Source organism: Dryobates pubescens, chromosome 21, assembly GCF_014839835.1.
Source record: "Dryobates pubescens isolate bDryPub1 chromosome 21, bDryPub1.pri, whole genome shotgun sequence".
Taxonomy (NCBI): domain Eukaryota; kingdom Metazoa; phylum Chordata; class Aves; order Piciformes; family Picidae; genus Dryobates; species Dryobates pubescens.
Genome location: NC_071632.1, coordinates 20,573,968 through 20,793,434, shown reverse-complemented (window position 1 = coordinate 20,793,434; position 219,467 = coordinate 20,573,968). Strand labels below are relative to the sequence as shown.

Below are 219,467 nucleotides of genomic sequence, written 5' to 3'. Positions count from 1 at the left end.
GGATGAGACCTTGAGCAGCCTGGGCTGGGGGGAGGGGTCCCTGCCCATGGCAAGGGGTTGGAACTGGGTGAGCTTTAAAGTCCCTCCCGACCCAACCCATGCCATGAATCTATGAATCCACCATCTGAATGCACAGAACCACTGGATGCCAGCTTGGAAGGGACCCCAGGCATCCTCTGGCCCCGGCTGCAGCGCTCACATCTGGCGCAGCCTGCGGCGCACACGCGGAGTTCCCCCGCAGCCAGAGCAGACCGGAGCGGGAGGGGCTCCTCGCCGGCCGCTGCCGGGAGGATGCTGAACGCTTTAGTGATGCTTGGGATGATAAAAGGTCATTAGCGCTGTGAGGCCAGGGGAGGTTAATCGGGGAGCAGATGCTGGGCTGAGCCGATGGCTGGCTAAGAAAGGGAAGGGGCAACTTGGTCCCTTCGGCTCAGCTTGGGTCCGGGAGGAATTCCTGCGGCTGAATGCCGGCGCCGTGACACAGCAGAGAGCAGCTGGAGGGGATAATGGATGAGCTGAGCCAGGTGCTGAGTTCCTCTGCAGAAACGCACAAGCCGGGCTTTGAAAGGAACTTCTGAGCCGCTGGGTCCCTCCCCGAGACAGCCACAGGCTGAGGGGTGGCTGCTGCCTGCTCCTGCCCTTCTCACCCTGCCCTAAGCTCGGGCCTCAGCCCTCTGCTCTTAGCAGCAGCCTTTGCTCCAGGAAAACTGGAGGAAACCAGGGCTGGTTTGGCTGTGCTAGCAGTGCAGACACATGGAGTTCCTCCCCCCACAGCTTGTCTACAAATATGAGCAGCAAAGGGCAGAGCTGGTTCTGCTCAGCTCCTGCTTGCAAGCATCACTGCCCCGTGGCTGTGTTTGGATCCTCAGAATCACACAGCTGGGGCTGTGCAGGCTGGAGAGGAGAAGGCTCCCAGGAGTCCTTCTTGTGGCCTTCCAGGATCTGCAGGGGGCTGCAGGAAAGCTGGGGAGGGACTTTTGAGGGTGCCAGGGAGGGATAGGACTGGGGGGGATGGAGCAAAACTAGAAGTGGGGAGATTGAGATTGGCTGTGAGGAAGAAGTTGTTCCCCATGAGGGTGGTGAGAGCCTGGCACAGGCTGCCCAGGGAGGTGGTGGAAGCCTCCTGCCTGGAGGTGTTTGCAGCCAGGCTGGAGGTGGCTGTGAGCAACCTCCTGTGGTGTGAGGTGTCCCTGCCCATGGCAGGGGATTGGAGCTGGCTGAGCCTTGAGCTCCCTTCCAGCCCTGAGAGCTCTGTGAGTCTATGAGAATGGTTGGGGTTGGAAGGGACCTCTGGAGATCATTTGGTTCACTCCCCTTGCCAAGGCAGGGTCACCTAGAGAAGGCTGCACAGGAACACATCCAGGTGGGTTTGGGATGTCTCCAGAGAGGGACATTTCACCACCTCTCTGGGCAGCCTGCCCCAGGGCTCTGCTACCCTTCAATTAAAGAAGTTCCTCCTCATGTTCAGATTCACTCTTCCTGCTCTGGCAGCTGGCAATCAGGTATGACACTGGCCAGCAGAAGACCTCCCCACCTTCTGTGGGGACTGGCTTGGAAACACTGAGGACAAAATGGCCAAGCAGCACCTGGGGAGCTCAGAGCCTTGGCTTCCACCTTCCTGTCTCCTCCAGCCCAGCAGTGGCTGGGAAAATCGCTGCTGCTGAAACAGAATCCTGCAGGCATTTACAGAGCCTCTGGTTTATGATTCCCTGAGGCTGTTGATCAGAGAATCAGAGAATAGTTTGGGTTGGGCCTTGGGGACAAAGCTCCAGGGAGGAGATGAGGAAAATAACTATGAATGTAGCTGCCTGAGGACACAGCAAAGCTGCTGGGACACCTGAGCTGCCTCCAAAAGACACTGACAAATGCAAACCAGCACCAGTGTGTGCAGCTCCCTGCTCTACCTTCCCCAACCCCCCCCTGGCTCCAGCCTCCTGTCAGGGAGTTGCAGAGAGCCAGAAGCTCTCCCCTCAGCCTCCTCCAGGCTCAACACCCCCAGCTCCCTCAGCTGCTCCTCCCCAGCCCCATTCTCCAGACCCTTCCCCAGCTTGGTTGCCCTTCCCTGGCCCTGCTCCAGCTCCTCAATGTCCTTCTTGAAGTGAGGGACTCAAAATAACCTCAGGATTTGAGCTGTGGCCTCACCAGTGCCCAGTCCAGGAGGACAATTGTCCTGCCCACTGCTGATCCAGGCCAGGCTGCTGGTGGCCTCCTTGGCCACCTGGGCACTCCCTGGCTCATCTCCAGCCACTGTCACCAACCTGCCCAGGTCTGACCAGTTCCCAGCCCTCTGCCCCCACCCTGGAGCCTTCCTGGGGTTGTTGTGCCCCAGGGGCAGGAGCCAGCACTCCCTATCCCCCCGTGCCTGTTAGACGTGGAGGAGAAAACGCTTAAGACTTTCCCTTCTGAAGAGAAGACAAAGCTCATCAAGCTGTCTGCAGCGGCAAGGGTTCTGGCAGAGCAGAGCTGACATTTCCGAGGAGCAAGCAGCAGCAGCCCAGGGTCACCGAGCCCTGGAGGGGCGGCGCGCAGAGAGCATCACCTGCCGCCGGCCAGAGGCAGCCCGGCTCAGACCTTCCTGCCCGAGGCTTGTCCAGCCCCTGCTCAGCAGCCTCCAGCAGGGCTGACTCTGCAGCCTCTCCTGCCCTTCCTTTCGGGTGTCTCATTATCCCCACTTCAGGCACCTGAGCATCCTTTGCTACCCTTCACCCAGCCTTTGTCTGCTGATTGCCGGTGGCTGTGGAGAATCTCTTGATGCTTTCCTAAACAAAGCAAACAGCACAACAAGCAGGCGACCAAGCGCAACAAAACCACACACAAAGCACCAACCCCCCCCAAACACAGCCCCAACAACCCCCCAACCACAACAACGAAACCACCAAACAAACAAACAAAGGAGCTGTGCTCTGAGGTCACCTTGAAAGGTCACTTGAGGGCTGCAGAGCACAGTGCCTGCAGGCTCTCCGCCAGGGCTCCCCAGCCCTTTGCCAGCAGAGGCTGACAAACCCTTGGGAAACTCCCTGAGCCCTCAGGGACCCAGCAGCAGAGCTCTCTCGGTGAGCAGCTGCTGAGGGTGGCTGTGAGCAAGATGGATCAGAGCAGGTGGGGGAGATGCTTCCTTCTCCTCTGCCAGGTCCTCTGCCCTTCCCAGCCACCAACCTGCCCTCACCCTTCACACTTCTGACTCTTCCTGCTTTTGCCCCCTCCTGCTTTTCTTCCTGCTCTCTCACATCCCAGCACTTGCTCATGGAGCTCTCCCACAGCTCATTTTTTTCCATCATCCCTCCCTGGAAGTGTTTCAAAGCCCTGGAGCTGTGGTGCTGAGGGCCATGGTTTAGTGGTGCCCTGGCAGGGCTGGGTTGCTGGTTGGACTCCATGATCTTTGAGGTCTTCTCCAGCCTAGAGGATTCCATGGTTCCTGCCCTCTCCTGCTCCTTCCCATCTCACATCCCACACCACCTCAGCAGCCTGACAACGATGCAGGCTTCACTTCAGAGATCTCCTCCTGCCCTCCACGCCTCTGTCTCTGGCCCAAGTCACCACACAGCTGCAGAAGAACCTCCTCACCTTCTCCCACATCCTTCCTGACACCTCCTCTTTTCCATCATGCACAGGGAACCCCAGCAAGGTTGGCTGCTGCTGTGCTAGACCCTGCTGCCTGCCAGCCAGTATTGTCTCACTGCTGCTTTGTGTCCTGCCACCCAACAGATTGTCTCCATCTGCTGTCTCGTGCCTTGCTGCTAAATTCTGAGCTCTCTCAAGCAAGAGCTTGGTTTCCCTGCTGCTTTTTGTGGCACCTAGCAAATGGAGACCTTCATTCAAACCCAAGATGCTTCTGCAGAGGGATCCAGTCAGTAAATACAACTTGTGTCCAGAGATCTGAGCAATATGCCTGGCTCAGGAGACACTGGAGGGAAAGATGCTGCAGGTCAGCTGCACTCTGTCCTAGGGAGGCCACAGCTGGAGGACTGGGTCCAGTTCTGGGCTCCCCAGTTCCAGAGAGCCAGGGAACTGCTGGAGAGAGTCCAGGGCAGGCTGGGGAGCTGCTGAGGGGCCTGGAGCAGCTCTGGGAGCCAAAGGCTGAGAGCCCTGGGGCTGAGAGCCTGCAGAAGAGGAGAGCTGGGCTGGAGGAGCTCCAGAGGTCCCTTCCCTGCTGGGATTTGGCAGCTAGAGAAGCCAGACTTGCTCACCCTTCAGGCCCACTTCAGTCCATGTGAAGAATTGGTCTGCTGGAAAACACAGAATCATCAAAAGCAGAGCTGAGAGGCACCCAGGGGATCTGCAGTCCCACAGCTTGGCTGGCTGGGACAGTCAGCAGTTCTCATTTTGAGATGCATCTAATCTCCTCTGGGTGCCCTCTACAAGGAGCTGCCTGCCCTCCCCAGGCTGTCTGTCCTTGTGCTTCTCCTCACAGTTAGGACCCTCTGGAGGTCCTCTGGTCCAACCCTCTACCAAGGCAGGGGCACCTAGGGGAGGTCACACAGGAACATGTCCAGGTGGGGTTGGAATCTCTCCTCCACCACCTCTCAGGGCAGCCTGCTCCAGGGCTCCGGCAGCCTTAAACAAGTTCCTGCTGGTGTTCAGGTGGAGCTTCCCAGGCTCAGGTGTGTGCCCAGGAGGCAAAGCTCTCCCTGGCTCGCTTCTTGCTTCCCCTGGACCCTTCTCCCGCGGGCTGCATCTCTCCTGCGGTGACTTATCTCCAGCCGCACCTGGGCTCGCAAGCCCTTGCCCAAGCCTCCTGCTGCCTGCTCGATCTGGGGTGGTTTTTGCTGGGTTCGTGGGGCTGAGCTGCGGGCAGTGCCCATCCCGCCCCGCGGCTGAGCGCTCTGCTCCGCTGCCGCTAACGCTCAGAGCCTCTTTGGCTGTGGTCGGCATCTGCCTGAGGGTCTGAACATGAGCAAGGACATCTTCAAAGGCTGCCTTAAACCTCCCCCACAGAGAAACCCTCCGATCCTCAGCCTCCGGCGCCAGCAGCCTTCTCTCTGGGCTGGGTCTGGACCAGCCCTCCCTTGCGGATTCTCCTCCTGCCGATGGACTCTTTTCTTCCTCGTAACGATGATGGTCGCTATTTCCATCTCAGTTTGCGCCTTGGCCTTTCTGATGTTTCCCCACATCCTTCTGCCCTCTTAGAGCCATCCTTAGTAATCTGACCTAGTTCCCACATGCTGGAAACTCTTTTGTCCAGAGCCTGGGGTCAGAGAAGAGCTGGGGACAGCCAAGCTGGTTCCTACTCCATTTCCTACCGGGACTGCCTGCTTGTGTGTGTTGCTTGCATCGTTCCTGTGAAGAGCTGCCAGGTTCCTTAAGTCCTTTCACCTTCAGACGTGCCTCCCAGGAGATCTTGCTCACCAGCTCTCCAAGCGTCTCAGAGTCCCTTTCCCTTTCCTTTCTGTGGCCAGCAGCTCAAGAGAGGTTCTTCTCCCCCTCCCCTCCGTCCTGCTGTGGCCACAGCTGGAGAACTGTGCCCAGTTCTGGGCTCCCCAGTTCCAGAGAGGCAGGGAACTGCTGGGGAGCTGCTGAGGGGCCTGGAGCAGCTCTGGGAGCAGCCAAGGCTGAGAGCCCTGGGGCTGAGAGCCTGCAGAAGAGCAGCCCCAGAGGGCAGCTGAGCAATGCTCAGCAAGAGCTGAAGGCAGCCTGGGGGGCAAGAGGCTGGGGCCAGGCTCTGCTGAGTGGTGCCCAGGGCCAGCACAAGGGGCAGAGGGCACAAACTGGACCCCAGGAGGCTCCATGTGAAGATGAGGAGAAAGTTGTTTGTTGTGAGGGTGCTGGAGGCCTGTCCCAGGCTGCCCAGAGAGGTTGTGGAGTCTCCTGGTGTGGAGAGCTTCCAACCCCCCCTGGGCACTGTGCTGTGGGTGCCCTGCTGGAGCACAGCAGAGGTTTCTTCTCATCTTCATGTTGTACCTCCTGGTTTCCAGTTTGTGCCCACTGCCCCTTGTCCTAAAGGGAAATGGGTGCCCCTGCTAGTTTGCTGGGTGCCAGCACCCCCTGATGATGCCCACGGCTGCCCTTGATGTGTGAATCTGAGACAGTCCTGGAGAGGACACAGACACAGAGCTCCCACCCCACCAGCCCCAGGTAGCCAACAGATCCCAACCTCTGCTCCCAGAGACTGCTCCCAGCAGCGTGGGGAGGGAGGGCCAAGCCCTGGCTTCCCAATCATCCTGCACCGAGGGTGCTGGGCACAGCCTGCCGGGCACCATGGACCCCCGGTGCCCCTCCTCCCGTGGCCAGGTCTGCCCAGTGAATCACCAGTGGCTGTTTTGTCTCAGGCAGAGGGAAGAAAGAAAGGTTCCTTGTCTGGGGGTCAGGGCTCTGGTCCTGCTCTGAGTGTGCCAGGGAGCAGAGGCCAGGGGAGGGAGGAGGCAGAGCTGCCGCCGGTGCCAGTTCCCTTCCCTCCGTGCCCCGCGTGCCGTGCCAGCCCCTGCCCGGCCACAAAGGGCCAGGGCCCCTCCCAGCAAACCAACCAAGCATGGCAATTTAATAGCTGGCCACAGCCTCGGCGCTTCAGAGCCTTTGGTTTGGTCTTGCTCGGCTGGCAGGGAGGCACATTCCGCCCCGGGGCCCGTGGGGGTGGCTGTGGTGCCCAGCATGGCACAGGGCAGACGCTCCCCACTGTCCCCACAGCTCTCCCAGTGTCAGATGAGGTGCTGGTGGGGAGCTCAGCCCCTTGGGCCGCTCCAGCTGTCCCCTCCAGCCCATGTGTGCAAACCATGCTCCTCCCTCCGGCCGTGCTGAGCAGAGCCAGGGCGGGAGGAGAGCGGTGGGCTGGGGACCTGCCATCATCCAGGGGGCAACAGGCACGGCGAGGGACACTGCCCCTGGCCCAGGTGGGGCTGCCCCCTGGCCAGCTGGAGTGAGAAGGGGAGAGGAGGTTGTGTCTCCATGCAGAAAACAGGAGTGCAGGTGAGTAGGGTGCGGAGCAGGGGGCACGGCAAGGAGGGGAATCCCGGGGGGCAGACCCCTGCCCCAGAGCAAAGGCACAGGGGGACAAATCCCCCCCCAGCTCCCTTCATGTCTCTGTTATGGCCAGGAGCATCCCTAGAGCTCCTTAAATCCTTGTGACCCAGTTTGCCCTGAATCCCACTAAGTCCCTGGAGCCCTGTGTGAGTGAGCAGCTGGAGCTGGGAGAGCTGGCTGGAGGGTGGCACCTGTGTCCCCCCCACCCCCTGGGTCACCCCTCACCGCCCCTAAACCAGGGGCTCACACCCAGCTGTGGGGAGGGGCTGGTCCCCACTGCCCCCTGGCTGTGTGCTGGATGCCTCTGGAAGGAGGCACAGTGGGTGCTGGAGGACGAGCAACACCAGTGCCACCCTGCCCAGCTGGGAGGCCCTGGCGCCAGGGGACATCCATGGTGCATGAGCTGTGCCAGGGTGGAGAGGCTGTGCTGGGCCAGCTGCATCCTCAGGGTGTCACCATCCATGCTGGAGTGACTGTGCCCTGCCAACCTCACCTCCCAGCAGGAGCACAGCAGGGCTGGCTGCTTCCCCAGGTCACCCAAGGGGTGAAGCCTGCCCCATCTCCAGGCTGCCCAGCAGCAGGGCATGAGGCTCCTCTCTGCTCACAGCAGCGTGGTGCTGGCTGCTGCTTCCCTCCAAGGGAGGTTTGCTTCTCTCCCCAGGATGGACCCTCAGGAACCATCAGGAAGGCTCCCAGGAAGGATCAGTTTCTAGAGCCCACCATGGAGCCACACAATCACAGGTTGGAGCTACTCCTGGGCCACCCCACCCTGCACCTCCCTGCTTCCAGCCCTGCCACCTCCCTCCAAGGGCAGCAGGAGCTGTGGGGTGGCCTCCTCCACCCCTGTAGTCTCTCTTCTCTCTCCCCAGCAGCCCTGCCAGCATTTCAGCCCCATGTCATTCCCACTCTCCTCCGGCATCCCTTTCCCTGTGCATCCCTTTCCCTCTCCCCTGCCCCCTCAGAAGCCAGCAGAGATCCTCTCCCTCCCCTCACAGTGGTGCTCATCCCACTCCAGCTCCCACCTGCTCCCACAGGAAGCCAGTGCCCACCCTCTGCCCATGCCAGGACCACCTACCTGCCTTCCCAGGAGGACTTCTTGGGCCCCAGCAGCTCCTCTGGGCTCGGTGGGGCTCCTGCTCCCCCAGCTCACCTTTTATTGCTGCTTTATCCCTGATTTTCCAGCTCCCTGCTGGAAGGGAAATGGGAAACCAAAGCCCTGCCCCCCAGATGATCTGCTGGCTCCCCCCACCCCCCTGAGGCTTTCACCTCTCCAAGAGCTGAGGATTCCTTCTGCAGCAGCTGATGGGAAGCACTGGGAATGTCTGGAGCTGGCTGGGCTGCGGCTGCAGCTCCATCTGCCTCGGGAGGTCTCCAGCTGCAGCCCCACCAGGGCACACACAGCACGGGGGTGATGGGCATGGCTTCATCTCCTCCCTCCTGAGGGGCTTTGGCTCAGGGAGGAATCCATCTCCAGAAGGAATCAGCTCCTGTGGGCAGCGAGGTGGAGCCGAAGGAGGTGTTGGGGTTCCCCACGGTGAGACCCCCACCTCCACACTCAGTCCTGAGGTAGGGCATGATGGCAGCTGGGGAGCAGAAGCCAGGCCAGAAGCTGCCAGGGGCTTTGCTGGGTGCAAACAAGGAGCTGGTGGGGTGGCAGACATGGGGGGGTTCAGCTTCAGAGCCCCAGGTCCTCCCAATAGCCTGTGCAGCTCCATGGAGAGGAGGTGGCTGGGGGCATGCTGCTGGCGACAGCTCCACCCCAAGTGCCCCCACAGTGATGGGGACAGGGCTGGGGACAGCCACTGCGGGCAGGGCAGAGCCCAACCCCCCAGGGTGTGCCAGCGGCAGCCGCGCAGCTGGCACGGGCAGCAGGGGGGTGGGAGGGCAGGGGCAGTGGGGGTGGCATGGGTGGCACTCAGGGGAGCAAGGCCTGGCCCTGCTGTGCCTGCCAGGAGATGTCAGACAGCAGCAGGAGGCTGAGCTGTAAAAAAACCAACCCAAAAAAAGTTTATTTCAAGATCTTGCTCATTGTTATTATCCTCAGCACCATCCTCATCCTCAGCACCATCCTCATCCTCAGCACCATCCTCATCCTCAGCACCATCCTCATCCTCATCCTCGTCATCATTATCAGCAACTCTTCTGTTCCCTTTTGCTGTCGGTTTCAGCTGTATTCCAAAACCCAAACCCACGGGGGGGGGGGGGGGGGGGGCAGAGGGGAAGGGGCTCCGAGTACAAAAAAAGTCAGTGGGGGAAGGGCAGAGGTTTAGAAACCACGGAGCTGAGCTAAGCCAAAGCGAGAGACACGGACGGAGCACGACCCCCAACCCCCCCTACGACACGACGCGGACGAAGGAGACCCCACCCGGAGCCCTCGGCCTCGGGAGGAGTCTCCACCAATTTCGTTTCGTTCGTTTTCCTTTCCTCTGTACGAAACACACCGAAAGCATGCCGGGGAGCGGGGCGGGGGGCGCGGGGAGGGGCGGGGGGGGACCCGAGAGGGTGAGAGCGGAGCCCTGGGGGCTGGCAAGGGGCTGGCTCCCGCTCGCCTCCTTCCTTCTCCCACCCCCCGCTCACGTCAGGTTGTTCTGCAGGCAGTTGAGCTCTGCGGCGTCCTGCTCGCCTTTGCCGGCGCTGCCGTCGTGCTTGGGGGACGTGGAGTTGTGGATGGTGAGCGGCTCCTCGTCCTTCAGGCAGGACTTCAGCGAGTCCTGCAGCTTGTGCGCAGCGCTGGGGTCGTCCTGCGGGAGAGGTGGGGCAGGAGGTCAGGAGAGGACCACGATGTGGAAGCACAGAGCCACAGAGCGGTTTGGGTCGGAAGGGACCCATCCAGCTCCAGCCTCCTGCCGTGGGCAGGGACACCTCCCACGGGCTGCTCAAAGCCTCATCCAGCCTGGGCTTAAACACTTCCAGGTCTGAGGCATCCACAGCTTCTCTGGGCAACTGTTCCAGTGCCTCACCACCCCCAGACTAAAGAACTTCTTCCTGCTGTCCGGCTTAAAGCTCCCCTGCTCCAGTTTCAAACCGCTGCCTCTTGCCCTGTCACCCAGGCCCTGCTAAGCAGTCCCTCCCCAGCTCTCCTGCAGCCCTCTGCAGGTACTGGAAGGCTGCTCTGAGGTCTCCTGGGAGCCTTCTCTTCTCCAGGCTGGGGAGGGTCAGGAGATGACTCTTCCAGGGGGACACTTGCAGTGTCCCTGCAGCCAACCCAGCACCCCCACCCCCAGGGCAGGGCTGTCCAGAGGGGAACAGAATCAGAGAATGCTTTGGGCTGGAGGAGATCTTTAAGCTCCCTCAGCTGCTCCTCCCCAGCCCTGTTCTCCAGACCCTTCCCAGCTTTGTTGCCCTTCTCTGGACTCACTCCAGCTCCTCAGTGTCCTTCTGAGAGTGAGGGACTCAAAGCTGACCTCAGGATTTGAGATGTATGCTCCCCCCTCACCAGTGCCCAGTCTGGGGGGATGCTCCCTGCCCTGCTGCTGGCCACAGCACTGCTGATCCAGGCCAGGCTGCTGGTGGCTTGCTTGGCCCCCTGGGCACTCCCTGGCTCACCTCCAGCCACTGTCACCAGCTCCTCCAGTTGGCAGTTTCCAGCCACTCTGCCCCCAGCCTGGAGAACACCAACCTCCTGCCCCTGTGCACACCCCAACCTCCTGCCCCTGTGCACACCCCTGTGCACACACCAACCTCCTGCCCCTGTGCACACCCCTGTGCACACACCAACCTCCTGCCCCTGTGCACACCCCTGTGCACACACCAACCTCCTGCCCCTGTGCACACACCAACCTCCTGCCCCTGTGCACACCCCTGTGCACACACCAACCTCCTGCCCCTGTGCACACCCCTGTGCACACCCCTGTGCACACACCAACCTCCTGCCCCTGTGCACACCCCTGTGCACACACCAACCTCCTGCCCCTGTGCACACACCAACCTGCTGCCCCTGTGCACACCCCTGTGCACACCCCTGTGCACACACCAACCTCCTGCCCCTGTGCACACCCCTGTGCACACCCCTGTGCACACACCAACCTCCTGTCCTGTGCACACCCCTGTGCACACACCAACCTCCTGCCCCTGTGCACACCCCTGTGCACACACCAACCTGCTGTCCTGTGCACACACCAACCTCCTGCCCCTGTGCACACACCAACCTGCTGTCCTGTGCACACACCAACCTCCTGCCCCTGTGCACACACCAACCTCCTGCCCCCTGTGCACACACCAACCTCCTGCCCCTGTGCACACCCCTGTGCACACACCAACCTCCTGTCCTGTGCACACCCCTGTGCACACACCAACCTCCTGCCCCTGTGCACACCCCTGTGCACACACCAACCTCCTGTCCTGTGCACACACCAACCTCCTGCCCCTGTGCACACCCCTGTGCACACACCAACCTGCTGCCCCTGTGCACACCCCTGTGCACACACCAACCTCCTGCCCCTGTGCACACACCAACCTCCTGCCCCCTGTGCACACCCCTGTGCACACACCAACCTCCTGCCCCTGTGCACACCCCTGTGCACACCCCTGTGCACACACCAACCTCCTGTCCTGTGCACACCCCTGTGCACACACCAACCTGCTGCCCCTGTGCACACACCAACCTCCTGCCCCTGTGCACACCCCTGTGCACACACCAACCTCCTGCCCCTGTGCACACACCAACCTCCTGCCCCCTGTGCACACCCCTGTGCACACACCAACCTCCTGCCCCTGTGCACACACCAACCTCCTGTCCTGTGCACACACCAACCTCCTGCCCCTGTGCACACACCAACCTGCTGCCCCTGTGCACACCCCTGTGCACACACCAACCTGCTGCCCCTGTGCACACACCAACCTCCTGTCCTGTGCACACACCAACCTCCTGTCCTGTGCACACACCAACCTCCTGCCCCTGTGCACACCCCTGTGCACACACCAACCTCCTGCCCCTGTGCACACAGATCTGCAGACAGGGGATCAGATTGCTCAGAGCACTCTGGGAGCTGGCAGGTGAGAAGTCCCAGCCAGGCTGTGCTGCTCTTCCCCACCCCATGCCACCTCCAGCACCCAAAGCCGCTTGCCAACAGCACCCAGGAGCTGCCCCGGCCACGGGAGCCATCACACCCTCCACCCCTCCAGCTGCCCACCCCGTCCCAGCACCCACCAGTTCCTCTGCCCATTTGCAGCCTGGCTCAGCCCATCGTGCCCAGGAGAAGCAGGACAGGGCTGGGCAAGAGGCCCAAGGGTTGGGTTTATTGGGGTTCGTTAGCGTACAGCTGCCCCTGCCCCCCATGGCTGCTGGCACCACCTCTGCCCCGGGGCTGGGCTGTGCCCCAGGCCTGTCCTGCATCCGTGGGGAAGGCAGCCCTGGAGCTCCGGCCGTGCTGGGCCACGTCTGTGCCCAGCTGGTGCTGGCATCGCCGGCGGTGCAGGAGGAGCCCTGGAGCGGGAGGCTGTGGGGGCAGGATGGGCTGTGGTGGTGAGGAGCACGCTGGCATCGTGTTGGTGCCACCCACATGGCAAGTGACAGATGGATGGAGGCCCCCAAGAGCTGGTTCACATGAGGCTGGGAAGCCTCCCTCTTCTGGGCAGTGACTTGCTGAGCGGTGCCCGGCGGGCCCAGGGTCACACCGCCGGCTCCGTGGCAAACCCCAGGGGGTGGGCACCTCTGCGGGGGCACCCAACCTCCTCCCTCAACAGAGGGGCTGCACCCTGTGTCCCCAGAAACACCTGTCCTGGGGTGTGAGCCCTGCTGTGCCCTCCTCACGCCGCATCCCAGGCACGGTGTGTCAAAGCCAGCCCTCCGCGTGCCAGGGGCAAGGAGTGGGGCAGAGCCCAGAGCGGCAGCGCCAAGTTCGGCCCAAGGTTCCTCCTCTTCGCAGCGGGGAGCCGGCTCCAGGAGCCTCCAGCCAGGGGGCTGGGCCGGGGCTGGGGCTCTGGCTGCCAGGTGTGGTCAGCAGGAGGGGACAGGCGGCGGTGGGGACGGCAGGGGCTAGGGGGACCTAAGCTGCTCCTCCTCCGGCGCCCGCTCCGCAAAGCCCTTCGCTGCTCTCTGGGTTTGAAAGAGGAGGCTGGCAGAGCAGCCCAGGCTGGCAGAGCAGCCCAGGCTGGCACAAGGGCGGCCACGTCCCTACCATGCCAGCAGCATCCTGGCATCTGTCACCCTCCCCATCTGCTGGTCCTGCCCCAGTGATGCTCCTCTGGTTCTGCCCCAGCAGTGCCCCAACCAGGGAGCATCGTCTGCCAGAGCCACTTCACACTGGCTGTCCCCCCCCCGAATGTGCCAGCGTGGCCACCCCTGCCAGCCACGTGCAGAGCCAAAGCCACCAGGCAGCTCCCTGGAGAGCCATGCAGGCAGGAGGGGAAGAGGACAGGGGGACACTGGGGTGACACTGACCACCCTCACTTGGCTCTGCTTTGGGTAGTCGGGCAGGATGAAACCCAGCAGGACCCAGCAGAGAGGGGACAGAGTGGTGGCCATGGTGAGGGGGGGACAGAGTGATGGTCATGGTGAGAGGGACACAGAGTGGTGGTCATGGTGTGAAGGGGACAGAGTGGTGATCATGGTGAGAGGGACACAGAGTGGTGGTCATGGTGTGAAGGGGACAGAGTGGTGGCCATGGTGAGGGGGACACAGAGTGGTGGCCATGGTGTGAAGGGGACAGAGTGGTGATCATGGTGAGGGGGACACAGAGTGGTGGCCATGGTGAGGGGGACACAGAGTGGTGGTCATGGTGTGAAGGGGACAGAGTGGTGGCCATGGTGAGGGGGACACAGAGTGGTGGTCATGGTGTGAAGGGGACAGAGTGCTGGTCATAATGGGGTGAGGACAGGGGGCAGGGTGGATCCCGTGGTGATGCCAACCCCCAGGACCAGGGGTGAAGGGGAGAGATGGGACATTATGTGGCAGAGGGCCAAGAGCAGGCCAGCAAGGGGGAGGAGGGGACAGAGCCATGCAGCCTCCTTACGTTGGGGTGGGAGCCCTCGGCGATGGTGGAGAGGGAGAAGTTGTCGTTGTGCAGCTCGGACGGGGTGCGGTATCTGCAGGGCACAGGAGAGCACGGCAGTCAGACCAGGGATGCCACCCGGCCCCCCTGGCACCCCCGGCTTTCTTTTGGGGTGTTGAGAGGGCAAATGTCCTCAGGGTGGAGGTTTGGGGGCTAAATGTCCCCAGGTCTGGGAGATATTGGGGCTGAATGACCCCAGGCATGGAGATTTAGGGTTAAATGTCCCCAGGGAAGGAGGTTTGGAGGCTAAGTGTCCCCAGGGATGGAGGTTTGGGGGTTAAATGTCCCCAGGCATGGGGATTTGGGTCTAAGTGCCCCCAGGGATGGAGGTTTGGGGGTTAAATGACTCCAGGGACAGAGATCTAGGGCTAAGTGTCCCCAGGGATGGAGGTTTGGGGCTAAATGTCCCCAGATGTGGTGTTCTGGGGTCAAGTGCCCTCAGCTGTGGGTTCTGGAGCTAAAAGCCCCCAGCTTGGGTATTTTGGTGGGGGTTAAATGCTCCCAGATTTGGGGGGTTGGGGTAAATGCCCCCGACTCTGGTACCGGGGGGGTGGGGGGGTGCTAACCACTCCCAGCTCTGGTATCTGGGGGGCTAAAAGCCTGCAGCTCTGGGGGGCTGGGGCAGTGAGGGCAGCCCAGGGCAGGCAGGAGCCGCAGGCTTCCCAGGACCCGAGAGAGAGCCCCGAGGGCTGGCACCAGTTTGGCCGCTAATTACACTTGGCACTTCCAGACACTAATTAACAGCTCATTAGGGACTCAGACTGGGAGGACTTTCTCCTCCTCAGCTCCAGAGAGATGGGCAGCAATAGCTGGGGCAGGCAGGGGGTGACCCCAAGCTTGTTACCCCCTCCAAGCCCTGTCCCCAGGGACACAGCGGCTGCGGGCAGGAGCCCAGCCGGTGGCCGCAGCTCCCAGCGCAGCAGATTAAGTGGTGCCAGCCAGGAGCAGCTCGAAAGGATTAAGTGTGGAGCAGGAGCCGCAAGCCACGGCCCCACCTCCAGGCGCTTCCCCACCACCGCCCCGGCCCCATCAGCACCGGGGGGTCCTGGTGACACCGCACAGAGGCAGGAACACATCCAGCCCAGGGGCTGAGGCCACCCAAACCGCTGCAGCTACCGAGGGGCCGCCGCGGAGCGGGTGGGGACAGTTCGAGGGGGCGGGGCGGGGCTGGGGGCCGGCAGCCCCGGGGCCGGTGGCACTCACTTGGTCTTGCGCAGTTTGCTGTTCTCCGTTTTGAGCAGGTAGAGCTTCTTGGCGAAGAAGACAGTGAGCATGAAGAGCAGCAGCACCACCAGGGCGGCCGAGCCCACGGCCACGCACAGCACCTGGAAGTCAGTGACGATGGCCTCGCAGCGCGTCCCCTTGTGCCACGTGTAGTCCTGCGTGTTGCACCTGCCAGGGCCACACCGTTAGGCTCCTTCCCCACCCCCCAGAACCTCTCCCCTGCCCCACAGAGTGTCCCTGGAGGGATACCCACAGCTGTACCAATCCCAGCAGGGAGGGGTTGGGAAGGGTCCTCTGGGGCTCCCCCAGCCCCAGCCCTGCCCCAGCAGGGCACCCACAGCACCCAGCCCAGGGGCACAGTGCCCAGGGGGGGTTGGAAGCTCTCCACACCAGGAGACTCCACAACCTCTCTGGGCAGCCTGGGACAGGCCTCCAGCACCCTCACCACAAACAACTTCCTCCTCCTGCTCAGGTGGAACCTCCTGGGCTCCAGTTTGTGCCCTCTGCCCCTTGTGCTGCCCCTGGGCACCTTCATCCTCACACTCTCAGCATCTCCTTCAGACGATGGAGTCTGAGACTGGGGACACAGCCCAGGGCCACCCCGAGAGGCGTGACACCCCCAGGCGCTGGGGCCAAGCGAGATGGGTGACAGTGGGGACACAGTGAGAGGAGATGGGGAGGGTCCCGATGCTCAACCTCCACACTCCCCTCTCACAGCCCTGCTGGGCCCCAGCGGGGTGGCCGCTGGGGACGTGGCCGGGGACAGCCCCGCCGCGCCAGCCCCCACCCCCCGCCCCCCGTGCGGGCGGGCTCGGTGCCAGCCGTGCGCCGCGTGCCGAGCCGCTGGGCACAGCCGGCAGCAGCCCTCCCCGGGCACAATCTGCCGGGGCCGATTAGCGCCGAGGCTCCGCAGCGCCGGCTGCCTGCCCCTGACCTAATTCCTGCCCAGCCGCCGCTTGGGGGGGCAGGGAAAGCCCCCCCGGCTCCCAGAGGGGTGGGGAGGAGGGGTAAAAGGGAGCTGGGTGGGCTGCAGGGGATGGAGAGGCTGGGGATGGGGAACAGGGGATGGGAGAGGCTGGGGATGGGGAACAGGGGATGGGAGAGGCTGGGGATGGGGTGTGAGAGAGGTGATAGGAATGGGGTGCCCAGAGGATGCAGGATCTGGAATGAGATGTGTGGGAAATGGGGTGCATGAAGGAGGGTTCGGAGCCTGGGAATGGGGTGCATGGAGACAGAAGGCCCAGGGATGGGGTGCATGGGGAGGGACAGGCTGGGCACGAGGTGCCCGTGTCCAGGAAGGGGGGGTGAAGGATGGAGAAGCCAGCGACAGGGGGTGCATGAAGGATGGTGAGCCCAGGGACGGGGTACACAGAGAGCGCAAGGATGAGCGCACAGGGATGAGGAGCCCCTGCATGCACCCCCGGTCTCCCCGGGACACCCGGTGCCCCTTACCGGCAGAAGGCCCCGTGGCTCTCCACCAGGTAGCACTGGCCGCCGTTGTGGCAGTAGCTGGGGACGAGGTCGCAGAGGGAGCGGCAGGAGCTGTTGTGCCTCACGTAGCCGCTCGGGCACTCGCTGCCGTTCTCCGCCCGGCCCCGCTCCCCGGGCCGTGCCCGCGCCGTGGGGCTGACCCCCGTCACCCCCGAGGGCTGCAGCGGGGCCGTGTCTCGGCGCCCGGTGGGTCGGGGGTCCCGTGGCGCCGGCTGGACGCCGGGCACGGCCGAGGCGGGCGGCCGGTAACCATTCTCATCCTCCAGCCCATCTTCCTCCTCCTCCAGCTCTTCCTCCTCGTCCTCCTCCAGCTCGTCGTCCTCGTCCCCGTCGGCATAGAAGGAGGTGGTGGGGTAGAAATCGGCCTCGTCGAAGGGCGTGAAGTCGTCGTAGAGCTCATGCAGGGCCCACGGCGTGGCCGCCTCCTCCGGCTCCCGCCGCCGTGCCGAGCCGGCTGCCCCCCGGCCGCCCCCGGGGAAGCCCCCCAGTCCCTCTCCCCCCTCGAACAGGTCGTAGTAGTCGACGTCGATGATCTCGGACGCCGTCCGGTCAACCGGCCGCTCTGCCGGGCCCGGGGTGACCGTGATGGGCTCCTCCAGCCAGGTCAGATCCGTCCGGCCGCGGGCCCCCTGTGCTGGGGCCGGGCTGGATGTGGCCCCCCAAAGCTCTGGGGGACGCCCCGAGTCCCCCGCGGCACCGGGCACAAGGCTGGGGTCAGCCAGCACGGGGGTCCGCGGGGCGGCCGAGCCCCCGGCCGTCAGCAGCAGGTCGGATTCGGCCGAGTCGGTGGCGAGCTGCGAGCCGGGGGGGCTCGGTGGGGCGGCTGTGAGCTCCCCAAAGCCCCCCGGGCTGGGCAGGGAGGCTGGCGTGGGTCGTTCCCCGCTCCCCGGCTCCTCGGGGCTGCCCAGCGCCACCGGCACCGTCCCCCCATCACCGGGCCAGGTGACGGCAGCCTGCCCATCCTCCATCCTTGGGGGCAGAGCGCTGGCATCGCCCTCCCCGGCGCACCCCGCGCACCCCTCCGCCATCGCTGGGTCCGTGGTGGCGGCCGTGTCCCCCCCGGGGGGGTCTAGTTGGGGTCCTGCCGGGGGTTCGCCGCTCGTTGTGACCCCCCCAGGACCGGTGCCGTTGCTGGGTCCCCCCAGGGGATCTCTGCTCGCTGGGTCCCATCTTGGGGGGCTGCTCCCCAGAGAACCCTCCCAGGCTCTGCCCTCAGCCTTGCTGGCGTTTTGGGGGGACCACTTGGATGCTAGAGGGGGACAAGGAGAGAAAGAGGTGTCAGAGGTGCCCCCCACCCCCGGGGAAGGCTCCGTTGGCCTCGGGGTGCGGGGGTGGTGTCCCGGGGGCTCCCCACCCGCTCAACCTTGCTCCCGTCATGAGAAAGGATTCTGGGGGTGGGGCTGCACCCCGAGGCTTTCACAGCTCCTCCTGGGGACCAAAGGGGCAACCCCCGCAGCGCCCACAGCTCCGGGGTGCCCCCACGTCTGCCACAGCCCCGGGCGCCACCCTGCCAGCTCTGCGACCCCCCCAGTGTGACACAGCCCCCCCAAGCCAAGCTGCCCCGGCCCAGATCCTTCAGCTGCCCTTACAATGGGATCCAGCCCCCCCCTCGACATGCCCCACACCCCCTTTGCAAGGTGATCTAGACCCCGCAAAGGGATCCAGTCCCCCCTGCAAAGGATCCACACTGCCTCCGAACACATCCAGTCCTCCCTACACAGGGATCCAGCCCCGTGCCGCCGGATCCACCCCCACCAAGACACCTCCACACACCCCCCGCGAGGGGATCCAGCCCTCCCCTGTGCCCTGCAAGCGCCCCCTACACACAACGGGATCCACCTCCCTTGCAAGGGGATCCAGCCCCTTTTAGGTGGGGATCCAGCCCCCTCCTGGCTCCTCTAAGTACCCTTCTCCATCACAAGAGGATCCACCCCCCTTAGCTATGGATCCACCCCACGCACACCCACCGCCCTGCAATGGAATCCAGCCTTCCGAGAAGGGGATCCAGCCCTCCCTGGCTCCTGCCAGTGCCCCCCGCAGTCACGAGAGGATCCAGCCCCTGCCAGGGAATCCATCCCCGCTCTGGCTCCTGCAGCTGCACCCAGTGCACAGGGGGATCCAGGCTGCTGCAACAGGATCCAACCTCCCCTCTGCAAGGGAATCCAGCCCCGGAAAGGAGATCCAGCCCGCCTCAGGCTCCTGCAGCTGCGCCCCAAACACACCATGGGGCCCAGCCCCACCCCCGGAGGGACCCAGACCCCGGCAAGGAGACCCAGTCCCTAGTAAGGGGATCCAGCCCTGCAGATGCACCCCACACGTAAAGGGAATCCGTCTCCCTGCAACAGGATCCAGGATCCCTCCCAGCACGGGAAACCAGCCCCGCCAAGGGATGATCCAGCCCCCTACAAGGGACCCAGCCCCTTTGAAAGGAGATTCAGTCCCCTGCAATGGGATCCAGCCCCTTTAAAAGGAGATTCAGCCCCCGGCAAGGGGATCCAGCCCTCCTCTGGCTCCTGCAGAGGCACCCGCTCCACACAAGGAGATCCAGACCCCCCCAAAGGGATCCATCCTCCGGCAAGGAGATCCAGCCCACCCTGCAAGAGGCTCCAGCCCTCTGCAATGGGATCCAGTCCCCTTCCAAGGGGATCCAGCCCCTCTAAAATGGAATCCAGCACCCTGCAAAAGGATGCAGCCCCCTTCCAAGGGGACTCAGCCCCTCCAAAAGGAAGGCAGACCCCGGCAGGGGAACGATCCCACCCCGAAAGAGGCTGCAGCTGCCTGCAATGGGATCCCCTCGCCGCAGTGCTCCAGCCCCCCTAAAGGATCCAGCCCCCTCACCAGGGGATCTCCCCCGGCTCCTGCAGAGGAACGCAGCCCCTACCGAGGACCACCGAGCTCCCCCCGAACGGGGGAGCCGTGTTTTCCCCGGGATCCATCTCCCCCCTCCGCCCTCCTACAGGTGCTCGCCCCCCGCCCGGATCCGTTTTCCCGGTGCCCCCCGGCGCGGCCCCGCTGCAGGATGCGGCCCCAGCCCGCGTTCCCCCCCCGCCACCGCCGGTCCGTACCGAGGGCTCCGAGCGGCAGCAGCAGGACGATGGCGAGGGCGGCGCGGGGCCGGGCAGCCGCGGGGGCCATGGCGGCATCGGACCGGGGCCGCCACGCCGCCGCAACCGGGACCGGGACCGGCAGCGCCTCCGCCCGCGCCCCGCAGCCGCCGCCGCCGCTGCTCCGGCTCCGCACCGGGGGGGGGCCGGGCCGGGCCGGGCTGGGGGCGGGCGGCAGCTACCGGCCCCGCCCGCGGGGTTGGGGACAGCGATGGCACCGCCGGGACCCCCCCGGCAGCATCGGGAACCCTTCGGCAGCATCGGAACCCCCTCGCCCCCCCTGAGTAGCGCCGGGGACACCCCCCACACCCCCCCCGGTAGCAAAGGGAACCCCAAGGCAGCATCGGCACCCCCCACGCCCCGGTAACGCCGCGGGACCCCCCAGGCAGCACCGGGAACGCCCAGCCATTATCCGACCCCACCCCGCTAGCACCGGGGACCCCAGGCAGCACCGCGACCCCACCCCGGCACCTAGAACCCTCCAGACAGCACATCGGGTCCCCCCCAGTAGGACCGGGACCCCCAGGCAACAGCGGGAACCCCCCTTTCCCTACCCCACTCACCCCCGGGCAGCACCGGGACCACCGGGCTACCCCCAGGCAACACCGAGCCCCCACCCCCAGACAGCACCGGACTCCCCTGCCGGCGGCACCGGGACCCTGGCAGACAACACCGGGCACCCCCAGACTACATCGGGACCCCCCCCCTGCCTCAGCATCCGCAGGGACCCCACCCCCCCTGGGCACCACCGAGACCTTCCCCGCCCGCACCAGCCCAGGCCCCTCGCCACGGCACCCAGCCCAGCACCGCCCCCAGCACCCTTCGCTGAACGCCCCCCCCCCCAATTCCTTCTGCATTCCCCCCCCAGCACTGGGACCCCTCTCTGAGCCCCCACCTAAATCTGCTCCCGCATGAGGACAGCCCCCCCCTTACCCCCCCCTTGCACTGGGACATCCCTGCCCCAGCATCGCCCCCCCCCCCCCCAGCTGCTCCTGCATGGGTGGCACCAGCACCCCCAGCATCCTCTATCAGTGTGGGGGAACCCCCCCAGCACCCCTGAGCCCCCCACTCGCTGCACAGCCCTGTGAGGGCAGCCTGGGGGTCCCCCCCCGGGCACCGCGAGGCTGTGTCACAGGGTGGAGGGGACTGTGGCCTCTGGGACACCCCCCCCAGCCCCCCCAGCGTCGGAGGAGAGCCCCAGGCTGGACCCCTCCTGGCCCCGGGGCACCGGGACAGATGGGTGCCAGAACACCTGTGACCCCCCCGGAGCGGGGCAGGGGCTGGGGGGCGCCAGGCTGCCCCAGCAGCTGGAGATGGAGCATGGGAAGAGCCGGGAGAAGCCACAGGGACGTGAGCAGCCTGGCAATAGGGCTGGGGGCGAGCCGGGGGGGCTGTGGGCAGGCAGCGGGCAGGCAGGGACACCCCCCCGCCCCCCGGCTCCGCTGCGTCCCCGCCCGGAGCCGCGCAGCGGGGGTGGCACCCAGCTCCTGCGGGTGGCACCGAGCCGGGGGGGCACCGAGCCGGGGGGGCACCCAGCTCCTGCGGGTGGCACCGAGCCGGGGGGGGCACCCAGCTCCTGCGGGTGGCACCCAGCTCCTGCGGGTGGCACCCAGCTCCTGCGGGTGGCACCCAGCCGGGGGGGCACCCAGCCCACCGGCACCCCCGGCCCCGCCTCCGCAGGGGATGCTGTGGCTTTGGGGAGGAGACAACCACCTGCTGGGGGCACCCCGGGTTCTGCCAGGGGGAGGGCAGCCCGGACCCACCCTTGGCTGTCCCCTGCCCTGCTCACCCCAAGGCCACCTTTGTCTCCCAGGGCTTGCCAAGGTCACCTCTGTGTCCTCCAACCTCGGCACAGCAGCGCTGCCCACGGCTGCTCCTGCAGCCAGGAGCCCCCAGCCTGCCCCCTGCCCCCCAACCCCTGCAGCCAGGAGCCCCCAGCCTGCCCCCTGCCCCCCAACCCCTGCAGCCAGGAGCCCCCAACCCCAATCTCACTTTCCAGCTCCCACAACCCACCCCCCAGATCTCAGCTCCTCCACCCCCCCACCCCAGGACGCAGCAGGTGCCTCTGGAGGACCTCATCTGATGGCCCCCGGGACCCCCCCAGCTCAGCGCTGGGACCCCCCCAGCCATGCAGCCCTCCCCCAGGCCCTACTGGCGGCACTGGGGGGGAGCGGAGCCGGGGGGCTGCTGGGGCCGGGGGGAACCCCCGCGCTGGGAACAAGCTCCTGGCGGTGCCTGCCCCCAGGGGGCTGCCCCTGCTCGGCATTCCCCCGGCCTGGTTTCCAAGGGGACCGGCGAGGGGCCGCGGGGTGGCCGGGGGGAACACGGCTGGGGGGGGGAGAGGGGCTGGGAAGAGCCCCTGGGATCCCCCCGAGATCCGACTGGGATCCCCCCGGGATCCGACCGGGATCCCCCGCACTGCCCGGGGCTGGGGACACCCAGCCGGGGGGGGATGGGACTCTGGCGCCTCCCCCAGCCCGGAGCATGCACTGGCCTGCAGCTGTGCCCTGCAGCTGTGCCCTGCAGCTGTGCCCTGCGGCTGTGCCCTGCAGCTGGGGACAAGGCAGGAGCAGGGAGGGTGGCAGAGCCCAGCCCGGGGGTGGAAGCAGCCCCTGAGTGTCGCAGCAGCGGCGCTGCACACCCACCGCAGCTCCTGCTCCATGGCTGCCTTCGGCTGCCCTGCAGCAGCAGCCCCCTGGCCCTGCAGCAGCTGCCCCCTGGCCCTGCAGCAGCAGCCCCCTGCCCCTGCAGCAGCAGCCCCCTGGCCCTGCAGCAGCCGCCCCCTGCCCCTGCAGCAGCAGCCCCCTGCCCCTGCAGCAGCAGCCCCCTGCCCCTGCAGCAGCAGCCCCCTGCCCCTGCAGCAGCCGCCCCCTGCCCCTGCAGCAGCAGCCCCCTGCCCCTGCAGCAGCAGCCCCCTGCCCCTGCAGCAGCAGCCCCCTGCCCCTGCAGCAGCAGCCCCCTGCCCTGCAGCAGCCGCCCCCTGCCCCTGCAGCAGCAGCCCCCTGCCCTGCAGCAGCAGCCCCCTGCCCCTGCAGCAGCAGCCCCCTGCCCTGCAGCAGCAGCCCCCCTGCCCTGCAGCAGCCGCCCCCTGCCCCTGCAGCAGCCGCCCCCTGCCCTGCAGCAGCAGCCCCCTACCCCTGCAGCAGCAGCCCCCTGCCCTGCAGCAGCAGCCCCCTGCCCTGCAGCAGCAGCCCCCTGCCCCTGCAGCAGCAGCCCCCTGGCCCTGCAGCAGCAGCCCCCTGGCCCTGCAGCAGCAGCCCCCTGCCCCTGCAGCAGCAGCCCCCTGGCCCTGCAGCAGCCGCCCCCTGCCCCTGCAGCAGCAGCCCCCTGGCCCTGCAGCAGCAGCCCCCTGCCCCTGCAGCAGCAGCCCCCTGCCCCTGCAGCAGAACCAGCTGCTGCTGCCTGGGAAGGACTCAGCTCCTGCAGAAGCCTCCCAGATGCAGCCACATGGAGAGGTCTGGGGCCCTTCTGGAGGACATCTGTCCGTCTGTCTGTCTGTCCTGGGAGCAGGTCACAGGCAGCTGGGGAGGGATCTGCCCCCAGATGCCTTCCCTGCCCAGCTCAGCACCGGGAGCTCAGCACCGGGAGCTCAGCACCGGGAGCTTGCTCCTGGCTCTTGCCCTACCCTGCAGTGCCCCAGCCCCCCGGGGGGCTGCTCCTGCAGGCTGCTCCTGCAGGCTGCTCCTGCAGGCTGGCCCAGAGCAGGGGCAGCACAGGCAGCTCCCAGCTCCACAGCCCAGCCCATGCAGCTGGCAGCTCCTGCAGTGTTCAGCAGCCCCGGGGCAGCCCCCCAGTGGCATCTTCTCCCCCTCCCTGTCCCTCAGAGCAGCTGGGGGCTGAGCTGCTCTGGCCCCCAGCTGGTGAGGTGGCAGCTTGGATGAGGATCAGGGACCCCCTGGGGACAGACAGATGGACAGAAGCTGGCTCAGCCTGGGCTCCTCCTGGGGCTGGGGAATCACCTCCAACATCCCCCCCCCCCAGCAGGACCCCCCCAGCCTGCACCCAGCCTCCTGGGACAAAGCCCTTCCAGCTCCTCACCCTGAGCTGTCCCACAGCAGCCTCCAGAGGACACCTTGGAGCTCCCAGGGCGGCTGGAAAGGGTCCCTGAGCTGTGACCCCCAGCAGCAGGGGGAGGCTCCAGGGGCAGGGGACACTGCTCCTGGAGAGCTGGGCCAGGGGCAGCTGCTGGCAGGCACCCAGGCCCCTGCTGCCACCCCACAGGGAGGGGGGAGGGATGAGTCTGGGGGCACTGGGGGCATCCTTTGGGGCTGCCCCAGCTGCCTTCTCCTGCAGGAGCTGGTCCAGCCCTGACAGCCTTGGGGTCAAAGCTCAAGGATGGAGCTTTACCCTCACCCCCTGGCACAGCCCAGCCCCCCCTGGGGCACCCCAACACCTCCAGCTGTCCTGAGGGGCACTTCTTGAAGCACAGCAGCAGCTGGGTGGAGAAGGACCTCAAGGCCAAGTCCCCCCAACACCTCCCACTCCCTCAGCACCCCCCCAAACCCCCAGGCTGGGGACTCCACCACCTCCCCGGGCTCCAGCGTCCAGCTCCTGGAGGCAGGAAAGGCAGAGAGCTGCAGCTCCTGAGGGGCCACAGGGTGGAGCTGGAACCTCCAGGCAGGAACAGGAGCTGGAGAGGCTGTCAGGAGCAGCTGGTGCCCTCCCTGCTGCTGCCAGGAGCCTGCAGGCCACAGCTCCAGCCCCTGCTGCTGCAGGGCAGAGCCCCCCAAGCAGGGGGGCTGAGCAGGGTCTGTTTGGACAGAGCAGCAGGGCTCAGCACCAAGCAGCAGCCTTCTGCTGGCCTCCAGGACACCTTGGCCTCACCTGAGCCCAGTGCAGCCCTGCAGGGGACACTGAGCCTTGTCCTGAGCCTGCCCTCAGAGCTCTGCTGGGCTGCACACCACACAGCTGGGAGAAGTCAGGCTGCTGCTCCCTGCTCCAGCAGCCTGAGCCACCCTGGCCCTTCAGTGCTGGCTGCCAGCCCCCAGCTGGGGCCAGCTGAACCTCCACACAGCAGCAGTGTGGCCCCAGACTGCACCTAGACCTCCAGGGAGCTTCACTCCCACTTCCTGCCCAGCCTCAGCCGGCCTGGAGCAGAACCTTGGCTGGGAAAGCCCTGCAGGGCCACAGCCAGGCTGCTCTTGAGTGGCTGCAGGGCTGGGGCCTCCCCCAGCCCCCTGGGCAGCCTGCCCCAGGCTCTCACCACCCCCCAGGGCAGAGCTTCCTCCTGCTGTCCAACCTGCCCTGCTCCAGCTCCAGAGCACTGCCCCACAGCCCCTGCCGAGCAGTCCCTGCCCAGCTCTCCCCTAGCCCCCTTCAGGCACTGACCTGCAGCTCCAAGCCCTCCCTGGAGCCTCCTCTGGAGGCTGAGCAGCCCCAGCCCCCTCAGCCCGTCCCTGGAGGAGGTTCTCCAGCCCTCTGCTCACCTTTGTGGCCCCCTCTGGAGCTGCCTCTCCGTTTCCTCCACCCCAGCTGGCTGAAGCTCCCTGGCCCTCCCTCTCCTCTCCCCACGCCGTCAGGGGAGCCCAGCAGGGGCAGGGGGTGGAAAGCAGACTCAGACCAGGGGGCAGCAGGGTTTGTACAAAACCAAGGGGGTTCTTGTTGCTTTTATTTCACAGGGCTGGGGCCTGCCGTGCAGCAGAGCAGAGCAGCCCCCTGCAGGGCAGCAGCTGCAGGGAGGGAGGGCAGAAACAACAGGAGGGAACTGGGGGGACCCAGGAGGACCACGGCTAGGACAGTAAAAAACCAAAGCCCAAAGGGCCTCAAGTCTCCAGCTGGAGCCTGGAGAAGCTGAGCTCAAGCTACAAACAACCTGAGGTTATTCTGGCCAGCCCCAGAGCAGCCCCTGCTCACCCAGCAGCCCTGCAGGGGCAGGCAACAAAGCCCCCTGCAGGGGCAGGGGGGCTGGGGGCTGGGAGGTGAAGGCAGGCAGGTCCTGGCCACGCTCTGCTAGGCACTGTGGGCTCGGAGAGCAGCTGGCAGAGGCCTGGGGGCAGCTCAGGAATGGACCCCCCAGGCTCCTGCACCCTCAGGGGCTGGGCAGGGGCCCAGTGGTCACACTGGCAGGAGACAATCACCTGAGTGCTCTTCACAGCAAAGCCTTTTCCTCCTCCTTGCAGCTGGTGTGAGTGGCTCTGTGGGCTTCAGGTGGTGTGGGAGAGGTCTCTGGTCGAGCCTCACACCTGGCACTTGGCCACCCTGGGAGTAAGGCTTGGAGGAAGACTGCTGCTGCCTTCAGCCCTGTGGCAGGGAAGCCACCCAAGCCAGCAGCAAGAGGCAGAGAGCCACAGGCAGCAGAGGCCCTGCTGCAGTGGCTGAGGAGCAGCAGGATTGGACCATCTGGAAGCCTCCACCAGCAGAGCCACCCTGCTGGGCTCAGACTCCCAGATCTCCCCTGCTGAAGCTGCTCCCTCCCCCCCCAGGCTGCTGGGGCTCGGTGGGTGCCAGGGGATGGGTGAGCTGCCCCCTGGGTGCAGGCTCTGCCACCTCAGCTGCCCACAGGGGGTAGCTGTGGTGTCACCTCCCAGCCCAGGCCCTGGCACTTCCTAGCCCTCTGCTCTCTGTGTGAGTTTGTTGCTTCCTTCTCCACAGCACAAAGGATATGCTCCAGAAAGAGGCACTACAGACCTGGGTTTATTCCTCACTTGGCTGCTGCACCAAGGTCTCAGAGGGAGAAGTCCAGCTGCCCCCTTGCAGGGCAGAAGGGAGGGTCACAAAACCCTGCAGCTAGAAGGCTCCTACCACTGAGTGGTTTCAATCCAATTGCTTCACTCCTGGCTGGGCTCCCACTGGGTCAGCATTTGTGGTGCCCTTTCCTCAGTGAGTTAGGGAGGCAGCCCCAGGGCCTGGCTGGCTGCTGTGGAGATGATCTGGGCTGCAGCAGGCCCTGCCTCTCCCCTTCTGCTCAGACACTGGTTTGCAATCTCCTCTTGATGCTCTGCCCTCCCCAGAGAGCCCCAGAAGCAGAGGAGGGGGCAGCCAGGTGCTGTGCCCTGGTGATGCCTCCACCTCCCAGAGTCTGGGGGGTTAATCCCCCCCAGGGGAACCCCAGGCTCAAAGCACCAAGAGGGAGGGAACCAGAGTCTGCAGGGCAAGAGAGCAGAGCACAGAGGACTTGCCAGCAGCAACAGGGAGGCACTGCTGGCACCCAGAGCTTCCCCAGAGCGATGCCAAGTGCTGCCAAGGTCAGGGGTGGGGGGAGGAGACCCTGCAGGTGTGCTCTGTGTGGATGCACAGCCACAGCTGGGGCAGGACAGGGGGAGCTGAGAAAGACCTCCCAGGGGAACAGAAGGGAGCTAAGGAAGTCGTTTTTGGTCACCACTATGCTGCTGTAGAAGTTCCTTCTTCCTCCTTGGCTGCTTAGGGAGCAGCTGAAGCTGGTGGGGCTCCAGCTGGAGGGGGGGTCACCCCTTCTGCTGGTGGAGCTGGCTGTGCAGGAGGGGGATCTGCAAGGAGAGAGCAGAGCCACGGTGAGGAGGAGCCCAGCAGGGGCTGGATGGGGACAAGGAGCCCAAGCCCACAGCCAGGGGCTGCAGGAGACAGAATCATCTGCCTGGAAAAGCCCTTAGGGTCATCAAGTCCAGCTCTGATCTGAGCCTGCCAAGGCTGGGGCTGAGCCATGGCCCTCAGCACATCTCTGCCTCTGAAGCCCCTCCAGGGATGGGGATTCCACCACCCCCCTGGGCAGCCTGGGCCAGGCTTTGAGAACCCCTCCAGGGAAGAAGTTTCTCCTCCTGTCCAACCTGAACCTCCCCTGGGGCAGCCTGAGGCTATCTCCTCTGGTCCTGTCCCTTGTTCCCAGGGAGCAGAGCCCCAGCCCCCCCTGGCTCAACCTCCCTGCAGGGAGCTGCAGGCAGCCAGGAGGTCTCCCCCCAGCCCCCTCTGCCCCAGGCTAACTTCAGCCACCCTGCAGCTGCTCCACTGCTGTCTTCAGGCTGTGCTGCAGGTCCCTGCCAGGCCAAGCCACAGGGACAGCACTGGGTGAGGGGCACACAGCAAGGGCCATGCCTGTGGCCTCTCCCTGGCTGGTGTCACTGTGCTCCTCCCTCCCCAGGCCCTGGGAGGAGAGGGAGAGCCTCCCCACCTGCCCCAGAGGCTCCAGCAGTGCAGCTCAGAGCTGCCACAGGTCACAGTGCTGGGCTGAGCACCTGCCCCCTCCTGCTGCTCACAGCAGGGGGAACAAAGGACTCCAGGCACAGAGCTGCTCTTGAGGAAGGAAGGTGAGAGGAGAGGAATCCAGAGCTGCAGGGAGGGGGAGGAGCAGGGAAAGGGAGCCTGCAAAGGCCAGGCAGGAGATGCTAATGGAACATGACTGACTTGTTCAGCAGGGAGAGCAAAACCAACACCACAGAGGAGGAGAAGGAAGAGAGGAAGCAGCAATGGAAGCTGGCAGAAGAAACTCCCAGGGGCAGAGGCTCAGACAAGAGGGGAAGGGAAGCTGGGGCAGCAGAGGAGCAGGCAGCTGAGCTGAAGCAGCAGCAGAAGGGGGCAGAGGTCTGGAGCTAGAGCAGGGTGGGTTCAGGTTGGGCACTGGAAGAGGTTCTTTACTCTGAGGGTGCTGAGATGCTGGCAGGGGGTGCCCAGAGCAGCTGTGGAGGCTCCAGCCCTGCAGGGGCTTCAGAGCAGGCTGGGGCAGGCTTGCAGAGCCTGGCTGCAGGAACCAGCTCCCTGCTGTCACCTCCTGGGAGCCACAGAGCAGCCTCAGCTGCAGGGCACCTGGGAGAGCATCCTGGCAGGGAGACACTGCAGCAGGCTGCCCAGGCACTGCCTGCCCCTGCCCAGGGCTGCTCAAGGCCAGGCTGGGTGAGACCTCAGGCAGCCTGGGCTGGGGGGAGGGTCCCTGCCCGGGCAGGGGGCTGCAGGAGCTGCCAGGTCCCTTCCAGCCCCCCCTGCCCTGAGCTGGCTCTGACACTGGGGAGGGGTCCTGGGGGGGTCTGTGCTGACTCTGAGGGGAGGCCAGGGGGGGTCTGTGCTGACTCTCAGGAGGCCAGGGGGGGTCTGTGCTGACTCTCAGGAGGCCAGGGGGGTCTGTGCTGACTCTCAGGAGGAGGCCAGGGGGGATCTGTGCTGACTCTCAGGAGGCCAGGGGGGGTCTGTGCTGACTCTCAGGAGGCCAGGGGGGTCTGTGCTGACTCCCAGGAGGCCAGGGGGGGTCTGTGCTGACTCTCAGGAGGCCAGGGGGGGTCTGTGCTGACTCCCAGGAGGCCAGGGGGGATCTGTGCTGACTCTCAGGAGGCCAGGGGGGGTCTGTGCTGACTCTCAGGAGGCCAGGGGGGGTCTGTGCTGACTCTCAGGAGGCCAGGGGGGTCTGTGCTGACTCTGAGGGGAGGCCAGGGGGGGTCTGTGCTGACTCTGAGGGGAGGCCAGGGGGGGTCTGTGCTGACTCTCAGGAGGCCAGGGGGGGTCTGTGCTGACTCTCAGGAGGCCAGGGGGGGTCTGTGCTGACTCTCAGGAGGCCAGGGGGGGTCTGTGCTGACTCTCAGGAGGCCAGGGGGGTCTGTGCTGACTCTCAGGAGGCCAGGGGGGTCTGTGCTGACTCTCAGGAGGCCAGGGGGGGTCTGTGCTGACTCTCAGGAGGCCAGGGGGGTCTGTGCTGACTCTCAGGAGGCCAGGGGGGTCTGTGCTGACTCTCAGGAGGCCAGGGGGGTCTGTGCTGACTCTCAGGAGGAGGCCAGGGGCATCACTTACACATGCCATTTGGAGCTGCCAGAGGAACACGAGGTCCAATCAGGTTTCCTGCCATGGGTGACATGCCAGGGGCAGGGGCACCACCCCCAGCAGGATGGATGCTGGCTGCCACTCCTGGCATCAGCCTGCCTGCCATGGGCTGTCCAGGCAGCATGGAGCCAGGGCCTGGCATCTGACCTGCAAGAGCAGCAGAGACACAAGCATGAGACCCCAGCATGAGACCCCTGTGGGGCAGGGAGGTGGCCAGCAGGGAGGAGCAGACCAGCTCAGGGTGCTAGAGGGGACAAGCTCAGCAGGCACCAGGATGCCAAGGTGCTGAAGCTGAGCACCCCCAAAGCAAGCTGGGACTGAGGAAGGGGCAATGCCTGCCAGCACAAGGGGAAGCCCTGTGTCTGGAGACTGACCAGGAGACCCTCTGCAAGACTGCAGCTGCAGCACCACTCACAGCCCTCCAAGGTGATGCAGTCCAGCACCAAGCCAGCCCCCCCTGGCCATCAAAGCACATCCCCAGCTGCCATGGCCACAGCTGCTTGCACAGCTCCAGGGCTGGGGACTCCCCCAGCCCCTGGGCAGCCTCTGCCAGCCCCTGGGCAGCCTCTGCCAGCCAGGACATTGCTCCTCCCCTGGAGCACCCTCAGGCCACTTCCTCTCCTTCTATCACCTCACACTAGGGAGAAGAATGTGAAGTGTGACCTACATAGGGGGAGAGCTGAAAGCCAGCAGCTAAGGAAGAGATGAAGGCAAAAGGCTTCAGCAGGAGGAGGTTCAGCAGGGTGAGTGAAACCCAAAGCCTTCCCCAGCTGCAGGCATCTCCCAGGGTGAGCTCTGGAGCACCCTGCTGCAGCTGCTGAGCCTGCCCAGGGGCAGCTCCTGAAGGACCTCCAAGGGATTCATCTCTATTAATTAAGCCTCCACCTCAATCAAATCAGCTCCTGGGGGGCATGGGGTGCTGAACAGGCTTGGTGGGGCTGTGTGGCTGCACAGGCATGGAAATGGAGGGGCTGGAAGGGAGCTCTGGGGCTCCCCAGCCCAGGCCCTGCTGCAGCAGGGCACCCACAGCACCCAGCCCAGGGGCACAGTGCCCAGGGGGGGTTGGAAGCTCTCCACACCAGGAGCCTCCACAACCTCTCTGGGCAGCCTGGGACAGGCCTCCAGCAGCCTCACAACAAACAACTTTCTCCTCCTCTTCAGGTGGAACCTCCTGGGCTCCACTTTGTGCCCTCTGCCCCTTGTGCTGTCCCTGGGCAGCACTGAGCAGAGCCTGGCCCCAGCCTCTTGGCTCCCTTCAGCTCCTGCTGAGCATTGCTCAGCTGCCCTCTGGGGCTGCTCTTCTGCAGGGCCACTTCTAACCAACTTCTCAACCAGGTCCTTTGCTTGGGCACATCCCCTGCCCCCCTGGGCACATCCCCTGCCCCCCTGGGCACATCCCCTGCCCCCTGGGCACATCCCCTGCCCCCCTGGGCACATCCCCTGCCCCCCTGCTGCAGCAGGCCATGCCCCAGCCCAGGCCTGTGAGTAGCTGGGCAGCAGCAGCTCTGAGGGCAGAGGCCAGTTCCCACTCCACTGGCAGCCTGCATTCCTGCCACTCTCCCCTGCAGCAGCTCTGCAGCCAGCACTGCTGATGGACCCCTCCCAGCCCAGCCCCATGCCAGCTGCCTGGGCCCTGGCACCACAGCACCTCCTGGCTGAGGGCTCCCCAGTCTTTTTCTACCCCAGAGACACTGAGTTGAGAAGCTGCTGGGTGCACCAAGGACAAGAGCTGTGCAGGGTGGAACCTTCAAGCATTGAGGCACCTTGAATGAGAGATCCTCCTGAGGAGGCAGGAGCTGCTCAGGCTCACTGGGGAAGCTCTGCAGATGCTCAGGGGACAGCACAGTGCAAGCCACTGAGGTGCCAGGCAGCACAGCAGAGCCAGGGACCTGCTGCAGCAGGGCCAGGGGAGGCCACAGCAGTGCTGGCAGGGCTGGAAGCCCTCTGCTGGGAGCCAGGCTGAGAGAGTTGGGCTTGGGCAGCATGGAGAGGAGAAGGCTGCAGGGAGAGCTTCTGGAGGCCTTCAGTGCTTCAAGGGCTGAGCAGAGAGCTGGGGACAGAGTTTGGAGCAGGGATCCTGCTGCTGGGGACAGAGTTTGGAGCAGGGATCCTGCTGGGACAGGACAAGGGCTGATTTGTTATGCTGAGGATGGTGAGACCCTGGCCCAGGGTCCCCAGCTCCAGAGGGACAGAGAGCTGCTGGGGAGAGTGCAGGGCAGGCTGGGGAGCTGCTGAGGGGCCTGGAGCAGCTCTGGGAGCAGCAAAGGCTGAGAGCCCTGGGGCTGAGAGCCTGCAGAAGAGCAGCCCCAGAGGGCAGCTGAGCAATGCTCAGCAGGAGCTGAAGGGAGCCTGGGGGGCAAGAGGCTGGGGCCAGGCTCTGCTGAGTGGTGCCCAGGGACAGCACAAGGGGCAGAGGGCACAGACTGAGGCTCACTGGAGACATTCAGCAGCAGGGGCCAGGGGCTGACATCTAAGCTGAGGAACATCACTGGGGACAGAGCTTGACTGCTCCAGAGGCTGTGCTGAGCTGCTGCTGCCTCTGACTCCAGAGGAGCCCTGAGCAGCACTTTGGTTTCTTTGTCTTTCCAAATGCCCTTTCAGGTCCTTTCATCTCTCTGCTCCCTGCCACCCCCCAGCTCTTGCCAATCACTCTGAAGCCATCAGCCTCAGAGTGTTCTTCCTGCTCTGCTGCCCCCACAGCCACACTTTAGCCCCTGCTGAGGTCAGGAACCTGTTTGAGAACATCAGTGAGAACCAAGGTCAAGTCTGGGGCTAAGCCCAGGCAGCTGCAGGGGAAGCTGTGCCTCAGCTTCCCCTCAGGGCTCTTCTGGAAGGCTGCCTGCTGCTCCTCTCCCCCTGCCAAGTGGCTGTGGGCTGTCCCCAGGAGGAGCTGAATGGAGCAGCAGCTCCTCCAGGTCTCCACTGACACCTTCCCACCTGAGTGAGGAATGGCTCTGTGCTGCTCAGCCCTCCTGGCCACTGAGGGGCAGGGAGGGGGCACTGGAGAGGGGCTGAGAGTGAGGGGGTGAGGAAACTGCTCCAGTCCAGGCAAGGAAGGGCTCCTGTGGGACCTCCTCCAGGGGAGCCTGCCTTGGCAGGGGGCTTGGACTCCAGCTCCACTCTCTGGTGAGCATCAGGGGCTGCTCAGTCTGGAGAGCAGAGGGCCGAGAGGGAACCTCACCAATGGCTACAGAGATCTGAGGGGTGGGGGTGAAGGTGCCAGGCTTGCTCTGCTGGGGGCCAGGGCAGCAGCAAGGGATGCAGGCTGGGGCCCAGGAGGCTCCACCTGAACAGGAGAAGCTCCTTTGGTGTGAGGCTGTGGAGAGCCTCCAACCCCCCCGTGCTGCGGTGCCCTGCTGGAGCTGCTGAGCCCCAGGGGTCCCCCCCAGGCCCTCCCTGCTGGGACTCTGCCCCCCTGCAGCCCTTACCTGGCTGTGGGGGGTGGGGTGGCGGCATCTGGTGGTGCATCATGGGGTAGGGGGGGGGCTGCTGGTGGGGCAGGAGGCCTGGGTGGGCCATGGCAGGCCCAGAGGAGTGCTGGTGGGGCTGCTGGGGGCCCTGGCTGTGCTGCTGCTCCAGCTGCTGGCGGGCCCTCAGCTCGGCGTACTTCAGCTGCTCCATGTGGAAGTTCTGGCGCTCCGTCAGCAGCTGCTGCCTCTGCTGCTCCAGCTGTGGGGACAAGGGGGGTGACAAGGGCAGGTGACACCCCCAGCCGTGCTCCTGCACAGCCCCTGCCAAGGGGCTGCCCTGCAGAGGCTGCCAGGGGCAGAGCTCTCAGCCTGGCAGCCGGCGGCAGGGGGCCCAGGGGCAGCAGGGCAGGGCTCAGCCTCCGGGGCCGGGCAGCACCTCCAGTCCTGGCACTCCAGCAGGGACACTGAGGGGCTGCAGCAGGCCCTGGGAAGGGTCTGCAGAGCAGGGCTGGGGAGGAGCAGCTGAGGGAGCTGGGGGGGCTTGGGGCTGGAGGAGGCTGAGGGGAGAGCTTCTGGCTGCCCGAAAGGGGGCTGCAGCCAGGGGGGCTTGGGCTCTGCTCCCAAGGAAGGAGGCAAGAGAGAACAGCCTCAAATTGCCCCAGGGGAGGCTTAGGGTGGCCATGAGGAACAATTTCTTCCCTTTGAGGGCTGCCAAGGCCTGGCCCAGGCTGCCCAGGTGCAGTCCCCAGCCCTGGAGGGGTTTCAGAGCTGTGGAGCTGAGGGCCATGGTTGGTGCTGCCCTGGCAGTGCTGGGGCCAGGGTTGGGCTCCAGGGGCTTAAAGGCCTCTCCCAGCACCTCTGTGACAAGCAAGTCCAGCACTGCACTTCCACAGCAACCATGTGCTGCCCAGGGAGGCCTCCCCCTCTGCCTGAGCCAGGACACCCCAGGCTGCCCCTCCCCAGGCTGCCCTTCCCCTGCCTGCCCCTCCCCTGCCTGCCCCTCCCCTGCCTGCCCTTCCCCTGCCTGCCCTTCCCCTGCCTGCCCCTCCCCTGCCTGCCCCTCCCCTGCCTGCCCCTCCCCTGCCTGCCCTTCCCCTGCCTGCCCTTCCCCTGCCTGCCCTTCCCCTGCCTGCCCCTCCCCAGCCAGCTGGGCACAGGCTTTGTGTGCCTGGCTGCCCCTGCTGCCCCAGCTGGGCACAGGCTGTGTGTGCCTGGCTGCCCCTGCTGCCCCAGCTGGGCACAGGCTGTGTGTGCCTGGCTGCCCAGCACTGGCTGTGCAGCTCCAGGGGCAGCTCCACAAGAGCAGGTTGCCAGGGAGACCTCCCCCCAGCAGCAGCTCTGCTGAGCTCCCCCAGCCCCACCAAGGCTCTGTGCTGGCACAAAGCAGGGCTGGAGGCTACAGAGGAGGCATTCAGCCACCCAGCCAGCTGGGGCTGGAGCCTCATGAATAAAGCATGGCCTGGCTGGGGGCTGCCTGCAGGCCCCACAATGGCATTAGTCATGGGGCCCTGGCTCCTTTCTCCCTGAGCAGTCTGAGAGGGGAAGGAGGTGGTGGAAGCAGGGACCCCGAGGGGGGATGGAGCCTGTGTGCAGGGAGCCCCCCCCGGGGGGCAGCTCCCAGCAGAGTTGCTGCAAATGACCCCAAACAAAGGCTCAGGCAGGGAGCAGGGCTCCACCCAGCCCCTCCAGGCCTCTGGGGGCTCTGGGGGCAGGCTGCCCCCAGGGAGAGCCCCCAGAGGCTGCTCCCTGCAGGCAGGGAGGGTTGGGTCATCCTCAGAGCAGCTGGGGAGGAAGCTCTCCTCTGAAGGCAGGCTGCACTGGGTGGGCAAGGACAGCACCCAGCTGATGTGACCCTGCCACAGGCAGAGTCTCTGCCACAGGAGGGCAAGGGAGCTGGGAAGGGGCTGGGGAAGGGGCTGGGGAGGAGCAGCTGAGGGAGCTGGGGGGGTTGGGGCTGAGGGGAGACCTCCTGGCTGCCTGCAGCCACCTGGCAGGAGGCTGAGGGAGACCTCATTGCTCTCTGCAGCTCCCTGGAAGGAGGCTGGAGCCAGATGGGGCTTGGGCTCTGCTCCCAGGGAACAAGGGACAGGATGAGAGGAAACAGCCTCCAGATAGCCCAGGGGAGGTTTGGGTTGGCCATGAGGAACAGTTTCTGCCCTTGAGGGCTGTCCAGGCCTGGCCCAGGCTGCAGGGCAGTGGTGCAGTCCCCAGCCCTGGAGGGGTTCCAGAGCCCTGTGGGCAGGGCTTGGAGGGCAGGGCTTGGAGGGCAGGGCTGCTGCTGGCACTCAGGGGCCCTGCAGAGCCCCCCCAGCCCCCCCAGCCCCTGGCTGCAGCCCCACTCACTGCCTCCTTCTCCCTGTCCATGATGGTCTCCAGCTCCTCGAAGTGGCGAAGTTTGATCTCCAGCTTCTTCATCTGTGTCTCCACCAGCAGGGCCACCAGGGACTTGATCTTCCTCTCCTCCACTGCTGCTAGGTGCTGAGGATGAAGCACAGGGCTCTGCTTTACCACCAAGTCACAGAAGGAAGTGCTTCAAGGGGGCAAGTCAGCCAGCTGCAGCTGCTCCCTGCTGCAGCCACCCTGGCCCCACTCTGCAGGGCACTGGGCTCCCAGTGCAGCCTCAGAACCAGCAGCTCTTGGGCTAGGAAAGGAGACTTTCATGGTGGGGATGCTCCCTGCTCATCCAGCTGTGCCTCACAGCCTCCTGAGTGCTGTGCAGAGGAGAGCTCCTTCAGTGGAAAGGACACAGAGGGGGCAAGGGAACACTGGAGCAGGGCAGCCTGGGGTCATCCTCAATGATGAGCAAGGGCAAGGGGAGGGTCCTGCCCCCTGCCCCATCACAGCTGAGGGGAGACCTGCTGGGAGGCAGCTCCATGGAGAACAAGCAGGGAGTGCTGGGGGACAAGCTGCTCACAGGCCAGCACTGAGCCCTCCTGGCCAAGAGTGCCCTGGGGGGCATGAAGAGTGTGGGCAGCAGCTTGAGGAAGGTTCTCCTCCCCCTCTGCTCTGCCCTGCTGAGGACACAGCTGGAGGACTGAGGCCTGTTCTGGGCTCCCCAGCTCCAGAGAGCTGCTGGAGAGAGTGCAGGGCAGGCTGGGGAGCTGCTGAGGGGCCTGGAGCAGCTCTGGGAGCAGCCAAGGCTGAGAGCCCTGGGGCTGAGAGCCTGCAGAAGAGCAGCCCCAGAGGGCAGCTGAGCAATGCTCAGCAAGAGCTGAAGGGAGCCTGGGGGGCAAGAGGCTGGGGCCAGGCTCTGCTCAGTGGTGCCCAGGGACAGCACAAGGGGCAGAGGGCACAAAGTGGAGCCCAGGAGGTTCCATCTGAACAGGAGGAGGAAGTTGTTTGTTGTGAGGGTGCTGGAGGCCTGTCCCAGGCTGCCCAGAGAGGTTGTGGAGTCTCCTGGTGTGGAGAGCTTCCAACCCCCCCTGGGCACTGTGCTGTGGGTGCCCTGCTGGAGCAGCTCCAGAGGTCCCAACCCCTCCCTGCTGGGACCTGGGGATCCTGTGGCACAGAGCCTGGCACTGAATCCAAGAGCCAGACTCAGACTGCAAACTGAGTCAGAAAGCCCCAAACAAGCCAAGAGGAAAGAGCTTCTGAAGGGGAGTCAGGAGGCAGGGTTGGTGATGTGGCTCCTGCAAGAAGCAAATGAAAGCCAACCTGCAATTAGCAATGACAGGGTGAAAGCAAAGCTCTTGTGTGGGGAGCTGATTGAAGCCACAGCTCATTAGCAGCCAGCCAAACAGAGGTTTGATGACAGAAAGACAAGAAGGTGCTTTCAGCACCACAGAAGAGCCTCTCAGCACAAGCAGCACTGAAGCTGTCACAGCCCTTGGTGTGCCAGCTCCAGGGGACAGCAGGGTTTGGTCCCCCAGGGCTGCTGAGCAGGGAAGAGCCTTCCCCAGCAGTGAGCAACACCTCTTGGGGGCTGGGGCTTTCCCTGGGGGTTCAGTGACTGGATGCAGCAGCTGCCCCTGGCTACCCCTGAGCGGGCAGAGCAGGGCAGGAGGCACTCCTGCCCCGGCAGGGCACCGAGGTCAGGACAGGAAGGCCCAGGGGTGTGGGACAGAGGAGCACTTGAGGGAGAGCTCTCCTGTGGGCTGGAGAGCAAGCCAGGGCAGAGCTGGGCTGGCACAAACCTTGGCTTTGGTGGCAGCTGAGGCCAGGGCAGCAGCTGCAGCGGTGGCGACGTTTCCTTCCGAGATCTCGTGCTCCACTTTCCTCCTGCCGGCCTCGCTCTCTTTGTCCCTGCTGCCATCAACGTTCTCCTTGTTCTCCTCTGCCTCCTTCTCCTCTGCAAGAGATGCCCCCACCTCTGTCAGCAGCCTGCTCCCCTTGCCAGCAGCACGGTGGCACTCAGCAAGTCACTCAGAAGCACAGGCTGGGTGGAAGGGACCCAGCCCCAGCCATGGGACCCCTCCCAGCAGCCCAGGCTGCTCAGGGCCTCATCCAGCCTGGCCCTGGGCACCTCCAGGGAAGGGGCAGCCACAGCCTCCCTGGGCATCTGTTCAGTGTCTCCCCAGCCTCACTGGCAGGAATCTCTTCCCCACCTGCAGTCTCCAGCTCCCATCCTTTGCTCCCCACCCTGGCACTACAAGCCCCTGGAGAGTCCCTCCCCAGCTGCCCTTCAGCTTCAGGCATTGGAAGACCCCAAGGTCTCCCCAGAGCCTCCTCTCCAGGCTGCACAGCCCAGCTCCCTCAGCCTGTGTCTGCAGGAGAGGTGCCCCAAGCCCCCTGCCCATCTCTGTGGCCTCCTCTGGACCCTCTCCCACACTTCCAGGTCCTTCTGGTGTGGAGGCAGCAGAGCTGCCTGCAGTGCTGGGGGGGCAGGGGGGGACTCCATCCACATGCTGCCAGGCTCCCAGGTCACAGCACTGCTCCTCCAGATGCTGCCAGGGGAGCAGCTGCCCTCCAGGAGGAGCTGAGCCAGGGGCAGCCTGGGAGGCTTTCACTTTGCACCCTCTCAGTTCATCCCTTACCCTCACCTGAGGCACTGCAGCTGCCTGTCCAAACCAACTCCACCACACCAAACCCAAAGGCTCCTGCTGCCTACCTGGAGCTGAAGCCCTGGATGGAAGCTCCAGGAGGAGGTTGCTGGGAGCAAGGATCAGGGTGAAAACCAACCCAGGGTGGGGCAGGGAGAACATGCTGAGATAGCTGAAAGTCATCTCTGAGGGAGGGCCAAAGCCAAGCCCAGGGCTCCTCAGGACTGCCAGGATCAGGCCCCTGCACCACTCCTCAGGGGCACCCAGCTAGCTCCTGAACTCCCCTCAGAAGTGAGCAGTCCCCCAGCACCCAAAGTGACCAAATGCTGTGCAAGAGGGGCAGGGGAAAAGGACTCCTCTGGCCCTGCCCTCCCTTTGCTGCTGCAGTGTCTTCCCCCAGCTGCTGTGCCTGAGCCCTGCAGGGCAGTGGAGCTGGGGCAGTCACTGCTGGAGCATGAAGCAGCCTGAGCTGGGAGAGGAAGGACTGCTGCCACAGCTGAGCTCAGAGCCTGCTCCAACCACTTCAGAGGGAAGAGGCAGCACAGCTGGAGGAGCAGCTGGCAACCATTACCTGGCTTGGGGTCTGCAGCAGCTTCACTCTCTGCCTCCTTCTCTGCAGTTCTCTCATTCTCTCCTTCCTGTGCTTTGTCTCCTTCCTCAGCCTCACTCTCCACTTTGCTCTCAGCCTGAAGGGGAGGAAAGATTGGTTGAAGCATGAGAGCTGCAGAAGGCAATTGCTGGGGACTTGGATGCTGGCTCTCACATTGCCTGCAGCACCCTTGGCTGGTGGGAGGTGTCCCTGCCCTTGGCTGGGGAGGGAACTGGATGGCCTCCAAGGTCCTTTTCCAACCCAACCTATTCTGTGATCCCATGGGATTCAAGCACTGCCACACAGGAAGGGATGAGAGGCTAAATGCTGCCTGCAGCTGATGCCCACTGTGCCAACTGTAACTGAAACCAGGACCAACAAGGCACTGCCAGGCTGGGAAGTCTGCCAGGCAGCAGCCCAGGGCCAGCCTGGCTTCAGCTGGGGTGCAGCAGCCCCGGAGCTGAGCTGAGAGGCAAGGGAACCTCCTGCCCTGTGCTGCCCCCCTGACTCCAGCAGAATCACACCCCACTGTGGCTGGGAAGGGACCCTGAGAGCTCCCCCAGTGCAGCCCCTGCAGCCAGCAGGAACAGCTGCAGCCAGGGCAGGCTGCTCACAGCCCCAACCAGCCTGAGCTGCACTGGTGCCAGGCAGGGGGCAGCTCCCAGCTCTCTGGGCAGCCTGGCACAGGCTCTCACCACCCTCAGTGTCAAACACCTCTCCCTTCTCCCCAGTCTGACCCTCCCTCTCTCAGCTCAAACCACCAGCCCTTGTCCTGTCCCAGCAGGATCCCTGCTCCAAACTCTGTCCCCAGCTCTCTGCTCAGCCCTTGAAGCACTGAAGGCCTCCAGAAGCTCTCCCTGCAGCCTTCTCCTCTCCATGCTGCCCAAGCCCAACTCTCTCAGCCTGGCTCCCAGCAGAGGGCTTCCAGCCCTGCCAGCACTGCTGTGGCCTCCCCTGGCCCTGCTGCAGGTTCATGTCCTTGTGGTGAGAGCTCCAGAGCTGCCCCAGGAGCCCAAGTGCCAGAGGCAGCTTTCAGCAGCAGGGGCCCAGGATTACCTTCTCAGGCTGCTGCCCATCTGGCTCAGTTTCCATCTTCTCCTCTTCAGCTCCATCTGAGAAGACAAATCAGGGAGATAGTCAGAACTGCCAGAAGAGGCCCAGGAGCTGCCCTGCCCAGCCCCAGCACTGCTGCCAGGGCTCAGGGCAGCTTTCTGCTCTGCCTGTGGTGCAGTCCCCATCCCTGGAGGTGTCAGCACCCAAAGCCAGCAGCACTGTGAGGCATGGCCTAAGGGCCAGGCTGCTGCTGGGGCTTGATGATCCCTGAGGTCTTTCCCAACCTTAATGACTGTCCCAGAGTGGTTCAAGGAGAAGATGAAACTGCTGGAGGCCCAACAGCTCCTTGCAGTGATGAGTGCAGACTGCAGTGGAACTTCCAGCCCACAGGCAGCACAGACCACAAACTGCTCTGTGCCCTGCTGCTTCTCCCAGCTCCCATCTAGAGCCCCCCACATCTGCCCCTCTGAGCCAGCTCAGGGAGAACTTGCTGGCTGGGTTTGCTTCTCCCCAGTGCAGCCAGCTGGATCCTGCAGGAGGCTCTCAGCTCCATGACCAACCTCCATGAAGGTGCTGCCAGCTTGCAAATCCTTGGCACAAGAGCCCCTGAGCTGCTCTCCATCTGCCCAGAGGCACTCCTGACCCTGAGCTGCAGCCAGGGCAGTGTGGCCAGCAGGGAGAGAGAGAGGATTCTGCCCAGACCTCACCCTCAGCCCTGCCTCCAGCTCTGCTGTCCCCTGCAGAAGGACACAGAGCTGCTGGAGAGAGCCCAGAGGAGGCCACAAAGGTGCTGCCAGGGCTGGAGCAGCTCTGCTGGGGGCACAGGAGCTGGGGCTGTGCAGCCTGCAGAGGAGAAGCCTCTGGGAAAACCTTATTGCTGCCTGCCAGGAGCTGGAGGGATCCTGCAGGAAGGCTGCAGAGACTTCTGCTGAGGGGGTCTGGAGCCAGGCCAGGGGGGAAGGGCTTGGAGCTGAGGCACAGCAGGGCCAGAGTGGGGCTGAGGAAGTTCTTCAGTAGCAGGGTGAGGGGACTCTGGAAGAGGCTGCTCAGGGAGGCTGAGGCTGATGCCTTGGGGGAGCTCCAGGCAGTGCTGGCAGAGGTGCAGGGCCCTCCAGGGAGCCCCCAGCTGGGCTGGCTGGGCAATCCCCTGCACTGCCCCAGGAGGGGGAGCCTCAGCCTTGCAGCCTGCCCTGAGCCTTCAGGAGTCCCACAGGGCTGCCAGGGCTGGCTCCAAGCCAGGAAGGATTCCCTCCTGGCAGGGCAGGAGCCTGCCAAGCACCTGCACAGATGACCTCCCCAGGCAGCTCAGCTGCAGCCTCTGGCTCCCAGCTGGGCATCTCAGACCTCCATCCAGTGCCTGCCCCAAGGTCTTCCCCTGCCCAGAGCTGGCAACACCAGCAGGCATTTGGGGAAGAGCCAGCAGGAGCTGCAGGCCAAGGCAGAGCCCTGGCACACAGGGCAGCCTCTCCCTCTGCTGGGGGTGCATGGGGCCAGGCAGCAGCACCACCTCCTCCCCCTCCTGTCTGGAACCCAAACCACTTCCAGCCCCCTTCAAGGCCTGGCCTTGCCCTCCAGCACCTCCAGAGTGCCCTACCCCCACCTGGGAGACAGCCTCAGCTTCAGGGCCCCAGCCACCACTGCTGCCTGGGGCTTTGGCTGAGCTCCTCAGCTGCTCCTCACTGCCTGCCTGGCATCCCAGCAGTGACTGCAGAGCACTGAGCAGCTCTGCCCAAACACAGCCAGGGAGCCCTGGGCTGCAGATGGCTCTTGGAGTGGCAGCTGGGCAGGGAGCATCCCTCCCAGCTCCAGCATCTCAGGAGAGAAGAGCCTCCCTGGGAGGTCAGGAGCAGGCAATCAAACCAAGAAGCATCCCAGACAGATCACCAATGAGCCAGCAGAGCACCACTGGAGCCAGCAGCTCACCACTGGAGCCAGCAGCTCACCACTGAGCCAGCAGAGCACCACTGGAGCCAGCAGCTCACCACTGGAGCCAGCAGCTCACCACTGGAGCCAGCAGAGCACCACTGGAGCCAGCAGTGCACCACTGGAGCCAGCAGAGCACCGCTGGAGCCAGCAGAGCACCGCTGGAGCCAGCAGAGCACCGCTGGAGCCAGCAGAGCACCGCTGGAGCCAGCAGAGCACCACTGGAGCCAGCAGAGCACCACTGGAGCCAGCAGAGCACCACTGGAGCCAGCAGAGCACCACTGGAGCCAGCAGAGCACCACTGGAGCCAGCAGAGCACCACTGGAGCCAGCAGAGCACCACTGGAGCCAGCAGAGCACCACTGGAGCCAGCAGAGCACCACTGGAGCCAGCAGAGCACCACTGGAGCCAGCAGAGCACCACTGGAGCCAGCAGAGCACCACTGGAGCCCTCTGCAGCTGCAGGGAGCAGGGAGTGCCTTAGCAGCAGTGCTCTGGAGACAGTCATCGACTGCCTGTTCTGGGCTGCCCAGCTCCAGAGAGGCAGGGAACTGCTGGGGAGAGTGCAGGGCAGGCTGGGGAGCTGCTGAGGGGCCTGGAGCAGCTCTGGGAGCAGCAAAGGCTGAGAGCCCTGGGGCTGAGAGCCTGCAGAAGAGCAGCCCCAGAGGGCAGCTGAGCAATGCTCAGCAAGAGCTGAAGGCAGCCTGGGGGGCAAGAGGCTGGGGCCAGGCTCTGCTCAGTGGTGCCCAGGGACAGCACAAGGGGCAGAGGGCACAAAGTGGAGCCCAGGAGGTTCCACCTGAACAGGAGGAGGAAGTTGTTTGGTGTGAGGCTGCTGGAGGCCTGTCCCAGGCTGCCCAGAGAGGTTGTGGAGTCTCCTGGTGTGGAGAGCTTCCAACCCCCCCTGGGCACTGTGCTCCTGGGCACTGTGCTGTGGGTGCCCTGCTGGGGCAGGGCTGGGGGAGCTGCAGAGCTGCCTCCCACCCCCCAGCACAGGGGGATTGTGCTCTGCCAGAACAGAAGCTTTAGTCCCATCCAAAGAGCATTACAGGAGGAGCCTCTGGTGCCCAGCACAAGCTGCCAGAGAAACACAGAGCTGCTGCTGGTAAAGCCCTGATCCACCTCTAAGCTTCTGAAGACATTAGCTGGTGGCTGGGGCTCATCTTCCCCAGTCCCCAGGGCTGCTCATGCTCCAGGGAAGGAGGGGAGGAGTACAGAGTGCTGTGCTCCAGCAGCCCCCAGCCTGGGCAGAAGTCCCTTCCACCCCTACCCACCCCCACTGCAGTGTCTGAGGGGGAGCTGAGAGCCCTGCTGAGCTGGTGCCTGCCACCAGCACCCCACCTGGGGAGGCTGGGGGCAGGGGCAGGCTTTGGTGACCTGATCATGTCAAGGGGAAGCTCTCAGGGAGCTTTAGTCAGACAGCTGCTCCAAGCCCGGGAGGAGAGCTCCAAGCCCGGGAGGAGAGCTCCAAGCCCGGGAGGAGAGCTCCAAGCCTGGGAGGAGAGCTCCAAGCCTGGGAGGAGAGCTCCAAGCCCGGGAGGAGAGCTCCAAGCCCGGGAGGAGAGCTCCAAGCCCGGGAGGAGAGCTCCAAGCCTGGGAGGAGAGCTCCAAGCCCGGGAGGAGAGCTCCAAGCCCGGGAGGAGAGCTCCAAGCCCGGGGGGAGAGCTCCAAGCCCGGGAGGAGAGCTCCAAGCCCGGGGGGAGAGCTCCAAGCCCGGGAGGAGAGCTCCAAGCCCGGGAGGAGAGCTCCAAGCCCGGGGGGAGAGCTCCAAGCCCGGGGGGAGAGCTCCAAGCCCGGGGGGAGAGCTCCAAGCCCGGGGGGAGAGCTCCAAGCCCGGGAGGAGAGCTCCAAGCCCGGGAGGAGAGCTCCAAGCCTGGGAGGAGAGCTCCAAGCCCGGGGGGAGAGCTCCAAGCCCGGGAGGAGAGCTCCAAGCCTGGGAGGAGAGCTCCAAGCCTGGGAGGAGAGCTCCAAGCTGTCCTCCCTCCCCCAGCAGCTGAAGGAAAAAGCTTCACCAGGAGAGGAAGAAGAGTGGAGACAAAGCTCTGACCTTCCACCCAACCAGCTCAAGTGTGCCTGAGCTCACCAGCTCCAGGAGGCACAAACCCTCCCTCTGGTGCAGCCTGAGCTCCAGCTCTGAGCTTCAGGGCACTAGGAAAGAGCATCACTGAAGGGAAGAGCAGCCTGCAGTGCTGCTGCCCACACCTGAGGCCAGGGGAGCAGAGAGGAAGCTGATGCTCTGCTTCCTCCCAGCCTCAGGGTGGGAGAGGCCAGCAAAGCTCCAGGCTGGGGACAGCCTGCATGCTGTGGGCTGGGACCCCTGGAGACCCCCCAGGCCCCCCCTGCTGCTAAAGCAGGGCACCCACAGCAGCTTGCCCAGCACCCAGAGGGCTCTGGAGTATGCCCAGGGAAGGAAACTCCTTCCCACTCCCCCTGCAGAGATCCTTCCCTCCAGGACAGGAGCACAGTGAGCACCTCCCCAGCAGGGGCTGTGGGGCAGTGCTCTGGAGCTGGAGCAGGGCAGGTTGGACAGCAGGAGGAAGCTCTGCCCTGGGGGGGTGGTGAGAGCCTGGGGCAGGCTGCCCAGGGGGCTGGGGGAGGCCCCAGCCCTGCAGCCACTCAAGAGCAGCCTGGCTGTGGCCCTGGGCAGCCTGCTCTGGCTGGGGCTGTCCCTGCTGCCTGCAGGGGGGTTGGACAGGATGGCTTTGGAGGGTGTCTTCCCATCCATGAACCCTGTCCCTGGCCTCTCCCCCACATCAGAATTCACCTGATGGGCCCTGGCCAACACAGAATGCTCTCCCCCCCAGAGAGGGGCAGAAGGCAGCTGGGGGTGAGAGCAGGATGCCTGCACACAGCCTGCTCTGACTGGGGGGCTGGCTGCAGACAAATGCTGCCCTCCCCCCAGGCTGGCAGCTCGAGGCAGGCTGCTCTCAGTGCCTCTGGGGCACTGCTTGCTCCTGTTAGCTACCAGGCCTCGCTCTGTGGTGGCAGCACAAGGGCTCTGCAGCCCCACTGCAGCAGCTGGTGGCAGCAGGCTGCAGGGTTCCTGCACCACAGGGAAGAAAGCAGAGACCTGGATGATTTGGTTTAGAGACTCACAGAGCAGGCTGGCTTGGGAGGCACCTTCAAGACCACCCAGCTCCAGCCCCCTGCCATGGGCTGGGACACCTCCCACCAGCCCAGGCTGCTCCAGGCCTCAGCCTGGCCCTGAGCACCTGCAGGCTTGGAGACTCCACAGCTGCTCTGTTCCAGTGCCTCCCCACCCCCACAGGGAGGGAGTTCTTCCTCACATCCCACCCAGACCCAGCTGCTTCCAGTCTGAAGCCAGCCCCTCTTGTCCTGCCTCTCTGTGCCTTCAGCACAAACTCCTCTCCTGCAGCCCCCTTCCAATCCTGGCAGGCTGCTGAAGGCCTCCCTGGAGCCCTCTCTGCAGGCTGAGCAGCCCCAGCTCTCATTGGAACTGGGGGGGTCTGTAGGGTCCCTTCCAGCCCAAGAACTCTCTGGCTCTGTGCTCTGTTCCACTCCCACTTTGCTGCTTGCATTCCACACCTGCACTTCTCCACCACTAAGGCTTCTAACCCCCTGTGGAGCTGTGACAGGACTGCAAGTGAACCTCAGCCAGCATGGAAGCCTGAGGAGGTGTTGTGAAGGTCTCCAGAGGGATGTTTGAGACAACACTTCCAGCCCAGCTCTGCTTCAGCAGCTGCCCACCCACCCCAGCACTGCACTGGGACAGCCCCAACAGCCCTCTGCCAGGCAGGCCAGGGACTGCCCAGTGCCCTCCAGTGCCCAGCTGGTTTGGGGCTGGAAGGCAGCACAGGCTGAGGAGTGACCCAGTTCCAGCTCAGTCCTGCTGAGCAGCTCCCCCAGGGGAGCCATCTGCTCTTGTCCTGACTGATTCCATTAGTCACAGCCCAGTGCCCATGGCATTAACCCCAGAGGCCAGTGCTGCTTCCACACCTCCCCAGCACAGCTCCCTCCCCAGCACTGGTGCCATGGGATGAATGCTCTGAGCCCAGAGAGGTCTCAGACAAGAGGCTTCACACCAGAGCCTCTGCTGAGCTCCACAGGAAAGAAACCTGCAGGGCCTGCACTGTGCCCTGCCTGTCCCATGCCCCCCTCCAGTGGAAAGCTTCTCTGGTGCCCCCACACCTGGCCTGTGCCTCCACACTGCTTGCTAGGAGCTGGGGGAGAGCTCTGGAGACTCAGTGCAGCACAAAGGGCCAGGAAACCCCAAGCTTGCTCCACCCTGGGCAGCAAGGCAGCGCCCTGCAACCACCCCAACACCCCCAGATCAGCAGCAGATGTTCTGCTCTGCTGCCTTCCCCTTGCTCAGCTCTTTGCAGCCCAGGCAAAGGCCTTTGCCATGAGCTGAGCAGCCTGAAGCTAGTCCCAAATCCCCAGTCCTGCCTGGAGCAGGAGCACAGTGGCCTGCTCCTCTCCCCACCCCCATGTCCCCCTCCTGCTGGAGGTGAGCCTGCCCCTCAGGAAACACCTAAGGAAGCTCTCCTGGGGGAACTCACAGGATGGTCTGGGCTGGAAGGGACCTGGAGGATGCCAGCTCTTGCAGGGACACCTCCCAGCAGAACAGGTTGCTCAAGGCCCTCTCCCAGCTCAATCAGAAGGGTTGGAAAAGGCCTCAGGGATCCTGCAGTCCAAGCTGTCACCCAGCACCTCCTGGCAGCTAAACCCTGGCTCCAAGTGCCACATCCAGTCCCCTCCTGCACACCCCCAGGGATGGGGACTGCACCACCTCCCTGGGCAGCACATCCCCAGGGCCAATCTCTCTTGCTGGGAAGAACTTCCTCCTCACCTCCAGCCCAAACCTCCCCTGGCACAGCTTGAGGCTGTGTCCTCTTGTTCTGGTGCTGGGTGCCTGGCAGAAGAGCCCAGCCCCCCCTGGCTGCAGCCTCCCTCAGGGAGCTGTGGAGAGCAGGAAGGTCTGCCCTGAGCCTCGGACCCCCCGGGAGGGCTCCAGAGCCCTGTGCTTTGAGGACAACTCACCCATCTTCTCTGGCTCCTCTGGAGCAGTCCCAGCAATGCAGCTGCTCTCCAGCCCATAGGTTGGATCCACCTTCCCCGAGGCCCTGGCTGCCTCCTGCACCTTCTTGACGTGGGCCTCGACGAGCTCCAGCGGCACCTCCTCACGCACGCGGGAGAACTCCTCTGGGGAGGCAGCACACAGCTCCTGGGGGGGCAGCCCAGCACCAGCCCAGCACCAGCCCAGCACCAGGGGCAGCCCAGCACCAGTCCCCAGGGGCTGCCCTGCCCCAGCCCCCAGGGGCTGCCCTGCCCCAGCCCAGCCCCCTGAGCACCTCCCTCCTGAACCCTCCCAGCCCCCTCTGCTCACACCAGGGGGTGGATTCTCTCCTCCTCCTGAGGGCTTGGGCAGGGGAAGCCAAAGGCAGGATCCCAGCAGGCTGCACAGGAGCCCAGCCTGGCCACAGGGAGCTGTCCCTGGCCATGGCAGGGGGGGCAGAACTGCACAGCCTGGAAGGTCCCTTCCCAAACCACTCTGTGATCCTGAGACACCTGACCCATGGCAGGGAACTTCATACAAGACAAAGGGGAATGGCAGGTGGAGCACTGGGCACCCCCAGGGCACCCCAGGGAGGCTCCAGGCTGGGGGCAGAGGGGCTGGAAGCTGCCTGGGGGAAGAGGACCTCAGGGGGCTGGTGACAGTGAATGGAGATGAGGCAGCAGTGCCCAGGGGGCCAAGAAGGCCTCCAGCAGCCTGGCCTGGGGCAGCAGTGGTGTGGGCAGCAGGAGCAGGGCAGGGATTGTGCCCCTGGGCTGGGCACTGGGGAGGCCACAGCTCCAATCCTGGGGGCAGTTTTGGGGCTCTCACTCCAGGAAGGACATTGAGGAGCTGGAGCAGGGCCAGGGAAGGGCAACAGAGCTGGGGAAGGGTCTGCAGAGCAGGGCTGGGGAGGAGCAGCTGAGGGAGCTGGGGGTGCTGAGCCTGGAGGAGGCTGAGGGGAGACCTTCTGGCTGCCTGCAGCTCCCTGAGAGGAGGCTGGAGCCAGGAGGGGTTGGTCTCCTCTCCCAAGGAACAAGGGGCAGGATGAGAGGAAAGAATCTCAGGTGCCCTGCTGCAGCCTGGCAGCCTCCCGGGCAGGGCCCAGCCACGCACCTAGGGCTGCCTTGGCGGCAGCCGACGCCACCCGGGGGTCCACCACCGAGGCCAGGAAGGCCACAGTGCTCATCACTGGGTTGCCAGACTGGCTGAAGGGCACAGGCTGGTAGGCCAGGGGGCCCAGGGAGGCATCTGAGTTCTCCAGGTAGGGGTCCTCGATGGGCAGCCTGAGGAAGTGCAGGATGCACTCGTCCTGGGTCCGGCTGCCCACGTGCTCCGACACCTTGTTCCAGTCGTCCTTGTACATCTCCAGGGCCTGCAAGAGACAAAGGCCTGGCCTGGGTGGCCTGCTGCTGGCCCCCCAGTGCTTGAGGAGGCTGAGCAGAGAAGGGGGGGTGAGGGCTGAGTGGGAGGAAGCCAGGCCAGGCTGCAACCCCCAGCTCCTGACCGCTGCCTGATCCTGCCCAAGGGATCTCTCCCTCCCTGAAGCCAAACCAGGCCAGGCTGGACAAGGCCTCGTGCAGGGTGTCCCTCCCCATGACAGAGGGCTGCAACCAGATGGTCTTGAAGGTCTCTTCCAACCCAAACCATTCAATGATTCATCTTCTCCATGCATGAAGCTGCTGCAGCAGGGCCAGGGGAGGCCAGAGCAGTGCTGGCAGCCCTCTGCTGGGAGCCAGGCTGAGAGGGTTGGCCATGGGCAGCATGGAGAGGAGGCTGCAGGGAGACCCTACAGCAGCCTGCCAGGATTTGAAGGGGGCTCCAGGAGACCTGGAGAGGGACTTCTGACAAAGGCATGGAGGGACAGGAGAGGGGCTGGCTTCAGACTGGAAGCAGCTGGGTCTGGATGAGACCTGAGAAAGAAATTCTTCCCTGTGAGGGCAGGGAGGCACTGGAAGAGAGCAGCTGTGGAGCCTCCAAGCCTGCAGGTGGCCAGGGCCAGGCTGTGTGGGGCCTTGAGCAGCCTGGGCTGGTGGGAGGTGTCCCAGCCCATGGCAGGGGGCTTGAACTGGGTGGTCTTGAAGGTGCCTCCCAAGCCAGCCCATTGTGTGATTCAGAGGAGAAAGCCCTCAGCTCCCACCCATGAGCAAACACCTCCCCAAGGCTCAGCCTCCACCTGGCCCCACTGACCCCTCCTGGCTGGCAGCAGCTCAGCTCTGATCCCTGCAGCCCTGCCAGCTCTGCTCCTCCTCTGCTGGGCACCTTGCAGTGAGAGCAGGAGCCCAGGGGCTGTGCCTGCTATAAATAGCTGCCAAATGCACTCAGCAGGCAGAACAGAGCCAGGCAGCAGTGGCAGGAGGATGAGTCTGGGAGGAACATGCTCCTCCCCCCCCAGCTCCCTCAGTCAGCAGGCAAAGGGCAATCATCATTTCAGATGAGATTCATCTCTGAACTTGCACTGCAGAGGTCTGCCCAGAGCTGCCCTGAGGAGCTCACTGCCCTGAGCTGCTCCTTGGGGCTCACTGCCTTCTGCTTGAGCTGAGCTGAGCTGCTCTGCACTGATTTGTTCAGAGGGTAAAGCCACCCAGAAGGAAGAACAAAACCATTGTTAAAGTCCCATGCAAGCAAGCTCCACTCCCCAGGCTTGGGCAGGGGAAGGGTTTAGCTGTGCAGGATGAGGCAGAACCTCTCACCTGCATGGCTTCATTCCTGACTGCTTGCTTTGGGGGGGCAGCAGGGCCTGAGGCACCTGGGCCTGTTGGAAAGGAGGCTGTGGGGAGACCTGCTGGCTCCCTGGAGAAGGACCTGGCTGGGGCTGCTCTGCAGCAGCTGGAGATGAGCACATGGCTGTGTCTGTGGTGTGACTGTACCTCCTGAGTCCCCTGGGAGGGGGCCATGGGGCACATGGCTGTGTCTGTGCCATTTCACCCCCAGTGCCCCACTGAAGGGGCCATGGGGCACAGGGTGGCTGTGTCTGTGCCATTTCACCCCCAGTGCCCCACTGAAGGGGCCATGGGGCACAGGGTGGCTGTGTCTGTGCCATTTCACCCCCAGTGCCCCACTGAAGGGGCCATGGGGCACAGGGGGGCTGTGTCTGTGCCATTTCACCCCCAGTGCCCCACTGAAGGGGCCATGGGGCACAGGGTGGCTGTGTCTGTGCCATTTCACCCCCAGTGCCCCACTGAAGGGGCCATGGGGCTCGTGGGGCACAAGGTTGCTGTGGCAGCTGCTTGGCCGCTCCCTGCCAGGGAGGAGGCAGAGAACGAATTTGACAGAGCTGCAGAGCTGGCAGGGGGCTGGCAGGGGGCTGGCAGGGGGCTGGCAGGGGGCTGGCAGGGGGCTGGCAGGGGGCTGGCAGGGGGCTGGCAGGGGGCTGGCAGGGGGGGGGGCTGGCAGGGGGGGGGGCTGGCAGGGGGGGGGGCTGGCAGGGGGGGGGGCTGGCAGGGGGGGGGGCTGGCAGGGGGGGGGCTGGCAGGGGGGGGGCTGGCAGGGGGGGGGCTGGCGGGGGGGGGGCTGGCAGGGGGGGGGGCTGGCAGGGGGGGGGCTGGCAGGGGGGGGGCTGGCAGCTCTCCACACCAGGAGACTCCACAACCTCCCTGGGCAGCCTGGGACAGGCCTCCAGCACCCTCACATCAAACAACTTCCTCCTCCTGCTCAGGTGGAACCTCCTGGGCTCCAGTTTGTGCTCATTTCCCCTTGTGCTGTCCCTGGGCACCACTCAGCAGAGCCTGGCCCCAGCCTCTTGCCCCCCAGGCTGCCTTTAGCTCCTGCTGAGCACTGCTCAGCTGCCCTCTGGGGCTGCTCTCCCCAGGCTCAAGCACCCTCCTCCTCCAGCTGCACCACTGGGGTCTCAAGGGATTGCCATCCCCCCAGGAGCTCCACTTGGCCATCCCAGCCTGTTCCAGCATGCAGCTGGCATCTCACTCCACTCCCAAGCTACATGGAGACTTTCACAGCCTGGACCTCCCTGCCTGTTCTGGTTCCCAAGCCCCCCCAGGAGCCTCCAGGCACTCACCTCTAAGAGCAGCAGGGTCTCTTGCTCTGTCCACTCTCTTCCAGCACTGGCACCTTTACTCTAGGAAAGAGAGAAGCACAGTGAGCTGCAGGCTCCACTGCACAGAGCCTGGGGAAGGGCATTAAGGAGGAGGCAGCAGGGGGGTGACTGTGAGCAGCTGGACCTGATGATCCCCAAGGTCTCTCCCAGCCTCAAGAGCTCTGTGACTCCAAGTTGTTATTCATCCTCCCCAAGGTGGATGGCCACAACCCCCCTGCTGCCCACCCAAGCCCTGCTGAGCTCCAGCCCTGCTCTGGCTCACTGGGTTTGTCCAGCTGAAGGATCCAGATCCCTCCTTCCCAACACACCCAGGAGCACCTTCAAGTGCCCTGATTCCAAAGTGAGGCAGGGTGAGCTGGTGCCACATCCTGCTGGCCTGGCAGATGCAGCACACACATCCAGCCAAGAAGAGAGTGCACAGAGCTCTACAGCTGCCCCCACAGGCACAAGAGAGGCTCCAAGCCCTCAGCAGCTGCTCTGCAGCTGGAGGAAGCTGTTGCTCCTCAGGGAGAAGCCATCCCTCAGCTCAGGCCCAGCTGGGCTTCCCTCAGCTTCAAGGGCACCTCTCTGCCCAGAGCAGAGCTCCTGGCAGCCTAAGCTCAGCAGCCACCAGAGCCTGGCTTCCAGGGCAGGCTGCTGGCTGGGGGGGGTCAAACAAGGAGGTGGCTTGGAGGGAGAGCTGCAATCTGTAACCACAAGGTGGTCCAAAAGGAAGTTCATCTGCCTGGAAGCTCCTCAGGAACCCAGCAAGAGCTGCACAAGTGAGCAGAGCCACCTGGACATGAAGTGCTCACAGCAGGAGAGCTGCATGCTCAGGCATCCCTTGCTCCAGGGCTCGCTGCTCCCCAGCCTACAGCTCAGCTGCAGCTCCTGAGGGTTGCTCCAAGTGGTGAGAGCTCCTTGCCAGCACTGGGGACAGCCTGAACCCCCCCTCAAAGCCCAAGGCAGCCTGCCCCCTGCTCGTGGCCTTGTCTCCACTGGCTGCAGGACCAGAGCAGGAGGGTGCTGAGGAGAAGAGGATCCCTCCTGCCTCAAGATGTGTGACTCAAAAGTGAGTCAGGCAGCAGCTGATCAGCTCCCTGCTCTCACCAGCCAAGAAAGCAGTTGCCACACACCATGAAAAGGGAAATCAACTCCTGCAAAACAAAGCTGCTCCAGCTCTTGCCTTGGAAAGAGATCCAGCAGCTGGGGGAGCTCCCCTCTGCCCCATGCAAGGTGGAGTCAGCAGGCAGCTGGAGGATGCCCAGGCACTGCCAGGGGCACAGGCAGGTCTCAGGCAGCAGGTGCTGCCAACCCCACTGCAGTGCCACCTCCAATCCATCCCCACACAACTGCTGCTAAGGGCCTGTGGTGCTAAGAGGCAGCCCTGGAGCAGGGCAGGTTAAGGTTGGACATCAGGAAGAAGTTCTTCACTCTGGGGGTGGTGAGAGCCTGGCACAGGTTGCCCAGGGAGGTGGTGGCAGCCTCAGCCCTGGAGGTGTTTAAGGCTGGATGAGGCTGTGAGCAACCTGCTCTAGTGGGAGGTGTCCCTGCCCATGGCAGGGGGCTGGAACTGGATCACCTTGAAGGTCCCATCCTACCCAACCCACTCCACAGCCTCATGCAGCTGGAGCTCTCCAGCAGCATCCACTGCAGTGGCAGTGCTGCAGCAGCCCCTGCACAGGCTCTGGGAAACCTCCTGGGTTGGAAGGCACCTTCAAGACCACCCAGCTCCAGCCCCCTGCCATGGGCAGGGACCCCTCCTCCCACCAGCCCAGGCTGCTCATCCAGCCTGGCCTGGAACACCTCCAGGCAGGAGGCAGCCACAGCCTCCCTGGGCAGCCTGCTCCAGTGCCTCCCCAGCCTCACTGCAAAGAGTTTCTTCCTCCTCTGCAGTCTGCATCTCCCCTCCTCAGGCTTCACCACCACGGACCTCAGTGACCCCCCCAGAGACAGCAGACACCTGAACCAAGACTGGCAGAGCAGCAGGAGTCACCCCCTGAGGACAAGGTGCCAGGAGGTCAGGAGGCCAAAGCTGGCTCCCCCCAGACTTGCCTTTGCCAGAGTCTTCTTGGAGTAAATGTCCGTGCGGAGCCCGAAGTTCTGCAGGTCTGCTGGCTTCTCCTTGCTCTTCTCAGGGAAGCTCAGCATCTGCTGAGCAGCTGGAACCTGCCAGGAGACAGCACAGGAGAGCTGAGAGGCAGCAGCTGAAGGGCAGCCAAGGACTTCACACCAGTGCTGAAGAGAACATGGACTGAAGGGTGGAAGCCTCCAGAGGGGACCTCCTATCACCCACCAGCTGCAGACTGAACTGCCTGAGCCCCTCAGCCTGGATGGACAACAGGAACCACAATGATGGAACTGCTTTGGCTGGAAGAGACCTTTGAGATCATGGAGTCCAACCCTGGGCCCAGCACTGCCAGGGCAGCACCACCCCACGGCCCTCAGCACCACAGCTCCGAGGCTCTGAAACCCCTCCAGGGCTGGGGACTGCACCACTGCCCTGGGCAGCCTGGGCCAGGCCTGGACAGCCCTCAAGGGCAGAAATTGTTCCTCATGCCCAACCCAAACCTCCCCTGGGGCAACCTGAGGCCGTTTCCTCTCATCCTGTCACTTGTTCCTTGGGAGCAGAGCCCAACCCCCACCTGGCTCCAGCCTCCTTGCAGGGAGCAGCAGGGAGCCAGGAGGTCTCCCCTCAGCCCCAGCACCCCCAGCTCCCTCAGCTGCTCCTCCCCAGCCCTGCTCTGCAGACCCTTCCCCAGCTTCATTGCCCTTCTCTGGTCCCACTCCAGCTCCTCAATGTCCTTCTTGGAGTGATGGCCCCAGGACTGGAGCTGTGGCCTCCCCAGTGCCCAGCCCAGGGGCACAATCCCTGCCCTGCTCCTGCTGCCCACACCACTGCTGCTCCAGGCCAGGCTGCTGGCTGCCTCCTTGCCCACCTGGCTCCTCTGTGACTGCCAAGATTCATCCCCAGCCCCACAGTGAGCTTGGAGTGAGAGGCCTAAAGCTGAGCCCAGCCCTCCAGGTGTGGCCTCAGGCAAGGAGCCCTTCCTCCAAGGCTGCCCTGGCAGCAGGGCAGGGCAGGGCAGGGCAGGGCAGGGCAGGGCAGGGCAGGGCAGGGCAGGGCAGGGCTGGGCAGGGCTGGGCAGGGCTGGGCAGGGCTGGGCAGGGCAGGGCAGGGCTGGGCAGGGCAGGGCAGGGCAGGCAGGGCAGGGCAGGGCAGGGCAGGCAGGGCAGGGCAGGGCAGGGCAGGGCTGGGCAGGGCAGGGCAGGGCAGGGCTGGGCAGGGCTGGGCAGGGCTGGGCAGGGCTGGGCAGGGCTGGGCAGGGCTGGGCAGGGCAGGGCTCACCTGGGGCGTGCGGATGTGCAGGGGCATGAGCCCCGAGGGGGTGTCAGCCAGCACGTTGAAGTGGGGAGTTGGGGGAGGGCCCATGGCCATGGGCCGGCTCTCTGGATCCACCTGGTAGTTGATGAGCCCCCACTGCTCCAGGAAGGCATGGACCCTGGGAAGCAACACCGCAGTCAGAGCCTGAGCCCTGCCTCTGCCCCACGCCGCAGCCGGAGGGGCTGCGGCTCTGCAGGGCCCTCTGCGGCCCTCCGGTCACCACAGAGAGCAAGAGGCAGCAGCCAGCAGGGGCTCTGCTGGCCCCCCAGCACTGCCCCCCAGCACAGCCCCCCAGCACAGCCCCCCAGCACGGCCCCCAGCACGGCCCCCCAGCACGGCCCCCCCAGCACGGCCCCCCAGCACGGCCCCCCAGCACGGCCCCCCAGCACGGCCCCCAGCACAGCCCCCAGCACGGCCCCCCAGCACGGCCCCCCAGCACGGCCCCCCAGCACGGCCCCCCAGCACGGCCCCCCAGCACAGCCCCCCAGCACAGCCCCCAGCACAGCCCCCAGCACAGCCCCCCAGCACAGCCCCCAGCACGGCCCCCCAGCACGGCCCCCCAGCACGGCCCCCCAGCACGGCCCCCCAGCACGGCCCCCCAGCACGGCCCCCAGCACAGCCCCCAGCACAGCCCCCCAGCACGGCCCCCAGCACGGCCCCCCAGCACGGCCCCACAGCACGGCCCCACAGCACAGCCCCCAGCACAGCCCCCCAGCACAGCCCCCCAGCACAGCCCCCCAGCACAGCCCCCCAGCTGCTTTGCTTGGAGGTGACAGGAAATCAACCAGCTGAGGACAGAGGCCAGGCTCAAGCAGGGCTGCCTGGAGGCTGCACGGCCCCGGACCTGCTTCCCTCTCTCTGCAGCTGCCCTCCACTGAGCCAACATGGGGCAGGCCCCAGAGTCCTCAGGCTCTGCTGCACCTTGGGGCTGGTGAAAGAGAGCTGCCCCAGCTGTGGCTAAAGGGGGGTGCCTGAAGGAGACCCCACCTGCCCCAGGAGCAGGACTGACACTACCACAGGGCAGGGATGGTCTGGCTTGGAACAGACCTTCAAGGCCATCAGCTCCAGCTGCCAGCCCCCCCCAGCCAGCAAGCCACGGCCCCAGCAGCCCCTGCAGGGACGGTGACTCCACCAGCACCGCCCTGGGGGGCCTGGGGGGCAGCAGGCAAGGCTCAGGGGCAGGCAGGAGCCGGCAGGGGAGCAGCAGGCAGCTCGGCCGCAGCAGGGCAGCGGCACAGAGGGCGCCGCCCGCGCCTCCGCCGCCCCTCCTCTGGCACAGGGGCTGTGGGGCGAGGCGAGGGCAGGGGGGCAGTGCTCACCTCATGACGGCACAGACATCCCCTGTGAGGTTCCTCCTGCAGGCAGTGCTGGTGAGGTACTCCTGGGGGTTGAGGCGGTAGGTGTCGATCATGAAGTTGCGGTACGCCAGGTATCTGTGGAGCCAGAGGCACCTGGTGGGCATCAGCTGCCCAGGCCAGAGGGGACACCCCCACACAGACACAGAGAGCCTGGATGCCAGCAGGGCAGGGGCTGGAAGGGACCCCTGGAGGTGGGCAGGTCTGACCCCTGCCGAAGCAGGGCACCCACGGCGGCTCGCCCGGCACCCGGCCCAGCCTGGCACGGGCTGTCCGGAGGGGCCTGGAGCCTCCCCACAGGGGCCTGGAGCCTCCCCACAGGGGCCTGGAGCCTCCCCAGAGCAGGAGACTCCTTCCCACTCACCCTCCAGGGCATCTTCCCTCCCAGACAAGGGCACACTGAGCACCTCACCACCAGGAAGGCTGGGGAGGGGCTCTTTAGAGGGGACCTCATCAGTGCTGCTCAGTAGCTGTCGGGAGGATGCCACCAGGCTTTGCTCTGCGGTGCCCAGGGCCAGGACAAGGGGCAGGGGGCACAAACTTGGGCATGAGGAGTTCCACCTGAACCTGAGGAGGAGCTCCTTTAGGGGTGACAGAGCCCTGGAGCAGGCTGCCCAGAGGGGTGGTGGAGTCTCCACCTCTGGAGACACTCAAGGCCCTCCTGGATGTGCTCCTGTCCGGTGGCTTTCTCCAGGGGACCCTGCTCTGGGCTTGGGCTCAACGATCTTCGGAGGTCCCTTCCACCCTCTCCCATTCTGTGCAGACAGGAGGGTTATGAAGGCCCTCCAGGGCCAGGGAGTGTTTCAGGCACCTCTGGAAGGAGCTCACGTCTTGCACCACGGCCAGGAGCTCGTGCTGGTATTGCCTGGCAGAGAGGAGCTCTCCTCCCCCCGGCAGCCAGTGCTGTGGTGTCCGAATGCTCAGCTCTGCCACACGGCGGTGCAGCCATGCCCCAGCCACAGCTTCTGCAGCAGCTCTGCCCCTGCCATGCCCTTGCAGCCAGCTGCTCACCACATCGACCACAGAGGGGCTTCGGAGGGAGACCTCCCAGGCCCTCCACTCCAGCCTTCGGCCCAGCCCCACCGTGGCCACCAGGCCCCGAGCGCCACGGCCGCAGGCTCCCCCAGCGCCCGCAGGGCTGGGGACTCCACCACCCCCCTGGCAGCCTGCAGCTGAGGAGGATGCCCCTGGGTGCAGCACCCTGCACCCACCCTCAGCCCCCACCCTCAGCCCCCACTTACATCTCCGGGGTCTTGGACTTGTTCTTGCCGTTGAAGAACTCCGGCAGGGCGCGGCGCTCGATCACGTGGATGCTGCAACGCGGCACAGCCCCGGCTGAGACGGCGCCCCCCAGCCCCCCAGTGCCCCCCAGCCCCCACAGCGCCCCCTGCAGGCACAGCCCCGGCTCAGACGGCACCCCCCAGCCCCCCAGTGCCCCCCAGCCCCCACAGCGCCCCCTGCAGGCACAGCCCCGGCTCAGACGGCACCCCCCAGCCCCCCAGTGCCCCCCAGCCCCCCAGCGCCCCCTGCAGGCACAGCCCCGGCTCAGACGGCGCTCCCAGTGCCCCCCAGGCCTCCTGAGGGCTCCCTGCAGGCACAGCACCTCCCCACGAGGGTTAGGTACTTGGAATGGTCACTGAGAAACCCCAGGCTGGCAGCATGGCCCTCTGGTGTTTGCTCAGGCACAGCCTGAGGTGGCAGAGTGCAGAGCTAGCCCTGGGGAGGCAGGGAGGGAGGGAGAAAGAGCCAGGCCTAGGGAGGGAGGCAGAGCCAGATGCCTGAAGGGCTCTTCCTCCTTTGCAAGGCCTGAAGCCTGCCAGCAGTCAGCTCAGGAAGCCTTTCCAGGTGGAAAGCTGCACCTGGCCACGGGCACCGGGCCTGAACCGAGGGCCTGGTGCCTGGGAAGCCCAGCAGGGCCCCAGGGCCTGCCCCAGGCTGCCCAGCAGCTGCTCACCAGTTGTAGTCAAACCAGGAGGCGTAGCTGGGGATGATGATGTGGTTGGTCTGCTCGGTGACGTTGTCCTCGCCCGGGTCGAGCGAGCGGCTCTGGTCACCTCTGTTGGGGTCTTCGTCCTCCTGGAGCGAGGAGGGAGCACAGCTGCTGGCAGGCTGCAGGACACACTCCCAACAGCTCCCAGCCAGCACAGGGCTGAGCTCAACCCCAGCCATTTCCAACCCTCTGCACAAGCAACTTTCCCTGGCAGCCTGGGCCAGGCCTGGACAGCCCTCACGGGGCAGAAGTTGTTCTTTGTGTCTGAGCTAAACCTCCCCTGGGGCAACCTGAGGCCACTTCCCCTGGTCCTATCACTGGCTCCCTGAGGGAAGAGCCCAAGCCCCTCCTGGCTCCAGCCTCCTTTCATGGCTGCAGGGAGCCAGGAGGTCTCCCCTCAGCCCCAACACCCCCAGCTCCCCCTCCCCAGCCCTGCTCTCCAGACCCTTCTCTGGACACACTCCAGCTCCTCAATGTCCTTCTTGCAATGAGGGCCTCAAAACTCAAGCCAGAAGTGAACTGGTAATGGTTGGACCTGATCTTCAAAGTCTTCTCCAGCCTCAGTGGTCCTCTGAGAGGACAAGGGCTGATGGCTTGGACTGAGACTGGAGAGAAAGAAGACACTTCTGGTGCTGAGGACAGTGAGACCCTGGCTCAGATCACCCAGGGAGCTGGGAGCTGCCCCCTGCCTGGCACCACTGCAGCTCAGGTTGGTTGGGGCTGTGAGCAGCCTGCTCTGGCTGCAGCTGTCCCTGCTGGGGGCCTTCCCAGGTGCCCTCCAACCCAAACCATTGTGTGATCAGCTCCCAGCCCAGCCAGTAAGCCCTGGCTGCTGTTACCTTGCCTCCAGCTGCCACTGCCTCCTCATCCTGCTCATCTGCAAGGCAAAAGCATTGAGAGTGACACAGAGAGGCTGACTGCTCAGGAGCCTGCCCAGCAAGGCAGCTGCTGAGCTGGAGTGAATACTTCATTTGGCTGGGGAGGGAAGAGAGGAGGGAAGCAGAGGGGACCACACATCACTAAGGCCATCTCAGCCTTAGGCAGGCACCCAGGCACCCCAGAGGCAGCACAATGAAGAGCTCTTCCCTCTCAGGAATCCATCTCTCATTAGTGCCTTTGCCAGTGCCCTAGATGTAGCTATGGGACACCAGCTGCTACCTTCTGGGTCCAAAGCTCAGCAAAGCTCAGAGAGCTCCCAGGCAGAGGAGCAGAGTTCAGCCAGGAAAGGGCTTTCATGGGACAGAGCCAAGAGAGAGTGCCAGGAAGGGCACAGGCTCCCAGGCAAGCAGCAGCCAATGCCTCAGCTCCGAGCACTCTGAAGGAGCAGCAGCAGAGATTCCTTCTTCCAACAGAGAGGGAAATGCTGGGGGCCTGCAAGCAAGGTGCCAGGTACAGCACTCTGGGGAGGGGGTGCTGGAGGCTGGGGGCTGTTGGCTTTACCAAGGTCTGCCACTGTTCCTCCCTTCACAGGCGTGTTCTCACTGTCCTTCTTTGGATTCACTGGGGGAGGAAGCAAGAGGGAAGCTGCTGAGCAGCCAGGACACACAGCCCCCAGCCCAGCAGACCTGCTGCCCTCCCTGGCAGGTGGCTGGCAGCTGGGAGGCCAACAGACCACTTGGTTTGCCTGGAAGCTCAGAGCTGAAGCCCAGGCAGCTGCCAGGTCAGGCTGGATGAGGTGGCCCTGCCCATGGCAGGGGTTGGAACTGCTGAGCTTTGGGATCTGAGAGTCAGCCAAGCACCCAGAGCACCCAGCACCCTGCTCTCCCCACCTGCCCCAGGTGGAGCACCCCCTGCACCCAGCCTTAAAGGGCTGTGAGACCCAAGAGAGTCTGCTGCTAAAGTCCTCTTCTTCTGAGGTCTCTTCCCACCTGCTGCAGAGGATTAAGGACTGAGCCCCTCTCCCTCCCTCCCTCAGCACACTGAGGTGCCACTCAGTTCAGCAGCTTCTCTTGCCAGAACAAGGATTTGCCTCTGGGAACTCCACCCCCAGGACAGGAGCTCTGTGCAATGGGTGGGAGCAAGCCCAAGCCAGGGGGAACTCAACCCCTCAGTGCAGCAGGCTGCCCAGGGAGGTGCTTGAGGCTCCTTCCCTGGAGCTATTCAAGGGGGGGCTCAACAAGGCCCTGGGCAACCTGATCCAGCTGGGGCTGTCCCTGCTGCCTGTGGGGAGGTCAGACTGGGAGGCCCCTTCTGGCCTGGACCCTGCTGGGGGGTTTGGGTACATTTATCCCCAAGGCAGGTCAGGCTGGTGCCCTCCTCAGATCCCTGGGCAGCTAAGCCCAGAGGGGCACAGCTCACCAGCCCCACAGCCACAGAGCAGCTCAAGCTCTTGCTGCACACCCAAGTGCTTGGTGAGCCCAGCCCCAGGGCATGCAGCTCTTACCATTCTTGGGCAGCACCACTTCCTCTATGTTAGGGACTGGGGTGGGATCCTCCATGTCCTTTGTAAGGTCCTCCTGCTCATCTTCCTCCTTCTGCCCTCTCCTCTTCCCATATAAGGCTGCTTGGCTGCAACAGAGCAGAGCAGCTCTGTGCCAGCTGCACCAGGCAGAGGCTCTCACCTTGGTGCTGCTCTGCCAGAGGCTCTCACCTTGGTGCTGCTCCTCAGGTGTCAGGGTTAAAGGGGGGGTGACAGCACTGAGCAGTGCTGCAGGGAGTGGTGCTGGGGGAACTCATGCCAAATACCCTCTGGGGGTTAATAAAGCAAAGGTGGATGAAGGAGAGGGTGGCCAGCAGGGGGAGGGAGGTTCTCCTCCCCCCTCCACTCTGCAGCTGAGGCCACAGCTGGAGGATTGGGTCCAGTTCTGGGCTGCCCAGCTCAAGAGGGACAGGGAACTGCTGGAGGGAGTCCAGGGGAGGCTGGGAACAGTGTAGAAATTGTGATTCTGCTTTTGAATCATGGAAGTGGATTGGGTTGGAACAGGTCTTTAAGCTCCTGGAGTCCAACCATGGCCCCAGCCCTGCCAGGGCAGCCCCAGCCATGGCCCTCAGCACCACAGCTCCAGGGCTTTGCAAGTCCTCTAAGGATGGGGACTGCACCACTGCCCTGGGCAGCCTGGGCCAGGCCTGGACAGCCCTCAAGGGGCAGAAATTGTTCCTCATGTCCAACCCAAACCTCCCCTGGGGCCACCTGAGGCTGTTTCCTCTTGTCCTGTCACTTGTTCCTAGGGAGCAGAGCCCCAGCCCCCCCTGGCTCCAGCCTCCTTGCAGGGAGCTGCAGGCAGCCAGGTGGTCTCCCCTCAGCCTCCTCCAGGCTCAGCACCCCCAGCTCCCTCAGCTGCTCCTCCCCAGCCCTGCTCTGCAGACCCTTCCCCAGCTCCCTTGCCCTTCTCTGGATCTGTTCCACCCCTCAATGTCCTTCTTGGGTTGAGTGACCCCAGGATCTAAACAGTGTCCTCAGTCCATGGGGACCATCCCTGCCCTGCTCCTGCTGCCCACACCACTGCTGGCACAACTCTACTGCAGCTCTGCTGTGCTGCTTCCCCTTCCTGCCCTCCCAGCTGGGACAAGTGGAAGGTGCCAGACCCCCCCTGGGGCTCTGCTTCCTGCAGCTTCACCTCCAAGCCCAGCACTCTGACACTCACCCTTTCTTCCCTGTCTTCTTTCTGGACTCCACAGGAGTTGGGGGTGGAGAAGGAGAATGTTTCCTCTTCCTTGTGCTGGCTGCAGCTTTCCTGTCCCTCCTCTCGGGGCTCCGCACGGGCTGGGAGGGAAGGGCAGAGGTTAACCCTCCCCAGCCCCACAGCCTGAAGCACTGCAGGCTGCTCTGCACATCCTGACACAGCCAAGGGAAGCCAAGAGCAGACCCTGGGACAGCTCCAGAATGCTTCAGCCTGTCCTAGATGCCCACACCTTGCACAGCCAGCCCCCAGCCCCTGCTGTGTGGAGGTGCAGAGCGAGGCTGCAGTGCTCAGCTGTGGCCTGGCCCAGCCCCAGGCTGCCCTCAGAGCTCTGACTAACCCCCTGCAGTGGGGAGGACAGGAGGAAGGAGTGCCAGCAAGTACAGAGGATGCAGAATTAATGAAGCAGGCTGGAAAAGACCTCTGAGACCACCCAGGCCGACCTCTCCCCCAGCACCATCTACCCAACTAGCCCCTGGCACCAAGGGCCTCATCCAGGCTCCTCCTGAACACCTCCAGGCATGGTGAAAGCAGAGGGAAGTCAGAAAGCAAAGAGGTACTGATGGCTAACTTCTGGGAAAGCAGAGTGAGTGAGCAGCCCTTGCCCTGCCCAGCCTCAGGAGGAGCAAAGAAGCAGCCCCAAGTGCACCCTGAGCTCCTGGGTGAGGGGTGGAGGTCAGGAGCTAAGCTCACACACACCCCAGGCTGCTCAACCACCTTCACCTTGGCAACCCTGAGCCCCCAGGACAGGACCAGTGCAGAGGGAAAGAATGAGGTGCCCAAGAGGTCACCCCCTGAGCACAGAGCCCCCAGCACCCCCTGAGCACCCCCAACCTACCTCCTCATTCTTCATGGAGATCCTCTGCCTGAAGCTGACTGATTTCCTGCTCTCATCCACCTCATAATCCTCTTCATTCATCCACTCATTGAACACATCTGTGTCCAGAATCCACTTGGCATGGACCTGAAGGACACAGCAGCTCCCTGAGCCGGCTGCACCTCAGGGAAGGGCAGGGCTCAGCTCTCCCAGGCACACCTCAGCTCAAGCCCACCCCAAGCCAGGCACTTTGGCAGCAGAGGAGTGCACAGCCCTGGCCACCCCCCTCACAAACCCAGGCTCTTCTCTCCCCAGCACTCCTCTCCAGGCCACAGAGATGGCTCAGACATTCCCATGCTGGCTCCCAAACCCTGCCTCTGCTTCCCACCCCCCTGGACATGCAGCTGCTGCTCCTCAGCAGCACAGCTCCCCAGCAGCTCCTGGGCAGGAGGGGTGAGCTGGGGAAGCTGCTTCACACAGCCTTACCTTCCAGGGCTTCTCAGGGATGGGAGGATCCTCAATCTCAGCATCTATTTCATTGGCATGAACCCAAGTGTCATAGCTGAGGAGAGGCAGCCAAAGGGAAAGCAAAACTCAGCCACAGATTGGTCCCCTGGGGGGCAGCTGAGCCACAGAGACCTCCCCAGCAGCAATGTTTGCTCAGCCACCTGGACAGGCCCAAGGCAGAGGGAGCAGCAAGGTGCTCTCCACACCAGGAGCAACCACTGCTGGCTGCCACAGGAGGAGACACTGCCAGGAGCCAGCTGGGGAGAGGGGATGAGAGGCAACAGCCTCAGCTTGCCCCAGGGGAGGCTTAGGTTGGACACTGCTCTCCTGCAGAGTGGTTGGAGCAGGCTGCTGGGGGAGGCTGTGGAGTCTCCACCTCTGGAGAGGTTCCAAGCCCAGCTGGGGGCATGGCTGTGTGACCTGCCCTGGGGGACCCTGCCTTGGCAGGGGGCCTGGGCTGGAGGAGCTCCACAGCTCCCTTCCAGCCCTGCCCCTGCTGGGCCAGCTGCCCACAGCTAGGCCATTGCCCAGGCAGGGGCCCTGCTCCAGGGGAGGCAAGGCTCAGTAAGCCCAAGGAGCAGCTCAAGACTTTCCTGATGCTAGGCTTCATCAAGGCTCTGCCTTCAAGCAGCAAGGCCTGGGGCCTGCCCCCTTCCCCCTGCTGCCCTCAGCTTTACCTGTCTGGGAAGAAGCCCCAGTGGACCAGCACCTGCTTGTCTTTCTTCATCACAGGTCTCAACCAGTCATCTGCAAAGGAGCAGAGGTCTGGCACCAGGCTCAGACTGGAAAGCCCTCCAAGCCCTCTCTGCCTTCCCACAGCTCACAGCCAGCTCTGCCAGAAGCCTGCTGCAGGGCAATGGCACCAGCCTGGCCTCTCCCAGGCTGCCTGCAGCCCCTCTGCTGTGCCTGAGCTGGGGGTGGCACAGGGCTGACACCAGGGAAGCCTTCTGGATGCTGAGAGTTCTGACACTGCCCTTCCTGGCCACACTCACAGCCCAAGGGCCCAGAGCAGGGGCTCCAGAGAGGCTACACTCATGTTGGGGTTGGACTGGGTGGTCTCCAGGGGTCCCTCCCAACCCCTGCCATTGCAGGAGCTGTCTCTCAGCAGCAGCAAGAGGCATCTCTGGCTGCCCCATGGAACCACTGCCAGCTCAGGACCCAAACTCCTTGGGACAGGTGGGCCTGGAATGCACAGTGAGACAGAGGAACTGCTCCCAGAGGGCATGATGTGGGGAGAGAGGCATGCTGCAGCCACTGAGGGGCCAAGAGAGCTCTGTGCAGCACTTGGCCATGCTCACTGCCTGCAGGACAGCTGGCACCTAGGATGTCCAGTGCCCTTCTGAGGGCTGCAAGGGGTTAAGGTCAGCAGAAGCCTGTGGCTGGGGAGGACAGGAGCAGAGGCACAGAGAGAGGCAAGCCCCAGAGGGCTAACTGCAGGGGGGGGCCCTGCAGAGCAGGGAACACTTCCATCTAGTGGCCTGCAGCAGCCAGGGCTCCCCCTGCAGCTCCCCCCCCCAGGGCTCCCCCTGCAGCTCCCCCCCAGGGCTCCCCCTGCAGCTCCCCCTGCAGGGCTCCCCCTGCAGCTCCCCCTGCAGGGCTCCCCCTGCAGCTCCCCCCCAGGGCTCCCCCTGCAGCTCCCCCCCAGGGCTCCCCCTGCAGCTCCCCCCCAGGGCTCCCCCTGCAGCTCCCCCTGCAGGGCTCCCCCTGCAGCTCCCCCCCAGGGCTCCCCCTGCAGCTCCCCCCCAGGGCTCCCCCTGCAGCTCCCCCCCAGGGCTCCCCCTGCAGCTCCCCCCCAGGGCTCCCCCTGCAGCTCCCCCCCAGGGCTCCCCCTGCAGCTCCCCCTGCAGGGCTCCCCCTGCAGCTCCCCCCCAGGGCTCCCCCTGCAGCTCCCCCCCAGGGCTCCCCCTGCAGCTCCCCCCCAGGGCTCCCCCTGCAGCGCCCCCCCAGGGCTCCCCCTGCAGCTCCCCCCCCCCGGGCTCCCCCTGCAGCTCCCCCCCAGGGCTCCCCCTGCAGCTCCCCCCCAGGGCTCCCCCTGCAGCTCCCCCCCAGGGCTCCCCCTGCAGCTCCCCCCCAGGGCCTGCCTTTGGAGGGGTTACCCCCAGGGCTCAGTTACAGAACTCCTTCCACACAGCACAGCAAGGGGAAGCTCTTTACCATCATCCATTGAGGTAGGGCTTGGATACACGTGGTGGGTGGCCTTTGACTTCTCTTCAGTAACTGTTCCCTGGGGGGGAGGTGGAAGGAGACAAAGAGCTGCATGAGAAACCTTCCAACTGCCCCAAGCTGCTCAGCTGCTGCCCTCAGCCCACACAGCCTCAGCAGGCTCAGGACTGACTTCAGGGCAACTCCAAACACCAGCTCCAAGAGGGGCAGGGAGCAGCAACCCTGCCAAGCCTGCTGCCAAACCCCTTTGCCCTCTCTTGCTCATTCTATGAGCTCAGAGAACAGTTTGGGTTGGAAGGGGTCCCTGAAGCTCCTCCAGCTCCAACTCCCCTGCCATGGGCAGGGACACCTCCCCCCAGCCCAGGCTGCTCAAGGCCTCATCCAGCCTGCCCTGGCACACCCCCAGGGAGGGGGCAGCCCTGGGCAACCTGCCCCAGTGTCTCCCCACCCTCACTGGGAAGTTTCTCACCAGTACCCAGTCCTAAGCTCCCCTCCTCAAGCTTCAGCCCACTGCCTTTTGTCCCCCAGGCAGCCACGTCCTGGGCTGCACCAGAGTGAGCAGCAGGGCAGGGGAGGGGATTCTGCCCCTCTGCTCCAGGCTGCACCTGCAGCACTGCACCCAGAGTGGTGCCCCCAGAGCTGAGGAAGCAGGGCCAGAGGAGGCCACAAAGATGAGCAGAGGGCTGGAGAGCCTCCCCTGTGGGAACAGGCTGAGAGAGCTGGGGCTGCTCAGCCTGGAGAGGAGGAGAGAAGGCTCTGGGGAAACCTTAGAGCAGCCTCCCAGCACCTGGAGGGGGCTGCAAGAAAGCTGGGGAGGGGCTTTGGACAGGGATTCTCTTGCTGGGTGAGAGGGAAGAGACTGGGGCTGGGAGAGGGAAGACTGAGACTAGGAAGACTGCAAAACTCCCTCCAGTGAGGGTGCTGAGACCCTGGCACAGCCTGCCCAGGGAGGCTGGGGGCTGCCCCAGGGAGGCAGGGGGCTGCCCCAGGGAGGCAGGGGGAGGCTGGGGGCTGCCCCAGGGAGGCTGCCCCTGCATGCAGGTGCTCAAGGCCAGGCTGGATGGGGCCCTGGGCAGCCTGGGCCAGTAAGAGGTGTCCATGGCAGGGGCTGGGGCAGCTCTCAGGTCCCTTCCAAGGCAAGCACTTCCATCCAGCTGTGAGGCAGCAGCTGGCTGCAGGGGGCTGCCCAGCACCTACCTGGTGCCGCTTGACGATGTCCTTCAGCTTGTTGGCCAGCTTCAGCTCCAGGTCTGGGATGAGGTAGATGGTGGGTCTGCTCAGGCAGTTGTTCTAGGGCAGGGGAGGAGGATGTGCAGTGAGCAGGCTGCCTGTGGCACCAGGCCACAGCTCCTGCTGGGCTCAGCAGTGCCTGAGAGGGCCCAGAGGAGCCTGTGCAGGGCACGCTGCTGCTGGCTGCCCCCTCCGCAGCAGAGGCCTCTGCACATCTCCCTGCCAAGCTGCAGCCCCTCTGGGCTCTGCTGCCAGGGAGTGAGCAGGGGGCATGTGAGCCAGGGGAGCTGCCCTCACCTCCCTCCCTGCCCAGCACCATCTCTCATCCCAAGGAGCCTGGCACAGGCTCTGCAAGACTTCGGTGAAAGGCAATCGAAGTCCCCCCCGTGGGGCAGCTTCCAAACCTCACCCTGCCTCAACCTGCCCAAGTGCTCCTGCAGAAAGCAGGCTGCAGCTCTGCAGAGGGGCCCAGCCCAGCTGCCCAGGCTGCCCTGGGCACTGGGAGGTCCTTGCCTGCACCAGGGTCTTCTCAATGGTCATGAACATCTCCACGTTGCGGTCCATCCGGGAGGGGTTCTGCAGGTCAAACCTCCTCCTGCCCAGGAGGATGCAGCACAGGTCAGGGGAGCCCAGCCCAGCCCCTGCCAAGGCCCCCCCCGGAGCCAGGGCAGCCACAGCACACCAAGCACAGCCACTCCTTCAGCCTGGAGATGAGAAGGCTCCCAGGGGACCTTCTGGTGGCCTCCCAGGGGCTGCAGGGGGCTGCAGGAAAGCTGGGGAGGGACTGCTGAGGGGGTCAGGGAGGGACAGGACTGGGGGGGATGGAGCAAAGCTGGAAGTGGGGAGATTGAGATTGGCTGTGAGGAAGGAGTTCTTCCCCATGAGGGTGGTGAGAGCCTGGCACAGGCTGCCCAGGGAGGTGGTGGAAGCCTCCTGCCTGGAGGTGTTTGCAGCCAGGCTGGAGGTGGCTGTGAGCAGCCTGCTGTGGTGTGAGGTGTCCCTGCCCAGGGCAGGGGGTTAGGGCTGGCTGAGCTCCTTCCCAACCCCCAACATTCTGGGAACTTCCTGAGAGAGTCCATCCCAGAGCCCCTGGGAGCACAGCTGAGGGAGCTGGGGCTGGGAGCCTGAGGGGGAGCTCACTCATGAGGGTGTGAGGGCAGGGGGGGCAGGATGGAGCCAGGCTCTGCTCAGGGATGCCCTAGGGCAGCACAGGGGGCACTGGGGGCAAGCTGGGGCAGAGGGGGTGCCAGGGGAACATCAGCAGCAACTCTGTCACTGTGAGGGTGGCAGAGCCTGCAGCAGGCTGCCCAGAGGGGGTGTGGAGCCTCCTGCTCTGGGGACATCCAAAGCTCCCCTGGGCCCTGCCCTGGGTGAGCTGCTCTGGGTGACCCTGCTCTGCCAGGGGGGGTGGGCTGCAGGAGCTCCCCAGCTCCTTGCAGCCCTGCTGTGCCTGTGTGTGATACAGCACAGGGACTGACACCATCAGGGAACAGAAGCTCAGGCACTGCTTTGCTCTCACACAGCAAGGGAAGGGGACAGAAAGCACCAGGCTGGCAGCCAGCTCCCACCCTGGCCCTGGGACAGCTGCCTGGTACATGTGAGGGGGGGGGGATCCTCTCAGAGCTACCCCAGCACAGACAGGAGCCAGAGGCCCTCTCCCCAGCTCCACCCCCCTGGCCCAACCCCAGCCCCCAGGCAGCACTGCCCCTGCAGCAGCATCCCTGTGCTGGGGGCAGGCAGCAGGGGCAGGCAGCAGGGGCAGGCAGCAGGGGCAGGCAGCAGGGGCAGGCAGCAGGGGCAGGCAGCAGGGGCAGGCAGCAGGGGCAGGCAGCACAGACACAACTCACCAGCCCTGCTCATTCTTGTACTTGTAAGCAGCACCCAGGATGTGGCACAGAGTCCCTCCAGCTTTGAAATCCATGAAGCACTTTGCCTGCAAGCCAAGGGGGCAGTGAGAGCACAGAGGCACTGACCTCTGGCTGAGCCTCTGCAGCCCAGCCACCCTGCCTGGGGCTTAGACACCTGGCTGCCCCAAGGCTGAGTCACTGCAGCACCCTCTGCCCTCCTTCAAGAAGGTTCTTCAGATCAAACACATCTGGGGTCAAACAGCACTCTGCATGTGGATGGCAGACTCCACAGGAGCTGGCAACGCTCCCTGGCTGCCCAGAAAGCCAACTGTGCCCTGGACTGCACCACAGGCAGGGGCAGGGAGGGCACTCTGCCCCTGCTGAGGCTCCTCCTGCACTACTGCAGCCAGGGCCGGTGCCCCCAGCACAGGAGGGACATGGAGCTGCTGCAGGGGGTGCAGAGGAGGCCATGCAGCTGATCAGAGGGCTGAAGCACCTCCAGCAGCACCTCCAGCCTGAGGGAGCTGGGGCTGTGCAAAAGAGGCAGCTGCAGGAGACCTCAGAGCAGCCTCCCAGCACCTGAAGGGGCAGCTGGGGAAGGACTTGCAGTGACAGCACAAGGGGCAGTGGGCTGAAGCTGGGACAGGGCAACAGACACAAACTGGAGCCCAGGAGGTTCCACCTCAACAGGAGGAGGAAGTTGTTTGCTGTGAGGCTGCTGGAGGCCTGTCCCAGGCTGCCCAGAGAGGTTGTGGAGTCTCCTGGTGTGGAGAGCTTCCAACCCCCCTGGGCACTGTGCTGTGGGTGCCCTGCACTGGGTGATCCCAGAGCTCCCTCCCAAGCCCTCCCATGCTGGGATTCAGCCCAGGGCCTGGACAAGGGCAGCAGCAGAGCCCCTGGAAGAGGGCAGCAGGCTCAGGCTGGGGTTGGGGCAGCACTCACAGGGAGCTTGGTGAAGGCAGGGTTGGTGACATGTTTTCCAAAGGCATCTTCCTGGAACTGCAGCAGCTGCACCACCAGCCCAGCCAGGGCTTTGTTGGTAGGAGCATCTGCCTGGACATACTGCAGGAGGAGAACAGACCACACAGGGTTAGCTGGGGAGAGGAGAGTGCAGCAGCCAGGGGAGCTCACTGATGGCCTCTGGCAGCTGGGGAGGGATGCAGGCAGGAGCAGCACCAAGCACAAACCCTGCTCAAGCTCTTCAAAGGCAGCAGGCCCCTGGCCAGCCTGAGCTCAGCAGGGCCCACAGGCCTGGGCAGCCAAGAGGTGAGCAGCCTGAGTCTGATCTGCAGCTCCCTGGCCCAGACACACACAGAGCAACTTGCCAGCTCCTCCTGGAGCTCACCTCTGCACCCTCAGCCAGAGAGCAGCCAGCTGGCACTGCACAGGGTCACCAAACCTCACCCAGACTGCTCCTCCTGCCAGGCTCTGGGGCTCCCCAAGCACCTCCCCAGGCTCCAGTTCCACTCAAGTCCCTCAGGTGAGAGGGGAAAGCACAACATGGAAGATGAAGGCTCCTGGAGCTTCCATCAGGCTGAGGATTGGGGCTGCTGAGCTGGAGGGGAGCAGCCTGGGGGGCTCTCAGCAGTGCTGAGCACTACTCCAAGGGTGGCTGTCAGGAGGATGCCACCAGGCTCTCCTCACAGGGACACCTCCCACCAGCCCAGGCTGCTCAAGGCCTTGCACACCTCCAGGGAGAGGGCAGCCACAGCCTCCCTGGGCCAGGGTCTGGCCACCCTCAACAATTCCTTCCTGATTTCCAGCCTCAATCTGCCCTCTTCCAGCTCAGAGCCTCTGCCCCTTGTCCCCTCACCAGCAGCCCTTGTAAAGAGTCCCTCCCCAGCTTTCCTGCAGCCCCCTTCAGGCACTGCAAGGCCTCCATGAGGTCTCCCTTGGCCAGGGGGATCTGCACTGGAAAGCTTCTGTCACAGGAGCAAGGGCCAGAGCCCTGGGCTGGATGTGCTCTGTGACCTCAGGTAACCAGATGACAGCTCTGGGGGAGCCCTGGGGACTCCTTCCCCCAGCCCAAAGCAGGTCAGCTGAGACCCCTGCAGCACAGGGAGGGGAGAGCAGACCCCACAGCACTTTGCTTTAGGCTCCTCTCTGAGAGGATTCAATGCAGAGCAAGGATCTCTCAGGTCAAATCAGCCCCTTGGTGAAGTCAGCCCCGAGAGGAGCAGTCAGAGCCAGCTCCAAAGCCTCCCAGCCCAGCTCCTGGTGGTCTCCAGGCTGAGCTCCCTGGCCACAAGCAGCAGCACTTCCCAACAGCTGCCAGCAACCAGCCCACCCCCACCCCCCCTCAGGCTCATTACCAGACAGGCAGAGAAGGACATGGAACTGCTGGAGGAGGCCACAGAGGTGAGCATGGGGCTGGAGCACCTCTGCTGGGAGGCCAGGCTGAGAGCCTGGGGCTTGCTCAGCCCAGGGAAGAGAAGGCTCTGGGGAGCCCTGAGAGCAGCCTGCCAGGATATGAAGAGGCTGCAGGAGAGCTGGGGAGGGACATCCCACCAGGGCCTGCAGGGATGGGATGAGGGGGGATGGCTTTAAACCAGAACCTGGGCTGGGAGGAGGCATGAGGAAGGCCTTCTCCCCCATGGGGGTGCTGGACAGGCTGCTCAGAGCAGCTGGGGAAGCTCCAAGCCTGCAAGGGTTCAAAGCCAGGCTGGATGGGGCTGTGACCAACCTGGGCCAGCAGGAGTGTCCCTGCTCATGGCAGGGATGGTCTTTAGGGTCCCTTCCAACCCAAACCCTTCGGTGATGGTGCCCTAGGGGACCCCCCCAGGCTGCCTGTCCTGTGGTGAAGCACACATGCTCCAGTCCCAGGCCTCCCCACAGCACCAAGCGCCAGCAGGCTGGACAGCAAATCTCCTTCTCACTTGGCACTGCTGCCAGGCAAACCAGCACCCAGCCTCCCAGGGGCTGGCAGCTGCTCATGCCCTCGGTGCCTTCCCCTGCAAGCCACAGGCCAGCCTGCCCAGGGAGCTTTACCCCACAGCAGCAAGGGCCAAGAGCACTTGGTGCCTCCAGCCCTCCTGCTGGCCAGCAGCAGCCAGCTGCAGGTGCCCTTTGTGCAGCTGGGGGCCCCCAGCTGTGAAAGAGAGATGAACCACACCACTCAGGGGCACCTTCAGTATCACCCAGTGCCACCCCCCTGCCACGGGCAGGCACCCCTCCCACCGGCCCAGGCCTCACCCAGCCTGGCACCCACCACCTCCAGGGTCGGGGCAGCCACAGCCAGCACCTCCCCACCCCCGCTGCAGAGACCTCCCTGCTGATCCCCAGCCTAAACCTGCCCTCCCCCAAAGCCCAGGAACAGCAGAGGCAGACGAGCCAGGCTAAAAGGCTGAGGTCTGCCACTGCTGTGATTTCCTCAGCACTGTCAGCAGTGCAGAGCTGCTGCCCCAGCCCCAGCCCCCAGCCCCCAGCCCCAGCCCCAGCGATGAGGCAGGACCGGTCCCACCCCCCCGAAGGCCTTCTGGCTTCCCCCCCAGGCCTCTCCAGACACACAACCAACCCCCCCCCGGCTCAGGTGTCTGCTGCAGAGCTCTGCCACACAAAGAAACCACCAGCAGCACCCCCAGAGCGGCCTGGAAAGCACATCCCAGCGTCCCAGAGCCGGCAGAGCAGGGGCTGCAGAGCTCAGGTGGGCACAGGAGGAGCAGGGAACCCCACACTGGCTGGGCTGGGAAGGGAGCCTCAAAGCTCAGCCAGGCCCAGCCCCTGCAGCCAGCAGGGAGAGCTGCAGCCAGGGCAGGCTGCTCACAGCCCCAGCCAGCCTGAGCTGCACTGGTGCCAGGCAGGGGGCAGCTCCCAGCTCTCTGGGCAGCCTGGCACAGGCTCTCACCACCCTCAGTGTCAAACACCTCTCCCTTCTCTCCAGTCTGACCCTCCCTCTCTCAGCTCAAACCACCAGCCCATGTCCTGTCCCAGCAGGATCCCTGCTCCAAACTCTGTCCCCAGCTCTGCTCAGCCCTTGAAGCACTGAAGGCCTCCAGAAGCTCTCCCTGCAGCCTTCTCCTCTCCATGCTGCCCAAGCCCAACTCTCTCAGCCTGGCTCCCAGCAGAGGGCTTCCAGCCCTGCCAGCACTGCTGTGGCCTCCCCTGGCCCTGCTCCAGCAGGTCCCTGCCTGTGCTGAGGGCTCCTGAGCTGCCCCAGCACTGCAGGGAGGTGCAGGGCAGGCAGCACTGGGTGCTGGCTCACCTCCAGCTTCTCACCCCCCAGCACCCCCAAAGCCTTCTCCTCAGGGCTGCTCTGCATCCATTCCCCACCCAGCCTGGCTTTGTGCTTGGGGCTGCCCCGACCCACGTGCAGAACCTCGACCGTGCTGATCCTCTGGAGGCTCTCGGGGAATTACGTCGAGGCTGAGGCAGCTGGAGGCTGCCCAGCACCTCCCCTTGACACGGCTTTGCCCCACTAATGCCCCTGCAGGATGGATACAAAGCCGTCTAGACAGAGCCGCGCCGGGGAGGTCACCTCGGGTCGCTTTTCCAAGCCTTAAACATCGACAGAAAGTTTCAAAACCAGCATGGAGGCAACAGACCTGAACCCGACGGAGCAGGGCCGAGCAGAGGGGGGGAAAGAGGGAGAGGGGCAGCGACAGCAGCAGCGGCAGAGCGACCGTGCCCCGAGCGGCAGCGGCGGGCGGCACGGGGGTGGGTCTGCCCCCAGCGCCCCACGGGTGCGGTGCCAGCCATCCCCACACAAAGAGCCCCGGCGGGCTGCGCCGGGGCTTGCCCGCACAGGACAGCTCCCGCTGCGCCGCGCCTCGCCCCGCCGCGCACACCGCTCCCTCCGCCGGCCCCGGCACAGGCCCGCGGCGGGAGGCGCCGTGCGCGCCGGCGAGGCCGCGGCTGACAAAGGCCGGCGGAGCCCCGGTCCCCAGCCGTCCCCGGGCTCTCCCCCCGCCGCGGGAAGGCCCCGCGAAAGGCTCCCGAAGCCGCTGCGGCCCCCCCCGTCCCGCCGAGCCCCGCCGGGCCGCACCTTCTTGTAGTGCTTGCCGAGCCAGACGCGGACCGAGTCGAGCTGGGACACCGTCTCCGGGCTCTCCCAGAACTTCCCCGTCGGGCCGCCGTCCTTCCGTCTCGCTACCGACAACGCGGCCAACGCGGGGCCGCCGCTCGCGGCCACGGCCGCCGCCGCCGCGCCGGCCGCAGCCCCGCCGCCCGCCGCCACCGCCGCTGCCATTGTTACCCTCGCCGAGCGCCGCCACCGCGGCCCTGCGCCTCCGCCCCGCCGAGCGCCGCGCATGCGTCAGCCGCCGGACGCTCCGCCCCTCCGGGCATGCTCGGGAACGCCTCCCCGCTCCCCCTTCGCGCCGCGGCGCCCGCCGCTGCCCCTCGCTCCCCGCTACGACCCCAGCCCCTTCCCCTCCCCGCCCCGGCGGAGCGGGGTCTCCGCTGCCCTCCGCGCCTCAGCGCCTGCGCCCCGCCGCCCCTCCCCCACGCGGCCGCGCCGCCATCTCGTGGCGCATGCGCGGGGGCGGCGCTGGGGAACGGGCGGCGGGGGCGGCCTGCGCGCACGCGCCCAGGCCCCCCCGCGTCTGCGCGCCTCTCGCACGCGCGCTCCCGCCGGGGCGGGTCCCGCCTCCTGCCTCGCGCCGCCCCGCGCCGGCCGCTCGCGCCCCCGCGCCCCAGGCGGTCCGGGAGCCGCCGCGGTCCGGGAGCCCTGGCAGCGTCGCTGGCCGCGGTGCGGCCTCGGGCTCCCAAACACGCCATGGGGGCTGCCGGGAGCGCTCCCGGTGCGCCATGGGCTCCGGAACACATCCGCAGCGGCCTCGGTGCTTGCTGGCCGAGATGCGCTCCAGCCCGACACCTCACCAGTGCAGCCCTGAACACCGGCGAGGGAGGGCTCCCGGTGTGCTCCGATTTCTCCTCCAACAGGCCACCTCGGAGCCCTGAGGCCATGGCTCAGCAGGCTCTGCCACCCTTCCTCCTCTGAGCAGGTCCCAAAGCCAAGTGGAGGAGGCTGGGTGGGAGCAGAACCCAGCCCAGGGTGCTTGGCACTGGCTTCACCAGCAGGGCTGTGAAGAGAACTTGGTTTTCAGGACCCAATGGCGTTTGGGGAGCGCTCCCCCAGGGCCCTGCCCGCACTGTCATGGAGGACAGGTCACAAAGGGGTGTCCCCAGGGTGCCAGGCAGCAGCCCTGTCCCCAGCAGTCTGGCTCTGGACAGTGGTGAGTGGGGCAAGCAGGGCAAGGCTGGGGCCAGGGCAGAAGTTTCAGCCCTCTGGGGGGATTCTAAGGATGGGCTGAGGGTACAGCCACTGCTGGGAGGCCTTTGGGCAGGGCAGGTGCCACCCCCAGGGCTGGGCACAAAGGTGCCCAGGGTGGGGCTGCTGGGATGTGCCCCTATTCCCTGTGCCACCACCAACCTCCCCCTTGCTGCCTCCCAGCAACCTCAGCCCCTCTCCCAGCCATTCCTGGGCTTCTGCAGCTCCTGCTGCCATCTATCTCCCTCCCACCCAGCTCTGCTCAGCCTCCTCCTCCTTGTCCAGGCCATGGCTCCGGGCATCACCCGCATCCTGATTGTGCTGAGCATCCTCCAGCTGATCCTGAAGGGGGTCAGCCATAACGATGAGGCCACCCAAGAGCTCCTGCAGCAACACAAGGAGCAGCAGAGACAGGAGGTGGCCTGGTTCTTGAAGCAGCTGGAAGAGGAGAGCCTCCTCTCCTGCCGTCACTGGAGCCTCTTGGTTGCCTTTGAAGCCCTGCTCATAGTCGTGGAGGAGATGCTGCTGTGGTGCCAACAAACTGCAGAAGCCAAGCCCCTGTGACACCATGCCAAGCCCACTTGGGTAAGGTGGGCACCTTCCCTGCCTTTGCCAAGCCCTTCTGCCACCAGAGCTGGGCACTGAACAGCTGTGGAGGTGCTGAGGGACATGGCTTAGTGGTGGATTTGGCTGTGTTTGGTTTATGGTTGGCCTCCTGATCTTAAAGCTCTTCTCCAACTCAGCTCTGTGATTCTCAGGTTCCAGGCACTGCTGGAGAGCTGCCAGTGAGCTCCTCTGCAGCCCTGTGGGGCACCTACAAGAGACCATCCTGCCCTTCCTCATCCCACCATGGCCCAAGAGCAGCCCCTGCCCCTGCCGGGGCACTCGGGCAGGTGGCACAGGAGGGCCTCACCCAATGAACACTCAATCCATTTACCTGTTTCTGAGCAGCTCTGTGTCTGGGCAGCCCCTTGCTAGGGGATGCTCCCCCTGGGCTCCATCTCTGGAGCAGAGAGATGAAGCTTTGGCTCCAATCACCTTTGCAGTGCTATGTTTCTGCTCACATGGCAGCTCCTGCCCTCCTCCTTCTGGTGCTCTCCACATCCCCTCCTGCCTGTCTCCTTTCCCATGACCTGAGCCACCTCTGCACTGGCTTCCCAGGTTGCAGATGGAACCAGCTGGCCCATCTCTGGCTCTCACCATCTCTGGCTGCCTGGCTAAGATCAACCCACCGGCAGCAGTTCCTTTTCTTCTCATCAGGGAGGGAGCCCTAAAGGTACAGACTGAAGCAACCCCGTTGCTCATCAGCACACCACCAGCAGAGGACAATTTCCAGGCTGCAGAGATGTGCTGGAAACCCAGGAGAGGTCTCTTGGTCCCCCAGAAGAGAGGATATCCCTTCTCTGACTATGCTTCCAGTAGGCCCAGGTCACTCCCTGTGACCATCATCTGGATCAGATCATCTCCAGAGGTCCCTTCCAACCCCTACCACTCAGAGTCTCCGATTCACACCTCCCCCTCTCTGGCCATTTCCACCTCCCCAGACCAAAGTCACACTGCAGAAGGGCTGAAGTTATGGAGGGGATCCACTGACCCACCTTGGCCTCACTGTCTTCTGGGCCCCAGCCACAGACAGGCTGGCATTGCCTTGGAGCTACAACACAACTGCAGTTCCCACTGGAGGGAAGGAACTGAGGGAAACCTGCATCTAGGATGCTTTGGGGAACTGGAGCTAAGGCTGGGAAGGGCTTTGAGAGGCAGAGAAGCAGGAAGTGGAGCTTCATCTGGACTTGAGCCCCCTGAGCTGTTCAAGGATGACACAGAGCAGCTGTGGACCCAACCACAACTGGAGCAGGTTTAGACATCCAGGACTGGCTCCAAGACTTCCAGAATCTTCTGGGTTTCCACAGGTCAAGAGGAAAAGAGTTGGGTTGGTTTTGCACAAAGGATGAGGCCAGACTCTGCTCCAAAGCAGTTGTATTTCACCAGGTGATGCATCAGCCCAAAGGAGAGCTAATTAGAGCAATTTAGGGTAATTGTGGTGACCATGCCCCTCAAACCCACCTTCCTGCTGGCCTCTCCACATCTCCTGAGCTGGAACCTGCAAGCAGAGAACAAAGTGGTGTCAGCAGCACCTAACTGTCTGCACAGGGCCCTGCCTGAGGCCTTGGACTCCTCCTCCACCTCCAGGCTGGGGATATCCAGGACTTCTATAACCCCTCCCCGGTGTGAGCAGGGAGAGGCCTCAAACCATCCCAGGGCTGCTCTGGCAAGCGCTGTAGGAATGAGGGGGCCACCTCAGACCCCCCCACGCTGGAAGGCTTGCAGTGCCACCCCTGCCAAGCGCAAGGGTGACAAGGGACTTGAGCCCCAGTGTCACCTGGCCCTGCCCTGTGGCGTCAGGCTCAGGACATGGCCCCCGGCGACGCTCTGGGGTGGGATGTGGGCACTGTGAGCTGCCTGTGGGCCACCAGCAGAGCCAAGCACACCCTAACCAGTGACGGTGCTGAACTCACCGTCCCGGGAGCTTCCTGCACGCCTCTGCCTCCTTCCAGCAGGAGCCTGCCTGTGAAGAGAGCAGAGGATCAGTGGCAGCGCCAGGCTCCCCCGGAGGCTCTCTGCCGCCAGCCGGGCTCGGCCTGTCCGGGATTTCTATAACCCCTCCCCGGTTGGAGCGGAGAGAGGCCTCAAACCCTCCCGGGGTTGCTCTAGCAAGCATTGTAGGAATGGGGGGGCCACTCCAGACCCCCTCACGCTGGAAGGCTTGCGGAAGAGGGGAGGGGGAACCGGCTGCGGCCGAGCGCCCGAGGAAGCTCAGTCCCCGCGCCCCGGTGACTCCTGCGTGCCCAGAGGCAAGCAGCGCCCACCCCCGGCGACCCCCGGGGTCACGCAGCTGCCCCAGACCAGGGCAGCCCCTACTACACCGCAGACTCTCTGTCCCCACCTGCACGCTCAGCTCCCCTCGGTCCCTCCGGGGACCCTGCAGTCTCCCACCCGGTGAGTCCCCCTCCGCCCGGGACTCCGGGTCCTTCTGGGGACCCTCAGTACCCCCCGGCTCGGTGCTCCCTGCTCCCTCCAGGGGTCCTCAGCCCCCCAGCCCAGGTTCTCCCCCCGAACCCTCACCCCTCCGGGCTCGGTATCCCCCGTTCCGCCCGGTGAAGGCCCCGGCAGCCACATGGCCGACTGCCTTCCCAGCATACATCGCGCCCCCCCGGTGCCGGCTCCTGGGGAGCGTGAAGCGCCTTACCCCAAGCTGCGCTGGGGGTCCCTTGCTCCTCGCCCGGACCCTGAGAGCGATCCCGATAGGGGATGGCAGCGGATGGCAGCGGAGCGCTCCACCCTCCGCTCCGTGCCGCCGCCACCAACGCGGCCGACGGCCGGGGCGCGCGCATCTGACGTCAGCACGGCACGCCCGCCGCGGCACAGCGCCACCCGGCGGCGGACGGGAGCGGGGAATGGGCTTGGTGCCTGCGCAGGGGACGGGAAATGGATTGGGCCACGCTGAGGGGTGGGGTCAGCGGGCGGTGGGCGGGGTCAGCGGGCGGTGGGCGGGGCCCGCGCCGGCGTGCGGCGCCGGGGAATGGACGCGGGTTGATACGTGGGCGGGGGCACGACGCGCGCGGGGCCAGTCGGGGGCGGGGCGCGGCGGCGCGGGCCGCGGGGTGACGTCACCGCGGCGGTGCACGCCGGGAAGCCGCCGCCCAAGATGGCGGCAGGATTGAAAAGTTGTCGGTGGCGCTGAGGAGGCTCCGGAGCGGGACCAGGGCCCCTGCGCGGGCCATGATCGCTTCCTGCGGGCACTGAGGCCCCGTCGCTGGGCCTCTCCGCTCATCGGAGGCCGGGCGAGCACGGCCGCTGCGGGGATGCCCCGGGGGGGGCCGGGGCCGCCGCCGCCGGAGACATGGAGGAGGAGGGCAAGAAAGGCAAGAAGGTGAGAGCGGAACTTTCCTAGATTGTCTCCGGAGTCCCTTGCTGCTCTGGGGCTGCCCTGATCCGTCGTGAGTGCTGCTGTGCCCCCAGGAGAGGGACCGTCCCTGATCCCCGGCCTTGGGGGGGCTCCTCCGTCCCGTGGCTGTTGAGCCCTTTGTGGCCTGGGATCTACGGTCCTGAAGCCCTGCCGGGGATGGCAGGAGCCCCCTGGGGCTCTTCAAGCCCTATTCTTTCCTTGGGATTACTTCAGACTGGTCCCTGACTGAGCTCCGTGGCTCTGTCAGCGTAGTGGCTCTGTCGCCTGCGGCCTGACTTCTCCCTCTAAAAAGCCATTCCCTGGTGGAGTGTAGGGCTTGAGGGGAGCGGTGCAGCGGCCTCGATGCTTCAGCTGCGGTCGGGATCTCTTCCTGCTCCTCTGCCAGTGTGCCGAGCGCTCCTCGGGGGCCGCTCTACCTTCCTGCCCCTGCGCTGAAGCTGTGAGCTAAGCAGCTGCCGTGCGCCGTGCTGGGCCCGGGCGGTGGGCCGGCTGCGATGCCGGCTGCGATGCCGAGCTGGCAGCGTTCCATGCCCCCCTGGGCCGATCTCCGCGCTTGGCTGTGTTTTGGCTGAGCTGCCGGCCCCAGCAGCCCTGCCCCTGCGCGACCTGCTCCACTTTCCCCTCGTTTCAGCCTGGTTTCGTGTGCTGGGGGAGGGGAAGCTCGAGGCTGAGCCGCTCGGCAGCGCTGCCTGGGCCGGGAGGAGAGGCTCTGCCTGCGCGAAGGAAACCCTTCCCTGGCTGGGGAGCCGCTCCGGGCCGCTCCGGGGCCGCCTTGGGGTGCGAGGAGCCGCTCCGGGGCCGCCTTGGGGTGCGAGGAGCCGCTCCGGGGCCGCCTTGGGGTGCGAGGAGCCGCTCCGGGGCCGCCTTGGGGTGCGAGGAGCCGCTCCGGGGCCGCCTTGGGGTGCGAGGAGCCGCTCCGGGGCTGCCTTGGGGTGCGAGGAGCCGCTCCGGGGCCGCCTTGGGGTGCGAGGAGCCGCTCCGGGGCCGCCTTGGGGTGCGAGGAGCCGCTCCGGGGCCGCCTTGGGGTGCGAGGAGCCGCTCCGGGGCCGCCTTGGGGTGCGAGGAGCTGCTCCGGGGCCGCCTTGGGGTGCGAGGAGCTGCTCCGGGCTGCTCCGGGGCTGCCTGCAGCCGGCCGGCTCAGACGGTGGCAGCAGAGCCTCCTCCCGAAGCGCTGCTGTCAGAAGCCCTGGAGCCCTCCTGGCTCTGGGGATGGATGGGTTCTGGAGTCACCAGCCAGACTTCTCCCAGCTGGGAAATAAAGGCACCAAAGCTCCCCTCGTGGTGTCCTGCAGCCTGTCTGTGGTGTGAGGAGCTCCAGGGAAGGGAAACTGCTCCCCTGGGTGAGGTCTCCTCCAGCTTTCTGGCAGAGACAGCCCCAGAAGCCTCCCCCCTGGGGCTGCAGACCGTTGCAGAGTCACTTTGGGTGTAAGCAGGGGCTTGCTCCTTGCTGTGGGCAGCAGAAGTGGGGCTGTGCCCTCCTGGGCCCTCCTGGAGCTGGGCAGCTCTCCTCCATCCCAGCAGCATCCAGGGCTGCTGTCCAGGGTCTTTCACTGGGGGGAGGGGCAGCCAGGTGCCCCAGCTGGGGGTGCTGGGGGGGGGGCTGAGGTCTCACAACAGCAGCCTCACAACAAACAACTTCCTCCTCCTGCTCAGATGCAGCCTCCTGGGCTCCAGTCTGTGCCCTCTGCCCCTTGTGCTGTCCCTGGGCACCACTGAGCAGAGCCTGGCCCCAGCCTCTTGCCCCCCAGGCTCCCTTCAGCTCTTGCTGAGCATTGCTCAGCTGCCCTCTGGGGCTGCTCTGCTGCAGGCTCTCAGCCCCAGGGCTCTCAGCCTTGGCTGCTCCCAGAGCTGCTCCAGGTCCCTCAGCAGCTCCCCAGCCCCCCTGCACTCTCCCCAGCAGCTCCCTGCCTCTCTGGGGCTGGGCAGCCCAGGGCTGGCCCCAGGTCTCCCAGCACCCCTGCCCACCCCAGCAGCAGAGAGCCCTTCCTGGGTTGGCTTTTAGGAGCTTCTGTGTTTGCTTTGGGGAGGAAAAGTCTGCTGGAGACCTTCTGCTTCCTCCAGCAGGGCCTGGCTGGGCAGAGGACTAACCCAAAGGTGCCTCAGGAGGCAGAGCAGCCCAGGCAGGCTGGTGAGCACCTCTGCAGGCACACACTGGTCAGACCAGGCCAGGCAGGGGGCTCTGAAGGGCTTGATGGGAGAGATGCCTTTGAAGCCTGGCAGGCAGAGCTTGCAGGGCAGGATCAGGCAGAGCAGGGCTGGAGGCAGGCACCTCCAGGAGCCTCTCATCTCTCTCCTCAAGCCTGGAGCATCCTGGAGGCCTTTGCCAACCAGGGCAGTTCTGTCCTCTCCCCAGGCTGCTGAGCTGAGCCAGGAGGAGCCTCCAGCCAACCTCTCCCTCCAGCTGCTGGCTGCAGCCCCTGGGCTGAGAGCTGTGGGGGGAGGAACCTCTCTGGGAGGAGCACCAAAGGCCCTGCTAAAAATAACCAGGGGAGAATTCCTTTCCTCTGGCCTGGGGGGGGAGATCCTGCTGGGAGCAGCTGGAAGTGTGCCCCAGAGCATGGAGAGAGCCTTGGGTGGGCAGTGGGGTGGTGCAACCATGGCCTGGGGGCTCTCCTGTGGGCCAGGTGTGGGCAGCAGGTGAGGGGGGCTGGGAGGCTGTGTTCCTGCATCACTGAGGGGTGCTGAGGGGGCTGGGGGTGCTGAGCCTGGAGGAGAGGAGGCTGAGGGAGACCTCCTGGCTGCCTGCAGCTCCCTGAAGGGAGGCTGAGCCAGGCAGGGCTTGGGCTCTGCTCATAGAATCACAGAACCAGGGTTGGAAGGCACCACAAGGCTCAGCCAGCTCCAAGCCCCTGCCATGGGCAGGGACACCTCACACAGGCTGCCCAGAGCCTCATCCAGCCTGGCCTTAAACACCCCCAGGGCTGGGGCCTCAACCACCCCCCTGGGCAACCCATCCCAGGGCTTCACCACCCTCACACTGAAGAACTTCCTCCTCCCCTCCAGCCTGAATCTCCCCACCCCCAGCTTCCTTCCATCCCCCCCAGTCCTATCAGTGCCTGAGATCCTGAGCAGTCCCTCCCCAGCCTTCCTGCAGCCCCCTGCAGAGCCTGCAAGGCCACAAGGAGGTCTCCTGGGAGCCTTCTCCTCTCCAGCCTGCACAGCCCCAACTCCCTCAGGCTGTGCTCACAGCAGCTCCAGCCCTCTGCTCATCCTCCTGGCCCTGCTCTGGACACCTTCCAGCCCCTCCAGAGCCTTCCTGGCACAGAGGCTCCAGAGCTGGCCCCAGAGCTGCAGCTGTGGTCTCAGCAGAGTGGAGCAGAGGGGCAGAATCCCCTCCCTGGCCCTGCTGGCCACACTTCTCCTGCTGCAGCCCAGGCTCTGCTTGGCTCTCTGGGCTGCCAGTGCTGCCTGCTGGCTCCTGCTGAGCTTCTCCTCCCCCAGCACCCCCAGGGCCTTTTCTCCAGGGCTGCTCTGCAGCCAGTCCCTGCCCAGCCTGGAGTTGTGCCTGGGGCTGCCTGCAGCCAGCTGCAGGCCCCTGCCCTTGTGCTGGTTGAACCTCCCCAGTCTCAGGTGACAGGAGGGGAGCTGGCCTGAGGCTGTGCCAGGGGAGGCTCAGGGTAGACAGGAGGAGCAATGCCTCTGCTGCCAGAGTGCTCAGGGGCTGGCCCAGGGGTGGTGCAGTCCCCATGCCTGGAGCTGCTGCAGAGCCCTGGGGCCATGGCAGCTGGAGCCAGGGGGTCTCAGTTACAGCTGGGCTGGGGGGGGTCTCTCCCAGCTCCCACAGCATGGCTGCACTCAAGCTTAGCTCCCTGATCCACTCAGCCCCATGGAGCACTGCTGCTGCCTGTGCCCCTGGCAGGGCCTTTGCCCTGGCAGTGCCCTGGGGTGGGGGCTGGGCCCTGCAGCTGGCCAGCAGCACTGGCTGGCCCCTGGGAGCAGGGAGCTGCTTCCCTCTCCAGACAGGTGCTGGGGAGGGGAATTACCCTGGGGATAACCCAGGGGCTGCAGAGGGACTTCCCTGCCCTGCTCCTTTGGCCTCTCAGAGGAGTCAGCCTGCTGAAGGGACTGCCCCAAACCTCCCCCAGTCCTGGGGGGGATCCTCACACACTACCCCCCTGGAGTGCTGCATGAGAGCCAGCCCCATGGCCTGTGGTGGGGCACAGCCCAGGAGCTGGTGAGACCTTGGCCTGAGCCCTGGCCTCCTGCTTGGCCTCAGAGCTGAGCTGCTGGAGCAGGGCAGAAGGTCCTGCTCTGCCCCCTGGGCTGCCTGGGGTCCCCCAGGGCTCCCTTCCTGCTCTGCCCCCTGGGCTGCCTGGGGTCCCCCAGGGCTCCCTTCCTGCTCTGCCCCCTGGGCTGCCTGGGGTCCCCCAGGGCTCCCTCCCTGCTCTGCCCCCTGGGCTGCCTGGGTTGGTGCTGGAGGAGGGAGAGCTGCCAGGTGCCCCCTGGCCATGCTGCACCTGAAGGGGGGAGCTGCTTCTCTGGGGCACCCAATAAAGTGGGGTTTGCTGTCTCTGTGTGCCAGGGCTGGAGCCCCAGGCTCTGCCTGAGCTCCTCATCACAGAGTGGGGTGGGGAAGGGCCCTGGAAGCTCAGGCCAGGGGCAGGACCCCTCCCAGGCTGCTCAGGGCCAGGAGCTGTGTCCTGTGCCCAGGGGAGTTCCATTCCCAGCAGGCAGCTGGGCCAAGGGGACCTCCTGCCTGTGGCAGCCACCCCCTGCCCCTCACCACATGCCCTGGGCCTGGGGGGTTCCCTGGTGGGAACTGGCCCAGCCCCTCCCCAGCATTCCTCCTTCAGGCTCCTGGGGTCTGCCTGGAGCAGCCCAACAAGCCCCAGCTGCTGTTCCCCCTGCCCCAGCCTCTCTCTTGCTCCCCAAGTGCCTGGAGCTGCCTTTCCTCCTGGGCCTTGGGGTGCTTGCAGGGACTCCCCAGGGTGTTCCAGCCCAGGGCAGCTGGGGGGAGCCAGGACACCCCCTCAGGGCTCCCATGTCAGCTCTCCTTGCAGCTCCTCATCCAGTCCGGGGGACACAGTCCCCCACACCTGCTCCTCACCAGTGGAACCAGCCCCTGAGCCCAGCCCCCTGCTGCCCCCCTGAGCCCAGCCCCCGGCTGCCCCCCCTGAGCCCAGCCCCCGGCTGCCCCCCCTGAGCCCAGCCCCCGGCTGCCCCCCTGAGCCCAGCCCCCGGCTGCCCCCCTGAGCCCAGCCCCCGGCTGCCCCCCCTGAGCCCAGCCCCCGGCTGCCCCCCCTGAGCCCAGCCCCCGGCTGCCCCCTTGAGCCCAGCACCTCTCTGCCCCCTTGAGCCCAGCACCTCTCTGCCCCCCTGAGCCCAGCTTCAGCCTCCCCCAGAGTGCATCCTGAGGAGCCCTGGCTCGGGCAGGGAAATCCTAACCCATCCCTGGAGGGGATGCCAGGGGCTGGGGGCTGCAGGGGCTCAGGGCTGGGGGGGATGAGCCAGCATGGCTGGGAGCCTGGCATGGCATCAAGCTTTGCCAACTGTCCTCCTGCCCTGGTGCCCAGCCCCCCTGCCAGGCCTTGGTGCTCTCAGCCAGCAGCAGGGCTCTGCCCTGCCGGGGCAGGAGGAAGCTGTGGTTCTCTGGCTTCCTGGGAGGGCTCCCAGCAGCGCTGGCAGTCCCCACAGAAGGCTCTGCAGCTCCTGTGCCCCCAGAGGGTGCTCCTGGTGGGGCCAGCAGCAGCAGGGCTGGGGCCTGCTGCCCAGAGGGCTCCTGGATGGAGAGCGAGGTAGGGGCTGGGGCTGGGCTGGGGCTGCCGGCCCAGGCTGCCTGGGGGAGGCTCCACCTCGGGCTTGGGGCCCCCACGGCTCTGCCATGGCCTAGGGGGGTGGTCCCATGGCAGAGGAGCACATGCTGTGCTGCCTGGGGGCTGCCCCCTGTGCTGCCTGGGGGCTGCTGTGCTGCCTGAGGGCTGCCCCCTGCACTGCTGTGCTGCCTGGGGGCTGCTGTGCTGCCTGGGGGCTGCCCCCTGTGCTGCTGTGCTGCCTGGGGGCTGCTGTGCTGCCTGGGGGCTGCCCCCTGCGCTGCTGTGCTGCCTGGGGGCTGCTGTGCTGCCTGGGGGCTGCCCCCTGCGCTGCTGTGCTGCCTGGGGGCTGCCTGCTGTGCTGCCTGGGGGCTGCCCCCTGGGCCGTGGGGCAGGCAGGGGCAGGGGCTGAGCTGCTGGCTGCCGGTGCAGCAGCTCCCCAGAGCTGTGTTCTGTGTTCCCTGTCCCCTTTTGTCCTCCAGGCTCTCTCTGGTTTTGCCTCCCTCAGTCCCAGGATGGCTCCTGAGGGCCAGGCTGTCCCCAGTGCCCCTGTGCTGCATGGCTCCCGCTGGAGCTGGGGACAAAGGGTTCAAGCAGCAGCTTTCCCATCCCACCCCCCAGACTCCTCCAGGCTGCTTTGGTCTCTCCTGTGCCTCTCAGCCACCCTGAGCACAGCAACAGAGAGAGGGCTTGAAGCTGCCTGCTGGGAGCAGGGAGGGGACACTGCTGGGAGGAGGAGGGGGCACTGTCCCCCCAGGCGCAACAGCCTTGCCCTGTGCTCCTGTGCTGTGGGAGAGAGGCTCTCAGTGCAGCAGCTGCCACAGGATGGCTTCACAGCTCTGCACCCAGCCTGGCTCTGCACCCAGCCTGGCTCTGCTGTGGAGCTGTGAGAGCAGCAGCAGCCCCTGCGCAGCAGCAGCCCCTGTGCAGCCTCCCTCAGTGCTGTGAGCTGTGAGAGCAGCAGCAGCCCCCGCGCAGCAGCAGCGGCCCCCGCGCAGCAGCAGCGGCCCCCGCGCAGCAGCAGCGGCCCCCGCGCAGCAGCAGCGGCCCCCGCGCAGCAGCAGCGGCCCCTGTGCAGCAGCAGCGGCCCCCGCGCAGCAGCAGCGGCCCCCGCGCAGCAGCAGCGGCCCCTGTGCAGCAGCAGCAGCCCCCGTGCAGCAGCAGCCCCTGTGCAGCAGCAGCGGCCCCCGCGCAGCAGCAGCCCCTGTGCAGCAGCAGCAGCCCCCGCGCAGCAGCAGCCCCTGTGCAGCAGCAGCGGCCCCCGCGCAGCAGCAGCCCCTGTGCAGCAGCAGCGGCCCCCGCGCAGCAGCAGCCCCCGCGCAGCAGCGGCCCCCGCGCAGCCTGCCTCAGTGCTGTGAGCTGTGAGAGCAGCAGCAGCCCCCGCGCAGCAGCAGCAGCCCCTGCGCAGCCTGCCTCAGTGCTGCGAGCTGTGAGAGCAGCAGCAGCCCCTGTGCAGCAGCAGCAGCCCCCGCGCAGCAGCAGCCCCCGCGCAGCAGCAGCAGCCCCTGTGCAGCAGCAGCAGCCCCCGCGCAGCAGCAGCAGCCCCTGTGCAGCCTGCCTCAGTGCTGTGAGCTCTCACCTCCCCAGCCCCAGGCTCACCGTCCCCAGCTCGCTCAGGGGCTCCTGCTGTGGGGGCAGCAGCTGCCCCTGACCCCGGTTCCTCTCTCCGCAGCCTGGCATTGTGTCTCCTTTCAAGAGAGTCTTCCTGAAGGGGGAGAAGGGGAGGGACAAGAAGGCGCAGGAGAAGGTGGCGGAGCGGCGGCCGCTGCACACGGTGCTGCTGGCCCTGCCCGACCGCGTGGAGCCCGACCTGCTGCTCAACGACTACATCGAGAAGGAGGTCAAGGTGAGCTCTGCCAGGGCCTGCTGGCACTGCCTCGGGGCTGGGCTGGCTCCCGGGGGCACAGCCATCCGCTGGCTTGGCTGAGAACCGGGCCCTGGGGTGCTGGAGTCCCGCCCTGACCCGGCGCTGCCAGGGTGCCGCTGAGCCGTGGCCCTCAGCACTGCCCCCCTGGCGTGGGCACTGCCCCTCCTGCCCCCCCTGGCGTGGGCACTGCCCCCCTGGCGTGGGCACTGCCCCTCCTGCCCCCCCTGGCGTGGGCACTGCCCCCCTGCCCTGGGCAGCCTGGGCCAGGCCTTGGCAGCACTCAGGGGGAGGAGATTGTTCCTCATGGCCAACCGAAAGCTCTCCTGGGGCAACCTGAAGCCACTTCCTCTGCTGTCACTTGTGCCTGGGGAGGAGAGACCAGGCCCAGCCTCCTTTCAGGGAGCAGCAGGGAGCCAGAAGGTCTCTTCTCAGCCTCCTTTTCCCAGCCTGAGCAGCCCCCAGGTCCTTCAGCTGCTCCTCCCCAGCCCTGTCCTCCAGCCCCTTCCCCAGCTTCCCCCACGTGTAGCTGCAGCTCTGCTTGGCCTCGGCCTCGGAGCTCTTTGCCAACCTGACCAACTCTGCTTTAGCAGCTTCTGAAGCCAGCCTGAGCCCCCAGCCCGCGCTCGGCGCAGCCTGGCAGGGGTGCTGCCTGCATGCAGGGGGGGTGGTGGTGACCACTGCCTGCTTCTCCCCCAGTACTTAGGTCAGCTCAGCTCCATCCCGGGGTACCTGAACCCCTCCAGCCGCACCGAGATCCTGCAGCTGATTGACAACGCCAAGGTGAGGCTCCCCCCTCAGCACTGCCTGCAGCTGCCCAGGGCCTGCAGGGGCTGCCCCGGCCTGGCCCCGGCCTGGCCCCGGCCTGGCTGCTGCCTGGCTCCTGCCCCGCTGCCGGCCCCGGCCTGGCCCCGGCCTGGCTCCTGCCCCGCTGCCGGCCCCGGCCTGGCCCCGGCCTGGCTCCTGCCCCACTGCCGGCCCCAGCCTGGCTCCTGCCTGGCTCCTGCCCCGCTGCCAGCCCTGGCCTGGTCCCAGCCTGGCCCCGGCCTGGCTCCTGCCCCACTGCCGGCCCCGGCCTGGCTCCTGCCCCACTGCCGGCCCCGGCCTGGCTCCTGCCTGGCCCCTGCCTGCACTGCCGGCCCCGGCCTGGCCCCGGCCTGCGCTGCCGGCCCCAGCCTGGCTCTGCAGCGGGCGGCCCCGGCCGGCCCCGGCCCTGCAGCTCAGCTGAGTCTCTGTTGCAGAGGGCACACCAGCTGCCCGGGCAGCTGACCCAGGAGCACGACGCTGTCATCAGCCTCTCTGCCTACAACATCAAGCTGGTGTGGAGGGATGGAGAAGATCTCATCCTCAGGGTCCCCATCCACGACATCGCCTCCGTGTCCTACATCCGAGACGACTCCTCTCACCTGGTTGTGCTGAAGACAGGTAGCCAGGGGCCAGCTGCAGCCCCTGCCTGGGGCTGCCCTCCTGGGCTGCCTTGGGGTTGTCCTGGGGTGATGTTGGGGTTGCCCCTTATGGAGGGCAGCAGAGGACAGGCTGAGAACAGCCCAAAGCAGTCAGTGTCCTTCAAGAATCAGAGGGTTTGGGTTGGAAGGGACCTCTGGAGCTCATCCAGCCCAACTAGTCCAGGTGGGAGCAGGGGCTGTTGCAGCTTGAGGTTTCTAAACCACTGGGAGCTGCCCCCTGCCTGGCACCAGTGCAGCTCAGGCTGGTTGGGGCTGTGAGCAGCCTGCTCTGACTGCAGCTGTCCCTGCTGGCTGCAGGGGCTGGGACTGGCTGAGCCTGAGAGGTCCCTTCCAAGCCAGAGCATTCCATAGCTCTACACTGCCCCCCCCGCTCCAGCCCATGGCATCCTCTGCAGAGGGCACCAAGGAGAGCAGGCAGAGGCAGCTCCTCCAGCCTGCTGCCCTGGATGTCTGAACAGCCCTGTTGAGTGAGCAGGGTGATAGCCAGCACCTAGGACACACTTCACTTCTTGTCTTCCCTTGTCCCCAGAGGCTGTACTTGTGTCCCACCTGCTTGCCTTTGGGCTGGAGGAGCACTGGGGGAGCTCTGAGCTGCTTAGGAGATGTAATGAGAGAGACTTAGGGGATTATAGAGCCCAAGACAGCAAGGGGCAGGCAGTGGGATGAAGGAGTTAAGTGCCTTAGAGCTGTCACTCTGCTGAGGGATTCCCTAAGCCCCACAGACAGAAGTGGCTCTGAATTTGCCAGGCTTGGAGCTCCTCCTCACTGCCTCCTGCTTTGGGGCCTTTGCTAGCCCCACAGGGAGTAGCTCAGCTCCTGAGGGCTTCTTGCTCTTCCCTCCCTGCCTCCACCTTCCACAGAAATCCAGCATGGAGCTCCCCCAGCCCAGCCCTGCTCCAGCAGGGCACCCACAGCACAGTGCCCAGGGGCACAGTGCCCAGGGGGTGTTGGAAGCTCTCCACACCAGGAGACTCCACAGCCTCCAACAAGGACATTTCTCCTCCTGCTCAGATGGAACCTCCTGGGTTCCACTTTGTGCCCTCTGCCCCTTGTGCTGTCCCTGGGCACCACTCAGCAGAGCCTGGCCCCAGCCTCTTGCCCCCCAGGCTGCCTTCAGCTCTTGCTGAGCATTGCTCAGCTGCCCTCTGGGGCTGCTCTTCTGCAGGCTCTCAGCCCCAGGGCTCTCAGCCTTTGCTGCTCCCAGAGCTGCTCCAGGCCCCTCAGCAGTTCCCTGGCTCTCTTGAGCTGGGGAGCCCAGAACAGGCCTCAGCCCTCCAGCTGTGGCCTCAGTAGGGCAGAGCAGCCTGGGAGGAGAATCTCCCTCAGCCTGCTGGCCTCACTCTTCTCCATGCCCCCATTGCCCTTCTTGGCTGTGAGGGCACAGCTCCTGGGCAGCTTGTTGTCCCCCAGCCCTCTCAGGTCCTTCTCCTGGTAGCTGCCTCCCCGCAGGCCACCCCTCAGCTGTGGTGGTGCAGGGGGTTGGTCCTCCCCAGGACTTGCCTTTCCATCAGGAGTTGTCTCTTCCTCAGCTCAGGACCCTGGGATCTCCCCCAGCCAGAGCCTCTGCGCCGAGAGCTCCAAGGCGCTGGCGTCCGGCTCGCTGTCCGAGAGTGGGGTGGTGCCTCTGGAAGCTTGCTGCTTGGTGGTGCTGGCCACAGAGAACAAGGTTAGACCCCAGCCCCCCTCCAGCCCTGCCCCCCTCACCCTCACCCTCTGATCCTGACAGCCCTGGCTCTGCCCTTGCTGGGAGCTCTGAGGCCTGTTGAACCGTGGTGGCCACAACCTCTTGGGCTAGAGGTGGAGAGCCGAGAGGTCCAGGGTGGCCTCATCCTGCTCTGTGTCCCCCCTGGGACGTGCCCAGGTGCTCACCTGGCCATGGTGTGCGACAGAGGGGATGGGGATGGGCTGGGCTGTGCTGCTGAAGGAGGAGGGGAAAGCCTGGTCCCTGCCCTAAGCCCAGGACCTGACTGGGACACAAGAGGGTCTGAGAAGATGGTTTTGGTGGTGGTGGAGCCCAGAGCTTCTCCAGCAGCAGGAGATGCCTGAGGCTCTGGCCCACAGCAGGCCTCTGCTACCTGCTGCTGGCCTGGAGATGTGTGTCCTCTGGTGTCTGGAGCCAGGGATGCTGCCCCTGGGCTGTGAGCTGCTGCAGCAATGCTGCCCCTGGGCCGTGAGCTGCTGCAGCAATGCTGCCCCTGGGCCGTGAGCTGCTGCAGCAATGCTGCCCCTGGGCCGTGAGCTGCTGCAGCAATGCTGCCCCTGGGCTGTGAGCTCCTGCTCCCTTTGTCTCCAGGGTGGGATTTTCAGCTCTGAGGCCCCCCAGGGTGTCTTCTGCTTTGCTCAAGCCTGCTTTGCTCCCTGCCCAGGTGACTGCTGAGGAGCTGTGCTCTCTGCTCAGCCAGGTCTTCCAGATCGTTTACACCGAGTCCACCATCGACTTCCTGGACAGAGCCATCTTCGACGGGGCCTCCACGCCCACGCGCCACCTCTCGCTGCACAGCGGTGAGCACAGCCCCTGCCAGCCAGCCTCAGCCCTCCTCAGCCTCACCCAGCGCCCTCTGAGGGCAGGGCCAGCCTGCAGGGGGTGGAAGAAAGCCCTTCCTCTCCTTGCTTGTGAGTGGGGTGGGCAGGGGGCTGCTGGCGCTTGCCTGGGGGACAGCAGCTGTTGGCCCCTTGGCTGGCCAGGGGGTGTCCCGGCCCTAGGAGTCCCAGCCCTAGGAGCACCAGCCCTAGGAGCACCAGCCCTAGGAGCACCAGCCCAGCTTCTCTGGGGCTCTGAGCAGCCTGCCCTAGCAGATGATGTTGCAGAAGTCCCTGCTGAGTGCAGGGGTTTGCACTGGATGAGCTCAACAGGTCCCCTCCACCCCACCCCCTCCCCTGGTTCTTTGCTCAGCTCTCCTGCCCCAGGAGCTCCTTCACCCCTGGAGATGGACACTTGGCTTCCCCACCCAGCCTGGGCCCCACCAAAGCTAGAAGGGGCAGAGGGTGGGGATGAGCTGACCCCCAAAGCCACCAGCACCACTCAGCTCACACTCAGGCTGCTGGGAGAGTTGGACCAGACAGGGAAGAAATTCTTCCTTGTGAGGGTGGGAAGAGCCTGGCCCAGGCTGCCCAGAGAGCTGGGAGCTGCCTCACCCCTGCCCCCATCCCAGGCCAGGGCTCTGGGGCTCTGAGCTCTCCAGGCTGTTCCTGCTCATGGCAGGGGGATTGGACTGCATGATGCTCAAAGGTTCTCCTTGCAGCCTGGCTGACCTTGAGGGGTCCCTTCCCAGCCCAGCCCTGCCCTGATGATCTCACTGTTCTCCTTGCAGATGACTCCTCTACAAAGGTGGATGTGAAGGAACCTTATGAAGCTGAAGCCAGCACTTTGTAAGTTGGTGGCTGGTGGTGGTGCTGGACCTCATTAGTGCTGCCTGGCTGCTGCCTTTGAGCCCCTCAGAGCAGGACCTGCTGTGCTCTGCAGATTGCAGGCTGCTGCTCACTGAGCCTGAGCCAGCAGCTGCTGTTTGGGCTGCCTCCATGGCTGGATTGTTCTGCCACTGTGGCTTTCCAGAGCTGGTCACGTAGCCAGTGTCCACTCCCCTGGGTCAGCAAAGCAGGGATGTGGCCTCTGTGCCCTGGGGGAGCCCAGCTGGGGCTGGGAGAAAGGTTTTCCCCCACACTCTTTTGGAGAGTGCTTGTGGGCTGAAGTCCTGCCCCAGAAGCAGCTGGGGGCACCTGGCTGCTGGAGCTGTCCCAGATGGCACCAGGAGAGGGGAGCTGGAGACCTCCTAACCAAAGGGTTACAGGCTTCAGAGGGAGGGTTTGGGTTGGGCATGAGGAACAATTTCTTCCTGGAGAGGGTTGCCAAGGCCTGGCCCAGGCTGCACAGGGCAGTCCCCGTCCCTGGAGGGGTTTCAGAGCTGTGGTGCTGAGGGCCATGGCCTGGTGCTGCCCTGGCAGTGCTGGGGCCATGGTTGGACTCCAGGAGCTTAAAGGTCTCTTCCACCCAAAAGCATCCTGTGGCGTTCAGCAGTTCAGCTCCTCCTGGGGGAGCCCTCAGGAGCCAAAAGCTCCTCTCCAGGTGCCCCTCCTGCCAGGCAGAAGCTGCCCCAGGAGCCCTGCAGGCCTGATGCTCCCTCTGCCTTGCAGCTCCTTTCCAGAAGCCCTGGATGCTGGGGACAGCTCCCCCTCCTGCTTCTCCAGCCAGCAGTCCCCACACGTCAAGACAGCGAGCGAGAGCGAGCTGAGCACCACGGCCACCGAGCTGCTGCAGGACTACATGATGACAGTAGGGCTGCAGCACAGGCCTGGGGGCTGGGCCCGGGGGGGCAGGCTGGCCTCAACAGGCTGAGCTGGGCAGGAGGGAGGGCACAGGCTCTGCTCAGCTGCACCTTGGCACAGGACAAGGGGCAATGGATGGAAACTGCAGCACAGGAGGTTCCAGCTCAGCAGGAGGAGGAACTGCTGCCCTGGGAGGGTCCCAGAGCCCTGCAGCAGGCTGCCCAGGGAGGCTGTGGAGCCTCCTGCTCTGGAGCCTTCCCAGCCCTGTCTGGATGTGTTCTGTGCCCCCTGTGCTGGGTTCTCTGCTCCTGCTCTGGCAGAGAGCCTGCTCCAGGGCTCTGTGACCCTCAGGGTGCAGAAGTTCCTCCTCCTGTTGAGGTGGAACCTCCCGTGCTGCACTTCCCCTCTGCTGCCCCTTGTGCTATCCGGGGGGCGGCTGAGCAGGGTCTGAGGAGCTCTTACCTGGGAGGCTATTGCCAGCTGCTGGCCCTGCAGGCTGGGGGAGCAGGGCCGGGTGGGTGACGCCCCGGGGCGGGGGGGGGTGATGGGCGGGGGGCCACGCCCCGGGCGGGCCACGCCCCGGGCGTGACGGCGGGCGGTGCCTCCGCAGCTGCGCACGAAGCTCTCCTCGCAGGAGATCCAGCAGTTCGCCATGCTGCTGCACGAGTACCGCAACGGGGCCTCCATCCACGAGTTCTGCATCAACCTCAAGCAGCTCTATGGGGACAGCAGGAAGTTCCTGCTCCTGGGTGAGCGGCCCCCGCCCCGCGGCCGGCCTGCCCGACCCCCCCCGGGCTGGGAGCGACGGGCAGGGGGGGCGGGGGGCGGCACAAAGCTGCTTCGGGGAGCGGCTTCGCGCTGCTTAGCGCTGTCCGAGAGGCTGGGGCCAGGCTCCTGCCCCTGCTGCCCAGCGACAGCACAAGGGGCAGAGGGCACAGGCTGGAACCCGGGAGGCTCCACCTGAGCAGGAGGAGAAAGTCCTTGGGTGTCCCAGGCTGCCCAGAGAGGTTGGGAGTCTCCTGCGGGAAGGTTTGGAATGCTGGGGGAATGCCCCTGGCACAAGAGGCTCCCGCAGCCCCGTGCTGGGCTGCTGCAGCCGGGGCGGGGGGAGGGGTGGAAGGGCCCCGGCAGCGCCCCCGGCCCTGCCGCTCAGCCCCGGCGCCGCCCCTGCAGGGCTGCGTCCCTTCATCCCCGAGAAGGACAGCCAGCACTTCGAGAACTTCCTGGAGACGATCGGCGTGAAGGACGGCCGCGGGATCATCACCGACAGCTTCGGGCGGTACCGCAGGACGCTCAGCACCGCCTCCACCTCCACCACCAACGGCAACGGCGCCGCCGGCAGCTCCGACGAGCAGTCGGTGCCCTCGGAGGAGGACGAGTGGGACAGGATGATCTCCCACATCAGCAACGACATCGAGGCCCTGGGCTGCAGCATGGACAGAGACTCCTCCTGAGGGCAGCCGGGGGAGCCGCGGCAGGACCTCGCTGCTGCTCCCTCCTCCTGCACAGCTCCCGGGGCCTCCCCTGCGCTGCAAGGAGGAGCCCGAGGCAGGAGCCCAGCCTCCAGCAGCCCAGCCCCCGGCCGGCCCTGCTTGGCTTTTGTTGGCTCCAAGCCCGGGAGGGAGGGAGGCAGGCTCCAAGCCTCTGCCTGGTTTACAGTTTTGCACATGGTGTCCTTGTTGTAACTGATCTCCTCCTCCTCCTCCTCCTCTTCCTCCCTGTTTTTGAATGAAGTTTACCACAATGTGAATTATTTAAACCCATTCTTGATGCTTTTGAGCAACATCTATGGCTCCAGCCCCCCAGGAGAAGCTGCTGGGGTGGTGGTGGTAGCCACATGGTGAGCTGAGCCTGCTGCACACCTTGTGCCCCTCTCCAGCTCTGCAGGGCTCCACAGCCCTCCCTGCCCTCCCTCCTGGAGCTGATGGTGCTGGCTGCAGGCTGTGGAGCTGCCAGGGCTCCACCTGCCCAGCCTGCCACCCACCTTGCTGGTCATGGTGCTGGCAAGAGGGCAGGAGCTAGCTCCAGGGCCTCCCCAAGAGCCATGCTGCCCACCAGAGCCAGGAGAACCCAGCCAGGGCCTGGTGGGTGGCATGGACATGGTGCAGATATCTTACTTTCAAGGACTGAGTTTTTAACCCCAGCCCCTGCCAGAGGAGCGCTCCCAAAGGGGAGATCCTCTTTGGCCACCCAAGAGGGGCTGGGAGGGGTCCCCAGTTCTGGAGAGCCACAAGTGGGAGGAAGGCTGAGCTGGAGGAGAGATTGAACCCCAAGAGAAGGGATGAGCCAGCCCCAAGCAGCACCTCCAGGGCTCAACCAAGGGGCTCTGGGCACCCATGGGTGGCCCTGGTGTGGGTGCTGCTGAGGAGGCCAGACCTTGGCTCAGCAGTCTGGGGCCATCCTGCCCTCTCCCCATTCCTCTGCTCTGTGTCCCCCAAGCCTCCCCAGTGCCTTTAACCCCTCCTCCCCCAGCAGCTCCCAGCTTCACCATGGCCCTCACTGGTGTCTCACCTCTGGCCAGCCCACCCCAGCAGCCCTCACCCCTCCTCCCTCCCCAGGACCACAGACTCCAGCCCTTGGTACACCCCTGCACGGAGCCAGCAGCCCACCCTGGGGTGCTCCCAGGCACCCCCAATCCTCCTTCACCTTGACTTGGAAGGGTGAAGTCTCCCCAGCTCCCTGAGGCCTCACCTGGGGGGGGGGAAGCAGCCCTTCCACCTTGGGGCTGATAAACGCCAAAGCAGAAGCTGGGGAGGGCTCAGAGAGGGTCTGCAAAGCCAGGGAGCAGAGGATTTGGCCAGGACTTAGCCATCCTGGAGAGCAGCTCCTGGGACGAGCTGGGATGGAGAACCTTGAAGCCTCCTCCTCCTCCTCCAGCCATGAGGTTGCCATCCACCAAGGGAAGATGGAGGTCCCAGCTCCATTCCTTCTGTCTTGAGGACCAAGATTGTCCTTCCCCTGAGCCCAAGAAGCCCCAGCAGGGTGCAGGGCTGGGAAGCACTTGGAGCTGGGGGGGCTCAGTGCCTTTTGCTGATGCAGAGATGAAGAACCAAAACTGCCCCTGGCTGCTGGAGCTGCAGGCTTCAGGGAGCCTCAGAGGCCTCTGGCTTTGGCTGCCTGTAGGTGGAGAGCTGGAGCCAGGGCAGCTCCCAGCCCCGGGGGGGTTGGGTTTCTGCTGCTTCAGCTGCAAGCAGCTCCACTCTGGAAAGAGCCTGATGGAGTAGCACAGAAGATGGCAGCAGCTCAGGAGGTTCCATTCCACCTCCACATCCTCAGCACCAGGCCCTGCTGGCACCAGGGGACAGAGGGTGGGGTGGTCTTGGTGGCCCTGGGGGGGTTCTGGCAGTTGTTCTGTACAGAGTCTTTGTTACAGGGAAATATACTCCTGCAGCCCCCCCTGCCCCCTCTCCCCATCCTGCTGCCCCCCCTGCCCCCTCGCCCCCTCTCCTCTTGGGGCTGCTCCAGAGCCTGTCCTGGTTAACCACCTCCAAGGGCACTGAGGGGCTGGAGTGTGTCCAGAACCTTCCTAGTGAGGGACCCAAAACTGACCCCAGGACTTGCAGTGTGGCCTCCCTGCCCTGCTCCTGCTGCCCACACCACTGCTGCCCCAGGCCAGGCTGCTGGTGGCCTTCTTGCCCACCTGGGCACCCCCTGGCTCACCTCTGGCACCAGCTCCCCCCACCAAGTCCTTTCCCACCAGGCAGTTTCCAGCCCCTCTGCCCCCAGCCCAGAGCCTTCCTGGGGTCTGTGTGCCCTCACCCCTGGCTCCAGCCTGTTCAGACCCCTCTGTGGAGCCCTCCTGGCCCTCCAGCAGACCACCACTGCCACCCAGCTCGGTGCCATCTGCACACTGACCGAGGAAGCCTCAGTGCCCCCCGGCAGGTCATGGGCAAAGAGACTGCAGAGAGCTGGCCCCGGTGCTGAGCCCTGGGCAGCACCACTGGGGACCACTCACCAGCTGGGGGCCTCTGCATCCCCCACCGCTCTCTAGGCTGAGCCAGGGAGCAGTTCCTCACCCAGGGAAGCCTCCCCCCAGCCAGGTGGGGCTGCTGGAAGCCACAGGGTACCCCAGCCCCCCCCAAATGAGCGTGGTGGGCCAGGAGGTGCCATCCAAGTGATACATGAGGCCATTTATTGAGCGCTACAGACAGGGAGGAGGAGCCTGGGGGGTGAGGAGGAAGGCTGAGGGGGCAGGGGAGGGGGCAGGAACTGTGCATCTATACAGGGGGGGCCAGGGCGCCCCTGGCCGCTACATGGTCAGCTCCTGTGGGAGAAGAGCAGAAGGTCAGGACCCCCCCCCAGCACCGCGGGGAGGGGGGGAGGGGGGGACTGCCGTCCCCGTGGCGGGGCCCGGGGCCGTGCTCACCATGATGGCATTGACGATGTCGTTGTTGTTGTGCCGCAGCGCCCGCACGGCCTTGGGGCGAGAGACGTTGGCCTGGGCCATCACCAGCTCGATGTCCCTCACCTCCAGCCCCGTCTCGTCCACCTGCGGGGCACAGAGGCAGCCCCGTCACCCCCCGCCCCCCCGCCGCCCCCCGCCCCGCCCCCGGGGCTGGCGCTCACCTCCTCCTCCTCCTCGCTCTCCTCCTTGATGGTGAGGCTGGGGGCTGCCTCCGTGATCAGGGGGGAGTGCTCCAGGGGCACCTTGAACTTCTCTGCCGCAGCCTTGTGCACCTGCTGCGACAGGTCCTCGATCTGCAGGGACGGGGGGTGGGGGTCACACACCTGGCCCCGCGGCCCCCAGCCCCAAACCGACCCCAGCCCCGCGGGACATCCCCTCCAGACCCGCCCCGGGGGCCACTAACCCCGTGGGACACCCCCAGGAGCCACCCCGGGGGCCAGCAGCCCCACGGGACACCCCCTCGGCTGCCCCCCCCCCAGGGGCTGCTAACCCAGTGGGATACCCCCCAGGGTCGCTCCACGGACCACCAGCCCCACAGGATGCCACCAAGATCCACCCCGGGGGCCAGCAGCCGCGCAGGGCTCCCTCCCCGGCCGCCCCCCGGGGCCGGCAGCCCCCCGGGGCCGACCTTGGCTTCCCCGAAGACGATGTAGATGTCGGAGGCAGGGCTCTTGAAGACGTCGGGCTTGGTGATGACGAAGAGGATGTTCTTGGACTTGCGGATGGTGATGCGTGTGACGCCGTGGATCTGCCGCAGCCCCAGCTTCGACATGGCCTGCCCGGGGGGGCGCACGCACGGCTCGCCCCCTGCCCCTCCCGCCCAGGCAGCCCCGGCCCCGCCGGCAGCTCCCAGCGCCGTCCCTGGACCACCACCACCCCCCCCCGCCCCGAGCCCACCTCAAGACCTCCAGGCCCACGAGAGACCTCCCACCCTCGCCTGGGGACCCCAGCCCCGTGGGGGACTTCCCAACCCACCCGGGGGGCTCTGACTCAGGAAGGGTCGCCCCAGCCCCTCCGGGGTCCTGCCAACCCCGCCTGGACACCCCCAGCCCCACAGAAGACCTTTCAGCTCCACGTGGTGACTCTTAGCCCCATGGGAGACCTCCAACCCCATCAGGGAGGACCCCCAGCCCCCCCCCCGGGGGTCCCATCCCACCTTCCTGGCCTTCTTCTCGCTGCGGCTCTGCTTGGCCTTGCTGACAGTCTCCTCCCCGGTGCCCAGCGAGTGGGTGAGCTGCGCCTGCCAGAGAGCCAGGGGTGAGGCAGCCCCAGCCCCACCACCCCGCGGGGGGGCCCCAGAACCCCCCCAGGAGCCCCTCCAGCGCCTCCCTCACCTGGCTCTGGGCTGCTGGTGGCTCTGAGCCCTCAGGTTCCTCCAGCTCCGGGATCGACTCATCGTTGCTCTCCGACTCGTTACAGGACCCTGCGGCCAGGCAGAGGGCTGGGACGGAGGCAGCCCCCTCACGACCCCCCCCAAACACAGCGTGACCCCCTCCCCAAAACACAGCGTGACCCCCCCCAGGGAGCTCTCTTCTCACCTTTGTGGTTGGGCTCACAGCGGTGGGGGGCTGGGGGCTGCTTGTCCTGCTGCAGGTGCTGGGTGTCAGGGCAGGGGTCTGCAGCATCCCCATCACTGGAGGAGCTGGACTCGGACTGGAGGGACCCCCGGGGGGGTCCCCTGCCCCCCACGCTGCCTGGCGCCACCTGCCGGCCGCGGGCATCCTTCTCCTTCCGTGGGGAGGGCTGAGGGGCTGCAGGGGGTAGGGGCTGAGCTGGTGCTGGACCCCCCCGCCCCAATCTACCTTCTGTGGGGTTCAAGGCAACCTGCACATCTCCATCACCTACCTGGGGACAGCCCCGAAGGGGACCCCCAGCAGCCCACCCCGGGTGATGAGCACCCAGGTCCCACACAGCGCCCCCCCCCCATGATGAGCCGGTGGTGCCCCCCTAGAATCCACCCTCTGTGGGGCTGAACCCCCCCTGCTCACCCCCACCGGCCACCTGAGGACCCCCAAGGTGATCCTGAGCACCCCCACCGTGGGTGATGCCCACCTGGGTCCCTCACAACCCCCCCGGAGATGGATGGGAGGAGCGTGGGAGGGACTGAACTCATGGGACCCCCACCCCCACTCCACAGGGATGAACCCACCCTGCTCACCCCCACCAGACACCTTAGGACCCCCCCCCAGGTGACCCTGAGCACCCCACCGCGGGTGGCAGCCGTGGGCGAGGGTCGGGTGGGGGTCTCCTACCTTCGAGGTGCTTCCTGGAGGCTGGCAGGACGGGGGGCCGCTCCTCGCCGGCGGGGAGCCCTGAGGTGTCCTGGGGGGCACGGCCTGGGGCCGGGCGGGGCGGGGGGCGGGATGGGGACGCAGCAGCAAGAGGAGGCACTTGGCTGAGTTTGGGGGGCACGGGGCAGGGGGGCGGCGAGGGGCTGGGGGTCTCGGGGTGGGTTTGGGGAGCGGCAGCCCCCGCCGCTTCCCCGGCGCCTGGAGGGGGCGGGGGGCTGGACGAAGCCCCCTCCCCCACCGTCGCCTCCTTCTCCTCGAGGGGGGCCGGGGGCAGGACTTTGGCTTGGGTGTCCCCAGAGGACCGGGTCGGGGGCTCCTCCTGCGCCCCCCCCTCGCCGCGGGGGCTCTGCGGGGGCTTGGGGGCTTTGGGGAGGTGCCGGGGGGCAGGGAGGGCCCCGAAGGAGCCTCTCAGCATGGCGGTGACCTCCTGGTGGTCCTCCTGCCGCCCCCCGCCCCCCGAAAAGGCACCAGGTGTTTGGAGCGGGTCCAGGGGGGCCGGGGGCTCCCCCACGTACACCTCCCGCTCCGAGGCCGTGAAGATGGAGTGGGGGCGCTGCGGGGCGGGGGGGGCACGACGCTTCTCCTCCTCCTCCTCAGCGGAGGGTGGGAGCCGGGGGGCTGCCGGGGGGCTGCCCTCGGGGGCCACGAAGGAGCTGGAGTCAGTGCGGGAGCGAGAGGTCTCCAGCAGCTCCGGGCAGGACTCCTCCGAGGAGCTGGTGCCTGCCTCCCCCGCCTCGGGGTGCCCTGCGGGCTGTGCCAGGCTCTCCTGCTGCAGCCCGGGGCAGGCGGGGGCCGGGGGCTCAGCAGCCGAAGCCTTCCTGGCCACCTCCTCCTCGCTGGACTCCTCCTGGGGCAAGGGGCACGGTGCCACGGTGCCATCCGGCAGGTTGGGAGTCACCGGTGGTGCCAGGCTGGGGTTGGTGGCTACAGTGTCTGGCTCATCAGGTGGGCTGGGTGGCACCGGTGGCAGCAGCGTGGTGGCCACAGCCTCTGCTGGGCTGAGTGCCTCTGGTGGCATCAGGTCAGGGTTGGTGGCCACAGCCTCTGCTGGGCTGAGTGCCTCTGGTGGCATCAGGTCAGGGTTGGTGGCCACAGCCTCTGCTGGGCTCGGGGCCACTGGTGGCATCAGGTCAGGGTTGGTGGCCACAGCCTCTGGTGGCATCAGGTTGGTGGCCACAGTCTCTGGTGGGCTGGGTGGCACCAGTGGCATCAGGTCAGTGTTGGTGGCCACAGCCTCTGCTGGGCTGGGTGCCTCTGGGGGCATCAGGTCACAGCTGGTGGCCACAGCGTCAGCCTCGTCCGGTGGGTTGGGTGCCACCAGCGGATCCAGGCTGGTAGCTGTGGTGTCTGGGCTGGGTGTCTCTGGTGGCATCGTGGTGGCCTCAGTGTCTGGCTCCTCTGGCAGGCTGGGTGCCACCCCTGGCACCAGGTTGGTGGCCTCAGTGTCTGGCTCCTCTGGCAGCCCTGGCACCAGGTTGGTGGCCTCAGTGTCTGGCTCCTCTGGCAGGCTGGGTACCACCCCTGGCACCAGGCTGGTAGCTGTGGTGTCTGGGCTGGGTGTCTCTGGTGGCATCGTGGTGGCCACAGTGTCCAGCGAGCTGAGTGTCACTGATGGCACCAGGGTGGTGTCCACCTCATCTGGCAAGATGGGCATCACTGATGGCATCAGGGTGGTGGCCACAGTGTCTGGCTCCTCTGGTAGGCTGGGTGCCACCACTGGCACCAGGTTGGTGGCCTCAGTGTCTGGGCTGGATGTCTCTGGTGGCATCGTGGTGTCCACCTCATCTGGCAAGATAGGCATCACTGATGGCATCAGGGTGGTGGCCTCAGTGTCTGGCTCCTCTGGCAGGCTGGGTGCCACCACTGGCACCAGGCTGGTGGCTATGGTGTCTGGGCTGGGTGTCTCTGGTGGCATTGTGGTGTCCACCTCATCTGGCAAGACAGGCATCACTGATGGCATCAGGGTGGTGGCCTCAGTGTCTGGCTCCTCTGGCAGGCTGGGTGCCACCCCTGGCAGCTGGTCAGGGGTGTCCAGCTCCTCTGGTGGGCTGGGCATCACGGGTGGCACCACGGTGGTGGCCACAGCGCCCTGCTCATCACGGCCATCAGTGGCTGCCAGCTCGCCGCTCCCCTCTCTCGCTGTGCCAGGCTCGTGGTCGCCGTCACCCTCGCTGCCAGGGCCGCCCTGGTGCTCCCCGTTGGCTGGTGCCACAGTATCCCCTTGGAGCCTATCAGTCTGGGGGTCCCTGGCCTCCCCAGAGCAGAGGCTGGGGGGCTGCAGGGCGCCGCCGCTCGCCGCCAGCTCCGTGCTGGGACCTCCTCCTGGCGCTGCCTCGCTGGCATCCTCCTTCACCACCAGCTCCCCCGCTGGCTCCTGCGGGACATCAGCCTCCGGCAGCGAGACCTCCTCCGGCTCCGAGGAGGAAGAGGCAGAGGTGAGGAAGGCTTCGCCATCTGGCTCCACGCCAGCCTCTCCGGAAGGCGCTGGGGGTGCCCTGCTGCCGCCGTGCTCCGGCGCCCCTGCTGCCGTCCGCTCGGCGCCGAGGTCCCCCGCGGCGGTCACCTCCCCGTGGCGGTGCCGCGGCGACCCCTGCCCGGAGCCGGCTGGGGCCAGCCCGGCGTGAAGGTGGAGCTCGATGCCGCCGTGCCCGGGGCCGCGGGTGCCGGGGGGCGCCGCGGCAGCCGTGCCCCCAGCCTCGGTGCCCAGAGCGTGGCGCTCGGTGCCGTAGAGCCGCTCGTCCTCCTCGCCGTCGTAGGCGGCGGAGTCGGAGGAGGCTGAAGTGTCGTCGTGGAAGGCGAAGGACTCATCCACCCCCTCCGTGATGGAGGTCTCCGAGAGCGAGCGCAGGAAGGAGGCCGAGGTGCTGCCACCTTCCTCCTCCTCCTCTTCTTCTTCCTCCTCATCGTCCTCCTCCCCGGAGAGGGTCAGGCTGGCCGTGCCGGGGGGCAGGGGGGTGATCTCCACAGCCTCCGCCTGGAAGAGAAGGCTGCCCCGGAACGGGAGCAGAGCCGCCGGGATCAGACCCGCACCGGGCAGCTCCTCCAGCCCTGACACCTCCCACTCCTCCTCTTCCTCTGGCGTGTGTCCATCCTCCTCCTCGTCGTCATCCTCCAGCAGGGTGAAGGGTCCATCCTCCTCCTCGAGGGGCGGCGGGGTGAAGTCGGGAGGCTCCTCCAAGCTCAGCGCCATCATGCTCTCAGCCTCCGCCAAGCCTTCGGCCTCGGCCACCAGGTTGGGGGAGCAGGATGGGGAGGTGCTGGCAGTGCCCGAGGACCCCCAGCTGCCCCCCTCGGCCGTCATGTAGGAGCCTGAGGGGGAGGTGGGGGGCGAGCAGAGCCCCTCGCTCTCCCCGTCCGTCTGCTCCTCGCCCTGGGGGGCCACCAGACCTCTGGACCCTCCCAAACGGACTGGGGTGGAGGGGGCTGTGAAGAACAGGTCGGGGTCCAAGCTGGAGGTCTGGGCTCTCCCCGGGGTGGGGGTCTCAGCTGCTGAGTGGCTTTGGGGGTCTTTGGTGGGAGCAGGGAAGGGACAAGGCACAGTGGGACCCCCCCGGGGCTCAGGGTGGGGGGCAGGGGACTGGGTCTCCTCCCCCATCACGATGCGGGTGTCCAGGGGGTCAGTTTTTTGGGGGGGTGGTCTGCAGGCTTCAGTTGGGGGGGCAGCAGTGGGGGGGCTGGGGTCACAGCTGGCCCCCTCGGGTTGTGGCCGAGCTTCCTCCTTGGCTAGCATCGGGGGGGGGGCTGTGGAAAGAAGAGAGGACCCCCCCCAATTAGTGCCACAGAGCCCCCCCAAGGGTCAGCTGGTGATGGGGGGGTCACCCCCACAGTGCCATTCAACCTTGTGGTGACCCCCACCCAAAACACTTGGTGCTTTAGGTGGGGGTCACCACAAGGTTAAGTGACTCGGGGGGGGGGGGGGGGCACCACAAACCAGCAGCCCCCTCCCCAAATTGCCCCTCTCTGGTGGCACCAAGATGCAGCTGAATGGGGGGGGGACACACACCACAGACCCAGATGTCCCCAAGCCAAGGGGACCCCATGGTGGGGGAACAGCACAAACAAGGTGACCCCAGCCCCTGGGGGGGTCTCTATAGACTTAGGTGACACCAGGGGGGGTAGGGGAGGAGGGAAGGACACAGCAAAAGCCCCCCCAGGCCTCCAGCCCCTCACTAGGGGTCTGGGGGTCCAAAGATGCAACTGAACAAGGGAGGGGGAGCACAGAGTCAGGCAGCCCCGAGAAGAAGGGGACCCCTTCATGGGGGGAGGGGCACATTCCCCCCCCCCAGCACAACCAACTCTGCCCCCAGCACCATCCCCCCTTCAAGGGCACTGTGCCCACTGAGTCTGGGGGTCCTCAGTCCCCCATTTGCCTACTGAAGGAGGAGCTCAGCCCCCATCCAACCCCAGCAGCCCCCCCAAAATCTCCCTTCCCCCCCAGCTTTGCTGCCCATCCCCCCCCCCGTTACCTGGGCCCCCCAGGGGCTGCTCCATGGGGCAGAAGCGACCGGAACCCACCGAGCCCTGGTCCCAGCACCAAAGCCGGCAGAGCCCCCTGCTCCCCCCGGGGCGTTTATAGGGGGTGGGGGGTGGGGCAGGGCCGCAGGGGCGGCTGGGAAGGGGGGGGGGGCCTCACCTGGGTGTTTGCAGGTGTGGGCATGCGGGGGGGGGATAGGTTATGGCCCCCTCCCCGTGAAAGGGTCTGGGAGGGCTTATGGCTGCTGCCCGCAGAGGGCTCCTTTGCGGGGGGCCTGGGGTCCTGCGCCCTTTCTCCCTGCTCAAGTGCTGGGCTGGGGGGGGCTGGGGGGAGAGTTGGCATCCCCTTAACGCTGCCCTCCCCTTAACGCTGCCCTCCCCCCTGCAGCCCCTATTTCGGGGTGACCGACCGCCCCCCCCCGACACGGCTGTGGGGGGCACTGAGGCCCGCGGTGACAGCGGGGACCCCCCCGGCACATCCTGGCTGTCCCCGTTTCCCCCGGGCCCCCCTGGGGGGGGGTTGGTGACATCAGCGCAGGGTGACCTTGGGGGCCGGGCCTCAGTTTCCCCACCCGGAGGGGTTTGAGGGCGGCAATGGGGGGGAGCGCAGCCTCCCCCCGGCGCCGAGCCCCCCCCCCCGCCTGCCGGGCCTGGGGGGGATGACACACGGCACGGGACACAAGCCACGGCTGGGGGAGGTGCTCCGGCGGGGGGAAGGGTTGGATGTCCCCAAAGTCACCTGCCTCGCCCCGGGGCAGCCACCGCGGCCAAGCCGCTGCCCTGCGTCCCTCCGACCTCCATCCCCTGTCCTCCATCCCTTTGCCCTCCATCCTCACCTCTCCATCCCCCACCCCAAATCCTTCCATCCTCCAGCCCTTGTTCCTCTGTCCCACATTTCTCCACCCTGCATCCCTGTCTCACCCATCCCACATCCCTGTCCTCCATGCCCTATCCTTTTCTCCATCCCCCATCCCCGCGTCCCCTCTCCCCGCGTCCCCTCTCCCTGCGTCCCCCATCCCTCCATCCCCCATCCCTGCATCCCCTCTCCCTCCATCCCCATCCTTCCCTCCTCCATCTCTTCCCTCCCTGTCCCACATTTCTCCATCCCAACCCCTGCGTTTCTCCACCCTTCCCCTCCCCATCCCTGCATCCCACATTTCTCCGTCCCCCCTCCCGTCTCTATTCTCCATCTCCTATCCCTCCACCCCAAATCCCACATTCCTCCCTGCCCCCCCCAGATCCCTGCGGCCCCCAACCCTATCCTACACTCCCCCCCCTCCCGTATCCCAATCCCCAGTTCCCCCCCCCCAGCCCCACGTTTCTCCCTCCCCCCGCCCCATGCCCCTACGCCCCCCAGTCTCACCTCCCCGCGTCCCCCCGCGCCTCACCTGCCTCCTTGCCCTCCGGCATCCCCGGCTGCTGCTCCGCGCCGCCCCCCCCGTGGCTCCGCAGCGCGGATTCCCCGGACATGGCCGCGGCTCGGGGCGGGGGGTCCGGGGGGGGGTCCCCGCTGCCAGCCCCCGGCCCCTGCGCCTCGGGCTGGGCGCGGGCGGCTGCGCCGGGAGCCGCGGAGCAGCGGCTGGGCTGGGCGGGGGCGGGGGCAGCGCGGCTGATGTCAGCGCGGGGGGGGGGGGGGGCCGGGGCTGGGTTTTTGGTGCTTTTTGGATGCTTTTGTTGGGCTTTTCCCTGATTTTCTGCCTCTTCCCCCTGCTCTTTCTCCCCCCCGGAGCAATTCTGCCTCGGGTTCGCTCCCGGGGCTTCGGCTTCGCGGCGCCGCGGCCCTGCGCCTTTTGTCCGCAGCCTTTCATGCCGCCGGTTATTTGCCTCCTCTTCACCCCCCCGGCCCCCCCGGGGCTTTTTTTCCTGATCATTTTCTTTTCCTGATCTTTTTTCCCCTCCCGATTCCCAGTCCCTGTTTATTTTCTCCTGGTTATTCCCCCCCGGCCCCCTCCCCTCCCTCCGGATTAGTTTCTTCCTCTTTTCCCTGACCATTTTCCCCTCACCGTTATCCTCATTCCCTCTCCCTGCTTTCCCTGCTTGTTCTTTCTCTCCCTCCCTTTCTCCCTCCCCAACCCTTTGTTCCCCCCCCGATTATTTTCCCTGTTAATTTTCCTCTCGTTCCTTTTTCTCCTGATTATTTTCTTCCTCTTTCCCTCCCCTCCGATTATTTCCCCCCGATCCTTTTGTCCCTTTTCCCCCTCCTGAGTCTTTTCCCTTGGTTCCTTATCCCCCCCCGGGGATTATTTTTCCCCTCCCGATTCCTTTCCTGTCATTTTCTCCCCTTCCCTTCCCCCCCCCTCCTTTATTTCTTCCTCATTATTTCCCCTCTCATTTCCCCCTCATTATTTCCTCCGGATTACTTTGTTCCTCTTTGTTTCCCTCCCTGCTTTGTTCCTTTCTTTTCCTGCTTCCTCCCCTTCGATTATTTTGCCTTTTCCCCCTCATTCTTTTGTTTCCTGATTATTTTATCCCCTTTTCCCCCCTCTCATTATTTCCCCCCTTGGTTATTTCATTGCTTCCCCCCCCCAGGTTGTTTTCTTCCTCTTTCCCCTCCCTGATTCTATTCCTCTTCCTTTCCCTCTCTGTTTCCTTCTCCTTTTGTTCCTCTGCTTCCTAATTTCCTTGATTATTTTCCTTCCATTTTGTTTCCCCCTCATTATTTTCCCTCCCTCCTTCCCTCTCTCCTTTCCCCCTCCCCCACCCCCCCTCTGCCTTTCCTCTCTGCCCTCCGTGCCAGGCGCTGGGAGCATCAGGGAGGCTCCTGGGGGCAGTCTGGGGGCCAGGGGGGGTCCCCTTCACCCTCACTTCCAGCAGGAGGGATTTTGGTCCCCCCCAAAGGGGCTGAGCAGCCGGGGGGGGGGTCCTGGCTGCGGCTGATGTTTGAGGGGGGTCCCCAAATGGTGTTGTTCCCCCCCCCCCCCCCCCCCGCCCCGTGCCCCCAGGGCCTGGGTACCGCTGGGTGCCGGCAGGGTTGCCATGGCAACGGCCCCGGGCTCCCTGCATCAGCGGCGGGAGGAGGAGGAGGAGAGGAAGGCTCCTTGGCAACGCTGGGGTGGGGTGGCACCACCCTGAGGAGAGCAGGCACGGACAGACAGACAGACGTCTGGCTGCTGCCATGCAGGAATGGAGATGCCCGGGATGGGATTGGGCACCCCCAGGCCCCCCGTGCCACCCCCAGGCCCCCCCGTGCCACCCCCAGCCCCCCCGTGCCACCCCCAGGCCCCGTGGCACCTTCCCTGTGCCACTGAAGGCTGCTGGGGGGAACCTGAGAGCACAGAGGGCCTGGCCCTGGTGCCTGGCACCGGGCACAGCACGGGGCTGGCTGTCACCCTGGGCACTCAGTGGGGCTGGCACTGGGTAGGGTGGGCTGCCAGCTGTCACCCTGGGCACCCAGTGAGCCTGGTACAGAGGGGTGCCAGCTGTCACCCTGAGCACCCAGAGAAGCTGGCACTGGGCACACTGGGGTGCTGGCTGCCACCCCGGGCACAGCAGGGTGCTGGCTGCCCCCCAGGCACTGAACAAAGCTGGCACTGGGCACACTGGGGTGCTGGCTGCCCCCCCAGGCACCCAGCAGGGCTGGCACCAAGGCTGGTGCCGCTGGTGCCAGGAGCAGCCCGAGCTGTGACTCAGCAGCTCAGCACTGCCATGGCCTCCTGCTGGCACTGGGCACAAGGGGCTGTGCCCACCACAGCTTTTATTGGTGGGGGTTCAGCAGGCTGTGCCCCTGCAGCCAGAGGGGTTGGCAGGGAGGTGCCAAGGCCCCCAGGGGCCAGCTGGCTGCTGATCTGCCCCCAGGGCCCTGGCTGGCAGCTGGCTGCACTGCACCACCCTGCCCAGGCTGCCCCTCACCCACCCCCTCCCTGCTGGCACGGCACAGGGGTCCCTGCCTGGGCACCAGAGCCTGGGGGGTGAGAGGAGGGCACCTGGGGGTGCTCAAGGCTTGTGGGCAGGAGGCCCCCTCCCAGCTGGAGCCCCACCAGGGCTCTGCTGTGCCCATGCCAGGGGTCCCAGGGCTCTGCTGTGCCCACGCCAGGGGTCCCAGGGCTCTGCTGTGCCCACGCCAGGGGTCCCAGGGCTCTGCTGTGCCCACGCCGGGGGTCCCAGGGCTCTGCTGTGCCCACGCTGGGGGTCCCAGGGCTCTGCTGTGCCCATGCCAGGGGTCCCAGGGCTCTGCTGTGCCCATGCCAGGGGTCCCAGGGCTCTGCTGTGCCCATGCTGGGGGTCCCAGGGCTCTGCTGTGCCCACGCCAGGGGTCCCAGGGCTCTGCTGTGCCCATGCTGGGGGTCCCAGGGCTCTGCTGTGCCCACGCCAGGGGTCCCAGGGCTCTGCTGTGCCCATGCTGGGGGTCCCAGGGCTCTGCTGTGCCCATGCTGGGGGTCCCAGGGCTCTGCTGTGCCCATGCCAGGGGTCCCAGGGCTCTGCTGTGCCCACGCTGGGGGTCCCAGGGCTCTGCTGTGCCCATGCTGGGGGTCCCAGGGCTCTGCTGTGCCCACGCCAGGGGTCCCAGGGCTCTGCTGTGCCCATGCTGGGGGTCCCAGGGCTCTGCTGTGCCCATGCTGGGGGTCCCAGGGCTCTGCTGTGCCCATGCCAGGGGTCCCAGGGCTCTGCTGTGCCCACGCTGGGGGTCCCAGGGCTCTGCTGTGCCCATGCCAGGGGTCCCAGGGCTCTGCTGTGCCTGGTTTGGGTGCCATGAGGCTCTCCCATGCCCACTCTGGGGGTCCTGGGGCTCTCCCATGCCCACTCTGGAGGCCCCAGGGCTCTCCTGTGCCTGTGTTGAGTGTCTTGGGCTCACCCTTGCCCACTCCAGAGGTCCTGGAGCTCCCCCCCCTGCCCACCCCGAGGGCCCTTGGGCTCTTGAGTGCCCACCTGGAGGATGCTGCAGGTCCCAGGACTGCCCTGTGCCCACTCTGGGGGTGCCAGGGGCGCAGCACAGCACAGGAGCTAGCGGCAGAGGCGGCGCCGGGCGAGGGAGGCTGCGGGGGGCAGCCCTGCAGAGCCCCCAGCCCGCTGCCAGGGGCAGGCAGCCAGGGCAGCGTCCAGGGTGGCTTTATTGGCAGGGGCAGAGGCAGGCTGGGCTCAGCTGGGGGTGCCCAGCAGGGGTTAGCTTGCCAGCTCCCTGCCCAGGGCCTTGTGCAGCTTGTCTCGGAGGTAGGCTCTGCGCTGCCGCTCCAGCTTCAGCTCCAGGAACTCGTAGTGAGGAACCTGCCGGCACAGGGGGCTGCCAGCAGGGCCCTGGGGGGCAGCAGGGCCCTGGGGGGCACCAGGGCTCTGGGGGGCAGCAGGGCCCGGGGGGGCAGCAGGGCTCTGGGGGGCACCAGGGCTCTGGGGGGCAGCAGGGCCCTGGGGGGCAGCAGGGCCCTGGGGGGGGCAGCAGGGCTCTGGGGGGCACCAGGGCCCTGGGGGGGCAGCAGGGCCCTGGGGGGCAGCAGGGCTCCTGGGGGGCAGCAGGGCCCTGGGGGGCACCAGGGCCCTGGGGGGCAGCAGGGCTCTGGGGGGCAGCAGGGCTCTGGGGGGGCAGCAGGGCTCCTGGGGGGCAGCAGGGCCCTGGGGGGCACCAGGGCCCTGGGGGGCACCAGGGCTCTGGGGGGCAGCAGGGCTCCTGGGGGGCACCAGGGCTCTGGGGGGCAGCAGGGCTCCTGGGGGGCAGCAGGGCCCTGGGGGGCAGCAGGGCTCCTGGGGGGCACCAGGGCTCGGGGGGGGCAGCAGGGCTCCTGGGGGGCAGCAGGGCCCTGGGGGGCAGCAGGGCCCTGGGGGGCAGCAGGGCTCGGGGGGGGCAGCAGGGCCCTGGGGGGCAGCAGGGCTCGGGGGGGGCAGCAGGGCTCGGGGGGGGCAGCAGGGCTCGGGGGGGGCACCAGGGCTCCTGGGGGGCACTAGAGTCCCTGGGGGGGCAGCAGGGCTCTGGGGGGCAGCAGGCCTCAGGCAGATGCCAAGGGCTCTGGGCTGCCACGTGCCCTGGGGCAGGCCAGCCTGGGGCAGGGGGCAGCTCCCCAGCCTGCCCCTGCAGCGCTCTGCCTGCCAGCAGGGCTGAGATTAGCTGCAGGGAGCTCAGCCATGACCTGGCTGCAGCTCCTTAAGCCCTGCCCTGCTCCCCCAGCCCCCCTGGCACCCTGGGGCCGCCTGCCAGGTGGCCTGCAGGGGATCAGGGCTGGCTAATCCTGGCTGCTGACCTGCTGAGCCAGGCCCCAGGGCAGGCTCTGCCCTGGCAGGAGCAGCTGGCAGCACCCCAGGGCGGTGGCTGCTCCTGGCCTGGGTGCTGCTGGGCTTGGCTCATGACCACCTCCATGCTCCCCTGCAGGCTGCTCCCCCTTGCTGCTGCTGGCAAGTGGGGGTCACCTGGGAGAGGCACCCCCACAGGAGGGGAGAGCCTCACCAAGAGCCTGCTGTCATGAGGAGCCCCCCAGTGCTTTGTGGGGTGCTGGGGGGTGGCAGCCAGCAGAGGGGAGGAGGTCACCCACTGCAGTCTGGGGTGGGGAACCCCAGGCTCCCCCTGGGACACCCAGCCCAGGGCCACCCAGGTGTGGGGAGCTACAGGGGGGCAGCCCAGCGTCACGAGGGGCACTGGGGGGGTGCAGGCCCCAGGGGACCCCCCAGGTACTGACCTCCACCAGCAGGAAGCCAGCAGCCTGCAGGTGGCGCCGGGCCAGGGCGTAGCGACCCAGCAGCTCCTTGCTCCTGTTGCTGAAGTTGGAGAACTCCCAGCGCAGGAAGGCGACCCTGGGGGCACAGAGGGCAGGGGCAGCAGGGGCAGCTGGGGCAGCAGGGGCAGCAGGGGCAGCAGGGGCAGCTGCCAGCAAGCTCTGGCTCCAGAGGGAGCCACAGAACCCCTTGGGTTGGAAGAGAGCTTTGAGCACTGCCAGGGCAGCATCAACCATGGCCCCAGCACTGCCCTGGGCAGCCTGGGCCAGGCCTGGACAGCCCTCAAGGGCAGAAATTGTTCCTCATGGCCAACCCAAACCTCCCCTGGGGCAAGCTGAGGCCATTCCTCTCATCCTGTCCCTTGTTCCTGGGGAGCAGAGCCCAGGCCCCCCCTGGCTGCAGCCTCCTTGCAGGGAGCAGCAGGCAGCCAGGAGGTCTCCCCTCAGCCTCCTCCAGCCCCAACCCCCCCAGCTCCCCCAGCTCCCAGCCCTGCTCCCCAGCCCCTTCCCAGCTTGGTTGCCCTTCCCTGGCCCTGCCATGACCAGCACCTGGCCCCATTCCTGCTGTGCCACAGTCTGGCTCCGTGGCTGGCAAGAGGCTGCCCTCATGGTGGGGCTGGCACAGCCTGCCCCCAGGCTGGGGCCCAGCCTCACCTCCTGGCACCTGGGGGCAGAGGCTTCTTCCCTTCTGAGTGGAGCAGGTGTGGAGCAGCAAAGCTCTTCACAGGCAGAGGTTTGTTCTCACTGCTCAGCACCATCTCAGCATCTGCATGGAGAGGAGGGAACACAAAGCCTCCTGAGGTCCACCTGGATGCTGCTCCCCTCAGCCAGGGCTGGGGATGTGAGCTTGCACCACCCCCTCCCCAAGGCACCCAGCCCAGGAGCTGGGCTCTGTGCCTGGCCTACAGCACCCACCAAGGGGGGGCTGTGGGGTGGCTCCACCTCCTGTGGCCCTTGGGAGGGGGCCATGGGGCACAGGGGGGCTGTGTCTGTGCCATTTCACCCCCAGTGCCCCACTGAAGGGGCCATGGGGCACAGGGTGGCTGTGTCTGTGCCATTTCACCCCCAGTGCCCCACTGAAGGGGCCATGGGGCACAGGGTGGCTGTGTCTGTGCCATTTCACCCCCAGTGCCCCACTGAAGGGGCCATGGGGCACAGGGTGGCTGTGTCTGTGCCATTTCACCCCCAGTGCCCCACTGAAGGGGCCATGGGGCACAGGGTGGCTGTGTCTGTGCCATTTCACCCCCAGTGCCCCACTGAAGGGGCCATGGGGCACAGGGTGGCTGTGTCTGTGCCATTTCACCCCCAGTGCCCCACTGAAGGGGCCATGGGGCACAGGGTGGCTGTGTCTGTGCCATTTCACCCCCAGTGCCCCACTGAAGGGGCCATGGGGCTCGTGGGGCACAAGGTTGCTGTGGCAGCTGCTTGGCCGCTCCCTGCCAGGGAGGAGGCAGAGAACGAATTTGACAGAGCTGCAGAGCTGGCAGGGGGCTGGCAGGGGGCTGGCAGGGGGGGCTGGCAGGGGGGGCTGGCAGGGGGGGGGCTGGCAGGGGGGGGGCTGGCAGGGGGGGCTGGGCTGGACTGGCAGGGACTGGGAGGGACTGGGAGAGGAAGGCAGGGCAGAGCCAGCAGCCTTTCACCCTCCCCAGCACTGCCTGGCTGCAGGAAAAGGACTTCCATGCCCAAGCTGCTGCCCAGGGGGGTGGTGGAGCCAGCTGGAGGCACTGAGGAGGTGAGGCCCTGGCCCTGGGGGTGGTGGCCATGGTGGTGCTGGGCTGAGGCCTGGCCCTCAGAGGGCTCCTCCAACCCCAACACTTCTCTGAGCCTATGAAAGCCACCTCCTGGGCTTGCTGCTCCCCCTCGCTGTGAGGGGACCTGGGAGCAAGGCAGAGCAGCCATGAGGAGGAGGCTGAGGGGGGTGAGGCTGCAGAGTGGGGCCCCAGGCCCAGGAGCCACAGCTCAGCCCTCCAGGCTCATCAGCCATGAGGAGGAGGCTGAGGGAGGTGAGGCTGCAGAGTGGGGCCCAGGAGCCACAGCTCAGCCCTCCAGGCTCATCTGCCCCCAGCCCACACAGAGCCTGACCCAGGGCCTGGCTTGGGAGGGACCTTGGAGCCCATCCAGCTCCCAGCCCCTGCCGTGGGCAGGGACTCTTCCCACCAGCCCAAGCTGCTCAGGGCCTCATCCAGCCTGGCCTGGCACACCTCCAGGGAGGGGCCAGCCACAGCCCCCCGGGCAGGCTGTGCCAGGCTGTGCCCCCTGGGGCACCCTCACCGATGTGCCAGCCGTAGATGGTGTGGATGTCGAGGCGCCCCTGCTCCTGCTCCTGGCTCCCCAGCAGCCCTGCCAGGGCCTCCCTCAGGCTGCTCTGCAGCAGGGTGGCCTTGTCCCCGCTCTGCTGGCTGGCACTCAGCATCTCCCCTGGCAGGAAGGGTCCCCTGTAGTCAGGGCTCTCCAGCTTGGCAGTGGCGTTGATGTGGACGAGCTTCAGCCGCAGGTTCTGGGCCCTGGGGGACTGATCTCCTGCAGGGGGAAGCAGCAGAGGGTGGCCTGGGGGAGGATGGCTGAGTGGCTCCCCTGGGCCTTGCTCTCCTTCTCCCCCTCACACAGGCACAAGCCCCTGGCCCAGGCAGGCTGCTGGAGCAGGACCTGGCTCTCACCAGCCCAAGGCTCCCGGCGCCGGTTGCCTCCATCCCCCTCTGCCTGGGCAGCTCAGGCAGACCAATTCCCTCCTGCTTCCCTGCTCAGACACCCACTCCAGATGGCCCAAGCCCTGTGCTCACCATCCCTGCCCCAGCTCTGAGGCTCTCAGCCCCCAGCCCCAGAGCCCCTCCCCCACCTTGGAGCCGAGCCTGGAAGTCCGGGGCCAGCACTCGCTGCAGGTAGGGAGCCTTGGCCTGCTGCAGCACACACAGGGACCACACCAGGTCGGTGAGGAGCTGAGGCTCCAGGCTGTCCAGCTCACCCTGCAGCTCCTCATGGACCTGCAGAGAAGGACATCACACAGCTCAGCCCAGCACTGCTGCTGCCCCCATGCTGTGGGGAGCCCCCAGCCCGCTTCTCCCCTGGCAGGACCCTGCAGCCAGGGGCTGTGCTCTGCTGGCCTGAGCTGCTGCACCTCTGCTGGGAGGGCAACCCAGCACAGCAGGCAAGGGAGGGCTGGAGGCCAGGAAATCCTCAGGCCTGCAGCTCAAACCTGAGCTCAGCTGAGCTGGAGGGGGCTGAGTGTCCTGGAGGGGTCAGGATGTCCATGAGGAGCCCCAGCAGCAGCCTGGAGCTCTGCCATCCCTCAGGGCTCCCTCCTGGTAAAGCTTTGCAGCACCTCAACACTGAGGAGTTTTGCATTTGCTGCTGGCTGACAGAGGCTGGAGAGGAGCCAGGGGGTGCCCAGGGGGTGCCCAGGGGGTGCCCAGGGGGCCTCCAGCAGCCTGGCCTGGAGCAGCAGTGGTGTGGCCAGCTGGAGCGGGGCAGGGATCATCCACCTGGACTGGGGGGCACTGGTCAGGCTCCTGGGGTCAGTCTTGGGCCCTCACTCCCAGAAGGACACTGGGGAGCTGGAGGTGAGGAAGAGGAGGCAAGGAGGAAGGTTACCATGCTGAAGAAGCCTTCGCTTGCGCTGGGCTGGAAGTTGAGGCGAGCAAAAGACAGGATGAGGCCACAGAGCTGGGTGACTGAGAGCTGCCTGATGTTGTCCAGGGTGTACTGCAGGACACAGGAGGTAGAGGCAGAGCTGTGGGGGTGTCCCCTGTGAGCAGGGACAGGAGCTGAGCGCAGCAGCCCCGGGGCAGGACGGCGAGCAGCAGCGAAAGCCTTCAGTGCTGCCCCGGGACCCGACCTCGGCTCAGGGCAAGCCGTGGGGGCAAGAGAGCTCTGGAACGTTCCAGTGGAACCAGGGGGTGGAACTGGGACAAGAAGCAGCAGCAGGAGCTGGGACTGCACCTAGCTCAGCACCATCCCCAGGGCTGAGTCCAGCAGCTGAACAGCAGCTCCTGCCCAGGCCCCGTCACAGCCAGGGGCTGGGCGGCGGCGAGAGCGACGCCGTCCCGGAGCACCTCTGCAGGGGCGGCAGGGGGGCGGCTGGGCCGGAGCAGAGTCTCACTGCTGCCAGCTGGACCTTCCCTCTCCCCTCTGAGTCCTCTCACCTGTGCCACAGCCTCGAAGAGGGGCAGGCTGAGCCACTTGAGGAGGGCGAAGGACCGGACGCAGCGCGTGACCTCCAGCGGCGTCATGGCGGCCACCTGCGGCTGCAGCTCGGCGGCGATCTTCTGGAAGACCTGGGGCTGGTGGAAGCTCAGCTTGCCTACAAGGGGCACAGGGGGAAGGGGCACCACTTGCAGGCAGCTGGCACAGGAGCTGGCACAGGAGCCAGGCTTGGGGGGGGGTAGCAGCAAAGAGGCTCCGGGACGGGTTTAGCCTCCCTCCGCGCCGGCTCCACCTCATCCGCTCCGGTGTGCTGCCCCCAGCAGCTCTCAGGCCTGCTGCCAGCTCAGGCCTCCAACCTCCACCCAGTGCTGGTGGCAGATTTCAGCCCCAGTGCCCCCGGATCTGTAGGGCCTGGTAAGGCCAGCAGAGGCCTGAACTCCCTGAGGCTACCTCACACCAGCTGAGGAACTGCCAGCACCGAGTGCTGGAGCGGCTCAGGTCTGTGTGGAGCACCCAGCAGAGGACAGTGCCCAGGAGAAGAGCACAGGCAGGCTCTGGGACCTGCTGCAGCAGCCAAGGCTCAGGCCAGCCTGGCTGACAGGGTGGCAGCCACAAGGAGCATCAACAGAGAGTGACAGAGCCCTGGCCACGACTGAAGCCACCACAGGGTCTGCAGCCTGGCTCCCAGCCCAGGCCCAGCAGCTGCAGGGGTGCTGAGGGACATGGATTAGTGCTGGCTTGGGCTCTTCTCCCAAGGACCAAGGGACAGGACAAGAGGAAACAGCTTCAAGTTGCCCCAGGGAAGGCTTAAGCTGGACATGAGGAACAGTTTCTTGCCCTTGAGGGCTGTCCAGGCCTGGCCCAGGCTGCCAGGGCAGTGGTGCAGTCCCCAGCCCTGGAGGGGTTTCCAAGCCTGGAGCTGTGGTGCTGAGGGCCATGGTCTGGTGGTGCCCTGGCAGTGCAGGGGCCATGGTTGGACTCCATGACCTGACTTCCACCCCAACCCATTCTGTGATTCCATGCTTCCCAGTCTCCTCCTTTAGGGTCCCTGGAAGGAAAGTGGTCTCTGGGCTCACCCCAGCTGTGCTCAGAGCTGGAAGCTGTGCTGCTTGTGCCCAAACCCATCCCCAGGCACCCTTCCCACCCTCCTCCTCCAGCTCAGCCACCCTGACACCCCCACCAGCCCCACCTCCAGCACCCACCACAGGCTGGCTCTTGGCACCCAGCAGCTGCTGCCAGAGCAAGCCTCTCACCATAGGCAAAGATGAGATCCAGCAGGAGGCCGAGGCCGAGCTCTGAGTGCTTCTGGCAGAGGTGGTAGGAGAGGGCGCGGAGCAGGGGCACGCAGCGCCGCTGCTGGTAGGCCAGAGCCAGAGTCACCTTCCTGATGTCCTCGGGCTCAAACTGCTCAGCAAGCTCCAGAGCCTGCCAGGAGACATTTGCAAGAGGGATGTCAAGGGGGAGCAGGCAGGGAAGAGACCTTCCTGCTGCATCAGCACCTCCCTGCCGCGTCGGCAGCTGCCTCTCGCCCCGCTCCCGCCTGCCTGGCAGGACTCCCACCCAGGCTGCTGCTCTGGGCAGCCCTGCCAGACACACTGGCGGTGCCCTGCCCTCTCACACTGCTGTCTGCAGCACTTCCCTGTCCCCAGGGTCCGAGGGGGTGGACAGTGAGGCTCAGGAGCTGCAGACCTTGCTGTGGCAGCTGTTTGGCCGGTCCCCAGCACGGGCTGGCTGAGGGCCGAATTTGACGCAGCTGCAGGGGCGGCTCTGACCCCAAGGAGGGGTCCCTGCTCCTGGCAGCCACACAGCCAGGGGCTGCAGGGCACACAGCTGTCCCCTTGAGGTCCCCAGAGGGCAGGAAGGACATCCTCAGCCCAGCTGCCCTCAAAGCCTGGCTTGCACAGAGGAGCAAGGGACAATGGCTGTGGCAGGGGGGTGACACCGGTTCCCAGTCACTGCTTGCCAGCTGAGCTGAGGGCCGTGGCTGGTGCTGCCCTGGCAGGGCTGAGGGTCATGGCTGGTGCTGCCCTGGCAGTGCTGAGGGCCATGGTTGGTGCTGCCCTGGCAGGGCTGGGGCCATGGTTGGTGCTGCCCTGGCAGTGCTGAGGGCCATGGTTGGTGCTGCCCTGGCAGTGCTGAGGGCCATGGTTGGTGCTGCCCTGGCAGGGCTGGGGCCATGGTTGGTGCTGCCCTGGCAGTGCTGAGGGCCATGGTTGGTGCTGCCCTGGCAGGGCTGGGGCCATGGTTGGTGCTGCCCTGGCAGTGCTGAGGGCCATGGTTGGTGCTGCCCTGGCAGGGCTGGGGCCATGGTTGGGGCTGCCCTGGCAGGGCTGAGGGCTATGGTTGGTGCTGCCCTGGCAGTGCTGAGGGCCATGGTTGGTGCTGCCCTGGCAGGGCTGGGGCCGTGGTTGGTGCTGCCCTGGCAGTGCTGGGGCCATGGTTGGTGCTGCCCTGGCAGGGCTGGGGCCATGGTTGGTGCTGCCCTGGCAGTGCTGGGGGCCATGGTTGGTGCTGCCCTGGCAGTGCTGAGGGCCATGGTTGGTGCTGCCCTGGCAGTGCTGAGGGCCATGGTTGGGGCTGCCCTGGCAGTGCTGGGGCCATGGTTGGTGCTGCCCTGGCAGTGCTGGGGCCATGGTTGGTGCTGCCCTGGCAGGGCTGGGGCCGTGGTTGGGGCTGCCCTGGCAGTGCTGGGGGCCATGGTTGGACTCCCAGAGAGCTCCTCAGGTGCAAGCCCCTCCGGGAGCTGCGGAAGGGATCCCGCGCGGGGCCGGGCCGCGGGGCGCCGCCTCGCAGCTGCAGTGCCCGCAGGCACCGGCAGGGGGCAGCCCTTACCTTGTCCTCCAGGCGGTCCATCAGCGCGGGGGACAGGTGGCCAACCTTGCTCACCAGCGCCACCACGCTGCGGGTGCCCTCCAGCTCGGTCCAGCGCAGCTCCAGCTTCTTGAGCAGCTCCGCCAGCAGCCTGCCGTCCCGGCCCCGCCGCGGCGCCAGCAGCTCGGCCAGCGAGGCCAGCTGGCGGAAGCTCAGGCGCCGCAGCCGCCACAGCACCTCCTGCTCCACCGACTGCAGCTCCCGGCGGCCGCCCTCCACCCCCAGCGCGTAGAGGCTCTTCAGGACGTTCACCAGGGCGTTGTTCCACACCTGGGAGATCTGGGAGCGGGGGGACACCGGGGGAGTGGCGGCAGGAGCGGCCGGCAGGAGGCTGCCCGCGGCCAAGGGGCCTGCCCGGGGCTCACAGCCGCCCCAGGAAGGCTCCAGCCTGGGGGCAGGGAACTGCCCTGTGGAAGAGGACCTAGGGAGCTTGGTGACAGCAGCTGCAGATGAGGCAGCAGTGTGCCCAGGTGGCCCAGCAGCAGCCTGGCTTGCATCAGGAAGTGTGGCCAGGACACAGGCACCCCCTGGGATCCGTGGTGACACTGACACAGCACCGAGGAGACGAGCAGGAGCAGCGCTCTGACTCCAAATGCAGCAGCATGGGAATGCCTCAGCTCCTCAGCTCCCTCCTCCCCCTCAGACCCAGCTCTCCCCAACCCCCAGAATGCCTCAGGACCACCCAGGAGCCCTCAGGGCACAGCCCAGCTCTCTGCTGTCTTTTGAGAGGCGTCAGGGAGCAGAGAGTATGGCTCAGCAGAGGGGGCTGCAGGACACTTGTACCCTGCTGGGACAGGACAAGAGGTGATGGTCTGAACTAAAAGGGAGAGTCAGGCTGGAGGGAAGGGAGAAAGTGTTTGCACCATGAGGATGGTGAGAGCCTGGCCCTGGCTGCCCAAAGAGGTGGGAGATGCCCCCCTGGACCCACCCCAGCTCAGGTTGTCTGGGGCTCTGAGCAACCTGCTCTGGTTACAGATGTCTCTGCTGAGTGCAGGGAGCTGCCCTGGGTCAGCTTTAGAGGACCCTTCCCAAACCATGCTGTGGTCCTCCAGCTCCAGGATTTCCTCACTGAGAAAGCTTCAAACTCAAGGGGACAGGAGCCAGGCAGCACTGAATGAGCAGCTCTGCACTGCACCTTGGCTCTGCTCCACAGAGCAGTGGCTGCAGACAGAAATCAGTAAGTTTTCTGCTTTGAGTTATTTCTTCACCAACTGATCCCTCCAACTTCACTCCCAAACTGCAGTCCCTAAACCAGCAGCAGGTCCAATCCCAGGAGCACCTGGGAGCTGCTTCTCTGCCTCATGGCCTTACCCCAGAGCCCTTCTGCAGCCAGGAGAGAGCTTACCTGGGAGTCCATGATGCTGAGGAGCTGCTGGAAGCGTTCATCCTGCAGAATGCTCCTGGTCTCCAGCTTTTTTTCCACAGCCAGTTTGGAAAGCTGAATAATTACTTGGGAAGCTTGGTTGCTGTTGAGAGCATGGAGCTCAGCCAGCTGGAGCAGGTCCTGAGGAGTTGTGGCTGCCCCAATCAGCTCCCCGATCACTTTGTGCTCTGGATTTCTGCTCTCCTCCAGCTGCTCCTTGACTGAGACCCCATCAGCCCAGCTCAAAAGGCTTGAAGTATGAAAGGAGTTGAAAGGCAGAGCTCTTGCTCTCACCACCTTCCCAGCTGGTGCCAGCAGAGAGGTCGAGACGGAGGGCGGAGAGATGAAGGCCCCCAGGTGCCGCCAGCAGCAGCGCTGCACCAGCCGGGCTGCCATGGCAGGAGCTGTGCCTGGGGCTGGAGGTCAACCTTGCATCTCAGGAGGCTGAGAAAGGAAAAGAAACCTTTCAGAAGCAGGAATTGTAGAGATCAAAAAAGGAGGCAGCCAGACTGTGGTGCTGGCTGTGAGGAAAGGGCTGTTCTGAGCAAAGCAGGGCCGGGGAGCAGGCTCTGTGCTTCCCTGCTGGGCTAACCTGCCTCCAGCCCCCCTCAGGGGCTGCTGAGCTCCAGCACTGCTTTCCAAGGCACCATGCAGCTGCTCCACAGTGGCTGGCAGCAAGGGCTGCAGCTCCCCCAGCTCCTCACCAGCCTCAACCGAGCCCTGCCCAACCCGCCAGGGACACTGCCTCATTGTCCCTGCTGCTCCCCTCTGCCCACACCACCTTCCCCGGCCCAGCTCCTCTGTGCTCTCCTTGCACTCCGGGGATATTCTCCTCAGACGCCGCCGGGCTCAGCCCATACTTCCCCGAGCCACTTCCCCCTCGGATCCCTGAATCCATCGTCCCGTCCCCCACCCCCAGGCCAGCTCCCATCAAGGTTCCCCCCGGGCCCTGCCGATTCCATTCAGAGCGTTGCCAGAGCCGGCCCTTCCCTTTCGGGCTCCTCTCCTCTGACCGGATCGGAGATCGGTACCGGATTTCCCCACACTGTTCCCCTCAGAGCACCCCCCGGGTCCGTACGAGTGCCCTCAGACACCTCCAGGCCCGGTCCTCTGCGCCCGGGTTCCTCTCAGACGCCCCTGGGCCCAGCTCTCCCGCTCGTGCCCGGCCCTTCCCACCCTCGGACCCAGCTCTCCCCAACCCCCAGGCTCTTTCCCTCCGCTCCTCGGGCCTGATCTACGTCCCCCAGGTCCGATCTACACCTCCCAGGCCGGATCCCTCCCCTCCCGCCACCGCCAGGCCTGACCTCGCCCGCCCCAGCCGCACGCCGGGCCGGGAAGGTGGCGCCGGCACAGCTTGATGGCGTCATCAGGCCGCGGCGTCTCCTATTGGCAGAGTGCCTGGTCGCTTTGACGTCATCACACTGCGACGAGCGCCCATTGGCTGCGGCGGCGAGCGGGGGGCAGGAGGCAGCCGCTGGGGTCCGGTGTCGGCGGCTGCGGCGCGGCAGGGCTGCGGCTCAGCCTGTGTCCCACCTGCACCCCACCTGCACCCCACCTGCACCCCACCTGCACCCCACCTGCACCCCACCTGCACCCCACCTGCACCCCACCTGCACTGCCAGGCCGCCCTGCCGTGAGGCACTGGCACCTCCCCACGGGCAGCCCTGGTGCTGTCTGGCTGCGCGGGAAGAGGGTTGATGGGGGGGAGGCTCGGGAGGCTCCGCAGAAGGATGTGGCCAGGCTGGAGTGATGGGAGAGGCCAATGGGATGAGGTGCAGCCAGGCCGAGCGTCCTGACCTTGGGTCACACCAAGCCCAGGAAGGCTCCAGAATGGAGGCAGAGTGGCTGGAAGCTGTCCGGTGGAAAAGAACCTGGGGCGATTGGTGCCAGCGGCTGGAGAGGAGCCAGGGAGTCCCCAGGGGGCCAAGGGGGCCTCCAGCAGCCTGGCCTGGATCAGCAGTGGTGTGGCTAGCAGGAGCAGGGCAGGATTGTTCCATGCCCACCCCTGGTGTGGCACCCACTCTGTGCCCAACCTCCCTCGTGTGACCTCCACCATGGGTGGTAGTTGGGGGTCCTCACGGTCACACCACCCCCTCCCTGTGACACCTTCCTCTCCCCACAGCCCAGCCAGGTCAGGCATTTCTGGCTGCTGGTGCCAGTGGCCACCAACATCAACCACTTCAAGGCCATCAGGAGCAAAGGAGATCCCCACTGTGTCCCCCCCCCTCGAGGAGCTGCCAACGCGGGGACACCCCCGATGCTTGACACCCCCCTCCCCAAATAAAGCTTGACCCACTCTGCCTTTCCCTGCTGCTGTCACCCCACAGGGGACCAGGGGCAAGGGGGACAAGATGGGAGAGATGCTGATGGAGAAGAGCCCTGGGGTGGGGGCAGCAGGGTCACCCCCCCCCAGGCTGGGCACCACCAGCTCCATGGAGCCTCCTCCTGGCACTGGCTCTGTGTGAGGACTCACAAGTGATGTGGGGCTGGGTCTCCCACTGCTCCCTGAGGTGCTCTGGGGACCAGAAGGTCCCTCAGGAGCCTGTGGTGGCAGTGAGGTGCCCATGGGGGGGGGGGGGGGGGGCACAGACCCACAGGACTGGAGAAGGGAGGGGGCAGGAGGGGACAGCCCTAGGATCCCACAGAGACAGCAGAGCTGGGGCTGCAGAGGTGCCCCTGGGTGATGACAACGCTGCTGGGGGGGGGGAGGTCCCCACGCAGCCCACCCCTGTGTCTCACTGTCCCCTGGAGCCAGCTGAGGCTGGGGGCTGGACCCCCCAGGGCAGGGGGACACCATGGTGGGGGGAGGGGACCCTCACCAGGATTCTCCTCTTCCATCAGCGGGGGCGGGGTCCACAGTCCCACTGCCCCCCTCCTACACCTCCCCTCCGCCAATGCCACCAGTCTGGGGGGGACCAAACACCGTGGGGACCACGGCACCGTGGGGTCTGTGACACCGTGGGGACCATGACCCCGTGGTGATGATGAAGGGGGGGTGAGAATGGCTCCTATTTGGGGGGTGCCCTGGGGGCTCCCCGGCGTGCAGCTGTGGCCTGTCCCCGGTGCTGGCCCCGTGTCCCGTCACGGCCAAGCCCTCGGCCTTCAGCTTCCCCCCCGGCAGCCCAAGGGACAGCGCGGAGCCCGGCTCAGGTGCTGCGGCCGCCGCGGGCATCTTTATTGGCTCAGCCCAAGCGCACGGAGCCCCTGGCGTGGAAGTCGAACTTGATCCTGGGTCGGAAGCGGCGGATCCTGCCCAGGAAGCGCCCGAACCGGCCCCGCTGCACCAGCACCGGCTGCGGGAGGAGAGCGGCGGGGGGCCGGGGTCAGGAGCGGGGAGCGCAGCCAGGACCCCACAGCCAGGATCGTGTGCCCGAGGCTCCTGTGGGACCCCACGCCCAGGATCCCTGGGATCCCATCCCGAACTCCAGACCCGGGATCCCACGCCCAGGATCCCATGCCCAGGGCTCCTGTGGGACCCCGCACCCAGGACCTGATCCAGGATCCCAGACCCAGCACCCCCAAACCCAAGATCCTGCACCCAGGACCCCATCCCTGGGACCCTGTGCCCAGGGCTCTTGTATGACCCCACCCCTGGGATCTTGCACCTAGGATCCTCCACCCAGGAACTCCTATACCTGGAACCCCAGCACCCTTTTAGGACCCAGCACCCCACACCCAGGTGCCCATGGGTGCCCTGGGACCCCCCTTCTCCCCCATCCCACCCCCCACCCCCCGTGGAGCCGTTGTGGTGGGATGGGGACACCGGGATGTCCTGCGGGGGACAGCTGACTTTTGGGGCAGGAGGAAGGACACCCCCCGACGCCCCCCCCCCCCAGTGGGTGCCAGGTGCGGGTGGTGCCCCTTTGGGCTGCCCCCAGACTCACGTTGGAGGTGGCATCGGAGCAGTGCAGGTCGATCTCGGGGGAGCTCTCGGTGAAGCGCACCGCCCCTGAGCACTCCTTGATGAGCTGGGGAGGGGGCGACACCCAGTGTCACCTTCAGGCGAGGTCACCCTGAGGCGAGGTCACCCAGGAGCCCCCGCCGGAGGCGTCCCTCCTCCCTCCCCCTCCTCCTCACCCCGTTCTCCTTGAAGTCGCAGTCGTCGGGGCTGGCGCGGGCGCCGGGGCCGCATTCGGTCTCCATCATGCTGAAGTTGAGCGCTCGAAGGGTGCTGAGCTCCACGCCCTGCAGGGGCAGCCCGCGGGCCGGGGGGGAGGGTCAGGGGCGGGTGGCAAAAGCAGGGTGTCCCGAGGGGGGGGCGGCACTCACCGGGCCGGGCTCGGGGTCAGCGCTGAGCAGCCGGAAGATGTTCTGCACCTCGGGCTCCAGGTTGTAGGACTCCACGGCCTGGCTCAGCACCTGGGTGTAGGCCAGGGGGGCAGGGGCAGGGAGGGCGCAAGCCCCCCCCAGCACCACCAGCACCAGCACCCAGGAGCTCGGCATCCTTGTCCCCAGGGCCACCTCCCCGTGTCCCCTTTTATCCCCACCCAGGGAGGCTGGGGACCCCCCCGGGCTCAGCCTCCTGCCCCCTGGAAACGCCTGGCCCCAGCCCACAGGGTGACAGTTAACTGCGGGGGGGGCATGAGACAGGAGGAGCCTGAGCCACCGCTGGGGCATGCTCCCCGGGGTGGCATCTCTGGGCCTCTTGGGGACACAGCCCTGCCCCACAGGTTGCCCCCAGCCCTCAGAGCCCCTTGGGGTGGGAGATTTCTGGGGGCACAAGCCCCTGGGGACCCCAGTGAGAGTCTGTTTGATGGGGGGGAGGGGGTATGGGCCAGGGGGACTCTGAGCATGTCCCAGCTGTGGGGGGTGCTGTCGCTGGACCCCTCTGGGGGCACAGCCCTGCTCCACAGGTTCTCCCTGACCTTCAGAGCCCCTTGAGGGGACCACAGCCCTTGGGCACCCCAGCAGGGTGCAGGGGGAGGGACTGAGGTGACACAGGGACCTGCAGGGACTGAGGTGACATCAAGGGCACGTTGCCCGTGCTGGGCAGGTGCCCTCTGGGCTTGCACAACCCCACCCTTGCCCCATCCCTGTTGCCCAACCTCCCCAGGCTGTGTCACCCCACACACACGCTCACACACGACCCCCAGCCAGCTTTATTGCAGCTCCTTTGGGGACAGGGGACCATGGGGGGTCCTTGGGGGGGACAGGCCAGCAGGGTGGTGAGGCCGTGGTGGTGGCCTTGAGGAGGATGATGGTGATGATGATGATGATGGGTGACCTGGGCTGCTGGAGGAACGAGGTTGGGCGCTGCCACCGGGCTGCTGGGAGGGAGAAATGAGGGTGGGCTTCACCCTGCAGCCAGAGAATGTCCCCAGCGTGTGGGACACGTCCCCACTGCTGTCCCCAGTGCCAAGGGTGGGGGCACCTGGGGGCCTCACCGGCTCCTGGCCGCACTCCACCATCGACAGTGGCACGTCAGGGAGGAAGGCAAAGACGGAGACCTGTGCCCGGCACTGCTGCACCTGGGGCACACAGAGACCCCGAGTGACCTGGGGACGGTTTTGTGTCCCCAGATCCGTGTTCTGGGAGGGGGAGGGGGCCAGGCTTACCCTGCCTGGCCGGGGCTGGCAGCTGGCACCGCGGCGCTCGGGGAGGCTCCGGGGGCAGGCAGGCCGGCGGGCCGTGAAGTTGAGGCTGAAATGGGTTCCCCAGTCGAAGGTCTGCCCGGGGGGGAAAGGATGGAGCCATGGGAACAGGATGGAGCCAGCAGGGAAAAGCATGGAGCCAGCAGGGGAAGGATGGAGCCATGGGAACAGGATGGAGCCAGCAGGGAAAACGATGGAGCCATAGGGAAAGGATGGAGGCAGCAGGGGAAGGATGGAGGCAGCAGGGAAAAGGATGGAGCCATAGGGAAAGGATGGAGGCAGCAGGGGAAGGATGGAGGCAGCAGGGGAAGGATGGAGGCAGCAGGGAAAAGGATGGAGCCATAGGGAAAGGATGGAGGCAGCAGGGGAAGGATGGAGGCAGCAGGGGAAGGATGGAGCCAGCAGGGGAAGGATGGAGGCAGCAGGGGAAGGATGGAGGCAGCAGGGGAAGGATGGAGGCAGCAGGGGAAGGATGGAGGCAGCAGGGGAAGGATGGAGGCAGCAGGGGAAGGATGGAGCCATCGGTGGCTTGCAAAGCTGTTGGGGAAAGGTTGTTCCCACCCAGCTGGGTGCCAGATCTGGGGCACCCACCCCGTCCCCACCCCTCTCCTACCGTCCTGGTGACTGCCAGCACCTTGAGCAGCTTCAGCTCCTGCCCGTGTGTCTCCAGCACGGAGCGGGCCAGGTCCCGGGGGGCCGGCAGCCCCGGGGGCACGGCGGCGCCCGCCGCCAGCAGCACGGCTCCCAGCACCAGCGCCATGGGGTCCGGGCACGGCGGCGGGACTCGGCTCTCGGCTGGGAGGCAGCTCTGGAATCAGCTCAGGGGCCCCTGGCTGGGCTGGGTTCTCCTCCAGGATAAACACGGGCCCCTCGGCCGTGGGGGTGGGATCATGTTCCTGTGTTTTCCTTGGCAGGTGCCCACCCAGCCCTGGCAGGGCCAGGGAGATGCCGGAGCCGATCCCCCCTCTGCGGCCCCTTCCCTTCGCCTGCTCCTGACGGCAGATAGTGCCCTTGGGAGGCACCCAGCCAGGCTGCACAGCCTGCTCCAGGAGTCTGAGCATCCTCTTGGCTCCTACAGACACAAAACCCAGCAGCCTGCTCCCCTCTCCCTCATTTCCTCCCCACCTTTGGGATGCTTTAGGCTGCTGTGGACACAGAACCCAGGAGCTCCCTCTCCCCTTCCTCATTCCCCCCCGACCCCCCCCCCACCTTTGGGATGCTTTGGGCTGCTATGGGCACAGAACCCAGGAGCTCCCTCTCCTCTTCCTCATTTCCCCCCATGCCCCCCACCTTTGGGATGCTTTAGGCTGCTATGGGCACAGAACCCAGGAGCTCTCTCTCCCCTTCCTCATTGTCCTCCCAGTTTTGGGATGCTTTAGGCTGCTATGAACAGGGAACCCAGGAGCTCCCTCTCCTTTCCATTCCCCCCACCCTCCACTTCTGGGATGTCTGAAATCCCTCTTGCTCTGCTCAGACTCATCCAAACATCCCACCTGCAGATGGGGATCACCTGGAATCCCTCCCTGGCCCCTCCCCAGGCACAGCAGCAGCTGCCAGGGGGTGAGAGGTGCCCTGCTTTGGGGTGAGGGCCAGGGCTGGTGGGCAGAGGGGGGCAGAGCAGCAGCAGGCTGTGCAGACAGAGGCTCGTTGGAATGAGGAGGAGCTTTAATGAGTTTTGCAGGGCTGGAGTTTTCCCCCTTGAATTCCAGGATGTGGGCTGGCAGCCACTGGATCCTGCTCTCCCACTTTCCATCCCCTGACCAGGCCTTTGCTTCCCCCAGATTCCTGATTTTTCTGTCCCCTTAGAGACACTTTGGGGCTGAGGGTGGAGGTGCTGCAGGGCCAGGAGCTGCCCTTTCTCTTTGGTCCATCCACAGTGGAACAGCAAAGGAAGCCCCAAGGGAATGAACCACCAAAGGGATGCCGGAGTCCACCGTGGTGCTGAGCAGCTCAGGAGCCTGGAGGCCAGCCCCAGCCCCAGCTTTGGCAGCTCTCTGAGCCACTGCAAGGTGCCAGCGAAGCACAGCTGATCCAGCACCCCCCTTCTGATGGCCACAGAGCCCCAGCTGGGAGGGAGGAGGGACACAAGATGGGACAAGACCAGCGCCACGCTTCTCTGCACAGGGTGACCACAGGCAGCAGGAGAGGCTGAGTGGTGGGGGAGAAGCAGCAGGCCTGAGGCCATGGCAGCTTCACAGCTCCCCCCCTGCCCCAGCAGCAGGGAGAGGGAAGAGCCCAACGTGGTCCTTGCCAGGGAGGTTGTGTCCTTGTGCAGCACCCTCCTGGTGGCAGGCAGGTGATTTCTGTGACTCATGGCCTGAATGGACTCCATCCTGGCTCCACTGGGTGTGGGTGGGGTGGGGGTTTTGTCCCTTTTCAAGTCTTAGCAGCACAGAACCCCCCAAAGGAAGCCCCCTCCAGTGAAGGCAGCTGCTGAGAGGCAGGTGGGGATGGAGGGAAGGAGACATCTGCTGCCACAGCACGGTGAGAGCTGCACACCCCAGCTACAGAGCACCCCAACACACAGCCAGCACATCCACACCCAAAGGGGAGCACACAGCGGGGGACAAGCAGAGGACAGGGCTGGGGGGGAACTTCCAGCACCTCACCAGAGCTGAGGGACAGGAGGGGAAAGCTCTGAGCACCCCCCAACGCTGGGATCAGGCAGGACAAGGGCAGAGGTCCTCATCCCTTGGGTGCTGCTGGTGGGATTAGTGTCAAGGGCACATCCCTGGGCTTTGCTGAAGGGAGGACAGGGGGTGGGGAAGCCTGGAGGGAGGTGGTTCACATTCATGCAGGACAAGAGCTGATGCAGGCAGCTGGCCCCAGGCAGCACAAACCCAGCAGCTGTGTGGACCCCAGCAGTGCCAGGGTTGTGCCAGCACCACCTTCCCCCCCGGCCCTTGGCAGAGCTGCTCAGCCTGTGTGCCCACACAGCATTGCTCTGCCTGTGCTGCCCGAGGTGGCCCTGTCCCTGCTGGGGACAGCAGCTCCTCGGGCTGGGACAGCAGTGACAAACCCAAGCAGGGCTGCTCTTGCCCACCCTGGCCCCCTCTGCTCCAGCTGCCTCCTGCTGCTGTTTGCAGAGCCGAGGTGCTGCAGGGAGACCTTTCCACCCAGGCCCTTCTGAGCTGCCAAGCCTGGTTCTTAAGTGTTGTTTAACCTCCTGGGCTTCTCCCCCAGAGCTTCCTGAGGATGCCTTCATGGTTTAACTGACCACCTCTCCTCTTCCTGCTTGCTCCATCCTGTGGCTCTTGCAGGGAAGTCTTCCCCAGCGGGCTGAAGGAAGCTTCTCCTTCAAGAAGCCCAAGGAGGCCTTGTGCAAGCAGCACCTCGAAGAGCAGAGCTTGGGCCAGGAACTGACCCTGCTGGGTTTTATTTTCTACCCCCCCTCACCCCTTTCACTAAGCCAGGTGAGACCAGGCAGTGCCCAGCAGAGGAGCCAAAAGAAGCCTTGGGGGTGCTGCTGGTGGTGGAAGGCACAGAGCCCTCTGCAGAGGCAGGAAGGTGGCCGTTGGGATGTCACAACTGAGCCTCCTGCCGGGGTGCAGCTGAAGCCAGAGCTCACAGCGCGCCTGGAAAGCCCAGCGGCCGGAGCGGGGCTCTGCCCGACCCCAGCGGCCGGAGCGGGGCTCTGCCCGACCCCAGCGGCCGGAGCGGGGCTCTGCCCGACCCCAGCGGCCGGAGCGGGGCTCTGCCCGACCCCAGCGGCCGGAGCGGGGCTCTGCTCACCCCCAGCGGCCGGAGCGGGGCTCTGCCCGACCCCAGCGGCCGGAGCGGGGCTCTGCCCGACCCCAGCGGCCGGAGCGGGGCTCTGCCCGACCCCAGCGGCCGGAGCGGGGCTCTGCTCACCCCCAGCGGCCGGAGCGGGGCTCTGCCCGACCCCAGCGGCCGGAGCGGGGCTCTGCCCGACCCCAGCGGCCGGAGCGGGGCTCTGCCCGACCCCAGCGGCCGGAGCGGGGCTCTGCCCGACCCCAGCGGCCGGAGCGGGGCTCTGCTCACCCCCAGCGGCCGGAGCGGGGCTCTGCCCGACCCCAGCGGCCACAGAGCTGCTGCGGGCAGCCGGGCAGGCTGGGACCAGCACGGAGGCACAGCAGGGCTGCAGCTGGCAGGACCTGCAGCCCCCCCCCCCCCCCCCCCCCCCCCGAATAAACAAACCACCAGAACTAAGGGGGGGAGGCTCTGCTGTAAGGTCGGGGGCGGGGGGGAGGCTGTGCTGTCAGGTTGAGGGGGGCTCTGCTGTCAGGTCGGGGGGGGAGGCTCTGCTGTCAGGTCGGGGGGGGGCTCTGCTGTCAGGTCGGGGGGGGAGGCTCTGCTGTCAGGTCGGGGGGGGAGGCTCTGCTGTCAGGTCGGGGGGGGAGGCTCTGCTGTCAGGTCGAGGGGGGCTCTGCTGTCAGGTCGGGGGGGGAGGCTCTGCTGTCAGGTTGAGGGGGGCTCTGCTGTCAGGTCGAGGGGGGCTCTGCTGTCAGGTCGGGGGGGGAGGCTCTGCTGTCAGGTCGGGGGGGGGAGGCTCTGCTGTCAGGTCGGGGGGGGGAGGCTCTGCTGTCAGGTCGGGGGGGGAGGCTCTGCTGTCAGGTTGAGGGGGGCTCTGATGTCAGGTCGGGGGGAGGCTGTGCTGTCAGGTCGGGGGGGGGGAGGCTCTGCTGTCAGGTCGGGGGGGGGGGGAGGCTCTGTTGTCAGGCTGGGGGGGGGGAGGCTGTGCTGTCAGGTTGAGGGGGGCTCTGCTGTCAGGTCGGGGGGGGGGGAGGCTGTGCTGTCAGGTTGGGGGGGGGAGGCTCTGCTGTCAGGTCGGGGGGGGAGGCTCTGCTGTCAGGTTGAGGGGGGCTCTGCTGTCAGGTCGGGGGGGGAGGCTGTGCTGTCAGGTCGGGGGGGGAGGCTCTGTTGTCAGGCTGGGGGGGGGAGGCTGAGCTGTCAGGCTTGGGAGTAACACCGGAGCACCACGAAGCTCTCCTCGGATTGTCCTCAAGAGGGTAGGGGAGGCGGGGGGTGTGTGTATCCCACTCCCCGCCTTCCCCCCGCCCCCAGCCCCTCCCTCGTCAGACGGTGAGGAGGGGCACGCAGCCCACGCCCACCCCTCCCTCGTGGCACACCATGGGGGCCATGAACGTCCATCGGTCGGTCTCGGGGTCGTACATCTCCACGGAGCTGAGGTTGGACTGTCCGTCGTAGCCCCCCAGGGCGTAGAGGCGGCCGCAGGCGGCCACCAGGGAGACGCGGCTGCGGCGGCTGCCCATGGGCACCAGCAGGTCCCACTGCTCCGCCGGGCAGCTGTACACCTCGGCCGCGCTCAGGAAGCCGGAGCCGTCGTAGCCCCCGGCCACGAACATCCTGCTGCCCAGCGAGGCGGCGCCGTGCCGGCAGCGCTTGTTCAGCATGCTGCACACCGGGTGCCAGCTGCCCGTGTGCTGGTTGTAGTACTCCACCTGCAAGCAGAGGCACAGGGGGCGCTGGCGGCTTTGCCTGGCACGGAGCGGGGAGGGGGTGGGCTTGGAAGAGGGATTTAAGGGCCTGGAGGCCAAGCCAGCGCTGCCAGGGCATGGCTAAACCACAGCAGCCTCAGCACCATATCTACAGGGGTTTGAAGCCCCTCCAGGGATGAGGATTCCCCAACACTGCCCTGGGCAGCCTGGGCCAGGCCTTGCCAACACTCAAGGGTTAGAAACTGTTCCTTGTGTCCAACCTAAACCTCCCCAGGGGCGACTTGAGGCCATTTCCTCTGGTCCTGTCACTTGTTCCTGGGGAGAAGAGCCCAACCCCCACCTGGCTCCAGGGAGTTGTAGGGAGTTGCAGAGAGCCAGAAGGTCTCCCCTCAGCCTCAGCACTTCTTGCTCAGGAGGAACTGAGCTGGCAACAGGGCTGGAAGTGTCCTGAAAATAGCAGGAATTGGGGCTGCAAAGCAGTATGGCACTCCAGGTGCACAGGGAAGGGGCACAGAGCCTTCATGCATCCCAGCATGATGCAGGTTGGGAGGGAGCTCTGGAGCTCCCCCAGCCCCAGCCCTGCTCCAGCAGGGCACCCACAGCACAGTGCCCAGGAGCACAATGCCCAGGGGGGTTGGAAGCTCTCCACACCAGGAGACTCCACAACCTCTCTGGGCAGCCTGGGACAGGGCCTGGGACTTCCTCCTCCTGTTCAGGTGGAACCTCCTGGGTTCCACTTTGTGCCCTCTGCCGCTTGCGCTGCCCTTGGGCACCACTGAGCAGAGCCTGGCCCCAGCCTCTTGCCCCCCAGCCTCTATGCACTGCTGAGCACTGCTCAGATCCCAAGCTGACCCTTCATGTCCCTGCAGCAGCTGAGCTGTGCTGCAGGGGCCAGCAGACTCACACTGTTGAAGATCTGCAGCCCATCGTGGCCTCCCGAGACGTAGATCCGGCCCTCGAAGACGGTGACGCCGGCGGCGCTGCGGTTGGAGCTCATGGGGGTCACCACTGTCCACCTGGCCAGGAGAGGGCAGAGGTTAGCACAGCTCCTGCTCACGTCTGGTGGTGCTGTGTTCCCCAGGGCTCAGCACTGGGGCCAGCTCTCCCCAGTCTCTCTCTCCATGATCTGGGTGAGGGGGTTGAGGCTCCCTGGGGCAGCTTGCAGCTGACACTGAGCAGGGAGGGAGCCTTGATCTGCTGGAGGCTCAGGAAGCTCTGCAGAGGGATCTGGGCAGGCTGGATGGGAGAGGCCAATGGGATGAGGCTCAACAAGACCAAGTGCTGGGTTTTGCACTTGGGTCACACCAACCCCATGAACAGCCCAAGGACACTGAGGAGCTGGAACAGATCCAGGGAAGGGCAACAAAGCTGGGAAGGGTCTGGAGAACAGGGCTGGGGAGGAGCAGCAGAGGGAGCTGGGGATGTGCAGCCTGGAGAAGAGGAGGCTGAGGGGAGACCTTCTGGCTCTCTGCAGCTCCCTGCAAGGAGGCTGAAGCCAGGTGGGCCTTGGGCTCTTCTCCCAAGGAACAAGTGACAGGACAAGAGGAAACAGCCTCAAGTTGCCCCAGGGGAGGTTTAGGTTGGACATGAGGAACAACTTCTTGCCCTTGAGGGTTGTCCAGGCCTGTCCCAGGCTGCCCAGGGCAGTGGTGCATTCCCCAGCCCTGGAGGGGTTTCAGAGCTGTGGAGCTGTGGTGCTGAGGGCCATGGTTTGGTGGTGCCCTGGCAGTGCTGGGGTAAGGGCTGGACTCCATGAGCTTAAAGACCTCTTCCACCCCAACCCACTCTCTGATTCTCCAGTTTTATCTCAATTGGCCTTTCTAGGCCTGGGTTCCAGCACCTCCTTTCACCACATGGTATGTAAGCCATGGGCTCGTCCCCCTGCATCCTCGCCTGGGGAGCGCTGCTGCTCTGCTCTCAGCACATAAAGGCCTCTCTACATCCTCCCTGTGACATCCTGGACCTCCAGCAGTGCCACAGCACCAGCAGCTGGAGGAGCTGCATGAGGAGCTCTTACTTGTTTGTTTCTGGAGAGTAGGACTCCACAGAGTTGAGGGAGGAGGTTCCATCATATCCACCACAGACGTAGATCTGACCGTCCAGCACCACCGTCCCCATGGCACTGCAGGGAAGAGCAGAGCCCTCTCAGATGGCTGTGGGTGCTGCCATCACCTCCCTCACCCCACCAAACCTCCTCCTCTTCCTCTTGCTTCACCCTGCAGGCTGCCCAAGCACTCAGCCCTGGAGCTGCCAGGTCAGGAGAGATGCTGGTTCCTGATCCAAGGAACTCAAGCAAAACCCAGGGCGACACTTTGCTCCAGCTCCTGGGTCAAAACCTGTCTCTGTGTTAGGATCTCGACCCAAATCCTGAGTCAGCATTGCAGTAACTCCATGAAGGACCTCCCCACTGCTGCTGGTTGGAGATGCCTCTGCTGAGGGCCATCACTGTGCAGCTCAGGAGGTGCTGTCAGACTTAAAACTTGTTAAACCAAGGTGCCTGACCCTATGGCTCCACTTTCTACAGCAATTATTTGGCTCAAATGAGACTTCAGGCACAGAACTGGAATCCCACCCTCAAGATGTGGTCATCAAAGCTTCTGCTAAAAGCTTGGCAACACAATCCTCAGAGGTAAGACTTCAGGGCTACAGCAGGAGCAGAGCAGTTTGTACAACCACCAACACTGCCTGCCACACCAGAGCACCCTACGAGGTGGAACAACCCAATCATGGAGGAGCAGCTGCCTCTCCTGCTGGGAAAAGCTCCAGGAACCTCACTGCTGTGGAAGCAACTTGGGCTTTGCTACTACAGGTTCCCTGTTCCCAGCTGCTTGTGGCCTGCTCTTCCCAAGCAGTCAGCATCTGGGACCACGACAGCCAAGCCAGACAAAGCTGGTATGGTGAAGCAGTGCTGCAAAGCTTGAGGAGACACAAACCATGGGACAGCTTGGAGAGACCACACATGAGCACAAAGCACAAAGACTCTCTTCACAGAGAGAGTTGTTGGCCACTGGGATGTGCTGCCCAGGGAGGTGGGGGAGTCCCCATCCCTGGAGGTGTTCAAGAGGGGACTGGATGTGGCACTTGGAGCCATGGTTTAGTAGTCAGGAGGTGTTGGGTGACAGGTTGGGCTTGATGATCTCTGAGGTCTTTTCCAACCTTGCTGATCCTATGACTCTGCAGTGCTGGGGGTTCTCCAGGGCAGCTCTAAAGGACTTCTGGGAGGACTTGTGAGGCGCTCTGCCCATCTGGACTGTCATCGCTGTACGGCCACAGGGTCCCTGCCTGCCTTCCTCACCCACTGCCGCCTGGACCGGGGCCGGGGGGGAGGAAACCAACCCACTAGCAAGCCACAGGGACCCATCCCAAAGCCACACCGACCTCCTCTTGCTGTTCATGCTCTCCACCTTGGACCAGGAGTCGGTCTCTGGGTTGTAGACCTCGACGGTGCTGAGGCGCAGCTGGCCGTCGTAGCCGCCGATGGCGTAGAGCAGGCCGTTGAGCACCGCCACCCCCACGCGGCTGCGCGCCGTGCCCATCGGCTGGCACTTCTCCCACCGGTTGGCAACGGGGTCAAAGGCCTCCACCACGTTCAGCGAGTCGCCTGCATAGAAATTTGCTGCTCACATTAGAAGAGGGAGACCTGGGAAAGCCTCTGCGAGGGGCCCAGGGAGCTTGGGGTCCCCTTCCCGGGAGGGGCTTCAAGGCCAGGCTGGGCGAGGCCCTGGGCGGCCTGGGCTGGTGGGAGGTGAGCCCCTGCCAGGGCTGGGGAGGAGCAGCTGAGGGAGCTGGGGGTGTTGAGCCTGGAGGAGAGGAGGCTGAGGGGAGACCTTCTGGCTCTGTGCAGCTCCCTGAAAGGAGGTGGAGCCAGGTGGGGTTGGTCTCTTCTCCCAAGGAACAAGGGACAGGATGAGAGGAAGTGGCCTCAGGCTGCCCCAGGGGAGGTTTAGGTTGGGCATTAGGAGAAACTTCTTCCCTGAAAGGGTTCTCAAAGGCTGGCACAGGCTGCCCAGGGAGGTGGTGGAATCCCCATCCCTGCAAGTGTTCAGAAGAGGCAGAGGTGTGGTGCTGAGGGCCATGGTTCAGCCTCGGCTGAGCCAGCTCATGGTTGGTCTCCAGGCTCTTCAAGATCCCTTCCAACCTCAGCCTCTATTCTGCTGTCAGTGGACGGCTCAGGCTGCCGCGCAGAGGAGCGGCAGCCACTCACCGCTTCCCAGGGGGGGAGCTCAGGATCCCATCAGCCTGCCCAGCCAAGCAGGCTGCTCCCCCCAGCGTGGGGGGCAGGCATCCAAGGTACCTGCTGAGTTGAGCCCTCCAACAGCGTAGATCAGCCCTGCCATGGACGTGCAGCACCGAGGGCGCGTCTTGAAGGCAGGGAGGTGCGGCCGGCGCTCCGGCATCAGGTGATAGTCCTTTGCCTCATCAACCAGGTCCCTGAGGTGAAAGCCAAACAGCTCAACAGCTCTGTTGGCACCACGGCAGCCCTTAGAGCAGAGGCAGAGCTGAGACCGACTTTCCCCCACGGCCAGCGCCTGCAGAGGGCAGCGCGAGGCTGCCGCGGGGTTGAACTGGGGAGCGCGGTTTGGCTTCTGGTAGGCGCTGGGTGCCCAGGGAGAGCATTTCAGCCCCCCCAGGCCTCCAAAGCCACATCCTCCTCCCTCCCAGCCCACCGGGCAGGCGGCGACCCCACGGCTCACCTGCACTTGTGGCAGCAGCGGACCAGGTCGTCCTGCTGCACGCGGTCGGCGAGGAAGTGCGGGCTGCAGAGGGGCAGGCGCACCTTGCCCAGCAGCCCCGGCAGGAAGGGCTCCCGCTGCGCCCGGGCGAAGCGGATCCAGGCCAAGGCGGCCTCAAAGACCTGGGGGAGAGCGGCAAGCTGGGCTGCTGGCTTGGCTTCCTGCTCCCCTGGCAGGGCCCGGCCGCTGCCGGCGGGCGGAGGGGGAAGAAGGCACAAGCTGGCCGTGAGGGCGACACGCTGGGATGGGCTGCCCGGGGCGGCGGGCCGGGCCGGGTGGGATGAGGAAGGCCCCCTGCAGACCAGGCCCCTTCCAACCCCTAACATCCTGTGATCCCCTCAGCTCCCAGGACATCTTCCCAACTCCATTCCCACCGGGAGCAAGGCCACATTCCACTCCTGACCGAGCAGAGACCCTTCAAAAGCAAAACAGCTTCCTGTGCTCAGACCTAGCCCGGGCACCCACCTGCTCTTCAGACTTCACGTTGAGCTCATCCCTAGAAAGCAGCTCCAGGACATCCTCAAAGGGCAGTGCCAGGAACTCCTCAGACATGGAGACCTCCACGAAGTGCTGGTGGATGAAGCTGTTGGCAGCGTCGTAGAGCACGGCGCACATCATGGTCTCGGCGAACTGCCGCACGCCCAGGCAGTTCTTGGGGTGAAGCCTGCCAGGGGAGGAGCGGGACAGCGAGGGCTGTGGGGGGCTGGAGCAGGCTGAGTGGAGGCCACGAGCCTCAGAGGGCAGGGGATGGGGGGGAAAGCCACAGCTGGCTTCCCAAGGCTGGCAGGACGTGGCTCGGGCGTCCACAGAGGGATCTGAAGGTGAATCCGCAGCAGAGCCCAAGGATGGAGACCACAGCTTCAAAATGTCCACTCAGAGCAGGCCAGGGAGCCACTGAGAAACTCAGCTGGCCCTGAGGGGAGCATGAAGCACAGCAATGCCCTCTCCCACCTCTCCAGGATGCACATGGGACTGATGTGAGACATCTTGGGCATGGACTAACCCCACTGTGGTCCTTCCAGACCCAGGGGTTCAGGATCTCTCTCCCCTAGAAGCAGCTCTGCTGCTGTGGGAGGGATGGTGAACAGCACACCACAAACACCCTGAGCAGCTGCAGCAGCAGCCAGCTGGGGAAGGGAGGGGGAATGGGACACAGAAGCCTCCCTGGCACGAGCCAAGAGCCATGTGGTAGCTTTCCAAAGAGCTTTTCCATTCCCAGAACTTGCTGCTGGAACAACCCTGAAGCCAAACACCAGCAAGGGAACTGGAAAACAAAACTCTGGGATCAGTTTCAGGCTCTGCCACAGCTTCCTGTCCAGCTCCTTGGCTAAGTCTCTTTGTTCCTCTGATGAGTTAATGCTGAAAAAGGGAGGGGTGCAGTGAGAGAGGGAGATTCAGACTGGAGAGAAGGGAGAGATCTTTTGTACCATGAGGGTGCTGAGAGCCTGGCCCAGGCTGCCCAGAGCTGGGAGCTGCCCCATGCCTGGCACCAGTGCAGCTCAGGTTGGTTGGGGCTGTGAGCAGCCTGCTCTGGCTGCAGGGGGTTGGACTGGATGAGGTTGAGAGGTCCCTTCCCACCCAGACCCTGCCATGAGCTGATGGTGACACTGGCAGGTGACATCCTGCTCCCTCCCAAGCCAGGCAGGGAGGACTGAAGCCTCCCAGCTCTGGGGAGCAGTGAGCACAGCCAACAGCCATCCCCATACCTCTCTCTGAGGAATGTGCAGCAGGCATCTTTGATGTTCTGCAGCTGAAGGAAGCTGGCTCCCATCAGCAGGGACTGGACATTCTGCTGGTCTATGGCCAGGTGACCATTGTAGGCAAAGTTGATCAGAGCCTCCAGGGCACTAAACAAAGGGAGCACAGGTAGAAAATGCACTGGAGTGAAGGCAGCAGCCACCAGGAAGCCCTTCCTAGCCCCATGCACACAGAGAGGAGGCTTCTCCAGCCCTGCAAGGCCGAGGGCAGGGCCCTGCAGAGCACTCCTGGTCCCTGTGGCTGCTTGGATGTTACCTGGGGTCCATGCCCTGCATGACAATCTCCTCCTGCTTGCACTCCATCATGTCATTGGTGAACATGGCGTGGAAGTAGGGGATGGAAGCTGCCAGCACGATCCGGTGAGCGCTGAACTTGTGGTCCCCTACCTGAGGGGAGGGGGAGAAGAGAGAGAGGAGGGAAGATCATCACCAAAGGGAGAGAAGAGAGGGGGAAGACCACCAGCAGCCACCACCCATCCAAGTGATTCACTGCAGCACAGCTCCAGCAGCCCAGCAGCTGCCTGGATGGACAGTTTCCACTGGCCAGCAGAGCAGCAGCTTCTCTCACATGCTACCCTTGGAACCCACTTCCCAGCCTCAGGATCCACCACAAGTGGTCAACCAGGCCAAGACCAAACAGCCTCAGAGCAGGACATCTCCCCACTGAGAAGCTCCAGGTGCACAGAACCATGAGTGTGCAGAAACCAGAGCAGTCTGCATCTCCATGTGGAGATTTCACAGCCAGAGCTGCTTCCTGCAGCTGCTCCAGGCAGAAAGTGCTCCCCTGTGACCCTGCTGCAGGTGACACCCTGCCCCTCACAGCTGGCAGCCAGGGGATCATGGAGTGCTTTTGGCTGGAAGAGACCTCTAAGATCATGGAGTCCAAATGTTACCCCAGCACTGCCAGGGCAGCACCAACCCATGGCCCTCAGCACCACAGCTCCAAGGGCTGGGGACTGCACCACTGCCCTGGGCAGCCTGGGCCAGGCCTGGACAACCCTCAAGGGCAAGAAATTGTTCCTCATGTGCAACCTAAACCTCCCCTGGGGCAACTTGACCTCTGGTCCTGTCACTTGTTCCTTGGGAGAAGAGAGCCACTGCAAGGAAAAGAGACAACTGAAGAGGGGAAGTGAGAAACAACCCCAGCTGGAAGGGACCCCTGGAGCTCCCCCAGCCCCAGCCCTGCTCCAGCAGGGCACCCACAGCACAGTGCCCAGGGGCACAATACCCAGGGGAGGTTGGAAGCTCTCCACACCAGCAGACTCCACAACCTCTCTGGGCAGCCTGGGACAGGCCTCCAGCACCCTCACAACAAACAACTTTCTCCTCTTCAGGTGGAACCTCCTGGGCTCCACTTTGTGCCCTCTGCCCCTTGTGCTGTCCCTGGGCAGCACTCAGCAGAGTCTGGCCCCAGCCCCTTTGTGTTTTGAGCCTGAAGATCAGGCCTGTCTCCAGGCACAAATGAAATCACCACAAATTCAATCATCTCCACATCACTAAGCCAGAAGGAGCTATTTATAGCAGCAGCAAAAAGAGAAACACCCCAGGGAGCAGGCAGCAGCTCCCTGGGAAGAGCCTCTGCACCTTTTGCTTTCCTGCTGCTTCCCACAGCCAAGGACAGCAGCACTGCTTGCAAAGCCTCCTGCCCAGCCCTCACCCTGCTCCATTCCAGCATCTTCTCTAAGTGGGTAATTAAAGCTCTCCCTTAAACCTTCCACCTCCACACAGTGTTGCTGAGTGCCAGGCTACAGAGGAGCTCTCTCCACAGCAAGCTGGTGTAGGTGTAATGAAGGCAGCCATTGTTTTCATGGCATCACCTCCCTGCAGAGCTGAGAAGCCTCTCAAAGGTCTCCAAACATCAACCACATCTTCCTCCCTTGGCACTGCAGTCACAGAGAGGCCACAGGAGAAATCCACCTCGTGGCCAGGCTGTGGGAGCGGAGTTCTGCTGGGCAGAAGGTGAAGGAGCAGTGAATCCTGGCCTGCTTTGGGACCTTTCAAACTCTGCCAGTCCCAGCCCCTGCAGCCAGCAGGGACAGCAGCAGCCAGAGCAGGCTGCTCACAGCCCCAGACAAGGTGACCTGCAGTGCTGCCAGGCATGGGGCAGCTCCCAGCTCTCTGGGCAGCCTGGGACAGGCTCTCCCCACCATAGAGAGAAGAAATGTTTGGCACTGGCTGCAGGGAGGTTGGAGCAGATGACCTTGGAAGGTCCCAGCCTGTGATTCTGTAAGCTCTGACCTGCAGCTATTTCAGAGCCAGGAACAGAAAAGCACTTTTCAAACATCTGCAGAGGAGCTCTGGCTCTCCATGAACCCTTCCAAGCTGCTGCAAGGACAGGCAGCTCACTCCCTGCCCTGGGAGACCTGGTTTGCAGTCCTCAGAAGCAGCCACAGATTTCCTAGGATCAGAGAATTGTTTGGGTTGGAAAGCCCTCCAAGACCACCCAGCCCAAGCACCAACCCAGCCCCACCATGGCCAGCAAGCCATGGCCCCTGCTGCCATGTGCCAAGGTTTCTGGAACACCTCCAGGCACCTCCAGGACTCCACCACCTCCCTGGGCAGCCTGTGCCAGCCCCTGACCACTCTGGCAGCAAAGACTTCTCCTCATCTCCAACTAACCCTCCCCTGCACCATTTCAGGTCATTTCCTCTCCTTCTGATACTTGGGGGAAGAGCCCAAGCCCTACCTGGCTCCAGCCTCCCTTCAAGAGTTGCAGGGAGCCAGAAGGTCTCCCCTCAGCCTCCTCTTCTCCAGGCTCAGCACCCCCAGCTCCCTCAGCTGCTCCTCCCCAGCCCCTTCTTGGAGTGAGGGACCCAAAACTGCCCCCAGGATTGGAGCTGTGGCCTCACCAGTGCCCAGTCCCTGGGGACAATCCCTGCCCTGCTCCTGCTGCCCACACCACTGCTGATCCAGGCCAGGCTGCTGGTGGCCTTCTTGGCCCCCTGAGCACACTGCTGGCTCATCTCCTGCCAGTGGCCTCCCTGAGCTGAGTGTGAGGAACTGTAGCTCTGAGGCAAGCACTCAGGTCAGCACTTCAGGCTTTTCATCCCATCCCCAGCAGCAAGATGAGTTGGGGAGGAAGGAGCAGAGCTTCTGCCCCTGCTACTGGGGGAGTAAATAAAACAAACACAGCAGAGCAGTGCTGCTTCCTAACCAGTTTGGGGCCTGTTTGTACAGCAAACATTTCTGTGTGGGCTGGGAGAATGGCTGACAGCCATTGACCTCTCTGAAGGGGCCACTGAGAACCTGAGGTGTGCTGCAAGAAGGCTGATTGCTCCCTCAGGAGCTGCTGGCATCAAGCAGAACCCAACTTCTGGCCTCAAAGTGGTGTTTGGCAGCTTTGTTTTTCCTTTAGGGATGCAACCTGGAGGTGTTAAGGTGGAAAGAAAAAGGTAAAAACTTCACTGGAGTGGTGCAGCAGCCAGCAGGGAGCACCAAGCCTTGCCCCAGGTGTGGCCTTGAAATGCTTCTCAGTGCTTTCCCTACCTTCATTTTGGGTGAGGAGCACTCAGACACCAGCTGTGATGGACACTCACTTGGCAGGCTCCTCCTGCACCACGCTGGGCCTGCAGCTCCCAGCCTGCTCTTCTGCAGGCTCTCAGCCCCAGGGCTCTCAGCCTGTGCTCCTCCCAGAGCTGCTCCAGGCCCCTCAGCAGCTTCCCAGCCTGCTCTGGATTCCCTCCAGCAGTTCCCTGCCTCTCTGGAGCTGGGGAGCCCAGAACTGGACCCAGTCCTGCAGCTGTGGCTTTATAGGGCAGAGTAGAGGGGGAGGAGAAACCCCCTCGACCTGCTGGCCACACTCTTCCTCATGCCCCCCAGAAAGTGCCCAGCCCCACCAGACACTCACTCTGACACTGCTCTGGAAAGCTCCTTCATGTCTCAAAGAGCCTACAAGAGCTCCCTCTGCCACAAGACAAAGTGTGGTAAAGCTGCAGGAACGGAGGCCTGTGCTGAAGAGTTCTGCAGAGCACTGGGCAGGAGCTTATCTGAGGTGAGGCTGGGGTCATGCCTTCACCACTGCCTCCCTCCAACAAGCCCAGCCCCAGCATGGGGACCCTCAGCCAGCTCACTACTGTGGTTCCAGAGCTGTGGGGCTGGCAGGACCTGAGAATCTTCCCCAAGACGAAGGCACCTCAGTGACACGCAGATGAAGCCCAATAAGATGGCACTGCCCACCTCAGAACAGCTGTGGCACAGTATTCACAGCTGGCATTGGTGGGCAGGGACCCTCAAAGGCCATCTTGTCCAACCCCCCTGCAGTGAGCAGGGACAGCTCCAGCCAGCTCAGGCAGCCCAGGGTTGTGGACTGGATGCCCTTTGCAGGTCCCTTCCAAGCCAACCCATTCCATGCCTCTATGGCCCAGACCATCACAGGGCCCAGGTGTTAGAAGGCAACAGTCTGCCAGGGACCAGCTCAGGGCTGTGCTCTTCCCAGCAGAGCATTCCCCCAGCCTGCACAAGCCCAGCCCCCCTCCCAGGGCTGCTTCCAGCTGACCCCCAGGGCCGAGGCAGCCCAACCAGGCAGCCTCCTGGCCTCCACCCCAGGCACAGCCCTTGCCAGCTGCTTCTGCAGGAGGCAAGTGAGGAGTTTCAGCATGAGTAGGCTGGGAGACACCTCCAGGTTTAATTGAAGTTCCAAGTTAATCCAGGAGTGACTCAAGCAACCCCAGGGACGGCAGGGCACACCCACGCCGCGGCAAACCTCCTCCCGGGCTGCAGGGCTCCAGCATCTCCCTGCCTGCTGCTGGCCACAGGCTCTCCACAGCCCTGCCAGCCCACCCCCCGAGCCCTGAGGCTGCAGCTGAGCGTCTCCGGAGCTCGCAGATCCATTCTTTGCCGCAGGGAAGCTACAGGGAAAGGCTCCCCGGGAGTAAGGACTCTTCTGCCCCGGGCTGGAGCAGAGCTCGGTCCCGCACCAACCCCGCCCAGAAAGCGCCCTCCCGGCGCAGCGCTGCGCCCGGCGGCGGAGCAGGGGCAGGCGGTCGGGGAGCCCAGCTTCCCTCCCACATTCAGGCTCTCTGCTCTTGGCTGCTGTTGTGAATCACTCTGCCTGGCTGCGGGAAGAGCCACCGGGGCTCCAGGGGAGGCTGAGGCTCCACCTCCCACCCTGCGCCCACGGCCAGGGACAGCACCAGGGACAGGGTGTCACCAGCGCAGCCCAGCACCTGCCCCGGGCTGGAGGCGCTCAGCACCACCCTGACTCCCCAGAGACCCTCACGCAGCCCCCCACCAGGGCTGGGGAGCGCCAGCACCCCCTAACACCCCCCGAGGGGGCTGGGAGGGGTCTCGGCACTGCCCTTCTCCGCCAACAGCCACGGGCAGGGGACAGCCCTCGGCTCCCACCTTATCCCCCGCCTAAGGGACCCTTGGCTCCCACCACCCATCAAAGGCACCCGAGGAGACCCCAGCTGCCTCCTTCCCCCCGGAAAGGGACTTGGGCGTCCCTCGAGTCCCCTTCAGAGACCGCGGGGAGTCCCTTAGAGGGCAGACGGGTTCGCTCAGGTCCTGGTGAGAGACCTGGGAGCCTCCTTCCTCTTCTGCTCAGGTACCAGAGGAACCCCACAGCTTGCCCCCAGAGATCCAGGGGTCCCCCAGCTTGCCCCCTAGGACCCGGGCTCCACCTTGGAGGTGGGGAGGGAGTGCTTCAGTTCTCACTCAGGCAGTGGGAGGGTCCCCAGCGTCCCTTCAGAGCCCGGAGCGGGGGCGCCCCGGCCCCCCGGGTCACGCCGGGCCGTACCTTGAGGGTCACATCGCAGAGCTTGCCCTGCCGCCGGATCTCGCCCATCACGCCGTACCCACGGCTGGGCAAATCGCCCACCGAGAAATGCACCAAATCCTCGGCGTCCAGCTCGGGATCGGCGGCCGCGGCTGCAGCGGCAGCAGCCGCCGCCTCCAGCATCTTCCCGACCGCTCCCGCCGCGCTTCGCCTCCCCCGCGCCTTGTTCCCAGCCGGCCGCCGTAGCGCGGCCCCCGCCCGCCCCGCCCGCGGCCGCCGCCTCCATTTCCGGCGGGGACCGGAAGTGCCGGTTGCCATGGTGACGGCGTCCCCGCCGCGCGTTCCCCCGGCTCGGGGCCGCCTGAGGAAGAGGCGCAGGCAGGTGAGGCACGGGCACCGCCCTCGGGAGTCGCCTCAGGGCCTCGTCGTCACCCCCTGGCCCGGCGGGGCTGTGCCTCCTCCTTTGCCTCTCTCCTGTGCCTGCGGTTACCTTGCTGAGGAGGGGGAAAACCTCCTGCCGGCCTGCGCTGCCGTGGCTGGGGCGCCAGCGGAGACGAGGAGCAGCCAGGCCCTTCTCTTCCCGCGTGCTCGGCCGGGCAAGCAGCACCGCGCTGCACAGGGTTTCCATCCAGCGCTCGCCCGCAGCTCTCCTCCATAAAGGCCCAAAGCTGAGCGTCTGCCAGCGCTTTGCCTTTAAACTGACTGCTCAGGGACTTGCTGCCTCCTGGCAAAAGCCATCCCCTTGCATTTTGGGTGCCTGAGTGCTCCTTTTCCTCCCTCTCTGGCTAGGATGGATGCAGAAGAGAAGAGGATCCGTGCCTTCGTGCGAGTCAAGCCAGCAGCTGCATTTGCTCAAGATATGATCAAGTTTGGGCCAGATAACAAGGTAGAGGGAGAAGACACGGCCAGTGTGGAAGGCTGGGAACTGGGTGAATGTTCTCCCCACAGAAATGGAGGCTTCTCCTCTTCCTGAAGGCCACACATCACTTTTTGGTGCCTGTGGATCCACGTGTTGCTCTGTGCTGTTCTCTGCGCTGCCACAAACTTGTGGCTTTGGCTCAGAGACTGAATGAGAGTCTCTGTGGCACAGACAGCAGAGGGGAAACCTCAGAAAGCCTGGGACTGACTGACCCCTGAGGAATTCCCAGGGGAAAGCACAGTTCCACCCCAGGAAGTGTTCCAAAGTGGAGCTCTCAGGGATCAGCACCGGGGCCAGTTCCCTTTCCTCTCTTTATCCAGGATCTGGACAAGGGGACTGAGGTTCTACTAAGTCACTTTGCAGGTGACACCAAGCTGGGTGGGAGTGTTGCTCTGCTGGAGGGGCAGAGTGGTCTGCAGAGGGATCTGGCCTAGGCTGGCTGGCTGGGTGAAGCAGTGGTGGAGTCCCCATCCCTAGAGGGGTTTCCAGGCCATGGAAATGTGGTGCTGAGGGCCATGGTTTAGTGGTGCCCTGGCAGTGCTGTGTTAACAGTTGGACTCAATGATCTCAAAGGTCTCTCCCAACCCAAACCATTTAATGACTCTAAAAGGTCTCCCTGTGGAGCAGTATTTCTATTCCCCCTTCTCTTCCTTCCTTTACTCTCTGTTGCTTAATTAGTAATTCCCCTGGGACACAAAGTGGGACCCAGCACTGACAGCTTGGCCACATTCCCCTCTTTTGGGATCTCTGGTACCAGGAAAAGCCAGCAGGGGCAGTAAATTCCATTGCTTGGGCTCCATTTTCACTCACCTCCAGGTTTTTAGTGGGTATTTGTTTCAGCTGAAGGCCTTGGTGGCTACTGAAGTGATCTGCTTCTCTTTCTGGCTTCCAGACTGTAGATATCTGCATCAAAAGAGATGCCAAGAAGGGGCCTGTGGACAACACTCAGACTGATTGGTCCTTCTGCCTGGATGGTGTCCTCCACAACACCTCCCAGGAGCTGACTTACGAGGCTGTGGCCAAACACCTGGTGTCTGAAGCTTTGCTGGGTTACCATGGTATGTGTTGCTGGCTTATGTTGAGGCATGGGAGGCTGGCTGGAGCTGTTCAAGGCCAGGCTGGATGAGGCCTTGAGCAAGCTGGGCTGGTGGGAGGTGTCCCTGCCCCTGGCAGGGGAGCTGGAACTGGATGAACTCTCAGATCCCTTCCAGCCCAAACCCATGCTGTGATTCCAGGAATTTTGTCTAGGGAAGGGATCCTCTTGCTGTCCCCTCTGAGACCTGCAGAGGTTCTCTCTGGCCTTCACCTCCTGCTTTTGCAATCTTTTCCAGGCACCATCATGTGCTATGGGCAGACTGGGGCTGGCAAAACCTACACCATGACAGGAGCCACTGCAGAGTACAAGCACAGAGGCATCATCCCCCGAGCTCTGCAGCAGGTCCTGGGGGCAGGGGGGTGGCTGGGGGGTGAGAACCTGGAGATGAGCCAGCACCCAGCACTGCCTGCCCAGCCCCAGCCTGTGCTGGGCTCATCCCCAGCAGGGTGGGCAGCAGGGGCAGGGAGGGGATTCTGCCCCTCTGCTGTGCTCTGCTGAGACCTCCCTGCAGCGCTGGGGCAGCTCTGGAGCCCTCAGTACAGGCAGGGACCTGCTGGAGCAGGGCCAGGGGAGGCCACAGCAGTGCTGGCAGGGCTGGAAGCCCTCTGCTGGGAGCCAGGCTGAGAGAGTTGGGCTTGGGCAGCATGGAGAGGAGAAGGCTGCAGGGAGAGCTTCTGGAGGCCTTCAGTGCTTCAAGGGCTGAGCAGAGAGCTGGGGACAGAGTTTGGAGCAGGGATCCTGCTGGGACAGGACATGGGGTGGTGGTTTGAGCTGAGAGAGGGAGGGTCAGACTGGAGAGAAGGAAGAGGACAGGCCTCCAGCTGCCTCACAACAGACAACTTTCTCCTCCTGCTCAGGTGGAACCTCCTGGGCTCCAGTTTGTGCAGATCTTGTTCCTGTTCCATGCTCCTGACTTGCCTAAGTGACTTTTGGTGTTTCCCAAATGCCAGCAGGCCTCCAAAGGTGTGGCTTGCAAAGCTGGCACATGCTGTGGTATCACTTTGAAGCTGACTGAGCTCTGTCAGGCACCCAGAGAATCAGCCCCCCACACAAAATGCACTTAGAGCTGCCCAGAGAGGTAGAAATTTCTTCTCTGGAAAGCCAGGAGCAGGCAAGAGCTCTGTTCCTGAACTCTTGGCACCACTGACAAGCTCTTTGTCTTTGTGCAGGTCTTCAGAGCCACTGCCCCTTCCCCCGAGGGCTGTGTCACTGTCAGGATATCCTACCTGGAAATCTACAACGAGACCTTGGTCGACCTGCTGGCCGGCGCGGGCAGCAGGGGGAGCAGCGCCGCGCCGCTGGCTGTGGTGGATTGCCCGCAGGGGGTCCGTGTCAAGGGCTTGTCCATCCATTCGGTCAGCCGTGAGGAAGATGCTCTCAGTCTTCTCTTCGAGGCAAGGAAAAGAGAGTTTTGTACCTCGTCTGAATGTGTGTCCAGGCAGGAGGTGGGTGGCCACACTGTTGAGCTCCAGGAGCTGGTGACAGGTCTAGAGCACAAGCACCAGGGCAGGGATCATCTCCCTGGGGGAATCCTGGGGTCAGTTTTGGGTCCCTCACTCCAAGAAGGACATTGAGGAGCTGGAGTGGTACAGAGAAGGGCAACTAAGCTGGGGAAGGGTCTGGAGAGCAGGGCTGGGGAGGAGCAGCTGAGGGAGCTGGGGGTGCTGAGCCTGGAGAAGAGGAGGCTGGGGGGAGACCTTCTGGCTCTCTGTGGCTCCCTAGAAGAAGGCTGGAGCCAGGTGGGGCTTGGGCTTTGCTCCCTAGGAACAAGGGACAGGAAAAGAGGACATGGCCTCAGGTTGCCACAGGGGAGGTTCAGTTTGGATATTAGAAGAAACTTCCCAAAGTTCAGAACAGGCTGCCCAGAGGTGGCTGCATGCCCAGCCCTGGAGGTGTTTCAGAGGGGCAGAGGTGTGGTGCTGAGGGCCATGGGTCAGCCCCAGCCTTGGTGCAGCTAGGGAGTGGTTGAGCTGGATGGTCTTAAAGGTCTTTCCCAACCAGAAGAGATTCTGATTTTCATGGAACACAGCCAGGCCCTGCTCTGCCTCCTGCCCTCCCCCAGTGAGCCCTGCCAGGCTCTGCAGTGGGCTTGGAGCTGCTGCTACCTCACTCTGGGACTCTCCAATTTCCCTTCACTCTACCACAGCTGAGGGTTTTTTCCTCACCCTCTTTGACTTCATTTGCAGGGTGAGACCAAAAGGGTGATGGCAGAGCACACTCTGAACAAGAACTCCTCCAGATCTCATTGCATCTTCACTATTTACCTCGAGGTGAGAGCTCCAGCAGTTCCTCCTGAGCCTCAGGGGGCTGAGGACCTGCCCAGGGCTGCTTTTCACTCAGTTTCAGTGGTGTCTGCTCAACAGTTTCTGTTCTTCTCTCCCCCAGTCTCGTTGCAGGCTGTCCTCAGGGGTCAAATGCATCCACTCCAAAATCAACCTGATTGATCTGGCAGGCTCAGAGAGGCTGAGCAAGACAGGAGTAAGCAACAGCAGCATCCTTTCTTGGAAGGCTTCAGGAATCACCAGGGGGGAGGTGAAGTGTGTGGGGGGGTCCCCAACCCAAAACTCAGCCAGGGAGAAGCAGGAGGAGCTGTGACTGAATGTGAGCCCCAGGAGCAGAGCAGGGCAGGGCAGAGCAGAGCAGGGCAGAGCAGGGCAGGGCAGAGCAGGGCAGGGCAGAGCAGGGCAGGGCAGGGCAGAGCAGGGCAGAGCAGAGCAGGGCAGGGCAGAGCAGGGCAGGGCAGAGCAGAGCAGAGCAGAGCAGAGCAGAGGGTGCTTCAGCTGTGTGCAGCTGCTGTGTGCAGCTGCTGTGTGTGGTTTCTAAGCCCACATTTGTGTCACCCCCATCCTCCACATCCCTTCCACCCTGGGCCAGGCTCCATCTGTCAGTCTGAGGGGATCCCTTGCTTCTCAGCTGCCTTCCAGGAGGGGCAGTGTAAGTCCTCCCTTTGTGGCCACAGCAGGCGAACTGTTGGAGCTTTTAGAGCACCCAGGGTGAACAGCTGCAAGCTGCTCAGGTCCTGTGGGACATCAGGAGTGGAAACTGTATTGAGCCAGGGAGGAACCACAGCAACATTTAGGTTGGAAAGGACCTTCAGGATGGTGGGGTCCAACCATTAACCCTTCTGCACCAAGTCCAGTCCAGGATTTACCCTCTGGGAAGGAGAGCCAGAGGTGCTGGCACAGCTGAGGAGTCTAGAAGCTTGTTCTCCACCTGAAGCAGGCCCTAGGTCACTGGGCCTGGGTGGACTCCCCCTGGCCAGGCAGGGCTGTGTGCTCTGTGCTGTGCTCCCTGCCTGGGGGCACGGCCAGCAGTGGGCACGGTGGAAGCTGTGTGGTTTGGCTGTCGTTCCAGTCTGAAGGCCAAACGCTGAAGGAAGCCACCTACATCAACAAGTCTCTGTCGTTCCTGGAGCAGATTGTGAGGGCCCTGGCCGACCCCCGGCGGGAGCACGTCCCGTTCCGGCAGAGCAAGCTCACCCACGTCCTCAAGGACTCGCTGGGTAAGGGCCGGCCGCGGGGCCAGCCCCGGACAGCTCCCAGCGAGCAGCCCCAGGAGCGCCGCAGCTCCGGAGCCCACCCCCGGGGAGCGCCCGCAGCTCCTCACGGTTCAGAGGCTGGCTGCTCTTCATGGCACCAGGGAACTGGTTTGGTTGGAAAGGCCCTCTGAGCCCATCCACTGTTCTCCCCAGGGAGCAAACCAGCAGGAGCAGCAGATGCCACACAGAGCTGGCACTGACCCTGCCAGCAGGGACTCACAGAGCTCAGGATCACAGACTCAGAGGAACACAGAGTGGGCTGGGTTGGGAAAGGTCTTTCAGCTCCTGGAGTCCAACCATGAGCCCAGCACTGCCAGGGCAGCACCAACCCCTGGCCCTCAACACCACAGCTCCAGGGCTTGGAAGCTGCTCCAGGGATGGGGGCCAGCACACAACATAACACCTGCCAGGAGAGGAAACACCCAAAGCAGCTCCCAATTACATCCCTTGGTTTATTCCTTTGCCTTTTTTTTCCCCCAGGAGGAAACTGCAATACTGTGCTGGTGACCAATATCTGTGGGGAGGCTGCACATGTGCAGGAGACTGTAAGTTGAGCTGCAGATTTCAAGTCTTGCTCCTCCTGCTGCTGGAACTGGCCCCAGCTCAGTCTAAAGATGAGTCTCTGGAGGGTTGTGGCAGGATTCCCAGAGGAACATCCTGCTTCATTCATCCCCAGCACTGGATAAGACTTGAGTCCTGCCTCAGAGGCTTGTGGAGCAGATTGCTCTCACCAGTCTGCTTTGTGGCTGGGCTCAGGGACCTCCAAGGTCTTTGACTATGTGGTTCTGTGATGCAAACAAGTGAGTGGCCTGGGCAACATCAGAGCCTGGAACTGAGCATGAGCAGCTGCAAGCACAGAATGAGAGGGTCATGGGCTGCTCTGGGGAGGAAGGGACCATTAAAGCTCAGCCAGGCCCAGCCCCTGCAGCCAGCAGGGAGAGCTGCAGCCAGAGCAGGCTGCTCACAGCCCCAACCAACCTGAGCTGCACTGGTGCCAGGCAGGGGGCAGCTCCCAGCTCTCTGGGCAGCCTGGCACAGGCTCTCACTGCCCTCATGGTACAAAAATCTCTTCCCAGCACTGCAGGTCACCACTAAACCAGGGACTCACAGAACTGCCAGGGCTGGAAGGGAGCTCAGCCAGCTCCAACCCCCTGCCATGGGCAGGGACACCTCACACTACAGCAGGTTGCTCACAGCCACCTCCAGCCTGGCTGCAAACACCTCCAGGCAGGAGGCTGCCACCACCTCCCTGGGCAGCCTGTGACAGGCTCTCACCACCCTCATGGGCAACAACTTCTTCCTAACATCCATGGCCCTCAGCACCACAGCTCCATAGCTTTGAAGGCCCCCCAGGGCTGGGGAATGCACCACTGCCCTGGGCAGCCTGGGCCAGGCCTTCACAACCCTTTCCATGAAGAAATTGTTCCTCATGTCCAACCCAAACCTCCCCTGGGGCAACTTGAGGCTGTTTCCTCTTGTTCTGTCCCTTGTTCCTTGGGAGCAGAGCCCAAGCCCCACCTGGCTCCAGCCCCCTTCCAGGTCATGCAGCTGTCTTCAAGGCAGAAGTCATCTCCTGGTGTTCTGCTAGGGTCTAGAGGCTTGCCAGTGAGGAGGCAGCTGCTCTACTTTGCCTCAGGAGGATGATTTCCAGGGCCTTGCTCCAAAGCCACCAGGACATTGTGATCCTGGGCAAGATACTGTGGGTGCCCTGCTGCAGCAGGAGGTTTGGGCTGGATGATCTCCAGAGGTCCCTTGCCACCCCTCCACCCTGGGATGCTGTGATTTGGAGTGCTGAGGCTGTGTTACCTTGTGCTGAGCACTGGCAGCTGTGGCACACAGAGAGCTGTCCACAGGCAGAGCAGGGAGGACAAAGACACCATCTGGAGCTGCCTCATCACACAGGAACCAGTGAGGGCTGGGAGCTCTTGGAATGAGGAATGCTGCTCCCTGCAGCTGAACAGCTTTTGTGTTGCTGTGTGGTGGGGTCTGCTTGGTTGGATTCTGGGCAGGACCTCCTCAGCAGCAGCTCCTCCAGTCACTGCAGCTCCTCTTTTCCAGCTGTCCTCCCTTCGTTTTGCTGCCAGAATGAAGCAGATCACAGCAGAGCCACTCATCAATGAGATCCAGGACCCAGAGGCAAGTGGAGGAGGGAGTGGGAGAGGGCAGCTTTGCCTCAGGGGCAGTCAGACTTTGGGTAATGCCTTTAAAAAGCCAAAGGAAGTTCTTTGGTTGGAGGATTTCCCAAGGGGACCCTTGCTGCATTTGGGCAGCTGACAAAGTGGACTCAGAGCCAGCCTCTGTCACTGGGGTTCCCTTGGTCACCTGGGAAGGGCAGGAGGGTGCAGGCCCCCTGGTGCTCACATCTGCCCTGGCCTGTGGCACTGCCCTCAGCTGCAGGTCTTGAATTGCCCTGATCAGAGATACTCCCTTGGGGGCTGCTCCACAGTGGGTGGCTTTGGAAGCTCTCCACACCAGGAGACTCCACAACCTTTCTGGGCAGCCTGGGACAGGCCTCCAGCACCCTCACCACAAACAACTTCCTCCTCCTGCTCAGGTGGAACCTCCTGGGCTCCAGTTTGTGCCCTCTGCCCCTTGTGCTGTCCCTGGGCACCACTGAGCAGAGCCTGGCCTCTTGCTCCCCATCCTCTGCCTCTCCAGGAGCAGCTCTCAGCCCCTTTCAGAGCAGCTCAGTGAATCCCAAGGAGATTTGTGTGCCCATCCCTCTCTGGAGGCACCTTGCAAACAGTGAATCCCTGCAGCTGCTCCATGGTGGGGAGATTCAAACACACCCCAGCAGGCTCTCTCCCCTTGGAACACTCTGGAAGGCTCAGGGTGGAAACCTCCAGACTGCTTTGCTGTCCAGACACTCTCTCCTAGTCCAGGGCTTGATGGCTCCAGAGCAGGGAAGCACCAAACCAACAACCAGGTGGCTCTTTGGAGGCTTGTTCTGCAGGCTGCACACACAGGGCACACCAGAAGCTGTCCTGCTGGAGCTGATCAGAAGCCAAAGGCTCTCCAGACCCCAGACTGCTGGTGGAAAGCCCAGGGGAGCTGGTGCACAGCCAGGCTGCTCTCCAGCAGCCACTGCAGTGCTGCTCCCCAGCAATTCTGCACCTTTGGAACATTTACTCTCCCTTTTGTCCTCCTGCCAGGAGACAGTGAGGGCTTTGGAGAAGGAGATCACCCTGCTGAAGCAGGAGCTGGCCATCCAGGACTGCTTGGTAAGGAGCAGGCTGTGGTGACTTAGGCAGGGCCCAGTTAAGGCTGTGACATGAGCTTTGGATTGCAGTGAGCTCAGTGTCCAGTGTGTTTGTGTTGGAGAACTCCAGCAGGGAGGGGTTGGAAGGGAGCTCTGGGGCTCCCCCAGCCCAAGCCCTGCTCCAGCAGGGCACCCACAGCACAATGCCCAGGGGGGGTTAGCTCTTGCTGAGCATTGCTCAGCTGCCCTCTGGGGCTGCTCTTCTGCAGGCTCTCAGCCCCAGGGCTCTCAGCCTTTGCTGCTCCCAGAGCTGCTCCAGGCCCCTCAGCAGCTCCCCAGCCTGCCCTGGGCTCTCCCCAGCAGTTCCCTGCCTCTCTGGAACTGGGCAGCCCACAGTTTCTCCACTGCTTCCAGCAGTAAAGCCATGAGGACCCCATCCCTGTGGTAGCTTCAGCCCCCAGCCACTGCAGATGTTTCTATAAGGCTTTTGAAGCCTTCCCTTGCTCAGGTGAGACCTGAAGGGGAATTCCTTGCTGTCAGCCACCCCCAAGCCCCATCTCCTGCAGACTGAGATGATGAATCCCAGTGAGAAATGAGCCAGGAGGCTGCCCCCCAGGGCAGGGCAGGTGTTCAGCAGCCCAGCACTCTCTCAGCTTTGTCCCTCCCTGACTCTCAGCTTTCATTTGCTTTCTGTCCCAGGCAAACCGTTTTTTTGTGAGCTATGACCCCCTGAGTGACAGCCAGAGGGCAGAGATCAAGTCTCAAGTCCATCAATACCTGGCAGGAGCCATTGCTGAAATCGATGTAAGTTGCCTGTAGTGGAGAAGGACTGAGGTGCTGACTGCCCTCCTTGTTACAGCCAGACAGAAGCAGCCAGGCTGCCTGTGGCAGAGCCTGGCTTTAACCCCCACAGCTCTTCAGCTTTGTACTTCACTTCTTTTCTCTGGCTTGTTCAGGGCTCTCTCCTTCCTTTCATTCCATTTGTGGTTGGGGTTTTTTTGGGTGCTTGAGGAGACTTCTCCTCAGTCCTGAAACCTGCACTGATTTGTTTGAACCTTCCTGAAATGTTTTGCCCTTTCCACTCAGCCTCTGTGAGGTGTGCTGCCAAACTGTGTCCAGTCTGCCACAGCTGGGCTTGGGCAGCCTGCAGAGGAGAAGGCTGCAGGGAGAGCTCCTGGTGGCCTTCAGTGCTTCAAGGGCTGAGCAGAGAGCTGGGGACAGAGTTTGGAGCAGGGATCCTGCTGGGACAGGACAAGGGCTGGTGGTTTGAGCTGAGAGAGGGAGGGTCAGACTGGGGAGAAGGGAGAGGTGTTTGACACTGAGGGTGGTGAGAGCCTGTGCCAGGCTGCCCAGAGAGCTGGGAGCTGCCCCCTGCCTGGCACCAGTGCAGCTCAGGCTGGTTGGGGCTGTGAGCAGCCTGCTCTGGCTGCAGCTGTCCCTGCTGGCTGCAGGGGCTGGGCCTGGCTGAGCTTTAAACTCATCCAGCCAAACCTTTTTATGATTCTATGCAAACCAGATGAGGTCAGCAGAAGGTCAGCACAAGGTCAGCATGAGGCCAGTAGATACCTGAGGCTTCACTGCACACTTCTCTTCCTCAGGTCCTGAACGTCAGGCAAGTCCAGGAGGCGTTTAAGCAGTTCAAACTGATCCTAAGGTAAGAGATCTTCACTCCATGCCAAGCCAAACCATCCTCTGCTTCTATTGCCAAGGCTGATGCCTCTCACAGTAAGGTCTAGAAAGGCCACCAAGCTTTTCCACACTCACCATGATGCCATTGGGAAGTGCAGGCAATACCCTGGAGCTGCCAGCACAATCCTGGACCAATGCTGCTGGCCCTTTGCATAGTGCCTCTACCCTTCAGTGCTCCTCAATCATGTTCCAGGGGTCTTGATGTTAAACTTCACCTCCTTGCACCATCCCTGAGCATAAACTGTCCAGAATCCCTGCCCAGGGAGCTGATCTCCACAGTACCAGGAAAACCAAACCCTGTAGGGTGAGATAGGAAGTGGCCTCTCCACAGCAGCTTCTGAAAGCCATCAGAGTGGTGTGGGGAGCAGAGGGAGTTCATAAAGCAGTTCAAAGAGGCAGGATCAAAGGTCCCTGTGGCTGTTTCCAGTGAGATGTCCTCCTCTGTGTGGTGTGGGATAGCAGACAGCAGGGAACTGGGCAGCTGGAAATGCTTTCAGTGGATGATGGAAGTTGGGTTTGGGGCCAAAGGGGAGAAGCTGAATGAGAGCCTGGGGAAAAAAATCCTCAAACTGATGCCAAGCAGCTTCCATGTCAGGAGGTGGAGCAAAGAAGAGTACCAGGGCAAGCCACCTGCTCCCTGCCCCCCCAGCCTCTGCAGCAGAGCTCTGGCTAGGCAGTGACATGGAGATACCAGTGGTACAAACTCTCCCTGCCCTGGAGCCACAAAGAGCTGTGCTGTGCCACCAGGCTGCAGGCACCAAAACAGTGAAGCCACTCACTCTGCAAATCACCAGGTGAAAGCCTTGGGCACAGAGCCTCCCAACACAGATTCACAGAGCCATGGAATGGTTTGGATTGGATACAGAATTAGCCAGGTTGGAAAAGACCTCTGAGATCATCCAGGCCAACCTATCCCCCAGCACCATCTAACCAACTAACCCATGGCACCAAGGGCCTCAGCCAGGCTGGTGTTAAACCCTTCCAGGGGTGGGGACTCCACCACCTCCCTGGGCAGCACATCCCAAGGGCCAATCTCTCTTGCTGGGAAGAATTTCTTCCTACCATCCAGCCTAAACCTCCCCTGGCACAGCTTGAGACTGTGTCCTCTTGTTCTGAAGGCATCTTGAAGATCATCCAGTTCCAAACCCCTTGCCATGGGCAGGGACACTTTCCACTAGGTCACATTGCTCATGGCCTCATCCCACCTGGCCTTGAACAACTCCAGGGAGTTGCTGAGCGCCTCACCACCCTCACTGTAAAGAAAGAGCCTTCCCTCTACCCTGGAGAGAGGTGGATTTGGTGGGTGGACTGCTCAGTGGATAAGGAATTGCTTGGTGATGGCATCCAGAGGGTGGTGCTCAACAGCTTGCTGTCCAGGTGGAGGTGGGTGACAAGGGATGCTCCTCAAGGCTCTGTGCTGGGACCAGTGCTGTTCAGTACCTTCAGCAGTGGTATTGACAGCAGGGTTGGGGCACCCTCCACAGGTCTGCAGACAGCACCAAGGTGATGGTGTGCTTGATAACTCTGAAGGGCTGCATGGCATCCAGAGGGCCCTGGGCAGGCTGGAGAGGTGGCTGAGGGAGGATCTCATGAGGTTCAGTGAGGCCAAGTGCAAGGTTGCAAGGTGGTGGAGCTGAACAGAGCTCATGTCTGATCTGCAGCCTTCAAGGGCTGAAAGTAGCCTTCAAAAAGCTTCCACAGCTGAGAGGCCTAAAGGGACACCACAGGAAAAGAGAGGAAGAGGAGAGTGGGTGAAGGTTACAGTGGCTGTGGGGCAGGACAGAATGAGCAAGGTGGTTTGGGAATAGGCTGCAGGCAGAAGCTGGTTTTCCTTGGAAGCCTGCTTCTGGCAGCTGTCAGAGGTCTGAACAGGGAAGTGGTGCTGGAACACCAGGCTGAGAGGCTGTTTGCTGCCCTAGGCACCAGGAGGATGAGCTGGAGGCCAGATTTCGAAGCAAGTACATCCTGGTAGACAGAAATGACTTGGCTGCCCTGGCTGCTCTTCAGGAGGTAAGGACTGCAGCTTGGGCCTGGCCAGCATCCAGCTTGGAATCATGAACCCAGCTTGGAATCATGAACCCAGCTTGGAATCATGAACCCAGCTTGAAATGAGGAAGGCCTCCAATGCTCACCTCTTTGCCCCATGGAGAGCAAGGTCAGTGTGTGCCATGGAAGCCTGAAGCCCAGCTGTGGCCTCCACCCTGGGCTCTGTGCTCAGTCTATTGCCATGTGTGAAGCATTTTCTCTCTCAAGAGGTTTGCAGAGCAGAGGGGACAGCAGGGGGAACGAGCTGCTGTGTGGCTTGGAGGTAGAGAGGTACAGCCCTAGTGTGTTGTTTCTCCCTGCTTGCAGGCAAGGGTGGTTGATGGGGATGGCTGCTTGGTGGATGAAGAGCATGATCAGGCTTTGGGGACTGCCACTGCATCCAGACAGCATGGCAAGAAGAAGCCCAGGAGGCCCAAAGAGCCCAAGTGAGTTGAGCAGCCAGGCAGCTCTCCCCTTGCCCTGATTCTTCTGCTGCTCCTCTCTGGTCAGTGCTGGGGCAGCTCTGGAGGGCTCAGCACAGGCAGGGACCTGCTGGAGCAGGGCCAGGGGAGGCCACAGCAGTGCTGGCAGGGCTGGAAGCCCTCTGCTGGGAGCCAGGCTGAGAGAGTTGGGCTTGGGCAGCATGGAGAGGAGAAGGCTGCAGGGAGAGCTTCTGGAGGCCTTCAGTGCTTCAAGGGCTGAGCAGAGCTGGGGACAGAGTTTGGAGCAGGGATCCTGCTGGGACAGGACAAGGGCTGGTGGTTTGAGCTGAGAGAGGGAGGGTCAGACTGGGGAGAAGGGAGAGATCTTTTGTACTATGGAGGGGGTTAGACCCTGTCCCAGGCTGCCCAGAGAGCTGGGAGCTGCCCCATGCCTGGCACCAGTGCAGCTCAGGCTGGTTGGGGCTGTGAGCAGCCTGTTCTGGCTGCAGCTGTGGCTGCAAGGGCCTGGTCTGGATGAGCTCTGAAGGTCCCTTCCCACCCAAACCCTTCCATGAGTCTCTGACTTAGATGAGGTGGAAGGAAGGAATTTCTTACAGTGAGGAACAGAAGTGAGCACCTCCAGGTCTCTGTGCTGGCAGCTTCTAAAGCTGCTTTGGTGACCAAACCAGCTCTGCTTGGCTCTTCCCTGACCTCTCCCCAAAGTCTCTGTGATAGAGCAGAGGGAACCCTCCAAGGCTTTAGGATCCCCCAGGGGACTCCTGTGGCAAGCACTTTTCTGGAGCCCTTTGAAGTGCCACTGCAGATGAGGCTGCTGGTTGTGGAGGTGAGCTGAGGGAGAAGAGCAGGATTTAATGTGGGGTTAGATCAGATCCAGGGGATTCAGGTCCCCTAAGGAGGATTATCCTGCCTGCAGGTGTGCCTCAGTCCAGCCAAGGGGGCACAGGGACCCCTGAGATCCTTCCCATGAGAGCTGGTTCAGCCTGGGCTGTGCTCTGTGGGTGTGGAACACAAGGAATCAGAGACTGGGCTGGAAGGGACCTTAAAGCTCATTCAGTTCCAGCCATGGGCAGGGACACCTCCCTCCAGCCCAGGCTGCTCAAGGCCTCATCCAGCCTGGCCTGGAACAGGTCCAGGGAAGTTCCTCTACTCTAGGAAGTGGGAACCAGGTGGTACTTGCTCCTTGCAGCATCTGTTTCACTGCCACATCAGATTCTTAGGCTTAAATCAGCAGAGCTGGCACCTGGAGGAGGACTTGGTTCCAGTTTCCAGCTGGGAAGGAATGAATGACTCTGCTTCACCTTTCCTCACCCCTGCCAGGAAGGAGGGGGTCAGGAGCTCTCCCTCTGGCAAAGGTCTGGATGGGATTTCACCAACAAGAGGTCAGGTGGTAACTTCCACCAAGGATCTGGATGAGAAAGAGAGAGCAAAGGACCAGGATGCAGCAGAGATTGATGCAGAGCTCCTCAGGGCAGCTGCTGGGGAGGACCTCCAGAGGCCCAGGTAAGCTTTCCCTCAAAGGGACTTGGTCCTGTTGGCCAGGGGGGGTTACACCTCCTGCTCCCCTCCCCTGCCTGCTCCAGAGCACAGGCATGGAATCAGCTGGGTTGAGAGACTCCATGAGATCATCAAGACAACTGCTAGCCCAGCACTGCCAGGGGAGATGGCCTCATGCTGCCCAAGGGGCAGTTTAGGTTGGACATGAGGTGGGTTTGGAACATCAGTGACTGTCAAGATCAGTTTCTCCAATGGAGGCATCTTGAGAGCAGGGCCCTGAAAGTGCAAAGTAGAGCAGCTGCCTCCTCACTGGCAAGCCTCTAGACCCTAGCAGAACACCAGGAGATGGCTTCTGCCTTGAAGACAGCTGCATGACCTGGAAGGGGGCTGGAGCCAGGAGGGGTTGGCCTCTTCTCCCCAGGAACAAGGGACAGGACCAGAGGAAACAGCCTCAGGTTGCCCCAGGGGAGATGTAGGTTGAACCTGAGGAACAATTTCTTGCCCTTGAGGGTTGTGAAGGCCTGTCCCAGGCTGCCCAGGGCAGTGGTGCAGTCCCCATCCCTGGAGGGCCTCCAGAGCTACGGAGCTGTGGTGCTGAGGGCCATGGGTTGGTGCTGAGCTGCTTCACCCTCCCCATGTCTGTCTGTGCTTGGATTCCACCACAGCTCCCCTCCAGCCAGGCCAGAGGCATTTGAGCTGTTCAAGCAGGAGGGTGGGAGTGTGATCAGCAGGATCTTCAAGGAGAACAGGAGCATCCTGCTGGCCAGGAGGAAGAGGAGCAGGGCTGTGGTGCAGAGGATCAGCTCCACCAGGAGGGAGATGGAAGGCATCCAGCGGGCTCTGGCGGCGCGGCGGCGGCGGCGCGGCCTGGAGGGTGAGGGGCTGTGAGGGGACTGGCCAGCAGGGACCTGGCAGAAGAGGGCAGCTCTGGTGGTGAGACCACCACGGTGCCACTGCTGCTGGCAGGGTCTTGTCACCTGAGTCCTCTCCTTGGCTCCTGCTTCATGCCTGTGAGCTGAGCTGCACGCAGGGGCAGTGCTGCCCCTGGCAAAGGCAGCCCACGCTGCAGGAACCCCTGAGTCCCAGCATGCTGGGGGTGGGAAGGGACCTCTGGAAGGGGAAACAGCTGGAAAACAGCTCTGTGGAGAAAGACCTGAGAGTGCTGGTGGGCAACAAGCTGCCCATGAGCCAGCAGTGTGCCCTCGTGGTCAAGGCCAATGGTGTCCTGGGGAGCATGAAGAGTGTGGGCAGCAGGTCGAGGGAGGTTCTACCCTGCCTCCACTCTCCCCTGGTGAGGCCACAGCTGGAGGACTGGGACCAGTTCATAAGAGCCAGGGAAGTACTGGAGAGAGTGCAGGGCAGGCTGGGAAGCTGCTGAGGGGCCTGGAGCAGCTCTGGGAGCAGCAAAGGCTGAGAGCCCTGGGGCTGAGAGCCTGCAGAAGAGCAGCCCCAGAGGGCAGCTGAGCAATGCTCAGCAAGAGCTGAAGGGAGCCTGGGGGGCAAGAGGCTGGGGCCAGGCTCTGCTCAGTGGTGCCCAGGGACAGCACAAGGGGCAGAGGGCACAAACTGGACCCCAGGAGGTTCCACCTGAGCAGGAGGAGGAAGTTGTTTGTTGTGAGGGTGCTGGAGGCCTGTCCCAGGCTGCCCAGAGAGGTTGTGGAGTCTCCTGGTGTGGAGAGCTTCCAACCCCCCCTGGGCACTGTGCTGTGGGTGCCCTGCTGGAGCAGGGGCTGGGGGAGCTGCAGAGAGCCCTTGAACCTCTGCCATTCCCTGCCTCTCAGCAGGGTCAGGAGTTCAGCAGTGAGTGCTGCCCCACAGCACCCTACAACATGTTTGCAGAGAGTGGGGCTGAGGCAGTCAGCTGTGTGGTTAACCTCACTGTAGCTGGGTAGCTGCTGTGTGCTTCCAGGACTGTTCCTTCTCCTTCTCCATCCTCATGAGAAACCTTCATTTCCCTCTCTTGCCCTCCAGGAGAGTATGCTGATGAGGAAGGACAGACCATAATTGATGAGGAGGAGTATTTACTCATCACAAAGCTAGGGGAGCTGAAGGAGGAGTACAGGTCTGCTTATGCTGAGCTGAAGGACCTGGAGGCAGAAATCCAGTACTGCCAGCACCTGGTGGACCAGTGCAGGAGCAGACTCATCTCAGGTACTGCCTCTCCAGCACAGCTCCTGAGTGGCCTCCAGCACAGCTGAGGGGCTGGAGAGCTGCTCAGCACTGAACAACTTCACAGACATGTGGCAGACATTGAGGTGCTGGAGTGTGGCCAGAGAAGGGCAAGGAACTTAGGGAAGAGGCTGAAGAACAGCTGGGGCTGGGGGAGCTGCAGAGCTCCCTCCCAAGCCCTCCCTGCTGGGATTCCAGGGTGGCTCATCCCAGAGGGAGCAGGCCACCCCAGGGCTGGAGGCAGGCTCAGAGGTCAGTGGTGCTGTGTCAGGTTCAGCAGGAGCAGAGCTCTCTCTTGACCCCTGGCTGTCTGTCACAGCTCCCACCACAGAGCAGCTCCATCCCTGGGGTCCCTCCCCGGGGGCTGTGGCCTCTCCCACTCGCTGCGATGTGCCTCTCACACCTGCTGCGTGCTCTCGCTGGCTGTTATGGGATGGAAAGCGGCTGTTCTGCTTCAGATTTGGAACTGAAACCTGCCCCCCGGGCCGCTGCCCCCTCAGCAGGGAGAGCTCGCAGCTGGGCGGCCGGAGGCTGCAGGAGCAGCGCCACCTCCTGGCCACACACCTCTCACAGCCCCAGGGCCGCCCTGCCGCCTCCCAGGCGGCCAGGACAGGCAGGAGCCTGCCCTGCACCCCTGACAGTGTCCTGGCCTTGGGCTGACTTCCTTAAGTCTGAAACTCCAGAGCATGGAGACAAGCTCGAGAGCTGGGACTGCCTGAACCTCATGAGCTTCAGTAAGGCCAAGGCCAAGGCCCTGCACAGGCCCCCAGCCAGGCTGGGGCTGAAGGGCTGGAGAGCAGCCCTGCTGAGATCCCCCCTGCAGTGCTGGGGCAGCTCTGGAGCCCTCAGCACAGGCAGGGACCTGCTGCAGCAGGGCCAGGGGAGGCCACAGCAGTGCTGGCAGGGCTGGAAGCCCTCTGCTGGGAGCCAGGCTGAGAGAGCTGGGCTTGGGCAGCATGGAGAGGAGAAGGCTGCAGGGAGAGCTTCTGGAGGCCTTCAGTGCTTCAAGGGCTGAGCAGAGAGCTGGGGACAGAGTTTGGAGCAGGGATCCTGCTGGGACAGGACAAGGGCTGGTGGTTTGAGCTGAGAGAGGGAGGGTCAGAATGGAGAGAAGGGAGAGGTGTTTGACACTGAGGGTGGTGAGAGCCTGTGCCAGGCTGCCCAGAGAGCTGGGAGCTGCCCCCTGCCTGGCACCAGTGCAGCTCAGGCTGGCTGGGGCTGTAAGCAGCCTGCTCTGGCTGCAGCTCTCCCTGCTGGCTGCAGGGGCTGGGCCTGGCTGGGCTCTAAAGAGCTCTTCCCACCCAAACCTTTTTATGATTCTATGACTTCTGAGCTCCTTTCTCAGAGCTAAGAGCACTGAGGTCCCATCTGAGGGTTTAGGAGCACCAAGGTCCCTGCTGATGCACAGGCTGTCAGGCAGCAGCAGTGCCCCCATGGCCCCTGGACCATCACCACCCTGTTCATTGCTCCCTGCTTCGCTCTGCAGAGTTTGAGATCTGGTACAGCGAGTCCTTCCTGATCCCCAAGGATGTGCAGGAAGCTCTGAAGCCTGGGGGCCACATCAGACCTGGAATGATTCCCATCAACAGAGTCATGTGTCTGGTGAGCTGTCTCCTCTGAGGTGTTGGGGAAGTTCAGCCTGGAGAAGAAGAGGCTGAGGGGAGACCTTCTGGCTCTCTGCAACTCTCTGAAAGGAGGCTGCAGCCTGGTAGGGCCAGGACCAGAGGACATGGCCTCGAGTTGCCCCAGGGGAGGTTTAGGTTGGACATTAGAAGAAACTTCTTTCCTGAAAGGCTTCTCCAGGCCTGGCCCAGGCTGCCCAGAGATGGCTGAATGCCCATCCCTGGAGGTGTTTCAGAGAGGCAGAGGTGTGGTGCTGAGGGCCATGGTTTAGCCCCAGCCTTGCTGGAGCTAGAGAAGGGTTGGACTGGATCATCTTCAACCACACCAGTTGTGTGATTCTGTGGCCTCCACTCCTCCAGCTGTGTGTTGCCCACATGGAGTGAGCTCTCTCTCTGCTGACAGGAGGAAGATGAGCAGGACAAGTTTGAGAGGCTGCAGGAGACCATGCTGCCAGCCTGGCCAGCTTCAGCCTCCTTCTACAGGGCAAAGAGGAAGACAGATCAGAAGGTAACCTTGGCTGGACCCCCTGCCACTCTGCTCTGCTGATGCACCCTGGGAGAGGGATTCTGCACCCCAGTGCTGGGTGGGCTGCAGGACACTGGCAGAACTCTGCCATTCTGGCTGTGTGCTGTTGAGGGGCACTGGTTTGGTTCTGTAGAGGAACTGAGCTCTTGCAGATGTTGTTTGATGGAAAGGCTCCACCCTGTGCTGGTCTGCTAAAAACCAAGCTCAGTGCTTCTCACTTCTAGTTCCCTCCTGGCAAGGGCTTACCATAGGATCCCAGCAAGGCCCTCAGCTTAGCAGGCTTCAGAAAGATCAAGGGTTTGTGAGGGACAGGGCTGCTCAGCTACATCACTGACCACTAAGGAAAGCATCTCCAGATCAGGCTCCCAGTGCTCAGAAGGAGAATCTCCCACAGCTTCTTGGACCCTCTTGGGAGCCTGCTGGGATCCTGGGGACCTGGACTTGTTGAGCCTGAAGTGAAAAAAGGCTGAGGGGAGACCTCCTGGCTCCCTGCAGCTCCCTGCAAGGAGGCTGGAGCCAGGTTGGGGTTGGTCGCTGCTCCCAAGGAACAAGTGACAGGCCCAGAGGAAGCAGCCTCAGCTTGCCCCAGGGGAGGCTCAGGTTGAACATGAGGAACAGTTTCTTGCCCTTGAGGGCTGTCCAGGCCTGTCCCAGGCTGCCCAGGGCAGTGGTGCAGTCCCCATCCCTGCCCTGGAGCTGTGCCCTGGCAGTGCTGGGCTCTTGGGTGGACTCCACGACCTCAGAGGTCTCTTCCAAGCCTCCTGATTCTCTGCTCCACCACCAGCGATGGGGCTGCTGTGGGGCAGCTTCTCCCAGCACCCCTTTGGAAGGTGGGTTGGGTTTGGTGTCCAGGAAAGAAGCCTTTTCCAGGTGGGAATTCTGCCCTGAAGCCAGCTGAGGCTCACACTTGTCTTTGGCTCCCTGTCACCAGCACACCTACACCAGGACCACGCTGGCCCTCCAGCAGATGCGGCAGAGCCGTGGGCCCGGCGCCGCTGCCGGGGAGAGCAAAGCCCTCTCCTTCCTGCATTCTGTGTAGAAGATTGGGGCTCAGCCTGGAACCCAGCGCCCAGGGAGGGCCTCCTGGCCCTGTCCACCCTAGAGCCATCAGAAATAAACAGCAGGAGAAAGGCCAGCAGCCAGCACTTGCGTGGCCGGAGCGAGGGACGCCACCAAGGCGTGCAAAGGGCAACAGCTGCTCTCCTGAGCACCTCTGGGAACGCTGACAGAGTCCTGGGGGACAGCCTGGGCCGCTCCTGCCTCCTCCCCTCCCACCTGAAGGCTCCTGGGCTTGTTCCTCGTGGAGCACCAAGTCTGTGATGTGACGCTTTGGATGGGTGACTGCGACGGAGAGGGGAAGAGTGTTGGCTGTGGGCTCTCTGGAGCCCTCTGGAGCTGCTCTGGAGCCCTCTGGAGCTGCTCTGGAGCCCTCTGGAGCTGGGATGGGTTTGATGGGGGACTCTGGCTGGTCACATCCAGAGGGTCAAAGGCTTGATGTCCAGGCGGAGCTGGGGGACAGGTGGTGTCCCTCGGTGGCTCATCCAGGACATGGGCAGGGGGGTTGAGGCCCCCTCAGCAGAGCTGCAGATGGCACCAAGCTGAGTGGTGCCCGAGGGATGGGATCCATCCAGAGGGATCTGGACAGAATAGTAGGGGCTGGAAGGGGCCTCTGGAGATCGAGTCCCACCCCCCTGCCAAGGGAGGGGCACCCAGAGAAGTGCCCACCTGGGTGCTCCTCAGTGCCACCCACCCCATCCCTGCAAGTCCCTGAGCCACTGCCCCCCACCCCATGGTCCCAAAGCTGCCCCCAAACAAAGGCAAGAAAGGTCCCTTGGGGGTGTGGCACAGGTGGGTCTGAGGCTCCCATCCCAGCACTCCAAAAGCAGCTGGGTGTGCTGGGGTGCTCCAGCAGCCTCTCACCTGCGGAGGTCTCCCGGGAAGCTGGAGGTGAAATAAAGGAACTGCTGAAGGACAGGAGCAGGCTTAGGGCTTTTGGGGCATTTCCCTCTGAATGTCACCTGGGGCTGGGGACAGGCACTGCCCTGGGGGGCTGATCCCAGGGCTGTCCTGCGGCTGATCCTGGAGGAGATCCTGGGCTTGCCCCAGGTTGCCAGCGACCTGGGAGCGACCCTGGGGTGCCCATGGTCCCTGGGTGCCAGGAATCTCAGAGGTGCTGGTCTCCTCTGGTGCCAGTGTCCAGCAGTCAGAGGGATCTTGGGGGTGATCTGGCAGTGCTGGTGATCCGGGGGGTGATCCCAGGAGTGATCCTGGGGGGTGATCTGGCAGTGCTGGTGATCCCAGGGCTGCTGATGTTCTGGACTGTGGGTGATCCTGGGTGCTGATGCAGCAAGGTATGGGAGATCCATGGGGTGCTGGTGATCCCTTGGATGATCCTGAAGGTGATCCCAGTGAGCTTCTGATGTGGTCCCAGTGATGGCAGGAGTGATCTCGGTAGATCCCAGTGGTCTCACGGCTGACCCCTGTGTCTGGTGTGACACCGGTTATCCCGGGGTGATCCTGGGCTGATCCCAGTGAGATCCCAGCAGCCCCATGACTAATCCCCGTGAGCTCCTGGGCATCCCGATGCGGCCCCAGTGTCCGGTGCGGCCCCTGTTGTTCCGGGGGTGATGTCCGGAGTGACCCTGGTGAGTTCCCGGCGGTCCCACGATTGACCCCAGAGTCCGGCGTGGTCCGGGCGATCGCCGGGGGGTGATCTTGGTGTGATCCCGGTGAGATTCCAGCCATCCCATGACAGATCCCAGCGTCCCGGTGTGGACTCGCTGCGATCCCGGGCAGCGCGGTGTGTTCCCGCGGAGCCCGGGGGTGATCCCGGGGGGACGTGGGGGCACGATGCCGGTGAGCGCGGTCCCGGCGCTCCCGCGGCCGATCGCGGCGCGGCTGATCCCGGCGCGGCTGCCGGTGCGGCGCCGGCCCGTCCCTGGCGCTGCCGCCGCCCGGCCGAGGGGGAGCGGAGCGGAGCGGGCTGCGGGAGCGGCGGCGGCGGGCGGCGCGGCGGCGCGGCGGGGAGGAGGAGCCGGGCGGCCGGGGCGGACTCGTCGGCGGGCGGCGGGCAGGGGCAGGGGCAGGGCAGGGCAGGGCGCGGATGGCGGGGCCCCGCCGGCGGCCGCTGCAGCAGCGCGGGGCCCGCCGGAGGATGTGAGGCGGCGGAGCCGAGCCCCGCGCCGGGCCCGCAGGGGCGAGAGGGGCCTCCCCCGCCCGGCCCTGCCCGCCCGCAGCCGCCGCGTCTGCCCCCGACGGCGCCCGCCCCACCATGGGGGACTTCTACGACCCGGAGCACCCAACCCCGGAGTAAGCGCGGGCCGCACCGGGGACCGCTCCGCCGCTCTCCTGCCGCGGCCTAGCGCCCGCCGGGCCCCGCCGGGCCGGGCCGCGCCGGGACGGGACGGGACGGGACGGGCAGCCCCGTGGCGAGCCGCCGGGGCCGGGGCGGAGGGACGCGGGACGCCGCTTCCCTTTCCTTCTTCCCTTCCTTCCCTCCCTCTGTCCTTCCCTCCGTCCTTCCCCGGGGCGCGGCGGGCGGGCGGAGTAGGCCGCACATCCCCGGCCTTGCGTAAAGGCAGCGGCCGGGCGCTGGCGGGGGGAGGCCGGGCGGCGCGGCGGGGGTTGGTGGGGGGGTAGTGGAACGGAACGGGCTGGAACGGAGCGGCAGGCACTGCCGGCGGCCCGGGCCCGGCCTGGAGCGGGGGCTGCCCCTGCCCTGTCTTCCCTCCCCTGCCCCGGGGCGAAGGAGCTGCGCAGGGGGGAGGCCGGGCGGTGAGTGCGGACGTGTCCCGGCCTCCCCGGGGGGGACATTTCCCCGCACCTTTAGTATTATTATTGTGTGTCCCCCCCCCCAGTGCGTGGAGGAGTTACCAAGTCCTGTCTTTATTTTACCTTTTGAAACCTGCCCTTAACAGCTCCGGGCCGGATCCTGCACTGACCCCATTTTCTGACAGGAGGAAGGAGCGAGGGAGAAGCGGAGAGAGCAGCCTAATGGCCGGGGAACTTTGGTTCTCTCCGCTCTGACACCCCCCTGCCGACATCACGCCTGGGCTGGTGGTTTTATTGCTGCTTCTGAGCAAGCCATTCAGTTCCTGCTGGCAGCAGTGGGATCGCTTCTCCCCCCAACACGTCTTTCTCTTGTTGGTTCTGAAGGCTATTTTTACACTCTTAGACTTCATGAAGGATTTGAGTGCTTCCTAAACTTTGTGTGTGCAGAGTCCCCAGCGTGTGGCCGGTGCTGGGGTGGACACCTGGCATGTGACACCTCTGAGGAGTGCTTGGATTGGAGGCCAAGCTGAAATGGTGTGCTGGGAGCAAGGACACCAGAGCAAACCTTTCTGAGGGAGCGCTTTGAGTTCTGTCCAGACCCACCTGCAGCAGCTGAGGATCTGTCTGAGCTACAACTGATGCCAAACCTCCTAAAATTAGTGAGAGGCCAAGGATTTTGGTTTGAATCCGGGTTGTGTTTTGCCTAGAGGTGGCTCCAGCTTCTCCCTCCTGGCACAGCCTGGAGCAAACCCTGCAGCTGATTCCTGTGCCCTGGGGAGAGCAGTCCCATCCTGAGTGACCTTCTGGGTTCAAACCACTCCACCATCCACCCCCAAGGTCTTCTGGTTCATGTGTGATGAGTTCAGGGTGTGAGGGGTCCTGGTGGCTCGTTTGGTGTCACAAGAAGATGGGCTGGTGGAAGTGTGCAGCTTGCATCGTGCTGCTGCTTGGTGAGCGTCGCCAGCTTGGGCTCTTGGAAGGAGCCGGGATGGTTTTAGCCGCTTTTTAAAGGAAATCCTTCTTTATTGGCCCAATTTTGGGGCTTTCTTGAGGTGTTCCTGCAGGGCAGGGACTGTGGAGGCTGTCAGGAGGTGTTGGAGGTGTTTCCTGGAGCCTTGTTTTCTGTCTGAGTCACGTTTGTTGCTGCTTCGGTGGCGTGTCTTGTTCAGGAGGAGCTCAGCCCAGCTGGAGGAGAAGATGCTGTGCAGTGGCTCAGAGGTGGAGGGACCTTGAGGTCCATCACCTCCTTCCCTGCTCTGCAGTGTTGGGATGTTAGAAGTGTGCTGGCCTGGCTTGGGTTGGTGGCTGTGGGATGCTTGGTGGCTGTGGGAGCCGATGGCTTCCCCTCCTCCTGTCCCCACCGTGGGGTTGTGATGAAGAGGTTTGTGTGGGTTGGGTTTTGGAGGGGGTGATGGTGTGGCTTGTAGTGCTGGAGCTGTGCTGAGGTGAGATGTGTGGGCTTGGGGACAGCTGGGCAGAGCCTGGGGGCACGAGGGCAGCTGGCAGATCATCAGGCTCAGCCTTAACCTTCCATGGGAATTACTGCCCAGCGTGGTTTAGGTTGGAAGGGACCTCGAGAGCTCACCTTGTCCACCCCATCTTCCACTGATGAGGTTGTTCAGAGCACCATCCAGCCTGGCCCTCCACACTGCCGGTGCTGAGGCATCGCTGGTGCTGAGCTGGAGCCCCAGGGCTGGCTGTAGGAGGTGGGGAGCTGAACTGCAGACGCCTTGAGCACGTTCTGATGGCCTTCACTGGAGTTCTGCTCCTACGTCCCACTCAGCAGCCAGAGCTCAGGCTCTTGAGAGCTTCAGTGCCCAGCAGAACCAGCTCCTGTTGCCTTTTTGGGTGCTCAGACTGGGGCCAGCCTGAGTCCCTGAGCTCAGAGCCACTGCCAGGCTCTGTGAAGTCTGCAGCTTCGCCATGGAGCTGCCTGATGCCAGCCTGGACCTTGGTGGATGTTTGTATCTGCGAGCAGAAGCTTTCCCTCCTCGTGCCATGAGAGCTGCAGTGCTGCACTTGGGATGAGAAGTGGTTCCTTTGAGGACACCAAAGTCATCCCTGGCTGCTGCATACCGAGGGTGGAGAGGCCCTCAAACAAGGGACACCTCGGTGGAATCACTGCCTGAGGTGAGAGGGATCATGTTGAGAGCTCCAGGAAGTTCTTCAGCTGCTGTCTGTGTTGGGATGGAAACCAAAGAGCACAGAATCATCAACCAGGGTGGAAGAGACCTCCAAGATCATCAAATCCAACTGATCACCAAATCCAACTGATCACCAAATCCAACTGATCACCCAACCCTAACTAACCAGCTAGACCAAGGCACTAAGTGCCTCATCCAGGCTCTTCGAGATGCTGCAGCAGGTTCTCTTGCACACCCTACAGGGAAGAACATTAACCTGCTGCTGCTTCTGCTGCAGGTAGACCCTCCTCAAATTGACTTCAGCTCTGTTCTGAGCAGAGATGAGCTTCCTGCTGTCCCCCATTCACACAGCCTGCTGGTGCAGCTGGGGGCCTTGGTGCAGCTGGGGGCCTTGGTGCAGCTGGGGGCTCGGCGGTGCAGCTGGGGGCCTTGGTGCAGCTGGGGCCTTGGTGCAGCTGGGGGCTCGGTGCTGCAGCTGGGGGCTCGGTGGTGCAGCTGGGGGCTCGGTGCTGCAGCTGGGGACCTTGGTGCTGCAGCTGGGGGCTCGGTGCTGCAGCTGGGGGCTCAGTGCTGCAGCTGGGGGCTCGGCGATGCAGCTGGGGGCTCGGCGATGCAGCTGGGGCCTTGGCGATGCAGCTGGGGCCTTGGCGATGCAGCTGGGCGGCTCGGTGCTGCACCCTGGGCGGCTCGGTGCTGCAGCTGGGGGCTCGGTGCTGCAGCTGGGGCCTTGGTGCTGCAGCTGGGGCCTTGGCGATGCAGCTGGGCGGCTCGGTGCTGCAGCTGGGGGCTCGGTGCTGCAGCTGGGGGCTCGGTGCTGCAGCTGGGCGGCTCGGTGCTGCAGCTGGGGGCCTTGGTGCTGCAGCTGGGGCCTTGGCGATGCAGCTGGGGGCTCGGTGCTGCAGCTGGGGGCTCGGTGCTGCAGCTGGCGGCTCGGTGCTGCAGCTGGGGGCCTTGGTGCTGCAGCTGGGGGCTCGGTGCTGCAGCTGGGGGCTCGGTGCTGCAGCTGGCGGCTCGGTGCTGCAGCTGGGGGCCTTGGTGCTGCACCCTGGGGCCTTGGCGGTGCTTGGGTTCTGGGATCCGGCCCTGTGAACGCCCTGGCGGTTCCAGGTCTGTGCCCTGGCTCCGGATTCAGGCGCTCGGAGGCTGTGGGGCACGGCGGGTGTGGAAGCTCCCAGCCTGGCGTCGCTTTGGGCCTGCTGGAGGCATCTGGATTCTGTCTCCTGCTTCTCTTCAGGGCAGGCAGTCGGTGGGGGTGGTGGCAGCCTGCTCCTGGCACTGTGCTGTGGTTCGGTCCCCAAATCCAGCTCCTTGAGGGAGCTCTGATCCAGCAGGAAGAGGCTGATGGTGCTTCCCCTCAGGTGCTCCTACCCTTGAGTGAAGAGACTAATGATGGTCCCACGGGCATGAGCTGGGAGTGGCGAGGGAGGAAGCTGGCTGTGAGTGCAATGAGGGTTCCTCAGCCTTGGTGTCCCCGAGTGTGTCACTCCAAGGTCACTGAGCTGCAGCAGGGCCAGAGAAGGGCAACGGAGCTGCTGCAGGGTCTGGAGAGCAGGGCTGGGCAGGAGCAGCTGAGGGAGCTGGGGGTGCTGAGCCTGGAGGAGAGGAGGCTGAGGGGAGACCTTCTGACTGCCTGCAGCTCCCTGCAAGGAGGCTGGAGCCAGGGGGGGGTTGGGCTCTGCTCCCAAGGAACAAGTGACAGGATGAGAGGAAATGTCCTCAGGTTGCCCCAGGGGAGGTGTAGGTTAGACAGGAGGAACCATTTGTGCCCCTTGAGGGTTGTGCAGCCTGCACCAGGCTGCCCAGGGCAGTGGTGCAGTCCCCATCCCTGGAGGGGTTTCCAAGGCCTGAAGCTGTGGTGCTGAGGGCCATGGCTGGGTGCCCTGGGCACTGTGCCCCTGGGCACTGTGCTGTGGGTGCCCTGCTGGAGCAGGGCTGGGGCTGGGGGAGCTCCAGGGGTCCCTTCCAACCCCTCCCTGCTGGGGTTGTTTCTCATTTCCCCTCTTCAGTTGTGTCTTTTCCTTGCAGTGGCTGGAAGGGGGCTGGAGGTGGCTGGGTGACAGCCTTCCTGCCACCTCCTGTGGGACAGAGCTGTGACATCATTCTAAATATAAGCTGGCTGTGGGTATATTTAGCTGGGCAGGGAGGGAGGGAGGGCTTCTCAGCCTCTGTTTTTAACAGGCACAGAGACATAAAGGAAGGCTCCTGTTTGCTGTGTGTGCTTGGCCCTCATCCCCATTAACAGCCTGGATTCATTTGATTAGTTAGGTGATTAATCAGATTTATCAATGAGCTGAGCTGGTTCCTGGGGCTCTGGCAGGCTCTTTGCTGCAAAAGGTGATGGGTTTGTGGTTTTTGTTTCCTCCTTTCTCTTTGGTGGTAAATTTCCATGAGCCTGCTCCCTCCCCGGAGCTGCCTCTCTCCAGCCAGGTGGGAGCCAGCCCAGAGGCTGCCAGCCCCTGGTGCTGGTGTGAAGCAGGACCTGAAATTCAAGGGGAGCATGGGCCAGGAGTCCAGAGTTTGACCCTAAGTCTTGGTGTGGGAGGAAGAGTTGTCAGGCTGGGTCTGGGCCAGGAGCCGGAGCCTGAGCAGTGCTTGCCCTGAAGCAGCATTTTCAGGACCAGATGTGGATTCTCAGTGGCTTTTCCCACCACCTTCTGGCTCTCTCCAACTCCCTGAGAGGAGGCTGGAGCCGGGTGGAGGTTGGCCCTAAATGGCCTCAGGTAGCCCCAGGGGAGGTTTAGGTTGGCCATGAGGAACAATTTCTTGCCCTTGAGGGTTGTCCAGGCCTGGCCCAGGCTGCCAGGGCAGTGGTGCAGTCCCCATCCCTGGGGGGGTTTCAGAGCTGTGGTGCTGAGGGCCGTGGCTTGGTGCTGGCAGTGCTGGGGTAAGGGTTGGACTTGATCTTGAAGGTCTCTCCCCCCCTGCATGGTTCTCTGCGGTGGATTATGGAGGTGTTTGGTGTCTGTGAGCGCTGAAGCAGCTTGGTGTGAGAGCTCCAGGGGAAGATCTGAGGTCCCAAAGAGGGAGAGATGTTGATTTGCAGGGTGCTCTAGGAGACAAAAGGTGACCTGCAGTGCCAGGGTGGGGGCTGACCTGCAAGAGGATACCTTGGTGATAAGGTCCGGGTGGGAACTTGCTCTGCCCTGCCAGGAGGGGAGGTGACTGCAGGTGAGCCAGGGGGTGAAGGGCAGGGCCCTCAGGGAGGGAGGCGTAGAAACCTCCCTTAGCCGCTCCGGGGGAAGGGATGGAGCCGGGATGGAGCCTGGGGCTACCTGCAGCTGATGAGCTGCCTTGGAGGGCTTGGCTGTGAGGCCTCCCCCAGCTTGTGCCTGCCCTCCGAGGGCTGGGCTTTTGTCCCCTCTTCAGTACACGGAGCTGCTGCTGAGCCCAGAGCAGAGCTCAGAGCAGACCTCAGGCTGCCTGGCCTCGGCTCTCGCCTTCTCTGCCGGGGGTGAAGGTCAGTGCTGGTCAGCGGGAGGGCCGTGCTGGTCAGTGCTGGTCAGGGGGAGGGCTGTGCTGGTCAGTGCTGGTCAGGGGGAGGGCTGTGCTGGTCAGTGCTGGTCAGCGGGAGGGCCGTGCTGGTCAGGGGGAGGGCCGTGCTGGTCAGTGCTGGTCAGCGGGAGGGCCGTGCTGGTCAGTGCTGGTCAGGGGGAGGGCTGTGCTGGTCAGTGCTGGTCAGGGGGAGGGCTGTGCTGGTCAGTGCTGGTCAGGGGGAGGGCTGTGCTGGTCAGTGCTGGTCAGGGGGAGGGCCGTGCTGGTCAGTGCTGGTCAGGGGGAGGGCCGCGGTGCTGCTGAGCCTAAGTCACCCTGGATGTTTGAGCTGCCTGTGATGCTGTGTTGAGGTCCTTGAGCTGCCTGTGATGCTGTGTTGAGGTCCTTGAGCTGCCTGTGATGCTGTGTTGAGGTCCTTGAGCTGCCTGTGTTGCTGTGTTGAGGTCCTTGAGCTGCCTGTGTTGAGGTCCTTGAGCTGCCTGTGTTGCTGTGTTGAGGTCCTTGAGCTGCCTGTGATGCTGTGTTGAGGTCCTTGAGCTGCCTGTGGTGCTGTGTTGAGGTCCTTGAGCTGCCTGTGATGCTGTGTTGAGGTCCTTGAGCTGCCTGTGATGCTGTGTTGAGGTCCTCGAGCTTCCCCTGCCTCTGCTGTGGCCGCAGAGGGATGCTCTCGGGGGGTGGGGTAGCACCTGGGTTGACCCACAGGACTGACTGCCCTGCCATCAAACCATCTTTGTTCAGCACGTGTGGAGCTTTGTCTGTGAGGCCCTGTGGTGGGGTTGGAGCAAAGCTGGAGACACTCTGGGGGGGTTACCCTGCAGATCTGTGGTGGGGTTGGAGCAAAGCTGGAGACACTCTGGGGGGGTTACCCTGCAGATCTGTGGTGGGGTTGGAGCAAAGCTGGAGACACTCTGGGGGGGTTACCCTGCAGATCTGTGGTGGGGTTGGAGCAAAGCTGGAGACACTCTGGGGGGGTTACCCTGCAGATCTGTGGTGGGGTTGGAGCAAAGCTGGAGACACTCTGGGGGGGTTACCCTGCAGATCTGTGGTGGGTTGAAATTCCACCCCCCAACATTCTCACACCGGTTCCTTTTCCCTCTGAGCCCTGAGGTGCTGTGATGTGGCAATGAAACCAGACCAGAGCTGCTGCTGGAGAGGGACTCTCACAGAGCCTGGCACTCGAGTTCTCCTTTCCTTCCTCAGCTTGCAGACTATTTACTCTAAACCTTCAGCAAAGCTTGAGGAGAGCAGGGCTGGGGAGGAGCAGCTGAGGGAGCTGGGGCTGCTCAGTCTGGAGCAGAGGAGGCTGAGGGGAGACCACCTGGCTCTCTCCAGCTCCCTGCAAGGAGATTGGAGCTAGGTGGGGGTTGATCTCTTCTGCCTAGGCACTGGTGAGGGGATGAGAGGCCATGGCCTCAGGTTGTCCCAGGGGAGGTTGAGGTTGGACGTCAGAAGAAAATTCTTCACTGAAGTGGTTCCCAAGCCCTGGCCCAGGCTGCCCAGGGAGCTGGCTGAATCCCTGTCCCTGGAGGGGTTTAAGAGCCATGGAGATGCTGTGCCTGAGGGACGTGGTTTAGCAAGTGGGGTAGCCAGGATGCTGGTCCTAGACCCAAGCTTAGTCTTGAAACTGGTTTTGTGTGGTTGGAGAGGAGTCTTGTATGGTTGCAGTGGGGTGGGGGTTCTGTTCAAGCCACCACCAGGCTCGTTGTAGGTGCTTTGAAATGTCCATGGCCTGAAGAACCTGGAGATAAACAGATGTGGGAGGAGGGAAGCAGATAGGAAAAGGTTGGAAATAGGGATAACCAGCAGGGAGACTTCTTCAGGCTGTTGTACAGCTGGGATCTGAGCTTTCAGCCTGGCCTAACTGGCTGGAGGAAGGTTTTGTTTGCAGCCTCTTGACGTGTTCGAAGTTCAGGGAGGTGATGGAGATGGTGAGATGGAGACCTTGCTTTGTGTGCTGCTCCTGCCCTGCTGGGTAGGCCTGGGACAGCTCAGGGGTGCTCATGGTTTTAGGCGTTAATGACCTCAGGCAGGGGAAATGGGGGCTGAGGAGCACTTGGCAGGTGTGAAACATTTCCTTTCGTGCCTGATCACCCCAGAGGAGGTGATGCTGGGGCAGAGATTACCTCAAACTGACCCCAGGTTAAGTTCTGGTGGTGAGAGGATACTGCTGCTGCAGCCCAAGTCTCTCCTTCCCTGCTCTGAGAGAGGGACGAGGAAGAAGTCTGTGCCCCCCCCCCCATCCCCATCCTTCCCCTCTCCCAGCTGCCCTGGGCACAGCATTGCTCACGTTGATCAGTGTCACAGCACCAAACTTGTGTCCTTCTTTACATCGTCCCCGGCCCTGAGCAGAGAGGGGGAGCAGGAGCTGTGTGCCCGGGGCTGAGGCTGGGAATTCCCTGGGCCGTTCTGGGCAAGGGGCAGGGTCCTGCGGTGCTTCCGGTGGGATGGAAGACTCCTGGAAACTGTTCCCTTCTTAAACCAGGTCTTTTGTGAAGCAGAAGCTCTCAGCTTTCCCTAAATCGCTGCTATTGTTAACACAGAGGGAACAAAAGGATCAGGAAAGGAAGCTGTGGCTGCAAAGCCTCTCAACCTGTGGCTTCCCCGGGGCCTGTTCCTCTGGCCCACTTTGCTTTGTGAGAGGAACAGCAGCAAGAGGAAATTGCTTTCAGAAATCATCCTTTCCCCCCCTTTAATTGCTTCTCCTTCTCTCTGGGGTTTGGTCCCTCTCAGGTGGACTTCCCCCAGGAAGGGTCTGCAGGTGGCTCTAGCAGACCCAGGGTTTAATGTAGAGCTGGGGCTGAAGTCCCTTCTCCAGCCTTGCCAGCTGGCCAAGCCCAGCCCCTGTGGCTTGTGCCATGGCTTTTGTCCTCCCCTTTATTTCCCCCAGCTGCAGGGAGAGGAGTGCAAGTGCTCACACTGATGTATAGCACTGCAGGCTCTCCATATTCTGTTGTAATGCCTCTTCAGGCTGCTCTTGGGGACTTTCTTCCAGCCTGAGGAGGAACAGGATTCCAGGCTGGCCTGAAGTGGAAGCTGCAGTAGTTGAGTTTCTTCTTCCAGCCTGGAAGTGTATGATGGTTGGCATTTGTAGGCTTCCTTTCAGCAGGAGGTGTATTAGGAGGGGAGCATTTGCAGGTGACTCCGTACCCTAGGAACCCACAACCCAAGGATGTCCCTTTGGGGCATCCTCAAGACCACCCAGGATGTCATTCAGCCCTTATTTCCCTAAACAAAAGGAAAAGAAGTCCTTATGTCAGTGCATTCAGCTCCTTGTTCTCCTGGCAGGTTCTTAACCCCCAGTGCTCCCCTGGCAGGTTCAGCCCTCTGCTCCTGTTTCCACTCTGGAGCGCAGGAGCAAGCTTGCCTCCCCTCCTGCTCCTCACCTGGGGCAGCTGTACAGACCAGCCAGTGCTGGGCATGGCAGGGCTGGAGCTGAGGGCTGTGCTGCCAGAGCAGGTAGACATTTCCAGTTCCCTTGACCTCCTTTTTGGAGAGCTTGGCTTGGGTTCAAGTTTCTGTTTAAATAAGATGTTTGATAGTGATGTTCCCCCCCTCCCCCTCCTGCCTGTGCTGAAGCCTTTCCTCTCTGCAGGGCTTTTTGGGGGGAAGGAGCAGGATTGTCCATTAACTTCCCTGGTTTGTTGGTTTACCTCCTGCTTGTAGATGATCCAATTCTGGAGCAGGACTTTTGGGAGCACCTTTGGATCTCAAAAGCACAATGCTCTGGAAAAGGTCCTGCAGCATTTGAGCAGCAGGCTGGAGTTAATCCTGGGGACCTTTGTCCTTGGCTTTTATCTCCACATTAGGGGCCGATAAACCGAGTGGGTGATAGCACTCCAGACCTGGAGGGTGTTATCAAATCGTTGCCTTTGGAGGGTGGCAGGAGCTGAAAGAGCAGCAGAGAGTGGACATCTTCATCTGTAAATGCTGGCAGGGCTGGAAGCCCTCTGCTGGGAGGCCAGGCTGAGAGTTGGGCTTGGGCAGCCTGCAGGAGAGAAGGCTTCTGGTGGCCTTCAGTGCTTCAAGGGCTGAGCAGAGAGCTGGGGACAGATTTCAGAGCAGGTTCTGTTGGGACAGGACAAGGGGTCATGGTTTGAACTGAAAGAGGGAGGTTCAGTCTGGGGAGAAGGAAGAATTCTCCACGGAGAGGGTGCTGAGAGCCTGTCCCAGGCTGCCCAGAGAGCTGGGAGCTGCCCCATGCCTGGCACCAGTGCAGCTTAGGCTGTCTGGGGCTGTGAGCAGCCTGTTCTGGTTGGGGATGTCCCTGCTGGCTGCAGGGGTTTGCCCTGGGTGATCCACCCATGATTCTGGTGGCAGACCCCAGAGGTGCAGCCCTCCATCACCAGCCAGGCAGTGGGGAAGCCTGCCCAGGTTATTTCCTTCTCAGCTTTAGGATCTTACTGGACCTCCAAGCTCTTCATTTGTTGGGTTTCCCTTGGCTTTGCTTAGCTTCGGTGTTGTGAGTGAAGGTTTGGTGTTGCTGGGAGGACATTTGTGGCTAACCTGGCCTGAGCTGCAGAGTCTGGAGGTTGGGATTTCCTCTGGCTGACTGCTGAGCTTGTGCATTTAGATTCCTTTCCCGGGGAGCAGAGGCGATGGCTGAGGCAGGTCAGGCTTTCAGATGGAGCTATGCTAATGCCTACACAATACCCCATCGAGATGGGCTGCATGCCTGCTCCTGATGAGCCTTTGTAGGCTTGCAGGGCTCTTAGTCCTGCAGGTGCTCAGATAAGAAGAGCTTCAGGCTTCCAGATTGTCTTCTCTTCAGAAGAAAAAATGTGGGGGAGGGAGAAGGAAAAAGGAGGTTTGGGAGGTGAAGCTCATGCAGACCAGTGTTTGTCATTTAGCCTTGGGAGGCCTGAGGGCTGCTGAGGTTTTGGTGGCTGTTTTAGCATAAGCAAAGCCCAGCTCTGGCTCAGAGCTGAGGGAGGATTACTCCTTCAGAAGGAGAGAAGGCTCCAGAAAGCTGTTTAAGCAGCTAAGAAACGCTGGAGCTGCTCAGGCTCCAAATGGAAGTACAGCCTGAGGGTTTTGCTGTGACACACCTGAGATGGTCCCATGTCAGGAAAGCTGAGAAACGTTCCCCAGGAAGACTTGGGGAAGCAGTGTGGGGCCACAGCCTGGCAAAAGCCTTCCCTGCAGATGCAGACTGCTCTGTGCTGTGAGGGCCTGGAGCTGCCTTGCTGTTGGGTGCAGTCCTGCGTCCTGCTGCAGCCTGATCCAGTGGGAGGTGTCCCTGCCCCTGACAGGGGGCTTGGAGTCCCTGCCAGCCCATTCTAGGAGCCTGTGGTTTGTGGGATCTGTGCTGAAGGTTGGAGCACTGGAGGATGCTTTTGGACATCAAGTGGAGGACATAAGAGGATGGATGGATGAGCTGCTGCCACCTCACTGGAGATGTATTTGTCACCACTGAACCTCTGCCACCTGTAGTTTTCCTTCCAGGGCTGACAAACTTGCTGAGACTCCTTCAGGTGATGAGGGAAGAGTCCTCAGTAGTTGTGTCCTTGTTCATTCTGCTTCCTCACAGGAGGAACTTGCTTGCTGGTGGTGCTGGAGTGAAGAGCTTGGGGAAGCAGAGCTTGGGCTTTGCAGTTGGCTCAGGATTGGAAGGTTGTGCTCCAAACTGATGAGTGGCTGGCAAAGTACTGGTGATTTAAGTCCTAAGCACCGTGGCAAACAGCCAGGGCTGCAGATCCATAGCTGTGAGGCCTTCCTAAGTATTTCCTGAGAGAGGCAGATACTTCTGATTCCTTCTGGGCTGCTCAGGAACATACTCAAGGGCAAAGAAAACCAACTTCAGGTCCTTCCATCCCAGTTTGGAGACTTTGTTCAGCTACATATCCCTGCAGGGTCTGTTGAAATGTTGGTTCTGGCTGCCCTGCAGCCTTTCAGAAGACACCACCAAGCCATCACCTCGCTCAGGAAAGGTTTGCTCTGGCCATGTCCATGCTGAAATGTCACTGTGGGAAGTCCTTGAGCTTCCCAACTCTGCCCTGCTCCCCCCCAGAGGTACTTGCCCTGGCTGCTCGAGCTCCGGGTGCTGTTAGCAGGGACGTGTGTGGCAGTGGGGTCGGTCTGGGGGGGTTGGTGTTGCCCTCGCTCTGGGTCCCTGTGTCCATCCCTGCTGTGTTGCAGGCTCCTGCTGCTGTGGGTCTTGGCCCTCCCTGATATTTACACCTTTTTCTTCTCTTTCCTTTTGCATGTGTTCCCGGCTGGGCTGCAATAGAGAAGAAGAAAATGAGGTGAGTCCAAGTGGTTCCTTCCCTCATGAGGCTCCTCAGAGAGGTCCCAACCTGGCTGCTTTGTCCTGTGGATTTCTTGAGTTGACAGCAACTGAGGCTCCATTTAAAGCAAACTGCTGTGTCCCTGGGGTGCCTCTAGCTCAGTGGTTAAGTCCTGGGGAGCAGGGAACCGCTTCCAGTACCCCTGCTGCCACCTGCACGTGGGAATGGGGTAGCAGAGCGTGGTGGTGGCCTTGAGCCTCTCAGTTTAGGTGAGTGCTGCTTTCTGCACCACAAGAAAGATTCTGTGAGACACTTTTGACACCGAGGGTGGTGAGAGCCTGGCCCAGGTTGCCCAGAGAGGTGAAGGCTGCCCCTTCCTTGGAACTGTTGCAGGTCAGGCTGCCTGGGGCTCTGAGTGACCTCCCTTTTGACTGCAGGCCCTTTCAAGATCCCTTCCAACCCAACCCATTCCATGATTCTAGGATTAATTTGTGTGTGTGGGGGAAATAATGAATTTTGGTGTGTGGGACTCAGCCTTAAGGGGAAAGGAGAAAACTTGGAGGCACTGGAATGGTTGATAAAATTCCCCCATAGAAAGAGCTGCTGCTGATCAGTTTTGGTTCTGTAAGGGCAAAGAACCTCAGATTCCTTTTGGTTGGGGGAGACTTTTAAGATCATCAAGTCCATCTTTTAACCCCCCCCAGCCTTGGGGATTGCATTGGAATAGGTTACCCAAGGAGGTGGTGGAGTCCCCATCCCTGGAGGTGGCCATGGCACTTGGGGCCATGGTTTGATGGCCATGGTGTTGGTTGGATTTGATGATCTTGGAGAGGTTTTCCAGCCAAACCTGTGATGTTGGTAGGACACACAACCATGTAGGGCTGTATCTGCTCTGCTTGGGCTGCTGAGCATCCTGTGTGTCCTCCTTGTGTGTTCCCAGCCAGCTGAGAGCTGCAGGAGCAGCAGTAACCACAAATCTCCATGCAGAGAGTCAGCTCCTGTCACCCTTCTGTGGCTGCAGAACGCCCACAGCTGCCTTGTGGGGAGTGTTCCCTTTCTCTCAACCACCAAAGGATGGAGAACTCCTCTGCTGGAGAGCTTTCACCAGTAATTGCTACCTATTACATTTCAAGAGCTGCCTGTGGAGGATGTTTGAAGCTTCTTGAAGTCATGAGTTGTTAAACTCAGGTGTTATTTAAGGAAAAGAAGGAAAAAATCCCTGGAAGGGTTCTGAAATCTCTGATCTGCTGAAGAGGGGATGGAAAGGGGAGGGATGGAAGCTTGGCAGCTCCTTGGTTTTTGCCTTCAGGTGCTGTGTTGGATGTTTCCACACCTGGTTGTTCCGTGGCTGAGCTTAGATCTTGGGGTTGGAAAGATTCTGATCCGAACATCAGCACAGTCTCCATAACTGAGGGTAAAATCCTTTCCCCACAGCCTTGGCAAGGAAGCCTGCTCTCAGATGTGCTGTCTTTGAGAACAGATCTTGCTGTGCAGAATGTAATTGACAGAAAAGGTGAAGCCAAGCCCTGATGAGACTTTGAATTCGGGCTTGTGGTGACCCCATCCATTAGGCATCAGGGCATGGCTGAAGGTAGGAACCTGCTCTCTTACTCACAGATCACAGACTCTTAGAATGGCTGCAGCTGGAAGGGGCTTTCAAGATCATCTAGTTCTAATCCTCCTGCCATGGGCAGGGACACCTCCCACTGGAGCTCAAGGCCTCATCCAGCCTGGGCTTAAACACTTCCAGGTCTGAGGCATCCACAGCTTCTCTGGGCAACCTGTTCCAGTGCCTCACCACCCCCAGACTAAAGAACTTCTTCCTGATGTCCAACCTAAACCTACCCTGCCCTAGTTTCAAATCATTGCCCCTTGTCCTGTCACCACAGGCCCTTGCAAGAAGTCCCTTCCCAGCTCTCCTGTAGCCCCCTTCAGGTACTGGAAGGCCACCAGAAGTTCTCCCTGGAGCCTTCTCTTCTCCAGGCTGAAAAGCCCCAGCTCCTTCAGCCTATCCCCATAGGAGAGATGCTTCAGCCCTCTGATCATCTTTATGGCCTCTTCTGGACCCTCTCCAACAGTTTGATGTCTTTCTTGTGTTGGGGGCTCCATGGCTGGACACAGTAACTGCTTCATCCTCTGGATGATCTCCCTTCCAACCCCCTCCATGCTGGGATTCTGTGTTTCAGAGCTGGGCAAGTGTGTGGCCATGTACTTTGACCCAAGGTCACTGGTTGGATGCTGGTTTGATGTTTGAAAGCCTCCATAGAAAGAGCACCCCTCTAGAAGTGGTCTTCTTATTTTTGCACCCTTTTTTTGCCCCAGTCACCTGCTGGTGGAGACCAAATGTGTGCATGGTGCTGGGCTGGGTAGCCTACGACCTGATTGGCACAACTGCAATAAAACCACATCCAACAGGAGGCTGTGTTTGGAGCTGTGATGGCCAAGGCTGCTAACTGAGGGTTCCATTCCATTCCACCAACATCTTCTTTAATGATTTACTTCAGCCTGAGCCACTCTGCATTGTTCTCCAGAAGTTAAAGGATAACAAACCATGTCACTGTTCCTAGCAGGGCAGAGGCAGCTGCTGCTGCTGCCAGAGGATGTGTTCATGCAGCAGTTATGGGAGTAAAGCCCAGCTCTGGGGGGGGTTGATCCTGCTCTATCCATCTCCATTGGAGCTTTTCACCCCAAATGTAATGCCAACAATGCAAGGTAGATTTGTGGGAGTCAAGGCCATTGACCAGAATGTCCTTGTTAAGCAATCACAGAATGGATTTGGTTTGGAAGAGACTTTTAAGCTCATGGACTCGAGGTGAGGAGAAAGTTCTTCCCAGCAAGAGAGATTGGCCATTGGGATGTGCTGCCCAGGGAGGTGGTGGAGTCCCCATCTCTGGAGGTGTTTAAGAGGGGACTGGATGTGGCACTTGGAGCCATGGTTTAGTAGTCAGGAGGTGTTGGGTGACAGGTTGGACTTGATCCTTGAGGTCTTTTCCAACCTTACTGATTCTATGATTCTATGACTCCAGCTGTTAACCCAGCACTGCCAGGTCACTACTAAACCATGGCCCTCAGCATCACATCTCCATGGCTTGGGAATCCCTCCAGGGTTGGGGACTCCACCAACTGCCCTGGGTAGCCTGGGACAGGCCTTGACAGTCCTTTCAAGGAAGAACTTCTTCCTCATGTCTGACCTAAACCTCCCCTGGGGCAACTTGAGGCTGTTTCCTCTTGTTCTGTCTCTTGTTCCTGGGGAGAAGAGACCAAGCCCCACCTGGCTCCAGCCTGCTTTCAGGGAGTTACAGAGAGCCAGAAGGTCTCCCCTCAGCCTCCTCTTCTCCAGACTCAACAACCCCAGGTCCCTCAGGGTCTTACCAGACCTCGCAGAACGCCAGACATCATGGAATGGTTTGAGTTGGAAGGGACCTTAAAGATCCTCTAGTTCCAACCCCGCTGCCATGGGCGGGCACACCTTCTTCTAGCCCGTGTTGCTCAAGGTCTCATCCGACCTGGCCTTGAATACCTCCAGGGAGGGGACATGCACAGTGTCCCTGGGTGACAGTTCCTCTAATTGTATCTTCTGTTTCTTCGGCAGGGCAAGCCCGAGACCGTGCCCAAGGCTGGCTTTATCAAAGGCCCCGTCTTCAAAGGCGTTGCTTCCAGTCGCTTTTTGCCCAAAGGCACCAAGACCAAGGTTAACCTTGAGGAGCAGGGAAGGCAGAAGGTCTCTTTCAGCTTTAGCTTAACCAAGAAAACCTTACCGAACCGATTCCTGACCGCTCTCGGCAACGAGAAGCAAAATGAAAGCCCCAGCCCGCCAGCGGCACCCCTGCAGACTGACGGCAACCCCAAGAGTAAGATGGACCTGCTGGGGGATGCCCCGGGTGCAGCTGAGGAGTCTTCCCCTCCAAAACCCAAGGTAGAACTAGGAAAGATCCACTTCAAGAAGCATTTATTGAGCGTCACGGCGAAACCGCTGCCGGCTGCCGCGCCGCCGCCGCCCCCCGCGGCGCCGGGAACGGAGCCGGCGGCGCCTGCCACGGACTTCCCCTCGACGCCTCCACCGCCTCCCCCTCCGCCTCCCCCTCCGCCCATGGCGTCGCCCGCAGCACCGATGCCGGTTCCCGTCGCCGCAAGCTTGCCGCAGCCGCCGGTAACGCCGATGCCGACGCTGTTGCTGTCACCAGCCCTGGAAGTTGAAGTCCCTGCTTCGAAGGAGCCGTGCCCCGCGGCGCCGAAGGAGGCTTCGGAGCGGGACGCGAAGCCGGACGCGGCTCCAGGCGGTTCAGAGGAGCGTGCGAGCCAGCCCCCGCCCGAGCAGACGGAAGTTACTCCGCCGAAGGAAGATTCCCATATTGGGAAGGAGGATGAGGTTTGCGACGGCTCCAAGGGCGCCGCAGCCGGCTCCCGGAGGCAGGGCTCCAAGAGGAAGTTCTCCCAGTCCGACGGCGCGCTGCTGGGCTCCGAGTCCGACGAAGACTCGGTGAGGACCTCCTCCAGCCAGCGCTCGCACGAGCTGAAGATCTCCAGCACGGAAAAGGAGAGAGATCCCAGGCGCAGCTCCGCGTCCCTCAGAGGCGACGATGCGGGGAAGTCCTCCTCGCGCTCCAGGTCGGACAGGGATGAGAAGTACTCGAGCTACTCCAAGTCGGACAGGGACTCGCGCTACTCCTCCTCCCGCTCGCGCTCGGACCGCGAGCGCAGGCGCAGCCGCTCCCATTCCCGCTCCCGCTCGGATCGGGGCTCCCGGCCCAGCTCCTCCTACTCGCGGTCGGAGCGCTCGCATTACTATGAGTCCGACCGCCACTACCACCGCAGCTCCCCGTACAGGGACAGGGACAGGGACAGGGATAGGGATAGGGACAGGGACAGGGACAGGTCCAGGTACTCGCGTTCCTATGCCGACAGCAGGGCCCGGGAGAGCTCCGACTCGGAGGAGGAGTACAGGAGGACACATTCCAGGTCCAGCGACTCGAGGCGTACGTCGTCCCACTCCTCCTCCTCCTACAGAGACTCCAGGCGTTCTTACTCCAAGTCGGACAGGGATAGCAAAGTGGAGTCGTCTCATGGCGACAGGGAGAGGAGAGGAAGGTCTCCTTCGAAAGCAGATAGAGATTCCAAAAGGACTTCTGAAAGTGAAGTAACCAAAAGGTGCTCTCCCCTTGCCGAGCCAGGCTATCGAAAGGGGACATCCCATCCTAAGCCCGACAGTAATGTGAATTCCTCCCGCTACAAATCCACCCCTTCCAAGACCCCCACACCAAAGCCTGATAAATTTAAGAGTTCTTTCTGTTGTACAGAATCGATTGAGGAGATCAAGCAGCAGTCTAATTCTCTAGATTTAGAGACCTCTTGCCTAAAAAGCACCGAGGGCAGGGCGGCCGGCACCAAGAAGTCGCTTTCTCCCTTCACCCACTCGAGCGGTTCGCCCGCGTCTCGCAAGGCGGACGAGCCCAAAGCGGGTTTTGCCAGCTCAAAACCTGAGGAGCCTACAGCGAGCCAGTGCCAGGACAGTGTTAAGGAACAGGAAAGTTTCCTCAAGGTAAAACATGAGGAGCTGAGAACGTCTTTCCCCTCAGAGTCGACTTTAAATGGCTCCCCCGAGGGCAGAGCTGACGGCTTGGCACCTCGCGGGGCCTCCGGAGCGGAGGACGTCGCCGACAGCCTGTGTCGGTCCGAGGCGTCGCCTGTCGTCACGCTGGATCCGTCCTATCCCCTGCCATCTAATGGGTTGCAGAGCACCTTTGTGTCTCAAGAGCAGGAGCTGGGTGATGCCCAGGTCCAATCCAGCGAGTGCCACAGCCTCTTTGGTCAGGTGGAGGCTCCTGTCCCACAGCAACAAGAGGAAGCCACCCCTTTGCCTGTGGGGGATGTGGATGATGCTAAAACCAGAGCGAAGGAGCTGGCTGCTGAGGTGACTGCCTGTGACAAAGCCAAAGAACCAGTTCTGTGCTACCTGTCGGACGACGCCACCCCCGCGTTGGGTCACTCAGAGGTCGAAATCGAAGCGGAGCCGGCAGACCCCAAGGTGACATCCGAGACGTTTCTGGATGTGCAGGTTGAGCCACAGACTGTCACCTGTGACTATGAGAGCCTGGAGGATCACCACTCGACTCCTGCCTGCGACGACGAGCGTCCTCACCTTGGCCACGAAGTGAGCCTGGCGGTGGAGAGCTCAAGCCAGGATCTGCCCCAAGAGGACTCTTCCCCGAGGCTCCAGCCGGGGTGCCTGGTGTCACAGGAGCGCGTCTCCTCCAAATGGGACGTGCCGCCGCCGGATGGAGGCCAGGAGCTGCTCCAGCCTCCGGAAGCCAAAGAGGTGCTCGAGGTGGACACTCGGCACGTTGGTCTCGGCCCAGCGGAAGTCAAGCCGTCGGTCAGGGATGAGCATTCCTACTACGCGGAAGTGCCGCTGGAGCTCCGCGGCAGAGAGGTCGTGGAGGAGAGCGCAGCCCCCGCCGAGGAGGTCGGGCCGAGCGATCTGGGAATTCCGTGTCCTAGCCTGGTGGCCGAGAAGGATGAGGGAGGCGAGCCCTCGGTGGCTTCAGCTTTGCCAGATGCCTCGTTTCCCTCTTGCAACGTCGTCGTCGTCACCGCGGAGGAAAGGGAGTCGGTAACCCAAGCCCCGACCTGCGACAGCAGCGGCAGCGCCGCGGAGTTCGTGCCCGCCGGCCACGAGGATTACTCTGACGCCGGGGAGAGCCACAGCGACGGGGGCAGCGACGACAGCGACACGGAGGACTCGGACTCTGACGACGGCACGCCCCGGAAGCGGCTGCAGTCCGTCGTGGTGGTCCCAAAGAACTCGACCCTCGTGCTGGAGGAGAGCAGCCCCGGTTCCTCGCGGAGCAGCCAGGGCAACAGGCGCTTCTCCGACCACTGGGACGACGAGCGGCCCGAGCCCAGCAGGCCCTACTATGAGGAGAGAGCAGAGAGCCTGGCTAGCAAAAGTGGGCCCCAAGCAGAGAGCAGATGCTCTCCTAGAGGCATGGAGAAGAGTCCAGCCACTTCTACCGAGCTCAGCAGGAAGGAGGCGGAGGAGCTGCGGCCGGACCCGTGCCAGCCTCAGAGCGACGGCGTTGACAGCACGAGCCAGGCAGACCTCACAGCTGACTCCCATGGCAAACCCACCCCAGATGAGAGGATCCCACTGAAGGAGCTGCTGGCCGTTGGCAGGCCACCCGAGCAGGCCTTTTGTCTGCCAGAGAGCTTGGAAAGCACCGAGAAATCCCGGCACCAGCTGAGCTCTGCCAGGCCAGACAGCAGGCAGGGCAGCGGAGCCCTTAACCCGTCTGGCCACGGGGACTTCTCCAGGCTGGATGGTTTTCAAGCAACAGAGGAAGGGAGTGGTTTGAGCTGGGACTTGAACCAGACAGAGAAGCCCAGCAGCACCTACCAGCAGCCAGACAGCAGCTTTGGGGTCTACTCAGGCTACGTTTACCAGCCGGGTTCCGAAACCTACGGCGCCTCCCAGGGCTACTGGCAAGGCAACGGCTACTGGGACGCCAGAGCTGCGAGCAGGCCTTCCGCTGCCAGCTACGAGCGAGCGCAGGGGCAGGTACCGGACTCTCTGACAGAGGACCACGAGGAGTATGAGGTGGATGGGCAGTGGGACGACGAGTGCAAGCCTCGTTTCCCCAGCCCCTCCAGTAAGTGCCAGGTGCCCGAGCAGAAAGAGGAGGGCTCGGTGCAGGCCCATGAGATCAGCAGCAACTCCCCCAAGGAGCCGGTGCCTGGCGGGGAGAAAAAGGAAGAGGGGAAGGCTTTGGAGAAGACGGAGGTGAAGGAGCGAGGCCCACCCAAGAAACGGCGTCCCGAGCTGGAGAGCGACTCCGAGAGCGACGGCGACTCGCGGGACAAGAAGAAGGGTCTGAAGGCAGAGGGGGAGCACGCGGAGCCGCCGCCGCAGGCCTCCTCCATGGTGGGACACCTGTGCATCATGGATGACTTCAGAGACCCCCAGCGCTGGAAGGAGTTTGCCAAGCAGGGGAAGATGCCCTGCTACTTCGACCTGATCGAGGAGAATGTCTACCTGACGGAAAGGTACCACCCTCCGTGCCCTCCTCTGCTTTCCTGCCCTACAGCCTTGCTGGATTTCCTGCAGGCACAGAGTAGTTTGGGTTGGAGGGGACCTTGAGGCTCGTCCAGTTCCAACCCTCCTGCCGTGGGTTGCCAAGGGTGCTCAAGGCCTTGGCCGCTTTGGCCATGAACACCTCCAGGGAGGGCACCTCCCTGGGCAACCTGTTCCAGTGCCTCATCCACCTCACTGTAAAGAATTTCTTCCCAGTCTAAACCTCTCCTTTGCCAGCTCCAGTCCATTGCCTCCCATCCTGTCACTACAAGCCCTGGTGAAAAGTCCCTCCCCAGCGCTTTTGTAACCCCCCTCAGGTACTGGGAGGCTGCTCTAAGGTCTCCCTGGAGTCTTCTCTCCAGGCTGAACAGAGCCAACTCTCAGCCTGACTTGCATTTGGCTCTGTGAGAGCTTATGCTGGAGGGAGGGGAAGGGATGTCATGTTCCCTACTTCTGGCAGAGCTGCCAAAGAGGAGCTGATGCTGGACAAGTCTTTAACCCCTCCTCAGGTCTCATCTCCTAACAAGAAAACCCTGACTGGGACCAGACAGGCCCTGGTGATAAGAGGTGAAGGATGGGAAGATGTGGGTGGAGGATGACCAAAAGTGTTGTGAGGAGCAGCTGAGGGAGTTTGGGTTGTTGAGCCTCGGGAAAAGGAGATTGAGAGGTGACCTAGTGGCTCTCTCCAGCTCCCTGAAAGGAGGCTGGAGCCAGGTGGGGCTTGGTCTCTTCTCCCAAAGAACAAGTGGCAGGACAAGAGGAAACAGCCTCAAGTTGCCCCAGGGGAGGTTTGGGTTGGACATGAGGAACAATTTCTTCATGGAAAGGGTTGTGAAGGCCTGGCCCGGGCTGCCCAGGGCAGTGGTGGAGTCCCCATCCCTGGAGGGCCATGGTTTGGTGGTGCCCTGGCAGTGCTGGGTTCATGGTTGGACTCCCTGATCTCCCAGGTCTCCTCCACCCTAAACACTCCCATGGTTTCACCTTCTTAGTCTCACAGGGTCCCCTTGCTCAGGGGTAGATTTGAGTACACCAAATCAAGCAGTTTCAGTTCCTCCTGTGTAGGTGCATGCACTGAAAGTCAGAGTGGGTTGTGGGCATGAAGGAGAAGGAAGCAAAGTTAAGTACCCTGGGCTGTCTCTGGGCAGTCAGCCCCAAAGCCAGCGGCCTTGCCTACCCCTCCACCCTGGAGCTGTCCGAAGGTGTTCAGTCCAGATGTCCATATCCTGGAGCACAGATCTGTGTCCTCCACCATCTCCAAGGCTGGGGAGTGACTTCTCCAGCCAGGTGCTGCCTGACCTGCTCTGTCCTGTCTTCAGTGCTGCCTGACCTGCTTTGCCATGTGTTCACCAGGAAGAAGAACAAGTCCCACCGGGACATCAAGCGGATGCTGTGCGAGTGTCCTCCTCTCTCCAAGGAGGAGCGAGCTCAGGGGGAGGTGGCTTGTGGAGAGGACTGCCTCAACCGCCTGCTCATGATAGAGTGGTAGGTACCATTCCACCACTGGCTGCTGTGTGTCCAGGAGGTGGCTTGGGAGCCCCTAGAACAGTCCAGACTGCCCAGGGGGGTGGCGAGGAGCTGTCTGCGTGCTCTGATGTTCTCTGGTTGGTGTGAGGATGATCTTCAGAGCCTATGCAGCAGCACTGCAGGACAGCAGAGCTGTGCCACCTCCTCATAGAACCTTCAGATGTGTTGTGCTGGAGAAGGAGAAGGGGGAGAGGATGCTGTAGTGGCCTGGGGGCCTTCTGCTCCTCAGCTTTGACTTTGGCCCATCATGAGCGTGGCTGGGGGGAGCCAGAAATGCAGTTGCAGCTCAGCTTGAGATCCTCATTTCCTCTCATGGCTCCTTTTGCATCTCTCTCCTCTCCCCAAAGCCTCACCATGCTGTGGCTGTTGTCTCCCTTTTCCCTCCTGGAAGAGGCTGGGAAGAGAAGGAGCTGCTCTCCATGTGAGCAGGAAGCAGGGGACAGGCTCTTGGTGGATGGGGTTCACCCCTGGCACGAGGATGGTCACCAGCTGGGGTGGAAGCAGAGGAATTCCCTCCAGAGGTTCTCTGCCCTTCGGTTTTGATTTCATAGGCCAGGAGCTGTAGGGAAGGGGAGCTCTTGGGGAGAGAAGCCATGAAAAAGAGGGGAGAAGAGAGCAGCTGATGCCAGTTCGATTGTGTGACACTGACCTGCAGCAGCATTCCCATTCCAAGTGTTTTCCTCCCCCTTCCAGGAGCAAAGCCTCTGCCTTTGCATGCTGGCCTCAGCTGCTGAGGCTTTCCAGAGCACGGCTGGGAAGGTTCTGCACCGAAGCCATGCTGGTCCCCTGGGGCCCTCTTTCCCATCTGAGGCCTGTCTTTCATCCTGCTGGGAGCTAACCTCTGCACCACTTCCCTTCCCTCAGTTCTTCCCGGTGCCCAAACGGTGACTACTGCTCCAACCGGCGCTTCCAGAAGAAGCAGCACGCGGACGTCGAGGTCATCCTCACCGAGAAGAAGGGCTGGGGGCTGAGAGCTGCCAAGGACCTCCCATCGTAAGCCTTTGCTCTCCAAGTGGCCTCCTCCTGCTCTTTGACTCCCTCCTGAAGAGTTTTCTTACCTGCCACTGGGGCTAGCAGACCTGCTGAGGTTCTTCCAGCTTTCCACGCTGGCCTCGGCCTCTGGCAGGTGTCCCTCTTGGTTATCAGGACCCCTGATTGTCCTCTGATTGCCTCTGGGCTCTGTTTTGGGTTTTCTCTTTGGATTCTCCTCCTCCTCCTCCTCACTTCCCTTCTCCTTTTCCTCCTCCTGCTTCTCTTTTGTATCTAGCCTGGAGAAGAGCAGCCCCATCAGGGATCTTCTCTGTGCTCAGCAAGAGCTAAAGGGAGCCTGGTGGGCAAGAGGCTGGGGCCAGACTCTGCTCAGTGGTGCCCAGGGACAGCACAAGGGGCAGAGGGCACAAAGTGGAGCCCAGGAGGTTCCACCTGAAGAGGAGGAGGAAGTTGTTTGTTGTGAGGGTGCTGGAGGCCTGTCCCAGGCTGCCCAGAGAGGTTGTGGAGTCTCCTGGTGTGGAGAGCTTCCAACCCCCCCCTGGGCATTGTGCTCCTGGGCACTGTGCTGTGGGTGCCCTGCTTTGGCAGAGGGGGGTGGAGTGGGTTATCTCCAGAGGTCCCTTTCAGCCCTGCCATGCTGGCACTGTGGGATTTCTCTCTTGCAGCAACACTTTTGTCTTGGAGTACTGTGGAGAAGTTCTGGATCACAAGGAGTTCAAAGCTCGTGTGAAGGAATATGCTCGGAACAAGAACATCCACTACTACTTCATGGCCCTGAAGAATGATGAGGTGGGGCTGGGCTTAGCCCTGCTTACAGACAGTGCTGACTCTTTGTGAACTCACTAAGCAATGTCCTGAGTCTACCAGAAATGGTTTCCTGAGGAAGGGAAGCTGTGGTTGCCTTGGTTTCACGGAAGGCTGGGAGCTTAGCTCCATCCCAGGGTCCCCAGAGGGGAAAGGATTGAGCATGGCACATCCCAGCCACACAAAGCTGATGTCCTTGTCCCAGCATGAGGAGATGCTTCAAGCCCAACTCAACCTTCTTGAACATCCAACAGGCCAAGAAACCACCTTGCCTTTCTCCCCTTGAGTTGGGGCAGACAGCTGTGGAGTCCCTCAGTGTGCAGAGCAGCTGCCCTCTAAGTATGTATAGAGCAGAAGCTGTTCAGTACTCATCTTGGCTTCAGCTCTTTGCCATGGGGCAGCTGTGCCACAGCACACTGATGGACCCTGCCTCCATGAGAGCAAAGCATGTCACACTCTGCTTGTCTCTGCTGCCAGGACTATGTGGGGCTGAGCAGCTCTACAGTAAAGCAGCTAAAATACTCAGAGTGCTTTCATCCTCCTTCCCCCCCGCAAAGTCAGCAGGTTTTGTAGCTGCAGTGGGATCCTTCTGTGCTCACAACATCAACTTGATGATCTCAGAGGCCTTTTTCAACCCTGCTGATCCTATCAGAAGGGGGCACAGAGGAGAGTTGCTGGGTAGGGAAGGGAGGATGCAGTGAGCCTTCCACTGGCTCTGGTCTTTCTTTTCTGAGAGCTGGAGCAGGATGCCTTGGGTTGTGTCCCAGCACATGGTGTTTGGGGCTCCACTGCTTCAACTCCAGAGGAGGGCCACAAACAAATGCTCAGGGGGCTGGAGCACCTCTGCTGCCAGGACAGGCTGAGGGAGCTGGGGCTGTTCAGCCTGGAGAAGAGAAGGCTCTGGGCTGACCTAATAGCAGCCTGCCAGTACCTCAAGGGGGCTGCAAGGGGGCTGCAGAGGGACTGTGTGCAAGGCCTGCAGTGAGAGGACAAGGGGCAGTGGTTTGAAATGGGAGAAGAGGTTTAAATTGGAACAAATTCTGCACTGTGAGGGTGGTGGAACCACTGGAACAGGTTGCCCAGGGAGGTGGTTGAGGCTCCATCCCTGGAGGTATTCAAGGTGAGGCTGGACAGGGCTCTGGGCAACCTGATCCAGTGGAGGATGTCCCTGCTCCCTGCAGGGAGGGTTGGACTGGATGAGCTTTAAGGTCCCTTCCAACCCAAACCATTCTATGATTCTGTGGAGGTTTTGATCTGGTGCAGAGGCACTGAGGTCCTCTCACTGTGGCTGCTGTTTCTCTTCTGACAGCTGAGTGGGAAGGGGGCCATGACTTGGGTTGTGTCCCAGCAGGTGGCCCTTGGAGCTGTGCTGCTGCAGGTCTGCCCTGGTGCAGAGGCACTGAGGTCCTCTCACTGTGACTGCTGTTCCTTTTCTCATAGATCATAGATGCCACACAGAAAGGAAACTGCTCAAGGTTTATGAACCACAGCTGTGAACCCAACTGTGAGACACAGAAGGTAAACTGGTGCCCCCTCACTCCCACTGCCTTGCCTCCTAGCAGGCTCAGAGTCCAAAGCCTTTCTCCTTTCTGCCTTGGGTTTGGGGTTGTCTGCTTGTTGTGGTAACTCAGCCAGGTGGAAAGAGACCCCTTCAAATTGGGCAAGTTCTGCCAGGGCAGCACAAGGAAGGATTTGAAGGGCTGATCTTGGGAATCCCAAGCCAGAGCAGAGCTGCTGGTGCTAACCATTGTCACCTTGCTTGTCTCCCTGCTGCAGTGGACTGTGAACGGGCAGCTCAGGGTTGGATTCTTCACCACCAAACTCGTCCCCTCGGGCTCAGAGCTGACCTTTGATTACCAGTTCCAGAGATATGGGTAGGTGATGGCTCAGGCTGCTGCAGGGGGAGGGTTGGGAGTGTTGCTGCAGAGAAAACCCTGCTCTGAAACAACTGAGACAAAGGAAGGGGTGGGGATGGCACCTGGGGACGTGGTTGGGCTGGCTGATCTTCCCCACCCCAAACTGCTCTGTGATTCTCACAGGGAGGGTGTCACTGAGCTGGCATTTGCCTCTAAAAGCTGCCTGCAGAAAGTTCCTTCCATGCCTAACACAAGAGGCTGGGAAAGGAATCTCCCCTTGGTTTCGAGTCCCTTTCCCAGTGCTGCTTTATTGCCCCTTTGTTCCATCTCTCCCCAGTGGAAATTTCCCAGATCATTATCTTGGGTCTCTTTCTTTCCTCTGTCTAATTATTAATTGCCCAAGCTCCAGACTGGCAGTGCCCTCCAACAATGCTGCTCCTCCCCCCCGCCCAGTTTATGGCTTTGCAGGTACTTGCAGAGCTGTAAAAGCCCTGCTGGCAGCACCTTCCTGCTTCCTGGCCTGCTCCAGGCCTGCAGGATCCAGCCTGGCACTTGGCTCCCTGCTCTAAACCTGAGCCTAACAATCCTTCCTTTACTTCTGGCTCAGGTGGATGCTGAAGTGCTTCCCCTCTCTTTAATGTGATGAGCACACAAGGGCATCTGACAAGCTTGGGGCAGCTTGGACTGATCAGATGAATGTTTGTAGAGCCATTTTCTCCTCCCTAGTTTGTCATGTTGAAACAATTGTTGATAGCATCATGGAATCATTTAGGGTTGGAAAAAGACCTCTAGGATCCACTCCCAGCTCTTCCTTCCCCTTCTGGACCTGCCTTGTGCAACACTTCCTGTGTGCAGGAGAATCAGAAGGGATTTTGTAATTGTGTTATAAGATCATCTGTGGTCAAGGGAGATGGTTCCTCATGCCCAGCCTAAACCTGCCCTGGGGCAGCTTGAGGCTCCTGGCCTGTCACTGGGGAGATCAGACCAACCCCCACCTGGCTTCAGCCTCCTCTCAGGGAGCTGGAGAGACACGGGTGGTCTTCCCTCAGCCTCCTGTTCTCCAGACCCTTCCCCAGCTTTGTTGCCCTTCTCTGGACCTGCTCCAGCTCCTCAGTGTCCTTCCTGGAGGGAGGTGCCCGAAACTAAACCTAGAATTCAAGCTGTGGCCTCATCAGTGCCAGTCTAGGGGATAATCCCTGCCCTGGTCCTGTTGGGCACACCATTGCTGATCCAGGCCAGGATGCTGGTGGCCTTCCTGGCCACCTGGGCGCTCCCTGGCTCATCTCCAGCCACTTTCACTACCCCCTCCCCAGTCCCAGGCAGTTTGCAGCTGCTCTGCCCCCCACCCACTTCAACCAGAGCAGGTTGCTCAGAGCTCAAACCAACCTGAGCTGGAATGGTTTCAGGGGTGAGGCATCTCCCACCTCCTTGGGCAACCTGGGCCAGGGTGTCACCACCCTCATAGTACAAACTTTCTTCCTTCTCTCCAGTCTGAATCTCCCTCTCTCAGTTCAAGCCATCAGCCCTTGTCCTGACACCGCAGGCTCTGCTCAGAAGTCTGTCCCCAGCGTTCTGATCAGCCCTGGAAGTCCTGAAAGGCCACCACCAGGTCTTCCAAGACATTTTCCTGTTTGGGTCTTGGTTTTTGGCCTCCAAAGAGCCTGGAAGTGAGGCAGACTTGGCTTTCCAGCTCTCATCATGGGAGCTCCCACAGAAATGGCAGCGGTGTTTGAATGTCCCACGGCCGGGGCGGCCTTGCCGTGCAGGGGAGGCTCTGTCCCTTCCTTCTGAGGCCATGCTGAAGAGTCAGGTAGAACAGCTGGCTGCAGATGGAGAGGATCTGTGTGAAACTGGTTGTGCTGCTTCTTCTCACCCTAGCAAGGAGGCTCAGAAGTGCTTCTGTGGCTCAGCCAACTGCAGGGGTTACCTGGGAGGAGAGAACAGGGTCAGCATCCGGGCGGCCGGGGGCAAGATGAAGAAGGAGCGCTCCCGCAAGAAGGACTCGGTGAGTCCCCTTCTCCTGTGCAGCTTCATCCCAGAGCCTGCTCTGAATCCCTTCCTCACAGGAGCAGCAACACAAGGCTGACCCTCAGCTCCTTTCCTCTCAGCCTGAGTCTCTGGGTCACCTCCACAGCCATCTGTGCTCCGGTGTGGGATTTGAGGCAGACAAAAGAAACTCGACCACGCCGAGTCCAGCTAATGAGCAAATGGCTCTGGAGAGGCTTCTCCTGGCCCTCAAAGCCAAGGGAAGTGGATTGTCTCTGCCATGACATGAGCCTGGCACGAACTGAGAGGTGTTTGTCTTTGGCTGTGGTAGGTGGATGGAGAGCTGGAAGCTCTGCTGGAGAATGGAGAAGGTCTCTCAGATAAGAACCAGGTGCTGAGCTTGTCGCGGCTGATGGTTCGCATCGAAACGCTGGAGCAGAAGCTCACCTGCCTCAAACTCATCCAGGTGAGGGGGACCCAGTGCAGGGGTGGGATCCACATCCTGGGGAAGCAGTGTCCTTGCAGCTTCTGTTAGAAGAGGCAGGGGAAGGTGGGAGGAAGATCTCCTGCTTGTCCCAGCATCTGTGTGTGAGCCGAGTGGTGCTGGTGGCTTTATAGCTCAGCTGCCATCTCCACCCTCTGCTGCTTTTAGCTTTGGTGGAACCCAGCCTGGGTGGGGAAGCAAAATGTCCACTTCTGGCAGTGGATGAGCTCCTTGTACATGAGAGTTTGTCAAAGAATGGTGGAATGCTTTGGATGACTTTCAAGCTCACCCAGTCCAAGCCCCTGCAGCCAGCAGGGACAGCTGCAGCCAGAGCAGGTAGCTCAGAGCCCCAAAGAACCTGAGCTGCACTGGTGCCAGGCATGGGGCAGCTCCCAGCTCTCTGGGCAGCCTCAGCCAGGGTATCACCACCTTCTCCTTCTCTCCAGTCTGAACCTTCCTCTTTGAGGTCAAACCATCACCCCTTGAAGACAGTCACTGAGCAGTTTGTCCAACTAGAAGTGTCCTCTCTCCCCAGATAGTTTCCATTTCCACCTCAGATGAGTTGCAGCCAGGTTTCTGTGCAGCCCAGAACCATTAAGTTTTACCCTCCCAGCAGGAGCTGCCCACCAGCTGCTGGTTCTGGTGGTCCTGCCACTGCTCCTGACCTGGCAGCTGGGGCCACTTCAAGCAGCTACACCTTGGCACCTTGGTGGCTACCAGAAGGCCAGCTGAGCCCTCAGCCATCTTCCTGTGGACATAAAAGGCTTTTTTTTGGTCTCTGACTATTCCTACCAACTCTCTCTCCCACTTTGCCTGATCCAGAACACTCATTCCCAGTCCTGCCTCAAGTCCTTCCTGGAATGCCATGGCTTGTCTCTGCTCTGGATTTGGATGACGGAGCTGGGCGATGGGCGAGGAAGCACTGCCAACAACCTCAAGCTGCAGCTGGAGGTGAGTGATGGCCTCAGGCCTGCTGCCCTCCTGAGGGCTCAGAACCACCAGGAGTTTAGAATGGGAGTGAAGTGAATTGAATTGAATTGACCAGGGTGGAAAAGACCTCAGAGATCACCCAGTCCAACCTCTCACCCAACACCATCTAACCAGCTAAACCATGGCACCAAGGGCCTCATCCAGGCTCTTCCTAAACACCTCCAGGGATGGTGACTCCACCACCTCCCTGGGCAGCACATCCCAATGGCCAGTCTCTCTTGCTGGGAAGAACTTTCTCCTTACCTCCAGTCTAAACCTCCCCTGGCACAGCTTGAGACTGTATCCTCTTGTTCTGGTGCTGGGTGCCTGGCAGAAGAGACCAACCCCCTCCTGGCTGCAACCTCCCTTCAGGAAGTTGGAGACAGCAATGAGGTCTCCCCTGAGCCTCCTCTTCTGCAGGCTAAGCAACCCCAGCTCCCTCAGCCTCTCCTCCCAGGGCTGTGTCCCAGACCCCTCCCCAGCTTTGTTGCCCTTCTCTGGACACCTTCCAGCAGCTCAACCTCTTTCCTAACCTGAGGAGCCCAGAACTGGCCACAGGACTCCAGGTGTGGCCTGAGCAGTGCTGAGCACAGGGCAGGATGAGCTCCCTGCTCCTGCTGGCCACACTGTTCCTGATGCAGGCTAGGATGCCCTTGGCCTTCTTGGCCAGCTGGGCACACTGCTGGCTTCTTGCAGTATAGAAGCATAGAAATTTTGGTTGGAAGAGGCCTTTGAGATCAGAGTGCAGCCATGAACCCCCCCCAAGCAGCCTGGAGGGGGCACTGCTGTCTCCCAGCCACGGCCTCTCACCACCACCTTGGTGTTCCACACTCGGCTCTTGCCGAGGGAAGGAAATCCTCCCAGGCTGGAGAGGCCTTTAGCTGCTGGGGGCTCTAACCATGTGGGCTTTGTCTTTGCTGCTAGATAATGAAGACCCTGGAGCTCCTGCCCATCCCTACCAAGAACATGCTGGAGGAGAGCAAGGTCCTACCCATCATCCAGCGCTGGGCCCAGACCAAGAGCGCCGTGCCCCAGCTCAGCGAGGGCGACGGCTACTCCAGTGAGAACACCTCCCGGGCTCACACCCCCCTCAACACCCCAGAGCTCTCCTCCAAGCAGAGTGCAGAAGGGGACACAGACACCCCCAAGAAGCTGGTCTTCAGGAGGCTGAAGATCATCAGTGAAAACAGCATGGACAGTGCCATCTCGGATACGACCAGCGAGCTGGAAGGGAAGGAGGGCAAGGAGGACCTGGAGCAGCTGGAGGGAGCCCCGGGGGAGGTGCCAGAGGAGCAGCAGCAGCCTCAGGAGAGCAAAGCTGCCACTGAGGCAGCAGTGGAGAGCAGCAAGCCCCAGGCTGCGGAGCTGGAGGCCGAGCCTGAGGCCGAGGGCAAAGAGAGCAGCGGTGGGAAGCTGGAGGAGCCCATGGCCATGGAGACCCCTTCCCAGGATGAGGAGGAAGGTGTCTCTGATGTTGAGAGTGAGAGGAGCCAAGAGCAAACAGACAAAATTGTGGATGTCAGTGATCTGGCCACCAGGCTGCTGGACAGCTGGAAGGAGCTGAAGGTAAGAGGCACCTCCTGCAGCTCCATCCCCTCTGCTCCTGCTGAGGGGCCTGTGGGGTTGCTCATGGTTCGGTGCAAATGGGGCCAAGCTGTCCTCTTGGCAGATGCTTGGTGGCTCACCAGGGCCAAGGGTTTCCTCCAGGTGCTTTCTAGCTGTTTCCTTTCATTGCAAACTGCCCTGTGTGTGACAAGAGCAAGGTAGGACCAGAGGAAGCAGCCTCGAGTTGCCCCAGGGGAGGTTTAGGTTGGACATGAGGAACAATTTCTTCCCCTTGAGGCTTCTCAAGGCCTGGCCCAGGCTGCCCAGGGCAGTGGTGGAATCCCCATCCCTGGGGGGGGTTTCAGAGCCCTGGAGCTGTGGTGCTGAGGTTTGGTGGTGCCCTGGCAGTGCTGGGGTCATGGTTGGACTCCATGATCACAAAGGTCTCTTCCAGCCCAACCCATGCCAGGATTCTGTGACTCTCAGTAGGTTTCCAGATGTTGGGTTGCACACTGAGAGCAGCAGAGAGAGAATTCAGCTTGGGCACCACAGAGGCACTGCAGTCCCCCAGTCATTGTTCAGGCTGCCCATGGGGAGGACAGCTCAAAGGGACTGAGGCTCCCTTCTCATCCCACCAGAAGCAGAGGCTGGTGGCAGCACCATGAGCTTTGTTTGGGTTGAAGTAGGGCAGTGTCTGTCAGGGGTGAAGCAAGCTGATGGCCCATCTCCTGACCTCCATCACCACCAGGTCAGCAGGGTGTGCTGTCCCCTTGGCATCTGCTCTCCATCTCCAAGGGGCAGAGCCTGCAGAGCGTGCTCTGCTGGCCTTGTCTTCTCTTGGCTCCAGTGCTGGTTAACCTCTGGGTGTTGCAGATCAGGCAAGCACTCAGGCATGAGCTTTTAGAGACTGATGAGGGTGCAGCTCCTCGTGGTTTCAGCCTCTTCAAGGTCTTCCTGGACCAGATAGCTTCTCCCAGCCAAGGGCTTGGTGGCTGCAGGCTGCCTTCTCCTGCAGCAGGCCATTGGGCAGCTTGGTGCTCAGTCTGCAGCCAGCAGTGGGGCTTTTCTTGGGTGGGCATGGGAAGGTGTTCCAGTGGCTCATCACTCACCAGCTGAAGCATTTCCTGGGGTTTCTTTAGAGGCTCTTCACCCATCTGCTGGGGAAGGTCGTGCAGGGCCTGCTGCCCTGCTTCTCTTAGTCAGGGGAGCTCAACCCAGTCAGCTCAGCCCAGCCTCAGTTACTGGAAGTAGTCCTTGAGCAAGTTGCTGGCTTATGATGCATCATAAAGAGTTTCCTTACCCACTGAGCTTGGCAGTGAGGAGGGGGAAGAGGCTGGTGAAAGTTAGGAAGAGACCACAGCAACCTCTGCTTGCCCATGGCCCTCTGCTTGTACCACAGCTACCAGTGGTAGTGTTTGTAAACCAGGTTAGAGCTTTACACAGGGCTTGGTCTCTTAGGGGGAATGAAGAGGACTGTGGGCAGCACCTTGAGGGAGGCTCTCCTCCATCCACCTCTGCTCTGCCCTGCTGAGGCCACAGCTGGAGACCTGGATCCAGTTCTGGGCTCCCTAGTTCCAGAGAGGCAGGGAACTGCTGGAGAGAGTGCAGGGGAGTCTGGGAAGCTGCTGAGGGGCCTGGAGAAGCTCTGGGAGCAGCAAAGGCTGAGAGCCCTGGGGCAGAAGAGCAGCCCCAGAGGGCAGCTGAGCAATGCTCAGCAAGAGCTGAAGGGAGCCTGGGGGGCAAGAGGCTGGGGCCAGGCTCTGCTCAGTGGTGCCCAGGGACAGCACAAGGGGCAGAGGGCACAAACTGGAGCCCAGGAGGTTCCACCTGAACAGGAGGAGGAAGTTGTTTGTTGTGAGGGTGCTGGAGGCCTGTCCCAGGCTGCCCAGAGAGGTTGTGGAATCTCCTGGTGTGGAGAGCTTCCAACCCCCCCTGGGCACTGTGCCCCTGGGCACTGTGCTGTGGGTGCCCTGCTGGAGCAGGGCTGGGGCTGGGGGAGCTGCAGAGCTCCCTCCCAACCCCTCCCTGCTGGCATTCTGTGTCTTAAGAGAATGATTTCCTTCATCCCTGAAGTTCTCAGCAGAGTCAGATTCTTGTGAACATTGAGCAAAATCCTCCTGCCCTACCCCTTGGTGGGAGAGCAGGGGAGGTCCCCCCGCAGCAGCAGCTACATCCTGTTTGTGCAGAGTGGTTGAGTTGTGCTCTGGGGTTTCTCTTCCCCTCCTCACCAGGAGGATTTGGTCATCTACCAGACTTTGATTCCCAGGCTGACAGTTTCTGTGTGAGGCTCAGGGTTTTCCTCACTGAGGACACTGCCAGGCTGGCTTGAGGGTTATCAAAGTCCTTTCCCAGCCATTGCTGGTAGCTGGGAGTGGTTGAACTGAAGCTAAGCCAAGTCTTAGCCCTGCACTGGTTTGGAGACCTGCTTTGGCCTCCCCAGGCTGAGGTTTGTGTCTGCAGTGCCAGGGCCCTGTGCTCTGAGGTGTTCCACAGGGCCTGTGCTGGACAGCACCCAGGGGCAGTGTGGAGGCTCCCAGGCCAAGTGACCCCTCCCAGAGCTGGTGTGGCAGTGTGCTTGTGTCACCAAGGCTTGGGCTTGCTCTGGAGCCTGGAGGGGCTCAGCTCTGGGTGTCCAGGCACCTTTGCTGAAGCCTGTTGGACAAGATGACCTTTGGAGGTCTCTTCCCCCCCAGGCTGTTGTGTGACCCCCCACAGCTGGGGCTGAAGATGTGAGTCACATCTCTGGGCCTTGGTGATTCACCTGAGGCCACTGCAAGGCCTCTCTGGGGGCAGCGTGTGTGTGGTGGTAGGGAGGGAGCCCAGCTTGGGAGCCAACCCAAGCAGAGCCATGCCCCAGGCCGTGCCCCAGGCCGTGCCCCAGGCCCTGCCCCAGGCCCTGCCCCAGGCCCTGCCCCAGGCCGTGGGGCTTCCTCTGCTGCTGGGCACCCGTGCCCTGGGGGACCGCTCGTGACCCGGGCTGCGCCACGGCGCTGCGTTAGCCGCTCCTGCCCTGCCCTCGCCCGTCAGGACGCCAGCACAGCCCTCCTGAAGGTGACCCATGGCCCAGAGGAAGGCTGAGGCGGCAGGGACACGCTCTGGCTGGCCAGGGCACAGGTGCCGGTGGCCGGAGGGCCTGGCACCCTCTGCGCCCCTTGCACGCCGTGCGGCGGAAGCCCTGCCGTGACCGGCGCCGGCCGGGGGGGGAGGGTCCGGAAGCTCTGAGCTTGAGCTCTGTCCTCTCCAGTCCTGCTGATGACCCCCTGGTAATTTCAACCATTTCCATCTAGCTCCTCAGGGCAGCCAGGAGCTGACCATGGCTCTCCCCTTCCTCAAGTCCATTTTCACCTCTGTGCTGAAGAAGGGAGAGGACATAGCGTGGTGCATACGGTGACGAGCCGGGCAGCTGGCTGGGCAGCTGGCTGGGGAGGAGGAGGAGGAGGAGGATGGTGCTGCTGCTGCCGGTGCTGCATGAGCGGTGGAATAGGTGCCCAGAGGCCAGGGCTGGTTAGCTCGGTGGCGCCGGCGGCGCTCTGACGCCCCCCGGGGCCCGGCCCGGCTCCTGCCCTGGGAGCCTCTGAGGCAGCTGTGGGTTTGCTCTACCTCTACACACAGGGCGTCCAAGGCCTCAGTTCACAGAGCTCCCAGCCCCCCTCTGACCCCTGGGGAGCGTGGTGCAGAGCCAGGGCCCCAGCACGAGCACCCTGCCAGGGCCCCGGCGGCCTGCGCCCCCGGCCTGGGCTCTGCCCCTCTGCCCCCCTGCTGAACACTCGGCCCCGAGTGCCACAGCCTAGGGCGCACCCAGCAGCGGTGCCAGCTGGGGGCTCAGCACGCTTCTGCCAGCTGTCTGAGCCCAGAGGGCTGCGCTCAGGTAAGGCTCTGTGGGCTGGGCTGGAGGTGGCCCCCGGCACGGTGGCCAGCAGGCCTGGTGGGCAGCTCTCCTGGGCTCACAGAGCCACAGAACTGTCAGGCTTGGAAGGGACCTCCAGGCTCAGGCAGTCCCAGCCCCCTGCCATGGGCAGGGACACCTCACACCACAGCAGGTTGCTCACAGCCACCTCCAGCCTGGCTGCAAACACCTCCAGGCAGGAGGCTTCCACCACCTCCCTGGGCAGCCTGTGCCAGTCTCTCAGCACCCTCATAGCAAAGAACTTGTTCTGACATCCAAATCTGCCCTTCCCCAGTTTGAAGCCTCTGCCCTTCATGCTGTCACTGCAGGCCTTTGTGAGCAGACTCTTCCCATCCTTCCTGCAGCCCCCTGCAGGCACTGGAGGGTTTCAGTGGCTCAGGCTGAGGCACAGGAGAGCACTTCTGGCTTCAAGCCTAGCATGTGCTTTAACAGCACTGCTGTGGCAGTGGGCAGGCCAGGAGGCTTCCTCACCATTTCCACCAAAGCAGGCCCTTGAGGTCCCCAGCTGTAGCTTCTGGTGCTGAGCCATTACCCAGCCACAGCCTGCCCCATGCTGAGCCTGCACCAAGACAGCTGGCATGGCACAGCCCACCCTGCTGGCATGGTTCTGGAGCTGCTCTGCTGCAGCTGGCACTGAGCTTCTGGCACTTTCCTCCACCCCTGGGTGGGCAGGGCATGCTCCCACCTTCTGGGGTAGCTGTGAGGGTCTCCAGACCTTGCCCTTGCGAGTTGGAGAAGGCCTTTTTGTAAGCACAACCTTTTGACAGAGCCAAGTGCCTTGGGTTGAGAAGGTTTTAGGTGGCCACTTCTAGCCTCACAAGCTGGAAGCTGAGATGTTAACCCAGCTTTGGCCCAGGTGGCCTTTCTCTCCTGCAGTGAGAAGCTCAGTGAGCTTCATGCTCAGTCTGAAGAGGGACAGCAGAGCTTGGGTGACCCAGGCAAGCTCACCTCTTGCCTCTCCTGAGGTGGCCTTTGCAAGTGCCATCTGATAGATGTGATGGGTCTGGATAGGACAGTGTGGTGGTGAAGCTGCTCTTGCTTGCCCTGTCCCCAGCCAGGCCATCCAGGAGCAGCTGGCATCCTCCTTTCCTATTGCTGCAGCCTTTGAGTCTTGAGGTGGTTCTTGCCTCTCCCTCTGGCACCCCCATGGTGGGCTTGAAGTCGGAGCTTGCTCATTTGTGAGAGCTTAGGGCAAGCAATAGCTTGTGAAGACAGCAGGCCCTGGTGAGTGTCCAAGCTGTTGTCTGTGGTGGGCTTCCTTGGCCTTCAAGCAGGGACATTGTGGCAGGAATCCTTCCATGCCTTGGCTTGGTGCTGGAGCTTGGTGCTCCTGCAGAGAGCCAGTCCTGGCTGGGGGAGCACTGGGGATCCAGCCTGCTGGGGGCTGGGGTCAGTGGGGTGATGTTTCTCCAGCCAAGGGGCAGCATGAGTTCAGAGAACTGCAGAGCAGAGCTGAAGGAGGCAGCACAGGCTGCAGGTCATCCTGGCCCTGAGCTTGTAAGCCCTGGCAGGAGTGGTGAGCTCCAGTGGGCTGCAGGTGGCCTTCCACACCCCCCCAGAGTCGTTTTGGTTGGCAGAGACCTTTAAGATCATCAAGTCCAAGCATTCTCTAACTCTGCATCCCCCCATCTGCAGCCAGCTCAGCCCTCCCAGGGGCAGGATGCACCCCTCGGGCCCCAGGGAGGCTGTGCCTGGCCCCTGAGGTTGGCACAGAAGAGCCATCACCCCTCTGCCAGCTGGGGCTGTGCTGGCATGACCCTGCTTGCATGGGTGCTTCCCCATGGCCATCTTTGGTGCTTCCCTGCCCCCATGCTTGGTGTTTCTCTCCCCCATAGCCAGCATCCACTGGTGTTCTGCAGGGCAGTCCCATGAAATCAGAAGGGAGAGACTCCTGGAGGGGCTTTCCTGAGGCAGCCTCTTCCTTGCCTCTTGCTGCAGCCTTCAGATGGTTCTTAGCCCTCTTGCCTCCCCCAGGGCAAGGATGGGTTTGTGCCTGCAGCTGGGCAGCCTCACTGCTGCCTTTTGCCTCTCTCTCTCCCAGCCTTGCATCACTTTGCTGTGTGTAGTCCTCTGGCCAGTTCTCTCAGACTGGCTCTGGAGCACCTTCCATTTGGATTCTGTTAGTGGTGGTGGCATGGATCCAGCAGCTGAGCCTGCTCAAAGCCAGCAGCTTCCACTTCCAAAGCTAAAAGAGGCTGTTCTTTGGAGTTCCCCCTGCCTGGCATCTGCTTTGACCACCATCTGCTTCTCATGCAGCAATTCTGACACATTCCTCCCTTTGTTGTTGCTTCAAAGGCTCTGCTGCCTCCTCATCTTCACCAGACTGGTGCTGGAGGGGCTGCAGCCCCTTGGGGAGATCCAAAGCTGCTCTCCTGCAAGATGTGCTGGAGAATGACCATGAGCAGCCTGGGCCTTCAGCAGGGCAATGCACCTTGATGGGATGGCTCCTGCCAGGGACATTTCCATGGCCACAGCTGTGTCTCCCAGAGGAAGAGGCCTTCTCCTCCCTCAGGAGGCAGAAGCTTCCTTGCCCCTTGCACACCCAGCCATCTTTGACCTCACAGCTTAGACTTGGTGCTCTCTGTTGAGCTGGACCAATGTCTTAGCCTCAGCAGTGGAGCTGCCAAGGCCATGGTGAAGCTGAAGCAGCACCTGGCAGGAGCAGGCAGTGCCACTCACTCAAGGTGCTCCCTGTCCTCCTCTTCCCATTTCCCCAGCAGTTTCCCCCTGCACATCCTGCTGCCCCATGGGACCAACCATTCTAGGAGCTGGGGTGGCTTAGCTCTGCCTCCACCTCCCTGCTGTGTTGTCCTTGGGGGCTTCCCCATCACACCTCTTGCTGCTGGGAGCCCTGCTTGGGCCAGCCCTGGGGGGGCTGCTTGAAGCTGCTGCTCTGCAGTGTGTCCCAGGCTGGAGGCTTGTGGAGAGGGTGGAGTGAGAGAAAAGAAATGGAGCAGAGCCCTTGCTGGGGGGGGGTTGAGCTTCTGCAGGAGCTGCCCTTGTGGTCTGGTCCTGCCCCTGTGAGGAAGCAGAAGGCAAACTAATTTCTGCTGCTGGATGATGAGTCAAGAGCATGTTGTGGGCTTCATTATCCCAGGGAGCTCCTTCTGCAGCCCAGCCCAGACAGTCAGCAGCTGCCTTCTGTCACACAGCCTCAGCATGGTGCAGGGGCTGGAAGGGACCTCTGGAGATCAGCCACTCCAAAGCAGGCTCACTCACACCAGCCTGCCCAGGGTCAGTGTCCACACCAGCAGACTCCACAGCCTCTCTGGGCAGCCTGGGACAGGCCTCCAGCACCCTCACAACAAACAACTTCCTCCTCCTCTTCAGGTGGAACCTCCTGGGTTCAGTTTGTGCCCTCTGCCCCTTGTGCTGTCCCTGGGCAGCACTGAGCAGAGCCTGGCCCCAGCCTCTTGCCCCCCCTGCTCCCTTCAGCTCTTGCTGAGCATTGCTCAGCTGCCCCCTGGGGCTGCTCCCCTCCAGGGCTGCTGTGCTGTGCTCAGGCTCCACCAAAAAGCTGAATAAGTATGGAGGGAAATAAAACCCTTGGCCAGAATCCCCAGCCCCCTTTGGGGTTTTTTTGGTGCTTTTTTTAACCTTCAGCAGCACTTTTGAAGTGGTTTTGTCTTGTGACCAGCCCACCAGAGGCTTTCTTCCATTTTCCTCTGCTGAAAGGAATTAATTTTCTGAGCCCAGGGGGCAGGGACTTGGATTTGTTGTTTTTTTCCCCCCTAACACAATAAAATTGGAGCTTTCAAACCTGGCTTCTCTCATTAACTCCAGGGCTGGAGGTGGGCACATTGCTCAGGAGTGAGGCAATCTGCTGCCCAGGGGAGACAGCAGGCAAGGAATTTCCATCCACCCTGAGCACCCCAAGGTTTTATGTAGCAAGTGGACAGGAGAGAAGGTTGAGAGTCAAAGTGGAGCCCCAAAAGTGGTGCCAGGCAGGGGGCAGCTCCCAGCTCTCTGGGCAGCCTGGGACAGGCTCTCGCCACCCTCATGCTACAAAAGATCTCTCCCTTCTCCCCAGTCTGAACCTCCCTCTCTCAGCTCAAACCACCAGCCCTTGTCCTGTCCCAGCAGGATCCCTGCTCCAAACTCTGTCCCCAGCTCTCTGCTCAGCCCTTGAAGCACTGAAGGCCTCCAGAAGCTCTCCCTGCAGCCTTCTCCTCTCCATGCTGCCCAAGCCCAACTCTCTCAGCCTGGCTCCCAGCAGAGGGCTTCCAGCCCTGCCAGCACTGCTGTGGCCTCCCCTGGCCCTGCTGCAGCAGGTCCCTGCCTGTGCTGAGGGCTCCAGAGCTGGATGAAAAGCAGGGCATGGAGCTGGCAGCTGCAGGGGCAGGGGTGGTGAGCACTGGTAGCTGATCTCAGCAGCCTTCATTAAGTGCTTGGTCTAAGGAGTTTCCTCAGACCTGGGAGATGCTCATTTTCCTCAGGGTTCTCTGATGTCCTGTGTTGGACTGGACATGAAGGGCAGTTTCTTCCCCTTGATGGGTATCCAGGCCTGGCCCAGGCTGCCCAGGGCAGTGGTGCAGTCCCCAGCCCTGGAGGGGTCAGAGCCTTGGGGCTGTGGTGCTGAGGGCCATGGTTGGTGGTGCCCTGGCAGGGCTGGGGTCAGGGTTGAATTTTATGATCTTCCAGGTCAGGCTGGATGGGACTTTGAAGAGCCTGCTCCAGTTGCAGGTGTCCCTGCTGGCTGCAAGGGGCTTGCCCTGAGGAGCTGTGAAGTTCCCTTCTCACCCAAACCATTCCCTGTGTCTGTGACTCCCCACTCCCAGAGCTGCACCATGCTGGGGGCTGGAGGGACAGCTCCAGCTCCACACAGGGCTGGCTGAAGACCATGAAGGCTTTGAGGTGCTGCTGGTGGACAGACACATCACAGCATTGTTTTACAGAGGGCCATGCTCAGCCCTGTTTGCCAGGGGGCAGTGAGCAGCCTTTGGTATCAGAAGCCCCCCAACCTCCCCCAGCCTCCTGCAGTCCTCAGACACCGAATGCTGAGCAGAGGCAGCTCCAGGGCTTCCCTAACCCCAGAGCCTTCCTGTTTGTTTTGCTGAGGTTCTGATGGAAAGGTTGAGTTCTTATCACCATGTTGTGATCCTTGAAGCTCTGTAGGTGCTGGGCTTGTCCTCCTGAGCAGCTGGGAGTCTGAGCCCTGCCTGTGCCTTGCCTTGCAGGAGGTGTATCGCATCCCCAAGAAGAGCCAAGCAGAGAAGGAGAGCACTGGTAGGTAGTTTGTGTTTCTCCCACTTCCCTTACCCACTTTGGAGATGCTCTGCCTTCATACCTCAGCATTCCTGCTCCTGCTGAACAGGGAGGGGGGAGACCCCAAGCAGTGGGTGATGGAAAAGGAGGCTGATGTGGAGCCTCCCATAACTTGCTTGCCTGAAAGCTCTGTCGGCCTACCGAAGGCACTGAAGCTGCAGGGGGGCAGCTCCCAGGAGGCTCAACGATCAAAACTCTCTCTTTCTGACCTGCTTTCCCCACCAGCCACCAGTGGGAGAGAGGCAGCTGGCCACAGGGATCAGACCCCTACTCCAAAGAACCCCCCCCTGAGCAGGGAGCGGGACCCTGAGCGGCAGAGCCAGAGCAAGGAGAAGAAGAGGAGGAGAGATTCCCTCTCGCCCCCGGCCTCCGCCTACGAGCGAGGAACCAAGAGGCCAGAGGACAGGCAAGTGCTGCTGCTGCAGGGCTGAGCAGCTGGCCCTGGGCTGGGAGTCTTGGCTCTGCTCTTGTCCTGGGTGGTAATGCTGGGAAAAATGGTCCTGGTGAGCTTGGAGAGCAGCCAGGGGGGGAGCAGGACCTGGGAGAGGCTTTCCCTGGGCAGAGCTGGGGGGGTCCTTGCTTTGAGGTGGCCTCTTCACTCTGGGAGCTTCCACACCTTCACATCCCTGCACCTTCATCTCCAGGCACACTTTGGGAATTACATCATGGAATCATAGAGAGGTCTGGGTTGGAGCTTAAAGATCATCCAGTTCTAATCCCCCTGCCGTGGGCAGGGACACCTCCCAGCAGCCCTGGCTGCTCAGGGCCTCATCCAACCTGTCCTGGAACACCTCCAGGGGGGCAGCATCCACAGCCTCCCTGGGCAGCCTGTTCCAGAGTCTCACCACCCTCTCTGGGAGCACAGTGACAGGGGAGGCTGTGTCCTGCTCTCACACAGGAAGGAGGGATGTAGCCCTCCTAAGCATCCTGGCTTGGATCAGCAGTGGTGCAGCCAGCAGGAGCAGAGCAGGGATCATCCCCCTTGACCTGGGCCCTGGTGAGGCCACACCTCAAACCCTGGGGTCAGTTTTGGGCCCCTCACTTCCAAAAGTGAAGGGCTGTAGTGTGTCCAGAGAAGGGCAACAAAGCTGAGGAACAGGGCTGGTGAGCAGCAGCTGAGGAGAGAGCTTCTGGCTCTCCGCAGCTCCCTGAAAGGAGGCTGGAGCCAGGTGGGGCTTGGGCTCTTCTCCTCAGACCCACACAATTGGACAGTCCTGTGGATCCTACCCAAACTGTTCTAGATTCAGACCTTGCAGCAGCTCCCAGGGGCATTTCCCAACGTCCCAGGACTACATCCAAACCCTCCCAAGGATGGAGAGGTACCAGAGGTGATGGTGGTGGCCAGGCTGGTCCATGCAGCACATGAATCAGTGGCTGCTCCCTACCAGATGCCCATTTTCCTCCCTCAAATGTTGCTTCTTCAGTCAGAGAAGGAAAATATTTCATGGCTTGTCTTTTAGGGAGCCTTCAGGTCATGGTGAAGGCCAAGAACACCGAGGAATGTCCTCTAAAGAAGTTCTGTTGTCCCTCTTAAGCAGGATCTGAAGCCACTTAGTAATGAGGGAACAATGGGTGGGGAGGCAGCCAGAGGAGGCAACTCTTGTCCTGGTGTGGAGCTGCTCTGGGAGAGTTTACAACAGGAGGGTAAAGAATAGGGTGTAAATCTGTGCAGCTGGGATGGGAGTCTGTGCTGGTGTGGGGTAAGCCTGGACTGGTTTGGGGTTAGCCTGTACTGGTGGGTGTGCTAAGCCTCCACCAGTGGGATGGATCAGCTGGAGGATGGAAGCATCACCAAGTGGACCTGGGTCACGGTGGTTGTGTGAGAGAGAGGAGGAAGGCTGGAAGAAGCAGGGTGGGTTTGGTGTCATTTGAAACACCAAAGGCTCTCTGGTGGGTAAGGAGTTGCCTGCTCTGGCTTTTCCTTCCTGTGGCCATGCTCTTGTTGGTGAGCATGTAGGAAGAGCAGGGGTGCTGGCAGCCTTCTCCTTCCACCCTCCTTTAGAGGGGCAACAGACACAAACTGGAACCCAGGAGGTTCCCTCTGAACAGGAGGAGAAACTTTGATGTGAGGCCTGTCCCAGGCTGCCCAGAGAGGCTGTGGAGTCTCCTTGTGTGGAGAGCTTCCAACCCCCCTGGATGCTGTGCTCCTGGGCAAGCTGTTGTGGGTGCCCTGCTTTAGCAGGGGGCTTGGACTGGATGTTGCCCAGAGGTCCCTTCCAACCCTCACCATGCCGTGGTTCTTGGGGGTGCTGTCCCCACTCTGTTTGTCCCCCATAAGGCAATGAGATAGGTGGAGAGAGGAGCAGAGCAAAGAGAAGATCCTCAGTGGCTTGCTCTGCACCAAGCCCCCCAAGGCTCCCCTGCTGCCCATCCTTCCACGCTGGCTGCCTCTGCTGTAAGCTCTGCAGGCAGCAGCAGGAAACGCTTTAATGACTGCAATTAAACTCCTCACGGCAATGAGGTTCTCATTAGCAGCTCCTTGCAGCTCCTCTGGGAGCGGGAGGGGACAGCTGAGGGGGCTCTGGTGGCAGCAGTGTGCTTTTGATACCTAACTGGCAGCCACCGAGGTGCAGGGGAGGGCTGCAGGGGCAGCCAGGATGCTGTGCAGAGCTCTTTCCCTTTAGGGCTGTGAAGCATTTTCCCTTTTAGTCCCAGCTTTAACCACGCTCATAACTTCTCAGGATAGCCACCTTTGATCTCCCAGCATGCTGTGGTTGGGCTCTGAGCAACCTCCTCAGGCTTTGGGGGTTGGGTTTTTGGGGTTGCTTGGGTTTGTTTCAGGTTTTTCCTCCCCCCCCTCCACTTCTTTAACTCCTTGGAAGAATCTCCCCAGCTGCTCCAGGGCTGGGGATGGGTGGAAAGGGGTGTCCCCCCCAGGAAATAAATAAATAAAGGGAATGAAAGGCACCCAGCCACACTGCAGGGCTTTGTAAGCTGGCTCTGTGGTGTGGGGAAGAGTTTGGGCTGCAGGCAGAAGGGAGCTGTTTGCAATTCTCCCTCTTCTCTGTCACGGCTGCAGAGCCAGCAGCTCTGCCAGGCCTGGGGAGCTCCCTGGCTAAGGGAGTGAGAGGTTCTCCTCATGGCTGAGCTGTCCTGGGCTGGCAGGTGAAGAGAGAGAGGCACAGAATAATTTGGGTTGGAAGAGCCCTCTAAGAGCACCCAGTCCAAGCATCAACCCAACACCGCCATGGCCATCAAGCCATGGCCCCAGGCGCTGTGGCCACACGGTTCTGGAGCACCCCCAGGCATGGGCACTCCCTGCCTCCCTGGGCAGCCTGTGCCAGCCCCTGACCACTCTGGCAGCAAAGGCATTTTCCATAACCTCCAAACTAAACCTCCCCTGGCACAATTTCAGGCCACTTCCTCTCATTCTGTCCTCTGATGCCAGGGAAGAGAGACCAGCACCCTCACACCAAAGGAGTTTCTCCTCTCCTGTTCAGGTGGAACCTCCTGGGCTCCAGTCTGTGCCCTCTGCCCCTTGTGCTGTCCCTGGGCACCACTCAGCAGAGCCTGGCCCCAGCCTCTTGCCCCCCAGGCTGCCTTCAGCTCCTGCTGAGCATTGCTCAGCTGCCCTCTGGGGCTGCTCTTCTGCAGGCTCTCAGCCCCAGGGCTCTCAGCCTTGGCTGCTTCCAGAGCTGCTGCAGGCCCCTCAGCAGCTTCAGAGCCTCTCCAGTGGTTCCCTGGCTGGCTGCCCAGCTCCTTGCCCCGGAGGAGCAGGGCCTGTGGGGCTCCTGCTCCCCGGGAGCCGCCGTGCTGGCGGTCGGGGGCGCCGGAGCCGCGGCAGGCGTGCCGGGGTCCCCGCGGCGGGGGGCTGAGGTGTGACCCGGCCCTGCCTGGCCTGTCCCCCGCAGGTACGACACGCCGGCCTCCTCCAAGAAGAAGGTGCGGCCCAAGGACCGCAACAAGCTGAGCACCGAGGAGCGCCGCAAGCTCTTCGAGCAGGAGGTGGCGCAGCGGGAAGCCCAGAAGCAGCAGCAGCAGCTCCAGAGCCTGGGCATGGCCTCCCCCCTGCCCTACGACTCCCTGGGCTACGGCGCCTCCCACCACGGCTTCATCGGCTACCCCCCCGGCTACCCCATGCAGGCCTACGTGGACCCCAGCAACCCCAACGCCGGCAAGGTGCTGCTGCCCACCCCCAGCATGGACTCCATGTGCTCCCCCGCGGCCTACGAGCACCCCCAGGGCCTGGCGGGGCACGGCGTGGAGCCCGCGCTGGGCGCGCCGCCGGCGGTGCCGGTGGTGCAGCACGTGGCGGCGCCGCTGGAGGTGACGGCCCCGCAGTACGTGGCGCAGGGCGAGGCCGCCGCGGTGCACCAGGAGCCCGGCGTGGCCGTGCTGCCCGTGGCCGCGCCGGGCGCGGCGCAGAGCCAGGGCTACGGCGTCTGGGAGTCCGGCCAGCAGCCCGTGGCCGTCCAGCAGCAGTACTCCCCGGCCCAGTCCCAGCCGGCCATCTACTACCAGGGCCAGACCTGCCAGACTGTCTATGGGGTGACGTCGCCCTACTCGCAGGGCACCGCTCCCATCGTGCAGGTAACGGCCCGGCGCCCGCCGCGCGCGCAGCAGGGCTGCCCTCTGCTCAGCCCTGCTCAGGCCACGCCTGCAGTCCGGGGCCACTCCTGGGCCCTCAGTTTAAGGACATGGAGAGACCTGAAGGTGTCCAGGGAAGGGCGAGGAGGCTGGGGAGGGGTCTGCAGCACAGCCCTGGGAGGAGAGGCTGAGGGAGCTGGGGTTGCTTAGCCTGCAGAAGAGGAGGCTCAGGGGAGACCTTCTTGCTCTCTGCAACTCCCTGAAGGGAGGTTGTAGCCAGGTGGGGGTTGGTCTCTTCTCCCAGGCAACCAGCACCAGAACAAGAGGACACAGTCTCAAGCTGTGCCAGGGGAGGTTCAGGCTGGAGGTGAGGAGAAAGTTCTTCATAGAGAGATTGGCCACAGGAATGTGCTGCCCAGGGAGGTGGTGGAGTCCCCATCCCTGGAGGTGTTCAAGAGGGGATTGGATGAGGCACTTGGAGCCATGGTTTAGTTGCCAGGAGGTGCTGGGTGACAGCTTGGACCTGATGATCTCTGAGGTCTTTTCCAACCTGATTGATTCTATGATTCTATGATCATCAAGTCCAACCAATCACCCAGCCCTAACTGATCAGCCACACCGTGGCACCAAGTGCCTCATCCAGGCCTTTCTTGAACACCTCCAGGGATGCTGAGCTGAGGGCTCTGCAGCTTGGAGAGGAGCAGCCTGAGGGTGACCTCCTTGCTGCTGATAAAGCTGTGCAGGGGGAGCGCCCAGAGGCTGGGGCCAGGCTCTGCTGGGGGATGCCCAAGGGGCACAAGGGGCAGTGGGGGAAGCTGAGGCAGAGGAAGCTCCATGGAAGCAGGAGGAGGATGAGAGAGCCCTGGAGCAGGCTGCCCAGGGGGGGTGTGGAGTCTCCCTCTCTGGAGGTACTCAGGACCTGCCTGGCTGTGCTCCGGCAGGGGCTTGGGCTGGGTGAGCTCTGGAGCTCCCCTCCAGCCCCTGACATCCTGTGGTTCTCTGCACTTCTCAGGGAGTTCCTCAGCCAGGAGTCAGAGCAGAATGCTTCCATGTGCAGCCACCACACCTCCTGCTTGCTGGAGATGGTTTAATGTGTTCCCAGGCTCACAGCATGGTTTGGGTTGGAAGGGACCTTCAAGGTCATCCAGTTCCAACCCTGCTGCTGTGGGCAGGGATGCCTCACACGAGACCAGGTTGCTCAAGGCCTCATCCAGCCTGGCCTTGTGAATCCACAGCCTTCCTGGGCAACCTGTCCCAGTGCCTCAGCACCCTCCCTGGAAAGAACTGCTGGAAGTTCTGTTGGGGGTTTCTGATGGCTGATTCTGGCCAAGGGATCTGTTTGGGTGAGAGCTTCCCCTGGCACTGGCCAAGTCAGGCCCAGAGGTGAGAGCTTGCCCTCTGCTGACTTTTGGAGGCAGGGTCTGCAGCTCACAGCTCTTGTGTGGCTTTACCTCAACCACAGAACCCCCAACAGATCAACCTCCTTCAGCTGTTCTCTCTGCCCTCAGTGGCCCCATCAGGCTCAGCCTGATGTCCTGAACACGAGGAGAGACCTTTGGTGTGAGGCTGCCCAGAGAGGCTGTGGAGTCTCCTGGTGTGGAGAGCTTCCAACCCCCCCTGGGCATTGTGCTCCTGGGCACTGTGCTGTGGGTGCCCTGCTGGAGCCAAGGGGGTTTGGACTGGGTGAGCTGCAGAGATCCCTTCCAGCCCCTGTGATTGCTGGAGCTCCTAATGACCATGCTGAAGGGCCATCTCCTCCTGCTTTGCCCTCATTAACAAGAGCACTGCTGCTGAGCTTCTTGCCAGCCTCTAGTCCTACCTAAAAGCAGGACACAGGCAATCCTACAAGCCCTGCCATGGCAGAGAGGCCAGTTTTGGGTGCCTTTGGGTGATTTTGTCGTGCTTCTCCATGCCCTGTTTCAGAGTTATGCCCAGCCAGGTCTGCAGTACATCCAGGGCCAGCAGATCTACACAGCTCATCCACAGGGAGTCATAGTGCAGCCCCCAACAGCAGTGACCACCATTGTTGCAGCTGGCCAGCCTCAGCCCATCCAGCAGGTATGGTCTCCATGGGGCTGAGGGGATGGGGAGCATTTGCTCTGCAGCTGCTTGGGGCTTTGGTCATTCCTTGTGCCTTCTGCATCCTGGGGAGGTGGTGGTGGTACCAGGTGGAGGCAGCATGCTGGTACCCTTGGAGGTGCTGCTCTCCAGCCTGCCTGTGGGCACCAGACACATTGTGGGGGGGGTTTGAGCCCAGATTTTGTTGTGATAAGACAAGAAGGAATGGCTCCAAGCTGCCCCAGGGAAGGTTTAGGTTGGACATGAGGGACAATTTCTTCCCCTTAAGGGTTGCCAAGGCCTGTCCCAGGCTGCCCAGGGCAGTGGTGGAGTCCCCATCTCAGGAGGGGTTTCAGGGCCCTGGAGAGGTGGTGCTGAGGGCCATGGTTGGTGCTGCCCTGGCAGTGCTGTGGCAGTGGTTGGACTCCGTGAGCCTAAAGGTGTTTTCCAGCCTGGCTGATTCTGTGGCTCTCTGTGTGGAGGGGAGGGCACAGGGCAGCTGCATGACCTGCTCTGACCCCTTGAAGCCCATCCACCATGGAGGACTGAAGCACCTGGGTGGCAAAGTGGCTGCATGAAGAGCTCAGGGTGGTTTTGAGTGGGTGCTTGGTGCATCTGATGAAGAGCTAGGGAGAGAGACTGTCCTCATCCCTCCTGGGGCCAGCACTGATGTCCTCTTTACCTTCAGCAAAGCCTTTGTCATGGGGGAAGGAGCTGCTCTGATCCCCACCACCAGCCCCTCCCATCTTCACCCTCTTTGTGCTGTTTTCAGCCAGAGCTTGTGGTCACCAACAACCTCCTGGACTTGCCTCCACCATCCCCTCCAAAACCCAAAACCATTGTCCTGCCTCCCAACTGGAAAACAGCCAGAGACCCAGAGGGGAAGATCTACTACTACCATGTGGTAACCAGGTGAGTGTGGGCCCCAGCTGAGCCTGGCAGGGAGGCCTCCAGTGAAGGAAGTGGCTGGAGGAGAAGTGGATGTTCAGCTCTCCTTGGGCACCCAGTGAGGTGCTGCTGGCTGGCTGGGAGGCTGAGGTGGCTCCAAGCCTTTCCTCTGCCCTCATAAATGTGGCTTGGGGATTGAGCCAAAAGCCCTGGAGCTGTGGTGCTGAGGGCCATGGCTTCGTGGGGCCCTGGCAGTGCTGGCTTCATGGTTGGGCTCTTCCAAACTGTTCTGAGCCTCCAGGGCTGATGCAGACAGGAAAGGACAGTTGATAACCAGTGGAAAGGACAATTGATAACCTGGTACTGGTTGCTTTGAAGAGGGTGAGGATGGTTTCTCTGTCTTCCTCTAGGCAAACCCAGTGGGACCCTCCAACCTGGGACAGCCCAGGGGATGATGCCAGCCTTGAACACGAAGCTGAGATGGACCTGGGGACCCCAACATACGATGAAAACCCCATGAAGGTAGGTGTGGGGCTGAGAAGGGAGCCTCAACCACAGCACCTCCTGGGCAGCAGAGCTGAACCCCCCCAAATGTGTCTGGTGCCCACACCCAGCCTGGAGAGCAGCATCCCAGAGGGCACCAGCCTGCTGCCAGGTGGGAATCTCCTCCACAACATCCAGGAGCATCCCACTTTGCTGCCCTCACCTTTCCCAGCTGCTGCTGGGATCTCCCAAGCCTTGGAGCATCTCCTTCAGCCCAAGTCTACCACATTACTCCCTCATGAGACAGTTTTGGCCCTGGATTGGCATCACACCTACCCTGCTGGCATCTTCTGGTCATCTGGGAGCATCAGCAGGCAGAGGAGCAGCCAGTCACAGCAGGGAGAGGATTTCTGGTCACAGGGTTGTGCTGGGCTCACTGGGGCTGGCTGGGTTGGGCAGCACACAGTGACCTTGTTGTTGGCTGAGACTTCCTTGTGCTCAGCAAAGCACCAGAAATACCTCAGGCAGCTTTGTGATTGCTGCAGATGAGTCAGGCTGGAAGAACAGCAAATGCTCCTCATGCCCCTGCTTCCTGCCTCCATGGGAAGGCTTTGTCCTGGGTTGAACCTGGTTCATCTGCACTTGCTTCTGGGCTTGGGCTGCAGGTTGTTGTTGAATGAGGACCTGGGTATCAGGCAGAGCTTCTCTTCAGGCTTTAAGATGAGGTTTTGTTAAGCTGGGACAGCCATAAACTGTGTCCCTAGGGAGGGACTTGCTGCTGTGGCTCCCAATAGTCTCCTGGGGGGCATAAAGAATATTGTGGCCAGCAGGTCAGGGGAGGTTCTCCTCCCTGTCTACTCTGCCACTGCTGTCTCCTCAGACCACATCTGGAGTCCTGGGTCCAGTTCTGGGCTCTCCCCAGTCAAGAGAGACAGAGAACTGCTGGAGGGAGTCCAGGGCAGGCTGGGAAGCTGCTGAGGGGCCTGGAGCAGCTCTGGGAGCAGCAAAGGCTGAGAGCCCTGGGGCTGAGAGCCTGCAGAAGAGCAGCCCCAGAGGGCAGCTGAGCAATGCTCAGCAAGAGCTGAAGGCAGCCTGGGGGGCAAGAGGCTGGGGCCAGGCTCTGCTCAGTGGTGCCCAGGGACAGCACAAGGGGCAGAGGGCACAGACTGGAGCCCAGGAGGTTCCACCTGAGCAGGAGGAGAAAGTTGTTTGTTGTGAGGGTGCTGGAGGCCTGTCCCAGGCTGCCCAGAGAGGCTGTGGAGTCTCCTGGGCACTGTGCTGTGGGTGCCCTGCTGGAGCAGGGCTGGGGCTGGGGGATCCTCAGAGCTCCCTTCCAGCCCCTCCCTGCTGGGACTGTGTCTCAGAGGTGCTTGCAGCTCCTGAATGGACACAGCCTTGCAGCTTTGGCTGACCTCACAGGCAGCTGCCTCTCACTCTCTCACTTCAGAGCTTTCCATCTTCCTCTTCTGGGCCAGGATCACCTGCAGGTTGGGTTTTTCCCACTCATGGCAATAATTTCCCCCATGGTCATAGCTCCCTCCCCACTGCCTCCACCCTCAAATTCCAGCCACATTCCTTGGATTTTTTTACCCTCCTCCCCACCCTGCACCTTCTCCAAGAGGGATTAAAGCCACCAGCATCTCCAGCAGCTGCTGCTGCTATTCCTGGTGTCCTGTGGCCCTGGGCCACCACTTGTTCCACTGAAATGTCTTTTTTCTTCCCTTCTCCACTCCTCTGAGCATCATCTGCTCCCTTCTTGACACCCTCCCAGCTCCAGTGGCACCGAGGCTGCTGGCAGCAGTGGCTGAGCTCGCCTGGGGCTCACAGGTGCTGTGCTGGCCCTGATGGAAAGGCACAGGAGGGGAAGCCACACTCCCTCTGTCCCTTTACTTGGTGATGTCCAGAAGGGCTTGGTGATGGAGGGGGGCTTGGTGATGGAGGAGGGCTTGGTGATGGAGGGATCAGTGATGGAGGGCTCAGTGATGGAAGAGGGCTTGGTGATGGAGGAGGGCTTGGTGATGGAGGAGGGCTTGGTGATGGAGGAGGGCTCGGTGATGGAGGAGGGCTTGGTGATGGAGGAGGGCTCAGTGATGGAGGAGGGCTTGGTGATGGAGGAGGGCTTGGTGATGGAAGGGGGCTTGGTGATGGAGGAGGGCTCGGTGATGGAAGGGGGCTTGGTGATGGAGGAGGGCTCGGTGATGGAGGAGGGCTCGGTGATGGAGGAGGGCTTGGTGATGGAGGAGGGCTCGGTGATGGAGGAGGGCTTGGTGATGGAGGAGGGCTTGGTGATGGAGGAGGGCTTGGTGATGGAGGAGGGCTCGGTGATGGAGGAGGGCTTGGTGATGGAGGAGGGCTTGGTGATGGAGGAGGGCTTGGTGATGGAGGAGGGCTCGGTGATGGAGGAGGGCTTGGTGATGGAGGAGGGCTCGGTGATGGAGGAGGGCTCGGTGATGGAGGAGGGCTCGGTGATGGAGGAGGGCTCGGTGATGGAGGAGGGCTTGGTGATGGAGGAGGGCTTGGTGATGGAGGAGGGCTTGGTGACCGAAGGTGGCAGGGCTTGGTGACTCCTCCTTGCTGGGAGCCAGCTGGGAGCCATCTGCTCCCCATCAGCAGCCCTTTGATGTCTGCAGCCAGCAGTGGGCAGGGAGTGGCAAGCTTTGATCTGTGGCCAGCAGCTCCCTCGGGACAGCCCTGGGCAATAAAACCTCCTCATCCTCAGGGAAACTGCCAGAAATTCCCATCAGATCCACTTCATCCTCCCCCAAGTGTCTGCAGCTGAAGAGGAGCTCCCACAGGACCAGTTCCCACCCTTCCCCAGCTTTTCTGTCCCTAAAAAGAGGAGCAAGGAGCAGTCCCTGTGTCCCCCTGGGGGCTGTGCTCCCAGCACAGCAGCGTGGCTGGAGTGTGCTGGGAAGTGTGCTGGGATCAGGCTGGAACTGGGCTGGGAAGTGCATTCCCAGTGTGCTGGGATCAGACTGGGATCAGGCTGGGCAGTGCCTGATTCGGGGTGGGGAGCATGCCAGGGTTGGGCTGGGAAGCTCCCTGGGACTGGGCTGGGAAGAGTGCCTGGATCAGGCTGGGAAGCATGCCTGCACTGGGCTGGGAAGCTCCCCAGGACCCCCAGGACAGGCCTGGGGAGCACACCAGCACGGAGCTGGAAAGCTTCCTGGGATCAGAGTGGGAAGGGTGTGACAGGTGCTGTGCTGGAAGCGAGCTGGGAGCGAGCTGGGAAGTGGTGTCCCTTGGATTGGGCTGGGAAGCTCATCCCAGGACTGGCCTGGGAAGCTCACTGAGAGCAGACAATGAAGCTTAAATGGGACTGGGCTGGGGAGCAGGCTGGAAGCTCACTGAGAGCAGGCTGGAAGCTCACCAGGTTGGGAAGCTCAGCAGGACTGACTGGGCTGGGAGGGTCGCAGGAGTGAGCTGGGAAGACAAGGGGGAGCAGGCTGGAAGCTCAGCAGGGCTGACTGGGCTGGGAGGGTCGCAGGAGTGAGCTGGGAAGACAAGGGGGAGCAGGCTGGAAGCTCAGCAGGGCTGACTGGGCTGGGAGGGTCACAGGAGTGAGCTGGGAAGACAAGGGGGAGCAGGCTGGAAGCTCAGCAGGGCTGACTGGGCCGGGAGGGTCGCAGGAGTGAGCTGGGAAGACAAGGGGGAGCAGGCTGGAAGCTCAGCAGGGCTGACTGGGCCGGGCAGGTCAGCAGGACTGAAGTGGAAGCTCACCAGGGCTGAGTTGGGAAGCTGCCTGGGAGCAAGGTGGCAAGCAGGGCTGTGTGGCAGGACTGCTGCCCTCAAGATGGGGCTGGGGCCAGGGATCTCCCTGCAGCATCCAACCCCCCCCATTGCTGCTCCTTCCCCAGTCTTCCAAGAAGCCCAAGACGGCGGAGGCGGACACGTCGAGCGAGCTGGCCAAGAAGAGCAAGGAGGTGTTCAGGAAAGAGGTGAGAGAGCCCCACCTGCATCCCAGGGAGCTTAGCACAGCTGCCAGGGCTCAAGGCTCAGCCAGCCCCAACCCCCTGCCATGGCCAGGGACACCTCACACTGCAGCAGGTTGCTCACAGCCACCTCCAGCCTGGCTGCAAACACCTCCAGGGATGAGGCTTCCACCACCTCCCTGGGCAGCCTGTGCCAGGCTCTCACCACCCTCATGGGGAACAACTTCTTCCTCACAGCCAATCTCAATCTCCCCACTTCTAGTCTTGCTCCATCCCCCCCAGGCCTGTCCCTCCCTGACACCCTCCAAAGTCCCTCCCCAGCTTTCCTGCAGCCCCCTGCAGATCCTGCAAGGCCACAATGAGGTCTCCTGGGAGCCTTCTCCTCTCCAGCCTGCACAACCCCAACTCCCTCAGTCTGTGCTCACAGCAGAGCAGCTCCAGCCCTCTGCCCCTCCTCGTGGCCCTGCTCTGGACACCTTCCAGCACCTGCAGACCCTTCCTGTGCGAGGGGCTCCAGACCTGGACCCAGAGCTCCAGGGGAGGTCTCAGCAGGGTGGAGCAGAGGGGGAGAGTCACCTCCTGGCCACGCTTCTCTGGCCGCAGCCCAGGCTGTGGTTGGCTCTCTGGGCTGCAAGTGCCCATCCTGGGGTGGGCTGTGGGTTGGGGGGCAGTGGGGATGGGCAGGGAAGGGGGAGGGGGCTGAGCAGCTGTGCTGTGCCCCCCCAGATGTCGCAGTTCATCGTGCAGTGCCTGAACCCCTACCGCAAGCCCGACTGCAAGGCCGGGCGCATCACCACCACCGAGGACTTCAAGCACCTGGCACGCAAGGTCAGCACGGGGCAGGCACTGGCACTGCTGGGGCATGGCAGCCACTCCTGGGGGAGGGTTGGCCTCTGGGGGGGAGCATTAGCCTCTCTGGGGCAGAATTAGCCTCTGGTGGGGGCAAAAGCCAGTGCCTGGGGGGCAGCAGCCGATGCCTGGGGGGCAGCAGCCGGTGCCTGGGGGGCAGCAGCCGGTGCCTGGGGGGCAGCAGCCGATGCCTGGGGGGCAGCAGCCGGTGCCTGGGGGGCAGCAGCCGGTGCCTGGGGGGCAGCAGCCGATGCCTGGGGGGCAGCAGCCGGTGCCTGGGGGGCAGCAGCCGATGCCTGGGGGGCAGCAGCCGGTGCCTGGGGGATGAGAGGCCCCCCGCGGGCGCTGGAGGCAGGGGCTGGGAGAGCAGCAGCAAGGCAGCTGGAGGGCGCTGGGGCTGTGGGAGCTGTGGGGACCGCTGTGGCCTGAGGCTGTCCCTGGCGCCCCCCAGCTGACCCACGGGGTGATGAACAAGGAGCTCAAGTACTGCAAGACCCCCGAGGACCTGGAGTGCAACGAGAACGTCAAGCACAAGACCAAGGAGTACATCAAGAAGTACATGCAGAAGTTTGGGGCCATCTACAAACCCAAAGAGGACACAGAGCTGGAGTGAGCTCCGGCAGCCCCGGCCCGGCCCCGCGCCGCCCGCCCCGGCCCCGCCCCGGCCCCGCCCCGGGAGGGTTTTTAGTCAGAGAGAAGAAATAAACTCAGTTCCCTACGGCCCAGAGGAGCTTTGTGCTGCCAGGAGAGCCGGCCTCGGCTAGGCCCCGGCTTTGCTAGGCTTGGCCTTTGCTAGATCCACCTGGCTAGGCCCCGGCTTTGCTAGGCTTGGCCTTTGCTAGATCCACCTGGCTAGGCCCCGGCTTTGCTAGGCTTGGCCTTTGCTAGATCCACCTGGCTAGGCCCAGTTTGGGTGAGTCAAACTTTGCTAGGCCCAGGTTTGACTAGGCCAACCTTGCTGCCCCTGAGCTTTGCTAGGACCGGGCTTTGCCGGGCCTAGACTTGGCTAAGCCTGGGGGTTGCTAGGCTAAGCTTTGCCAGGTCTGGGCTTTGCTAGGCCACACTTCATTAGGCCGAGGCATTGCTAGGTCTGAGCTGTGCTAGGCCCACGTTTGGCTAGGCCTGGGCTTGGCCAGGACAAACTGCTAGGCCCAGGCTTTGCTAAGCCGAATTTTGCTGAGCTAGGCTTTGCTAGACCTGGGCTTTGCTAGGCTCAGGCTTTTTTCGGCTGGGCTTTGCTAGGCTTGGCTTTTCTAGGCCCGGGCTTGCTAGGCCAAGCGTTGCCAGGCCGAGCTGCGCTAGGCCAGGCTTCACCACCTCCCTCCCCCCAGCAGCTCCCTCAGGCCGAGCCCTGTATGATACTCTGTGAATATTCTGCCTCCGTTGCCCCTGGGGTTTGCTGTGCCCTCGCCTCCGGCCCCGGCCGTGCCGATCCCCTGGGGACACTTGGGAAGGGTTCAACGATTCTGGGACTTGGTTGTTATTAATTATTATTATTATTAATTTGGGGGGGTCGGGGGGGGGAGGTACACACCACTTGGGGTTTTCCCTCCTGATGTTTGCCTTCTTTTCTCTTTATTTTTGCCTCTTTTTCCCTCGTTTCTGATTTGGTTTTCCCTTTCCCCCCCCTTTTTCCTCCCTTTTTTTCCTCCCTTTTTTCCCTTCCTTTTTTCCCTTCCTTTTTTCCCCCCCTTTTTCCCCTCCCTTTTTTCCCTTCCTTTTTTCCCCCTCTTTACCTCTGATTTTTTTCCCCCTCATTTCTGATATTTTTTTTTCCCCCCTTTTGTTTTCTCATCTCTGATTTTTTTTCCCCCATTTTTGTTCTGTTTTGCTTTTTCCTTCTCTATTTTATTTTTTTATCCTCATCTCACTTTGGTCTTTTCCTCCCTTTTTTTTTGTTGTTTGTTTGTTTGCTTTCTTCTCCTTTTTTTGTTTGTTGTTTTTGTTCCTCCCTCCCCTTTATCTTTGTGCTTTCCCCTCCTTACTCTTGTTTGGCTTTTCCCCTCCTCCTTTCCCTTTGCTTTGTCTCTCTCATTTCTGTTTATTTCTCCATGGTTTTGTTTGCTTTTTTCCCTCCTCCTTTGGTTTCTTCTCCTTAGTTTTGTTTTTTCCTCCTCATCTTTCTTTGGCTTTTTCTCCTTTTTCTTTCTTTTCCTCCTCATTTTTGTTTGCTCTCTTTCTCCTCCTTTTTGTTTGCCTGATTCCTCCTTGCTTTGCTTTATTTCTCTTCCTTTTTCTTTGTGTTTGGGTTTTTTCCCCCGTCCTCCTTTTTGTTTGGGGTTTTTCCCCTCCTTACTTTCATTTGCTCTCTTTCTCCTCCTTTTTGTTTGGTTGCTTTCTCCTTGCTTTGCTTTATTTCTCCTCCTTTTACTCTGTGCTTTGGGTTGGTTTTTTTCCCCCCCTCCTCCTTTTTGTTTGGGGTTTTTCCCCTCCTTACTTTCGTTTGGTCTCTTTCTCCTCCTTTTTGTTGGGGTTTTTCCTCCCCCTTTGAGTTTGTTTCCCCTCCTGTTGTGGTGTTTGGGGGCAGTGGGGGCCGGGTGGGGGTGGGGTTGGTTCTGTTCCCTCCCTTCTCCTGTAAATAGCCTGGGGCAGGGCTGTGTCCCCCCCCTGTCCCCCCCAAAGTCCCAGGGTGTGGGGGGGCGGTTGGTGGCCACCCTGGCACCGTCTGTTGATAAGATTTGATTTTACTGCTTCAATCATTTTACTTTATCCAATTTTTACTGAACTTTTTATGTAAAAAAGGAGAAAAAAAAAAAAAAGAGAAAAAAAAAAGAGGAAAAAAAAACCAACAACAAACAAAAAAAAAAAAAAAGAAGAAGAAGAAGAAGGAAAAAAAAAAACCAACAAAAAAACAAACCCACAACAGAAAAAAAAAATTAAAACATAATAAAGAGAAAAATGACAAAAAATTCACTGAGCAGCCCCAGAAGGAAGCTTTCATGGGGCCCAGCTGGACCGGGGGGGGCCTGGCCCTCGGTGCTCCTGGAGCCCCCCCCAGGCATCCCCCAGGAGCTGGGGGCCGGGGGGGGAGCCAGCTCCTGGCCCCTCTGCACTTTGGGGTTACAAAGGCTCTTTTCTGGCACCTGCTGGAGAGCCTGGGGGGGTCACAGACCTCCCTGCTGTGCTCCGGGGGGGGCAGGGAGCCAGGAGAGCCTGGGGGGGTCACAGACCTCCCTGCTGCGCTCCGGGGGGGCAGGGAGCCAGGAGAGCCTGGGGGGGTCACAGACCTCCCTGCTGCGCTCCTGGGGGGGGCAGGGAGCCAGGAGAGCCTGGGGGGGTCACAGACCTCCCTGCTGCGCTCCTGGGGGGGGCAGGGAGCCAGGAGAGCCTGGGGGGGTCACAGACCTCCCTGCTGCGCTCCGGGGGGGGCAGGGAGCCAGGAGAGCCTGGGGGGGTCACAGACCTCCCTGCTGTGCTCCGGGGGGGGCAGGGAGCCAGGAGAGCCTGGGGGGGTCACAGACCTCCCTGCTGCGCTCCGGGGGGGGCAGGGAGCCAGGAGAGCCTGGGGGGGTCACAGACCTCCCTGCTGCGCTCCTGGGGGGGCAGGGAGCCAGGAGAGCCTGGGGGGGTCACAGACCTCCCTGCTGCGCTCCGGGGGGGGCAGGGATCCAGGAGAGCCTGGGGCGCGGCACGGGGGGCGGCGGGGCCGGGCTGGCCCCCGGGGCTCCATCCTCTGGCTCCTGGGTGGCATCCCGGGGGGCAGTGGGGGTGACCCAGCCCATGGCCTCCCTCTGCATCTGAGGTCAAAATGCCTCTTCCTGGCATGGAGCCACCTGCCTGAGGGGCTCTGGGGGTGCCAGCATCCCTAGGGCTGCAGTGTGAGGCACTGCCGAGGGCTGATGTCCCAGGGGGGCACAGGGATGCCTGAGGGGCACCACAGGGGTGCTTGAGGGGCACAGGGGTGCTTGAGGGGCACAGGGATGCCTGAGGGGCACCACAGGGATGCTTGAGGGGCACAGGGATGCCTGAGTGGCACAGGGATGCCTGAGGGGCACCACAGGGGTGCTTGAGGGGCACAGGGATGCTTGAGTGGCACAGGGATGCCTGAGGGGCATCACAGGGATGCTTAAGGGGCACAGGGGTGCTTGAGGGGCACCACAGGGATGCTTGAGGGGCACCACAGGGATGCTTGAGGGGCACAGGGATGCCTGAGGGGCACCACAGGGATGCTTGAGGGGCACAGGGATGCCTGAGGGGCACCACAGGGATGCCTGAGGACTCACGTTCTGGTGGCACAGACCTGGGGACCTGCACGGACACATCCCAGAGACGTGGACACCCAAACACCTGGGAGTGCCTCTCCTGCTGCCATGGCTGTGGGGACACAGCTGGGGACACAGAGCGTGGGGACATGCATTTGAGGGGACACAGGGGCACTTGAGGACCTGGGGACACACATTATGGGGACACATGGACACCTGAGGACACACATCCCAGGGACCCAAGGATGGGGACACCAGCTGGAAGGGACACCCAAGGACGCAGCTCCCGGTGGCACACGAGTGACAGTTTAATGCAATCCACCCAGGGACCAACCACGTCCCCAGGCTGGGGCCACCAACCCCCCAGTTCCACCCCCCGTTCCACCCCCAGTTCCACCCCCAGTTCCACCCCCAGCACCCCTGAAAAAGTACAAAACCCACTTTAAAAAAGCAACACAGGACAAAGCTGGG

At 63.1% G+C, this 219,467-nt stretch overlaps 11 protein-coding genes and 5 non-coding genes across 18 annotated transcripts; 4 read left to right on the top strand and 12 right to left on the bottom strand.

Moving 5' to 3' along the window:
• Positions 1–9,456: 9,456 nt before the first annotated feature.
• CSPG5 (chondroitin sulfate proteoglycan 5) lies at positions 9,457–19,905 on the bottom strand. The gene is made up of 5 exons (XM_054171412.1): positions 19,727–19,905; positions 16,623–17,910; positions 15,150–15,338; positions 13,908–13,980; positions 9,457–9,695 (listed from the first exon to the last, which is right to left on the bottom strand). Exons 1-5 carry the CDS (start codon positions 19,794–19,796, stop codon positions 9,528–9,530), a joined length of 1,788 nt encoding a protein of 595 aa, XP_054027387.1. The 5' UTR covers positions 19,797–19,905; the 3' UTR covers positions 9,457–9,527.
• Positions 19,906–26,643: 6,738 nt separating this feature from the next.
• On the bottom strand, positions 26,644–72,652 carry SMARCC1 (SWI/SNF related, matrix associated, actin dependent regulator of chromatin subfamily c member 1). The gene is made up of 28 exons (XM_054171487.1): positions 72,377–72,652; positions 68,338–68,457; positions 67,396–67,481; positions 66,062–66,143; positions 65,516–65,608; positions 64,310–64,379; positions 62,833–62,902; positions 62,135–62,210; positions 61,670–61,795; positions 60,796–60,914; positions 59,595–59,719; positions 58,652–58,711; positions 58,051–58,088; positions 57,176–57,297; positions 56,463–56,534; positions 55,186–55,299; positions 53,831–53,984; positions 52,537–52,650; positions 50,464–50,523; positions 47,565–47,823; positions 46,436–46,597; positions 39,517–39,572; positions 38,443–38,557; positions 37,026–37,180; positions 35,236–35,370; positions 32,911–33,151; positions 29,453–29,629; positions 26,644–27,210 (listed from the first exon to the last, which is right to left on the bottom strand). Exons 1-28 carry the CDS (start codon positions 72,641–72,643, stop codon positions 27,125–27,127), a joined length of 3,354 nt encoding a protein of 1,117 aa, XP_054027462.1. The 5' UTR covers positions 72,644–72,652; the 3' UTR covers positions 26,644–27,124.
• On the bottom strand, positions 49,597–49,730 carry LOC128898312 (small nucleolar RNA SNORA5). Its single transcript, XR_008462807.1, has one exon. It is a non-coding gene; the product is annotated as a small nucleolar RNA SNORA5 (small nucleolar RNA).
• A 3,146-nt stretch (positions 72,653–75,798) lies between the features above and the next one.
• On the bottom strand, positions 75,799–75,931 carry LOC128898309 (small nucleolar RNA SNORA9). Its single transcript, XR_008462804.1, has one exon. It is a non-coding gene; the product is annotated as a small nucleolar RNA SNORA9 (small nucleolar RNA).
• Positions 75,932–76,240: 309 nt separating this feature from the next.
• Positions 76,241–76,373, bottom strand: LOC128898313 (small nucleolar RNA SNORA9). The gene has a single exon (XR_008462808.1). It is a non-coding gene; the product is annotated as a small nucleolar RNA SNORA9 (small nucleolar RNA).
• A 6,920-nt stretch (positions 76,374–83,293) lies between these two features.
• CCM2 (CCM2 scaffold protein) lies at positions 83,294–92,369 on the top strand. Its single transcript, XM_054171288.1, has 10 exons — positions 83,294–83,305; positions 84,993–85,166; positions 85,884–85,967; positions 86,426–86,609; positions 88,180–88,316; positions 89,017–89,263; positions 89,923–90,019; positions 90,782–90,920; positions 91,524–91,662; positions 92,087–92,369. The coding sequence occupies exons 1-10, from the start codon at positions 83,294–83,296 to the stop codon at positions 92,365–92,367; spliced, it is 1,494 nt and encodes a 497-aa protein (XP_054027263.1). The 3' UTR covers positions 92,368–92,369.
• Positions 92,370–95,024: 2,655 nt separating this feature from the next.
• NACAD (NAC alpha domain containing) lies at positions 95,025–101,357 on the bottom strand. The gene is made up of 9 exons (XM_054171287.1): positions 98,232–101,357; positions 97,571–98,162; positions 96,857–97,069; positions 96,653–96,741; positions 96,475–96,558; positions 95,947–96,093; positions 95,480–95,611; positions 95,280–95,402; positions 95,025–95,177 (listed from the first exon to the last, which is right to left on the bottom strand). Exons 1-9 carry the CDS (start codon positions 101,337–101,339, stop codon positions 95,163–95,165), a joined length of 4,503 nt encoding a protein of 1,500 aa, XP_054027262.1. The 5' UTR covers positions 101,340–101,357; the 3' UTR covers positions 95,025–95,162.
• Positions 101,358–107,136: 5,779 nt separating this feature from the next.
• Positions 107,137–117,531, bottom strand: TBRG4 (transforming growth factor beta regulator 4). The gene is made up of 10 exons (XM_054171488.1): positions 117,074–117,531; positions 115,690–116,007; positions 114,111–114,282; positions 112,857–113,014; positions 112,306–112,416; positions 111,554–111,698; positions 110,989–111,237; positions 109,372–109,483; positions 108,682–108,796; positions 107,137–107,284 (listed from the first exon to the last, which is right to left on the bottom strand). Exons 1-10 carry the CDS (start codon positions 117,485–117,487, stop codon positions 107,183–107,185), a joined length of 1,896 nt encoding a protein of 631 aa, XP_054027463.1. The 5' UTR covers positions 117,488–117,531; the 3' UTR covers positions 107,137–107,182.
• On the bottom strand, positions 110,061–110,194 carry LOC128898311 (small nucleolar RNA SNORA5). Its single transcript, XR_008462806.1, has one exon. It is a non-coding gene; the product is annotated as a small nucleolar RNA SNORA5 (small nucleolar RNA).
• LOC128898310 (small nucleolar RNA SNORA5) lies at positions 114,478–114,615 on the bottom strand. The gene has a single exon (XR_008462805.1). It is a non-coding gene; the product is annotated as a small nucleolar RNA SNORA5 (small nucleolar RNA).
• Positions 117,532–120,273: 2,742 nt separating the features above from the next.
• Positions 120,274–121,534, bottom strand: CAMP (cathelicidin antimicrobial peptide). Its single transcript, XM_054171362.1, has 4 exons — positions 121,361–121,534; positions 121,169–121,276; positions 120,976–121,059; positions 120,274–120,384 (listed from the first exon to the last, which is right to left on the bottom strand). Exons 1-4 carry the CDS (start codon positions 121,532–121,534, stop codon positions 120,274–120,276), a joined length of 477 nt encoding a protein of 158 aa, XP_054027337.1.
• Positions 121,535–122,151: 617 nt separating this feature from the next.
• On the bottom strand, positions 122,152–123,592 carry LOC128898304 (uncharacterized). 2 transcript variants are annotated; one of them, XM_054171428.1, is made up of 3 exons: positions 123,296–123,592; positions 122,647–122,757; positions 122,152–122,559 (listed from the first exon to the last, which is right to left on the bottom strand). In XM_054171428.1, the coding sequence occupies exons 1-3, from the start codon at positions 123,440–123,442 to the stop codon at positions 122,191–122,193; spliced, it is 627 nt and encodes a 208-aa protein (XP_054027403.1). In that variant the 5' UTR covers positions 123,443–123,592; the 3' UTR covers positions 122,152–122,190. The 2 variants fall into 2 exon arrangements, with proteins under 2 accessions (XP_054027403.1, XP_054027404.1); XM_054171429.1 differs by having other exon boundaries at positions 123,317–123,592.
• A 4,079-nt stretch (positions 123,593–127,671) lies between these two features.
• Positions 127,672–140,534, bottom strand: KLHL18 (kelch like family member 18). Of its 2 annotated transcripts, none has more exons than XM_054171389.1 (10): positions 140,330–140,534; positions 134,849–134,979; positions 134,542–134,682; positions 133,301–133,499; positions 132,797–132,957; positions 132,397–132,533; positions 131,481–131,718; positions 130,120–130,224; positions 129,007–129,118; positions 127,672–128,105 (listed from the first exon to the last, which is right to left on the bottom strand). In XM_054171389.1, the coding sequence occupies exons 1-10, from the start codon at positions 140,489–140,491 to the stop codon at positions 127,719–127,721; spliced, it is 1,773 nt and encodes a 590-aa protein (XP_054027364.1). In that variant the 5' UTR covers positions 140,492–140,534; the 3' UTR covers positions 127,672–127,718. The 2 variants fall into 2 exon arrangements, with proteins under 2 accessions (XP_054027364.1, XP_009906085.2); XM_009907783.2 differs by having other exon boundaries at positions 127,674–128,105; positions 131,481–131,703.
• A 564-nt stretch (positions 140,535–141,098) lies between these two features.
• On the top strand, positions 141,099–152,834 carry LOC104306780 (kinesin-like protein KIF9). Its single transcript, XM_009907782.2, has 13 exons — positions 141,099–141,194; positions 142,120–142,285; positions 142,559–142,665; positions 143,493–143,717; positions 144,510–144,593; positions 144,709–144,801; positions 145,678–145,825; positions 146,342–146,406; positions 147,920–147,997; positions 149,014–149,082; positions 149,760–149,864; positions 150,659–150,714; positions 152,669–152,834. The coding sequence occupies exons 1-13, from the start codon at positions 141,099–141,101 to the stop codon at positions 152,805–152,807; spliced, it is 1,431 nt and encodes a 476-aa protein (XP_009906084.2). The 3' UTR covers positions 152,808–152,834.
• Positions 152,835–152,892: 58 nt separating this feature from the next.
• Positions 152,893–159,123, top strand: LOC128898294 (kinesin-like protein KIF9). Its single transcript, XM_054171286.1, has 7 exons — positions 152,893–152,904; positions 153,102–153,220; positions 154,535–154,717; positions 155,377–155,585; positions 156,683–156,862; positions 158,367–158,482; positions 158,906–159,123. Exons 1-7 carry the CDS (start codon positions 152,893–152,895, stop codon positions 159,047–159,049), a joined length of 963 nt encoding a protein of 320 aa, XP_054027261.1. The 3' UTR covers positions 159,050–159,123.
• Positions 159,124–162,091: 2,968 nt separating this feature from the next.
• Positions 162,092–215,420, top strand: SETD2 (SET domain containing 2, histone lysine methyltransferase). The gene is made up of 21 exons (XM_054171239.1): positions 162,092–162,337; positions 174,662–174,677; positions 178,252–182,699; positions 184,078–184,209; positions 185,116–185,244; positions 185,907–186,030; positions 187,486–187,563; positions 187,822–187,919; positions 189,780–189,906; positions 190,219–190,353; positions 191,194–191,322; positions 192,265–192,906; positions 201,970–202,018; positions 202,283–202,463; positions 205,909–206,587; positions 208,508–208,642; positions 209,415–209,554; positions 209,941–210,052; positions 213,871–213,951; positions 214,672–214,773; positions 215,246–215,420. The coding sequence occupies exons 1-21, from the start codon at positions 162,300–162,302 to the stop codon at positions 215,405–215,407; spliced, it is 7,737 nt and encodes a 2,578-aa protein (XP_054027214.1). The 5' UTR covers positions 162,092–162,299; the 3' UTR covers positions 215,408–215,420.
• The last annotated feature ends 4,047 nt before the right edge of the window (positions 215,421–219,467 follow it).

What these genes read in the sequence shown, in the direction of transcription:
- CSPG5 (XM_054171412.1), bottom strand. Translation starts at nt 19,796, where the DNA reads ATGGCCCCCGCGGCTGCCCGGCCCCGCGCCGCCCTCGCCATCGTCCTG. An exon ending in AGCCACGGGGCCTTCTGCCG is followed by an intron (nt 15,339 to 16,622) that starts GTAAGGGGCACC and finishes TGGCCCTGGCAG; the next exon opens with GTGCAACACGCAGGACTACA. An exon ending in AGCAAACTGCGCAAGACCAA is followed by an intron (nt 13,981 to 15,149) that starts GTGAGTGCCACC and finishes TGTGCCCTGCAG; the next exon opens with ATACCGCACCCCGTCCGAGC.
- SMARCC1 (XM_054171487.1), bottom strand. Translation starts at nt 72,643, where the DNA reads ATGCGCGGCGCTCGGCGGGGCGGAGGCGCAGGGCCGCGGTGGCGGCGC. An exon ending in TCCCTGAGAAGCCCTGGAAG is followed by an intron (nt 61,796 to 62,134) that starts GTAAGGCTGTGT and finishes TGTGTCCTTCAG; the next exon opens with GTCCATGCCAAGTGGATTCT. An exon ending in AGGAACAGTGGCAGACCTTG is followed by an intron (nt 58,089 to 58,651) that starts GTAAAGCCAACA and finishes TTTGCCTTGCAG; the next exon opens with ATGAGCAGGATGAGGAGGCA.
- CCM2 (XM_054171288.1), top strand. An exon ending in ACATCGAGAAGGAGGTCAAG is followed by an intron (nt 85,167 to 85,883) that starts GTGAGCTCTGCC and finishes CTTCTCCCCCAG; the next exon opens with TACTTAGGTCAGCTCAGCTC. An exon ending in CCTGGTTGTGCTGAAGACAG is followed by an intron (nt 86,610 to 88,179) that starts GTAGCCAGGGGC and finishes TCTCTTCCTCAG; the next exon opens with CTCAGGACCCTGGGATCTCC.
- NACAD (XM_054171287.1), bottom strand. Translation starts at nt 101,339, where the DNA reads ATGCTAGCCAAGGAGGAAGCTCGGCCACAACCCGAGGGGGCCAGCTGT. An exon ending in CCCCCGAGGGCAGCCCCCCG is followed by an intron (nt 98,163 to 98,231) that starts GCAGCCCCCCGG and finishes CCCGCCCCGCAG; the next exon opens with CGCCCCCACTCCATCTTCAC. An exon ending in GCGAGAAGAAGGCCAGGAAG is followed by an intron (nt 96,094 to 96,474) that starts GTGGGATGGGAC and finishes CCCCCCGGGCAG; the next exon opens with GCCATGTCGAAGCTGGGGCT.
- TBRG4 (XM_054171488.1), bottom strand. Translation starts at nt 117,487, where the DNA reads ATGGCAGCCCGGCTGGTGCAGCGCTGCTGCTGGCGGCACCTGGGGGCC. An exon ending in CTTCCAGGCTCGGCTCCAAG is followed by an intron (nt 111,238 to 111,553) that starts GTGGGGGAGGGG and finishes TTCCCCCTGCAG; the next exon opens with GAGATCAGTCCCCCAGGGCC. An exon ending in CATCTACGGCTGGCACATCG is followed by an intron (nt 109,484 to 110,988) that starts GTGAGGGTGCCC and finishes CTCTCCATGCAG; the next exon opens with ATGCTGAGATGGTGCTGAGC.
- CAMP (XM_054171362.1), bottom strand. Translation starts at nt 121,534, where the DNA reads ATGCCGAGCTCCTGGGTGCTGGTGCTGGTGGTGCTGGGGGGGGCTTGC. An exon ending in CTGACCCCGAGCCCGGCCCG is followed by an intron (nt 121,277 to 121,360) that starts GTGAGTGCCGCC and finishes CTGCCCCTGCAG; the next exon opens with GGCGTGGAGCTCAGCACCCT. An exon ending in GCGACTTCAAGGAGAACGGG is followed by an intron (nt 121,060 to 121,168) that starts GTGAGGAGGAGG and finishes CCCCCTCCCCAG; the next exon opens with CTCATCAAGGAGTGCTCAGG.
- LOC128898304 (XM_054171428.1), bottom strand. Translation starts at nt 123,442, where the DNA reads ATGGCGCTGGTGCTGGGAGCCGTGCTGCTGGCGGCGGGCGCCGCCGTG. An exon ending in TGCTGGCAGTCACCAGGACG is followed by an intron (nt 122,758 to 123,295) that starts GTAGGAGAGGGG and finishes CCCCCCGGGCAG; the next exon opens with ACCTTCGACTGGGGAACCCA. An exon ending in GCCAGCCCCGGCCAGGCAGG is followed by an intron (nt 122,560 to 122,646) that starts GTAAGCCTGGCC and finishes TGTGTGCCCCAG; the next exon opens with GTGCAGCAGTGCCGGGCACA.
- KLHL18 (XM_054171389.1), bottom strand. Translation starts at nt 140,491, where the DNA reads ATGCTGGAGGCGGCGGCTGCTGCCGCTGCAGCCGCGGCCGCCGATCCC. An exon ending in ATGCAGGGCATGGACCCCAG is followed by an intron (nt 134,683 to 134,848) that starts GTAACATCCAAG and finishes CCCTTTGTTTAG; the next exon opens with TGCCCTGGAGGCTCTGATCA. An exon ending in TGGAGGGCTCAACTCAGCAG is followed by an intron (nt 131,719 to 132,396) that starts GTACCTTGGATG and finishes TAATGTGAGCAG; the next exon opens with CAAATTTCTATGCAGGCGAC.
- LOC104306780 (XM_009907782.2), top strand. Translation starts at nt 141,099, where the DNA reads ATGGATGCAGAAGAGAAGAGGATCCGTGCCTTCGTGCGAGTCAAGCCA. An exon ending in AGAGGCTGAGCAAGACAGGA is followed by an intron (nt 144,802 to 145,677) that starts GTAAGCAACAGC and finishes CTGTCGTTCCAG; the next exon opens with TCTGAAGGCCAAACGCTGAA. An exon ending in TGGCCATCCAGGACTGCTTG is followed by an intron (nt 149,083 to 149,759) that starts GTAAGGAGCAGG and finishes TTTCTGTCCCAG; the next exon opens with GCAAACCGTTTTTTTGTGAG.
- LOC128898294 (XM_054171286.1), top strand. An exon ending in GAGGACCTCCAGAGGCCCAG is followed by an intron (nt 154,718 to 155,376) that starts GTAAGCTTTCCC and finishes ATTCCACCACAG; the next exon opens with CTCCCCTCCAGCCAGGCCAG. An exon ending in GCGGCGGCGCGGCCTGGAGG is followed by an intron (nt 155,586 to 156,682) that starts GTGAGGGGCTGT and finishes CTTGCCCTCCAG; the next exon opens with GAGAGTATGCTGATGAGGAA.
- SETD2 (XM_054171239.1), top strand. Translation starts at nt 162,300, where the DNA reads ATGGGGGACTTCTACGACCCGGAGCACCCAACCCCGGA. An exon ending in AGCAGAGAAGGAGAGCACTG is followed by an intron (nt 202,019 to 202,282) that starts GTAGGTAGTTTG and finishes TTTCCCCACCAG; the next exon opens with CCACCAGTGGGAGAGAGGCA. An exon ending in TACTACCATGTGGTAACCAG is followed by an intron (nt 209,555 to 209,940) that starts GTGAGTGTGGGC and finishes GTCTTCCTCTAG; the next exon opens with GCAAACCCAGTGGGACCCTC.